Consider the following 262,898-nt stretch of genomic DNA (forward strand, 5'->3'; position numbering starts at 1 on the left):
TACTTATTTGAGAGAGAGAGTGAGCACGAGCAAGGTGAGTGGCAGAGGGAGATGCAGACTCCGTGCTGAGCAGGGAGCCCAATGCAGGGGCTCAGTCCTGGGACCTCAGGCCAGGACTCCTGGATCAGGACCTTAGCGGAAGGTAGATCCTTACACTACCGAGCCATCCAGGTGCCCCAGCACACCTGGTACTTTAAAATGCAATGTTTTCTTTTCTAGACAAGGAAAAAAAGTGCAAACATTTGTTAAAGCTCATCATTATTTTGCAGCAGGCTGAAACTCATCAACCACAAACAAATAGAGTTTTCCTTCTTATTTATATTTTTGTTTTCAGATTTCTTAGTGCCTTTATTTAACATGACCAATGTCTTCATTAGAATCTGTGTGCAATGGAAAGATTGAAGGAAAAACAAAAACCCTAGAGGCCTCAGGGCAAAGGCACAGAGAGGCAAGATTTATCACAGAATCTTTGATTTGCTAATGCTTCCTCCTCGTGAATCTTTGCTGGCAGCCATCAGTGTAATAAACCATAGGGGTGAGATAACAGGTTTCAACCTGGGAATGATCTACTAAATTGCCGTTATTGGTGTCTTCTCATAGAGGGGAATTACATGTTCATAGGCATTGACGAACAGAACTTTTTTTTTTCCAGGAATTTGGGATATTCTTTTGTGTGTTTGTGTGTGGAAGATTTTATGTATTTATTAGAGAGAGAGGGAGAAAACAAGAAGTGGGGAGGGGCAGAGAAAGAGAGAGGATCCCAACCCAGGACCCTGGGATCATGACCTGAGCTGAAGGCAGACGCCCGACCTACTGAACCACCCAGGAGCCCCAGAATTTGGGATATTTTTGAGCAATAATGTAAAATGAAGGTTGGGGTAAATTGTACATAGATGCAAACATCAAGGTCATCATGATACCAATTTATTCAGAATAATTAATTAATTATGCCTGATTTAGGGCCAGAGAGTCATCGGATAGCTTGATATCATGTAAAAGTAGTTTTTGTTGGGGCACCTGGGTGGCTCTGCGGGTTAAGCCTCTGTCTTCAGCTCAGGTCATGATCTCAGGGTCCTGGGATCGAGCCCCAAATTGGTCTCTCTGCTTGGCGAGGAGCCTGCCTCCCCCTCTCTCTGCCTGCCACTCTGCCTACTTATGATCTCTCTCTGTCAGATAAATAAATAAAATCTTTTTTAAAAAGTAGTTTTTGTTTGGAGAGGATTGTTTTTGTTTCAGCCTAGCCTTTTTTTTCTAATTCTTGCTGTCCACCCTTCTACAGAATGCACCTGATGCTGCAGAACTGCCGTATGTCACAAGATAGCAACTCTGCTTTAAAAACTCCAAAACAAGTGCCTTGAGTTCTTCTCTGTCTCAGTGTACAAACTGATGGAGGAAAGATGTTAGGGTTCCACACTGATGGTCAAGAAAGAATCCTTGAGATGTCTTTGATGCAAAAATGTGATTTTATTTAAGTCTTGGGACAGAACCTCTGGGCAGAAAGAGCTGCCCCGGGATTCATGAGGAGTGGCCCATTATATACTTTCAAGCTGGGAGTGGGTTAGGGAGGACTTCAGTCTCTAAGGAATTTTGGAAGCAAGGTTTCATTTATTACCATCTAATAAAACCTTGGTCATGAGATCCTTCAGATGTGTATGGGTGAGCCATATGCTTGGGGGGTTTAGAGAGAAAGGAAATTTCCAAAGGAATTTTTATAGGTGAAAGTTGCCTTACAGGATTGGGGGCCGGGGTCAGGCTAGGATTGCCTTTTGCCCTTAGCAAAGTATTAACTAACATCAAGGCGGTTGAGTTCTGTGAGGAAGGTCACTTTGCCTGTTTCAAGGGCTTATCAATGGGCTGTAGGTGGTAAGGAAATTTAATAATTTTTCTTCTGCCTGTGTTTCCCACATCATGAACCATTTGTAACTTATCTGTAAAGAGGAGCATGGCTTGCCATCATGCTTGTGAAATAGAACATCCTCTGCTCTTAAAAATGTTACCCAAAAAGCCATCATGGTTGTGATGCCAGGCTGGGGCATTGGTAAATAACTCAGCTCTTTACTGTAACCTGTAGTCTTACGTTTTGGGTTTGTTTTATTTTTTGTCTGGTTCCACACGGAAAAATACCCCACGGAGATTTCCACCCCAAGCCTGGCATTGCCACACCGCATCTTGCTAGTCTTTCTGAAAAGCAGACCCACGCCTGCTCCAATAACACTGCTGAATTTCAGTGTGCAGAGACACTCTTAAAATCATTATCTGCTTCTTCCAGGAAAAGCATGGTTCGTCCTGAGGCTCTTTTCAGCTGAGAATTTATGCATATTTGGGGAGTGCTAGACGCCTTGCTTCCTGCTTTTTTCCCTGTTGGGGCTTTGGAATGGATTATCGTCTTAGGGCCCCTCCATACGGGTTTTTAAAAATTCCACAGCATCATTTTTCTTCATACAAGCCAGGACTTCTCACAAGTGGGTGGTGAAGAGCTCCCAGGGATACTGTAAGGATTTGGGGGCAATAAGGCGCACAAAAAGGAGTGGGTTGCCTCATTTGGAGGACCATCTCTATTGAGGCAGGCCACAGAGAAGAGATGGTTGTTTCTTCCAGCTAATTCTAAGCCAATGCTCTGCTGATACTCAGCTAATAAATACCGTATTCTTCAAGACATTCCCTGCATCTTGGGAAACTGCTTCAAGGCTGCTCTCCTTAATTTTCACCGGGTTTCACTCAGCTCTTTAGCAACCTGCTGAAGGCTGAGGTAGGAAGGAAGGGGTGGAGTGTGGATATGGAGCTGGTGTCTTCCTTCTTCCTCTGGAGGTTCAACCCCACTTCCTTGCTGTTCTGAGCGAGGTCATGGGCTCGGGGGCAGGAGCTCTTTACCCTTCAGCTCTCTCTTCCCACTTGTTCCCCGTCCTCTCTTCTTTCTCCTTTTCTCTTCTCTGACTCGCCCCCCCCCCCATCCTCGGATCTCCATCTCAAAGTCGGAAAGAGGGGGTCAAGGCTAGGTCCCATCCAGTGAGAGCCCAGCGGGGTCTGAGGGGCAAAGTACAGCTCTTCCAGCTCCTCTTGTCTTCTCTTCCCAGCCCCGAGAGCTTCTCCCCAGGTTCCAGAACACCCCTTCCTGAATAGAGCCAGGACTCGGTGTTTTCTTCTTCTTCTCCTTCTCCCTCTCCCTCTTCTTCTCCATCTCCTTCTCCTCCTTTCTTCTTCCTTCTTTCTTCTTCCTCCTCCTTCTTCTTCCTTCTTCCTTCCTTCTCCTCCTCCTCCTTCTCCTGCTGTCACTGCACAAAAAAGAAAGTATCTTCATCTGGTGATCCAACCTGGGCTTCCTGTGGTTGTTCTTCATGACAATACCTTCTCAGGGTGCCTTCTCATCTTCAGGCTGTCCCTTCTAGGATCAGTTTCCTTCATTCCAACATCCCCTGTCCAGGAGCTAGGCTATCTCCCACTCACTCCCACAAATACATTAAAAAAAAAAAAAAATCTTTCTAGCCCTCTCTTTGTCTCTTTGGCATCTAGTGGCTAGACATGGTGCCTAGATTCTTCATGTAATCTGGAGCAGAGAGCCTGGGAAAAACCAGACTCTCTTTAAATACAGGATAGAGCACAGTTTCCAGGCAACAGCCCTCCCCTTTCTTTGGAAAATGTAGTTTAGCACTCCTTACAGATTCATAGATTACAGAATGTAATCTATCCCAAAATGGTACATAGCGTGGCTTTTTTGTTTGTTTCTATATTTTTATTTTATTATTTTTAAAAAAATTTTAGAGGTAGACTTTAATGATTCACCCAGTTGCACATAATACCCAGTGTTCATGACCTCACGTTCCTCCTTAGGTCCATCACCCAGTTACCCCATCCCTCTACCTCCTCCCCTCCAGCAAGCCTGTTTGTCCCCTAGAGTTAAAAGTCTCTTAGGGGTGCCTGGGTGGCTCAGTCGGTTAAGCGTTTGCCTTCAGTTCAGGTAATGATCCCAGGGTCCTGGGTTGGAGCCCCGGGTCAGGCTCCCTGCTCAATGGGGAGTCTACTTCTCTTTGTCCCTCTGCCTCTCCCCTTGGCTCATGCTCTCCCCTTCTCTCTTTCTCAAATAAAATAAATTAAAAAAAAATTTTTTTTGAAAGAGTCTCTTACAGTTTGCTTCCTTCTCTGTTTACATCTTATTTTTCCTTCCTTTCCCCTATGCTCATCTATTTTGTCTCTTCACTCACATGTGGCATTTAAGAAACATAGTGTGGTTTTATGGGCAGCGGCCTTTAGTCTTTTTTAAAATTAATTATTTTATTAACATATAATGTATTATTTGCCCCAGGTCCTTCAGTCTTTTGAGTCTTTTGTATGTCTCGGCAACTGTCACCCATACACCAGTTTTTCACAGTGGAGTTGATATTTGGCTATGCCTTAAGGGATGACCAAGAATTCCTCAAGCATAGGAAGGGAAGGACTCTGAGCAGACCTGTGTGGTCAGAGCAGAGGATGAAGGGACGTGTGTATGGCAGGGGGTGATGGAAGTTGAGGCCAGATTATTTATGTCCCTTGCCATCTAATTGAGTCTGCACTTTGGTGTAAAGGCCAGCACCTCAGAGAACACTAGTCTGGGCAGGAGCTGGGCAGTGCTCTCAGATGGAAGAGTTCACTTGTTTCATAAACTGGGGAATCTGAATCTCCTCTTTAAAGATTCATAATTGACATTAGAAAATTAGAGACCCTGAGAAGTCCTGCAATAAAAAGGAAGCATGTTTAATTATGTATCAAAGTTCATCAAACTTATTTGCAAGGGCTATGTTTCCCCTGCTAGAACAACTGTCACCATCTCCTGGAACAATTTTCTTTAGAGTTTGGGCATTGCCGTGGTTTGCAGTGGGGAGCTGTGGTAGGGCTTCATTTCCCTTGGTTTTGCTCTTTAATTAGGGAAGGGACCTGGTCTCGTTTGTCGGAAGATCATTTTGGAAATAGTGTGTGGAGATGGGAGAGACGGAAGCCAAGAAAATTGTGGCAGTTGTTCACATGGGAGATCATTAACTCAACCCTGATCTTCCTAAAGAGTGAAGCTGACTAATTTCTTGTTTGAAACTCTTTACTGACTTCCACTCTGCCTATGGGTTAAGATTGAACATGAGACTATGGTTGACACAGCCTTGCATGGTCTGGTCCCTGCCTGCTTCTCCAGCTCCATCTCCCACTGCTTGCCCCTCTTCTATAACCAATTCAGAAACAAACTCCCCCCCCCCCACCTGAAAGGCTTATATATTCTCTCCAGATGTCCTTGCTAGAGCTGTCTGCTTTGACATTTATTCTCCTTACCTACTGGGCAGATGCCTGTTCTTCTATCAACATTCCCCTCAGTGGTCAGTTCCTCTAGGAGATTCCCAGACCTATGCCTGGCATGTCAGCGGCCCCGCCATCCCACTCCCTCCTCCTGTGGACTCCGAATCACCCCTTCTGCATGACCTGCCTCTCCAAGGTTGTGATTACCACACTGAGATCTAAACTGCAAACTCCTTCAGGACATGACACACTGTTCATTATTATAGACTGAAGGGCTGGCACGGTGCCTGGCACAAAGTGGGTGGTCAGTGTCATGTGAGTGAACGTGAGCCTGGAAACTGGCAAGAGAAAATGGAGGGAAAAGGGGGAAAGGAGGGAAAATTCAAGAGAATTAGAGTAGATGGAATCCATAGGTCTTGGTGACGTATTGGGTGTGGAGGCTAAGGGAACCCTGGAATCAGGTTAAAGAATAATTTAGGAGGAGTAGTGTTGGTGGTGGGGGAGGATGAATTCCATTTTAAGCCCGCTTCTTTATTTTCTTTCTTTCTTTCTTTCTTTCTTTCTTTCTTTCTTTCTTTCTGTTGTTGAAGTATAATTTACATACAGTAGAGTAAATGCACAGGTCTCAATGACATGGATACCTTGGACAGAACTTGAGATGACGGTAAGACTTCTAGCTGCAGGTATTCTGAAGATGGTCAGAAGTGTGTGTGTGGAAAGAGAGAAGTTGGTGCTGGGGGTTGAGCTCTGGGGTCCTTCTGAGAAGGATCCCTGGGGTCATGGAGTGGGTGGCCCCTTGGGGACAAGAAACCCGAGGATCCAGTCTTTGACCTCGATGATCAAATAGGTTCCGTCATCCACTCACAGAGAGCCCGTCACTTCCTTGAGTGAGTGATGGCGTGCCTATCCTCAGTGACTGTGGTCTGCACATAGCACATATGAGGAAAGAATGCGAAGATAAACAAGTGACTCATAACCCAATATGAAAACTGAAAATTACACTAACCATGCCACCTAGTAGCTTCCTGAGGCCGCAGAGTCATTTTCTAGTTAACCCATTAGGCAAATAAATGTTCTTGGCTGGAGGTTAGCTTTCATTTTCCCCTAAATTATACTGCATTAAATTAGATGTATAGGAAAAATTCCCTTTGGCCTAAGGAGTTCTGGTAATGTGGTGGGAAGAGCTCTCGTCTGGAAGTCTAGACATCCTTGTTTTTTTCCAAGCTCTTTCTGGAAAAAAGAGAGAAATCTTCTAGGTTCTCTTGACCTAGGGCAAGTTACGTGGCTTCTGGGAGACTGAAATCCTTCTTTTGTGACCTATAGGAAATTTTAGCCCTGAATCCTGTATTTACTCAACTCCTTTTTTTAAAAGGATTTTAATTATTTGAGAGAGAGAGAATGCAAACATGAACAGGGTGAGGGGCAGAGGAACAAGTAGACACACTGCTGAAAGGGGAGCCCAGTGCAGGGCTTAATCCCAGGACTCTGAGATCATGACCTGAGCCAAAGGCAGATGCTTAACTGACTGAGCCACTGAGGGGCTCCTACTCAACTTCTCAACAAATTTTTATCCAGCTTCTACTCTGTTCCTGGCTTTGACCTGGTTAAGAATCCCTGCTCCGGTGCCTGGGTGGCTCAGTTAGTTGAGCTGATGCCTTCAGCTCAGGTCATGATCCCAGAGTCCTGGAATTGAGTCCTGCATCAGGCTCTCTGCTCAGCAGGGAGTCTGTTTCTCCCCCTAACTTTCCCCCTCTCCTGCTTTCTCACTCTCTCTCTCAAATAAATAAAACCTTAACAACAACAAAAAAAGAATCCCTGCTCTCACACCTCTTTGCTCTGGCCCCTGGCCAGGTAACCATCACTCTCAATTCAAAGCATGTCTGCATTCTTTATGACAGAGGACAGAACAGTGAGCTGGACATGACTCAGGTCCTTTATAAGAATTTTGCTCTCTAAAATTCAGACTTCTGGGGGGTAATTGTGTCAATCTGGTGAGGCAGGAGACCCACTGGGACTGGAGCAGAACAGAGCTGGATTTGGGTTCCAATTCTGCGACTTACCACCCTGTGATCTGGAGTAAGTTGCTGAGGTTTAGAAACTTCACTTTCCTCATCTGTTAAATGGAAATAATGCTGCCTCCTCTTTGTTTTGAGAAATAAGATGACGCATGTGGAAATGCTTGGTGCTTCTCTTCTCTATCATCCAACAAGCAGCAATTGCTCATGCCTTTCTTCACCTCAAATATTCTAAGTATCTAAGCCATTTTCCTGAGCCACAACTCAGTTTATAAACAGTTCCTGGAATTTGGAGGACTGTACTGGCCCCATTAACTTCAGCATACCCTTAGCAATTTCCATTTCATTTCAGACTTGAAATCATCTTCACTTTTTTAAAAAAAGATTTATTTATTTATTTGAGAGAGAGCATGCACACACGAGAGGGTGGTGGAAGGTGGGGTTGGCAGGAGAGAAAGGAGAGAGAGAATCTCAAGCAGACACCTCATTGAGGGAGGAGCCTGACACAGGGCTGGATCCTAGGACCTGAGATCATGACCTGAGCCAAAATCAAGAGTCAGACACTTAATCCACTGAGCCACCCTGGAACCCCAAAATCATCTTCACTTTCTACAAACTAGGAATATGATTTCTAACAACATTTCCACTCTTCCAAAACCCTCTGGATGTACCAGGGAGGTAGTTTTATTGAATTTTATTGATAATGCCCCATGGATACTGTATAGATCTGAAATAATTTAGAAATTATATCACAAGGTCCTATTACTGTCTTTACAATGAAGGATCTGAGGGGGGGATGAGGGATGGCCTAGCCCCTTGACCTGGTGGTAGATGTGCGTGTTGGTTCCTTGATTCCTGCTCTAGCTCTTTTCTCCTTCCTAAAACCATATTCACTGCTAGTATCTCAAGTAATCTGAAAGCTGTTTGTTTAATCCACAAGGCTCTCCTTGCCTTTTTGTGTTGAAGGACATTCACTAATTGAGGATACTTTCATGTCCTTTCATGAGAGTCAATAAGGTAAATTCTGACACTGGGAGGGACTGCAGACACCACATGGAGGCCAGAAGTGTGCAGCTCTGACTAGAGCCGAGATAGAATATGCATCACCAGGATAGGAAAGAGTTCAGAAGGCTTGGGTGGAATATGGAAGTAGAGAAGAGGAAGAAAGAGGTAGAAAGTCTTCCCATGTGGCCTTCAGAGCTAATGTAGGATCATGACTAGGCAGCCACTGTATGGACAGCTCTGGGTGATGGCAGAGGCAATGTTTGGTGATGGTGCATGAAGCCTGCCATGAGTCCTCTCCCCTACTCCTCCCTCTTTCTCTGCATCCCTCCCCCCTCCTCCCTCATTCTCTCTCCTTCTCTCCTTCTACCCTCTCTCCTTTTCTTTCTTCCTCAACCTTATCTTGAGTATTTTTTATATACCAGGTCTTGTGCTGGATCCTTAACCCTGACTCTAAGGAGCTTATGCTTCTTTCTCCTTGGTTGTCCTTCAAAGACCCATCTGTTTTTCTTACTCGTCTCCCTAACTTTTTTTGCTTTTGTTCTTCTTTCTTTTTTACCTCTCTGTTTTCTCCTTTCACAGGTGTGTTTGTTTTATTGGTAACCCAAAAGACAGCTGTGGTCTCCTTAGTCTACAAGGTGTAGATAATATTGCCTTGAACTCCTCATTCCATGCCCTATGGAATTCCACATCCATTCCTGATTTCTGAAATTCCCATGGGAGGCTGAGGGGCTTTTATTTTCATGATCAATTCTGACTCCAAACACTGAACTTCTCTTGAATTCTCTTGGTTCACAGGCCCTTTCACTACCAACCCAGTCCCTTGCCAAGTTGACCCTGACATAAAACTCTGCCTCTTGCTTGATTTCCACAAAAACAAGATGAAACAACACTTTAGTGGATTGAACATCCACTAAACATCAAAATATAAACTTAATTTTCAGATAAGGTCTTTGGATATGTAATTAATCAAGTTAAGATGAGGTCATAATGAAATAAGGTGAGCCCTAGAGCCAATGACTGATGTTCTTACAGGAAAAAAAGTTATAAAGATACAGAGAGAGAGAAGGAAGGGCATGTGAAGGTGAAGCAGAGTTTGAATGATGTGGCCACCAGGCCAAAAAGCACTGAGGATTTCTAGGAGCCAGAAACTGGAAAGAGCAAGAAAGGGTTCTTATCTAGAGCCGTTGGAGGGAGCTTGGCTCTGCTGACACATTGATTTTGGACTTTGAGCCTCCAGAAATGTGAGAGAATAAATTTCTGTTGTTTTCAGCCAAGTTTGTGGTCCTTTGCTATAGCACCCATGGGAAGCTAACACAACACCATTTTCATTTGGGTGTGTAGTCAGCTTTACTGAGGATTTGAGAGGGAAGATGAGACAGAGAGGAATACACATTTTAGATCTCTGTTCCTGCTGTTTCACTGGCTCCCTCTTCCATGCTCAACCTGTCTTTGCATCCTTTCTGCTCCTGAAGTCCCCAAACTCCAAATCCATCTCACCCTATGATGAAAAACTCCAACTCTTAAACTCAGCCCTTAGCCCCACCACTCAGGCCAAACGTCTTCTGATGCCCAGCTGCATGAAAATACTTTGTAAGGCCTGGCAGCCCCTCTCAGAAGGGGCTTGCAATCTCAGATGTAGATTGCAAGAGTCACCCTATTCCCCTGTTTGGAGACATACTTCTTTCCTACTTCTTCTTCTTCAGCCCACCAGGCACTGTGGGGGTAGGCTTCTTTACCTGCATTCATCCTTAGAATGCTCAAGGTATGGGTTGTAGAAATCAGAGGGTCTTGTCCATCTATCTATCAGTCAGGAGATGCTGCCTTAGACACCTTGAAGAGACAGAGAATATGAGAGGTTGCCCCATCCTTGAGGAACATTCCGGAAGACTGCCCTTAGCTTTTCTTCTTTCAGAGTTTTGTTCAGCTGGTTTGATCTCTCCCATATCCTAATAATTTCTTAATTCTACTTCTTCATCCTTCCTCTATATATGTCCTCTTCTATGTGTCTATTTTTAGAGTTTTAAAAGTTGTGTCACCCTTAGTATTCTATTTTTTTTTTCATGCTTACAAATTTTCAAGGCCTGTGGGGCAGTATTGGTTTTTACCATTTTTTAAAATAGGAAATAAGGAAAACTGAGGCCAGGGGTGAAGTATATTGCCCAAGATCGACTGTGTTTAAGTGACAGAATTTGCCATGCCTTTCTGAGAGTGGTTGTGAACCTCAGCCATTAGCCTGGAAAAATCCACTTAATTTAGACAAGCCATTTTCTTGTTAGCGTGAGAGCTCAGGATTGTAAGCTTGATTCCAGTTAGACACTCTCTGTTTTAAGAACTGATTTCTAGCCTGATTTTAAATTAAGTTTATTCAATGGTTTGAAGAGCTCTGTGTTTTGACTTTGGTTGCAGAGAAATATTCTTACTAGGTTACACGAATATTTTGAAACTCAGTCCTTGCTTTTTTTTTATTCAATAAAAGTTTGCACAAACAATGCATCCCACAGGAGAAACTTACGCCAGATCCCAGATGTTTAACACGTTTGCTTCAGATATTGGAGTTCATGGCCTCTTGTGCTTGTTAAACCAAAAAATGTAAGAGTGTAAAAGTGATTTTTAATATCTATGAGTGCTGCAAGGCCAGGCTGGATTCTGGGCAACTGTAACATTTCAACAACCTTTTTGATCACAGGGTTTTCACGTGTATGCATGTATGTATGTACCTGTGTGTGTGCACGTGCGTGCGTGTGTATCATTCTTCAAATGATCCAAGCAGACAGTTCAAGGAGGAGAAGCATAAACTCTTTAGTTTTGACTCAATTTCAGTTCATTTTGGCTGATCTATGTAGGAATGTTCAAAAAGTTCCTTTTCTAATCCTGACATCAACTCTGACTTATAATCACACAGCTAGGTCTGCCATTTGATCAGCCAACCATTTATTGATGAGTCTTGGGGTTCAGAATGCCATCATACTGATAATAGCCCTCATCCACTGGGGACTGACTATGCCAATCACTACACTGTATCTTTGCATATGTTGTATCCTGCAACACTCACAACCATCACCTTTATAGCAACCCTCCTCCCTTGCCTCCATTATAGTCGGGTCGCTAGCCAGTCTCTCTGCCACCAGCTTTGCCCTTGCTCCCTGCCATCCCCTTTCAACCTAATAGCTGGAGTGACCTAAATAAAGTTACAACTGTTCATGTCATTCCTCTACTCCAAACCTTCCAATGACTTCTCAGCCTATTCAGAAAAAAGGCAAGAGTCTTTATGGTGGCCCATGCTATCTCTTTTACCCTGAACCCTACCTTATGCTTCTCTGTCCCTGGTTCCCCCTTCTCCCTCTCTTTCTCTTACCCCAGTTGCTCTGGACCTCTCACTGCTTCTTAAATATGCCAAGCAGGTTTCTTCTGTACTTCTCATTAGTACAACAGAGGTTAAAGGACACTTGGAATATTATGTCTATTAAGGTAAGAAAGTGGGAGATAACTTATTTCAAATGATTAACAATAAGTTAGTAATCTATTGGTGGGGATTTAAAAAAAAAATATCTAAAACCCACAAGAATGTATTTTTTTCAACAATCTTTGCTGGAGGAAATTTGGCCAAAGATAAATTTTCCCTTACAAATGGAAGAAGTCAAAGTTAGTGGGACAAAATATTTTTTTTTTAAAGATTGTAATTATTTATTTCACAGAGAGAGAGAGAGAGAGAGAGAGAGATCACAAGTAGGCAGAGAGGCAGGCAGAAAGAGAGGGGAAGGAAGTAGGCTCCCTGCTAGCAGAGAGCCCAATGTGGGGCTCCATCCCAGGACCCTGAGATCATGACCTGAGCCATCCTGGTGGCCCAGGACAAAACATTTTTATCCCAACAGGATACACTTATTATTGTATTCAGAGGTTGTTCACCTACTGTACAATGTTAAGGGTTTAGGTTACAGGCACCTAGTACCTGCAACTAACTTATTGAACCATTGAGTGTTCAATGAGACCCAAAAACTAAAATCTGTTTGCCCTACATTGAATGGCCCCAGGCAATGGTGCTTCTTCTTCTTCTTCTTCTTTTAAGATTTTATTTATTTATTTGACAGAGAGAAATCACAAGTAGGCAGAGAGGCAGGCAGAGAGAGAGGGAGAAGCAGGCTCCCTGCTGAGAAGAGAGCCCAATGCGGGGCTCGATCCCTGGACCCTCCGATCATGACCCAAGCCGAAGGCAGAGGCTTAACCCACTGAGCCACCCAGGCACCCCAGCAATGGTGCTTCTTATATCCTCAGGTCTTCCTTATGGAATTTTACAGTCGGCATTTAGGAAGGGAAAAAACAGACACAAATGGGCAATTTCCACCCTGAGAGTTTTGTAGGAGCCTTAGCTGTGTTGATGCTTCAAAGGAAGAGTTCAGTTCATGTGCTAATCATAAGTGAAAGGGCCTTGGATCATTTTAATGGGATTTAGAGACAGAAGACCTTTCTTCACCATCATCGGCATCTTGATGCTTCTGCAATAGCATCTAGCAGCTCCCAAGCACTGGCCACTTTTAGAACTTGGGGCCATAGACTCTTTGACACACACTGTCTGGACCAAACAGAGGGAGAACAACCAAAGAGAATAGAGGGATACTGGACACAAATTCCGTTTACTTTACATCTGGTTTATAGAAAGCTTATAGGAAGTTGCAAATTTGTCATTCAGCCTAAAGATCAACTTAACCTGCCAACATAAATCTTTATACATACACTTCACTATTGTGAAACGGTCTTAATCATTTTTAATTCACACCTAAATAGTGCTTTAGTGTATAGAATGCTTTAATGTTTTTTCTTTCACTCATTGAAGATTTGTTCAGTATCTATGCCCCTGTTCCATGCTTTATGGAAGATATTAGGAATGCAAAGATGAATATGGCTGGTCCCTTCCCATTTTCTTATTCTGATCATAATAATGACCCTGAGAGATTGCTAAGGCAAAGACTATTTTTTTAAAGTGTGTGTGTGTGTGTGTTTGAAAGATTTCATTTATTTATTTGACAGATAGAGATCACAAGTAGGCAGAGATGCAGGCAGAGAGAGAGAAGGAAGCAGGATCCCTGCTGAGGGGCTCCATCCCAGGACCCTGGGATCATGACCTAAGCCAAAGGCAGACGCTTTAACCCACTGAGCCACCCAGGCGCCCTTGGAAAAGACTATTTTTATTTCCATTTTGCAGGAAAGAGATTGAGGCTCAGGGAGGTCCTTGCACTACCACAAAAAAGTATGAAAGCCATAATTTAAAGTCAGGTCTTCTGTCTCTAAATCCCATGCTTTTTTCCAGTACCCTATGCCTTAAACCAATGCTGAGGGGGAGCATACAAAGCAAATGAAAATGTATGCAAATCATAATCAAATGAAAAAGCCAATGACCCAGCTCTAAAGAATCTTGTAAAGACAGTTTTTTTGAGAATTCACATTGTCTTGTGTTTGAGTGACAGAAACTAAACATGTGTTAACTTAGAAAAAATATATAATTTGTGGGTTTATAACCAGTGTGGCTTATGTACCAGAACAGTGGAAAAAACAGGATGCATCTTCCCTCAGGATTGAATGGAGCAAAAAAAAAAAAAAAAAAAAAAAAAAATCTAGTGCCTTTGGAACCTCTTACACCATCTTTACTTCTCTTGGAATATCTACCTTATTGTCTTTTACTGTATGTTGACTTGTCCCTTGGAGATATGTCCACCCAAAGTTCTTCCATCACTAAAAAGAAAGCTGACTGTTCTTTCCTGGTTATAGTTTGGGAAAAAAACAGTTCTAGAGAAAGATTTTGATGGACATTCCTTGGGTCAGGGGCCTTCTTATGAGCCAGTGAACTCTGACTGGAGGGTGACATCCTGGGAAAACCTAGCAGCCACTTCTAGAAGTACACATTTTAAGTAGAGGACAGTGTGGTTCTTATGATCAGACTATAAATAGATGTCTATTTTGAGCACCTGAAATTTAACCCACACATGTATTTTTTCCCTAAGAAATATCCTGTTCAATTTTAGGAAATTAAATATTTTCTGGACACCATCCCAACATTGTACTGTGTTTAAAGGAGTCAGCACAACGTCAACAGGAATGAGCAGGAAATACTCCATGTAGCATAGTTAAGGAATCTTCATTACATTTAATCAGTCCTGGACGTGAAGAAGGAAGGCAGAATTTGGAGATGGCCCAGAGCGGTGAGAACAAACTAAAGACAGTGTGATGGTGACTCTAAAGAAGAACATAGAGCATGACTGCCACAAAATAACATTTGATTTTCGGGCATGACGATGGCCATCTTGGAGAAGATAGGAGGCAGAATGCAGAAGCTTTTTTTTTTTTTTTTTTAGTTTTTGATTATTATTATTTTTAATATATAATGTATTGTTTGTTTCAGGGGTACAGGTCTGTGAATCATCAGTCTTACACACTTCATAGAATTCACCATAGTATATATCCTCCCCAATGTCCATCGCCCAGCCACCCCATCCCTCCCCCAATACCCTCTAGCAACCCTCAGTTTGTTTCCTGAGATTAAGAGTCTCTTACGGTTTGTCTTCCTCCCCAATCCCATCTTGTTTCATTTTTTCCCTCCCTACCCCCATGACTCCCCACCCTGCCTCTCAAATTCCTCATATCAGAGAGATCATATGATAATTTTCTTTTTCTGATTGACTTATTTTGCTTAGTGTAATATCTCTAGTTCCATCCACATTGTTGCAAATGGCAGGATTTCTTTTTTTGATGGCCGCATAGTATGCCATCATATATATATATATACCACATCTTCTTTATTCATTGATCTGTTGATGGAAATCTGGGTTCTTTCTATAGTTTGGCTATTGTGGACATTGCTGCTATAAACATTCGGGTGCACATGCCTCTTCAGATCACTACATTTATATCTTTAGGGTAAATACCCAGTAGTGTGATTGCTGGGTCATAGGGTAGCTCTATTTTCAACTTTTAGAGGAATCTCCATGCTGTTTTCCAGAGTGGCTGCACCAGTTTGCATTCCCACCAACAGTGTAGGAGGGTTCCCCTTTCTCCACATCCTTGCCAGCATCTGTCATTTCTTTATCTTAATTTTAGCCATCTGACTGGTGTGAGATGATATCTCACTGTGGTTTTGATTTGTATTTCCCTGAAGCCAAGTGATGTGGAGCACTTTGTCATATGTCTGTTGGCCATCTGGATGTCATATTTGCAGAAATGTCTGTTCATGTCTTCTATCCACTTCTTGATTGGATTATTTGTACTTTGGGTAATGAGTTGGATATGTTCTTTGTATTTTGGATACTAGTTCTTTATCTGATATGTCATTTGCAAATATCTTCTCCCATTCTGTTGGTTGTCTTTTGGTTTTGTTGATAGTTTCCTTTGCTGTGCAAAAGCCTTTGATCTTGATGAAGTCCCAATAGTTCATTTTTGCCCTTGCTTCCCTTGCCTTTGGAGATGTTTCTAGGAAGAAGTTGCTGTGACCAAGGTCAAAGAGGTTACTGCCTGTGTTCTCCTTAAGGGTTTTTGATGGATTCCTGTCTCACATTGAGGCCTTTCACCCATTTTGAGTCTAATTTTGTGTATGGTGTAAGGAAATGGTCCAGTTTCATTCTTTTGAGAATGCAGAAACTCTTGGAACTAGAAAGGTTATCAATCTTCTGACTACTCTTTTCACTTTTCACTTGAATAGATAGATTCATGGAGAAATAATCTGCCTCAGCCACAAAGCCCTAATTATTTTATCAGGAAAAATGGTGAAACCAACCCCTGCCTATTCGGGGGGGGGGGGTGCTATTCTTCTGAGGGAAATTGGAATAAAGTTACCAGAAATTGAATAGTGCATTAAGGGGAAAAAGGAAAGGTTTTGAGTCAATGGATTTAGAAAGTAGACTTCAAGTCCTTCATGATCTATACAAAACTAGGTCTAGTGTAGCTTACTTGGGATAGTCCCAATCCTGTGAATCTTTTCTTAGTTATCATATCTGGGGTTGGCCTTAACTAAGGGTTTTCCCATGCACCACACCCTCTTTTCAAAAGTCTTAGATCAGCAAAGTGGTTTTCTCAACATCCATTCTATCCCATAAGTAGCAGCAGTATGGTTTGGGGAGTTGATCTCAACTTAAGGGGTCAGCCTGTTTAGTCAAAATGTTATCTCATCCTCTATGTCAGTCACTGGTTCAAGAATGAGAATGTGACCCAGTTCTGGACAAAGAGATAGGAAGAGGCATTTGCCAGCATCTGGAAAAATTGATCTCTCAAGAGAAGTTTGGGGGAATTCATTCCATCCCCCTCACCTCACCTCAATTGAAGAAAGAAGGTCTGATTGTCCCTGGAAGCCCTTCTACAAACAGGAGAACTGGATTTAGAATAAAGCTTATGCAATCTAGAACAGAGCAAAAGGAAGAGAAACGTTCAACAATACACAATGGGGTTGCTAAAGTGATGACTCTGGAGACCCACCTTCCTTTGCACTTCCTTTCAGTTTAGCCCTTCCAAGATGTAGAGGCTTAAATCAATAGCATTTGATCATTATTTAGTTTCTGAATGCTATGGGGGCAGTGGCCAGTGGGGAAGGCTTGTCTTTGCTCCACAATGCGTTAGCTAGGACTGCTCAGCTAGGGGCTGAAGGACCCAATTCCAAGATGGCTTCATCGGATCTGAGGGTCTTGAACCTTGGTTCTTTTTGTGTGGGCCTCTCCCTGAGGGTCTCCCCACAAACTGCAGCAGCTTTCTCAGAGCATGGTGGCTGGTTCCAAGAGCAAGTGCCCAAAGACAGCCTCGTAGAAATTGTATAGCTTGTTAAGTCCTATTTCCTTATTTCCACATTCTGTAATTTCCATAGTGCTCTCTTGGTCAACCAGTCTCTATGGTTGGCCTACAAAAAGGAGAGAGGACGTAGAGCCCAACCTTTGATGAGAGGAATGTCAAAGAATTATGAACTTGTAACCATACAAGTTAATACATTTCTTTATTTTTATGACCCTTTCAGTTGGGTTTTTTGGTTACTTGTGGCCGACAGTATCCTCATTGATACAGTTAGTGTCATCTCAGTGGCTGGCAGCAGAATGTCCCACATTAACAGCTTTCAATTACAATGCCAATTTCAGCATGGCTTCCAATATTCGTTACTATTAATTGAATACCAAGGTTTTGAAAGCATTTACTTTTTTTTCTTTCTCTTTTTGCAAATCGGCGCAGAATCAAACTTACCACTCTAATAGCACAAGAGTCATTTATTTTCATTGTAGTAGATTTCTCTGAATGGGTGATAAAGGGATGGAAACAGAGGAAGGATATAGTACATGGAAGCATTATTCTAGGTTGAGAGCTATTGGCCTGGATGCTGCTTTAAGTGAGTGTTAGAAGGACCTCTAGATAGTCTGTGTGCTCAGGGTCAAATTCTTCTTCTTCTCTGCTAGCCTGAAGCCAAGACAGTGAGGTTAAAGACTTGTGATCACATTGTATATTCTCTTTCTAGTTCTGTTGGTCTTTCTGTGGGCAAGGAAAAGAATAAAGACATTCTTCTTGGTCATCTGTCCTGCCCCACGATGAACTCTAACACAGCAAACAATGTTTAAGTGTCCTCTGTGTTCTTAGCACTCCCCTAGGTATTGCAACATAAAGATAAGATGTGGTTCTCTAGGATCCTAAAAGATAAAGGCATTTGGGGAGCAAGAGGAGGCAAGTTAAAGTTGAGTGCTAAAGCAGGTACATAAACCAGCCGTAAAGAAACGGGGAGTGCACTTCCTGGATTTCAGGGTGCTTCCCGCCCTAGACGATGCAGCAGCAAATCATGTGATCCTCCCTTCCCCCCTGCCTCTGACTGGGCCAAGGTCAACATCTGACCCAGAGGTTCCCAACTGCAAGCTGAGGAAGACGGGCCAGCAACCTGGGCCTTGTGGGTGGAAAATCTGAGCTGAGGCTACAGATGGCTGGAATCTGGGAAGGGACATGTAGTTACTTCCTTTGGGTTGTGGGCCCTGAGCTCAAAGGTCTAGCAGAGTTGGCTTCAGGACAGCCATTGTGGAACTGGGTGCAGACTCTTGCTCTGAGAGATTAGAGACTCCAAGAGGCGGTTTGGGATGTACAGGTGTGCAGAAAGAAGCAGTTTCCAGAAGATGAGGGACTGAGGGGTGTCTGGTCTATATTGGGTTCCGTTCTTCCTGGGGCTTGTTGGTTGAGATTCCTGACAAACTGTGTTCCTTTTGTCTCCTTGACCAAAATACCATGCTCTGTCTTTTACTTCAATTTATCTGATTGCGTTTCTATTTCTTGTAATCGTTGGAGTTCCATCTAGAATAAGTCAAGAATTCATAGAGGACATGGCGATTTCAATTGTCCTTAAGTAATGAATTGAATTTATGTAAATGCAACTCCTATGTCTGTGGACTTCCCAGTTTGCTGACCAAGACAGTGATTTAATAAAAGGACCTTTAGAGTCACACATAGCCTTGGGGTCAAATCCTGACTTCTTCATCATTTCCTTGTGATCTTGGAAAAGTCACTTATTTATAAGGTTTAGACAATAATCCCCACTCTGCAGTGTTGTTGCAAGAATTAAAAATAAATATGTATATATACCATTACGCAGTGCTTGGTGTATGATAGGTCCGTGGAGAATGGCTGCTGTTATCATTCCAAATGTATTTGGATGGGAGGAGGGAAGTAATTTTTAACCCTGTTCTCAGTAATGCCAAGTGATTTTTTTTATTTTTTAAATTTTATTTATTTATTTGACAAAGAAAGAGAGATCACAAGTAGGCAGAGAGGCAGGCAGAGGGAGAGGGGGAAGCAGGCTCCCCGCCAAGCAGAGAGCCCGATGGGGGGCTCGATCCCAGGATCCTGAGATCATGACCTGAGCTGAAGGCAGAGGCTTAACCCACTGAGCCACCCAGGCGCCCCAATGCCATGTGGTTTTGATCAAGACATTTTATATTTCTCAACATTTTTAAGTGGCTTTATATGTTAAGTATATGTGTATATTAAGTTTATGCATAAGCATGTAGGCATGCGTGAATGTGTATCTGTTTGGCAGGGGTGTTATTTTATCCCCTTTCCCCCTTTTCCTATTGAAGTTGTATTCACTGTGTTCTCAGACTATTTACTGTTATTAATCAGGCATGCAGTATGAGATGAACAGGGGTGATGAGTTGGTCAGACTGCCAAGCAAGTTCATGTTTTGCAGGAAACGCCAAATTGTTTCCTGAGGGGATGTTTTTTAGGAATGGAAGAGTATGCTTCACTGGCCCTCACAGACCCCGTCCTGTCCCTGGAGTGTTGTCACCTCACAGAGTGATACAATAGCTCTTTAAAAGCCAGTCCATGGAGCTGCTGTCCAGTTTTGCTGGAAGTGTGTTTGCCTTGTTGTTTTTCTTTTTCCTTCTGGTAAATGAAGCTCACATCGAGTAGGAAATGGATTGCAGACCTCCCATATTTCCTCAAAAAATATCCCAACTTCATCCATCCCCTCATAAACTAAAGGGGCGGGGGGAAGCTAGCGAAAAGCAGGGAGTCATGGGGAAAGAAAGAATGTCTTAAAAAAAACTAATCCAAAATATTTTGAAGACATCTCCCCTTCCAACCAATGCCTCTAATTTATATAAAGATCAATGCATACGTCAAACTAACAAATTAAGATGCAATTGTCATTAACAATACATCTTTGGCTATGTGGTTCATCTGCCAACCACATTTATTCATGAATTTTCCTTATGGACTTGGAGCAATTTTAAAGAGAAGGAAAGAAAGTCTTGGCATCCTAAATTGCCTGGGGATTTTGCTGGGTGGATGACTTTTCCTAAAACTCTGACGAAAACAAAAATCACAAATGATAGCCTTCAAATTTTATTACAGATAGTGAGCCTGAGTTGCATTTGTAAACAACCACTCATATTCAGACATACTCTTCCGAAGGGTTTTTAAATCTTTCTTTTTTTCTGCTGTGAAAAATATTCAGATTTTATGTCTGACCAAAAGGATAGAAAATGTCAAACAGAATTTTACTGAGGGTGTGAGGCTAAATCCTTTTACTTACCATTCGCCCAATTAGTGCCCCCAAGTGACTTGAGAGGGGGTCCTGGGCATGCTGGTCTGGAACCCAGGGGCCCCAATGGGGTAGGAGCTCTTTGTCCACCTCACCACAGAAAATCATGGTTGGAGGATGTGTCAGGAAACTATTACTGGGTAACAGTCCCATATGCCATGACATAAAATGATGATAATCTATTATTTCTCATGCGTCTCTGGTCAGCTGGGGATTACCTCATCCAGTCTGGCTTATCTGGAATGACTGCTCCGTGTCTCTCATCCTTTTTGAACCAGCTGGTTGGCTCAGACAAAAATCTTCTCATGGCATTGGCAGGAGCACAAAAGGACAGGCAGAATCATGTGAGGCCTCTTCAGCTAAGCTCAGAACTTTCACACTCTTAGTTTTGTATCACCTTATTGGCTGAAGCAAGTCAAATGGCTGAACCCATAATCAAAGGGTACGGAAATACACTTCACTCCTTGAGTGGAAGGAAATTCAAAGTCATGGCAAAGAGGATGGGTACAGTAAGGGATGAAGAACTGGGGCCCAAGACTCTACTCTACCACAGAGAGATCTAGGAGTAGGACTGTACCCTTGGTGAGTGAAACCATACAGCTTGTCTACCACTGTGACAAGCCAGTCTGTTCTGTAGTATTGATGATGGCTATCATAACCTGATGCTATGAATCACTCACTATTTCTCCTAACTCCTTTAATTTTGGTTCCACTTTCCACCCTAGACAATCTTCTGATGATCACTCAGTGTCCCATGTGGTTATTTCTGCAGGGTGTAGTGTTTGGACTATAAGATAGAAATGTCATGACCTACAACAATTTTATTCCCCATGCTATATTCAGAGACAGGCCCTATAAATATTAATAGACCCTATTGTCTAGCTCAATCCCTAGTGAGCTTTACTGAGACTTCTTCAACAGAGTTTAACTTAGAACGCTAAAGGGGAAAAGAGCAAGTTTCTAAGCTTGAGAAGTGAAGAGGCAGTTTCCATACTATTGTAGAGTCATCCTATGAAGCCAGGGGGCAACTAAATAACTACCCTTTCTTGGGGAGACATCTACTGATGTGTAGTTTTACTCAAATATTTATAGTCGTATATATATAACACCAGCACTTTATCTTTCATAGGGGAAGGGAAGAAAGGTACAATCCATGTAATCTTCCTGTTGGGCAGCACGTGCATGGTGAACCAGAAGACTTCAATCAGGGAAGCAGAATCATTAGAGTATTACGAATATAAGAGTAAGATCTTAGAGAACTGTGGGAGAAATGGGGGACATAAAGGTCTGGAAGTGAGATTGAAGGATCAGTCTAACCTGCCCCCAAGAAGCCCTGGTGTAGGTGAACTAAGAGGGTAAGAACTCACAATGCATCTAGAAAGCTGGGCACACCTGGCCACTCAAGTAGAATCCACAGAAGAGCTGTAGAAAAGCCTTCAGACAGCTGTCAGCTCTGTAGGTCCACCAGCCAAGCTTTGGACGTGGGCCTGAGACTCAGGTAGTGAGCAGGGCCAGTGGTTAGGAAGAAGAGAGAGACATGGGCAGCAAGGACAATCTAGAACCTGACAGGATCTCTATTTTTTTGCCATTTAATCATGCGAATCTTTACTTTTTTTTTTTTTTTTGAAGTGCCAATTGTTATTCTTTTTAATAAGCATAACTGCCTCTAACTTTCTTTAAATACCAGATTTCCTGAATGGTACCCATATAGTAGATGTAAATTTTGATAAATACTATGGATTTTTATTTTTAATTTTTTATCTTTTAAATTTAATTTTATTTTTTTAGTGTTCCAAGATTCATTGATTATGCACCACACCCAGTGCTCCATGCAATACGTGCCCTCCTTAATACCCACCACCAGGCTCACCCATCCCCCTGCCCACCTCCTCTCCAAAACCCTCCGTTTGTTTCTCAGAGTCCACAGTCTCTCATGGTTCACCTCCCCCTCTGATTTCCCCCAACTCACTTTTCCTTTCCTTCTTCTAATGCCCTCCATGTTATTCCTTATGTTCCACAAGTAGGTGAAGCCACATGGTAACTGATTCTGCTTCATTTCACTCAGCACAATTTCCTCCAGTCCCATCCATGTTGATACAAAAGTTGGTTATTCATCCTTTCTGATGGAGGCATATTACTCCATTGTATGTATGGACCGTATCTTCTTTATTCATCGGTCTATTGAAGGACATCTTGGCTCTTTCCACATTTTGGCGTCGGTGGCCATTACTGCCATGAATATTGGGGTACATACAGCCCTTCCTTTCACTACATCTGTATCTTTGGGGTAAATCCCCAATAGTGCAATTGCAGGGTCATAGGGTAGCTCTATTTTTAATTTCTTAAGGGATCTCCACACTCTTTTCCAAAGTGGCTGCACCAACTTGCATTCCCACCAACAGTGAATGAAGTCTCTCTTTCATCTTGTCCAAATTCCTCTTTTGGTCAGTCTAACATAGAATCACAGAGAAAAAGAGATTTTGGAAAATGTAGTTCCAGCTTAAGCAAACCGACACAGTTTAAGCCGTTGTACGTGGAGTCCAGAAGAATGCACAGCCATTTATTTCAGGTGTGAATCATTGCTTCCAACCCATGCAGAGTTCACAGGAAGGGATTTAGATGTCCCTCTGCTTTATTCAGTGAGTCTGGGGACATTTGCTCTGAAATCCTGAGGCAAGTCCACATGATGTGCCCAACCTGTCTTTCATCCTTTTTGGTCCAGCTTCCCATTGAGGTGAGTTGATGCTGTAGTTGATAGAAAATCCTCTTTTTTTCTAAATCCTCTCTTTCTTCCTTTCCTCTTGGATAACCTTCCTTTGATCCCACTGGTGCTATTCCTCTTATCCTAGGGGCTGAATATTTTTCATTTAGGCCTCCATGAAACTTGTCAGCCTTTTAGTGCTAAGAAGTTTCATTGATTAATGGGGTCTGGAGGAGGAGGATGGCAATGTGTTGGGGAAGGGCTCTGGGGCAAGGACACTGAGAAAAGAGGCCTCCATCATGTTGGGTATCTTGGTGGAGCATCTATGATCAGCCATTTTCCCACTTATACATTATCTTTAGTGGGTCCCGGTTACCTAGGAGAAAAGATGACAGGAGGAGGAAAAGAAAAAGGAAGAAATTCACCCCACCACAGAGTCCTGTTTATCGTGTATGTGTCCAGAAGATTAGTATACAACCTTCCTAATGAGATATTCAAGAGCCTTCAGAGTTATCATCTCACTCCTATTTTATATTTCTCAACAAACAGTTGAGCCTTGAACAAGGCAAAGTTAGGGATGCTGACCCCTTGAGCAAACATCTGGGTATAATTTTTGATGCCCCTAAAACTTAACTACTAATAGCCTACTGTTGACTGGAAGCCTTACTGATAACGTAAATAGTCAATTAACACATATTTTGTATATTACATGTATTATATGCTCTATTCTTATAATAAAGTAAGCTGGAGAAAAAAAGTGTCACTAAAAATCACAAGGGAGAGAGAATACATTTACAACACCACACTATAAAAAATGCATGTATAAGTGGATCCGTGCAATTCAAACCCATGTTGTCCTAGAGTCAACTCTGTACTCCACTTTGAGGGACGCTGGACTTTCTGCAGTTCACTTAGGGAAATTCTTCAAAGTGCATGTAAGAGATTCACAAGGGCTGATAAAGATGATGAAGATGATATCATGAATCTGATTCTATACTGGCTTCAGGTCAATATGTCAGCATTCTTTCTTTTTTTTAAGATTTTATTTATTTATTTGAGAGAGTATGCACATGAACAGAGAGAGGGTCAGAGGGAGAGGGAGAAGCAGACTCCCTGCTGAGCAAGGAGCCTAATGCAGGTTTCAATCCCAGGACCCTGAGATCATGACCTGAGCTGAAGGCAGATGCTTAACCAACTGAACCACCCAGGTTCCCCCAAATGTCAACATTCTGATCTGGTGGCCACCTGAGAGAGAGCACATAGAGCTGTGTAGCCATAAAGATATTTATTTGTTCACATGGGACAAACTTAATGTCTCTATGACCTTAACACTACGATAAATTTTCATGTTCCAAGTCTCCCATGCAATGCCTAGACCAAGAGACAACAATTTTCTAGTGTCTTAATCTATATGCCACCATTTATGACAGTGTTAATCAGGGTATGTAAAGCTACCCGCTGGGGGTGGGGGAATTCCCCAAATGTTAGTAGTTCATACCATAAATTTTATTTTTCATTTACATTACACATTACAATCCAGTCAAGAGTAGTGGGTGGTGGGGTGAACCTTGCTCTTTGAAATCAGTCAGGGACCTGGTCTTCCATCTGGTTGCTTTTTCAGCTTTAGCAATGGTCTCAGGTAGCCAAGGAATGGGAAGAAGGAGAGAGTGGAGAAGAACCTCATCAGTTCTTAATTGTCTAGACCAAGAGGTGGAATTTTACCTCTGCTCAAATTCCATCAGTGAGAACTGGCCACATGTATAAGGGGGATGGACAAATTAATTTAGCTTTATGTTCCGGAAGAGGAATGAATGGTGATCCTTCATGGCTCTGCTGAAATGTCATTTCTTCCCTGAGGCAAGTGCTCAGGGCTGTTCCTGGTACGCCATGAGAACTCAAGAATTTGAGTTGCACATGCACATGAATGAATGAAAGAATACCTACGTATAGGCTTCTGAGTTTTTTTTTTTTTCAAGATTTTATTTATTTATCTGAGACAGAGAAAGCATGAGAGGAGAGAGGTCAGTGGGAGAACAGACTCCCTGCTGAGCAGGGAGTCTGATGCGGGACTTGATCCTAGGACTCCAGGATCATGACCTCAGCCAAAGGCAGTCGCTTAACCAAGTGAGCCACCCATGTGCCCCATAGTCTTCTGTGTTTTAAGGCAGAAAATGAGAAAGAAGAGATTTGGGGGGAAGCAGAAATCTGTCTGCTACCCCTTTCAATCATATGACTATTTATATTGTGAAATTTTTTTATGAGTGGTCTAAGAGTTCATATTCTTTAAAAAAATTTTTTTACTCATTCATTCCACAGATATTTGAGGGCCTTCTATGCGGCATGTGCTATGCTAGGTGCTCAGGTTGTCCTAATTCCTGTCATTGGTAACTCACATAGTATGAGGTTAGTAGAAAGAGGGAAAAGAAGCTGACAATTGAAATGAGTGTGTAGGAGTCATGACAGAGATATGGATGGGGGGTGGCAGGAGAGCTGAGGTAGGGTACCTAATTTACTCTGCAATGGGTGTTATGAAGGTTCACCTTCCAGAAGAGGTGATACTTCAGCTGAATGAACGTGCATTTGTTAACTGATGACCCATAAAATAGAGGTAAGGGGAACAGTAGTGCAAATACAGCAATTTAGGGAATAACAATTAATCCTGAAGGTCAACAATGTGTGGTGGGGGTAGTGGGAGGTGAGGCGTTAAGGATTCACGTGATTTCAGGGATTAAGGGATCTGTCTCTATCAAATGAAAGAATAGGGATATCTAAGCAGCAGTGATATTTGCACCAACCCATTATATTTTTCTCCTCAGATCGGCTCCAGTGAATAGAAGACATTAAACATTAAAAACATTAATATTTAACATTAACAATCAACACACAAAAGCCACTCAGAGTATTGCAACAGCCATCACTTTACGGGAAGAGTTTAAACACAAGGACACAGAGAGAGGTGTACAGTGTCCTCCATCCCTGGCAATGTAGCCTTGCCTCTGAAAGTGGAACCGGAAGAAGGCCTATTTCAAGGAAAATAAGGGAAATGGTTTCATTGTTTTCAAAGAAACGTATCTGTCTGCAGATTCTTCTAAGAAAGCCTTTTAGATGGAAGGTGGATGGAAACTAAGAACAAATCAGGGAGTGCTTTCTCTTGGGACTCCTCCGTAAGTAAGGAGGTGTTAAGATTGTTCAGTGAGGGAACCAAGTTCTTGCCTAGTTTAATATTACTGAGCATTCACACATTCACTCATTCTTCGTTCACTTAGCACATTCGAGTGACATTTTTGGGCACTGCACTATGATGGCAGGTGCCACAGGAGAGTAAAAGATAGGTAAAGGTCCTTGATCTTGAGAACTAACACATGCATCTGGAAGTTACTAGCCAAGAATGGGCTCTATTGAAGGGTGTGAGATGATAAAAGATAAATGTTGGCCACTGCCCCTGGTTCCTAGCTGAGAGCTCCTAAGACTCATGTAAATTTCCAAGTGACAAGAGCACTAGGAGCATCTTTTGTTCTAATGAGGTGACTCTGTGTGGGCTCCTAGATGAGGGCCAGTCACCAGAAAGACCAAGCCATGATTAGAAACTTGGAACTTCCCGCCTACCCCCGTCCTCCAAAGAAGGGAAAGTGCCTTAAAATAGTAAGTGATTATACCTATGAGAGGAAGCCCCCATAAAATCCCAATAGTGCAGGGGTTGGAGAGCTTCTAGGTTGGCAAACATATCCACACTGGAAGGGTGATACACCCCAACTCCATAGGGACAGAAGCTCCTGTGTTTAAGACCCTTCTAGACTTTGCCCTAGATATCTCTTCATCTGGCTATTCATCTGTATCCTTTATCGTATCCTTTAATAAACTGGTAAAACTAAGTAAGCATTTTCCTGAGTTCTGTGAGATGCTCTCATAAATTAATTGAACCCAAGGAAGGTGTGTGTGTGTATGGGGGTCATTGAAACCTCTGATCTATAGCTGGTTGGTCAGAAGCCCAGGAGATAATCTGGGCTTTTGGTTGGCTTGGGTTGTTGTGGGGGTGGGGTGCGGTGCAGGGGGCAGTCTTATGTGACTGAGCCTGTGAGATCTGATGCTCTCTCTCCAGGTAAGCAATGTCAGAACCAAGCTGAATTGTAGGACATCTAGCTGGTGTTGCAGAGAATTGTGTAGTGAGGGGGAAAAACCCTCCACACATTTGGTGACCAGAAATGTCAGAATGAAAGTGTTTTGTATGAGGAGTCAAGAAGATACAGGTGCAAGAGAAACACAGGAGGAAAGAGCTGGGTTTTCCCCTACAACAGGTGGAAAACTGAGTTTTTCTAATACAAAGCAACAGAGAAAAAAATATATATATATTCTCTTTGTCGTTTGACCTTTAAGTACAGCATATCATATACCTATGTACATACATGTACACACATATTTTATATAATATATATTTGAGAGCCTTGGAGTCTGAAGTTCAGAGTCAATCTTGACTCTATACTTGGGCGACCACTATTTGTTTGACTCTCAGTATTTTCAACTGTAAAACAAGGATCATAACAGTGACATCACAATTGTGAGGGTTAAATGAGATGACTCATGTACGAGCTTTGTGTAAACAGTACAGGACTTTGCAAACATTTGTCACAGAGAAATTATCAAAGGTGAATGTACGAGGGCTTTCAAGCAGTGTTTATCAAACTGTGTGCATCGAATCATTAATGGCCCAGGATGGCGACAGGCATTTCTCAAGAAGACAGTTGTGTGGTGTGTAGGGGAGGCAAAACTTTACCGCTGCCCTTTTAGGATGAAACCTTTTAGGGTTTCTGGCTGGGGCTGAGAGTTAAATTGACATAGATTAAGAAGAGTGAAGCGTATGGCGTTTTATAGGTACACAGCACAGTCCTGGTAGGAAAACATGGATCAAAAGCACTTAGAGCTGAGTGCTTACATACTAAGTTGGACAAAGGGTGGTAAATAGTGAGAAAGGGGCTTGAGGTGAGGCAGTTAATGGTGAAGTGACTAGGAAGGTTTGTGTGTATTGATTTCCTTTGTCCTCCACTCCCTGTCTCTGGTGATAAGAATGTTCCTTGCCTCCTGGTACGGGGACATCTTTCATTTGCGAGTTTCATCTTCTGCTTTCAGGAAGAAAAAGGAAGGTCAGAGAGATCTTGTATCTGCTGTTTCTCAAGAGCTTTTAACGAAAGAAAGAAAGAAAGAAAGAGAAAAAGAAAGAAAGAAAGAAAGGGCAACAACACACTTATGCCAAAGGGGCATATTTTGGCCTGCCACCTTTCAGGTCAAATACATTTGGGAACTACAGGATGATACCAAGTAAAACAGTTTTAGGCCTGTAAGTGTGTGGAGGCTCTCGAAGAGAGTAATTTCAATTTACACCTCATCAGCTTTTCAAAAGCTGAGCCATTCAGCAACACATCATCTAGGAAGTCACTCAGCAACTTTCTAAGAACAGCGTGGAGATTCCCATCACAAGCATCAAAGGGCCAGCCCACTCCTTGCCAGGGTGCTAGAGCGGATTCCGGCATCCTAAGGGGGGGCAGAGCGCTGTAGCAGATACTTTTAGGATTCCTTCCAACATACCTATTGCTGGCAAGGTGGTAATAGGTGGAAAGTCACGAAAGGGACGGGAAGGGGGCTGATTCTTAAAGGAACAATACAAGGTAGCGAAGAAAAGTTTATTGGGTTTCAAAGAAAATGTGCTGCCACACCTCTGGCAAGAAAGACCGCTCCTTCTTCCCTATGCAAAGAGGTTCATCAGGCCAATAACTTTCATGCTATACCTCTTTTAGTTTTTATTCTTCCTTCCGACCCCTCAGCGCCCTCCAAACTTTCCAGAGGGAGAGCAGGGGCTGGGAACGGCGAAGCGGAGGGGCCGAGGGCGCAGGCCCGGCGCGCTCAGGTATTAGGCCGGGCGGCCCCGCCCTACCCTTCCCCGCTCCGCCCCTCGGCGCACACCTCCGGGGGGGGGGGCGGGGCGGACCTGGGGAGGGGACGGGGCGGACTTGGAGGGGCCGGAGGCGGGGTCTCAGGGCGCGGCCGCGCGAGGTGGCAGGGGGCCCCCGGCTCCCGCGGGAGGCCACGCCGGAGTGCCCGCTGCCTGCAGGAGGTAACTGGCCTCGCCGCGCGCCGTGGGGCGGGGGCGCCCGGGGAGCCGCGCGGGGAGAACCCGCGTCGGGCGGCCGGGCGGCAGGTTTCCGGCGGGGAGGGGACCGTGGGCTCAGGTGCGCCGTGGGGCCGCTCCCGGGCGCGCAGCGTGGCACGGGCCTGGCGCCGCCGCTGCTGTCCGGGGCTGCCGGGTCGGGCTCCGGGAGTGCGCGGAGGCGGTGCGAGAGCGGCCCCAGCCCCAGCGGGGGAGCCCCTTGTCCCCCGCCCTGCCTTAGGGGGCGTACTGTTCTGTTTGGGTTTTCATCTCCGTTAACTCTTTAGACTTGTCGCCTGGGGTCGGGGGTTCCCCGGGGACCGCCTGCTTTCAGGAGCCGTGGGGGAGGTTTGGGGCCCCTCCACGCCGGCGTTCACCGTGGGCGGGGCGAGGGGGGCAGTGACTCGGGGAGGGGGCCTCCCCGCCTTACCGGGGTCTGCTCTGCGGGAGCCCCCGGACCGCAGGGAAGGGAGACCCTAGCCGCGCGCCCCTCTCTCTGCCCGGTCCGGCTCTGGGCAAAGAGGGAATGAGGGAAGCGAACTTCTTTGCCTGGAGAGTTGGATAAGAACCGAGTTCGCTGAGTTATCTTTTATCTGTGATGTTTCCGAAACTTTTAGAAGCAGAGAAAGGGTGTTCAAATGTCACTTCCCTAGGGTTTTGGCAAAACACGAATTACACACTCGTCTTGATTTTAGATTTGTCTTCTGTCTCTTCCAGTTTTTGTTTTTGTTTTCCTTCTTCTTTGCTATCTTTTCCTTTAAATAAAAGGGAAACGGTAGGCTGATTTGTGGGGTATATTGCACCCAGATAGATGCCAAGCCAAAAACATTGATTCCTTTAGAATATTTAAAAATATAGCATCTGAAAGGATTGCTTTGGTTTTTAGGATACTGTTCTGATTCTCACTCCAGGTAGGCATATAGTAGATTTTTTTTTTTTTTCTCTGATTAATACTGTAAAAAGTAGCCTGGAAGATATTGAGAGTTAACAACACCCATTTAATATTTTGATATGTGACTTTATTGTGGCTAAAAGCTGCTTTTTCTGGAAGGAAATGTTAATATTGCTTGCCCATGAGAGCTGGGATTGGAGATTTACCTTTTGTATCTTGTGTTTTGTAGTTTTTGTCAATGACTTTTGTCAACTGGAGGAAAAAGTCTTCATAAGAATTTGTGTTTTTTTAAACGCTTCAAGAAAAATATTTCGAAAGTAGCTCTTGTGTTTTATTGGCTCCACAGGAATTATCATTATATTCATGAATAAAGGTAACAAAGTGAGAGATTAATTCAGGTTGAGAGAAAAGGAGTGAGGTTCTTGTAGAACATCCAGCAGACCTGTTTGGTTGGCAGATGTGTTAGTATTGGGATTTTCTGATGTGAAAATTTGTAAATGTTAGAAGCATGGTGGATTTGGGGTTGTTAGTGCTGTGGGAGTGGAAGAAATCATTCAAGTAAGTAGAGTGAGAAGGGAAGACCAAGGATGGGAAACACCAATATTTAAGAGATGTATAGAGACAGTTGTGGAAAGGGAGGAGAAGTCAGGAAAGGAGGAGGAATGTCTATCAGACATAGTTTATAGGAACCACTCTCCTGGAGAGGAAAGAGGTTTAATCAGGAGAGAGATCTATCTCAGTCAAATGAGTCAGAAGGATCTGGAAAATAGGAGCTGATTAAGTGTGTCTTGGCTTTGGTAGTTAGGATAGGAGGTCATTGATCTCAGCAAACACAATTTGAGCAAAATGATAAGGATGGAAGTCAAATATGAATGAATTTGAAGAGTAAATAGAGAAAGGAGAAGTAAAGATAAGGAGAGTAGAGTCCTTATTTTGAGAAACAAAGATTAGAAGGAGAAGTGACAGGGTGGTAGAAGGGAGTTTATAGTCTGTTTGGAAAGAATAGAAGGACAACAGACTAATACTTTTTTTTTTTTTTAAGGATTTTATTTATTTATTTGACAGAGATCACAAGTAGGCAGAGAGGCAGGCAGAGAGAGAGAGGGGGAAGCAGGCTCTTCTCCGAGCAGAGGGCCTGATGTGGGGCTCGATCCCAGGACCCTGAGACCATGACCTGAGCCGAAGGCAGAGGCTCAACCCACTGAGCCACCCAGGTGCCCCAGACTAATACTGTTATGTTAAAGTGCATCTCACGGCATTGTTCATGTCTCAGGTTTAAGTAGGAAAAGTTTAGCGCAAGTAGCTGGGTGTATTGATTAGAACTATTATAAGAAAGATTTTCATCTTCCCCCATTCAAATTATGACCACTGTCATAATGGTGTTTTGGTCTGGTGGGTTCAGGTGTTATCAGTGGTAAAAGAACACTTCCACAAACTGTGTTCAATGGCATTTCATCTGAGTTCCCGTACTGTGATACTCCCACTATACACTTAAGACATGTGATTCTACTTGTATAAGATCTTCATGATTCTTCCCAATATTTAATGTAGAAATCAGATATTTTGGTTAAATCAGAATTCATGAGGCATATGTCAGGGGCTTTGCTTCAATTATTATTATGCATTCAAGGGATAATGCTCTTAGGTGAAAATTTCTTTATAATGAGCTCTACTTCAGTCATCATTAAAAGTTTAATTTTTTTATTGCTGTTCAGACACAGTGTTTTATGTGTATTTATGTTTGAATATGAAAACAATAGCTAAAATGGAAGAGGCCAAAAATCCAGTGTTGCCAAGGGTGTAGAGCACCTGGAACTCCTGTACTCGGCTGGTAGAAGTGTAAATTGGTAAATCATTTTGGAAAAGTGTATCAGCTACGGCAGATCATGTGCAGAAGCTATGTTCAAGCCATACCTGACAAAATTCTAGAAAATGCATGCTAGTTGAAAGCAACAGAAAACCGTTTAGTGGTTACTTGAGGATGAGGCAAGGGAAAGTAAGGAGGGATGTGTTGGAAAGACGTGTGAGAAAACGTCTGGTGTTGGTAGGTTATTCATTTTCTTGATTGTGAAGATGCTTTTTACAAATTTATACCTATGTTTGACTCATGAAATTCTACATTTTATTTATTTATTTATTTATTTTAAAAAAGATTTTATTTATTTGACAGAGATCACAAGTAGGCAGAGAGGCAGGCACCCCAAAATTGTACATTTTAAATGTTTGCAATTTACTGCAAGTTAGTACTTAACTAAGGCTGTAAAAAAAGTAAATAAAATAGTGGGAAAAAACACACTATTATTTTTTCTTTTCCTTTCTTTTAAAGATATTTATTAATTTATTGGACAGAGAGAGACACAGCGGGAGACGGAACACAAGCAGGGGGAGTGGGAGAGGGAGAAGCAGGCTTCCTGCTGAGCAGGGAGCAAGATATGATAAGGGGGCTCCATCCCAGGACTCTGGGATCATGGCCTGAGCTGAAGCCAGATGCTTAATGGCTGAGCCACCCAGGAGCCCTCTTTCTTTTTTAAAAGATTTTATTTATTTATTTGAGAGAGAGAGAGCAGGGGGCGGGAGGATGGGCAGGGAGAGGGATAGGGAGAAGCAGAAGCAGACTCCCCACTGAGTAGTAACTCTGACATGGGGGTTCGATCCCAGGACCCTGAAATCATGACCTGAACTTAAGGCAGATGTTTAGCTGACTGAGCCACCCATGTGCCCCTATTTTTTTCTTTTAAATATTATCATTATCTTAAGATGATTGGATTATTGATAATTTTTATTTTTTTCATATAGTTTTAAGTATTTTTCATATTTGCTGCCATGGCTATGCATTTCTTTAATTTTTAAGTGAGAAATTATTTTATATGTACAAAATAGTACTTTTGACAATCTATAGATTTAGAGTACAAATAAAAGCCACTGTACTGGGGCGCCTGGGTGGCTCAGTGGGTTAGGGCCTCTGCCTTCGGCTCGGGTCATGATCCCGGGGGCCTGGAATCGAGGTCCGCATCGGGTTCTCTGCTCAGTGGGGAGCCTGCTTCCCTTCCTCTCTCTCTGCCTGCCTCTCTGCCTACTTGTGATCTCTGTGTGTCAAATAAATAAATAAAAATCTTTTAAAAAAAAAAAAAACCACTGTACTTTTATCATGCTTTAGAGCTAATACATTGTCAGTATTTTCAAAGCCCTGATTGTATCTTCTTCTCTGCATCTTTTTTTCCCCCACACTCTTTGATTTTCTATATAGTTTTGCTACATAGGTGTGTATTCATAAATAATATAAAGTTTAGTTTTGTCTATTCTGTGACTTTTTTTTGCACATTATGAGACTCATTGGTATTGATGTTATAGTTCATTTACTTTTTATTGTTCTATATCATTCCACTGTATGACTTTTCCATCGTTTATCTATCTCCCTGTTAATGGATATCTAGAGGTGTTTTCAGTTTTTTTAAAATTTAATTTTTACTTTTTGCCATTAAAAACTTCTGTCATGGCCTTTTTTTTTTTTTTTTTAAAGATTTTATCCATTTAGGGACGCCTGGGTGGCTCAGTTGGTTGGACGACTGCCTTCGGCTCAGGTCATGATCCTGGAGTCCTGGGATCGAGTCCCGCATCGGACTCCCAGCTCCATGGGGAGTCTGCTTCTCTCTCTGACCTTCTCCTCATTCATGCTCTCTCTCTGTCTCTCTCTCAAGTAAATAAATAAAATCTTTAAAAAAAAAAAAAAAGATTTTATCCATTTACTTGAGAGAGCGTGTGTGAGTAGGGGGAGGGGCAGAGGGAGAAGGAGAAGCAGACTTCCCAGTGAGCACAGAACCCAGCACAGGGGCTTGATCCCGGGACCCTGAGATTAAGACCCAAGCTGAAGGCAAATGCCCAGCTGACTGAGCCACCCACACGCACTTGTTAGGGCCATTCTACTCCATGTCTCTGCCTAGGAGTAGAGTTGTGGGTCTTCTGTTCTGCTAGATAATGCTGAATTGTTTTATAAAGTGGTTGTACCAGTTTATACTTTCACAGGCAGTGTGTTAAGTGTTCATTTAAAAAAAATTTTTTTTAATTTGACAGACAGAGATCACAAGTAGGCAGAGAGGCAGGCAGAGAGAGAGAGAGAAGAAGAAGCAGGCTCCCTACTTAACAGAAAGCCCGATATGGGGCTCCATCCCAGGACCCCAGGATCATGATCTGAGCCGAAGGCAGAGGCTTTAACCCACTGAGCCACCCAGGCGCCCCTGAAGTGTTCATTTTGTTCCCTTCCTCAACATTTGAGGCATTTGTACAATATTGGTAGTTATCTGAATTGTTTCTTTTCAACAGTCTGGTGGGTGAGAATTGGTACTCCATTAGAGGTTTAATTTACATTTCCCAAACCTTCCATAATTCCTCTTCCATGAGATGTCTGTCTTTTGCCTATTTTTTTTTAAACTTTTATAATTTGATTTCTAGAAGTTATATTTATTTGTGGTACTAATTCTTATCAGTTATGCATGTGGCAAATATCTTTTCCCCAGTAAGTGGCTTGTCTTTTACTTTATGTGGTGTTTTTTTCTGTTCGTTTACTTTATGTGGTTTTTGGTGGATGCATTCTATAGTGTAGTTGAATATGTCAGCCTTTTCCTTTACAGTTTGTGATTTTGGCATCTTGTTTGACACATCTATCTCTTCCTTGAGGTTGTAAAGATATAGTCTGATGTTTTCTTCTGAAAGCTTTAAAATACTGCCTTTCATATTTATGTCTTTAATCCATGTGGCATTGATTTTTATGTGGTGTGAGGTGGGGATCCAGTTTCTTTTTTTTTTTCCATTATGAGTAATCAGTGTTTCCCAGAATCATTTACTGAATATTCTGGTTTTCCTCCCAGTGATCTATAAACATCATATGTCAAGTTTCTATATATGTGTGCATATGTTTCTTTGTTTGGTCTCTTTGTGTATCCTGCCTGCAATCTTATTTACTATACTTGTATAAAGAGATAGGATACCTAAAAGAATGAGTCATCTACTCATAGTTCTTTTAAAACTAGACTCCCCTTCAAATTAATTTTTTTCTAAAGTAGACTTTTCTTTGGAATATATTTTTAATCTTAAATATCTATTGTAATCCACTGAGGTCACAAGTAATACTGAAGCTACTTTTTTTTTTTTATCATTTATTTAATTTTTTTAGAGAGGGAAATGGGGTAGGGATGGAGGAGAGAGAGAGAGAGAGAAAGAGAGTGCAAGCGAGCGAGAGTGAAAGAAAATCTTAAGCAGGCTCCACTCCCAGCACGGAGCCCCACTTGGGGCTTGATCTCACAACCCTGAGATCATGGTGTAAGCTGAAATTGAGAGTTGTATGCTTAACTGACTGAGCCACCCAGATGCCCTATAAAACTGAAGCTACTTTAATGTAGACTGTCTTTGGTTTTTGCAAATCCTGTCCTAACTCACTGGAGTTCGTTTTAACTTGAGAAGTAAATATAGAATTTTCATTTGGGGATATAGTTAAGATATTTAGGAAAACCTTCACACTGCAAATAGCCAAGAATACTTTATTTAAATTTTTAAAAAAGGTACTTAGGAATTAATTATGCCAAAATATAAAAGAAAGCTGAAAATCTGAGAGTAAAGGAGCCCTTAAGTCTTATTTGCTCTGAGAGCATTTGCTGAACTGGGGGTACTTAATTAGATTTGATTAAGAACTTGGTGAATTTGCAGGAGGCATAGTTAGAAGTCAGCCCTGGGGGGCGCCTGGGTGGCTCAGTGGGTTAAGCCGCTGCCTTCAGCTCAGGTCATGATCTCAGGGTCCTGGGATCGAGTCCCACATCGGACTCTCTGCTCAGCAGGGGGCCTGCTTCCCTTCCTCTCTCTGTGATCTCTTCCCTTCCTCTCTCCTACTGTGATCTCTCTCTGTCAAAATAAATAAATAAAATCTTAAAAAAAAAAAAAAAAAGAAGTCAGCCCTGGGCTTATTCAAGGCAAGCTAACAAAAGACTCTCTGCCGTTAATTCTGAGATTCCCAAAGGTGTGTGCTGTCAAGGACTAAAACTCACCCTACCTCTTTCAAAGATCTGTAAGGAAAGTTGCCTTGATGCCAAGTAAAATGAGGGAAGAAAACCTGTCCTCAGGAAATTGTTATAACCAGTGTATTGGCAGTGGTAGGGCCTCGTTCACATTGCATTGGTAGTCCAAAAACATTTCATGGTGTAATTTTTTTAATATCTTATTTCTCTTTATATATAATTCACATACCATAAAATTTACGCTTTTGAGGTGTACAGTTCAGTGGTTTTTTATGTGTTCACAAAGCTGTGCAACGATCATCATTAATTCTAGAATATTTTTCTTTAGCCAGGAAAGAAACCTTGTACACTTTAGCAATCACCCCTCATTTCCTCCTCTCCCCCCAACCCCTGTAGTCACTGCTGTACTTTCAGTTTCTATGGCTTTGCTTATTCTGGGCATTTCATATTAATGAAATGATACAATATGTGGTCTTTTGTGTCTTGCCTTTTTCACTTAGCATAATGGTTTTAAGGTCTATCCATGTTGTAACACAAATCAGTATTTCATTCCTTTTAATGGCAGAATAAGATTCCCTTCTGTGGGTGTAACACATTTTATTTTTCCGTATGTTAGGTGATGGACATTTGGGTCATATCTACTTTTTGGCTATTATGAATAATGCTGCCATGAACATTTGTGTATACGTTTTTGTGTGGATATATATTTTTTCATTCTTGTAGTATAAAAGACCTAGGGAGTGAATTCTTGGGTCATATGGTAATTCTGTTTTTAAGTTTTTGAGGAACTGGTGAACCATTTTCCAGATCAGCTGCACTATTTTTCATTCTCACCAACAACCAGTGAGGGTTCCAGTTTCTCCATATCTTTGCTAACACTTGTTTTTGTCTATCTTTTTGATTATAGCCATCCTAAGTGTATGTGGATTGGTATTTCATTGTGGTTTTCATTTGCATTTCCCTAATAACTGATGATGTTAAGCACCTTTTCATGTGTTTATTGGGTATTTATCTGTCTCTGGAGAAATATCTATTCACATCCTTTGCCCATTTTTCAGCTAGGATCTATGTTGAGGTATGAATTTAAAGTGATTTGGTAAGGGGCACCTGTGTGGCTCAGTCAGTTAAGCATCTGACTCTTGATTTCGGCTCAGTTCTTGATCTCAGGGTTGTGAGTTCAAGCCCGATGTTGGGCTCCATGCTAGGCATGGAGCCTGCTAAAATAAAATAATATGGTAAACAAATGCAGATATTCTCTGAGAGTATATTTTCATCTTTGGCTTAAAAAGTTCTATGAGTAAAATTTCAAGGTCCCTGAATAATTTGTCAAAGATAATCAAATGCACAGGAAATAAGACAACCTGAATAAGAATTAGCAGAAACAACAGATAGACATAAACTTACAAAATCTTACATATTGGAATTGCCAGTCATAGATTATTAAAATAACCATGATGGGGGGATACCTGGGTGGCTCAGTCGGTTGAGCATCTAACTCTTGCTTTCAGCTCAGCTCATCATCTCAGTGTTGTGAGCTCCCTGCTCAGCAGGGAGTCTGCTTGAGATTCTCTTTCTCTCTCCCTCTGCCCTTCCTCCCCCAACTCAAATAATTAAATAAAGCTTAAAAATTTAAATAATTATGATGGGCTATATTTAAGAAAATAAAAGCCAAGTTCTTTTTTTTTTTTTTCCTAGCTGCTTTTGAGATTTCCTCTTTATCACTGGTTTTGATCCATGTTATTATAATGTGTCTTGGCATGGTTTTCTTCATACTTCCTATGCTTGGTGTTAGATCTGTGGTTGGTAGTTTCAAATTTGAAGAATGTTGGTATTATTTCTTCAAATATTTTTTTCTGCCTCCCCCATCTCCTTCATGGACTTCGGTTACATGTATATTAGGCTGTTGGAAATTGTACCATGGGCCACAGATGCTCTTTTGTCTTTATTCTTCTTTGTTCTTTGTTTCATTTTGGGTAATTTCCTTAACTATATCTTCATGTTCATTAAGCTTTTCCTTGGCAATATCTGATCTGCTTTTAATACCATCCAGTGTATTTTCCATCTCAGATATTGTAATTTTCATCTTTAGAAGTTGGGTCTTGGGACGCCTGGGTGGCTCAGTTGGTTAAGCAGCTACCTTCGGCTCAGGTCATGATCCCAGCGTCCTGGGATCGAGTCCCACATCGGGCTACTTGCTCCACAGGGAGCCTGCTTCTCCCTCTGACTCTGCCTTCCACTCTGTCTGCCTGTGCTCGCTCTCGCTCGCTCTCTCTCTGATAAATAAATAAAATATTTAAGAAAAAAAAAAAAGAAGTTGGGTCTTTTTTTCTGTCTTTCATGTCACTCCTTTTTGAACATATAGAGCCAGTCGGATGGTTTTAATATCCTTAAATGTTCATGTCATTTCTAGGTGGGAACCAGATTTGATTTTTCTTGTCTTTCTTTCTTTCTTTCTTTCTTTTTTTTTTTAAGATTTTATTTATTTATTTTTAACAGACAGAGATCACAAGTAGGCAGAGAAGCAGGCAGAGAGAGAGGGAGGAAGCAGGCTTCCTGCTGAGCAGAGAGCCTGATGTGGAGCTCGATTCCAGGACCCTGGGATCATGACCTGAGCCGAAGGCAGAGGCTTAACCCACTGAGCCACCCAGGTGCCCCTCTTTCTTTCTTCTTCTTTTTTTTTTTTTTTGCATGTTTGGGAATTTTTTATTAGATGCCAGAATTGTACTTTGTATGCTGGATATTATTTAGATTTTTATTAAAATTTTTTTTTTTTTTTGCTTTGGAACATAGTTTTTTTGAAAATGGTTTAATCCATTTGAGTCTTGCTTTTTAAATTTGTTAGGTGGAAAGCAGACTAGCGTTTAGGGCTCTTTATTTCTCACTGAGGAAGCCAGACCCTTCTGAGTATTCTACCCAATATCCTGTGAATTACGTGGTTGCCCAGTTTGGTTGGTGGGGACAGGCATTAATACCAACATTCATGGGTGTTGGTATGGTTTTTGTAATCTTTTCTGGTAGTCTTTGCCCAGGCTTGTAATTTGCTTGCACTCATGCTCTGATCAGTACTCTGCTGGGTACTGGAGTGGGACCTTCTACTGACGTTGTGGTTCTCCATACACCTCTCTGCCCTCTAGGAGTTGTCCAAGCAAACTCTGTCTGCTTTATTATCCGCATAAACTTGTTTCCTTTGCTGCATTCCTCCCCCATAGTCCCCAGTTCATTATCTTAAAGGTCATCGACCTTTTCCCCAGAAGCACTAATTGTTTTTAAGCAGTCCTCCCACAGCCCTCTCAAGTATTTGCAGGCTGACTGGGGTCAGAAATGTGCTTTGATGAATTTATTAAGAGTTTTTATACGAACTGGTTGTTCTGCTTTGTTCCCTTTTCTATCAACTACATAGCTGCTTTCCTATTATATTCCCAGCACCATATAGGATGCTGAGTGTGAAGTAGAAACTAAATATAATACTGTTTCTGAAAAGTTTATGTTTTAGTCGGGGAGAGAGAACAAGTGTTACAAATGTCAAGAAAAATATAAATTTTTAAAAAGTTCACTGGATGTTTACAAATGAGAGAAATTAATATAGTCCAAGTGGTCAAGGAATGCGTTCTTTAAACTAGGGTTGAAAAGGGATTTTGAAAATATATAAATTTCTAAAAAATATTTATTTTAGAAAGGGAGAGAGAGAATGAGCTGGGGCAGGAGCAAAGAGAGAGGGACAAGTTGACCCCACTCCGGTCTCATGACCCTGAGATCATGACCTGAACCAAAATCAAGAGTTGGATGCTCCACCAACTGAGCCACCCAAGTGCCCTGAAAATGTATAAATTTTTAAAACAAATTTGTTACAAGATGATAATGGAAGAAAAGATGCTGTTTATAAAAGGCATATACTTAACAAGGAAAGTTCTGCACTTACATGAAAAAAACTGTAAAAACTCCCAAAGATACAAATGCAGATTTGAACAAATGTTCTGGGTAGGCATACACAACAACTTAAGAAGGTTAGGTTTTTCTAAAATCATTTATAAATGTAACAGAATCCTAATGAAAATACCATTAGGTTTTTTCTTCTGGGGCTAGACAGATTATGAAGTTTATTTGCAAGAACTGATAAGCAGGATAGATAGGAAAACCTTGAAATTGAAAAGCAGTAGGGATGGGAACTAGCCCTCCTACATATGTAAGCCTGTTATTATAAGCCATTATAATTTTAAAATGTGGTACAGGAAAAGACAGACCAAGTGCAGAGAATAGAAAATACAGAAATAAGCCCAATTTTATGTAGAAATTTAGTCTGTAATAAAGACAGCATTCTAAAATCATTGACGAAAATATGGAATTTTAAGTAAATGGTGATATTTTGATACCAGAATAGCCAATTGGGAAAGGAAGGATTGACTCTAATTCTCATATGAACACCAGGCTGTTCGTAATAGAAAGTAACACCGTGCTAAGTATTAGAAGAAACCATGAGTGAAGTCTTTTATGACCTATGTATGCAGAAAACTTTCTCGTGACCCCAAATCCAGAAGCAAAAAGGGAAAACACAGATAAGTAAAACTACATGTGTGTATATCCAAACACTTGTATGTTTCTATTTATCTGTGTGTATATATATTTATATTATATAATATTTATATTATATATAAATATATATACATTTATTTATACACACACATTCTCTTCCTTTCTCAGCAGAGAATCCCATAACAAGGCAAATGATAGCTAGAAGAATGTTTGCCACTTAATATCATGGATAATGTGTTAATCTCTCAAGTATATAAAAATCCTCCAAAACTGAGGCAGAAATGACCAAAATAGCTTTATAGAAAGATGAGCAAGGGATAATGAACAGGGAATTCATAGAAACAAATACAGATTAGCCTTTTATGAAAAGGTGCCCACCTTCACACTGAAAGAGATGCAAATTAAAACAACACGAGATAGGGTGGCTGGGTTGCTCAGTGGGTTAAGCTTCTGCCTTCCATTCAGGTGATGATCCCAGGGTCCTGGGATTGAGCTCTCTGCTTAGCAGGGAGCCTGCTTCCTCCTCCTCTCTCTCTCTGCCTGCCTCTCTGCCTACTTGTGATCTCTGTCTGTCAAATAAATAAATAAAATCTTAAAAAAAAAACCCACACACAACATGAGATACCATTTATTTCCCATCAGATGGGCAAAAGTCCAGCATTTTGACAAATAATTTGTTGGTGACCGTGTTTGGAAGCAGAGCTCGGGTATTACACTGAGAAGATACAGCTTATGACCTGCTAAAGGGGGAGGTGTAAGTCACCTCTGGGGGTTGCTGGGTAGCTCCCTCATCATCTGAGTTCCCGCTTTGGGGAAGTGGAAAACCCCCCGGGGTTGATTTGATTGAAGGCGCCATTTCAGTACACCCACACAAAAGAAGTAAAGTCAGAAGATTTGTTATTTAGAGATCCCAGAAACAACTGGGGACACAGAGATGAATTAAGATTCACTATGAATTGATAACTCTTTAGTCTGGATGATAGGGGTTTTCTTATACCATTTTATCATCTTTTGTAAACACTTGAAATTTTCCATGAAAAATGTATGGAGTGTAAATATGCATAAATGAAAAGAGTGCATTTGGAATTAAGTCAGTGAGGCCAGGGTGGGCAATTGGATGTGAAGTTCTTCAATTTTATGTTCCTGATTAATTTATAACAGACTCCTGGGGCACCTGACTGGCTTAGTTGGTATAGCATGTGACTCTTGATCTTGGGGTTGTAAATTCAAGCCCCATGTTGGGTGTAGAGATTACTTTAAAATAAAAAGTAAAAAAAAAAGTAAAAAAAAAAAAGGTAAAATAAAACTGACTCCCTTTATTTCCAGTTTTTGTTATTTGTGGTTTAGGTAACTGGTATCTGAGTGTGTGTGGATGTATGAAATACAGTGTTTAAGATATATTTTTCTCTTTGTGTAATTCTAAATGTTAAACCAACTTATAAAGTATGAAGTTGTTTATTGGCCCCATTATGGGACCTTTGGATTTCCAAAAGAATTGATGTGGAGGAAGTAAAATTTTTCTCACACTTTTTATGTGTGCCATATTTTCTTGGAAATTTTGCTTGGGCATTGATTTGGATATATCTGGCAAAAAGGAAAATTGAAGGTAGAATTTTTAAAAATTATTTTTAATTAACATATATTATTAGCCCCAGGGTACAGGTCTGTGAATTGCCAGGTTTGCACACTTCACAGCACTCACCATAGCACATACCCTCCCCAATGTCCATAACCCAACCACCCTCTCTCTACCCACTCCCCTACCCCCACAACCCACAGTTTGTTTTGTGAGAATAAGAGTCTCTTATGGTTTGTCTCCCTCCCGATCCCATCTTGTTTCATTTTTCCTTCCCTACCCCCCAAACCCCTGACTCTGCCTCTCAAATTCCTGGTATCAGGGAATCATATGATAATTGTCTTTCTCTGATTGACTTATTCTGCTCAGCGTAATAGAGGGTGGAATTTTTCTTTCTTTCTCTCTCTCTCTTTTTTAAAGATTTTATTATTTATTTGACAGACAGAGATCACAAGTAGGCAGAGAGGCAGGCAGAGAGAGAGAAGGGGAAGCAGGCTCCCCCCACTGAGTAGAGAGCCCGACATGGGGCTCAATCCCAGGACCCTGGGATCATGACCTGAGCCGAAGGCAGAGGCTTTAACCCACTGAGCCACTGAGACACCCCAATTTTTCCTTTTCTTTTCTTTCCAGATTTGACATTGAGATTGTTCAGTTAGTGATTTTTGAGTATGTCATTTTAATAACTTATAAGGAGGCTGGCTCATACAAAATTACATATAAGGTGAAAAATCTATCTTCTCTAAACATTTTTGCTTTGTATTCCTCATTCATCTTAGAAAGACAGATAATATGATTTATTTAGTGATACCTAATGGCATTAAGCATGATCATGTTAACTTGTTTTCTATTCTACCAACAGATTAATACTAAAATTGGAAGTTTATCAATTGCTGAATATTGGAAATTGGATGTAATGGCAGCAGAATTTATAAAGAGTTGCTGTAGAGGATGTTTCTATGGTGGCACAGAAAAGCATAATTGTGAGTTTGGCTTCTTTTGACTTCAACAAACATGTATTTAGTATCTTTTTTATTTGTGGCATTTTGTAATACAAAGATAAGTGAGATGTATTTCCTAACTTCGTGGGGGAGACAGAAACATAAATAAGAGGCATACTAGGTAAGTATTAAAGTACCCTGGAGTATGGAAGGAGAGAGATAAATTCAACATTAACTCCGGAGACACCCTAGGACATCACCATGGAGAGGATGGCATTTGGTATGGGAGTCTAGAGAGGATTTCGGCAGCTGGGTCGGCAGAAGGCAGTAAGAGTAGGTAAAAATTGGAACTGGGTGTGAGAGGTGGTTGAAATTGTACAGGCAAAGGCTGGGAAAGAAAAGTGTTGGGTGTGTTTGGGGACAGTGTACTCTGGCAAATGCTTTCATTTGAATAAAGACGATTTCTAGTTTATGAACAGTGCATTAAAAAACTGCCTTTCACAAATGAAAGGCTGCTGGAGAGGAGACCCATTATTTCATCAAGACCCCATATTTATCAAGGACTCCTGGAGAGTTCCCTTTCAACTGCATGTTCTCCTCCTCTCTTCAGAGTTGTGACAGGAACTTTATTTTTCTCTGGCTTTCTCTTGTATTCCTTCATCTAGAGTATAGCTTCCTAGTATATTTGAGTACGAAGGCTTCTTTTTGCATTAAAACATTTCATAATTCCTACACAATAGTAGTTGTACTTTCATTTCTGAAGTCAACAGACAGTACTAATTGTACATAAAGATGAACTCTGGGTGTCCTTTACCTCCCCATCCGAAGTCATCAGCCTTTGAGACAGGGCCAAAATGGGTCACAGAAGCTAGAACAGGGAAAGTTGCCATTATATTAGGGTAAAAATACATTTTATTTTGTGATTGGGTGAAGGTTTTTGTAGACTTGGAGACCTTTAGCTTTTTTTTCAGAATTCTTTTATATATTTAAGACTGATGTTAACCACCAGTACTGACAACAAGAATTGCTTTGTTGACAGTATTTTACTTAAAAGTATCGTGGAATTAACTACAAAATAAACTTGTTTTCCATCTGTGAACTCTTTTGTGGGAATGAGTTGCTTTCAAAACTGCTTTTACCATTATGATAAGTTGATATACTTTAGAAATAGTATATTAATTTCTCAAATATTGCCTGGACAGAATTAATATAGATTCCAGAAGTGCTTGATAGGAAAACTACGTAGAGGTTTCTGTATTAGAGGTTTGTTCTAAAATGATGAAGTAAGTACCAAAGTATGCTAACTTTAGATTATTAGAGATAACTCTACATTCATACTTGTGATTTTTCTTTTTTCTTTTCTTTTTTCTTCTTTTACATGCAGTTTCCAGGGAGAGAGACTTTCAAGCAGCAGTCTCAGAGACTCAGGATACCCCCGTCTCTGTCCCTCCCTTGACTGCTGTTTCGGTAAAGCCTCAGGTTGGCTGTACTGAGGATTACTTGCTTTCCAAATTACCATCTGATGGCAAAGACGTACCATTCGTGGTGCCCAGGTTTAAGCTCTCATATGTTCAGCCCAGGGTACCAGGAACTCTGTCACATCTGGAGGAACTTGAAGGTAAAAAAATGACACGCAGGATTTAAAGATCAACACATAGCATTTAAATGCTATTGTTTCTGTGATTTTGCTCTTTTATAACTTGAGAGTTTTAAAATTGTTTTATGTATAACTTTTTATTTATTTATTTATTTTTGTTTTGCTTTTTCTGCAGAGGAACTTAATGTATAATATTTTTGACAGGTCCCGTTATGAAATCTGATCACAACCAACGCACATTTGTGTGTAGATGTGGCCTTTTAAAAAAAAATTTAAGATCAATTAACATACAGTGTATTGTTAGTTAAAGAGTTTAGTCAGTTGCATTTAACACCCAGTGTTCATTCCATCACATGCCCTCCTTAATGCCCATCATCCAATTACCCCATCCCCTCACGCACTTCCCCTCCAGCAACCCTCAGTTTGTTTCCTATGATTAAGTGTCTCTTATGGTTTGTCTCTTTCTCTCTCTGGTTTCATCTTTTTTTTTTTTCCTTCCCTTCCTCTATGTTCATCTGTTCTGTTTCTTAAATTCCACAGATGAGTGAAATCATAGGATTTTTGTCTTTCTCTGACTGACTTATTTTGCTTAGCATAATACTCTCTAGTTCCATCCACGTCCTTGCAAATGGTAAGATTTCTTTTTTTTGAATGACTGACTAATATTCCATTGTATATGCAACTTCTCAGTCTAAATAGCCACTTGAGTGAGATAGATTCATTGGGTAGATTTTGGCTGATGTTAGAGGCCTGTGGAATTATGATGATAAGAAGAAGCAACATGAAATTCTTGTATTTTAAAAATAATTTGCTTTAGTCATTGAAACACTGTCACAATGTTTTCCCCCCTCAAAATTTTTTTGTGAAAAATTTCAAACATACAAAGAAGTTGAAAGACTATAACAGTGAATACCCATATATTCACCACATAGAATTGATCATTAATATTTTACCATACTTTATCACATATCTATCTATTGGTTCCTGTATCTGTTATTAGTCCTTTATGAGTTGGAGGGGCGTGGAGAACACATTTCACAATGTGAAATGACACTGATACGTTTTCTTCCGAATACTTAAGCATATATATACTTTATCAGAGTTCAGTATCTGTTTACAATTTTCTTCTTTTGACATAAACCTTATACAAAATGAACTGCCTCAGTTTTGAGGGTTTTTTTGTTGAGTTTGGAAAAATGCATTAACATTGTAATCCAAACTCCTATCAAAATCTAGAATATTTTTCCAAATATGATTTTCTGCCTCATCCTTTCTTCTCATTCTGGGACTCCAATTAGACATATGTTGGACCTTTTTATATTGTTTTATGAGCCTCTGAGACTTCTTTTGCTTGTTGTTTACCATTTCCCCCACCCTTAAGATTGGATATTATTGATTTTCAAGTTCACTCTTTCCTCTGTCATACAGCTGTTAAGCCCATCAAGTGAATTTTTATTTTAGACATTGTGTTTCTCAGTTGTTGAATTTACATTTGGTTCTTTCTCATATATTTTGTTTCTTTGCTGTGATTTTGTTTTCTTTTTTTTTCATTACCATAAACCTATTTTCTTCTATGTCTTTGGGCTTTAGTATGTTTCTCTGTTAATTCTAACATCAGAGTCATTTAGGTTTGGATTCTATGGTTTGTCTTTTTTGGGGGGTGGGGAATGGGTCACCTTTTCATGTTTCATTGTGTATGGAGTAATTTTAAATTGTATTCTGGGTTTGGGATGTTGTGTCATGGACACTTTAGAATCCATTATATTACTCTGAGGTAAGAGGGATTCCCCCCTCCTTTTTTTCTTTCTTTTAACCAGGCAATGAACTTTGTTGGACTATGCTGCAAATTCTGTGTCTTTGATGGCAGCTCTTATCTCACCTTGGTTTTTTATCCTTCGTTGGAGTCTATCCCGCATATGTGTGGCTCAGGGATCAGCCAGGTGTTTGAGCAGACTTTATTCACAGAATTTGGGGCTTTTTCCTTTCCAAGATACCCACCTTACTTTCTAGCAGCTGCGGTTGCTCTGAACTCTACCCTCTGGTTCTTTAGGCCAGAAAGAGTGTGGATTTTCTTTTGGCATTTTATCTGCCCTGTGCAGCACCAACTTTGGCTTGTGCTAAAGCAGACAGTCATTAAAAACAGATGGCCATTCCCTTTCTTCCAAGAGTCAGTGCTGTCCTGAATATGCCCTGCTTCTGCTCACTCTCCAGTGCCTTCAGGGTTTTTGTTCATGCTCTTTTTGGTCTACAGGGTACTGTTGTTATGTGCAGGAGACTTGGGTTTGGTAGGAGTGATCCATCTTCCTTCCATCTTTACTTCCTTCCTTCTGTCCTTCCTCCTTCCCCCCTCCCTTCCTTTCTTCCTTCTTTCTTCAAGGAAAGGAGAACCCCATGCTTGGCCCACCACCTAGTTTTGCATGGCAGCAGTGTCTCTCAAAAGCAGTGTTTACAAGCTCTTGGCCACAGCACACCCTGATCATTGGTCTTCCTCTTTCTCAGTACTTGTTAACAGGATTGGGATTAAACTATATAAACAGTTTGGTAATCTGTTTTATTCTTGTCACACATTGTGAACATGTTTTCATGTTCATTGCTTTTTAATGGCCCCGTAGTAATTAAATCCTTAGATGTACCATAATTTATTTAATAAATTCTGTATTCTTAAACATTTAGGGTACCTTATGTATTATTTTCATAATCAGAAAATAAGAAATACCTATCTGGCTATATGTGGTGGTTCTTCTTTTGTCTGTTTTATTAGGTCACTGGAAAACAGATTGCTTTTTGATTTGAATGAATGAAGAAATGGGTTTACACTTAAATTATAGGCTCAGTGAGTATGTGGTAAAGTCATCTGATTTTGATCATATTGGAGAGAAAGATGACTCTATTAGAGTCGAGAAAGTGTTCTTGGTGTCTAACTCTAGAAGTCAGACATGTGCCTGCTGTATGTGTATGTGCCTATGAGTGATGGGCTGACAAGGAAATTTTGAGAGGGAGATAGGGCCGACCACTGTCAGTAATGACTGACATTATATGTCAAGTATTTGAAATGTGTTTTGTTTCATTGCTGTTGCTTACTGCTTTGTAACACAAAGATTCTATCACTAACATCTTGCCATATTTGCTTTGTCACATATCTGTCTACCTTTCCATCAAGAGAATGCATTTCAAATAAATACTAAAATTTTAAATAGATCTTTTGAGAGGTGTAAAGTAAATGTTACTCTATGTTAGTTTTATAGTACTGTGGTTCTGTAAATTGAGAGAAGTTCCTCTTGAACTTTAAAAATGATATCACTGTATACCGTTTGAGGGGAAAATTGGAATTCTGTTAAGGAAAAATGAAATCAGAATATTTTTTTTTAGGTGTAGCCTATAAAGGTAGTGAGTCATCTTTGGTGCTACGACTCGTGACAGTGTATCCTTGTTACCATAAACAGACTTGTGGTAGTGCTTATGCACTGAATGACTTAAGGGTTAGTTCCTAAGGTGTACAGGCTCCTCGCAAAGCTCTCTGGCATCATAACTCCCTCTTGGCACCCCTCTGCCTGTGTATTGTGTTGGATTACACACATAGTTATTTGAACTGGGTAAGTGTAAGATCTCACCTCATAACCCCATATTTTATTTTTCTTTTCTGAACTCAGTATGAAGCCACCTGTTTTATGGGTTAGCTTAATTCAGAAAGTATTGGTTTATACTGTGGGTTCTATTTTAAATAGGATGAAAAGGATGAAAAGATGGCAATAATTTAAATACTTGAAAACTTTATTTTATGTCTCTATATTATTTCCAATACGATTCTGAACTTTGGAAGGAATTTGATCTACTGGTTTTACCCTTTTTAAATTGGAAATATGCACATGTAGAAAAAGGGAACAAAAGGAACAAAGCAGAAATACATAGTTCCATAATTTATTAAGCAAAATACATGTATGGCCACCACTCAAGTAAACAGATATGTATCACCCCAGTACACAGACGTCTCCCTCTTCCCTCTTTTCTGTCACTCCAGAGTAATCAGGTCCCAACTGCAATGATTATTGCTTCCTTGCTGTTCTGCCCTTTTTTTTTTTTTAAACCACCTTAGCACATATCCCTAAATGTCATGGTTTATTTTTTTCTGTGTTCTGACCTTTAGGTAAATGAAATGCCATATTTACCATAGTCTCCTGTTTATGGGTTCTTTCATTCAACATCATTTTGGTGAGAGTCATTCACATTGTTGTCAGTAGCTTCAGTTGGCTTTAATATCTGTACAATATATTTATTGTATTTACTAAAAAATAGATTCATTTTTACCCCAAATGGCATGGTATACAGCCATGTGTCAGTACAGCATACAAAAGTTGCTTTTAGTAGTAGGTATAAACTACAGTCATTTTACTGTTGATGGTTATTGTAGGTATAAACTACAGTCCATTTTACTGTTGATGGTCATTGAGTTTTTTCTGATTTTCTGGTCGTGATGGATAATGATGCTTATGAACATGCTTATACGAGTCTCGGGGAGTACACGTGCGGGCATTTCAGTCATGTACGTGTCCCAGAACAGCACCTTCATGTCACAGGGTATGCATAGCGCAGCCTTTGTCGAGTTTGCCCCGCTGTTTTCTGCGGGGATTGTCTCAGTTTATGATTCCCACCAGCCAAGCTTGGTAGCTCACGTTGTGCTCCTCTTGTCCACACTTGCTTTTGTCAGGCTTTTTGATTTTAACCATGCCGGTGAGTCTGGAGTGGAATCTCCTTGGAGTTTTCATTTGCATTTGCCTCGTGACTAATGAAATTGAGCACCCGCTCATATTTTTTGGCTCTTTGGATAGCCTCTCTTCTCAAGTGTCTGCTCGAGTCCTTCAGCCAATTTATACGTGGCCCTGCCTGTCTTTTCCTTACTGATTTGTGGGAATTCCTGATGTATTCTGGCCATTGTATGGCCAGAACCATGTACTGTTGGTTCTGCTTCTTGTACATGTCTTCTCCCACAGTCGGTTACCTTTGCACCCTCTTCAATAGTCTAGAAAAATGGAAAATGTCAATTTTAATGTAGTTCAGTGTATTAAAAATTTTTTATGATAAATGCTATGTTCCATTTAAGAAGTTCTTCCCTGATCTAAGGCTGTGAAAACTGCCTTATACATTTATTTAAGTGTATAAGTTTTATTGGTTTACCTTTAACATTTAGTTCAGACCCACATCCAATTGAAATTACTGTTTTGTGAATGTTTTAAGTTGGGATGAAGGTTTGTTTGTTTGTTTGTTTGTTTGTTTTTAGTATATATCAATATCTAATTGTCTTAGCACCTTTTATTGATAAGACTGTTCTTTCTGCACCATTTTCCAGTGCCACATTGATTGTAAATCTAATGTCCACAAAATAATGTGTGTCTCTTTCTGTTCTGCTCAGTCTTACTTTATTGTGCTAGTGTTCTGTTCTTAATACCCAGTAGCACAGATCTTTTAATCTTGTTTTTCTCCTTAAAGATTTGTTTTGGTTATCCTAGGACTGTTGTGTTTCCATATAAATATTTTCTAATCACCTTTTTGTTGATTGCTAACTTTATTGCATTGTGATTAGAGAACATTACTCTGTTATTTCAGTCCTTTCAGAGTTATTAAGAATTGTTCTGTGTCCCTCAGCTTGCTGTCAGTTTGTATAAATGTTCTGCATCTTCATCAAAACAATGATTATCTTTTTACTTAAAAGGTGTTCTTTGTGTAAGTAGAAAAATAAAAGGAAACTCAGATTACAAAATACAGAATTGTTTATGGGGCAAAGAAAAATGCCAAAAATTTACCAGACTGTCTTGAAAGCAGGGCTCATAGCTGATCCCTGGCAGAAGACTCCATGCAGAGCTCAATAAATGTGTGCTTATTTTTTATATTTCAAGCACATGTGATTTGGTATTACTTGAGACAAAAATTTTTTTCCCTCTGCCTTGACTGCATTAGCTGTTAGCTAATAACTCCAAGAAAAGTGTATTATAAAACTTTAGAAACACTTACTTTCAGGATCTGCCAGAGCATCTTTTGGAGATCGAAAGGTAGAACTTTCCAGTTCATCCCAGCATGGACCTGGCTATGACATTTACAACCCATGCTACAGGTATCCGCACATTTCACCTGATCTGAACCGGCGCCTTCCTCCTCGTTCAGAAGCAGTGAGACTGTATGGATCAGGTATGAAAACTTTTTTGTGTGTTTTCTCTTTGTGTTTTTCTCTAACAACTGTAGAAATCAAATGAAATCTAAGACCCTAGAAGAGAGGATTCTAATTATCAAAAATAAAAAAATAAGAGAAAAGCAGGCTTCAGAAGTGATATGATAAACGTTATGGCATCTCTGTGGTATTCTATCTAATGTGAAAATTGAAAGATTAATGAATGATGTGTATTGGTAGTTCCAGTTCCATTTTATTTGTCCTTTTTTGAAAAGTTTTATTTTTTTCTGTATCATCTATCCATTCAGAAACCCTACAATAGATATTTATTAGCTTCTTTCTTTCCTGCTCTATTTAGTAAAAATTATAAATTTATAAACTAATGATGAGATTACAAACATGACCAAAGAAAACAGAAAATGCCTGCATGATCATAGGACTTTCTTAGTTTAATATTTGAGTGCTATATAAATTTTAGACTTTCATGTATATATGTGATTCACAAAATTCTGTTTTTCAAGTTTTTTTTTAATAATTTTTTATTTTTTATAAACATATAATATATTTTTCCCCCCGGGTTGCAGGTATGTGAATCACCAGGTTTACACACTTCACAGCACTCACCATAGCACATACCCTCCCCAATGTCCATAACCCCACCCCCCCTGTTTTTCAAGTTTTTAATGTATATTGCTATCCCAACAACTGAATTCAGGGTGAGGTCTAAAAACAAGGCAGAAGTATTTATTTAAATGTTTATTTCAGCACTGTTTTAGAATACATGGTTAATGTACTGAGTTCCATTCCTTAAGAATCTTCTAATTTTGGGTGCCAGGGTGGCTCAGTTGTTAAGCGTCTGCTTTTGGCTCAGGTCATGATCCCAGGGTCCTGGGATTGAGCTCCCTGCTCAGTGGGGAGCCTGCTTCTCCCTCTCCCTCTGCCTGCCACTCCCCATTGCTTGTGCTTGTTCTTTTTCTCTGTCAAATAAATAAAATTTATTAAAAAAAGGAATCTTCTAGTTTAGGAAGGAAACTAGAAATATAGGAACACATGGAATTCAGAATATTTTTTTAATGTACTAAATGCTCATTATGTTATTGAATTGCATTTAGCACAGAAGACCTACATTCTCTTAGAGTATTCCTATGGAATAAAGAATTGTAATGTAAACAGAAAGAATGAGTTTTTCCTCCTCGATATTTGATGTGGTTGTGAAAATGTGTTGTTTGATTTATGTTGGTTTCTATTTGAACCAAAGTAAAATAATCGAAAAAAAATTTAAACTTTAGTAGAAGACTTTGTCTCTTCAATAGATTGCGTTAATATTCATGATGCACTCCTATAGAGATTTAGTTCATAGTCCAATGTTTTTTCTTCTTTGATAAAGAGAAATTTTTCCATGTTTCTTTGTAGTTTGTGACTTAAGGACCAGCAAACTTCCCAGTTCCCCTGGGCTAAGCAAGTCTATGTTTGATCTTACAAGTTCATCTCAGCGGTTCATGCAGGTGAATTATTGATATAAATTGTATAGGATAACTTATTTGCAAGCTAAAAAATTGAGGAATGTGTGAATTACATTAGAAACAACATGTATAGACCTTTTGTAGATAAATCTGTGGTAATATCTGAGGAATAAATACTTAACATTTCCCATGTGCATTTTTCACATTTTTCAGCTATTAAAAGGCATTTTCTTTTTCTTTTTCTTTTTTTAAATGAATCTTACCTTTCTCAGTTAGTATGCACTCAGGTAATCTTGAAGGCATTTGGAATTTAGAAAAGATATGATTAGAAGTGCGTATTGATTGAAACTTCCTTCTTGAATCAGCTACCTACTTAGTAAAAATTAGTATTTCTATTGAGATATAGGATTTTAATTACTCATTAATATTAACACAGCATCCTCCTATTTTTGAAATAAAACAATTTTTTGATGTTTAAAGTTTCTTATAAAAGCATAAGTAAATTGTGATTAATTAAAAATTACAAAATAGAGTTAAGCAAATTAAAAAGACAAATCACCTATATTCCTATAACTGAGAATAAAAGCACATAAAAATACTGTTCTAGATACTTGAGTGTTTTTTTCCATGTGAGTGTATATACATGTATTTTATTAAAATGGAAGTGTATTCTAAATAATCCTTCGGAATTGTCAGTAGGGTTAATTTCTCGCAGAATTAATTCTGCAGAGCACCAGTCCTTGAATATGTATCAGAATAGGTTGGTGAGCTTGTTAAAATTCTGGCAGCCCATCAAACCCCCAGAGCATTTGATTCCGTAGCTCTGCACTGGGGGCTTCAGTTTGTCTTTCCAGCAAGTTCTCCGGTGATGTTGATCTTGCTGGTTCAGAGGGACCATGCATTAATGACTGCTACGTAGCAGGTTTTTAAGTAACAGGGCACTTTCAATGTGTTCTTATTTTTACTGGTACTTTCAACCAGGAAACAATAAGTAGTAATTTCTTTTTCCTTATAAAACCAAACTCCAAACAGCAAAGGCTTTCCCCATATGTGACTAAGTAAGCTATTGAAGATTTTCCTGGTAACATAGACAGAAAGCTTTTTTTCTCTTTTCCATCTAAAAGAGGGATATTCTGACCAGTAGCATTGTCAACATGGTTAGCATGCAGTTTGATACCTGAGTGGGTGTTGGGGGTTAAGTTTCAGAATCTTTAAAGTTCGATGCACGGTATCAGACTCAAGAACAATTTTTATCTCTAGAGACATGATTCCTGGTCCAGCATGCCTAGCACTTCTTCTTCAAGGAAAAACTCCCAGGGCAGTAACAGAAGCCTGGGTAAGGAATAAAGTGCCTTCTTCTTATATTCTTTTTTTAAGGAAATTATTTCTACCTAATCGTAATTTGAATATATATATGGTAGGGTAAAAGAGAAAACTTCAAGATGGTTGTATCTGTTATCTGTATATGAATACTTGGATCAGGTAGCCCATTTTAGGGTTCAGGCACGAAAGCATCTTTAAAAAACACAAAGCAGTGACATGACTTTTGTTTGTTTTGAGTATTCTATTGCAGAAACTTCTAGAAGCATCCAGGATTAAAAGCCATGTCAGTGTTATTTGGGAAAGTGTATCTTAGTTTTAACGTAAGTCACTCAGGCTGTATTTAAGTTTTCAAGCCAATGTACTTCTTATAGGTCTTACCCTAGCATTCCAATAGTAACACTGAAGTGAGATTTTTGTCTTATTAAAGTGGCAACTTAAAAAAAAATGGCAATTTTCAGTTGTGCTCTTAAAATTAGATTGTGTCAAAGCATAATTGGATTAGAAGGATTGCATAGCATTTCAAATGTCCTTGTCCTTTTACAATTCAGATACAATTACTCTGTCAGGAGATGAAAGAGATTTTGGGAGATTGAATGTGAAAGTGTTTTATAATTCTTCAGTAGAGCAGATCTGGATCACAGTTTTGCAGGTAAGTTGATTTAGCAAATACCAACTTTTCTGACAAAATTGAATATTTTCATTATAAACATCTGTTGCTCTCTCTGGGTAACGGACAATACCTTCTTTGGAATTTAGGATTTTGTAGTATTCTGCAGAAAACGGTATTTTAAAAAGACTCTAAAGAAACTAAGTCTGTAGGTCTGATGGAATTGTGGTTTTTAACCTCAAGAAGGAAATTGATACGCTGTCTGGAACATTAAATGTCCAATTATTTTAATGTAGATGAAACAAAAGATCTCAGTACACTAACGTTTACTTTTATGGCTTGTATTTAAGTCATTTAACTCAAGAAATACATCAAATATTTGTATTGTTAGGGTTCTTTGTAAAATTCAAACTATATTTTTAATTTTTTTAGTGCAGAGATTTAAGTTGGCCTTCTAATTGTGGAGACACTCCTACTATTTCAATAAAAGGAACACTGACATTGCCCAAACCTGTGCATTTCAAATCTTCAGCAAAGGATGGCTCTCATGTAAGTGGTTGCTTGTGTTTGAATTTCTTTTTATTTATTTATTTATTTGTTTGTTTATTTATTTTTTCATATTTGTCACTTTAAACTGTGTAAAGAATTGGAATGAGAAAGTGTCTTGTTTTCGAGAAATTGCAAACTACATATTCATTGCTTTTTAAAGACAATTTTGTGCTTCAAAAATACTTGATAGTTCATTGTCCAATGTTGCATTTAAAAAGAAAATCTTTTTCTTTTATTTTTATTTTAATTTATTTAATTTAATCCAAGCATAGGAGACCACTTTTCTTGTATGAAAGGAGAATGTCTATATTTTTGTTTTCTGTCGTCCTAGCCCACTTTGGCTTTGAAGAATAATTGCATGACTGTAATAAATTTCTTTCTAAGTATTTCCAGCTATTACAATCGGAAGACTTACGATCCTGAATTTGGTTTTATAGATTTTAGACTTCCCATTACTTTAAATATATCTTCATTTTTGTCTTTTCATATATGAAAGGTTAGTGTTTTTCCATGCAAATGAAAGGTGTTTTCTGTAAGGACATATGATTTAAAAATAAGATAATTCAAATAACTAATAATCGTGAAAAAAATTTACTCTCACTAGTAGTTATAGAAATTCAAATTTAAATTCCATATTGCTCTCTTTCTTTCTTTGCTTATTAAAATTAGGAAAAAATTTATAATTACTCTGGAACATAGAACTTTCTGGAAATTATTTTGACAAAACACATCAAAGTCTTGAAATATTTATACATCTTACATAGTAATTCTACTTGGAATGTGTTACATGGAAATAGTTTAAAATGCAAATAAAAATATATATAAAGTATTCTTAGCAGTTTTGTTCATAGGGGAATAATTGGAAACCAACTAAATGTCTTATATAGGGGAACGGTTGAGAAAGTTCACGGAATCTATACCATGGGCATTAGAGTTTCTGTGGGTTGCTATAACAAAGTACCACAAATTGGGTGGCTTAGGACAACAGAGTTTTCTCTCTCACAGTTTTGGAGAAAGTTGGAAATCAAGGTGTCAGCAGTGAGGGAGAATCTGTTCCATGCTGCTCTCCTAGCTTTTGGTAATAGTCAGCAGTCTTTGGCATTCCTTGGCTTCACTCTGCTTCCATCTTCACATGCCGTTTTCCATCTATCACTGTGTCTCCACTGCGACCTCACCTTAATGTCACCATTTACATCTTCAAGGACCCTGTTTCCAAATAAGGTCACGTTCTGAGTTACTGGACATCAGGGCTTCAGCGTATCTTTTTGGGGGCCAAATTTAGACCATAACACCATGCGATAGAATACTAGGCAGCTATAAAAGATAATGTTTAGGAAGAGGTTTTTTTTTTTAAGTATGTTTTTTTAGATTTTATTTATTTATTGGACAGAGAGAGAGATCACAAGTAGACAGAGAGGCAGGCAGAGAGATCTTAGGGGGAAGCAGGCTCCCCGCTGAGCAGAGAGCCCAATGCAGGGCTCCATTCCAGGACCCTGAGATCATGACCTGAGCTGAAGGCTGAGGCTTTAACCCACTGAGCCACCCAGGTGCCCCTTAGGGAGAGTTTTTAGGGACATGGAAAAATGTTCTTAGTAAATAAAAAGGCAGTAATCAAAATTGATGTATATGTGTTAGTATCTCACTTTATGAAAATATGCATTATAGAAGGTCAAGATGGAAATAAATCTTAACTCCAGTTATAATGCTGACATTCAAGATGAATCCTTCCTGAATTAAACAGAAAAGCTTTCACTTTTTATTTTTAAAAAAAGATTTTACTTATTTATTTGACAGACAGAGATCACAAGTAGGCAGAGAAGCAGGCAGAGAGAGAAGAAGAAGCAGGCTCCCTGCTAAGCAGAGAGCCTGATGGCAGGGCTCAATCCCAGGACCCTGGGATCATGACCTGAGCTGAAGGCAGAGGTTTTAACCCACTGAGCCACCCAGGTGCCTCAGGTTTCACTTTTTGATTGCCAAATAAAACCAAATTAACTTAGGAAAAGTTGGGAAAAATTGTTCTCATATTAAAACTTGCACAGAATCTTTTAAATTTATTATTATTGATCAACTTGTTGACCCTTACTGTAGCAAAATGTGAAGTAGACCAGCACACGTGGCTTATGTGTAAGCTCATTGCATCTCCGTTTAAGAACACTTGGGGCGCCTTGGGTGGCTCAGTGGGTTAAAGCCTCTGCCTTTTGCTCGGGTCATGATCCCAGGGTCCTGGGATTGAGCCCCGCATTGGGCTCTCTGCTCAGCAGGGAGCCTGCTTTCTCCTCTCTCTCTGCCTGCCTCTCTGCCTACTTGTGATCGCTGTCTGTCAAGTGGATAAATAAAATCTTTTTAAAAAAAAAAAAAAGAACACTTGGTGTACACTGCATTGTTGATGTGATCGTGAGACTGAGAGAAAAAGAGAGTGCTGGTGTTTGGGAGTTCTCAAACACAATTCTGACTATACAGATATAAACAGTTACAATAAAAGTCAAAATGTGGTTGCAGTATCTAAAATATTGATGTTAGTTGCCCAGATATCTTATTTTTTCAAAAGGCAAAAAAAAAAAAAAAAATCTTTTTCAAAAGAATGTAGTAAAGGGGCGCCTGGGTGGCTCAGTGGGTTAAACCGTTGCCTTCGGCTCAGGTCATGATCTCAGGGTCCTGGGATCGAGTCCCGCATCAGGCTCTCTGCTCAGCAGGGATCCTGCTTCCTCCTCTCTCTCTCTGCCTGCCTTTCTGCCTACTTGTGATCTCTCTCTGTCAAATAAATAGAATCTTTAAAGGAAAAAAAAAAATGTAGTAAAGAGAATAAGGAAGTGTAGAGCAAAATCAGTCTGGTGTTAAGAAGATGTGAGCCCATGGTAAGCTTAGGCTTTTAAAACTTTAGGAATAATGAAAAGAATATTGGAAAATACTCTGAGCATGGAAAACACTGACTTGCTGCCTGGGGTTGGATGCTTATGAGAAAAGATAGCACTTTCCAAGGAGACTGATTTCCAGGTTAGAAAGGGTGAAGCAAACGTCACCGAAGGAGAAATTGAAGCCCAAGGTAGGTGGGAAGAATGTTAGACAAAGAATAGAAATAATTCAAGTCTCTTAATGTGAATGGTTAGATTTGGGGTACTTATGAGAGAGCACACATGAGATTCTTGAACCGCTTATTAACTGTTGAAAAATTGTGGTGAATAGCAGGAAAGATTCCCCAGAACCAAAGATGGAAAACAACCCAATTTTCAAAAAGTAGAGAAGCTATATTCTGCTAAACTTCTTGTTGATATTGACCTGAGTTCCTTAGTAATTAAAAGGATGATTTGTGAAATTAAAGAAGGCAGTATTCAAGATAAATTCTGGAAAAATAATTCATGGTCATTGTCATCTTAAGTTACATTGAAAAATATCTTTTTGTTGTAAAAAAATTTATATCTTCCTTTCCTACATTATAAAATGTTATTTTCATTTCTTTTGTATCAGCATATCTTTTTTTTTCAGTCCTTTTATCTACTTTTTTTTAAATTATTTTCTTGTGTGTGTGGTTTTTTTTTTAGATTATCGAATTTATGGAAACTTTTGTTTTTGCTATTAAACTCCAAAGTCTACAAACTGTAAGGCTTGTATTTAAGATTCAAACCCGGACTCCTAGGAAGAAAACCATCGGAGAATGCTCACTCTCACTCAGAACTCTCAGCACACAGGAGATGGAATACTCTTTGGATATAATGCCACCTTCAAAAATTTCTGTAAGTGATAGTGGTATGTAATGTTGAAAGTGTTTTATACTTTTAGAACTATTTTTGGGGGTGAGTTTTGGTTGGAGTATAAACTGAACGCTCTAGAATATACTAGAGGATCAGGAAGGCTCTCAAGAAGAAATAGTAATAATAATAATGCTGATGTCATTGTTAAATAATACTTTTTAAGTAATTGATAAAAGGTTGTTTTATCAAGTAATTGATAAAAGATAACAGATACCCTTTGCCTTCTCTGTTGAAAAATAACCTTAGGGTTACCTTCTCCTAGTACATTTTATTTTTATTTATTTATTTTTTAAATTTTATTTATTTATTTGACAGAGAGAGATCACAAGTAGGCAGAGAGGCAGGCAGGGAGAGAGGAAGGGAAGCAGGCTCCCTGCTGAGCAGAGAGCCCAATGCGGGACTCAATCCCAGGACCCTGATCATGACCTGAGCCGAAGGCAGCGGCTTAACCCACTGAGCCACCCAGGCGCCCTCCTAGTACATTTTATATAAACGTTTCATATGTCAGGGAAAATAATCCTGAAGTTAGTAGCTGATAACTTAGAAAGAGCAAGAAAGAATCATAAACTCCAAACTCAGAGGTTGCCTTAAAAGATTAGGAAGGTGGTTTTAATCATGAGTAAGCTAAATATCTGTCCATAAATTGGGTAAAATGGAGGCTCTTACGACTGGGGTATTGCTTGTTTGTTAGTTAGTTTGTTTTGGAAAAGAACTTGATTATCTGTACCGCTTCTTGATTTTTGAGACCTGATTTTAATTCTCTCAACTAGCCAGCTAATTTCTCTCAACTAACTAGCTAATTTCAACTAGCTGTTGAAATTGTTTAGATATCCCTAATAATTTAATTCTGTAGCTTCTGTGTCAGGATAACAGTTACAGAAATCAGTCATAAGCTTCTGTAAGGTCAAGCCTATATGTGATTTTAAGTTCATATGGGATTTATATTTTTTCTGCCTTCCAAAATATTTAACATGACTTTAAGTGATTCTTAACCCTGGCTACACATTAGAATCACCTGGGGAGCTTGACAAACATGCCCACATCTTGACCAGATAAATCAGAATTTTGTGGGGGGAGTGAGGGGAGGCAGGGGTAGGCCACAAGCATCTGTACTTCTCAGCTTTCCAGGTGATGCGGCGGTGCAAGCCTGGTTGAGAACCACTGAATTAGAGGGGAATTAAGTTAGGGATTAAAAAACAAAAACCAAAAGATTTCTATAATCAAAAAATGATATTTTTAGTAGTTATTTCTTATGTATTATTTTCTGTCTCCATCTCCAGTGTGTTCCCTGTATAGCATTTATTACAACTTAGAATTCAGTTACTTGTTCTAAACAAAAGTAGCCTCTAGCTTCCATCTGTTTTCTTTATATTTGACTTTGCTTAGTAAGGGTCTGTTTTATTCTTGGCATTGAATACTGGTACATAGGTAGGTAGGAAAGAATAAATGATGAATGAAAGCATGCCATATTAGATTATTTTTATATTCTGTTGAAATATAGCAGATTTGATTTCTAACTGTGACAGGAGTTTGTCACCTTGCATTTTTTTTTTTTAATTAACTTGGTGTAGAGAGTAATCTGCAACCATATTTTACAGAGGGCACAAATATACTATTCAGGTGGTTGATTCATATAGTAACACTTTAAAGTCTAGGAGAGTGTATCAAAAGATAACTCAGCAAAGGTATTTTCTGGGGAATTGAGATGTTCTAATCTTATCTGCCTTGGAGAATCTGAATGAATGATTATGGCTGAGTTTCCACCAAATAATGTTATGTATTAGAGGTCTTACACACATTTGTATATCTGCTTTGTGCTAGGTGCTAGGCATACAAAAAGATTGGTGGCCTGAAGGAAGAGCTTAGGAGCTCTACTGGACCAGTGAACTTACGTTACTGAGGGTGAATATTTCATATTATTGGCTAAGGCAAAAGTAGTAGGCTTTGTTTCCTGTGTCGAGAAGGAAGATTGGTAGTCTTTGTGAAAGTGACAGAGCCAGACTCACACTGATAACTACATCGCCGTGAACAGTAGAACTATCATGTAACCTCATGCTTTCCTCGGTACAGAATTGTTGACCTTGACAAATAGTAATGGAAGTATTTATTTGAGAACCCAGATTTCTGTGTGGAACAATGCACAAGAGGTTCTCGTGCAGAAGACACTTCAACCACACAGGGGAGGTGGTGTTAGGTGACTTAATGCTCACACCAAACTTCGGAGCTCTCTGCTCTTGGTATCCCTACCGTGGAGACCAACACACTGAAGCCCTTGCCTGGTTTCCTCCAGCTGGTAGTTGGTGAGGCGGGATTTGAACAGAAGCACCGATTCCAGGACGACCCTCTTAGCTCGACTATATAGTGCTCCCGCCAAGGAGATATGGTCCAACATCACAGGTCATGGTTTCCTCCAATTATGCATAAGTTTTCACTTTCAACAACAATTCAAGGAAGGCTTAGAAAGTCTTCTTCTTCAAAAAAAAAAATGATACATTAGTCAGGACCAGAGATCATATCTTATATCTTCCACAGTTTTGTGCCCGTTAAAAATACACTTAATATATACCTGCTGCTTGATTAGAATTTTAATTTTTTGGTGACTGGGAGATTGAAAACCACTTTGAATAGTTTCTCATGATCTAAATTAATATCCTGGAACATAGTAAGTAATTTGAATTCCGAAATGACACTGGCAAGTTGGAAATGGCAAACTTTTTGCTAAACACTGCTCGGTTTTGTATGAGTGAGTACTACAGGTGTGTAACACTAAGGGAAGTTTTGCAACCATTAGGTATTTTCATAAGTATGATCACATTGTGGGTACAAAACCATAATAAGGGGCCCCTAGGTGTCTCAGTTGATAAGCGTCTGCCTTCAGCTCAGGTTATGATTCCAGGGTCCTGGGATCAAGCCCTGCATTGGGCTCCCTGCTCAGTGGGAAGCCTACTTCTGCCTCTCCCACTTCCCCTGCTTGTGTTTCCTCTCTTGCTGTCTCTCGCTCTGTCAAATAAATAAATAGAATCTTAAAAAAAATCATAATAAAAAATTTTATCCATAGTTTTCTTGTTGTTTTGTAAATAGTAAGTAATGTCCTTTTTAATCTACTTTTTTAAAATGCCAAGAACATGGGGCACCTGGGTGGCTCAGTCCTTAAGCGTCTGTCTTCAGCTCAGGTCATGATCCCAGGATCCTGGGATCGAGCCCCACATTGGATTCTCTGCTCAGCAGGGGGCCTGCTCCCCCCCCCTTGCTTGTATTCCCCCCCCTCACTCTCTCTCTCTCTGCCAAATAAATAAAATCTTTAAAAAATAAAAAATAAAAAAAATAAAATGCCAAGAACAGTAGCATTCCTTTTTAATCAACAAAGACTTTAACTTTTCCCTTCTCTGTTTCTCCTTCGTTTTACTGTTTGCCTCCGGTTTTCTTTGACCTTTTCCTTATTATTTCCCGCCTCCACTTTGACTAGCTCCCTTCTTGCCGGCTTTCTTCTTTGGCTGGCTCTCATTCAGCATAGTAAGCCAGCTCTTAACCCACACATTTGTTCCTTGTAGTAATCCTTTTTCTTCTGAGCTGGGTAGCACCTACTATCATGTCTACAATTAGAAAAATATAATGATGATTCTCATATTTGAAACTTTTTATTGAGCTTCATGTATTCTTAAAAATAATTCAAATGAATACATTTAGGTGTTTTTGGAAGTGTGCTGCTTTGGTGTTTATCGTGCTGACACTTTCTTTAGTATAGCTGCTTGGGAATTTAATTTGTTTTCAATTTGAATTATCTTCTGACTGCTCTGATTGGGAACAATCAGATATGTTGGTGTGACTTGGATTTTCAGAATCCATGAAAGTGAGTACCTCATATTTACAGAATCCATGACATTTCTCCTAACCATCTTATGGACCATAGCTTTTGTGTGTCAAAAAAAAGCAGTGTTTTCTTCTAACTGTAGTTCTTTATTTCTACATTTTTGAAATAACCCCAAATCTTATTCTTAATTAACAAATGGCACTCTTTTAATATCCAGGTTTGCCATGCAGAACTTGAACTGGGGACTTGTTTTCAAGCCGTAAATAGCAGAATTCAGTTACAGATTCTTGAGGCACAATACCTTCCAAACTCTTCAACACCTCTTGCTTTGAGTAAGTATATCCGTGGCTCAAAGTGGAATCTTTAGAAAATATTAGTAAAAAGTAGTTTTTCCTGCATTTCTTAGTAACGGACATTAAAATCTTAGTTACTTTTGTTATTTAACTTACTTACCTTTTAACTTAAAATTACTTTATTGGATTTCAAATTTCAGCCATTGTGCCTACTTTAATCCATGTTCACTTGGTTTTTATTCACTTGATGCCATTCCTTATTGAGCTCATCAGTTAAGATAAGTTGTGTTTTCAGGGGACTCTTAGATATATTTCACTAGCCTAGAAAATTTATTCTTTTCCTAGTTTGCCCTTCATTTGAATGTATTGCTAACTAGAAACTTAATTAAAAAAATTTTTTTTTAAATACCAAACTCAACCCTTGATACACTAAAATTTAAAATACCAAACTCAACCTTTGATACACTTTTCCTTCCCTGGGCCTTGGGGCACAAGAAGGGGTTCTGATAATTTGTATTGTGTAGGCCTGGTTCACATGGCTTCTCCTACAGCTTGGGATTTGAGATCCATTCTACCAGGGCTAGAGTGGGGTAAGAGTGCTCCCTCATTCCGCTACAAGAAGAGAGGATATTGGGAGGCAGCAGAAGCAATGGATGTCCACTCTGACTACAAAGACTGAAAATAAATGCAACTGACCATTCAGTTCAGGAAGCTAGGAAAACAACAACAGACAAAAAGGAAAGTAGAGGTGAGGAGTTCAGGTAAAGTTGAAGTTGATAATTATGAAGACAACAGCAAAAGACATAATCAATAAAACCAAAAGCTTTTTCTTTGAAGAGATCAGTAGAATAAACAAGCCTAGAGTAAGTTGGATTGAGCAAAAATAAAACATGAAAAGGGGGTGGATAACATTTCACATTCAGAAGAGATTCAATAATGAATTAGATAATACCATTTAAAACTATACCTGTTCATTTGAACATCTATATATAATAACTGATTTTCAGAGAAAAAAAAGTTGTTGAAATTTGCTCCAAAAGAGGGAGAACATCTGAATAAAATGATTAACCATGTGTAGATAGTTAAAGAATTGCCTCTAATAAAAGCACCAGGCCAAGATGACTTTACTGATAGAGGCTACCAAACTTTCAAGGAACATTTAATTCCTATTTTTTTTTAAGATTTTATTTATTTATTTGACACAGAGAGAGGGATCACAAGTAGGCAGAGAGGCAGGCAGAGAGAGAAGGGGAAGCAGGCTCCCTGCCGAGCAGAAAGCCTGATGTAGGGCTTAATCCCAGGACTCTGAGATCATGACCTGAGCTGAAGGCAGAGGTTTAAGCCACTGAGCCACCCAGGCACCCCTAATTCCCATTTTATATAAGCTGTTCCAAAGCAGGAGAAACAATGGAAAAAGTAACTTTCCGAGGTGAGCATATTCTCAATATCGAAACAGAAAAGATAGTGCATAGAAAAAAAATAGCTATAGACTATTACCACTTATATAGATAGATAGAAAAATCATAAAATAAAAATAAGCAAATGAAATCCAATTTGGCATGAAAAGAATAAATTACCAGGACTACATAGTAGGTTAGTTCTAAGAACGAGGATGTCAGTAGAAGTCTGCAGATGCAGTTCATTACATTAAGAGGTGTCTTTCTTTAATCAAAACTGCTGATTGGGATTATCCATGATCTGCATCTTGTAAATCTAATGGTCTGTCCTCGGTCACCACTTTACAGCTCCCTCCTTTCTGGAAGTTCCCTCCTCCATTTCTTGCTGCTCTGCAGCTCCAGCTCCATCCATGACAACTTTGTGCCTGAACTGTAGGTGCCATGCATCCATAAGACAGGGGAGGATGCTTAGGCGGAAAGCTGTCTGAACCTGAATGTTAGCGGTGTAGTTTCCATCTTGCAAGACGCGACACTCCTCCAGTTCCTTCCCATTTTTGGTCTTTTTTTTTTTTTTAAAGATTTATTTATTTATTTGACAGAGAGAGAGAGAGAGAGATCACAAGTAGGCAGAGAGACAGGCAGAGAGAGAGAGGAAGGGAAGCAGGCTTCCTGTTGAGCAGAGAGCCCAATGCGGGACTCGATCCCAGGACCCTGAGATCAGACCTGAGCCGAAGGCAGCGGCTTAACCCACTGAGCCACCCAGGCGCCCCCACTTTTGGTCTTGAACAGTGTTTTGTTTTGTTTTGTTTTGTTTTCCCCAGAGTTGATCATTGTTATCCATGGGAAGCTTAGTTTGTACAACTATTCTATCATTACTGGAAGCTCTTCAGCTCAATTTATTTAAAGAATAGATTTTCTCTAGCAGGCATATGTTTAACTTCTGGAGTCGCAATCAAAGAATTTTACCTGCATAAAATTGGGAAGGAAATTCCTCCAGCTCTCTGAAGAGTTGGCCCCTATCTTTTGTGTAATACTTTTCAGTATTACACAAAATACTGTAGGGGAGTATTACTCCCCTACTGCTGACCATTACTTATGCCTACAATTTCCAGTCTTTAATGGCATTCAGGTTAGAGGAAGAGTCTGTTCATTGGAGGTCACTGTGGTTCTTTGTAAAGTGTGATTAAAATTACATAGTTTACTATCAGCATTTTTTCTGTTATGCCAGTAGCTCATTGGCTCTTTATAAGTGGCTTATATGTTTTCACACCAAATATAATATGTGAGTATATATCATTATATGGGATTTAAAATAAAATTTTACATATCAAAATTTCTTATTTTTTTAGGTTTCTTTGTGAAGGTGGGAATGTTTAGTTCAGGAGAGTTGATTTATAAGAAGAAGACACGCTTACTGAAGGCCTCCAATGGAAGAGTAAAGTGGGGAGAAACTATGATTTTTCCACTTATACAGAATGAAAAAGAAATTCTTTTTCTTATTAAGCTTTACAGTCGGAGCTCTGTAAGAAGAAGACATTTTGTGGGGCAGGTTAGTTGTGAGTTTTTATCTTGAATCCTTTCTTTGAACTTCTCTATGCATTGAAACATTTGGTTAACAAAAGGAATATAGAGTAAAATTGAAGTTGAATAGAGTAAAATTCTACAGCACCATAAATTAAAATTTGATGTTGCCACAAAGGTGAAATCCTGTCAGACTTTGCTTTAATACAAATAGTTGGAATTTCAGTGCAGTTAGGTTTCTTATCTAAAATAAATCTGTTTCTGAGCTTCTAAACTATAAATACTGTAAGACAGATCAGTTTTTCAGTACCATTGACTAGTTAATGGTATTAATGCTAAGTATTTATTTATTTTTCTTCTATGCAGTATTTTTTAAAAATACAATTATAAATTTAAATTCAGTTAATTAATATATAATGTATAATTGGTTTCAGAGGTAGAGGTCAGGGAGGTCGATCTTACATAACACTCAGGGCTCATTCCATCAAATGCCCTCCTTAATGCCCACCACCCAGTTACCCCGTTCTCCCAACCCCCTTCCTTCTTGTTTCCTATGATTAAGAGTCTCTTATGGCTTGTCTCTCTCTCTCTGATTTGTACATTCACTAAGTAATTAAATCAAAATTTTTAAGGCTGCAGATGTCCAACTTACTTCATTCTGTTTCATGTTCAGTTTAGTGTTTAACTCTGTATGCTATTAACTGAATTATGTTAGATTCAGATTCCTAGAAAACATTAGTTTTGGCAGTGGTCGTGATGGTATTTAGATAGTTGATTTTGGTGTTTGGATTGCTGTGTTTAAAAATTCTTGTAATCTGTGGAAGACAACAACGCTTACTTGCCAGTCCAATGGGGACTTACTTCCTTTGTAGTTTATTTTACTCTGAGTAGATTAATGGTAGCTGTCCATTATCTTTTATCTTAATAATGATTGTTTGACCCCCATTTAAATTCCAAAATCTATATCATTGGTTTAAAAGCTTCTGTTTGATAACAAGATGTCATTAGCAGTCTATGTGAAATCCTAAAATGGTATGTGAATATTCAAAGATGGATATTAATTCTTTGACTCACTTCTTCATGCATTTTACCTAAAATCTTTGTTAAAAAAATTATGGTTTTGTTGTTCCTCATTTATTCCTATTTTGGAAGGAGTTTGGACTCAAGAATTCATATATGTAGCATACTTTTCAAGGCCTTGAGGCCTGTGAAGTGCATTCAGTTAAAGTTTTCCTATACCCTCAAGCCCCAGGTATCATGTATGGATGGAATGGGAGATTTCCTTGACAGGTGATTTTTCATGATAACTTTTTTGGTGATTCCACTCTCTTGGTTGAGAGTCTAGTTAAAGAATTACAATTCTGGAAGAGATCTTGCTGGCCATCTGTTCCTGTGGCTTCTCTTAGGTTCTCAGGAGCCACCATGGTAGGGGAAACAAATGCAGTCTCAGAGTCTCCTGATGTCAGCCAAAGAATGCTGGTGTTACCTGTTTCATATATTAGGTTCTATGTAGGATTTTATTTGAAGGAAAAATACTTCTGACCAGGAAATTAAGGGGAAGAGGTTTGAAAATCAGTGACCTGCTCCAATTTCTTTATTTAAAAGAATTAGAAACTGAGCCTCAGGGAAGTTAATTCCTGTTACTGCTAAAGCTGAGGTTAGCATTCAGGCTTCGAATTCCTTGTCCTCGTTTCCTCTAGGCCGGTGTGAAGTCTTACCTCTGCATTCTGCTCTGAACTTTGCTCAGATTCATTCATATCTGTTACCTAAAGTTACAGTTTAGATTTCAGTTAAAATCACAGCTTAAAATGTGCTTAAAAATGTGTATTTCTTACCAGTTTAACTTAAATCATGATTAGTCTCTGTTTATTTTCACAAAAATGATTTTGAATGGTTAGGATGAATTCTAAGTTGAGCTTCTAGATATACTGAATAACCAAGGATACTAATTACTGTTTTGGGAGAAATTATTTTAGAATATCTCACATCAAATTTTGAAGTTGGATTGGATCATATAACATTAGTCTTCCGAGTGACTAAACAGGTTAGGTGTTTTGACATAGATTTGGAAAAATGGAATGATCGTTTGATTGAAAATATGTGAACCATGGCACCTGGGTGGCTCAGTGGGTTAAAGCCTCTGCCTTTGGCTCGCGTCATGATCCCAGTGTCCTGGGATCAAGCCCCATGTCCGGCTCTCTGCTCAGTGGGGAGTCTGCTTGCCTTCCTCGCTCTCTCTGCCTGCCTCTCTGCCTACTTGTGATCTCTCAAATAAATAAAATCTTTAAAAAAAAAGAAAATATGTGAACCAAACTTCCACTTGCCTTTCGTCAGTAAAAGGAATTAACTGTTTGAATTCAGTTGCCATTCTCATGTTAAGTTAAATGATTGTGCTGTTCCTTTACAGATTTGGATAAGTGAAGACAGTAATCACACGGAAGCAGCAAATCAGTGGAAAGAAACAGTTACAAATCCAGAAAAGGTTGTTATCAAGTGGCACAAATTAAACCCATCTTGAAGACATGACACGTTAATTTGGTGAAGAACTTGACATTGTTTTAGAAGACTTGTGATTTCAATTTGGTACCAATGAGAAGAGACAGATCAATACCCTTGTTAATGTATTTATGGAGGTCATAATTATAATAGTTGATGGATCTTATGGAAAATTAAATTTGATATAAAAAATGGGATGAATTATATCAAATATCCAGAATAAAGGGAGTGTTTTAAAACTTGCCAAAATATACAGTAAAAGAGTAGTACGCTAGGGCAAGTAGATAAATTACACAATCAATGAGAATTTCAACCATAGGTAGTTATTGCTATACTATGTTGATGGGTTTTTTTTTTAAAGCTTTACCTAGATATTAAAAATCTGGTATATCAAATCTCTGTTAACACTATTAGAATGTAGAAGACTTTGCTGTTGACTATTTCAGTGCTGATCATTATTGATTAGACCTTGACTCCACTGTTTTCCTCTTGCTATGTATTTTCTCTCAGAAAGCAAAAATGAATTAAATCACTTCCAACTCTTCTGTATTTGGGAAAAATTTGTGCCCTGTTTTTCTAATTTCTTAACATAAGGCATCATATTGCCACTTTGTAAATTATTTATCTCCAAGAAACTTCAAATATATAAAACACTGCAGTTTGGCAAGAATAAATGAAAACACCAGAAGGTTGAAGTTTGATTGGAAATCTAGTGTATATACATTTTGCCATGTGTTTTTCTCTCTCAAATATTTTACCCTTTGTTTTCATTGGGTTTGGAGTAAGATTATCATCTGTATTATCCATCCTAATACTGCTAATTGCAGAATTAAATGAGCTTAATTAGCAAGTTCAATATTTTATGATAATCATTTCCTTCTGTTTAGTTTTTTTAAACATAAGCTACTTATTCTATAATCCACAACATTATTTCCCCCATGTTTTTAAAGAAGTCATATTATAGTAAATATTCTCTCTTTGTTTTTATGTTTTGTTTTGTTTTGTTTTGAGGGGAGGGGCAGAGGGAGAGGGAGAGAGTCTGAAGCAGGCACCACTCCCAACAGGAAAACCAGTGTGGGGCTCAATCTCATAATCCTGAGATCATGACCTGAGCTGAAATCAAGAGTCAGATAGCTTGACCGACTGAGCTACCCAGGTGCCTTGCTAATATTTTCTATAGCAGTTTCTCTCAGGTACTCACTAAAAGTCAGCATGTGGGGGCACCTGGGTGGCTCAGTGGGCTAAGCCTCTGCCTTCAGCTCAGGTCATGATCTCAGGGTCCTAGGATCAAGGTCTGCAACATGTTCTCCGCTCAGCAGGAAGCCTGCTTTCCCCCCTCTCTCTCTGCCTACTTGTGATCCCTTTCTGTCAAATAAATAAATAAAATCTTATAAAACAAATAAGTTGTTATATGGGCATAATGTCAGGTTAGTTGGCTATACAAGCTATGGCCAAAAAGAACAGCTCTTTGGAGAAACAGATAATGCCATTGTTAGCCTTAGAAAGTCCAACTTTAGTTTTGCTAATGAGTGGACCAAGTGCTCTGTAATCATGATTTTCCATTTTTCTTTCTGTCTTACCATGTTCTACAGATGCCAAGAGATAGATGGTGATGTTAGGCTAGAAGATACTTTGGTATAGCTTCTGCATACACTCTTCATTCTAGTTGTTATGTTCTGTGTGTCTCATTAAGATTTTCTCAAATGAACAATTCCTCTTTTCCTAGGTACCGTGTTCACAAGGCACAAAATATGCATAGTTTACTTGTCCTTTGTTTCCATTCCCTAGAGTTTATGTTATACTGCTGACAGGGACTCTCTAACACTGCATTTGGAAATAATTTTTTTTCTTAGATTTGTGAAAAATGCTGTATTGGTCAGTTTTCACATGAACTTTCAAGAGAGATCACCTTGTATGGTAGTGTTTTTAATCTTTGAGGCAAATGACTATTTTTTAGAGAAATTTTAGGTTCACAGCAAAATTGAGAGGAAGGAAGTACAGAGAGTTCCCAGATACCCTTTCCCCCCTCATACACACAGCCTCCCCCATATCAACATCTCCCACCAGTGTGATAACATTTGTTAAAATCAATGCATCTATACTGACACAGCATTATCACCCAAAGTCTGTAGCTTACATTAAGGTTCACTCATGGTATTGTCCATTCTGTGAGTTTCGACCAGTGCATAATGTCATATATCCACCACTCTAGCATCATAGAGAATAGTTTCACTGCCTTAAAAACCCTCTGTAAATGCACCTATTTTAGTAGCTACCAAATAAGTATATTGGCTTTTAGATAACAAATAACAGACATTATTGTTTTAAGAAATCTAGAACTTTGTTTGGGCAGTTTTTTGTGTTCTTTTGAAACTCTCAGTTCCTAAATTTATTATATGTAGTCATGTATTTAATTCCATTTTAAATTATTTAATTTTTAATATTTTTGCAATATGTATATAATGTATAATTTCAGAGAAAGTGTGATTTCTTGGTTTCTTGTATGTCTTAGAATCCTAGGTAAATTAAAAAAAATAACAACTTTTCATTTAAATGACCTTTCAGTTAGACTAGTATTGTTACAACTAAGTTCCTAAATATTTTAATTAGTTTTACTTAAGCCTTTTTCAGGTGTAAGAGGTACTGAATAAAGATGATATCCTGGTTGTCTCTCTGAAGCTTTACATGAAATATAAAAAGAAAGAAACCCTTCTGTTAATTAATAGCTGTTCATATTATGAGAAAAACATTAGAAGCTGGTAATAAAAAAATGAGATGGTAAGCAAAAATCACTTGTCTTTCTTTTTGCTTAAGCATTTCTTGACTTTTACTCACTTATAACAAGGTGAAGTGGATGAAAGTGATGTTGGCTGACCAGAGGAAACCGTGGAAAGGTTCACATTGATAGCTCATAGTTTGTGCAGTGCTCAATCCCTCACACTGTGCTTATTTATAAACTTTCCGGTTGATACAGTTGGGTAGCTGTGGCCAATGTCCAAATACATCATCATTATTTGGCTTTCATGTGGTTTTGCCTGTTTTTTTGTTTTTGTTTTTTGTTTGTTTGTTTGTTTGTTTGTTTTTAGCAGACCCCCTAGAGAAATTATCATTGAAGTATATCAGTTCCAGCACTTAGGAGACTGTTAAGAAGGAACCAGTGGGACTTTGAACATCTGTAATTGTGGTCTGAAAATAACCTAAGGTGAACTTCTGCTTGAAAGCAGTTACATAAGTTGTTCTGATACTAATATACTGAAACTATATTTCCCAGGAAAATTTTTGTTGTCTGATCAAATAATTGCTTATTCTTGAAGGATTTTAGAAATTTTCAGTAAATGTCACCATTTTATACATGGCAGTAATGGATATTTCTTTTTTTTTTTAATTTTTAAATGAATATTTCAAAGGATATGTATTTCCTTTTGGTATTTGGTGGGGTATGTTGAAGAAAGTACCAGATAAAATACCTGTATATACACTGTATTTGTCAGGGTTTTTCAGAGAAATAGAACCAAGAGATGTATGTATATGTAAAAACACATTCTTTTTAATTATGAGAAATTGGCTCATGTCTTCATGGAGGCTAAGAAATCCCACAGTCTGCCGTGAATGCTGGAGACCCAGGAAGGCCACTGGTCAAAGTTCAGTCTGAATCTGAAGGCCAGAGAACCAGAGAAATCAATGGTATAAATCCCAGTATGAGGCAGGAGAAAAGGATCAATTCCTTCTTATCTCCCTTTTATTCCATTTAGGTTTCCAGCAGATCAAGAGATGCTCACCCACACTGAGGAGCACAACTTACTGAGCCCACTGAGGCAAATGCTAATCATGTCCAGAAACATCCTCCCAGACACACCTAAAAATAACGTCATCTCGGCACCCCTGGCTAGTCAAACGGACACATACAATTTACCAGACATCGACTCATGTTCTCTTGATGGGGCAGCTGGATTTAGTGTTCAGTGATCAATCTCACATGCCTGAAGTTTTGGTTGAAACATTTGAGTTGAGGAAAGAATTATGAAAATTGAGTGTGTATTAAAGTACCATGTCCATGTTGAAACAGAGGTTTAGTGTTTAAAAGATGCTAAAAAAATTAATGTTGCCCTCCAAAATGGGATATTTTGTCTGAAGGTGAATGCTGCCTACCATTTAAGTCATTTCTTGGTGGAATTTTTTTAACTTGGCAATTACTGATTTTTAACTTTTTCATGTATGGAGAATCTGGTCTCTAAAATAATTATTTTATTAGTTAAAACTGGTAACTAAATTAAATTACAGAACAATAACTCTATTAACTGTTAAGCTATATTAAACCATAGGACTCTCATAACAGCAGATGTCCAGAAAGAAATTTCTATATGTCTTCTCATGTGGCTAAGAGGTATCTGATTCCGTGCTAAGCTAAATCACTGCGTAAGATATATCTTTAGATGATGCCTGTATTTATTCAGTATTGATTTTCATATTCACATGCTGTGCAGTTTATTTTCTGAGCCACCAATCTTTAGTTTCTGAGACAAAAGGATGATAAAAAGCATCTGTCCTTCATAATAGGACTAGATATATTTTAACAGATTTTGTTGACTGCGGCTCTTACTGATTTTAGTTTAATTTCTGGGTCTTTAATATTTCTTATTATGCAAGGTATAGAGACTTGATACAGAAACAACTAAATTTTTAAAAGAGCCATTTTGTGTACTTAATAATTAAATGTAAAAATGTCTATGTAGTGCTTTTTGCAAAGAACTGTTGTAGGTGCTTGCAGGGACAGAGATGAGCCATCTCCTTACTCTGAATATCCTCTTTACTATACTTTAGTGTATACTCTTTACTATATTTTAGTAGGGAAATAAAGCAGTATAAAGTAGAATTGTAGGAAAAAGCAGGATTTGAGGGATGGACAGCATGCTTTAGAGGCTCAAACAAAATCAAGCGGCTGGAAGAATGAGCATCTCTGATTTTTTGGTCTTTTTTTCAGTAGGCTCCACATGCAGTCTGGGGCCTGCACTAACATCCCTGAGATCAAGAGTCACATGCCCTACTGACTGAGCCAGCCAGGTGCCCCTGCAGCTGAAGGAATTAGGAAAACTTGGGTAAATCCCTGATTTGGAACACACAAAACCAGGCAGATTGGTAGCACTGTTCACTCATGGTCACTCTGACTGCCTCACTGGGAGTCTGGCTTTGTTTCTTTTGTCAGTTAAGTCACTGTGAAAAAGTTTCTACTTCCCTGTACCCTCTTCTGACCTTCGGCCCACCTGCTCCTTTCTTTGCTCTCAGTGGGAACATCTTATTTCGTGCCTCACGAAGAAAATGGTGTCAGGCATTCCTTCCACTTTCCATCATCATATCCACAAACTTACTTTTTACCCACGTCCATCCTCTATGATGTTAGAAAGTCCGCAGTCCTTGTGAATTCTGAATCCTGTCCTTGGCTTTTCCAGGGATCTCAGTCCATCTGTCATGCCGGGTTTTTTCTTTTATTCCATGAATCTCTCCTCCTCTGCTGGGTTCCTCTAGCGTCATTCCCACCTCCCTGGTGTGTGCAGGACTGTCTCGGGACGGGCGGGTGAGAAGTCCCATGGGAAGAACCCAACGGACATAATCTTGAGGGTTGTGTCTATACTGATGAGGAAGACACCGTAACAGAGGTGAGAGTGGCATGTTCCTCGTGCAGCTCCCCACCCCCCACACTCCCACGCCTGAGCCTGTCTGCAGTCAGTGGAGATTTCCAGAAGCTCTGTTTCATTCTCACTGGGGTTTTTGGTCTTTTTTCACTTTCCCTCTCACACCAGTCTGTTCCCAAGTGTAATTCAGTGTAAAAGAACTCAGTGAGCAGGAGGTTTAGTTTCTCAGCACAACCTCTCTTGGGTCACCTGAACTTTAGGCCTCCCTCCAGTCTATTTCCTTCTTTAAAAAAATTCCTAGACTTCTCACCCTGTTCTAGATTCTGCCTTATGTGATCTGCCCTTTAGAGATAATTTCCAGCTATTCGGTTAGCCTAATCTCTCCTGTCTTTCATCCCCACACTGCACTGAACCTGATTTTGAAGTCTTAAATGTTTTTCAGCTATTATTTCTTTATTATCATCAACTTCTTCCCTTTCTTTTTATCTTCCTTTTTTTTTTTTTTTTTTTTTTTTTTTGAGAGAGGGAGAGAGAGTGCACATGCAGGTGGTGGGGGAGACAGCAGGACAGAGGGAAAGGGAGAGAATCTTAAATGCGCTCCATGTCCAGCAAGGAGCTGGATGCAGGGCTCGATCTCACAACTTTGAGATCACAACCTGAGCCGAAATCAAGAGTCAGAATCTTACCGACTGAGCCTCCCTGGTACCCCACTCATCAACTTTCTAAACGGTAGAATACTTCCTCCTTGAAATCATATCCTTGACTTTCATGTCATTATGCGCTCTTTGCTGTCTTTTTACCTTTCTAGACTTCCCTTTTCTTTCTTCTCTGTTGGCTCATCTTTGTGCACTTCTTCAAATATTCTTGAGGACTCAGTCCTAGGCCATCTTCTCTTCTCACTCTACGTTATTACTCAGAGATCTCATCTATTCCCGTGGCTTCCCATCTACTGGCCAAAGTTTGCCAAATTTTTATCCTTGCCCTAGTTTGCTAATGAGCTCCACTATCATTTGGCTAATGTGGACATCTTCTCTTGAACACATCCCAAACCAAACTTTGGATTTCCCATTCTATCACAGTCTGGTCTGCATTGTTCCCCCATATTAATAAAAGGAACCATCATCCACCTGGTTAGTCGTCCCGGGAAACTAGGAGTCACCTTGGAACTTCTGTCTCTCATCTCCCATAATAAGTCACCTTATTCAGGAGTGTATGTGCTGTGCAGATCTTGAAACCGCCTACTTCTCCATCCCTGCTGTAACTTCCAAAGTCAAAGACACCATCACCTCCCACCTGAAGCTCTGTACTCTCTACCTCCCTCCGCCCCAATTTGGTCTTCCTGCCTTCTTCTGGTTTCTCTCTAAACCATTCTCCACCCAGCAGCCAATGTGATACATTTTAAATACAAATGTAATAGTCACTCCTAGTTACCATTGCTCGTGGTGCAAAATCCCAAATTTTTCAGTCTACAAGGCCCTGCCTGCATTGTCTGAGCTCTGCCTTTCATTCCAACCTCATCTTTTCCCACTGATCTGTTTTCAGTTCTTGGGGGGCAGTATGCCTCTCCCTTCCTCAGGATTTCACACACATCATTTCATCCATGTGCAATAGTTTTCCTCTTCTTGCCTCCCTTCCTAACTCCCTTCATGTCCCCCACCCCTCTGCCCCCTGTTTAGGTGCTAGCTTAAATGTCTGTTCCTTAAAAGTCGTTTTTTTGTTGTTGTTTTATGTCTTAGGCAGTGTTAGATTGTATTTTCACATGTAACTTTCCTTTATTGCTTTTATCATAATTGGGATTGAATAATTACATAATTTTTGTTGAATTCAGTGTGTCTTCTCCAGTGTGGTTTCCATGAGAACAGGGTCATGTTTGTTGCTGCCCTTCTGAGGCTAGCATAGTACCTGGCACCTAGGAAGTACATATCTGTTTATTCATTCACTTAACTGATAAGGCAGTGTTTTGAGTGTTTAGGATACAGCAGTGAATAAGCAGAAAAAATATGAATGAAAGCATTGAGTCATGTCTTATTGCACAATATGGTGGGACTTTAAGGCTAATATCATCCTGTTGTGAGAGATAATGCTGGATTATTTACCTTATTAGCAAATTTACTTTTAAAACTCATTGACGCATTTCTTAATTATAGAAAACAGAAATACGATAGCCTCACATTAGAAGTTCTGGCCTAGAAAAAAATTTTCTGAAATTCTCAGGGGTGTTTATAACATACGATTTATTCAGTAGCATTTAATTTGAAATTTTGTAGATGGCTGAGATAGTAATCAGATTTTACCTTATTGCATGATAACGGCTTACTATATATCATCACCAAGCACAAAAATTGTATTAAATTTATTTAAAACATTTATTTCTGCAGTTAAGTTTGATTCCTGTATACAATAAGAAGGGTCCTTAGATTGAAAATCTTCTGTACAATGTAAATAACCTATTTAAGTTATTTACCAGCCCAAGCAGGATTCCTCTGACTTCGGTAGAAAAGAAGAGGAGCCGAAGATTGGATCGTTGACAGGTCTAGTCTCGGGAGAATGAGAGATTTGGAGGCCTTCTGCAGTCGGATTTCAGGATGGGATTTAAGGAAGAGACCCTAAGAGAAGCAAGCGTAAGCCCACATGTGTCTCAGTGCTAAGGACAGGTCCTCAATGGATAACGAGTCTGGAGATGAGGAAGGTGGGGAGGATTGCTGAGTTCTGTTTTCTTATTCGTATTGGCCAAGGACCCCTGGGAAGGAGAACAAATTGGCTGTCAGAAGGAAGAGAGGCCTCAAGGAGGAGGGAAAGCTTGCGGAGGGCAGTTAAGGACTGAAGTGGGAAGGTAAGGATGTCATCTGTGAGGTGACTGTATGCTTCACGATACTGTATACTCTTTGTTTTTACGTGAAACACCTTGTAATTCAGCTATCCTTCAGAGCAATGTATACAGAACTGTCCCACCCCCTCCTTCATTCCTCCGCCCTGTTCCCTCCTCTCCACCCCACCCCCCACTGTTTATCAAAACTCATGCTCAATTTTCACTTTCTTGATAGAAAAATCTAAAATTAGTTTGGCCTAAGATAGTAAAATCATTGACTCTTACGTCTGGAAAAGACCTGAAGAATCCCCTGAAGAGTCCTCTCGTGTGAAAGCCCCTCTGCCTACAACATAGGGATATTTATTCCACAAAGAAACGTTGGGTAACCAGCAACACTGCCTCTCGTTGTAGGGGCTGGGAAGACAGGTAATAAACAAGCCCTCACACCCTGGAGTTTATGTTCTAGTGAATATATCAGAACATGCAGAATATTTCCTAATATACTTTGGTGGATTTTATGCAGTGAGTGAGCAAACAAAAGATCAGAAGATCAGATGATCTGTGCCTGGTCTTTCCTACTGTATAACTGCTTCATGTACTGATGGTCATCATTCAGTTTCCTTCTGTGTTAGTTCACTTCAAATACTCAATGTTCATATATTGATGAGTTATTATCTATTATCTAGGGTCCCCCCCTTTTTAAAAGATTTTATTTATTTATTTATTTGATAGATATCACAGGTAGGCAGAGAAGCAGGCAGAGAGAGCGGGGGAACCAGGCTCCCCACTGAGCAGAGAGCCCCATGAGGGGCTCGATCCCAGGACCCTGGCATCATGACATGAGTCGAAGGCAGAGGCTTTAACCCACTGAACCACCCAGGCGCCCCTCTAGGGTTTATTTTTAAAAGATATATTTAAAGACACTATTTCCGGGGCACCTGGGTGGCTCAGTGGGTTAAAGCCTCTGCCTTCGGCCCAGATCATGGTCTCAGGGTCCTGGGATCAAGCCCCTCATGGGGCTCTCTGCTCAGCTTCCCCTGCTCTCTCTGCCTACCTCTCTGCCTACTTGTGATCTCTGTCTGTCAGATAAATAAATAAAATCTTTAAAAAACAATTATAAAGACACGATTTCCTTAAGTTACTCTAAGCTAAAACAGGATATAGATGTCAGGTGACCATTTGAAAAGAACCGCCTCAGAGTTCTTAACCCAGGCAAGGACTGTGATGATTTTGAGAGCAACTCACTTGCAAATAAGTTTTATCTGTGCTGCTTATGTGTTTGGGTTTTCCTGGCTTCAAAAGACAGGAGAGGTCAAGTTGATTTTCTAAATGTGGTTTTGTTTTTACTGAGTTTAGACCCAAAAAAGACAATGGACATCTTTGTATTGTAGGAAATTATTTTCAGAGTATCTGGAAGAGGCAAAAAGGAAATATGTTTGATTTTCCCCATTTATTTTCTCTGTGTGTGTTCATATTTATACACCTCAGTACAGTCACATGTCAATGCTTTGCTGGCTTTAAAAAATATATATTTATTTATTTTAGAGACAGAAAGAGAGAAAGCAAGCATGAGTGAGCCAGGAGAGGGCCAAAAGGAGAGAAGCAGACTCCCTGCTGAGAGGGGCTTGATCTCAAGACCTTGAGATCGTGACCGGAACCGAAATCAAGAGTCAGACACTCAACCAGCTGAGCCCCCAGAACACCCAATTCTTTTCTGGCTTTTAAGGCTGGAAGCAAAAGGAAGGAAAGGCAAAAGGTATCAAAACATTTTCTTAAAATGGTAAAACTAGATTGTTTATTAACTAAGTACAGTTTCTTCTCTGGGACACTGAAAAAGTACTCGAGTCTTTTCTAAAGGCATTTCATTTCTTTTTTTCTTGAAGATATTTTTATTATTTTGAAGCCTATGGGCAAGGCAGAAGGAGGGTGGGCTAAAGATAATAGGTTTTTGTAGGGAAATGGTGACATCAGGGGCCTAGAAAACCACATCAGGTAGTAGGATTTGGCTTATGGGCGGGGGGGGTGTGTGTCTGTCTGTCTGTCCATGCACCCTGCACATACGTCCTTTATCTTGTAGAATTAGAAAAATGACATCTGTTTTCTTTTTTTAATTTTCAGCGTAACAGTATTCATTGTTTTTGCACCACACCCAGTGCTCCATGCAATCTGTGCCCTCCCAATACCCACCACCTGGTTCCCCCAACCTCCCATCCCCCACCCCTTCAAAACCCTCAGGTCGTTTTTCAGAGTCCATACATAGTCTCTCATGGTTCATCTCCCCTTCCAATTTCCATCAACTCCCTTCTCCTCTCCATCTCCCCATGTCCTCCATGATATTTGTTATGCTCCACAAGTAAGTGAAACCATATGATAATTGGCTGTCTCTGCTTGACTTATATCACTCAGGATAATATCTTCCAGTCCTGTCCATGTTGCTACAAAAGTTGGGTATTCATCCTTTCTGAAGGAGGCATAATATTCCATAGTGTACATGGACCACATCTTCCTTATCCATTCGTTCCTTGAAGGGCATCTTGGTTCTTTCCACAGTTTGGCGACTGTGGCCATTGCTGCTATAAACATTGGGGTACAGATGGCCCTTCTTTTCACGACATCTGTATCTTTGGGATAAATACCCAGTAGTGCAATTGCAGGGTCATAGGGAAGCTCTATTTTTAATTTCTTGAAGAATCTCCACACTGTTCTCCAAAGTGGCTGCACCAACTTGCTGTTTTCTTGAAATGAAGGGAAAGATGATTCCAACAGGATTGGAAGAAGGAGGGAAACATTATGACAGATTTGATCTACAGTCAAGTTTGTTTCTTTTCCCAGTCCAGAACAAACTAAGCTTGAAAATAACAAAAGGAAAAGTTTTCCCCTTTCCTAGTCCAGAAGAAAGTAAGTTGCAGAAACAACAAAATGGGAAAATGTTTGGAACGATGCCTCTGTTTATTTGGCTTAGAGAGTATGGTTCTGACGGGCAGGAGTTGTTCATTCTAATTCTGCCATGTGGATAATAAATAATTCATGTTCTAGGAGTTCCTATTCCTGATTCCTTCTTGAAAGCTGAAAGCGTTAAAACAATTTTTCCCCCAAATGACTTTACCTGGGTATGTGGAACGAGATAATAGTTTTTGACTTGGCTTCTTTTTCTTCTTCTACATGCCCAAGGGTGTGACACATTTCCATCACTTGCAGTGAGTCACAGTGGCAATAATTTGTACCAGCTTGTGAATCTTGAAGAAGCCCTTTGGGTGATTTGTCAAGTTATTGAAGTAGGTGGACCACATTGCAATTCATACCCAAACCTAGGCTCTGAAGTTTACTGATTTTTTTTTAGGTTTTTTTTTTTTATTATTATGGTAACATAGACGTAATATAATATTAACCATCTTAACCACTTTAAATGTATAGTTTAGCATTAAATATATTCATAATGCTCTGCATTTGTCACTACCATCCATCACCATAACTCCTTCCATCTTATAAAACCCAAACTCCATACCCATTAAAGAGCTCCCCATGTTTCAATGCTCCCCCAGTCCCCTGGCAACCATCATTCTTTCTGTCTCTATGATTTTGACTACTCTAGGTCTCTTATGTAAGTGGAATCATACAGTATTTATCCTTTTGTGGTTGGATTCTTTTACTTAGCAGACTGTCCTCAGGGTTCATCATGTTATAGCATGTGTTGGCATTTTCTTCCTTTTTATGGCTGAGTAATATTCCATCGCATGTACGTGCCACAGTTTGTATATTCATTCATCCCACAGTGGACACTTGTGTTGCTTCTATATTTTAGCTGTTGTGAATAATGCTGATACAAACAAATATTTCTTCAAGATTCTACTTTCAGTTCTTTCATGTGAATACTCACAAGTGAAATTGCTGGATCCTATAATTCTATTTTTTTCTTAAAGATGTTACGTATTTTGGAGATAGAGAGTATGAGCTGCGGGTGGAGCAGAGGGAGAGGGACAAGCAGACTCTGTGCTGAGGGCAGAGCCTCAGGATTCTGAGATCGTGACCCAAGGCAAAAATCAAGATTGAGACACTCAACCAACTGATCATTTCATCTTTAATTTTTTGAGGAAACACCATACTATTTTCCATAGCTACAGTATCATTTTACATTCGCATCAACAGGGTGGGAACAGCAACGCTTCCAATTTCTCCACATCCTTACCAACGTGTTATTTTCTGTTTTTTGTTTTGTTTTGTTTTGTTTTTGATCATAGTCCTAGTGGGTATGAGGTGGTATCTCATTGTAGCTTTGATTGGCATTTTCCTGATGATGAGTGACCAGTGAGTATCTTTTCATGTGCTTATTGGCCATTTGTATTTCTTGGAGAAATGCCTATTCACTTTTAATTTGGCGTTTTTGTTTGTTTGGTTGTTATTTGGCTTTAGGAGTTTTCTATATGTTCTGGTTATTAATCCCCTATCAGATACATGGTTTGCAGATATAGTCTTCCATGTTGTGGCCTGCCTTTTATTCTGGTGATACTGCCTTTTGATGCACAAAATTTTAAATTTTTTATGTAGTCCAGTTTGTCTGTTGTTACTTTTGTTGTCTGGGCCTTTGGTGTCATATCCACAAAACATTGCCAAATCCCAGGTTATGTAGTTTTATCATTAGGCAGTTCAGACATTAAAATATAATTTAACCTTTTGAATTTTTCAAAGCCCTTGTTCCTTTTTTTCTTCCAAAATTTTATTTAAATTATAGTCAGCTATCATATAGCATGATATTGGTTTCAGGAACAGAATTTAATGATTCATCACTTACATATAAGTGCTCATCCCTACAAGTGCCCTCCTTAATGCCCATCCTGCCATCCAGCCCATCCCCCACGCACCTCCCTCCGTCAACCCTCAGTTTGTTCTCTATCTAGTCTCTTATGGTTTGCCTTTCTCTCTCTCTTTTTCTTCCCTTTCCCCTCTGTTCATCTGTTTTGTTTCTTAAGTTCCACCTGTAAATGAAATCATGGTATTTGTCTTTTCTCTAACTGACTTGCAAATGACAAGATTTCAGTCTTTTTGATGACCAATATTCCCTTTTATTTATAATTATAGATAAAAAGGAATATTATTCATTCTTATTCATTCATCAGTTGGTGGACATTTGTCAAAGCCCTTGTTCTGTATTATTATTTGATATTAATGTTAATAATGATATTAACAATAACATTATTTTTAAAAGGTTTTATTTTTTTATTTGACACACAGAAAGAGATCACAAGTAGGCAGAGAGGCAGGCAGAGGGAGAGGGGGAAGCAGGCTCCCTGCTGAGCAGAGAGCCCAATGCGGGACTTGATCTCAGGACCCTGAGATCATGACCTGAGCCGAAGGCAGAGGGCTCAACCCACTGAGCCACCCAGGCGCCCCAACAACAATAACATGATCAATATTATTTTTAAGTCCTAGGAATGAGGGAAATAAACAGAATACATGTACTTTATTTTTAAAATTGAGGTGTTGGGAGGTTAATCTTTTGGCCTTTGGGCCCCATTTGGGAAAAATTGATTTAACTACTCAAATTATTCCTTTGTAAAGTAGAAAAACTTTTCCCAAGACCTTGTGTCATTGCTGCTGCTTGCCGTAAGAGAGTAGATAAAACTTGGTTGTTGCTGGAGAAGGGAGGCGGGAATTACGGGGAGCCCTGCTCAGGACAGCTCCACGGAGTGAAGCCTCTGGGAGCAGCGTTTGGGCACCCACTTTACAAGGCTTGCATGTTCATTCTGTCAGAGCACTCACGAATTTGCACAGTTGGCTCAGCTAACCACATTCCAAAGGCTGATGTGCAAACTACACTTCCAGTTTACTGATTTAACATAGTCCCTTCCATGGACAGAAGTACTTATGTCTACCTTCATAATTATCTCTTTTGTGTCAAGGCACCTACAGAATTTTATTTGGGAAGCCAGACGATTGTGCGGAGAGCATGAGATCAAAGCAAAGGGAAGTGGGTGGTAGACAGAGCTGTTACCCCCGGCTCTGGTGTGGCCCGTTTAGCACTGTGCCCGGAACAGGGCATTGCTGACAATCCTTACTATCTGGGTCTCTATTTACTGTCTTTCTGCTGGACGCACCCAGTTCTTTCTGCCTCTTCCACTTTCCCTTTTGCTCTGTCCCATCCTAACCATCCTCACCTATGCAGAGTCTTGGGCAAGGCAGGTTTGCACTTCCCTGAAGTTTCAGCTAGCTGCTAAATTGCAATCCCGTTTCAGAATGTCCCTCAGACACTCAGGTCCTCTGAAGTGTGTAGTTTTAAGAATTCCCCTCACATTTGGTAACATACAAAATTATGTTGGAAGTATCCACCTTTGACATTTCTGTTTCATTGGTGGCATTTGAATGATTTAGCACAGTTCATTATTCCCTCCTTTTAAAAACACTTGTCTTCATTTTTGAGGAACTTTTTTTTTTTTTTTTTTTTTTTTTTTGCCATTTATCACTGCCTTACAGGGGTAACTCTAAGCACTGTATGAGCTATGAAGGAAGTACGGCACTGCCATCCACAGGGTAAGGAAACTAGATGGGATTTGTGTTGTGCTCGGTGGAGAGGCTTCATAGCACAAGGAGGGTAAGAGAAATTTTTCAGTGCAGAATTCGTCTCTGGCTTGTCAGCGAACACCTCCAGCATCCTTCTCCCTCCCCCTCATTGTTTCTGCACCCCAAGAATATGACATTCAGACATTTGGATGACTGGAGCTCAGATCAAGTAAGGACTGGTTTTCTGAAGATAATAGGGAAATCGCTGTTATAAAACACATGTCTCATCTTTGTGTGCTGCTCACATTCCAGCAAGATTTCCATTTTTATTACAGGGTCATTTGAGAGTGTTTCAAAATGTACTTTTGATAATTTTTCTCATCTTAGTATACTTATCTGAAAGTGACAGTGCTCTGGGGTTTTTTTTGTTTTGTTTTTTTGTTTTTGGGGGGTTTTTTGCCTTAGGAAGAAAATGATGAGAAACAGCCTTTTCATTCCAAGTATGATATACAGCTGTTTTGAAGGAAATGTAGTCTTATATTGGTATTATGTGTTAAAAATGGACTGAGATTCCCTGTACTGTCACAATATTTTCTGTAAGTTTCAGAAGTTCCCTTATTACAAGAACTTTGGTTCATAATATAAAATTATAAATTTTATACTTACAAATATAAATTAGCTTCTATGTCCCTACATTTGAAGGTGAGAGATTCCTTCACGCGGTGCTGTCTTTCCCCCTTCTGTGCGGTGATGGTACTGAAAGTTAACCTGAGAGCAATTAATCATCTGCATTATTAACTAGCGTGGCAGGGAGGTCATTATCTGTTTGGCATATGACGGCAGTGTTTGCTAGGGAGGCCACAAGTTATCAGAGCTGAAGGTACACCAAGGAATGCACTTACTCTAAAATCAATCTTTATGCTTGCTGTCTTCAGGATATGGCTACCATTATAGGAACCATCAATAATTTTTTTGAGGGTTACTCTAGAGTTCTTATGTAAAACAGCTGGACATCTACATTTATGGAGAAGACAATATCTGCTAAGTTTCCAAACAATTTTTTTCATGGAGATGGAGAACCAATGGAAGACAAATAGGTACCAAATTCTAGCTTCCAAGCATGGAGAAAAAACAAGAGTAAAACATCACTTATCACCGCTGCTAACTGGTTTAAGTGTGATCGTTTGAAGAGGTTAATGTCCATAACCAAAGAATAATGTCCATAACCAAAGAAAATTATAAATGCTAAGTCCATGTAAAGTAGCTTATCTTACAAAGATAATAGACTTAAAGTTAACCCTGTTTCGAAGTGGCTTTCCAATCTACCAGTGTCCCCTGAATATCAGTTACAGGTGGAATCCAGAGAGGACTGTATCTCTGCCTTTTCTTCAGTTGTGTAACTAAGTCTATGTGCCAGTCATTTAAAATTTTTAAGCGTTAATTTATTCAGCATGTATTTACATCCTGCCTCACATTTGTGTGTATAACAAGGGGTAGGAAAGCTCTACCGATTTTCCCAGAACAGAATGATCACTAATGGTTGGGTATCTTCCAAATTGAGTCTGACGCAAGTTAAATAGCAATAGTTAATATTAACCGAGAGAGGTTAATCACAGACCAGAAGTCTCTTCAAATAGTCTTTCCAGAGAAAAAGAGAAGTAATTTGATAATATGTAAGTCCATATCCTCTGGGAATGCTTATCTCTCATTTTCTCAGGACACAGACTAAGAGACAGACTCTGGTGACATCCCAGCACCTGCGATCATTAGCTCAGGCCCTGGGGTTCGGATATGAAGGCCTCATATACAGTCTTGCCCTTTGGGGCTATGTTCATGCCACTTCCCCCTGCCTTCCCCTTTCTTCTCCCTTTACCTACGTAATTTCTACATATGACGGGAGTCTCAGCCTGGAATCACTTTCTCTAGGAAAACTTCTGTATTAGGCAGTGTTCTCTGGAGAAACAGAATCAATGTGATAATTCCTATTTTACAATATTACTATTTATTTAGCCTATCTTATTGATTTTAGAGCCATGGAAACCAAGATGCAAAATGAACATTTCACAACAAAAAACTGGGGTCTGGGGGCATATGGGTGGGTTAGTCGGTTAAACATTTGACTTCATCTCAGGTCATGATCCCGTCTGGGTCCTCAGGCCCAGCATTGAGCTCCTCACTCAGTGGGGAGTCTCTTTCTCCCTCTCCCTCTTCCCCTTCCCTCCACTTGTGCTCTCTCTCTCTAAAATAAATAAAATCTTAAAAAAAAAAAAAAAAGAAAAGTGGGGAGCCAAGTCAGTGTGGCATTGATTTATTAGCTAATTAGTGCTGGAGCTGAACCAGGGACTCATGTTTACTGATGGCTAGTGTAGTCATTCAACAGGTATCAAGGACCTGTTATATCTCCAGGTAATATATTAAATGCTGTCTCTTGGTTAAAATTGTTTTAGAATGTGTAACAACTTTATTACATTAGTCACTGTCCATTTTAGTCATTTCAGTCATAGAAGAGGAAATACTGAGATACCAAATGTTATTCGGGTTGATGTCCTTGTATAATTCAAAGTTCAATCATTTTGTTTTGTCTTTGCCTTAGTTAGTGATAAAATTCTACTTGCTCCACTGTTTGCTACTGGGAGCTGTTCCTTTAATAAGTATGCTTTAGGGATGCCTGGGTGGCTCAGTGGTTAAGCCTCTGGCCTTTGGCTCAGGTCATGATCTCAAGGTCCAGGGATCCAGCCCCACATTGGGATCTATGCTTGTCAGGGAGCCTACTTCCCCCTCTCTCTCCCTGCTTCTCTGCCTACTTGTGATCTCTCTGTCAAATAAATAAAATCTTTAAAAAAAGTAAGTATGCTTTAAATATCATTTATTATTTAACCAATTAGAGATCCACCTAGTTGAATTACATTACTTCCCTTCCCTGTCACTTTTGGATATGACTGGACAGGAAACATATCTTACTATGAGGGTGTGCTTTGCCTTAATTTTTTTTGTTGTTTCCTCATCAAATAAGGATTGATATGTCGACCTGTGAAGAAATAAAGGAAGTCTTATTTTTAAGTTTATCACTATTTCTTAAATACTACAATTGGCAGCAAACCAGCCTTCATTTGAATCAGTCCCCTCAGTCACCTGGTACCTTCAAGAAAGAATTGTATTTTACTGAAGCATATTGGAAAGTATGGAGTTGAATCTCATTAAGTGTCAATTCCATTTTTTTTGGATTATATACAGATCCCTTGTGAGATGAAAGGCATAACATGGGTTTAAAAAATGCCATTTAGTTTTTAAAATTTTGCATTTAGTAACCATAAGCAGTACGAATCATAGCTTAAACTACTTACTTTTCTTCTGACTAAAGCATAGGCAGTTGTATTACTGAGAGCAAATATTCAGCGTCGAGACCTTGGATCTGAAATGTCGGAAAACTCTGTCTCTGTTAAACATGTATTGGTTTTGGAGCAGAGAGCAGGTGGTTGAGGTGCTTGTGGTGTGAGTTATAGGAGTTGGGATCCAGGTCCTTCTGCTGCTGAGAGGCTCTACTAGAGACACCTGACAGAGGAGAAGATGCCTCTCCTTGCCCGGTTCCTGATGAGCCAGGCTTGGGGGAAGTGCAGGGTGTAGGCCATCCATCTCTAGAGGCAGATGAAAACTTTGGGCTCCAGCTCACCTGCCACCCTACCTTTCAGTGGACAGCCACTAGTCTTTAATAGAAGAAAAATTTTAAGCACCTTAGAAGATTTTCTGCTGCACATTTCCATGTATTGTTATCAAAGATGAAAGAGAATTTATATGTCAGACCCATTTCAAAAACTAAGTTTATTCTGAAATCACTTTGCTTTTTTTTTTTAAAAAAAAAAGATTTTATTTATTTATTTGGCAGACAGAGATCACAAGTAGGCAGAGAGGCAGGCAGAGAGAGAGAGGGAAGCAGGCTCCCTGCTGAGCTGAGAGCCCGATGAGGGGCTCAATCCCAGGACCCTGGGATCACGACCTGAGATGAAGGCAGAGGCTTAACCCACTGAGCCGCCCAGGCACCCCTGAAATCACTTTGTAAGAAATCAACAATCCAGGAATGGATGTTTTCATTTTAGCCTACCTGTTGTGGTTCCTGGAGCAGGGCACTTATCTGATAATGAAACGGAGAAACCTTTTCATTTCTAGAATTTCCTGTTGGGAGTGTGGAGTTTTATAAGTAATATGTGGCATTGGCTAGTTACACAATACGTTGGATTTTATTGCCGCCACTTTGTTTAAAAAGGGCGGGAGAGGTTTGGACCAACAGGAATGTGAAGTCAAAGTTAACTATGATGTCATCTTACTGCCTGTCACATTAATAAACCAGACTCATAAGTAAATACATTGTAATTAAAATCTTTTATTACTCTGATAAGTCTGCTATAAAATAGCTCTCTCTAGCACTTACCTGCATATGATTTGGGGAAACTTTTTCTTTTCCATTCAGGGAACATGGGTAGAGGAGAAAACTTGGCCCCTGGAGTTGTATCCACAGGTGAATGGACATGTGAGGGAGGTTTCTTTAGTGATTGCAGGGAAAAGGAATGTGCACTCATGGAATATTTAAATATTCTAAATACCTAAAATCAGTGTGGCTGAGAGTTAATTCTTCAGAATCATGTCCAGCTTGCTAAGATTCTTATCCCTGCTGTCCTCTGTCTCTAGATACACACACAGGTGTTTAGTTCTGCCATATAACATTTCAGGTTCTGTTTAGAATAAGAATCTTACACAGAAAAGTGTCTATAGTCTATGCTGTTTTTTTTTAAGGTTTTATTTATTTATTTGAGAGAGAGAATAAGCAGGGGGAATATCAGAGGGAGAAGAAGGCTCTTTGTTGAGCAGGGAGCCCAATGTGAGGCTCGATCTCAGGACCCTGGAATCATGACCTGAGCTGAAGGCAGTTGCTCAACTGACTTTCTCTATCATCTGTGCTGTTTTTAGAGGTGTATCAGACACCATGCTATAAAGTTCCCTTCAGCAACACACTGCCTCATTTAGTAGTTATAACCATCAGGAATTCCTTAAGTTAATATCTAATTTGTCTGTGTAAGACAGGGTTTCTTTGCCTCGGCACTATTGACATTTTGGGTAAGAGAAGTCTTTGTTGGGGTGGGTGGGACTTGGGGGCAGGGGGGCGCTGCCCTGTACAGTGTAGAATGTTCAGCAGCCTCTCTGGCCTCTGTTCACTAGATGCACTTCTGCCCCAGTTATGACAACCAAAAATGTCTCCAAACATTACCCAATGTTCCCTAGGGGGCCAGAAATTGCCCCTGGTTAAGAACCACTGTTGTGAGGCCAAATAGAATGTTAGAGAAAAGGATCTTAGTAATTATCCAGTTTCTGTTTTCTCATTTTCCATATGGCTGTGATTTACTTAAGATCTCATGACTCCTTAGTCTCAGAGGTGACTCAGGTTTCCTAACTTTTTAGTTTCTTTTCCTATCATACCATGCTTTCTTGGTTTGGGTTTAGGATACTCTGACACACTTCTCAGAGGCTTGTCCAACCCCATGGGTTCTGTTAGGGCATAACCACCATTTAGTAACCTAACCCATACTGTTTTATAAAATCTGTAGTTATCCGTAAGTATCCACGTGTACATATTCATTTGGGTTTTTCCTCTTTGAAGCAACCATGAGATGTGGATTTCGATAGAAGTGGTTTCTTAGGAAGTGTTCTCAGGAGAAATTGGTAGGGCAGTGGGGAAGTGGACAGGGAGGAGAAGGAAACCACATAAGGACACAATAGCAGGCAGACTTCCAGGGAGGTCATTTTGGCTCAGTGTGACAGGAGAGCTCTGGAGAGTGTGTAGGTCCTATCTCAGAATGTTCCAGATCTGACACAAAAGACCTGGAGTGTCTACACTTTCCTGCCCATCAGTCATTGTTTATGGTGGAGTTTCTCATCTGGACCCTACTGACAGTTCGGGGCTAGTTCTTTGCCCTTTGTTGCAGGAGTCTGTCCCCTGCAGGGTAGGGTTTGCAGCAGCATCCCTGGCTTCTGCCAGATGGATGCCAGTAAACTCCCAACACCCTCCCCTAGCCAGGGATGACAACCCAAAATGCCTCCACACAGTTTCACCCCCAGAGGTCAAAATTACCCCCAGCTGAGAACCACTGGTTTAAGGGTGGCTCTGGGGGAGGTATGAATTCCCAGGAACTTGAGGCTGTCAGGCAAAGTCATCTTTGGCAGCCTGAAAACAGCCCTCAGACAAAGACATAGGTGTCGGCTGAGGTGGGGGGGGGGGGCAGGCACACCCGTTGCCAGTGTGCAGGAAAGGTTAATGAGTCCCAGCAGACACGCACACAGCACTGGCATCATCTCCTACATGTAGATGATGAACTCAGTACGTCTCTACTCGACTGCATGAACAGTGGGAAGGATCAAGCCCCATTTTCCTTTAAGGGCTTGTACTGAACTAACTCAACCGAGCGTGACCCGTCTCACCGTGAGCACCGCACCGGTACTAAAATCCCCTTGCTGGGGCCCCCCCCTGCACCACATGGAGCTCCACTGGGGCTCACGTCTATCTCTGTGGAGCTGCTTTTATCAGAAAGAGGATTTGAGAAAGACGTCAATAATTTGGAACCATTCCTGCAAGACTAGAGCTTCTGATTTTTATCTCACGCCTCACAGGAAATCACTGTCTTTTGGCTGCAATCTTGGGCATATTTTCTTGTTTCCCTTCCTTCTGTCCATCTGTCCATTTATTCAATAAGTGTTTGTTGAGTGCTTCATCGACACGCAGCACTTTGCTAGATGCTGGGAATACAGGAGGAGACGAAAAAGATATGACCCCTGCTTTCAATCTAGTAGAGGAGAAAGACAAGAAATAAGTTGTCGTTCCAAGAGCAGGGTTGTCTGGAAATGGCCGTGAGTCCTCGCTCTGGGTTTTCTGGACAGTGAGAACCAGGGCCTCCTCTTCTCCTAGTAAGAGGGGCTGTGCACAATTCTTGTAGGACTGGTGACTTTGTGTTCCCAGCGGAGGTGATTGCAACTTTGCAGGGAAGATGGCATTCTTACACAACTCTGGTAAGCATCCTGCCTGGCTGCCCAAGTGGTTTGTGCGTTCCCCTAAAGTGAAGTCTCTATGAACAGGGCCATTGTCTTTGTCCTAAAAGCAAATCCCAGTAGTATGGTGGTCCCTATAGGAAGAGGGCAACATGCTCCTATTCTTTCTTCTAAACACTGAGGAAGTTAATCCTATGAAGACCTAGGGGAAGAGCCTTCTAGGCAGAGGCAGTATATGGGAAATTCCTGAAGTGGTAAAGAGCTCAATGTGTTTGAGGAATTAGAAAAGGCTAACTTAGGTGCCAAGAGCATAGTGATTGGGGGAGGGAAGGATGAAAGTGGCATGAAACATAGGTAGAGAAGTTCAAAATACAGGCGGGATCAGATCATAATAAATGGCCTCAGTGGCTGTGGCTAGGAATTCTTATTTTATCCAAACTATAATGGGAAACAGGTGATTTAGGTTTTTGAAACATAACCATTGTTCCTGTAGGGAGAATGGTTTAGAATGGGAGCAACAAGATCAAGAGACTGATGTAGCAGTCTAGCTGAGAGATGGTGATAGCTTTGGGTAGGGTGATGGCACCGCTGTAAGCAGAAACGAGTGTAGAGAGGTGAGATCAACGTTGGAGGCACAATTCGCTGAAGAAGTTGGTCAACAGGATGTCAAGAAGAGAGGGAGAGTTGAAGATGACTGCCAGTCATTTGACTTATGCTGCTGGTAGGTGCTGAGATCAGGGTGTGTGGAGGAGATGCTGGGAGGAGAAGATTTGCAGGACAGGATGAACACTGCCATTTTTGTCGTATTAATATTTGAAATGTGAGCTGTCTGAGTAGAGATTGAAGTGGGTGGCTGAGTATATACCCGTTAGAAGTTTGGAGACAAGGTCTAGGATGGAAAGGTAAATTTTGGAGTCACTGACATCCATGTGATATTTAAAGCTAAGAACCTGAATAGGTTTGCCAAGGGAATGAATGCAGACAGAGAGGAGTACCAGGAACTGATCCCTGAGGTTCTCCAATATGAAGAGGACAGAGAGGTATGGAGGAACCAGGAAAAGGTACTCAGATGATGGGCTGTGGCCAGTGCTTTTGGTTAATGTAACAAAAATTAAACCTGGAGGTTGAAAAGAGGAAGGATTACCATGACTTGTTCTTTCTGTTCAGTCTTCGAACTATAAGGAAAGTTATAGATCATGAACACATACTTGGGTTATAGAATTGTATGCAGTATTCAGTTATATAGGGTCATCCAAATGATACAGAAAATGACCCTATTCGTGTTTCAGCATTTTCATAGAAGTGAAAACAACATTTGAGAATCCTGGGAAAACTTCCCTATGCCAACAAGACTGGTTTTGTGCTTCTCTTATGTCCTCATTACACATATCGTCATTACCACATTGATATGTAGGATCATATGATGGGAAGAACCATCATGCTGTTCCCTCTGCCCTCCATCCCCACCCCCATAAGAGCACAACTCTTCACATGAAGGCCTCCTCTCGTCTTTATTTTAGATGTCATCTCAAGAGGCAGTTCCTCAATAGAACATACCCCCTTAGATGTGTATTCTCTATCATAGCCCACTAGGACTCATGATCTCTTTTTAATTTATTCAATCATTTACTAATTTTTGTCCTTATTATCCACTGGATTGTAAATTCCATGAGTGCAAAGACATGGCAGGATGTCATTCCAGTCTTCACATATTTAATAAGCACTTTTTAAATGAATGAGTAAAATGATAATGAAAAAAATTGGAAAATTAACCATAAACAGAGACGTAAAGAGTTCTTTTTTCTTTTTCTCGCTATACAAATATCAATGTCTTACCATATGTAATTGTTTTCCATTACTACTTATTGGTGTCTAGGTATATGACAATGCTTACCCCACCTCCAACTTTTCTCAATTTCTGTTAATTTTTCTTTTTTAAGATTTTATTTGTTTATTTGACAGAGAGAGAGAGTGCGCAGCAGCAAGGGGAGCAGCAGACAGAAGGAGAGGGAGAAGCAGGCTCCCCACTGAACAGGATGCTGGGATCATGACCAGAGCCAAAGGCAGACTCTTAACCACCAGAACCACCCAGGCACCCCAGTTTCTGTTAATTTCTTAAGCTTTATATTACACCTGCCTACTGTTCCGTGTACTGCCGTACCTGCTGCTCACCACCTGTAGTTCTGCTCTTGTTCCTTACCTTTTAAAACAACCTTGGCCTTTAATAACCATATTCTCCCAGCCTCCTTCTTGCCTCACTTCAGCTTGCTGTTTTGTTGTATTTCTGGTGCCTACCTCCAACCTGCCCACCTATTCCATATCACTGGCTTCATATCAACGTCCAATTTCCATGCACATTCCTGGGCCTGTGCTCTTGTGGGGAGCCCCCAGGTGCTGTGTTGATTTGAAGACCTTAGGAAGGGAGAGATTGAGAGCTGGGCCAAGCAGTGACTAGTGATGGGATAATCAGCTGTTCCTTGGCTGATATGCCTGTGCTCTTCCACAGATAATCGACCCTTGCTTTTCTTGGAGGCCTAAGACTTTTGCACAAACACAAGGATTTGCCCTGGAACTTCCCCACTCTGTGGATGTCTGCCTACGGATTTTCACTTTCAGAGGACCTTCAGCTGTCATTTTTCCAATAAGTTCTTTTGCTTGGGTTATGTCTCTGCCTACTCACTACAATCCTAGTTATTTAAAAAATCTTAAATAAAACAATCTGCATTAGTTACAGTCTTATCCTTTTGGTTTTTACTTTTTACCATAAGGATCTGATACTATTTTTAAAGTATCTGCCTGTAGTAGACATTATCAAATATGTTGCTTTGCCCAGATCCCCTATTCCTGTGTTTGGCATGTCTGTACATAGGAGTGTTGGTATGAAATGCAACCCTGCAACCCACATAGTTGCCATCTCAGCCTTCAGCTCAACCCCATGCTTATCACCTAGGCTTGATCAGTCAGGCACATCCACATGGACTTTGCATCAGGAGCATGTGCATAAGAAGTGGAGGCAGTGGAGAATCTCAGTAAGATCCAGTTTGAGAGGCGGTACCCAGTACCCAGTTCTGGGGGTGGTTGTGTGATACACAGTCAGGCGCCAGAGGTTTGGGTTGCAACTGCAGCTGTGTGCTCATGAACGCTTCTATGGCTTCGTATTTGGATCTGACCTTTGCTCCTGTGAGCCTTTCCGGCAATTGTGCTGGGCCAACGGTAGCCTTTCATTTGACCCCTACTTAGAAATCAGCTTATTTAGAAATCTTAGTTGCACCTAAGAACGCTATCTATTTTCTTGACTGACTTCTCTTTTCTGGGGTCCTTTTCTTTCTTGAAGTGCAAACTTTAGATGTTCCCTTAGTGTGAAACTCTTGATAGTACTGTTGGACCTTGAACAATGCAGGGATTAGGGGCACTGATTTCCTGCACAGTTGGAAGTTTGTGTATAACTTTTGCCTCTCCCACAGATCAACTACTCATAGCCTACTGTTGGAGTGGATGCCTTACAGAAAACATAAATAGTTGAATAACATGTATTTTGCATGTTGTATGTATTACATACTGTATTCTTGGTAAGCAAGAGAGAGCTAGAGAAAAGAAAATATTAAAATTATAAGGAAGAAAAAAATACATTTATAATACTGTCCTGTATTTAAAAAAATCCTCATCTAAGTTGACCTGTACAGTTCAAACCCATGTTGTTCAAGGGCCAACTTTAAGCACTCTGTTTTTATCTGTAAATGACTATTTGACTCTCATCACTGAAAGATAGTTTTTTTCTGCGTATCCTTCTTAACACTTTGAAGGTATTTTTTCCATTGCTACTTGGTCTTAATTATCATGAAGAAAGTCAATTGTCTTTCTATTTCTTTTTTTTTTTAATAATTAAAAGAAATTTTTATAAATATATAATTTATTAGCCCCTGTGAATCGCGTTTACACACTTCCCAGCACTCACCATAGCACATACCCTCCCTAATGTCCATAACCTCACCACCATCTTGCTCCCTCCTCCCAGCAACCCTCAGTTTGTTTTGTGACATTAAGAGTCTCTTGTGGTTTGTCTCCCTCCCGATCCCATCTTGTTTCATTTATTCTTCTCCTACCCCCCAAACCCCCCACATTGCATCTCCACTTCCTCATATCAGGGAGATCATATGATAGTTGTCTTTCTCCAATTGACTTATTTCGCTAAGTATAATACCCTCTAGTTCTATCTACGTCATTGCAAAAGGCAAGTTTTCATTTCTTTTGATGGCTGCATAGTATTCCATTATAAATAAATATATATATATATATATATATATATATATATATATATATATATATCTCACATCTTCTTTATCCATTCATCTGTTGATGGACATCTAGGTTCTTTCCATAGTTTGGCTATTGTGGACATTACTGCTATAAACATTCAGGTACACATGCCCCTTCGGATCACTACATTTGTATCTTTAGGGTAAATACCCAGTAGTGCAATTGCTGGGTCATAGGGTAGCTCTATTTTCAACTTTTTGTGGAACCTCCATATTTTCCAGAGTCGTTGCACCAGCTTGCATTCCCTTGTGATGGAGTTCTAGCTTCAGAGCATTGTGGTCTGAAAATATGCAGGGAATGATCCCAATCTTTTGGTACCTGTTGAGACCTGATTTGTGACCCATGGTGTGATCTATTTTGGAGAATGTTCCATATGCACTGGAGAAGAATGTGTATTCTGTTGCTTTGGGAGGGAATGTTGAATATATCTGTGATGTCCATCTTGTCCAGTGTGTCATTTAAGGCCTTTATTTCCTTGTTGATCTTTTGCTTGGATGATCTGTCCATTTCAGTGAGGGGAGTGTTAAAGTCCCCTACTATTATTGTATTACTGTCTATGTGTTTCTTTGATTTTGTTATTATTTGGTTTATAGAGTTGGCTGCTCCCATGTTCAGGGCATAGATATTTAAAGTTGTTAGATTTTCTTGTTGGACAGACCCTTTGAGTATGATATAGTGCCCTCCCTTATCTCTTATTATAGTCTTCAGCTTAAAATCTAATTGATCTGATATAAGGATTGCCACCCCAGCTTTCTTTTGATGTCCATTAGCATGGTAAATTGTTTTCCACCCCCTCACTTTAAATCTGGAGGTGTCTTTAGGTCTAAAATGAGTTTCTTGTAGGCAGCATATTGATGGTTTTTTTTTTTTAATCCCTTCTGATACCCCATGTCTTTTGATTGGGGCATTTAGCCCATTTACATTCAGGGTAACTATAGAAAGATATGAATTTAGTGTCATTGTATTGCCTGTAAGGTGACTGTTACTGTATATTGTCTCTGTTCCTTTCTGATCTACTACTTTTAGGGTCTCTCTTTGATTAGAAGACCCCTTTTAATATTTCCTATAGAGCTGGTTTGGTGTTTGCAAATTCCTTCAGTTTCTATTTGTCCTGGAAGCTTTTTATCTTTCCTTCTATTTTCAATGATAGCCTAGCTGGATATAGTATTCTCTGCTTCATGTTTTTCTCATTTAGTCCTCTGAATATACCATGCCAGTTCTTTCTGGCCTGCCAAGTCTCTGTGGATAAGTCTACTGCCCATCTAATATTTTTGCCATTGTATGTTACAGACTTCTTGTCCCAGGATGCTTTCAGGATTTTCTCTTTGTCGCTAAGACTTGTAAATTTTACTATTAGGTGATGAGGTGTGGACCTATTCTTATTGATTTTGAGGGGGGTTCTCTATACTTCCTGGATTTTGTTGTTTGTTCCCTTTGCCATATTAGGGAAATTCTCTACAATTCTCTCCAGTATACCTTCTGCTCCCCTCTCTCTTTTTCTGGAATCCCAATTATCCTAATGTTGTTTCATCTCATGGGTCACTTATCTCTCGAATTCTCCCCTTCTGGTCCAGTAGTTGTCTCTCTTTTGCTCAGCTTCTTTATTCTCTATCATTTGGTTTTCTATATCACTAATTCTCTCTTCTGCCTCATTTATCCTAGCAGTAAGAGCCTCCATTTTTTATTACACCTCATTAATAGCTTTTTTTATTTCAACTTTGTTAGATTTTAGTTCTTTTATTTCTCCAGAAAGGGCTTTTATTTCTCTGGAAGATATTTAATATCTTTCGTGCCTTTTATAGCCTCCTAGCTTGGCTAGGACCTTGAGAATCATCATTCTGAACTCTAGATCTGACATATTACCAATGTCCATATTGATTAGATCCCTAGCCTTTGGTACTGCCTCTTGTTCTTTTTTTTTTTTTTTTTTTTTTTTTTTTTTTGTGGTGAGTTTTTCCACCTTGTCATTTTGTCTAGATAAGAATATATGAAGGAGCAAATAAAATACCAAAAGGGTGGAAAAGACCCTAGGAAAATGTGCTTTAACCAAATTAGAAGAGACCCCAAATCATGGGGGGAAGAAAGGGGGTAAAAAGAAGTTCAGGAAAAAAAGTTTAAAAAGAAAAGAAATAAAGAAAAAATATAAAAAAGAAAATATATTACATATTAGACAGGTGACTAGAACAGGGTCACCCACTTAATTTTGGGAGTGTCTTGGTCTCTTAAAAGAAACTACCTCCCCAAATTTTAAAGAATGAAAAACATATATAAGGGTAAACCCAATGAAGGGATGGAATATGACTATAAAGATAAAAAAAAAGATTTTTTCTTTAAATTTCTGAAAAAAGAGTTGATAAGTTGGTTGGGAGAATAAAGAAAAAGAAAGTGGAGAGAATTAGCTCAGGCTGGAGACTAGAACAAGCCTGGTGCTAGATTTATGGTATCTTTTGATCTATTAGAAGAACTTGTACCCCAAATTTTTAGAAGAAAAAGCCCTATGTGTATACAAAAAATAAAGTTGGATACAATGAAGGATAAAATATGAGTACAATAATGAATGTTCAAAAAAGAATTTTTAATGAAAGGTATTGTTAAGATAAACTAGTTAAAAAACGTTAAAAGAGGAAAGGGTAAAGGTTAAAAAAATTAGCAGAAGAAAAAAATAAAATTTAAAAAATTAATTAACTTTGCAAAACTAAAGAATCATGGGGAGAAAAGCCACGCATTCCATGCTTTGCTTCTCCTCCTCTAGAATTCTTCTGTTCTCTTTGGTAAGTGAACTTGGTCTTGGCTGGATTTCTTGTTGATCTTCTGGGGGAGGGGCCTGTTGTAGTGGTTCTCAAGTGTCTTTGCTGGAGGCGGAATTGCAACGCCCTTACCAGGGGCCGGGCTGAGTAATCCACTTGGGTTCACTTTCCAGAGCTTTTGTTCCCTGAATGCTTTCCGTAGAGTTCTGGAAGATGGGAATGAAAATGGCAGCCTCTCTATCTCCAACCCGGAGGAGCCAAGAGCTGGGGGCCCCACTCCTCAGTGCGCCCTCAGAGAAAAGCAGAGCGCTCAATCATTCCCATCTCCCTGGCCTTTGGCTGTGCTCCGAGCAGCCTGTGAACAAGCATCTCTGTCTCTGGCACACAGCTCTGCCTGGAGTCTCCGAACCCCGCAGATCCCTGAGCTCTTCCAGGGGGTTCTCCCCGGATCTTGTGGGGACCCCACTCATGGAGCAGTGGCCTGTGCCATGGATTACGGTTCAAGGTAACCCCGAGTTGAGAGCTCACTCCTTGGCTCTGTCTCTGTAGCCGGCTTCCCCGCTCTAATACCTGTGAGCTCTGCGACACTCAGACACCCCTGATCCTTCTATGACCCCATGGGATCTGAGGCCATGCTGTCCCCGTGTGGGCTTCACCCCGGTTTAGCCTCTGGAGAGATGTCCCTCAGTGGAGCAGACTTTTAAAAGTCCTGATTTTGTGCTCCGTTGCTCTGCTGCTTGCTGGGAGCCAGCCCCTCCCCCCATGGTCTATCTTCCCATCCCTTTGGATACACTTCTATGCCGGTCCTACCTTTCAGAATGTGGTCAATTTTCTGTTTCTAGAATTGTTGCTCTTCTTCTCTTCAATCTCCTGTTGGATTTATAGGTGTTCAGAATGAATCTCTAATTATTTCTTTGTAGATGAGCTATCTTTCTCTCTCTCTCTCTCTTTTTTTTTAACCTATTTTTAAGTTCTTTTTAAGAACTGGAGATAAATTGATTTAGAAGGTCTAGAAATTACTAGAGATATATTTCCCCAGTAAATTTCCTAATAGTCCTGTTGTAGTCTGAATATTGACTCCAGGAGCCCAGGGGTCCTCCCCCATCTATAAAATTCACTCAGTTTAGAGTGCTTGGGAGACTTAGTTGGTTAAGCGTCCAAGTCCTGGTTTCAACTCAGGTCCTGATGTCAGTGGTCTGTCTCAGGGTCTTCTTATATACCACCACCATCCCTTATAGCTCCTGACTCTCCATCAAGCCTCTTCCCTCTCTGAGAGTCTGGATTTGAAATCAGTAGGAAAAAATTATTATGGAAACAGCCTCAGTGCCTATTGACTGATGAATGAATAAAGATGTGGGGCATATACATATAGTACACACACACACCCCACAATGAGATATTACTCAGCCATAAAAAAGAATGAAATCTCGCCATTTGCAATGACATGGATGGAGCTAGAGAGTATTGTGCTAACCGAAATAAATTAGAGAAAGAAATACCATATGATTTCACTCATATGTGGCATTTAAGAAATAAAGCTAGCAAAGTGGAAAAAAAGAGAAGCAAAGGAAGAATTGGACTCTTTTTTTACAAAAATATTTTTAAATTTATTTGAGAGAGAGAGCAGTGGGAGGGGCAGAGGGAGAGGGACAGACTCTTCAGCAGAGATTCAGTGGGCAGAGCAAGGAGCCCACCATGGGGCTCAATTCCATGACCCTGAGTTCATGATCTGAGCTGAAAGAGTCAGATCCTTAACCAACTGAGTCACCCAGGTGCCCCAAGAAGTGGACTCTTAAGTCTAGAGAACAGACTAATGGTTATCGGATGGGAAGTGGGTGGGGGAATGGGTGAAATAGGAGATAGGGATTAAGGCGTGCACTGGCTGTGATGAGCACCAGATGTTGTACAGCAGTGTGGAATCACTATTTGTAACCTGAAACTAATATTACACTGTATCTTTACCAGCTGAATTTAAATAAAATATAATAATAATAAATAATTATTAAAAAACAATAAAATAAAATCAGTAGGTGAGGGTGTAATGAACTGAGAGAAACAGAGCCCATCCAAACTGAATGATGGTAACAAGTCAGCAACTGTAGAATCCAAAAACCACAACCTGCAGAAAGCTAATGGGTGTATCATGCCTAGTAAAGAAGCCCTAGAAGCATTCCTATTATAACCAGGAGTGAGATAAGGACCAATCCATTATCGTTATCTTTGTTCTGGAGGTATGTGCCATGGCAATTAGACTGAAGTAGAAATAAACGGTAAACAATAAACATTTCAAAGGAGATTAATCATAGGAAACAAACTGAGGGTTGCTGGAGGAGAAGGGGGTGGGGACATGGGGTAACTGGGTGATGGGCATTAAGGAGGGCACGTGATGGAATAAGTATTGTGTGTTATAAAGGACGGATGAATCCCTCAACTCTACCTTTGAAATGAATACTACATTATATGTTAATCAATTGAATTTAAGTAATAAATATACGAAAAAGCAAATGAAGGAGATTAAACCAATATTTGTAGACCCCAGGAATCAACTAAAAGGCCAAGTGGTGGGATAATTCAGAAAAGATTCTGAAAGACAAAAAGCACAGAAATAGAACTTTATATATTCAAACAAGAAACAGAAGCAGCAACGGAAGAAATGATACCGTTGCAGAGGGTTGGAAAAGATAGAAAGAAGTTGACTTAGCACGAAATATGAAGAATCCACGTGAAGAAAATCATAAAATGCCATGGAGAGAACAAAAAAGAGACTTAAACGTAAAGGCATTGCCACATTCAGATCAGAAATTTTAACATCTGCATAATGTCAACTCTCCTTTGGTTGATCTGACTGCAACAGGGTTTTGTTGTTGTTGTTGTTGTTGTTGTTGTTTAGGATTTTATTTACTTATTTGACAGAGATCACAAGCAGGCAGAGAGGCAGGCAGAGAGAGAGGAAGGGAAGCAGGCTCCCCGCCAAGCAGAGAGCCTGACTCGGGACTCGATCCCAGGACCCTGAGATCATGCCCTGAGCTGAAGGCAGAGGATCAACCCACTGAGCCACCCAGGTGCCCCAACACGGTGTTTTTGTTTTTGTTTTTTGTTTGGGATGAACTGATTCTAGAAATCATGTGGACAAAGAAGGAATAATTACCAGAAGAATTCTGAAAAGAGATTAATGAAAGAGTACTAACTGTACAAAAAATAAGAATGTGTTCTGCAGTAATAATAATGAACTACTGGAACATGAGTGAATCAACAATTCAGAGGAGCAGACTAGAGAACCCAGACACAGACCCAAATATACACAACAATTAAATAAAAGTCTTTTTTTTCAAGACAGTGGAGAAAAAAGGGATTATTCAGTAAATAGTGTTGGGACAACTGAGTAGCCATCTGCAAAAGAAAGTTGGATCCCTACTGCAGAGATCATACCAAGATGATTTCCAGATGAATCAAAAAGTCACATTAAGAAAAAAATGAAGCCATGAATTACCAGAAGATCAACAAGAAAATCCACTTACTTAACAACAAGAAAAAAAAAAATCATGTCTCCATAAAAAGAAATCAAAAGACAATGGATAGATGGCGGAATTTTTAATAATTTAACCTCACAAAGGGCTGATTCCCTTAACATATAAAAATGATTTTAACTCAGTAAGAAAAACAGACTCAATTGTCCAGGAAAAAAATGGGCAAAACCTATGACAGTTTAGAAAAAAGGGAAGAATGCAATATGAGACGTGCAAATGCAATGACAATGTGATCTTTTCCGCAACATGATAGCACTTAGTTGGCGACTAGTACTCAGGCTGGGCTCCAGTGTGCATTTCCACAGCAGCTGTGATGGCCTGCTGGATAGTAGTAAAATTCTAAGAGTACGTTTCCTTTAACTGAACAGTTGCACTCTCAGAAATGTATTTTCCGCTATCCTTACATATGTGAAATGATATGAAATGACACATGGACAGGAAGATTCTTTGTAATAGAAAAAGATTGGAAATGACCGAACTATCAACAGTGGCTGGTTTTATAAAGTATGTGGACCCAAGTGACGAAACAAAAAGCAGCCACTACAAAAGAATAGGACAGCTCCAAGATGGATCGTCAGGCTTAAAAATAGAAGGCATAACAGGGTGTCTAGGAAACCACTTTAAGTAAGGGAAAGGGAATGGGTCTATACACACACACTCATATACTGTGTCAGATAAATAGCATGATTATCCCCATTTTTCAGATAAGGAAACTGAGGGATCCAGAGGCTAAGTAACTTTTAAAAGTAACACAGTTATAAAACAAATGAGAAAAACCGTTACACAGATTAACAGTGACCACAAGCATAAGAATGAGAGGAAATGTAACCACAGGGGTCCTGGTCTTTACCAATACATGTTGTCTGCAGTGGGGAGGAGAATGTATATTTTTTGAAAGCTGCCCAAATGCTCACTTTCTTTTATTTGGAGAGCCACGAGCATGCGGTGGCAAGGTAGTACTGAAACACTGATGATGAAAGACCACAGTTGCAGGCTGTCTCATCATAACCCCCTTCTCCAGGGGCATCATCTTTTAACAGTGTCTGTGTTCTTCCAATGATTATCCCCTCCAGCTCCATAATCTTCCAAAATAGGCTAATTTCTCTGTTTCTTTATTTGCCACACTATGCTTTGTCAGTAAGTTGAGTTTAAATGGTGGAAACCAAGAAATGGCATTTACATTATTATGACTGCTATCAGAGTTCAACCAGAGAAACCAAATGAGCAGGAAATTGTATCTATCCGACTGTCAGGCTGTTAGATATCTACTGCTCTGTCTGCATATGTCTGTGTAAATAGGCATATATACCTATGTGTCCGTGCACACACATTCGTTCGATTGCCATTTATTATGAAAGATAAGAATAGTGTGCCTTTAATATCTGCAAGCTTTCTACCTTCTTAGTCATACTTTATACTTCATGGGGTTCCTTTCTTTCTTTTTTTTTTTCCCCCCCCAATCTGGAGACCTCTGTGATCCTTTTCCAGTCTGGACTACTCACCCTCCTGGCTTTCTGCCCACTTGTCATCCCAGGACTCACCTTTCACCATTCTTCTGGACTGATTCCATGCTTTCTGGATCCATGTCTTTTGTTTTCCTCAAGTATGTCCTCAAACAACTTCTAAGAATGAGGCAGGGGTATAAATCTCTGAGTCCTGGCTGTGTCAGTTATATACTGAAGTAGATAGACTCACCCCTTACCCAAAATGGAATTTATTGGAAGGATAAGAGGGTGCTCATAGACTCAAGGAGCCTCGGGCTTAAGAAAAAGAAGAGTATCAGGTAGGTCAAGGGAAGGTAACGCAAAAAGTGCTCCTCTAGCTTGCTTGTTTGCTTGGGAATAGACTTTCACTATTGTCAGTCTTCTTGTGCTGCACTGATTTCCAGTCCAAGAAAGGAGCACCTGCTTCTTTTGTTTTATTGCGTTTTATTTTCTGGTGTGGGTCACATACTTGCCTCCTGGCTATGGAAAGGCAGGGAATCTGGATTAGTGGTCCCATTAGACTATACAGAGTCCATGAGTGCCCAAAAGTATCAAATTATTATTAGCAAAGACTGGTGGGATTGCCGTTGAGTAAAATGTGACATGTTCATTATACTCCGCTTGAGTAAAAATGTCTTCATTCTGTTCTGATACTTCTTTGTGTGATGGATTATAGAATTTTAGGTTGAAAAATCATTTCTTTTTCCTGTAGGACCTTGAAGGCATTTCTCTGTCTCTTCCATCATCCAGTACTGGTTATAGGACTTATGCCAGCCCTTGTAGTGGGAATGTCTCTCAAAGGTTTTTGTTTTTGGTTGTTGTCTTTTTTAATTTAATTTTTTCCAGTGTTCCAAAATCCATTGTTTATGCACCACACCAGTGCTCCATGCAATGCATGCCCTCCATAATAGCCACCACCAGGCTTATCTAACCCCCTAACCCCCTCCCCTCCCAAACCCTCAGTTTGTTTCTCAGAGTCCACAGTCTCTCATGGTTCATCTCCCCCTCTGATTTCCCCCAACTCACTTTGTTGGGTCCCCCAATAATGGGTCCATGATTAAAGGAGCGAGGCTGATGCAAAGCAAAGGTCAAGCAAAGCTTTATTTCATGCCAAGCATCAAGAATTAAACCGAATGTTCAGGGCCCACCTCTTACAAGAAAGGACAGCCCCTCTCTGTTTCACAGACTAACCTTTATAGAGCAAAGGCCATGTGGCTGGGCCTGGCCACACACAGGTGGCCAACGAAATTGTAACACACAGAGAAAGCTGTACAATCATGCTAGGTGACCAATTGAATTACAATTTACCCTAGTAGACATTTGAACCAGCCTATCACCTTGGTTAGAATTGGCGCCCAAAAGGTGTCCAAAGGGCGGGGCCCATACTCCTTGGTAGCTAGGAGACAGTATGCACCCCCACTGATTGAATATCTCCACCTGGCCAGACCCACCCTTGTATTTGGACTTTGTTACCTGGGACTGGTTTCCCGGACTTGTTTTTAAGTAAGTTCCCCTGCTGGGGGTGGGGTGGGGGAGAGTGCAGAGTCAATTTAAGTTTTACAACAAAATGGCAGCTCAACCGGGGTGGGGCCACTCTGGCTGAATAGGCCCTTACAAATTCTCCTCTCCATCTCCCAATGTCTTCCAGTTTTTGTTTTTTAATAAACACTCCAGTGGCTGATAAAAATCCAGCTGCCTCCAAAGATACTTTCTTGGGACCATCTTGTTGAATCATCCAATTGTTAGGTGACTTCTTCTAAGGAAGCCTAGACAGTTGTTGGTGTTAGAGGATGCTGTGATCATTGGACAAGTTCCTGATTTGAATTTTAACCAAACCCTACTTCCCTTTGATGGGGTACAATAATAGTACAGAAGTCAATGGGAGATCAGCATGCACTCCGGTTCCAGATTCTTTTCTGATAAAGATAAATTCATGTACTCCACAGCTTCTTCCTCCACTTTCAGTCTCCCTGATGTGCTCATCATGGACTGCCCCATCTGGATGGCAGGTGGCCAAGGACACCCGGATCCGCAGCAAGAGGCAGCTGGCAGTGAGCCTGGAAGGGAGCCACTGGCAGGGAGGGCTAGGGCAGGGAGGAGGGAGAAGGAGCTGCTCTCCAGACGTTTTTAAGCATCTTTATCCTTGTTCTGAAATTTCATCACGTGTGCCAGATATGAGCCTGTTTTGATTTTTCATGTTGATATTTCAGTCTGTATATTTGTGCCTTTCTTTTGCTTTGAAAGATGCTGAATTTTCTTTGCCCATTATCCATATGTATTACTTTTTTCCCAATGATTTTACCTTTTAAAATTTTTGGTTTTGTTCTCTTGATAGTTTTCCTTCCTCGTCTCTGTGACCCTTATTACATTTCTGAGATTATTTTGTCTTTTTTTTTTTTCCATTTCCTGAGTTTGGTCAACTCTCCTTTGACACCATCCAGGTTTTTTTCCCTCTGTTTCTATTTTGGGTTATTTCAAACCTATTACTCAAGGTGATTTTTGTTTTTACGTGCATATTCTTGTTTTAACATTTTAATTCTGGTTAGAGTGTTCTGTTACAGTTTTCTCTCCTTTCTACTTCTTGTTTGTTTGTTGCTTTTGGCAGGGAGAATATTTTCATCTGCTGAAATGTTTGAATTCCCATGTTCTGTCTTCTAAGAGCTTTGTATGATGTTGCCTGCCACTTTGTGTTCATTGTCAAACATCGTATTTTATCTGGACCAGCCTCAAGGAGGGGGTGTGAGTTGAGTGTCTAAGTAGATTTCGTTATCAAAAGCATCCTCTTTTGTTGTTTTAGTGATGTTCAGTTTTGAAGTAGGTGGAAATTTTGGGGGTAGGGTCAGTGTGTTTCCCAATTTTGTGGTTCTCTTTTATTTCTGTAAGACCATTAATTTCCCTTGCTTTGTTTTTTCTCTTCACCATCACACATCCAAGAGATTCCTCCACCTCCCAAGGCATCTAACCTATTCTTCACAATGCTGTTCTCCTAAAACTGCATGAAGACTTTCAAGCCAGTGCTCTAACCTACCAGTGCTCTAACCTGTGCTTAGTTTACCCCCTCTCTTTGGTGGGACTCTGTTAGTGACATTTTCTGTATTCTAACTGTGCAAACTCCTGCTGCTCTTTGTTCTTTTCCATGAAGTCTCTACCTGAATATTTCTGGTGTGGACTCAGTCCAGTTCTTCTGGTTTTAAAGATTTATTTATTTTAGAGAGAGACAGAGTGCACATAGCAGGTGAAAGTGTAGAGGGGGAGAGAGAGAGAGAGAGAATGTCAAGCAGACTGTGCCAAGAGCAGAACCTGCTGCTGGGCTTGATCTCATGACCCGGAGATCATGACCTGCGTCAAAATCAAGAGTTTGACATTTAATTGATTGAGCCACCCAGGTGCCCCAGTTCTTCTGGTTTTAGATGTTGCTTTTCCTACTTATATGCAAATTGAAATTGTTAGTAATCTCTATTTCTTATTTGCTCTAAGGTTGTTTTATTAATTCTCCATATTTCTGTGATTTGTGGGGGACAATATACGGGGAAATTCAGTTGTAAAAAATCCTCAAATATTTATATCAAATCCTTTGCGTTCATATTGACACTAAGAACAAACCTTAATGATTGCTTCTGTGAAGATGCTGGAAAATCAAGTCATTATTTTCAAACTGGTAAGTGAAGGAATGAGGCATTTAATTCACCTTTACTTAGGAATTGTACTTCTGAGTAACCAGATGGTTGTTGAAGGAAAATTTATTTTTGTAGACGTATTCCAGAAAATAAATTAAGAATAAATGATAAAATATCACCATCTTGTAACATTGAGATACTTTTTTGCCTACCCAATTATTATAGATTATATTTCATTCTAAGCTGCATTTTCTGGGAAAGCAGTTTGCCAACCTGTATCAGGAATTTTCAGTATATTCATATCTTAAGAAAACATTTTGAATGTAGGGCCAGATTTTTGTTTGAGACCATTTATTACCATATTATACATAACAGAAAAATATATAAAAAAGCAGAATGTCTTATGTTTAAATAAATTTTGTGTAGTTATTTTGGATACATAATCGTGAAAACTTCTGAGAGGATACTTGAATTACTTCTGAGAGAACAGTCAGCATAACAATGACTAAAAAGCTGCATACAGAAGGATCCTACATGAAGTTATAAATGTGTAGGGAACAGACTGAATAAATATGTCAAAATGTTAGCAGTGCTTCTGACTGTTGGTTTATTTATTTTTAATTGTTAATTAATTTATTTATTTGACAGAGATCACAAGTAGGCAGAGAGGCAGGCAGAAAGAGATGAGAAGCAGACTCCCCACTGAGTAGAGAGCCCGATGTGGGACTCGATCCCAGGACCCTGGGATCATGACCCGAGCCGAAGGCAGAGGCTTTAACCCACTCAGCCACCCAGGTGCCCTGACTGTTGGTTTATACGTAATTAATTTCCCTGTATTTGTTTGTATTTTTCCAATTTTGCATTATGAGCACTTTTATAGTCAGAAAAAAAATTTGCGAAGAAAAAAAATAGTGATCCTTCTTCTAACTAACACCTTCCCTGGTTCCCAAACCTCCTAACTAGATACGCGGTGCCTGACTTATGGTTTTTTTTTTTTTTTTAAAGATTTTTATTTATTTGACAGAGAGAGATCACAAGTAGGCAGAGAGGCAGGCAGAGAGAGGAGGAGGAGGCAGGCTCCCTGCTGAGCAGAGAGTCTGATGTGAGGCTTGATCCCAGGACCCCGGGACCATGACCTGAGCCAAAGGCAGAGGCTTTAACCACTGAGCCACCCAGGCACCCCCTGACTTGTGTTTTGGGGGAAGAACATCTATCATTGCGCTATGGGTAAATCACCTGCCTGGGAGTTCTCTTGGCACTCATTCACCTCAAAGTTAATTCATCAGTAAGTCTGACTGAAGCAGATGCTTATGTTCTAGGGAAGGAAAGCATTACTCAATGGGGGAGGGGGGAGGAAGCTTTACATGGGGACAAACAGGGAAAGGAAACAAAGGTGTTGCTGGGGCCAAAGAGGGCGATGTCACCTGCTTCATAAATTTCTTGAGGGCCATCAGCGTATACAACCCTGCTCAGACGTTCCTATTTTGATGCAGTCCAGGGAAGCAGCTTACCACAGAGTTGCTACAGAGACCAGAAATTACAGCTTGCTTCCAGAAGAAAGCTTCATCACCTTCTGTCGTCAGAAACCAGCAACAAAAAGGAGCCCAGTTTTCTAATGACTTTCTATTACAGAAAAAGCATTTTGTTGAGTTATGCACATGATTCTAGATTGAGGAATAACTTTCTTCTTTAGGTCAAGGTCACAAGAAAAGGTAAGAGAAAAGTGTTTTGTTTTGTTAAGATTCATTCACTTATTAGAATGCGTGTGTGTGTGTGTGTGTGTGTGTGTGTGCGCGCACGGGGTTGTAGAGAGACAGAGGAAGAGAGAGAGAGATAGAGTCTCAAGCAGACTCTGCGTTGAGCACAGAGCCTGAACTGGAGGTCAATTCCAGGACACTGGGATCATGATCTGAGCCAAAACCAAGAGTTGAACACTCAACCGACTGAGCCATCCAGGCACCCTAAGGAAAGTGTTTCTTCTATAGGCTCTTCCAGGAATAGATGAAACCCACACACTAGCAGATTCTACATGGCCTTTTGAAAGGATGTCTGCAGGAGAGCATAAGTGTAAGACAGGTTTTATCATCATTATTAAAGAAATTGCTAGCTCCCGTGACCATTCATGCCTTGTCAGGGTGCTTAGTAAGTCACACAGGGCAGACTAAGTAGATTTAATCAACCAGACAAGGGACATTCACAGAGAACAGACTGGCAGATCACTTGGTCTTGCTGATTCCCACACATACACGGCTCGTTCTCATCCTTGGACTTTGTGGGTTTACTTATCCTGCTTACCCTGTCAACAAGGTCTTCTTTAATTTTCTAAAGTCCCAATCTTCCTTGAAGACACAGTTAGGAAGCTCTCTTTAACAGCTTTTCTTCCCTTAGACCACATGGTATGTAGTTGGCATTTCTTTTTAGCATTTATGTTTTTTCTCAGACACTCAGTAGTCCCACTGAGGATTTTTGGATTTTGAAAATAGTCATATGTAGGTTTCTGAGCCTTCCTGGCAGATGTATTAGAGATGGTAGGTTTGGAGAAACGCCACCTCTTAGATTTTTAGAGAAAATGACCTTTGGTACTCTGGAGGAGGCAGTTAATTGGAAATTCCAACTGCCTACCCTTTAGATTTTCTAAGCCTGCTTCTGTACTTGGTAGCAGCTGATTGGCTGTTACCAAAGTTAGTGGACTACTAAGCCAGTAAACTGAAACCTCAGACCTTGGTCTTCTTTCGCAGCCTGGATGGAAGAAAGCTTGGGAAAATACGAAAAAGAAAAGTGCAACTAGTCGGTCATTCTATTGGAGGCAATCACAGTAAGAAATATTAAAGTAAGGGCCCTGCTATAGTACCTATTGATAATGTAATCACTAGTCTATAACAGAGTGACTAAAAATGAATCAGATGGTCGAAAACGTAGGTTCCTTCTTTGGGGGCAATTCTCAGTATTTTTTTTTTTTTTTTGGTGCTAGAGAATAGAAATACCCAGATATGTGACTTACATCTGGCCATTATATAGAATTCATCATTATTAAATGGGATGGGTAACTGGAGGTAATTTTACTGCTAATAGAGTGAGTAAGGAATGGGGTGAGGATAAAGCCGCTGCTTCAGTTCATCAAGACATGGATTCAGAGCTAGTATTTATCAATTGCTGAGTCTATGTAAAGCAGCTGTTAGATGTCTAAAGTATGTTACTCGTTCAGTTCTCACAACGACACCGTGAAGTAGCTGTTATCCCTATTTTACTGAATGAAGAAGTTAAGTAATTGTCCAAAGATCAAACATCCTAATGGACAGAGCCAATCTTAGGCCACAGTCAGTGCCTCCTCTCTAACCAGGAGATGGTTGGTTGTTGAAAGCAGGTGGTACAAAATTGAGCAAACTTGTGATACTGAAGAAGTGGAACATGAGACTAATGAAAGTATGCAAGAGAATTGTGGGGGACACAGTAAGCAGTTTTGGTGAGAGGTCAAGTCTACTCAAATCCTTCATATCTTTGTTTTTGAATGTTCATTTTGTGGCATCCTAGTCAGCTGCCTAAATCTTTTGAATTGGGAGATCTTGGTGTAAGCCTGGCTCTGTTACTAGCTAGTGATGGACTTTCGACATGTAACTTCGGGTCTCATATATTAACTCTAAAGTGTTTTCCATGTCTAAATGAAAAAAGAATGAATATGGGCTGAATTACTAGAAGCAGGGAATGTGTAGCTACTAGCAGATCCACAGAGAGCCCAAACATCCTTCCTTAGCTGTCTCTCCCTTCAGTTATGCTCTCTCAGGTTTCCTGCCCTTAATAAAAGCACTTAAAAGCCTTTTAAAGTAGGTTTTTAAGTTCTTGGGTTGAAGAGAGATACAACCAAATCCACTCAAGTGAAATTAGAGATCTTTTTGTATGTATTCATGAGAACTGAACTCAAACAGCTCTAAGGATAATGTAAAAATAAGTCATCCATCCTGGAGCCCTAGAGCACAAATGCATTTAGATCCATTTTTTTTAGGGATGAGAAAAAGTGATGGGTTCTTATAATGGTGTTATGTCATTTAATGTGAATGTTTAGTGAACTAATACAAGATTTTCCTGGCAAAGGCACTATTTTCAGCTTGACTGTGATGACTTCTCCAATTAAGGTTAAATTCGTTCTCGCACCAAAAATGTAATTGAGCATAGCACCATGCTCATACAGTTTACCCTACTTTTGTTTAGTCTTACCTTGTGAAAACTGTTTTCTTAGGAGACCAAAAAAAGAAAAAAAAAGACACCATAGTTCTTCCCTGACCATGTGCTGAAGATGACCAATTTAAAAATCCAATGAATGAGCTTTATGTTGTTGGCTAAATGTATTGAATCAAGCAAAGCCATTTTGAGAGAGGAACAACATCAGTTAAGTTGAATTTACTCAGTAGTTGTCAGGAGCCCCGCAGCATCTGGATTATGCTTCACCTACATCTGGCAAGTCAGTCTGTTACTGTTTCTTGGATGCTGGCAAAAGAGACAAGAACTCCTAGGTCAGAGACAAAGGACTTAATCACTCACAGCAAAAGCAGTAGCCAGAGTTTCAGCATGCTGCTCACCCCAGTTCCCCATGTCCCCCCAATGCCATGGAGCAGCTATCCATCAGGAAAGCTGCATTAGCTTAGTAGGGTTACAAGAGCAAAATACTGCAGGCTGGGTGGCTTAAACAACAGAAGTTTATTGATTCACACTCCTGGACGCTTAAAGTCTGAGTTCAAAGAGCTAGCAGGGTTGGTTCCTTCTGAGGACAGAGAAAAAAGGATGCATTCCAGGCCTCTTTCCTTAGTCATCTTCTCCCTGTGTCTTCACATCGTCTCCCCTTTGCACTTGTCTGTGCCCAAATCTCCTTTTCTTATAAGGACCCCAGTCACATTGGATCAGGGCCCACCCTAATTTTCATTTTAACTTACCACTTTTGTAAAGACCCTATCTCCAAATATGACCACATTCTGAGTACTGGGGGTTAGGACTTCAACAGATCAATTTTTAGGGGAACACATTCCAGCCTGTCAAAGAGGCTTGCTTACACACACAGTGAGGTGAATTATAGGGGAAGAACACTGAGCTTGGGAGATTTACCAGATTTACGCTCCTCTTATCCAAGGGAGATGTTACCTCATCTCTCAAGGATTTTTTAAAAGATTTTATTTTATTTATTGGAGAGAGAATATAAGCAGTGGGAGGGACAGAAGGAGAGGGAGATGCAGACTCCCTGCTGAGCGGACAGCTGGACATGGGGCTCAATCCCAGAACTCCAAGATCATGACCTGGGCCAAAGTTAGACTCTTAACTGACTGAGCCACCCAGGTCCCCTTCATCCCTCAAGGTTTCTTGCCACAAACACAACTCTGAGAAAAGGCCTGGGTAAAAAAATGTATCCAGGACTTTGCATGCTTGGCACATGGGGAGAACACGCAGGGAGGCTCAGGACCCATGTGCATTCATCTCTCTCAAAATGAATGCAGGCAAAATGTCTGATCGAGGTACAGGTCTACTGTCCTCAGTCTTTTTCAAGTCAGGCTCTGTTTTACACAGCTGTAGAATTGATCACACCTCCCAACAGTTGTCCACACTGAAGAAAAACCAGAGCCAGAGCTCTTTAGTTTGCAATAGTGATATTTATAAATGTCCTTAATACCAAGTGGGAAGTAAATGTAGAGCTTTGTCAACTGTTACATTGTCACAAAAAAAGGAAATAATTTTAACTTAAAGGAATAGATGACTTCTTTACTATGTAGTTGTTTGTCAAAAAGAAACTAAAAATATGTTCAAAGTGATTGAACAGAAATAATTCTTATTTCTTTCAATAGATGGGATTGCTACTTTTATGTATTATAATTTTACTTCTGAACATACTTGATTTTTCATCAGGAATAATATATAATAAAGGTAAGTTTCAGACTCTTAGACTCTCTTTTTTCTTGTAGGAGTTCTTTATTCCCTTCCTCACTAACAATTAAAATATATTTTTTGGTACTTCTTTACGTTGTCTTTCAATTTTTCCCAGGTATTATTTATTGTGTTTTTGTCCAGAGGTTTCTAATATTGCCATGAACCTATTGTTAATAAGTTGTATACATAGACACCTTAGATATGGAGTTTCATCACTTATAAGTATTAGAATATTTCAAGCTGAAGGAGCATTTCATATTTGAAAAACTTGAATTATTTAATAATTTAAATAGTGTTTTGTTTTTTGGGTTTTTTTTGTTTTGCTTTTTCCTACATGGTTACATCTGGTATGAGCTGTAAACTGAATTATAAGAGAGATTGAGGCTGAAGACAGTTTTCTGAAAGTAATACATTGATTAAATTACCCAGTAGGACTTTTACAGTGGAAATGCTTTGTAAAAGGAATAAGACAAGGCAGTTCACCTCCATGTGTGCATATTGTCTAGATTTTCTAGCATTTTGGACTAGACCTGCTAGAACATAGTAGATGCTTAATTAAAACAATTGTTGACTGACTAAGGAAGAGAAGGATTCGGGCTATCTTCTATTCACAGGTGTGTTGCAGAAATGCTTGAGTCCTGGGATAACTCAAGGATAACGTTGAGTCCTAGGTTCTACTGGGGAATATATAATACAGAGATGGGTATAATCTCAGATTGGAGAGTCACAGGTCAATTTATGAGATTTCAGAGAAGGGAGCATTTACTTCCACCTGAGGAGGTGGTCAGGGAAAGCTTTGCACAAAAGAGGGCAATCAGTCTAGGTCCCCAAAACGAGTAATCTGTGTCTATGCATTTGTGGGGGAGAGGAATTTACAAAGACAACATCAGGGTAAGTGATGGTAAAGTCATGGAAATAGGTAATCATATAATGTGAGGGGAGCAGTAAGGATTTCAGTTTGGCCAGGATGAAGGTATAGAAGAAGTAAACTATGTTAGAAAGATAGGAAACTGGTTCATGTCATAGAATTACTTGCATATCTGGCTGGAATTTGGGCTTTAGCCTAAAGTCATGGAGATGGAGATTGACAGAATGGATAAAACCCCACAGGATCCGACTCTGCTTTCTACAGAGATTCACTTCTGATCAAGATAAGGAGAAGGGATCTTCCTCCCAACCCCTTCTCCAACCTTTTGGGAGAGTAGTCACTTTCCTATCAATAGCTCTCTATTAAAATACAAATTCTCTCTTCAGTCTCTAACCCTTGTTCCTTTTCTGTGCTCACCAAGGACTTTAAGAATCAAGAACTATTTAATATATACATTGCAGAATTTCCAGCTTTGTTTTATCATTGATCAGTAGTTTTGTACCATTGTAGCCAGAAAATGTACTTGTTATGATTTCAGTCTTCTTAGATTTTATATTTGTTATGTCTCTTTTTGGGTGATTTAGCCGGGGGATACTTCTGTGTGCACTTGAGGAAAATGTGTATTCTATTTTTCTTGGATGGAATGTTTAATATATATCTTTCAGAACCATGTAAAGTAAAAAAAAGTTCTTATTGACTTTGCATCTGGATAATGAAATTTGTTGGAAACTTTAAAAAATATTAGAAATGAGTCAAGAACTGGTTTTTGTTCAATACTGAATTTAAAATATAGAATTATAATTCTTACTCTTTTAAAATTATTTTGTCACTTTAAAAAATATGATTCTTTTAATGGAAGTTCTTCTATCAGTGACCTAAAATATGTGTATTTTTTGTATCATTTAGGTGATATGGAGAAACACTTTATGTGTGATAACCAAGGGTTCCCCCAAAAGAAAGAAATAATCAAGTTGTATCTTTCCTCAGATGACTTGGTAAGGTCCCCTAATAGTATGCAACAACCCCTTACAGTCTTTTTAACTCCACATTGAAAACCAGTAGCACCATACTCTTTTCAAATACCTTCTACTATGTTCAGACTTGGAGAGGTAAAATCCTATGTAAATAATAATCTTTTTTCATTCCATTCCGCTTGGATCAGGTAAAATACTGCATTTAGCCATTAAACAGCCTGGGTGGTTTTGCTTTATTTTTTATTTTTTTAGATACATCCCTTGCCCTTTTTAAAAGGTTTGGTTTGTTGTAATGATCTTTATTTTTTATGGATCTGATTTGTCCTTTGGAAGTTTGACAGATGTAGCCTGTTAGAGAAATTTACTTCATATGACCCAAAGAAAGAATCTTTCCCTTTTATAATGAGTACCACATTGCAGTTGTCATTGGGATAGGGATAATTTTATTTCTTCAGCTCATATAAAGGCATTTAAACACACATAACTCCCCAAGTAAAATAAAATGTACTATTAAGATAGACATCCTGCAAATGCTAACAAAAGAGTAAGCTCAGAAAAAACATACAGATTGCTTGAAAATCTCCGATGAATATAATAAAAAAAAGGACAAATATATTTTCCCCCAAAGTCTTTTTTTTTTTTTTTTAAGATTTTATTTATTTATCTGACAGAGATCACAAGTAGGCAGAGAGGCAGGCAGAGAGAGAGGAGGAAGAGAGCAGAAGAGCAGAGAGCCCTATGTGGGGCTCGATCCCAGGACCTTGGGATCATGACCTGAGCTGAAGGCAGAGGCTTTAACCCACTGAGCCACCCAGGTGCCCCCCCAAAGTCTTTTTGACTTAGTTTCCCGTTCCTTCTTGATATGCCAAACATATATTTACTTTTATACTCACAACTGTTGTGAAGTGCATGCCGTTTGAGTCAAAAATACCTTTCCTCTTTGTGATTACATATCATGGAGAAAGATGGGCTTTAGAGGAAGAGAGACCTTCCAAGCTGGGGTCAGATCTTGGAGCTATGCACAGACACACACGGTCTGTGTGCCTTCGGGCAGGATACCTAACCCTGATCATCCCTAGTTTTGTCCTCTTAAATAGAGAATTAACTGTAACTTACCTACATTTTGGATGGTTGTGATATAGTAGTTCTAGAAGTGATATTAGTAGAAATGATGCCTAACATTTATAAAATGTTTATGTGTGTCAGGCATTTTCAGAGTGTTTTATGTTCATGATGACATTTGATCTTCTATAAAATAAGTACTTAAGATTCGTGGAGGAGGACTGAGCCTCCCCTCTTAGATTCAGTACCTGGCACTTGTAAAATAAATGGATGAAAGACAGAATAACAGGAGAAAAATAAAATAAGACAAAATAAAATAAAATAAAATAAAATCAAAGAGGGATTTCTACATATGATGGCAGATGGCTTCTATATTTATTAAATGTAATAACTATATGTCCATTTTTGGACAACGAAGATTATTAGATTAATGAATTGGAAATCTGTTATGACACTGGCATGAAAGATGACTGAGTTCTAGAAATGTGCTTTTTCAAAAGAGATTCCTCCCCCCGCCACTGCCCAGAGACGAGAATTACTGCAGATAGCAGTCTTTGGCAGCATCTATTTTCATAGCTATCCCTCACTTTTAAATTAATGTAGAATATGCTTCTCTCCATCAAATTGTCATTACTTTTTTTTTTTTCCCCTCTTTCCCAAAGAAAATCGAGTGCTCTTTCCAATCTGAAAGTGAGCTTACGTCGAAGGAATTTCTAGGTGTGTTCACATCAGGAGGACTTGCTCCGAGTTTGGGAATTATAAATAGTACATATACAGGCATCTTCCACTTCAATTTAACTTTGGTAATAATATTTTATTTTATTCTTTGATATTATTAATAAGAAGCATACTCTCTCTTATAGGATGTGTTTTTTTCAAAAACAACTCCTCCATAATAGCACATCTCTATATGTTTTAAACCTAACAATACAATGTTACACTTTTTGCTTTAAATAGTTTTTAAGAAATTAGCTTGTGTGCTGCTGAAGCAAGCGCTAGTTCTTAAGAAGTTAAGGAAAAAAATATATACGGTTTTTTAGCAGGTCTGTGGGCGATGAATTCTCTGGGAGTTTTATCCCCTCGAAAATATCTTTATTTCACTCTCATTTGGGGGGATAACAAAAAATGTATTTTTATTAAGATATAATTTGCATACCATACAGTTCACCTATTTAAAATGCACAATCAAATGCAATTTAATATAGTCACAGAGTGCGCCAGCATCACTACTATCTAATTTTAGAACATTTCATGACCGTGAAAAGACAGCCCATCCCCATTAACAGTCACTCCCCCGTCCAGATTCTGCTCTCAGATGTAGACAACACTACACTGCGTGGGTCTCTCTGGAGTTGCTTATTAAGAACGTCTCAGAGAAATGAAATCCTACAACACGTCGCTCTCTGTGGGCTTCCCTTCAGTTAGCGTGACCTCTGCACGTTTCGTCCACGTGGAGGAACGTGTCAGGACTTCATTTCTTTTTATTGTCAGATCACATTCCATGGTAACAACACCATGATTTGTTTATCCATTTGTCAGTGGCTAAACATTTAGGTTGTTTCCACTTTGGGGCTACGATGAATCATGGTGCTATGAATATCTGTGCACAAATCTTTGTGTGGAAATATGGTTTTTTTTTTTTTTTAATCTCTCTTGGGTGCCTACCTGGGAAATCGAGTTGGCAGGTCCTAGGGTAACAGTCTGGTAACTGCCAGGCTGTTTTCCAGAGTGGTTGCACTCTTTTACCTTCCCACCAACATTGTATTAGGGTTCAAATTTCTCCACATCCTCACCCACAGGTGTTATTGTCAGCGTTTGGTGATAATAGTCATCCCAGTGGATGTGAAGAGCTATCTTGTTTGGTTTGGATTTGCAATTCCCTGATGATTAATGATGTTTGGCATTTTTTCCCACATGTTTATTGTCTATTTGAATATCTTCTGTGTGGAGCTATCTATTTAAATTCTTTGTCCATTTTTAATTGGGTGGTCTTTTTATTCTTGTCTTTATATTCTCAGTACGAATCCCCTAGCAGACACATGATTGGCAAATGTTTTTCCCATTTTCTGAGTTGTCTTTTTCCTTGCACAAAAGTTATTTTGATGAAGCCTAATTACACATTTCATTGTTGTTGACCTTGTTCTTTGGTGTCATGTAGGAAGCCATTGCCTAGTCCAATGTCACAGAGATTTACCCTCTCTGTTTTCTCTTAAGAGGTTCATAGTTTTACTTTTTACATGCAGGTCTTTGATCCATTTTGAGTTCATTTTTGTGTGTGGTGTGAGGTTGGGATCCATATGCCTACTTTTGTATGTGGACATCTGTCTTAGCACCATTTGTTGAAAATACTCTTGTTCTTTCCCTACTAAATTGTTTTGGCACCTTTGTTGAAAATCAGTTGACAGTAAAGGTGAGGGTTTATTTCTGGATTCTCAATTCTATTGAATTGATCCATATCTATCCTAGCCAGTTCAATGTTGTCTTGATACTGTTGTTTTGTAGTAAGTTTTTAAATAGGAAGCACAAGTCCTCCAACTTTGTTATTCCTTTTCAAGGTTGTTTTTGCTAGTCTTTACATGAATTTGCTAGCTTCCATATGAATTTTAGGATAAGCTTGTCAATATTTACAAAGAAGCCTGCTGGAATTCGGATAGAGATTGTGTTGAATCTATAGATAAATTTGGGTGGTATTACCATTTTAATAATATTATCTGTCCATCCATGAATATAGGATGTTTTTCTATTTATTTAGATTTTTTAAATTTTCTTACAATGATACTTTGTAGTTTTATAATTCTTTTGTTAATTTTATTCCTAATGTTTTATTCTTTTGTATTATTTTTTCAAAAGATTTTATTTATTTATTTGACAGACAGAGAGAGCACAAGCAGGGGGAGTGGCAGGGAGAAGGAGAGAGAGAAGCAGGCTCCCCCCTAAGCAGGGAGAACAATGCAGGACTTGATCCCAGGACCCTGGGTCCATGACCTGAGCTGAAGGTAGACACTTAACTGACTGAGTCACATATGTGCCCCTCTTTTTTATTCTGCTGTAGAGGGAATTGCTTCCTTAATCTCACCTTCAGATTATTCTTTGCAAGTGTGTAGTAATACAATTAATTTTTATATATTGATCTTGTATCCAACAACCTTACTGAACTCATTTATGAATTCTAATAGTGGTCACTTTGATTTTTTTAATGATATTTTTGTCAGATACAGAATTTCTGGTTGACTTCCATTTACTTCCAACATTTTGAGTACATTATTCTGCATTTTGAATATGTGAACTGACACCATTGTTTCTGAATGAGAAGTCAACTATTAATTGTATTTTTTTTAAGATTTTATTTATTTATTCGACAGACAGACATCACAAGTAACTAGAGAGGACAGCGGAGGGGGGAGGGGGGAAGCAGGTTCCCCGCTGAGCAGAGGGCCCAATGCAGGGCTCTATCCCAGGACCCTGGAACCATGACCTGAGCTGAAGGCACCCACTGAGCCACCCAGGCACCCCTATTAATTGTATTATTGTCCCCCGTATGCTACATGCCATTTTCCTCTGCATGCTTCTAAGAGTTCCTCTTTGTATTTACCCAGATTGGGTTTCTCTGGACTTCTTAGATTATAAGTTTATCAAATTTGTAAAGTCTTTAGCCACTATTTCTCTAAAAAAAAATTCTGCTCTTTTCTCTGTCTCTTTTCTTATTGGAACTCTATTATGTACATTTTAGAACATACAATATGGTCCTGGAGATATCTAAGGCTCTGGTCATTTTTCTTTAATCATTTCTCCCGTTGTTCAGATAGAATAATTTCAACTGCTGTATCTCTAAATTCATTGATTGTTTTACCATCTCCAATTTGCTCATCTAGTAAATATTTTATTTCATTATTAAACTTTTTGCCTCATTATTTTCACCTTGTTTTATTGTTATATTTTTCATTTATGTACTGGGATTCCCTATCCATTCTTTCACTAAGACATTTTCTTTAAGCCTATGCACATATTTGTAGAAGCTGCTTTGAAGTCTCCGTCTGCTCTTTGGACTCACTCTGGGTCAGTTTGTCATCTAACTTTTTTTTTTTTTTATCAGTTACATGTTTCTCTTTCTTTTCATGTCATATCATTTTGGTTAAAATTAGACATTTAAGATAAGAAGCTGTAGCAATTCTGGATTCTGTTATGTTCTTATGAGATTTTGCTGGGGGGGGGAATTGTTGGTTGTGGAGTAAAAGGCTCTTTCTTGCCTTGACACAAACTGTAAACTGTCTTGTCTATGTTTCAGCAGCTGTTATCTCTGCTCAATTTTTTAACTTTCATGGTGGTTGTTGTTGTTTTTGTTTGTTGGTTTTTTTTTTAACATGGCCTTTATTGGTCTCCTCTGTACATGTGTTGCCACAGGATTTGGGGAAATTTATAATTAACTCTGAGCTCACCTCTCTTGCAGTTCCTTTGACCCTGGGATTTTCCCCTTAAATCCCCCAATTCTCTGTCTACACCACGCTCTGTTCTCTGACACATCAAGCCAGTAACGCCTCAGTTTTATGCTACCTGAGCACGGTTGCATAGTATGCCACTTTATAGAATTTTACATTATCAATTAACATTTTAGTTATTTCCAGTCTTCTACTATTACAGGCAATGATGAAAAATATTCTTGAATTCATTTTATTTCACAAATATGTGAGTATAATGTAGGATAAATTCTGAACAGTGAAATTTCTGGGTAAAGGGTATATGCATTAGATGTTTTAATTTAATTTTTACTTTTAAAGATAAGGTGGGATATAACAAAGTAAGTGTTGCCATTGACATTATCAAACACTATATTCTGATGTCTTCTTTATTCAAGTTCAGTGATCGAGCTTACTGGTTGATCAGTATTCCCAGAGAAAACATTACAAAAAATACAGGTAAGAGTGATCTGAACTAATTTTTTTACTCATGGGTCTGGGTTGCCAAAAGTAGCAAATAAAAAACATTTATATTAAAAATTATTTACTATTCCATGTAAGTGACTCATGTCATAGTTGGGACATACATAATAAAAACCATTGTAGCTCATCTAAAATTCAAATTAACTGGGGTTCCTATATTTTATCTGGCAATTCTATTATAGATAGATTGGTTTAACACACATAACATTTATACTGTTCTTTATTTAAGTAAACTCATTTTCTAGAAATAACCCAGAAGTTGTAGTATGGAGAAATTCACTTACTAATAGGTTACCTTAAAGTAGTCTGTAATAGGAAACATATTATTTACTATGGAATCTACTATATGTGTTATGCGGTGGCATAGCTTTATATGTTACTATAAATACCCATATGGAAAAAGGAGGAAAATAAAATTCCAGGAGTTATAAGTACAGAGCTAGTGGACTGAGCTAGTAGATCTTGAGGCATGAAATACATTTTCATAGCTTAAAAATGATGGAGGGCATATTATTTTAATATGATGGGTGCAAAAAGTGGAAACCAACTTGGTTTCTTCACGGCAAAAAAAAAAAAAAAAAAAAAAGATATTTGTTTTTGTCATGAAGCCCAAAGATAAAAATGCAACCAGGTTATAGGAAGAAATTAAGATTAAGATATGGACAACCATCAAGACTTTCACCTTATTTCTCATTTTGTGTTTTCTATAAATCTACTTTTATTTTTCTCTCTCTGCTGACTAGCTCTCCATGCTGCCTCACTGCTAGTCAATTTTTGAAAGTATATATTTCCTAGGAGCCAGTCCAATTCCAGATTCCCAGGAGAGTATCTTTAATGGGCCTAGTGTTGATCCAGCACCCACCTGTGTACCAGTCAAATGGGAAGGGACCAGGACAATGGGGATCCTACCGAACAACCCCTCTAGGTACAGGAGTAGTTAAAGGGCATATGGGATTGTGTGTCTTTCAGAGTAAATGTGGGGGGTGGTTAAAGTAAGAAAGGGAGGATAGAAAAGTTTCCATATGAGGAAGTATCAAAGAAAAAATCTGCAAAAGCAGCCTCATTGCTGTAATATCTAATATGAATCAGACCAACACATTTGTCTGTATTCATCTTAATTTTTTCCAAATTAATCTATTGGAAACTTGGTGATATTTTTTTCAAAGAACTCACCTGAAAATTGTACTCCTTTTATTTTTTTAAAATCTAACTTAACTCTCATCAATATTAGGATGGAATGTTCTAGCTCCTTGGCATAATATTGACATGAGTTTGAGAACTGAAAAAATGAAGATCACTTGTTATTTTTGCTCCTTCTAGTAATAAACTATGATTTCAGAAATGCAGTGATTCTAGGGTCACCCAGACAGGAATAATGGTGATCTGAGAACTTAAGTATTTCATATGGAAAGACACCACATGAGCTCTGCCTCTCTTGACACAACTCCCTGGAGTGAGTATAAATAAATATATTTGAGCTCACAATATAATAGGAGAGGACTGCCTAATTAGTAATAAGCTAGAAATCAGGAAAAAATATGTTCAGGGGGAAGGAGACCATACTTGATATTTCATATTTTTTTCTTCCTTAATCATATCTTATCTACTGCTCTGGCATGAATTAAAGTATTATGTAAGCATGACATCTTGGGAAGGGTAGTTGAGGACACATCACCCACAGAGGTAACAAAATAATCATCATAGTAGTAGAACTAGCAGGTTCATCACTATTCTAAACACTTTACCTATACTAACTAATCTATCCCTCACTATGTGCTAGGTACAATTATTATGCCCATTTTCTTTTCTTTATTCTTCTTCTTCTTTTTTTTTTTTTAAGATTTATTTATTTATTTGAGAGATGGTAGGGAAAGGCAGAGAAGAGGGAGAGAGTCCCAAGCAGACTGTGTTGAGCTCGGAGCCCGACACAGGGCTTGATCCCACGACCCTGAGATCATAACCTGAGCCAAAATCAAGTTGATCACTTAACCAACTGTACCACCCAGATGCCCCTATCGTGTCCATTTCAAATGATTCAACTGAGACCCATGGAGCCATAGGGAAGTGCAGTGATAGCTAGGAAGTGCCGAAAGCAGCCTGAAGTTTGACAGCTTAAACTGTTGAAAGTAAAAAGAGTTCCTCTTTGATTTACATCTCATAATTTGTCCTTTTTTAACATTTTAATTAAGGTATAATTTGCATTCAGTAAAATGTACCCTTTTTGAAAAAGCATCTAGTTCTGTAAGTTTGCACAAATGTGTACACTTGTGTAATCACTACAAGTCAAGATACAGAACTGCTCTAGTACCCAACATTATCCCACCCATGGTCAACATCTCCCCATTGTCCAAGCCCCCCATCGCTGTGGATCTATTTTCTTTTCCTGTCGTGTTTGCCTATTCTGGTGAACATATTCATATACGTGGAATCATGGAAAATGCAGCCTTTTGAATCTGGCTTCTTTCACTTAGCGTAATGAATCTGAGATTTCTCTATGTTGTAATTTCTTCCATTTTCTTCCTGGATAGTACTCCGTTGTATGGGTATACAAGAGTTAATTTTATTGACGGGCATTTGGATTTTTACAATTTTTAGCTATTTTGATTAAAGCTGCTACAAGCATAAAGGTTCTTTTGTAAACATAATTTTTTTTGTGTTTGGCTAATACCAAGTAGTAGGGTTGCTGTGTTATATGATAAGTGTAAGTTTAACTTTATAAGAAATTGTCAAACTATTTTCCAAAGTAGCTGTATCATTCTGCATTTTCACCAACAGGTTATCTGAACCCATACCAGCACTTAATATGTATAAGGGTGTATGTGTGTGCACGCGCGTGTGTGTGTGTAATTTTAGCTATTCTAATAGCTGCATAGAGACATTTAATAATTTTAATTTGCAATTCCCTAATAACTAATGACATTGAACATTTTTTGTGCTTATTTGCTGTTTGAATTACCTATGCAAATTTTTTGCAAGCTTGTTAATTACTTTGGATCCAAGTCCCTTATCAGATATATGATCTACAAATAGTTTTTTCCTTGTATTTCTTGTATTTTTCATCTCTTAAGAATATCTCTTGAAGATCAGAGTTTTTAATTTTGGTGAAGTCTAATTTATCAGTTTTTATTTTATGGATTACACTTTGGGCATCATAGCTGACTCAAGTTCACAAAGATATTCTCCTATATTTACTTCAAGAAGATTATGGTTCCAAGTTTTATATTTAGGTCTGACTCAATTTGAGCTAATTTGTTATATGGACTGGGCTTATTTGGGGGGGAATACAGATACCCAATTATTCTAGCAGCATTGTTATAAAAACTATTTTGTGTCCATTGTATTACTATTTCTAGGTTCTCCGTCTTTTCACCAGTACCATGTTGTTTTGATTACTTAAGCTTTATCAACAATAAGCTTGTAGGGGCATATGGGTGGTTTAGTGGGTTAAGCCTCTGCGTTTAACTCAGGTCATGATCTCAGGGTCCTGGGATCGAGCCCCGCATCGGGCTCTCTGCTCAGCAGGGATCCTGCTTCCCCTTCTCTCTCTCTGCCTCTCTGCCTACTTGTGATTTCTGTCAAATAAATAAATAAAATCTTAAAAAAAATAAAAAATAAATAATAAGCTTGTAATAAGTAATGTTAATCCTTCAACTTTGATCTTTTTCAAAACCGTTTTGGTTAGTATACTTCTTTTGCCTTTATAAATTTTAGAATAATCTTGTTAGTTCTATTTAAAAATCCCATGGTTTTTAGATTTGGATTGCATTAAATTTGTAGGTTAGAGAGAATTGACATCTTACCACTGAATCTTCCAATCCATGGACACTGTATACCTCTCCATTTATGTATATCTTCTTTGAACTATTTCATCTGGGCTTTGTGGTTTTCAGCACAGAGATATTACACATTTTTAAAAAAGATTTTTATGACTAAATATTTCACGTTTTTTTGGTATATTATAAGTGGCTCTTTTTAATATTTGAATTTCCAACTGTTCACTTCTAGTATGTAGAAATATGATTGATTTCTGTAAATTGATTGTGTATTTTACAACCTTGTTAAATTCACTTATTGGTTCTAGTAGCTTTTGTATATTCTTTGGTTTTTCGACATAGAAAAATCATTCATCCAGAAAGAGAGAGAATTTCATTTCTTCCTTTCTAGTATGTATTCATTTCTTTCTCTCTTTCTTTTCTTTTCTTTTTTCTTTTTTTTTTTTTTGGTTCTCATTTATAGTGGTAGGACCTCTAGTACCATGTTTAACAGAAACGATAAGAGGACATCTTAGCCTTGTTTCCAATTTTAGGGGGAAAACATTTAATCTTTCATCATTATGTACAATGTTACTTTGGCATTTTGTAGATGCCCTTTATCATGTTAAGGAAGGTCCCTTCTGTTCCTAGTTTGCAGAATTTTTATCATGAATTGGTGTTAAATCTGTTGAATCTGTTAAATGCTCTTTCTGCATCTGTTGAGAAAATAAGTATTTTCCTCTTCAGTGTGTTGATAAGGTCGGATTTCTTTCTTTCTTTCTTTTTTTTAAAAGATCTTATTTATTTATTTGATAGCGAGAGAGAGAGAGAGAGAGAGAGAGCAGAGAGAGAGCCAGTGCAGCAGGGGGAGCTGCAGGCAGAGGGAGAGGAAGAAGCAGGCTTACAGAGCAGGGAGCCTGATGTGGGGCTCAGTCCCAGGACCCTGGGATCATGACCTAAGCCAAAGGCAGACTCTCAATGACTGAGCCACCCAGGCACCCCGAGGGTAGATTTGATTAATTCATTTTTGAATTTTGAGCTAGCCTTACACTCCTAGGATAAACAACTCTTGGTTATGGTGTGTCATCCTTTTTATATATTTTTGGACTCATTTGGCTAGTTTGTTCTCGTGGTTATCAGTCTGGAATTTTACTCCTAAGGTCTTTATCTCCTTTTGGTATCCGATAATGCTATCTTTTTTTATTTTTAAAATTTTTAAAATTATTTTTGTTAGCATATGATGTATTATTTGGCCCAGGGGTACAGGTCTGTGAATCGTCAGGCTTATACATCTCACAGCACTCACCATATTTGCTCTGCTGTTTGCTTGCTGCTGATGAACACCAGGGTGGTGCTCAACTTTAAGCTGAAAAAGGACATGCAGGGCTTTGGGGAGGAGTCGAGGTAGCCCATAACAGGGTATAACATCCTGTTCTTTACAGAGCCTCAGATGCTTTAGAATTTTCATCACCCTGGGGAACATCTTCAAGATGTCCTACAGGATCAAGCTGTTTGGCTCTAGACCACCAGATATGAAACTCGGAACACACCTGCGCAGGTGCTGAGTCTCTATCCCTCCATTTCTGATGACTTCAAGAATGTTTTTGATTAGGAAACCACTGATCTTTCCAGAAAGCCGAAGCTCATGGTGGTGGGAAGGGCGGAGGGTGTTTGGCAAGATGCACAAGGCTTCCCAGCCACATTGCTTTTCTTTTCAAAAGTATTTTCACTTTGGTCTCTGAATTGAAATGCTGTCTGCTTAAGGTGTTCCAGGAAGGCTTAAATAAGGGGCTGTGATAGCAGTGCATTCCCCATAGATAAAAGTACATGTCTAGATCATTTTATTGTATTGCAAGTCAAGATTTCACTAGAAACCAGTTTCTGGATATTTCTTGGTTTATTTTTATTAGCCATCTTTTGGATATAAATTACAGGATTTTTAAAAAAGATTTTACTTGTTTTAGAGGGAGGGAGAGAAAGAGTGAGAGCCCCATGTGTGCAAGTATGGGGTGGCGGGGACGGGGACACGGAGGAAGAAGGACAGAGGAAGAAAGAGTCCCAAGCAGACTGTGCCCTGAGAGCAGAGCCCATCCTCTGGAAATCCCATGGCCCTGAGGTCACAACCCAAGCCAAAACCAAGAGTTCCTCGCTCAACAAACTCTGCCACCAGGAGCCCCAAATTATACTGATTTTTAAAAATCATTTTCATCCAGGGATCTGGGTAAAAGGTTGGCTTTTTAATTTTGATTCATGCTCTTTCTTGGACAGGGTTTATGAATAATGAACAAGTTCATTGTTGCTGGGTCCAACAGCACTGCTGGGACCAACAAGGGACCATGGTTTAAATCCCCCACCCCCTCCAACCCTCCAGATGGGCTCTGCTTGGCAACTCGCTACAGCTGGGGTCAGCCCCAGGACTTTCAGGGTGAAGATTCCCATGGAAGACAGACCCAGAACAGTCAGCAGAGGCAGACAAGAATGTTATGAGAAATTTCCCCTTGAGGCCCTCTGTTCAATAAAGTAACTTCAGGACCTATTAATTGTATAATTACTAGACCTATGGTGATATTGTGACTAACTTCTGAAAGCTAGGGTTTCTGAGTGCTTTTCAAGAGGGCGATTTCAAGGTTGAAAAACAATGAGCCTCATTCTAGGACATACAGCACTTTGCACAGAGGTTTTTTGAAAGGGAGTTCTGGTCTAATTGCCAAAATAGAAATACAGGTGATCATTGCCTGGAACCCCACAGAGCTGTGTGGTGGTTGTGGTTTTTTGAAATCCTGACTTGCAAGGAAACCTGGTGAGAAGGAATATAAGTACATAGGCTTTTACAGAACTAAGTGACCCTGAACATAAAGCTGATTTCTCAAAAGAGAAATGGACAAGTACATAAATAGATAAATATGAGGGAGAGTCCCTCCTATGTTATGGAAAAGGTTTTACAGGGTCCTCTTTACATTAAATGTTTGGTGGGATTCTCCAGGCCAGTGTAAACATGTAGGCCTGAAGTTTTCTTGGTGCGAAAGCTTTTAACCACAAATACTATTTCCTTTATAGATACGGGGCCTACTCAGGTTTTCTATTTTTTCTTAAGTATGTTTTGTCAGTTTGTATCTTTAAGGAACTTTTCCATTTCATCTACAGTCTTGAATTTATGACACAAGAACTGTTTGTGATATACTCTTATTTTTCCTTAGAAGAGGGAGCCTGCAGTGAGGGTCCCCCATTTCACCTTTAATATGACTTACGTATTGCATTTTTTCTTCTTAGATTAGTCTGACGAGTTCATCAAGTTTATAGACCCTTTCAAAGGAGTATCTTTCGATTTCATTGATTGTGAACCTTGTTTTCCTGACCTTTATTTCATTAACATTTATTATTCTACTTACTTTTGGTTTAATCTATGGCTTTTTCTCCCCCAGTTTCTTAAATTTGGAGCCTTTAGATTAGGGGTGAACAAACTACACTTCTGGCCTGCAGCCCATTTTTGTGAACACAGTTTGACTGGAACACAGCCATGTGCGTTAATTTCTGTGTTTGCTGTGGCTGCTTTCAAAAGCACTCCGATGGCAGAGCTGAAGTGTTGGGACAGAGACCCTGCGGCCCATAAAGCCCAAAGTATTTACTACTTGACCCTGTGTAAGGCCATTGCTATCTTTCGACCCCAGCTTCGGATAGGTGATTTGTTTCTTTTATCTGCTATAAATATTTTTCTGCTATATATTTCTCTCTAGCACTGCTTTATCTGCATCTCATAAATTTTGGCTTGTTCGTGCTTTCATTTTCTTTCAATTCAAAATATATTCTAATTCGCCATACTACATTCTCCTTGACCTGTGGTTTTTTAGAAGTACATTGTAAGTGGGGTGGAAGTGTTGCTGGGGGACTCACTCGGTTAAGCATCGTCTGCCTTCAGTGCAGGTCATGATTGTGGAGTCCTGGGATCGAGCCCTGTGCCAGGCTCCCTGCTCAGTGGAGAGCCTGCTTCTCCCTCTGCTTGTGCTCTCCCTGTCTCAATCTTGATCTATATCAAATAAATAAAATCTTTTTAAAAATGTTGTAAGATGTCTAAGTATTTGGGGATTTTCCAGATATCTTTGTTACTGATTTTTTCTAGATTAATTCTGTGTTCTGAGAACATATTTCATGTGATACTTTGTTAAGATGTTTCCCGTGGTCTAATTGGTGAATCTTATGAGTGCACCTGAAGAAAGTACTTATTCTGCTCTTCTCAGCTGGAGTGTTCTATAAATGTTGGTGAGCTCAGTTGCTTAGTAGTGTTCAGCTTTTCTTTATTCTTACTGATTTTTGTCAATTGCTGAAGAGGAGTGTCGAAATATCCCACATAATTGTGGATTTTTACTTTTCTCTCTTCATTTTTATCAGCCTTTGATTCATGTATTTTGAACCTCTTGTTATGCACGTGCACACTTAGTTGTCCCTCCTTTTCAGGGAATCGATCCCTTTCTCATACGCCTTGCCCCTCTTTATTCCTGATACTCCCTCCATCTGAAATTCTTCTTTGTCAGAGATTGATAGAGCCGCTACAGCTGTCTGTGAATTAGTGTTTGCCTAACGTAACTTTTTCCACCCTCTTGCGTAGTTTTCCCAAGACAACCTTTAGAGCACATTAGTCAAGAAAGTGGAAGCACACAAATGAATTTTGAAATAAAACCGAGGCACAGCAAATAAGATCTGACCCAAGGGTACTGATGCCTCCCACTGAGAATATAATCAGAGGGAGGAAGGCAGAACTTTAAATCTGAGAGTGGTGGAGGGATGCCTGTGAGGGAGGGAAGAACCCTGGGACTGAATTATCAAGGCCAACTCAGCAGATGTCTTTAACTTCCAGATGCCTCCTGTGCTAACTGGTGGTTTGAGACAAGCATGGTGGGTTGTGGGGAGGGGGGGTCCACAAAGAGCAATGGGAGGTCTCTGCCATGTCAGGAATGGGGAAGTCTACAGTGTTGTAAAGATTGTAGACACTCAACTCTGTAACAACGAGGTGGGAGGTATGAGGCCACAAGAGCTGTGGGTAGGCTTTCTGCTCTTCCATATCATATGGCAGCAAGATACGATGAAAAATTACTGAGGTTACTAGTTCCACGGAGGAGCTGTAGCTGTAGGAAGGACTCCATGGAAAACAACCGGGTGGGTCTAAGCCAAAATAAACCTTCCCATATTGGAGTAGCTATGGTGCTGTTTTTCAGAGTGGGATACCATCACCTTGGTCACTTAGCTAATGGGGAAGCCTTCTTCACCCAAAGTAGTGAGAGTCTTCACAGCCAGACATCCCTGTTTTCTAGAACTCTTCATGCAGTTCTGTTGTTCTCCCTGAGTTCTTGCATGGCATCTGAAGCAGATGTGAGGGCACGTCCACTACCTGATGAGGTTTGTTTGGAACTTTGCCATTGAACTCTTCCACTTCTAGCTCTTGAACTCTTCCCATGGCCCACTAGCCTCACTTTGCACAACCTCTTGGCTGCTTCCTATACATCCTTCACTGTATGAACCACATTGCCAGTGGGAATACTATTTCCCATGTATTTAGGATGAGCCGGGTTAGTATACTATCAAACAGAGATGTGTGCTAGTTAATACACCTGTGGAAAGAGGTGCAGCTGGTATAAAATGAACCCAGAAAATAACTAGATGTTACTGTTAATAAAGAATTAAATCCATGCTTTTCCTTGTATTACTCTGTGTACCATCACAGGAACCACACCATTTGTAACTTCAACCAGAACTTGCAGAGAGTTATCCAAGCCTTGGGGATCCTCAGGGCTCCTCTTGTTTTTAAAAGCCAAAGATAGTTATGCACATACCAACTTTGAACCCCTCCCACTGAAGGCCAGTTAAGTCATATACCAGAAGATTGACTTCTCTTTTTGGGTTAGCCAATTACATGGGAAGCTCCATTTATAGAAACCTATATGGTGTTTTCTCACACCATTTTCTTTCCCAAAGTCCAGGAATTGCTTGATGGAAAATAGTGATGGCAAGAAGCATAAATTATCACTCGATTTACTCAGGTACAAGCTGCTTCAGAACCACTGGGAGAGGCAAATCCTCCCTGGAGTGGTGCGCAAACCCAACCAGATGCCTGGGCATGCCTGAAGGCCTGTGCAGCCAAGGCATTTGGGTCAGGCTTATTTTTTCATGAGTGTGCCCTGATTTCAGCCTCAGGCTTGGCCCATGTCATAAGAGCTCCCAGGCTGAGATCACCACCCATGGCTTCCCCAGACCCCACCTAGTCTTTTACCTTTATAAATATTTAAAATGGGTTTCTTATAGATAGCATAGAGTTCAGTCCTGATTTTTACATCTAGTCTGGAAATCTGTCTTTTAACTGGTGTTTTTAGACCACTTACATTTAATGTGATTATTGATATGGTTGCATTGAAACCTGTCATCAGACTATTTCCTGTTTGTTCCATCTCTTCTCTACTTTTCTTTCTCTGTTTTCATATTAATTATGCTTTATCCCTTTTTATCTCCACTATTGGCTTATAATTATACCTTAAATTTTTTTTAGTGTTGGCCTTAGCAGTTATACTATATATTTTAGTTAATCACAGCCTACTTTAAAAGAGTAGTATACCACTTCACATGAAGTGTCATTACTTGCTTTTTAAGCCATAACAGCTCTTGGAGAAAAATTATGACCTAAAATATTATTATATAGGGGCACATGGGTGGCTCAGGCAGTTAAGTGTGCACCTCTCAGTCTCAGCTCAGGTCTTAATCTCAGGGTCATGAATTCAAGCCCCATGTAAAAAAATAAAAACATAAATAATTAAATTAAATAATATCTGGACTTATGTTGTGGTAATAAAACCAATTCATAATTCATTTGTTTATTTTACCATCAAATTGTCTGTAGGAAAAACATGAGAAACCTTATATATAAATGCAGTCAAAGTGACTGCAAAATAAAGAGTAATGATGCTGGTCATGTTTACATAGCCTTAAATTTCACCAACTTGGTATATTAAAAATGGCTGATTATTTTTCTTTTATTTTCAGATATTGCAGCTGTGGAAGAATGGTTAGTAAGGATCACTTTACAACATGGATTAAATATTTATACGACTGAAGGAACACTATTGGATAATGTCCGAGGTAAATGCCAACAGATAAAAGTAAAATGGAATTCATAATATCCTTCCAACAAACCTTGTACCCTACTGTATACTAGACTAAGTCCGAGAGAGAGAGAGGGAGAGAGACGAACATTACCTTCAAGGAATGACAAAGAATTAAATACATGTGATTAATTGTTAATAGGGGTCTGCAAAGGGTGCTAGAGAAATACGGAAATATATATTTTTCTATAACCATGTTGGGGTCATAATAAACAGTGGCTTTAAAAAAGTAGTTTTTGCATCTATTATAGAAAATATTATAAAAGATACATTATAGAAAATCTTTAGAAATATAAAATATTTATAATATTGATTTAGAAAATATTATAAAAGATACTGTTCATTGGATTACAGTTTCCTTTATAATGACTATCAGCAAAAATTCTTGCTCATTCTTTGTTAGAACATTTACATTTTTTCCATGAAAAATTGGTTGTTTTAAAGTTATAAATACTGAGCGATATGACTGTCTAGACCTCTCTTTTCCAATTGTCTGGTTTATAGTCCAACTTTGGGATCGTCTGTAGCACTAGAATATAAAAATTTTTAAAGTCCCTTTTCCTGGACTTTGTATCTTTCTTTACTCTCCTCACCTTCATTTTTAAGAAAAGTTTTTCCTTAAATTCCAGTTAGTTAACATATGGCGTGATGTAAGTTTCAGGTCCTTTTTACTTTTACTCTTTTACTCCCACTTCGATTCGCTGCTGTGTAGCATGCAGAGTAAAGATAAAGAAATATTACATTTTATGGAAAGAATTTCCTGGGTAGCTTTAAGAAAAGTAATAATGTCTCCACCCAACCATATGCCAATTAAAATCAGACCTCTACAAGCAGAGCTAGGAATCTGTCATTAAAAAGGGAAAAATATCCCCACAGGTGATTCTGATGTACAGAGGATTAAGAACTGCTTTAGAGAAAAGGCTGCCTGTGTGCCAAGAGACACCTGTGCATCTATTTTTGCAGGATTATTTGTGGTAGGAGAAAGGAGAAGCAGCAGAAATGTCCACCAGTAGGGGAAAGACAAATGCCTGTAGTGTATTCTGTTAAAACAAAGGAAATAGACCACATATATCATCAAGAACAGAAATCAAAGCATTGACAGAAAAGTTAAGTTTCAGAATAGAAGAACATTTACTTAAAATTCAGAAAACACATAAAGCAGTGCTTTATACTATTGATGGGTACAGAACTATTGTAGTAAAAATATAAAAATGTGGATTCGAAATAGCTGCAGCCATGTCATGATGGTTGCATTTGGGGAGATTTGGGAATGGGGCCATGAAGGGGACAGAGATATCTTCAGTCCTATCTACAGTGTTTTACTTCTTTAACCAAAATTAAAATATCTGCAACAAAAATGACAAAACGTTGCACTTTATTATTTTGTCATAGTGTCCAAATTTTGAAAAAGTAGTCATTTATTCAATAGCAATTGCAAGCTTTTTGAGGCTGCTATTTTGAAGTCCTGCGCTAGCTACATTTAAGGACTAAAGTAACAATTTATAATTCAGTTTTTTTATAAAAAAAATTTGAAGTGTGAGTCATTTATATATTGAAATGTACCCAGAATGTTATATACTGCATTTAGATTTTGGTGTACACTTATTTAGAATGAATGGAGGTATGGCGGTAGCAAAGAGTTTCGCAAGTTGTTAAAGGTTCCAGATGCAGAAATGAGATTCATTTGTTTGAGCAACTGAAAGAAGGTTGGTAATGTAGAAACATAGTAAATGGTAGACAGAGTGGCCTAGAGTAAGTTTGGAGAAGCTGGGAGGGAGCATGGTAAGAAGTGTGGGCTTTATTTTAATTATAATGAAAAACTGCTCAAGTGTTTTAAGCAAGAGAGTGACAAATTTGGATTTATGCTTTCTAAATGGATCACTTTGGCTGCTGTGCAGAGAATGGACCCTTGAAGAAGGAGGGAAGGAATGGAAAAAAAAAAAAAAAAGATTGGTTAGCAGTTGTTGTACTGGTCCCTTTGGGAGGTGATGCAGAGGATGTGGGCTGGGGTTAGCGGTGGAGATTTTGAGGAGTTAAGAGTCTTCAGAATACGTTTTGGAAGAAGAGCTGGTAGGGCTTCCTGGTGGACTGGGGGTGAGGGAAACAGAGGCATCAGGACAAATCCTAGATTTCTTACTGAGCAATTAAGTAGATGATGGTCTCATTTCCTGAAATACTGACACGGGGGAGAAAGCATGGAGAAGTGGCAATTAAGGGTTAAAGTTAGAGTTATAGTGGGGACTCTTTTCTTCACTACTGACTCAAAAGAGATGCTTAAAGATATTGCCCTATTTCCCAATCTCCAATCCATGCCCTAGACCACTCCACAACAACTGCTCCTAATTATAGCCACTCATCCCCTCTCATACGGGTCGCTTTTCTGTCCCCTTCTTGACTTCTCAGTGACAGTCAAGACTTTTAATCATTCCCTCATTCTAAAGCATTTAAAATACAGTATCTGACTTTGAGGAGCATGTACATAAGTAAAAAGGTGTTTGTTTGTTTGTTTGTTTTTAAGATTTTATGTATTATATGACAGTGAGAGAGGGAACACAAGCAGGGGCAGTGGGAGTGGGGGGGAAGCAGGCTCCCTGCAGAGCAGGAAGCCCGATGTGGGGATCGATCCCAGGACCCTGGGACCATGACCTGAGCCAAAGGCAGACACTTAACTGACTGAATCGCCCATGTGCCCCCAAATGTGTTTTCAATTCAATGCAATCATGCTCCAGATACAAAGTCCAATCTCCCTGTCCTCTAAGATCTGGTTATTAATTGCCTGCATAGACATGCTACGCCCTGGAGAGTCAGTCCAAATGTTTCTGAATTTCAGAGTAAATTAGTTTGGTTATAAATTGTATTTCTTTCCATTCTAAGTTATACTGTGTCAACTGTGAAAAATACATCACTTAAAGTTCTGGGATTTTGTAGCAGATCTGGGGGAGATGGTGAAGATTTACATTGTAGAAATATAAACAGCTAAAGAATTGATTATTAGATATCTCTTTTTAAAAGTGTTTTGACTATTTTTGAAATTCAGACAGCGGTATTTTATCAAATTGCCCTGGCTTGCCTTTTTAACTCTCCTTTCTCATTTTTTTTTTTTTCCAGAAGAAAAAAAAATCCTCCGATTTTCTTGTCATTAAAATTTAACGTCATCCAGCTCCAACCCTTTGCATGCACATCCAAGAATAGATTGCTGGGTTGAAGGGTAGAACACGTCCCCCTCTGACTGATTTCCCATTGTAATCCCAGCCCAACTTCTGGGTCTCTTCCAGAAGTCCTTCTCTGTGTCTCAGTCACTGATGATACCTCTCCTCGTCCTCTCCTGGGGTTCTGGATTTATTCTGATTATTCTCTATCTGCTGCCCCTTCATTGGAATGGGAGGACAAGTGAATGTGTGGTGTGGGCTTTTGAAGCAGACGTTGCTCTCTAAATTATAAATGTCCTGTGATCCCACAATTCCATTTCTAGGGATAGATCCTGAACCCAGTTGTACTTTCCAAGGATGGTCAAAGCAGTGTCTCTTGTCCCACATGCTTTTCTGCAGTAGTGACCATGCTGGGCCCCCATCAAGGTCAGGAAGACCTCATTCCTTCTACTCTGGAAAATAAGAATCAACCTATTTCTTAACTGATGAAGGGTGAGGTAATATACCCATTTGGGGGGACAGTGACAGGCCCTTTTATAGTATTTTTAAAACCCTTAAAGGAGGGCACTTGTGATAAGAGCACTGGGTGGTGTACGGAGTGTTAAATCACTATATTCTATGCCTGAAACGAATATTACACTCTATATTACACTCTGTATTAACTAACAGGAATATAAATAAAAACTTGGAAAAACAAAACAAAAAAAACTCTGAAGGGATAGCAGTAACGTACCCCAAGACTGCAGCCACATTTTAAACACCTAAATTTGACTTCTACAGAACCTATTCTTCAGTGGGATCTTGGGGCTGTACTGACAAAAAAAGATATCGCCGAAGTCTATCCACACGTGGTAGATCTCAAAGTGGCCAAGTGTCCTTGCGCCAATGATGTAGCGTTACTTGGCTTCATTTTGAATACAACATATAATGGTAAGTTCACGGGCTTTGCTGGAAGTTGGGTGTGGAGTCTCATACTTTGTAACAGTGATGTTTCACTGGCAGAGCAAATTAGATGCATAAGGGAGTAAAAGTGTTTCCTAAACGTACCTTCGACTTTACTCTTCATCACTTCCCCTTGTCCACTTGCAGGTTGACTTTTGACTATGTCCATAGTGACTGTAGTGTCTCTCCGAATTTCATGTATCCCCTGCCACCCCTGAATACGTTACTTCCTCTCAGGGATTATTCATTGCCTTTCTAATCCATCTGCTATTCCTGCCATGTATAAATAGGTATCATGTTCTAAGGCATCATATTATAACATTATTTTATTTATTGTGTATGTGTTTTGGGGTTAACACTGTAGTATTTAATAGCATCTTTTTGAAAAAAGATTTTAATTATGCATTTGAGTGAGACAGACAGAGCTCAAGCAGGGGGAGCAGCAGGCAGAGGGAGAAGCAGGCTCCTCACTGAGCAGGGATCCCAGTGCAGGACTCCATCCCGTGATCCTGGGATCATGATCTGAGCCGAAGGCAGATGCTTAATGACTGAGCCACCAGGCACCCTTTAATAGCATCTTTATGCATTTCAACTGCTAATGTATTAGTAGTTGTTTTTCCTAGGTCATTGGTAGTTGCTTTTCCTAGGTCATTGGTGAGCTTTCAGTCCCCAGCCCAGTAAATGAGAAGGGAAATAAAAGAACTAAAAGATAAGAAACAAAATTTCATTACTCATATGTAATATGTGCAAAAATCCAAAAGTCCAAAAGAATCAGTAGCCAAGCAATCAGAATACAGGACTCTACAAAATTGAGGAATGAAATAACAACATATAAAAACCATTCCACCAAAGACTAAAGCTTATAATTTTTAAAAATCCCATTCAGAAAGTAACAAACCCCCAAATATACCTAGGAGTAAACAAAGAAACAGAAGAGTTTTAAGGCCTGTTGGACAGAAATTATAAAAATTTAACAAAGGTCATTTAAAAAGACTAAAATAAATAAGATATTTTATGTGCGTGAACAGGAACTTCTACTATTGTGAAGTTGTTAATTCTCTCCAGATTTATCCGTTGTTTCAATACAATTCCAAGAAAAATTACAGCAGTTTTTTTGGCGTGTGTGGAAATTGACAAGCCAATCCCAAAATACATATGGGAGATTGAAATAATGTGAATAACATAATTTTAAAGAACAAAAACTTGCCCTACCAGGACTTATTATAAAGAAACAGATTCAAACAGTGTGCTTTGATACAGGGGTAGACACACCCCCTTGCCCGAACTGTCTCTGAATTCCTAATGGATTAGTGGTTTTGTGTTCTCTAGTTTTTCGAGCCTGCTTGTGCTGAATTGGTTTAGTTGGAAACTGCGCCTCTTCCTCCTCTGTGTCAACCAGATGGAAACTCAGCTCCTATTCTGACTTTCTGACTTTTGTGGCTGCCATGCCGGACCCCCTCCTTCTCTCTCTCCAAACCTGCCTTACTTCTCTGAGCCACAGGAGAGGAGCGATTCTCAGCTCTCCTGTTCCATTCTGTCACGTAACGGAGAGTCACAGGAGAGAAAGAGCAGCCTTCACTCCTTGGGGTCTCACTCAACCTCTCGAGAAAAGAAATAGCTTTAGCAATTCCCCCGTACCCCCCACCCCCTCCTGCCCCAGCTGCCTTCCTCTCTACTGCAGCAAAAAAGAAGTTCCCCCGGGATCTGAGCTGCTACTTCCTAAATTTGCAGTTCCTTTGTGAGGCCCTGATCTGTCCCTGCCCCACCCCAGCCACCCACTCACCTCCCCCATCCCACACACTCAGCCACAGCTCCCTGCCCCCAGCCTTCATACCACATGAGGTTAATTGTGGGAACAGATCTCTGGGAGCCCCGGGGGTTCCCTTCTGGACTTGCTATCCACCTTCCTCCTCTGTGACACTCCCAGTGCTTCTGCCCTGTCTCTCATCCCTGTTTTGTCTGTCAGCCCCAGAAACCTAAGCTTCCTAGGTCACTTATGGTTCCTATACCACACACAGTTATGGGCTTAATTTGACCCAAACTTCTGTCCCTTCCCATCTACCCAGAGCCATTCTTGGCATTTGTGGGCTGTCAGCAGCGATCTCCCCCATAGGGCTCATCTTTTCTCTGAATGGCCCCTTCAGTTTGCTGCCCTAGAGGGTCACCTGGCCAGTCCTAGTAACATGCCCTCTCACATGCCGCTGTATGTCATCATCCTTGCTCCTGGGGATCATTTCTCTGTATCTGCTCTGTCTTCCCTTCAAAACTTCCAGTTCCTTGGAACTCGGACTTTCCCTCCCTGCAATTCCTCCGGGCTACAGCCTGTGTGGCCTTCCTGTCACTCACACTCCCTCATGGATGACTTCAGTCTCTGGACCCCTGCCCTCCTCGCCATGCTATTTTTTTTTTAAGATTTTATTTACTTATTTGACAGACAGAGATCACAAGCAGGCAGAGAGGCAGGCAGAGAGAGAGGAGGAAGCAGGCTCCCTGCTGAGCAGAGAGCCCGATGGGGGCTCGATCCCAGGACCCTGGGATCATGACTGGAGCTGAAGGCAGAGGCTTTAACCCACTGAGCCACCCAGGCGCCCCTCGCCATGCTATTTTTGTCACTATTTTCAGTGACCTCGCCATTCCGTGCAGTACTCAGCTTCAAGGTCTCCTCTTCTCCAGTGAGCTTCCCCAGTCTTCTATGCCCATGTTCTAGACCTCATTGTCTCCAATAATGTTGTTATCTGCAGAATCTCCACCATGAGCATCTCACCCTGTCCACGACCTCCCCATTCCGTCTCTCCTAGTCCTACTCCAGCACTGCTTTGATCTCACGGAGACTTTCCCCACTTCTCAACACCCTTTCTCTCTACCTTCCATAGGTTGTATAGCCCACACTTATCCACACTTCTGTAACTCCCCTGCCCTGCTCTGTCTTCCGTCCCCATGCAGACCCAACTCTGATGTTCTACTGACTGGTCTCTCTGTCAGTTCACAATCACATCCCAAGAGGGCACTCAGCACCACCCAGAAATCCTGTCTCTTTACTGTGGTATATTTATTTTCCAACTCTGCAAAATGACCTTCTCTCACACCTCTTCCCACTCCTCCAACCCTCTGCATTCTCTTCTCCATTTTGCTCTCAGCTGTGACTTCATCTCATAGTTCATGTAGAGAGCCACGACGGATCCCGAGGAACTCCACTCAAACCTGCCACTCTACTTGCATTCATACTTGCACACTTTGCCTTCTTGCCCATTGCCTCACGAGAAGTGTCTGCTGCTGTCAGAGTCACCCCCCACCCTGTTCTCCTGGACCCCACTCCCTGCAGCCATCTGAAGCACTCACATCTATGTGGCAAATGTCACCTTTTCCTCTGCATCACCTGCTCTCCCTCCTTCCTGGACTGGGTCCATTAGCATGCAAATAAACCCTAACATCTCCCATCCTAAGCATCTCTCTGTTCTCCTTCAAAGCAAAATTTGTGCAAAGAACTTTTTGTAGATGGCGCCACATTTCCCACCTCCCCACTTTGTCTTCATCCCAGTACAGATCAGTGTTTGTTTCTCGCTATTCTTCTGAAATGTTCCTTCCCAGGATCACCCATGATCTCCATACGGTAAGTTCCAGCAGTGAATTCTTTTTTTTTTTTTTTTTTTTTTAAGATTTATTTATTTATTTGAGAGAGAGACAGAGAGACAGAGTGCACCTGCGAGCTGGGCGAGGGGCAGAGAAAGAGGGAGGAGGAGGAAGCCAACTCCTCACTGGGCAGAACCTGCCCACAGGGGTCTATCTCATCACCCTGAAACCATGACCTGAGCCAAATCAAGAGTCCTGACACTTAACAGACTCTGCCCCCCGCCCAGGCACTGCCAGCAGTCAGTTCTCATTCTTCATTCTACTTTCTTTCCCAGCAGCAGTTCTTACAGTGGACCACTGTCTCCTCAAAATACGTTGTTCTCTTGGTTTTCTCGATTCCACCTTTGATTTTATTCCACCGCACGAGTTACTCCTTAGTTTTCTAGATGGGCTTCTGGTTGGTGTGCCCCCCCCAAGTGTTGTTGAACTCAGGACTTTTCCTGGACCCTCCTTCCTTATGGAATTATGCCTCTCTCTGAGAAACTTAACTCAGTCCTTCGGTAGACATGCCGTCTCCAAGTCCATGACTCCTAAATCTCTTTCTGGTGCTAACTGCTCCTCGGAGACAGAACTCCTCTATTCAGTTATCTATTTTACATTTCCTCTTGATGTATAATGAGCATCTCAAATACAGAAAGTCCAATACAAAACTCTTGATTCATCTTCCTCGGAAATCTGTTCCTCTCCAGTATTCCTTATCCCAGTTATATCCTCTTATTCACAACTGAAATCTAGAACCCATTCCCACTCTCCCTTTCACGACATTCCAGGATGGTGCTGTACCCAGCATGACCACTTCTCCCCTCTGTTGAAATCTTAAATCAATATGGGTTTTCCACGAGCCTAATTCATAACTTCTCAAATGGTCTCCCTATTTCTGTTCTTGCCACTGTATAACCCACCTTCCATACAACCACTAGGGTGATCTCCTTAAGGGTAAACCAAATCATGTCACTTCCCTGCATCTAACACCCAGTGGCTTCCCTTTGGCCATTAGAATAAAATCCAAACTCTTCACAATGGTCTACATCAGCTTCTACAATCCTTGTGGTCATTCGTTATACAGAGTGGCTTGTAACTTGAGTCTAAAAGTATTAATCAAGATAAGGCATTTATTGCACTGCTTACTTCTCTATTAAATATTTCTAAACTTTGCAGGGGTCTGGTCATGTGATATCATAGAGGACACCAGTAGTCATTCATACTTAGACTATAGGACAGTGTTCTGTGGAATGAGACTTAATGCTTAGAAAGACAACGCTTTTGTCATTAGTTTTCCTCTTCCTAGAAAAAGTAAATGATAACACTTCCAGCTATGTCTTTGTCTACACGGAAAACAGCTGAGAGTGAAAATACACACTTCAAGATATGAGTGGTCCTACATTCATTTTTGGGAAACAGAAGATATGTATTAGATTATCAACTGTTTGTAGGCTCCCCCACTGCCCTCAATAGTTAATGCCAATTGACTAGACTTCAGGTTAATATTCTATATTTAAAATGAAAGACTCTCAACACTCTTACCCATGGCCAAAGAAAGGCGAGGTCAAGGTATATGCGGTGGGTTCCATCTTCTTTTACAAGGTTCTCATGAGGCATTAGCAAATATTTTTTCTGTTTTTTAAATCACAAATATTAAAGTAAGTCAAAGACAGTTTCTTCCTCTTGGAATTTTAAATTTCTTCTTGGAGTTTTTAAATTATTAAGTAAGATTGTATTTCCAAAATAGGAATGTGTTTATGCTTACAAAAATACCATCAGAAAAGAAAAAAAAACAAACAAACTCTCTTATGTTATGTGAATGAGGTCTGTGAATTAAATTAACAAAGGCAGATTAGCAGGGGAAAAAAAGCACACGATTTTTATTATTATTTACGTTCATGGGAGTTAACTGAATAGAAGTGAAAATTGAGTGGTTAAACTTGGGGGCATAGATACCATTTTAAGAAAAGAAAGAAGTTCGGGCTTCATGGGATGATAAATTACAGGGAAGTGACTAGGAAATATATGGGCAGAATAATGAAAGAGAAGAGCTATTCTAGTAAAGTCTGTTTATGCAGACTTGTCTCAGTGCTGACGCCCCTCCCATCTCTGATGATAAGAGTGCTCTTCTCTTCCTGGTACAGGGGTGGGGAGGCACGTTTCCCAAAGGGAAAATTTTGCTCTGCTTTTAGGCAGGTAAGGAGATGGTGGAGAATGCTTCTTGAGTCTGTTGATTCTCATTTGCCTTCAGCTCCAAGTAATCCTTAAGCCAGAGTGGCATATTTGGGGTGGCATATTCGGATCCCCTTCAATATAAAACACAAGCCTTAAAATTTAATTCAGATGATTGGCTAAACTTCTATGTCAACCTGAAGTCACTTCATCTTTCCATTGCTTGGGAAATGAGATCGCAACTGAGGGGAGGGGAGTTGAAGTGGGGCAGAGAATTGTTTGGAAGGTGGGACAGATGAGGACCCTGGCCCCAGATGACGGAGCACCAGGGGAGTGGGTTATTTGCTTTGTAAAGTTGTCTAGACTTAACCTTCCTTTCTTCTCATGTTAGGCATTTACATAGGCCTCAGTTCTTCCGGGTTTTGGGATTACGACAATATCTTGTGGTTTAACCTGACAGATACGATCTATTCCCAAATTGGAGAAGGTAATTCCTCTAACTGTACCTTCTTCACCTATCCCATGTATGTCAGCACTTGATCAATATTGATGAAATGTCTTTGCTTTGCTGGGGAGCTCACCTTTTCCTTCCTTTTTAACCCCTGCTATGATTTCTTCCCTTAGAACACAGAGAACTTACAGTGGTGGATATGGTTTTAACAAATCACTTTTTAGTTATCCTCACCTCTCTGGGTTGTTTTGTAAGTGGAGATCTCCGTTATCCATCATCCTCTGTCTTACCGGTATGTGAATTGTGTTTACTTATTTTCTGTAACAAAAAGTGGAGATTCTTGATACTTGAGCTCTATGTGGTGTATCTTAGAATTTAAATGCTTTTTCCATGTAAAAAATGGAAGTGACTTTTTCCTTTGCTTTCTAGTGTATTGAATATATCCTTTGAAAATGGTGCTAGCTTTATTGCTATACAAATTTATAGTAAGTTTTAAATATGTACATGTAGAAGATATTGTATCTATTTTATAGTTATATATGTTCCCCAAATACTTTATGGTAACTTACAAAGCTAAATATAATATTACAAATTAACATGAATTATAAAGTTACTTTTGGGAGCACCTAAGTGGCTCAGTGGGTTAAAGCCTCTGCCTTCATCTCTACATGATCTCCGGGTCCTGGGATCGATCCCTGTATCAGGCTCTCTGCTCAGCGGGGAGCCTGCTTCCTCCACTCTCTCTCTCTGCCTGCCTCTCTGCCTACTTGTGATCTCTGTCAAATAAATAAATAAAATCTTTTTTTAAAAAAAGTTAATTTGGGGTTTGAAAAAAGGGGACTATGCATTTTGGTGAGGATATATACTACACATACCATGAAATTCTTTTTTTATTTTTTTATTTTTTTTATTTTTATTTTTTTTAAGATTTTATTTATTTGTCAGAGACAGAGGGAGAGAGAGCGAGCGAGCACAGGCAGACAGAGAGGCAGGCAGAGGCAGAGGGAGAAGCAGGCTCCCTGCCGAGCAAGGAGCCCGATGTGGGACTCGATCCCAGGACCCTGGGATCATGACCTGAGCCAAAGGCAGCTGCTTAGCCAACTGAGCCACCCAGGCGTCCCTCTTTTTTTAATAAGATGTGTTTATTTTAGAAAGAGAAGCGGGAGGGGTTAAGGGAGAGAGAGAACCTAAAGCAGACTCCCCATGGAGCAGGCAGCCTGACAAAGGGCTCTATCCCACAACCCTGAGGTCATGACCTGAGTTGAAACCAAGAGCTGGAGGCTCAACAGACAGCCACCCAAGTGCCTCTCATTACATGATTTTTAAAAGAGTCTGGGATCCTTTCTGAAATTAAGTTCAAGCACAAATAAATTAATACAATGGTGAAACAAAGCAGAGACCAAAGATGACATCTCCAGCATATTATTTAAACTGGGTTAGAAGCTGGTTTTAGTGTGTGATGCTTGTAACTGCTAGGATACAGAAAGCATCATTTCCCTTTAGTATAACTCAAATTGCTGTGCTTTGTTTTGCCTTCTGATATGCAAGCAAAAACTGAAGTGCTTTTTTTTTTTCTTGTAGTTTTCCAGAGCAGACTTTTGTGGTTTCGAAAGGGTAAGAAGCTTTAATTCCCAAGGGTTGGTGAGAAGCTAGGTATTTCCTTCATGACCTGAGAGATAAGGGGCAAGACAAGAACCCACAACGTAGATTGTTCCTGTTACTATGATCTTATTTACAGTTTGAACTTGAACACGTTTCCAGCAAATGTTAAGCAATGATCTCCCCTTCTGTTTCGAAGGAAGAAGTGCCTCTCCCTATTCAGAGGTCTCCCCCACCTTTTCTTTGTATGTTCTGTCCAGGACTCGGGGAGTGGTTGAGGTGTATTCTGCACAATAGTGCCCAGCTGGAAAGAAAGTCAGGGCTGAGCTTTGGCTAACACTTTTCTCCCCCCAATCCAGCTACCCCCATGTGGGCCTCTGCCTACCTGGAGCAAGGCTAGCCACAGCTCTGCTTCTGGCCTTGGGGTGTGGGGTTAGGGTTCCATCAGTTTTTTTGTTTTTCTATTTCTTCTTTCTATTCCAAAGTCAAGTTTTGTATTTCAACAAAGTCATTCCCAACAACACATAAGCATGCTTCAGTTTGGAAACCACTACAAAATCATGATTATTCGTAGACTTTGGCTGTGTCCCTTCTGCTTTCCATCCTCATATGGGCCTGTGGGCAAACACCCAGGTGGGCACACACACGCTTACTCAAACCGTCTAGAAGGAAGGAGCCCTTCTGTCTTAGGACGCAAATGGGATTAACTTCTTGCCATACTAATTGGAGGAAATGTGAAGCAGAGAACCAGGGAGAGCAGTCAAAACTGATGTACCTTAGAAAGAACAGGGGGAAGCACCTGTCAAAATAGGACCCCAAACCTCGCTCAACTCTGTCATTCAAGAATGAGGGTGAAGAAAGGAAATTTGTACAGATAAGACATTAGGAAAGTTTACCACCAAGAGACCCTCAGGAAGAAATGGGGTGCCAGAGATAGTGACAGAGCTAGAATGTGAGCTCTCAACCCGAACAGAGGCAGGCACCGGGGCCATGATCGCCTCTCTGGGATCTGTGTCTAACGTGGTGCCTGGCACAAGGTAGGCATTTAGTAAATATTTGTTCAAAGAATGGAATTGGTATAAAAAGTAACAGTTACAAATTTTGTGTTTTGTACTTGGGCAGAACCAAAACTCCAGATAATACAAGGACTGGAGATAGTTTTCAGTGGGTCACCAACCCATTTTAAGATCCTTGTTTCATAGGAGAATCAATATGGAGAATAATTTTGGAATTTGATAGAAAAATGTATAGTTCCACACAAATGAGTTTAAAGGATAGTTACCATAAAAGAAAAAGGCATATAACTTAAAGCATCCAACCCACCAGAGGAAGGAAAAAAGGATTAAAGAATAATCCATTGATTCCCATAAAAAAACAAGAAAGGAGGAAAACAGATGCAAAGATAAAAGAATGGAAAACCAACTATAAAGTAAGATGTTAGAAAACAATCCAAACATATTGGCTAAAACTAAATCACACAGAAAAAATGATAAGGAAACAAAGGAGACTATCACCTCAGCTTTGTTCCTTACCCTTCAGCTCCCACTAACTTCCATCTCCTGTCCTCCTGCCTGTTAAGTTGAGGAACCCCAGTGAGGAAACCTGGCATGTCTTTCCTCTAATGGGTCATGTGAGAACAAGACTTTTGGCCACAAAGACCTGCAGGTGGAGGACTACAAGGTGTGGCTCCTGGAGAGAGCTTGACTTGCAGAGCTCTGAGAACCCCCTCCCCCCAGAAAAGGTTTCTGTCAACCTTGAGAGAGTGGCAGGTCTTCTGGAGAGAAGCCCAGTGGGAAGGGTATAATCTCCTTGAATCGGAGGTAAGCAAGTTGGAGGAGACCAACAGGAGGAAGCCTCTTTCTGGATCTGAGGTGAGGGAGGAATGGCAGCCCAGGGGTAGAGAGACCTCTTGGCCTTCTGTTACTCCAATATCACCATATTCTGAGGTGCTCCCCAAACCAGACCTGAGCATTCCCTTGAAAATGCATCTAAGCCAGCCTAGCATTCTGAGAACACAAGATCTTTAGAATCAGAACATACAATGTTGCTGATGGAGAAGACAACAGACAACAACTGAACAAGAAAGACAGAACTTAACCACTCCTTTAACAATGAGCCAATGAACACCTCTTACTGGTTCCTGAGATTGTACTGAGATAGTAGCACTGAGATCGTAGCAAGAAAAAAAAGACCTCTGACATTTATTAGCTTAGGGTTTCAAGTGCCACATAAAAATACTTTCTGGGACTAAATACCACAAATTGCAACTAAAAATGGAATAAATTGAATGATAGAAGAGCCACTGTTTAGATGCAAAAAAGTGGCATGGAAGCTGAAAAGGAAAAAACTTCCCAGACCATCTAGGGATGATGAGTAAAAATCACTGGGGCAAAGATAAGTCTTTGAGGATAATCCAGGTCTAAGAGATGAGAGAATTTTTGGAAGGAATAAAAAAGGAATAGATAGAAGACAGGCAATATTAACACAAATAATAGAAGATTACACTGAAATTTAAAAAGATCCAAGGCTATCTATTGAAAATGCCCACTAAATCCTGGAAGAATTGAAAAACATGTATGCATCTGAATTTGAAGTTGAAGGGGAAAATATTACAAGTTTCCAAACAGAAAGAACAAAAGCAAATCTACGTCACTGGTATTAGATTAATACAACAGTAGAAGCTGGAAAATAGTAAAACCCACATCTACAGACTATCAAGACAAAAGGACCAAAGTCCAAAAATCCTATTACCAGTCAAGAGATTATTCATTCATCTTTCAGATTAAGAAAGAATTTGGAGAATACATCACCCAGTTATCCCAGCTAAGGAAAGAACTTTAGCAAAATAAAACAATGAGCACAGACATTGGGGCAAAAAAGAAACAAGAAAACATTGGTGGACAATGGTTTTTCTCATTGTATCTAATATACGTTTCCGATCTATGTGGATTAAAGTGAAGTGCTAGACAAAGATCTTGAAACAGAGAGAACATGTTGCAAGGGAAATTAGAATTTTCAACTCTAAAAATTATTATTTTCAAATAGCATTACATTCCCCATAGTTAAAAACCAAAAAGGGTATATAAAGTTCCACATTGAGAAGTCTCACTTGCTCCTTTGTCTGTATTCACCCTGCTTCTCCCCATCCCCACCATCTTTTATCTTTTCAGTGATTTTTAAATGTAATTTCAAATAATTATTAATATAAATTGTCCTCTTTTTTTTATACTATATTCTACATATATACTTACCTGTTGTTTCCACTTAGCAACATATCAGGGGGAATATTCCATATTAGTAAATGAAGAATGGCCCTTTCCCCCCTTCCTTCCTTATAGCTCTGAGTATTCCATTTTGTGGACTTCCCAGAGTTGACTTAACCTGTACCATACTGATGGATGCTTGGGTAGTTTCCTCATCTTTTGCTATGACAAACAATGTTGCCATTAACAATTTTCTAAGTGGTAGGTTTGTAGTCCAAGTACATGGGAACTTAGACCGTCAGATCAGTGAGTAAATACTTACACAAGGAATAAGTACTTATGCAAATTGTCCTGCAGAGAGGTTTTTACTATTTGCAAGGATATTATAATAAATCTTCTCGAGCTAAAATATTTCAGCAAAACTCAGGGGATTTTGTTAGTGATGAGAGGGGAGGAAAACACTCATTCTGAAAGTAGCAAAGTAGTGTGGCAGAGGAGGAAAGGGAACAAGTAACTTCTTCTGAAAAGTATAGGGATTTACCTTTAGGTAAGACCTTTTTTATAATAATCGAAGGAAAGATGGAAGGAATGGGATATATGTGGCTATTTGGGCAGGTAGTTGAAGGAGCTCATACTTGATGATTTGTTCATTCACTTACTCCTTCATTCAACAAATAGTAGCTGAGGACTTGCTATATGCCACATTTGTGTAGACAAGGGGAATTTTATCTGTGGAATGAGACAGGTGAAGTCCCCTAGTCTCCTGAAGCCTACTGCTCTATTGAAGGAGGTGGACTTCAGACAGGGTCATAAGTAAATGCATAATGTGACTGCAGATTGTAATTCGGGCTTGTCCACATGAAAGCAGGGAAGAGCAATAGGGCCTGAAGCAGAGATAATACAGTATTTTAAACAGGGTGATTCTAGCAGGCCTTCCAAGGAGGTGAGCTTTAAACAGAAGCTCAAATGACCTCTAGGAATGGTTTTAACAAAACACATCCAGAAAGAAGTAATAGCAAGTACAAAGGCCCTAAACTGGGAACTTGTCACAAGGTGAAATCTGTTAGCCTCCCCAGTCTGTTCCGTGGACCCAGCAGGGACTTCAGGTCAGTTCTTTAAGGATAAAACTCAAACTCTGTGAGACGTACAAAAGCCTTCCCAGTCAGAGCCTTCCTTACCTTCTTCAGCCTTATCCTGTCTGCTCTTACCATAAGCTCTCCTTGCCAGCCATCGTAAACACTTGCCTTCCGTGAGATGAGCCAACCCTTCCAGCACCTCGACTCAATCACAGAAGATGTCTTATCTTCTCAGCAGGCCCTCCCCCCTCCTTTCAATTTCACTTGGAGAATTTCTCCTCATGCTTCAGAATCCCTCCCTGACCCCCAGGGTGTCCCATCTGTGCAGTCTTCAAATCTATCAACACTAATTCCTTTCATTCACCACCCTCCTCTGAGTGGCCCATTGACCAGCCTCACGACACATGAGGTATCATATCAAGGCCTGTCTCATCTGCCACATATGCACATAAGGTCCCTTGCCGGCTAGCAGATAGGGGGTCTCAGTAAATATTTGTGGTATCAGTGCAAGAGTAAATGGAGACAGATGGGAGCTACACCTTGCACTGGCTTATTAGCCACGTCACCATGAACTTTGAACCAGCTCTAGCACCCTCTGGACCTCAATTGCTTCATTTTAAAATGGGCATAATAATACCCACCTGTCAGGTGAAGCAATTAAGTCACATCATGTAAGAACAACCTTCACATGATTTGTGATACAAACTTAGAAAAACAGTTGGATCCTCACCCCTACACGGCTAGTCAGGACCTTCTGAAGGCAAATGACGGAAACCAAACTAAAATTGATTTTAGCAAAGGGGAAGCTATTAGCTCACGTAAGTAGGAAATTCAAGGTGGGGATGGATCCAGCTTCCAGACATGACTGGACTGAGTGCCTAACAGATGTCTGTAGGACTCTGTAGGATTCTGTCTTCTTCACGTTTGGGTCTGTTTTCCTAGAAAAGCTTTATCCTCACTCAGTTTTCTCCAGTTATTAGTAGGAATAGGCACCAGGTTTTGATGTAGTCAGGTTAGTGGCCCCAATAAGAATGAGTTATGTCTTTACAGAGAGCCCCAGTAGGTCTGGGCCCACCTGACTTGGATCACGTGTTCATTCCTGACCAATCTCTGCATCCTGAGTTCTTCCTTGGAATGAGCCCAACTTGGTCAGCTGAAATTATCCCCAAGGATGTTCACTGGAATTTTACCAGTTTGCTTCCAAGTATGAAAAAAAAGCAAGGACTCTAAAGAGAAAGAAAAAGAATAAATCAAGTCCCAATAAAAATTCTAGATCAATTGCCTAGATATTATAACTGATATCCTGCAAACCTGAAGATTTAGATTACATTTGATGTAACAGCTTAGCTTGAAGATACTACACTATTGAAATAAATTGTTCATTTCATTTTGAAGTGTTTTTTTTTTGTTGTTTGGCAGTTTTATGAATTATAACATATAACATATAATTATACACATATAACATAAAATTCACCCATTTAAAGTGTGCGATTCAGGCCTCTGGTACAATCACAGAGTTATGCACAATCTATTTTAGGACATCTATTTAAAAGACTTTTAATGCACAGATTATAAAGACTTTCTTGCTGGTCTGTAAAAATGCAAGGTCTTCCTTTTGTCTCAACAATACTTGGAACATGAGAATCTTCCTATAACAAAGCCATCTTTAAACCCTCACACGTAATTCATATCCAATATACAATCTATAAACTTGTGGCCCATCATGACCATGATAACTGTCTGACAGTTTCTGATAGCTCCAGAATAATAGTCTTATGCTGACTGACCCCAGCGTCTCTCACTAACAGAGGCCAAGTCACGTGAAGTTTTCTTTTCTTTTTATTCCTTTTACATGTGTTGTTCAAAATGCATGTTCTTGTCCTTTGTCCTCACTCTCCCCCCCTTTTCTTTTGTTGGCATACAATTTTTCTCCTTTTATTTGCCTTCCATTCCTAAACTGTGACTGTTTCGAATTTTTTTTAAAGATTTTATTTATTTATTTGACAGAGAGAGATCGCAAGTAGAGAGAGAGGCAGGCAGAGAGAGAGAGAGAAGCAGACTCCCTGCTGAGCAGAGAGCCCGATGCGGGACTCGATCTCAGGACCCTGAGATCATGACCTGAGCCGAAGGCAGTGGCTTAATCCACTGAGCTACCCAGGCGCCCCAGACAGTTTAGAATTTTTTATTAAGTTTTTCTATTTTATATCTTAAGTCTACCTATTCCCTAAATGACATTTTTATTTCTTCATTTATTCATGTAGGTTGACTATATCAAAGGAAAATTGTGGTATAATGAAAGATGTTTTGCTAACAGAGAACACTTTGAAGGTAAAATGAGACTTTTTTTTTCAACATGATGGCATATAAAGACTAAATAAAATAATATAAATAAAAATAGGATAAAGTAGAAAGGTAGGCTTGCTTTATATAAGTCAATGGCCTAAAACTGAGGGGAAAAATTAAATCTGAGACAATAGACATGCTCGGTTATAAGTGCAAGAAAACCGTATTTGCATATACTTAATTAATGACACATTTAGAAATATAGATACTGCTTATAACTTCTGCACCTTTCTATTTTATAGTTGATTATGTTACTATCACCTTTGAAAGAAACAGGACTCTAAGTGAGGTATGGTATTAAATATTTTATTAGTTTTCCTTTTTTTAAAAAAGATTTTTACCTGAGAGAGAGAGCATAAGAAAGCGTGCACAATTGGGGGCAGGGGTAGAGGGAGAGGGCGAAGCAGACTTCCTGATGAGCGGGGAGCCGGACACACGGCTCGATCCCAGGACTGCTGGATCATGACCTGAGCCAAAGGCAGACACTAAACCAATTGAGCCACCCGGGCGCCCCTGGTATTAAATATTTTAAAAGTTAAGACATTTTATTTCTTGAATTGTTTCATAGATTATTATTCATCTAAAAGATGGTATTTCTTCAGGATGAACAACTTCATCCCTCTTTGCACCCAGTTATGCCTCTACTTGGGTTTAATGGCAATTACCTAGTGATGTTAAATCTGGACCTACGCTGTAGTTCTAGAAAAACCACCCATGCCGAGAAGAGATGCTTTGCAGTGTTTTCTGGACTCCCATCTCCAGAAGAGAAGCAGAGACATCGAAGAATTATCACTAGTATTTGTGGTCAGTCAGGACAACACAGTAGTTTGCTGGTTTGTTTGCTTAAGATTACACAGATTAGAACTTACATTTAAAAAATGGCGTTAACCTTTCCTTTCTCTTTTTGCAGTCCAGCTCTTGTTTTTATGCCAAAGAACCATTTAATGAGTGGTTACCTTGCTTGCCTCATATTTTGAAAGGAATGAAATCTTTACCTTCAACTGTGTTAACATTTCTTGTTGACCAAGAGCATAGTGCTGGGATCTACCTCTTATCCAGCCAGGTGGGTCATTAGGTGATCACTCTTGATGACACAACAATAAAAATTTATCTTAGCAAACATTGATTTTGAAGGTCTTTTTATTTGTGGCAGTACAAGTTGATAAAATTAGCTACAGCAAAATTATTTATCATTAATAATATAGTTGAAGGCACTCTAGGGATTTCTTGCCTCTGCTGGTCATTCAGTTTGATGGAAAATAGGGTGCTCTTTGCATAGTGACTCCTCTTTGCTTATTCTCCAGGAGCATATAAGCTGAGCTTGGTTTACATAAAGTTGAGGTTCCATAAGATAGTTTCAACGAACAAAAAAATGGAACAAGACTTAGACTTATAATTTTAGGGGAGAAAAAATAATTTTCCTCTACCTTCTTATGTTCAGTGATTGGGACCCTGCAAATTAAACTGATAAAAGATTAACGGGAGAAGAGAAAATGATTTATGCAGTGTATGTACACGTAGATGAAAATCATTGAGGAGAAGCTTGAAAAGGTGGTTAAAATTGGGGGGCTATATATCATCTTAATAGTTTAAGGGGACAGGTGAGAAAGGCACTTAAGGGAAAACAAGTGAAAAAATAATGGATTAACAGGGGAACAAATAGGAGATAAGAAAATTTGTGAGGTTTGTCCATACAGTTATGAGTAGTTTTCCCATCTCCCTCAGGGCCATAAAACTCCCCAGGAAGAGTCATTTGGGGTAAGTTTTATTTGCATTCTCCCTCTGAGAATGTATCTATTCTGAAGAATTAATGGTAGCTTATTTCCTGCTTTTAGTCAGAGAAGGGAAAGCTTTTTTTTTTTTTTCCACATCTGTTGAATCTTAAGTGTCTTCAATTTATAATAATCTCTTTACCATAGTGTCATGTCTTGGGTACATATTCTGACCCCCTACAATATCACGATCCAATAGAATTGGAATGTAGTCCAGACATCCACATTTTTAAAGGGTAGTTTGCCATCACAGTTATAAGCATGGGCATTGGAATCTCTCTTTGGAGTTCAGCAACGGTTCTATAATAAAACCTTCTCATGTCATATATTATAGAAGCTTAGATAAATTATTTAGTGTCCTGAACTTTATGTTCAACATCTATAAAATGGACACATAAGGCAGGGGGAGGCCGAACAAAGACATATGGATGGTTGCTAATCCTTTCAGTTCTATGCTGTGTTAATGGATGTGTCCCTATCTTAATCAAAATCCAAGTAGCAGAAAACACAAAAGAATTGTAACATAGTCTAGTAATATTAATGGTAATATTCTTCCGATTTGCTCATGGTTTGCTTTTCTACTTCTAGAAAAGCACTATTGCTTGTGTTAGCATCCTGAGAAATAACAAACCAGGATTAAGAACAAAATTTCCACAATTCATCTTTCCTTCATCGTTCTCTTCTCCTGTTGGAATGGTATTCCATCCACGAAGCCATTTTCTGTATGCTTATGGTAATCAGGTGCGTACACACTAGATTTCATGCTCTAGTGTAGGTGTAAATCACTCCCTTATTCTATGCTGAGTTGTTGTACATCAAAGAACAGAGTCCCTCTGATGATCGGGGAGGTTTAGAAAGCTCAATGAAGAGAGAATGAAGGACGAGGAATTAGTGACGTGGATAGAAACAAAATCTTCTGCAAAGTTTTGGTGAGCAGTAGAGCAGTGAAATGCAGTAATGGTAGCAGGAGAAAGGGAGGTTAAGAGAAGATTGAGAGACAGAAGGAATTAGGCTGTGCTGATGGGAATTATTCAGTAGAGAGAAAAACTGATGGTGCAGGTGAGAGAGAGAGAGAGAGCGAGTGAGAGAGGAAGAATTCCTGGAATGACATTTCTAAGTAGGTGAGAAGAGATGCCATCTATGAACTAGAAGACAGGTTGGTCTTCAGAGCTTCTATAATAACAGGAAGAAGGGAGAGTTTGGGGGTTCCAAAGTTGATAAGTGGGTATATGTGGTAGTGGAAGGGTGTGGGCGTTTATCTTTTATTTTCTCGGCAAAAATCAAAATTATTATCTGAAAATGAGGATGGAGAAGTGTCAGGGGTTTAGAAAAAGGGAACAGAGTGAAATAGTTGCCCAGGGGATGGGAGAGTGTGTTGACTGAGGGAAGCAGGTGTGATTGCGTATGCTTTATGCTTATGAAGTCCACATGCAACCAATTCAGCGCTATTGAATGTTGTTCTCTGTGTTCAGTTGTGGGGGTCCATACATGTTGGAAAAGACAGAGTTGTGTTTAACCACAGTTGGAGTTTCACCAAGGAATTATTAAGAAGTAGAAGAGTGTGCAGAAGGCAATGTAATAAGACAAAGCAAAAAAATAAGAAATCAAAGGGATGAATATTAAAAAGTTGTGAACAATTTACTTGCAGAAAATATGATTGTCTGTATAGAAAAAAATGATATATACCAATTATTAAAAGAAGTGGAAAAGTTAAACAAGATGGAAGGGCAAGTCAATTTCATTTCTACACATGATCAACAAATTTGGAAGCATAATTTTTATGACACTGTGTACAAGAGCAAAAACAAAACAAAGCAAAATGACATACAAAAAATTATAAAGTGGAGCACCTGGCTGGCTCAGTCAGTTGAGTACACAACTCAATCTCAGGGTTGTGAGTTCAAGCCCCACGTTGGGGGTACAGATTACTTAAAAATAGTATCTTTAAAAAACTATACATAAGAATAAATCCAAGATTCTTGGGGTGCCTGGGTGGCTCAGTGGGTTAAAGCCTCTGCCTTTGGCTCAGGTCATGATCCCAGGCTCCTGGGATCGAGCCCCGCATCAGGCTCTCTGCTCAGTGGGGAGCCTGCTTCCCTTCCTCTCTCTTTGCCTGCCTCTCTGCCTACCTGTGATCTCTCTCTGTCAAATAAATAAATAAAATCTTTTAAAAAATAAATAAATCCAAGATTCTTAAGATCTCTGTGTAGAAAATTATAAACTTTATTGAAGGACATTTAAAACTTTTTAAAGACATGGATATAAACCTACTTGTGGATAGGAAAACTTGTCTTATGATTTCTTCCTCAAATTAATCTGTAGATCTAATACAACTTCAATCAAAACCTCCAGGCTTGTTGGAGAGCTTAAGTTAATTTTAAAGTATATATGGTATATGTCAATTCTACCTCAGCTTTTAAAAACTTCAAATAAAGCAAAAAAAGAGTATATTTGGAAAAGCAAAACACCAAGAATAACCAAGACACTTACAAAGAAGAATGAGGATGAGGTATTTGCACTACCAGATATTCACAATTTTTAAAAAGTTATAGTAATTATGATAATGTGGTTTGGACCCAGGAGCAGACAAATTGACCAATGGAAGGAAATAGAAAGCCCATGAATAGCCCCATTGTATCTAGAAGGTTGATGGAGGCCAAAAATTGTTTGACTCTTCCAAGGGAAAAATAAGAGATTGCTCAAAATAGGATGGGAAATACTGGTTACATATGGAAAACGTTGAAATACATATCCACAGTACAAGTCCAACTCCCAATGCCTTAATAATTTAAATATAAAAACTTTAAAAGGAAAATATAAGTGAATATCTTTCTGAAATCAGGGTAGGGAAAGCCTTTTAAAACAAGACCAAAAAAAAAAAAAAAATAGCATCACTTTCATTAAAAAGAATTCTGGGTCTGCAAGATGGCAGATTAAGAAGGTTTCAGCCCTGTTCTCCCACAGACATTGAATCAGCAACAGTATACAGGTCGGATTACCTTTGCAAGAACTCTAGAGACCAGTTAATTAGCTACAGCACCAAGACCAACACAAAAACCAAAAAGGGATTCTAACAAAAGGGTCAGGAAAATTAACCCATCTGCATTCCACTTCCAGCCAGCCTCGTGTGGCACAACCAGGAGGAATCCTCCTGTTCAAGAGATCCTCCCTTGGGATAGAAACAAAAGAGTGAACCTTGCATGCAACATTCTGGCTTGTCTGAGGGGTCCTCCAGGGACTGGTTTCTGTTTTGCTTAACCCGGAGCACTGACAGGGTTTGTTTGGAAACAGCCAAAACTAGGAGAGTAATGTTGGCAAGATGGTAGAGCAGGAACCTTTAGACCCTCCCTTTCCTCCAGAGACACCAATTTCACAAAATGCAGACCAGAATACCTTTATAAGAACTCTAAAATCCACTTGAGAAGCTACAGCTCAAGCCAAAGAGATTCCAACAAAAGGGGTAGGAAAACTTGCAACATTTTCCATGTCCATCCACACATCTCCTCCTATCTGACTTAATGCTGCACAAGTTGGAGGAAACACTCTCCCACAAAGGATCCTCCCAAAAGGATAGAAACAAAATAATTAACTGTGTGTCCAACATTCTGGCTGGACTGGGGAAATCTGTGTCATCTGACTCAAAGCACTGATGGAACTGGCAGCCTTGTTGAGAAACTGTTGAAAACAGTTATGATCACTGTACCACTTTATAGCTGCAGTTCTACAGCCACATAATAGAGGCAGCAAGAGCTTATGGGCATCTGGAAGAGGAGGGATCTACAGCTCAAGCAATTTGAGACAATGAAAAACACAGCACAAGCCAGAGAAAACACATCCTTAGAAGAGATTTCAGAAGTCCTAGAGCCTCTAGCTGGTCTGATCAGTAAGAGTCTGCGTGAAGCCAGTCCGTAAACACTGGGTTCAAGTGGTTTTGTGGTGAAATGTCCACATATCAAAATAATAGCATGACAAGGCATGCCGAAGAAATAGGGACACATAGCCCAATCAAAGGAACAGAATAAATCCCTAGAGAATGACCCTAAAGAAATGCAGAGCTATGAGCTGCCCGACAAAGAATTTTAAACAACTGTCATGAAGATGCTTGGTGAGCTAGAAGAGAACAGATAGACAACTAGAAGAAATCAAGGAAACAATGAACTAATGAAGAGTATCAAAAATAGAAACTATAAAAAGGCCAAGCAGAATTTCTGGAGCTGAAATGTGAATGACTGAACCGATACACTCACTAGAGGAGTTCAATGAACAGCAGACTTGATCAAGCAGAAGAATCGGCAAACTTTGCAGAGAGGCTGTTTGAAATCGATTCAGAGAACTAAAAGCAAAAAGAGTGAAGAAAAGTGAAGAGAGCCTCGGGGCTGTGTAGGGACTATCAGACATATCCAGGCAATATGGGAGTTACAGAAGGAGAAGAGAGACAAGGGGAGCAGAGCAAGCTTATTGAAAGAAATGATGGCTGAAATTTCCCAAATCTGAGGAAAGAAATAGGCATACAAACTAAAGAAGCTTAAAGAATTCCAATCACAGGGGCGCCTGGGAGGCTCAGTGGGTTAAATCCTCTGCCTTCAGCTCAGGTTATGATCCCAGGGTTCTGGGATCAAACCCCGCATCGGGCTCTCTGCTCAGCGGGGAGCCTGCTTTCTCCTCCCTCTCTCTCTACCTGCCTCTCTGCCTACTTGTGATCTCTCTCTGTCAAATAAAATCTTAAAAAAAAAGAATTCCAATCACAATAAATCCAAAGATTTGAGACATAATCAAAATGTCAAAAGTCAAAGACAAAAAAAAAAGTCAAAGACAAAGACAAAGAATCTTAAAAACAATGAGAGAAAAGCGACTCACTACATACAAGGGAGCTTCCATAAGATTATCACTGGATTGCTCAGCCGAACCGTTGCAAGCCAAAAGAGAGTGGGATAGATAATATATTCAAAATGAACGAAAAAAAACTGTCCATCAAGAATACATTCAGCCGACTATTGTTCAACATTAAAGGAGAAATTAAGATTTTTCCCAGATAAACTAAAACTAAGGGAGTTCACTGCAACTAGACTTGTTATGGGAGTCAAAAAAAAAAAAAAAAAAAGGCTGAAGAGAGTCCTTCAAGTGAAAAATAAAAAGGATACCAGGTAGCAACATGAAGTCACATGAAAATAAAAACTTTTCCTATAACATAAATACATGAGCAAATTTAGTAACTTGTATTAATGTAACTTTGGTGCATAAATTCACTTTTAATTCTTGTATAGAAATTAGACAAGGGGCACCTGGGTGGCTCAATGGGTTAGGTCTCTGCCTTTGGCTTAGGTCATGATCCCCGTGTCCTGAGATTGAGCCCCGCATCGGGCTCTCTGCTCGCGAAGGAGCCTGCTTCCCCCTTTTGCTCTGCCTGCCTCTCTGGCTACTTGTGATCTCTCCCTCTGTCCAGTAAATAAATAAAATCTTTAAAAAAATAAGAATTTAAAAAAAAAGAAATTAAAAAGAAAATAACTTCAAAATTATAAATCTATGCTGTTGAGTATATAATATAAAAAGATATCATTTGTAACATCAGGAACACAAAATGGGGAAGTAGAGTTGTGTACGAATATTTTACATGCAATAAAGCTAAGTTGTTATCAGATGTAAAAGAATGTTACGACTTTAAGATATTCATATAATTGCAGTAGTTACTACAAGAAAAAATATATATAGGATATACGCACAAGAAAAGAAGAAGGGAGTCAAAGAATATCACTACAAATGACAGCGATGAAATGCTAAGGAAAGCAGTAAGAGAGAAAAGGAGGACAGAAGCCTACAAGACCCGAAAAACCAATAAACAAAGCGGCAACAGCAAGTCCTTCCATATCATAATTACTTTAGATGTATATGGGTCAAAGTACCCAATCAAAAGACAAAAATAAGCTGAGTGCATAAAAACAAAAACCAACAACAACAAAATTCAGAATGCAAACATGTGCTGTCTATAAGAAATTCACTTTAGCTAATACACACATAAGCACACACATAGGCTGAAAGTGAAAGTATTGAAAAAAAATTCCATGCAAATGGCAACCAAAAGAGAACAGGGCTAGCTGTGTAAATATACAGAATAAACTGTAAGTCACCAAGATTTAGACCAAGAAGGTCATTATATAATAATAGAAAGCCAATTCACCAAGAATATATAATAAACACCTGGCAATTCGCAGACCTGTACCCCGGGGATAAAAATATATGTTTATAAAAAATTAAAAATTAAAAAAAAGAATATAATATGTGAGTGTACAAATAAAAAAAATATTCATACAAGCTTCAGAGCTCCTAATATATGAAGCAAAATTTAAAAGAATTGAAGGGAGAAACAGCAACATAACTGTTGGACCCTTCAATCCCCTACTTTCAATAATGGATAGAGAAACCAGACAGAAGATAAACAAGGACACAGAAGATATGAACCACACTGTTGGCCAATTAGACCTAACAGACATAATCCCATGACTCCACTTAACAACAGTGGAGTATAAATGCTTCTCAAATACACAGAGGATTCTTTAGGACATAACATAAGCAAGGCCACAAAACAAGTCTCAACACATTTAAAGTGACTAAAATTATACAAAATGTCTTTCATAATCGCAATGGAACAAAACTAGAAATCAACAGCAGAAAGAAAATTGGAAAATCCATGAGTATAAGGAAATAAATCAATGTATTCTTGAACAACCAATGAGTCAAAAGGGAAACTAGAAAATATCTCAAGAAAAATAAAACAAAAACAAAACACACTAAATTTATGGGATGCAGTAATAGCAATACCAATAGAGAAGTTTATAGCTATAAACACAAATGTTAATAAGGAAGAAAAAATCTCAAATCAACAACCTAAATTTACAATTTAGGGAGCCATAAAAAGAAGAACAAACCAAACCCAAAGTTAGCAGAAGGAAGGAAATAATGAAGACTACAGTAGAGATAAATGCAATGGAGAATACAAAAATAATAGAAAAAAATCAACAAAATTACTGATTCTTTGAAAGTTCAACAAAATTGATAAACCTTTAGCTATAGTCACTAAGAAAAAAAGAGAAGAATGAACTAAAACAAAAAAATAAAGAGAAAACATTATAACTGATATCACAGAAATAAGGATTATGAGATTATGAAAAATAATATGCTAGCATATTGGATAACCTAGAAGAAATGGATAATTTCCTAGAAACCCATAACCTACCAATAGTAAGTCATGAGGAAGTAGAAAATCTGAACAGATCAAAAACTAGTAACAAGATTAAATCAGTAATCAAATACCTCCCAAGAAAGGAAAGCAGGATCGGGTGGCTTTGTCGATTGAATTGTTCCAAATATTTAAAGAAGTAACATCGGTCCTCCTCAAACTCTTACCAAAAAATTGATGAAGAAGGAATATTTCCAAGGTTATTCCCTGAGGCCAGTATTACCCTAATACCAAAGTTAAGAATACTATAAGAAAAGAAAGCTAGAAATCAATATCCCTGAAGAACATGCATGCAAAAATCTTCAACAAAATACTAGCAAACTGAATTAAAGAGTGCATTAAAAAGGATTATATACATATGACCAAGTAAGATTTAATTCTGGAATTCAAAGGATGGTTGAACATATGAAAATTAGTAAAATTGGTAAATGTAATATACTACATTAACAGGAGGATGATGAAAATCCAAGCAGTCATCCCAACATGAGATGCTGAAGAGGAAATGGACCAATCAGATCTGCTGATGGGAGAGTGAATTTAGGAAAGCAATTTGGCATTATGATCCTGTAAATTACAACGATTGCCTATGCTATGACTCACCAGTTTCACTTTTTTTCCGGCAAGGGAAACATATATTTGAGGAAACATATTAAAGTGTTCATTATGGCACTGTGAGTAATAGCATTAAATAACTGAAAATAATCCAGATGACCAGGAGTAGGAGAATGAATAAATAAATTGCAATTGATTATAAAAGCAAATGAACTGAGCTATGTGCAACATGTATGAATATACATAATGTTGAGAGGAGGGAAAGTAAGTTTTAGAAGACAATATATAGATGGTTTCTTCTTCTAAAGAGCAAAAAGTATAAATTCAAGCAATGTATTTCTTAAACATGCATGCATATATATTGCTAAAACTAAAACAAAACAGAACCAAGGGAATGAAAACACAAATTTCATCTCAGAATACGGGACACCTCTGAGGGAAGAGTCAGGATAATAGGACTGGAGAGAAAGAAGAAAGTGCAAAGTACTAGCAGCATGCTAATTCTTGGGTTAGAATGTCCAGTTCCCAGTTGTTTGTAATATTATGAACTGAAAAAATAAAAGTAAGCTGTACATGGATCAATAATTTAAAATTGAAAAAAAAAACACAACGAGATGCCACTGTTTACATTCAGGTAATCAGTAAAAATTAAAAGTAAGTTTTTATAGTATTTGTGAGGTTTGAGAATACACTGCTAATGGGCTTATAATTCATTTTCAATTTCAGGGAAATTGAAAAGCATTTTAGAATTTCTGTTAAATTTATACAAATATATTGCATGGAGCACTGGGTGTGGTATTAAAAACAATGAATACTGTTACACTGAAAATAAATTTTTAAAACTTTAAAAAAAAATTATACAAATATGCATAGGCTCTGACTCAGCAACTCAATTTTTCAGTATGTGCTCTAGAGATACACTTTAACACTAGTACAGAGAGACAGGAGAATGGATGCTCCTTGCAGTATGGTCTGTAACAGCGAACATTTTGATACAATGTAAAAGTGTCTGTTAGTAGGAAAACAGTATCTCCAGTAGGCTATATTCATAATATTGGAAACTATGCAGCAGTGTAGAAGAATGTGAAGATCTACGTGGGGCTAATATAAGATGATCTGAGACATTTTTGCCAAGTGCAAATGTAACTTATAGAACAATAGGTAGAGTATGATGACATTTTGAATGTATTGTTCAAAGTACCTTTCTCTCAACCACCCAACCACCATAAGGCCACTAGTAACATTTACAGGAGCCAGAGCCAGAGTAAAATTGTGGGGCTCCTCTGTATCTTGTGTCTATGAATACAGATTGTGCTCGGACAGGATGAGCACTAATTTCTGAGTGATAGAACACTTCATGTATTGCTCAGTACATTTTCTCTGTAATATGCATGCCCTAAACATGCAGTCCAGTGCAAGGTTAAAGCTAGTCTAGAGTGCTAGGATGGCAACCAGAGAGAGAATGACGTAGTTATAGAAAAAAAATATATGTGTGTGTAATATATATATGTGTGTATGTGTGTAGAATTTTGAAATATAAAAGAGTGGTTACCTCTGGGGAGGGACAGAGGAGACCACAGTTCTGTAACATAAGGTTTTTTAAAAAGGACAATTTTTTGGATGGTGGTCAAACAGACTGCATCTATAATGTTTAAATTTAAGAAAAGCCTGTTTTCAGGTATAACTTCTCACTAAAATTAATTTTTAAAAACAACTTTAAAAAACTGAAATCTTCATCTGAATAAGACGTAGGCCGTTAAAAGAGGTACCAAGCAAGCAGAATTCATCCAATACGAGATCCGATTTCTCTTCAAGCAACTCTTAATTGAAAGATGAGGGAACAGAGAAACTTACACGGTGGAGTATATTTGAAGATTTACTAAGGTCCCAGGACACACTCTTGTAAATGTCAGTGGGCTCTCACACACAACACTCATTCATATACATCTTTGCCAGATGCCTGGAACCTAATGTCTTATGTCAATATGAGGTAAGCTCTCTCCTTCCTATCCAAGTATACCCAGCACTTCATCCTTTTATGATCCTCCCCACTTGGGAGATGATGGGATAATTTCATTCTTTTATACAGTCACGGTGCACACTGTGTTGACCTGAGACCCTGGCACATACATCATCAATGAAACCCTAGGAAAGAACTGGGTGGGGAGTCTGTATGTGTGTCTGCAAGTGATGGGTGTGGGAGTGTGGGAAAAACCACGTTGTAGGAATTTTCTTACCGTCACAAGCTCGGGCTGAGAGGTTAATGCTGACTGTGAGATGGCATCTGCTTCCATGAGGTATCATCTTTTTATTCCCTTAGGTGTGGCTTTCAATCGACGGCGGCAACACTTTCGAATTATTAGCTGATTTTCATGACGATATCATAAAGAATACTTACCATAGTTTTTATACTTCAGATATTACTTTTGTCTCCCAAAGTGGAAATGTCTACTTGACCAAGGCAGGTGAGAAATTCAGTTTTACTGGTATAGGAACTATATATGAGCCAGGGATTAGAACATATATGAAAGAAATCTGCCATATTAATCAATTAATCTTAAAGTCTCAAACCAATTAGAGGTGACAGATTTTTAAAAATTACTTTCATTGGGGTCAAATACACATAACATGAAGTTGACCGTCTTATACATTTGTAGGTATACAAGTCTGGGGGTATGAAATACATTCAAAATTTCTGCAGCCCTCAGCACCATCCATCTCCAGAACTCTTTCTATCTTGTAAAACTGAAACTCTATGTCCCTTAAAAAATAAATCCTCATGGGGCTCCTGGGTGGCACAGCCAGTTGGGTGACGGACTCTTGGTTTAGGCTCAGGTCATGATCTCAGGGTTGTGAGACTGAGGCCCCTGTCAGGCTCCACAGTTAGCACAGTGTCTGCTTAAGATTCTCTTCCCCCTTCACCCACACCCCGCGCGTGTTCTCACTTCCATGTGCATGCTCACTTGCTCTCTCTCAAATAAATAAATCTTCAAAAAATAAAAATAAAAAAATTAATCCTCACTTTCCCCCTTTCCACAGCCCCAGTAACCCCCATTCTACTTTCTGTCTCTATGATTTTGACTACTCGAGGTACCTCGTATAAGTGGAATCATACAGTATTTGTCTTTTTGTGACTGGATTATTTCATTTAGCAGAATGTCCTTAAGGTTCCTTCATGTTGTAGCATGTATCAGAAGTTCCTTCATTTGGAAGGCTAAATAATATTCCATTGTGTATATATGACATTTTGCTTATCTTTTCATCCAATAAGTGACATTTGTGTCACTTTCATGTTTTAGTTATTTTGACATTTTATTTATTTATTTTTATTAACATATAATGTATAATTTGTTTCAGGGGTCCAGGTCTGTGATTCTTCAGTCTTACACGATTCACAGCACTCACCATAGCACATAACCTCCCCAATGTTCATCATCCAGCCACCCTATCCCTCCTACCACCCTCCCCTCCAGCAACCCTCAGTTTGTTTCCTGAGATTAAGAATCTCTTATGGTTTGTCTCCCTCTCTGGTTTCATCTTGTTTCATTTTTCCCTCCCTTCCCCTATGATCTTCTGTCTTTTTTCTCAAATTCCTCCTATCAGTGAGATCATATGATGACTGTCCTTCTCTGACTGACTTATTTCACTTAGTGTAATACCCGTCCACATCACTGTGAATGGCAAAAGTGCATTTCTTTTGATGGCTGCATAATATTCCATTGTGTGTGTGTCTCTATATGTATATGTGTCTGTGTGTGTGTATATATATATATAGATATAGATATAGATATATGATGTGATATATGTATCACATCTTCTTTATCCATTAGTTTGTTAATGGACATCTAGGCTCTTTCGTAGTTTGGCTATTGTGGACAGTGCTATTATTGTAGTTATTTTGAATAGCACTGCTATGAACATAGGTGTACAAATATCCCTTTGAAATACTGCTTTCAATTCCTTTGGGTATATCACAGAAGTGGAATTGCTACTTCATATGGTAATTCTGTTTTTAATTTTTTAGACCTTAGAATTCTCTTTTCCACAGTAGATATACCATTTTACATTCCCACTGCCAGTATAGAAGAGTTCTAATTTCTCTGCATCCTTGCCAATGCTTGCTATTTTCAGTTTTTTGTTTTTGTTTTGATAGTGTTCATCCTAGGGGATGTAAAGTGTCTCTTAGTTTTGACTTGCATTTTCCTAATGATTGAGCATCTTTTCTTATGTTTATTGGCCATTTGTATATCTTCTTGGTAGAAATTTCTATTCAAGTCCTTTGTCAATTTATTAATGATTGCTCTTTTCTTATTGCTGAGTTATAGAAGTTCTCTGTATATTCTGGATATTAATCCCTTATCAAACATTTGCATATATTTCCCCCCTTCTTTGGGTTGCCTTAAATCTACTTGGTTAAGTTAATTCCTATGTATTTTTTTTGGGTGACATTATAAATAGAATTGTTTTTCTAATTTCCTTTCCCGATTATTCATTGTCAATGTAATACAACTTATTTTTGCATATTGGTTTTATATTGTGCTACTTTGCTGAATTCATTTATTCTAATTTTTTTTTGTGTAATCATTAGAGTTTCTACATATAGGATCATATCACTGTGAAGAGAGATAATTTTACTTCTTCCTTTGTGATTTGGATGCCTTTTATTTTTTTATTGCCTAATTGCTCTGGCTAGAACTTCAAATACTATGTTGAGTAGAAGTGGTAAAAGCAGACATCCTTGCCTCATTCCTGATCTTAGAGGAAAAGCTTTCAGTCTTTCAGCATTGAGTATAATGTTCACTGTGGATTTCTCATATATGGCTTTTATTATGTTGACATAATCTCCTTTTATTCCTAGTCTGTTATGTGTTTTTATCATGAATAGATCAGAACACAGATCCCCAATATTTGGAGGACAGGGTCCTTTTTGCCCACCTTGGCTCCTGTAAACTGCCCCAGGAGTATGTGCACAGCTCTGCCAGATACCCCTAGTGGGAGATGGGTAGCTACTACTAAGGGCTGAAATTAACCACAATTTACCATCCAATCCTTCCTCTGCAAGTTGCAAGCCTTTGCAAATGTTCAAGTGAGGAGACAGATTCCTGGTACCTCCTGCTCTATTGTCTTCCCAGAATCCTCTAGAGGGTGATGGGCCTTTAGGATCTACAAAAGTAGGATCCTCTGAACAGCCTTAAAGAAGGGAACCCTGGAACATCACGCTATGTTCCCATTTGCAATATCTGTGATGTTTTACTTTCCCAAAAGCAATAATAGCTCCTATTTACTGAGCTGCATTTGGGCTTAACATGTTACAAATATCATCTTGCTTAACAGTCATAGCACTGGCTGAAGTAGGCAATACTAGCCTACTTTTACAAATTAAAGTGATGCAACTAAAATCACATGACTTGTAAGAAGTGGCATTGTGTAAATGTTATATTGCTCTCCATCTTACTTTAATTTTGTGATTTCATTGATCAAGGCTACCAAGTTTAGGATCAAGGCTCCTCTCAGTTTATTTGTGCAGTAAAAGCAACAGCTCAGATTGATTGACCTTACTGACAAGCGCCCAATCTTTTCCAGCTTGGTTGAATTTTGTTAATCAGTCTTGGAGCCTAGAATGATAAAGAAACATGATTCTCCATTTATGTCTGTATCTCTATGATCTGCATTCTCATTTTATGTTGTTATTCAATTATGAGGTCTTTGAGGTCTTGTTTTGTTGAATCTATTAATTTGTTAAGGTTCTTTGATGCAAAATATGGGAGAAAATTTGCCTCCTTTTGGGATAGGCTTTCTCTCCACTAGATTCTTTATATCTTTTTATGCTATTAGTACCTTCTCTGCCTTTTCTTTCCCCTTTGCCTCTGCTATTCCCCCACCTTCCTCTTTAACCGTTGGCTCTTGTTGCCTTTTCTTTTTTCTCTCCTTGCTCTTCATTTCTTTCGGTCTAGTTCGTCATTACAGTGAGTGCAGCACTGGTCAGACCTTGTGTTTGCTCTCAAGTAATGTAGGTGGATTATTCCTGAGATCTATTTGCTTCCCCTCATCCAGGTAGCTGTTGAATTTGTTCTCTCAGTACAGCGCCTTGGAAGGTGGTGGACCCGGCTACACTCAAGAGGGCTTGATTTGTTTTTCTCTGAGGACCAGCTTAACCACTGCCAACTTCTCTCTTGTTAGAAGCATACTACTGAGAGTCCTCGGGAATTTCTTAATCTATCTTCCTTCTTTTATTATGACCTCAGAGGTCTGAGTGTAGAGTAGTGTGACTTGTTACATCAAAATTTTCTCTTTCTTTCCTTAGTGCTTTCTTTTCTACGTTTTGACATATTGTTCTTTTTTTTTCCTCTTTTGATTGTTGCTAGTGATTTTTGTTCATTTTTTTTTTGTTTTCATTTTCTTTTGTTTTGTTTTGTTTGCTACTTATTTCTGTGCTAAAATATACCCGGCACAAACTTAAACATTTTAACTATGTTTAAGCGTATAGTTCAGTGGCCTCAAGGGCTTTCACGTTGCTGTGCAACCACCAGCATTCCTCGCCCTTCCAGAACTTTCCCATCTTCCCAAACTAAAATTCTGTACCCACTACACAATAACTTCCCATTCTTCCTCCTGTCGCCCCAGCCTCTCAGAACTACTTTTGTCCCTATGGATTTGACTATTCTAGGTACCTCATGTAAATGGAATCACCCACTTTTTTTGTCCTTTTGTGACTGGCTTATTTCACTCAGCATGGGCAAGACATATTCACGTTGTCACAGGTATCAACGCTTCATTCCTTTTTGTGGTTGAATAACATTCCATCTTATGGATCTGGCACATTTTGTTTATTAGGACATTTGGGTTGATGGGTGATGTTTAAAATTTTTAGCTCTTATGAATAATGGCTTTATGAACAATTTATGTTCAAATTTTTGTGTAGAAGTATGCTTTTGGTTCCCTTGGATACATACATAGGAGTCTAACTGCTGGGTCATATGGTGACCCTATGTTCAACATTTTGAGGAACTGCCAAACAGTGGCATACCATTTTACATTTCCACCAGCAACACATGAACACTATTGCTCCACAGCCTCGCCAACACTTGTTATTGTCTGTCTTTTTGTTTTCGTTACCTGAGTGGGTAAGAAATTGTATCTCACTGTGGTTTTTACTTGCATTTTACTAAGGACTAATGATGTTAAGCAGCTTTCCAATATGTTTAGTGGCCATTGGCACATATTCTTTGGAGAAATGTCTGCTCAAATCTTATGCCCATTTTAAAATTGGGTTGCCTTTTTATTGTTGAGTTATAAGAGTATTTTATATATTTTGACTATTAGTCCCTTATCAGATATAAGATTTAGGTGTATATTCTTTCATCGTGGGCTGTCTTTTTGACCTGCTGCATGGGGCTTTTTGATGCACAAACATTTTTAATTTTGATGAAGTCGAATTTATTTTTCCTTTTGTTGTTCATACTTTTGTATTCTATCTAAGGAACCATTCATTGCCTAATCCAAGGTCATGAAGATTTACTTTTATGTTTTCTTCAAAGAGGGTGATAGTTTTCATACATACTTTTTTGGTCCATTTTGTTAGGTGTTCATAGGACAATGAAAACTATTACTCATATAAGGAAATAAAGCTGAAATTCAGGAACTTAATAGGCAAGGAGATATACCTTCAGAAATATGGTCTCTCCAAACAGTGCTTAAGTAACACTTTTGTAGATTATTGGGTAAATTTGGAATTTGGGCCAAATTTGGACATCTCTCATTAGTTCTAACCAGAATCTGGAAAACATTGATTGTTTTCAAGACAAGAGTGAGGCTGGGTTTTTGCTGCTGCTACTACTATTTTTAATACGTCAGCATTCTTGACTACTTAGCTTCAAAGTAGTTTCTTCTGGTCTCTAATATGACTTTAAACAAGCCTTCTGAAGTTTTCTGATATGGCTTCAAAAAGCAAGTTTTCCTTGACCTCAGTATTGTGTCCTTGACACCCACCAGCAGAATTCAGTGTTATCATCTTGGTCCTTCCTTGGTCCTCCTTGGTCCTTCCTTGGTCCTTCCTTGCTCAAGGATAAGAAGGAACATCAAACTCTTACTCCATTTCCCCAGATCTTCCCCACTGTGTTTATGTATTCTCTATTCTGTCAACAAAACCTTTATTCAATTTCTGTTAATATCAGGTTAATCTTTGTGGTGTATTTTCTGGGATACTTGTTGAGATGGTAGTTGTGCAGTAGCATTTCAGAATCTAATGATCAGCCATCATATGATTACAAGATAAACAAAAATGACTATGAGTAATATGAGGAGGGGTTGGAGAGTAGAATGAGGTATGAAACATTTGCAGTATTCTAGAAAGCTCCCTCGTGCTATTTTCCCATCAGTATTCTTCTAAGGGTAGCCATTCTTCTGACTTCTAATACCATAGATTAGTTTTACCTGGCTTTGAACTTCACAGGAATATAATTATGCAGTATGTGTGTATATATATATATATATATATATGTACACACACATATACACACATATTATTTTGTGTATATAAACATATATGTATATATTGTATGTATATATATATTATTTTGTGTCTGACTTTTTTTTTTTGGTCAACATTATTATAACTGTGAGATTCCTCCATACTGACGCATATGTTACCAATTTGTTCTTTTTCACTGTGGTGTAGCTTGCATTGTCTGAATATTATATTTATCTATTCCACTCCTAGTAGGTATTTAAATTGTTTCTATTTGGGGTTTATGCTAGAGAAGCCATGGACATTTTTGTATCAGTCTTTGGCTGGACAGAGCTTCCACTTCTGTTTGGTATATATCTGGGAGTAGAACTGCTGCATCATAAAGTATATGTTTTTTTAGTTTTTGTGGAAAAAAAAAAAAACATTAAGTACTGTCAACACTTCCCCAAAGTGGCTGTATCAAGCATCTGTCCTACCAGCAATATGAAGGAATCCCAGTTGCTGCCCCTTCCCACCAGCACTCCGTATTGTTAGGCCTTTGAATAGTAAGTCATTCTAATGGGCACATAATTGTACCCTTTGAAGATTTCGTTTGCATGAGCAATGGTGTTGAGCATATTTTCATACATTCATTGGTCGATCTGTATCTTTTTTTTTTTTTTTTTGGTAAATTATCTCAAGTCTCTTTTTAATCAAGTTTTTAATGGAATGATTTTTTAAATTGATTTCTATGAGTTTCTAAGGTATTATGGACGCACATCCTCTTTTAGGAACAAAACTTGCAAACATCTTTTCCCAACCAACAGCCGGTCTTTTCATGGTGTTGTGAGGGCCAAAATTGTTAATTTTTTAAAAGTTCATTCTGTCAGTCTTTGCTGGTATGGATAGTGCTTCTTTCATATCCTACTTGAGAAGGCTATCTTTTGGCTATCCCAAAGTTATGAAGGTATTTTCCTGTTTTCTTCTAGAAGCTTGTCTTTATGTTTGTTATATAGATCAGTGTGAAATTTCTATTTCTGTGTGTGGTATGAAGTGAGGGTTCTTTTCTTCCCTAATAGCTGTCAAATATTTTACTGTGATCTTAAGTTAAGTATTAAGTATTCACGGTCATGAGTAGGGTTTTTTTTTTTTGAAAACTCTTTAATATATCCATAAAAGTCATACTACCTTACAGTTTTTGTAAAAACCATAACTGTCATTGTCATGTACAGCCACCCCATCAGATTATCTAAAGTGCTGCCCTCTACCGACATACCATCCCATGCTACGCCAGTAATAATCTGACTGATTGTGATGTCCTTGCTTGCTATGGGTTACCAGTGTCCCAGTAGCTGCCAGGCACAGAGGTCATCTGTGCATTCCTTCAATATGTGAGCAACTCAGTCCCAGAATCCAGCCTTGATATTCTATCTTCCAGGGATACTTTGAGTAGAGATCTGTGTCACTTAAAGTCCTGGCAGGAAACGTAATTTCACACAAGTGTCTCACCTGGAGATCCTTTATAAGGAAACTAGAGCAGTGGAAAAAGTTAAAGGAACCAAGAATGGTTTTGAAATAACCAGAGATTAGCAATGGGAGAAAACCATCAGCGTCCCTTTGATTTAAGGGATAAAGCAAATAAATAAGTGATAGATAGATAGAAGGTAGTAGATAGGTAATAGTTTCACCTAGGCCCAATCAAAGCTAGACAGCAGGCACCATCCTGCAAGAGATTCAGTGTAGGAGGCTCAAAGCTGGGGTCAGAACTGCATCACTAAAGTAGGGCGAAGGGTAGGAGGAACTATGTAGACTTTTCTCTCCTTCCCTTGTCCTTACCTCCTGCTAGTGCCTTTCATTGGCCAAATCCAATCAGAACGCATCTGGAAACACAGCACAAATAATGCAATTCATAGGGGTCAGCCTTCCAGTGTCCCAGACAGAGAGAAGAAAGTCTGGGGATGGATCTGGAGGAACAGGCAAATAGAGAATAAATAGCACATATTGTGGAACAAAAATCAAACTAGACTAAGCAAGATTACTTTGGAAACAGTGAAAATAACACCAAAGAAAATGGAACTAAATTGTCCATATAAGAGATAAACTATTACATATAGATACAACCAAAAAACACGTCCACATATAGAAAAATAAGTAAGTGGGAAGAATCTAAAATGATAAATATAGGTGCTAAAGATTGAGAGACTGCAAGTTGGAGACATTTCCAGTGATGCAGTGGTGGTGGCTGTTTAGCTATGGTTCCCAGCACATTCCCTCTGATATGAATGGCTGGATGGGTGAATGCATACTGAAAATAGGAAAAAAATAAAGGAAAATAAAATTGACAATAATGTTATTTTTTAAACTGAAAGCAAAGCTGTGTCTGAATTATTTGGACTATAAAGTGTAAATCAATTTTAAAGGTGCAAAAAAAAAAAACAAGCTAGTCTTGGATTTTGCTGCTACAACAATGAATAATAGCACATATTCTTCTCAGAACCTTCAGAGAAAAATAATATTACCTAAGAATTTGGAGCCAACCCAACCATTTATTCATGAGCAGAGCCAACAGAAGAATGTTGTAAAACTTGTATTTAACCAAATCTGAGATCCATTGGTTGTAAGATGACTTTGTTCTATTAACACAAGTAAAAACTTTGAATTACATTTTTTAAAGATTTTTTAAATCTATTTATTTGACAGATTAGAGATCACAAGTAGGCAGAGAAGCAGGCAGAGAGAGAGGAGGAAGCAGGCTCCCCACCGAGCAGAGAGCCCGATGCGGGGCTTGATCCCAGGACCCCGGGACCATGACCAGAGCCGAAGGCAGAGGCTTTAAACCACTGAGCCACCCAGGCACCCCTTGAATTACATTTTAACAGTGTTTTAACTGTGATGCTGAGTGATGCATGGATTACTCCGACATTATTTCCCTTGCCTACAGTTGCATTGCTTGGTGTATGATAAGGCGATCTTTTGAGTGTATTTCACTAGCAAAAGATAATGCAGTTTCATCTGTTTGTGAGTTTCTTCCTTTCTTAGGTCCTAGAAAGCACTTGGTTGTGGTTGTACAAGGAATATGAAATAGCAGTAATTCTTCCAGTGTCGTTTGCTTTACTGATAAATACAAGCTCTGCTTTGTTTTCCTCTCTTACTGCACCCACAGTAACTTTGTTTCAATGCCAAATTATAATGTAATATTTTTGAAGGCATGTTAAACATTAGTAAAATTTAACATTTATTATACTAGTGTTTCAGGAAACTCCCAAGTGATGGACAGAGCAGGCACAAACTCTACTCCCCTGAGGCAAATTGACCACTGTATCGTGGGTGCCACCTGGTGGACCATGATTGTAAGACACAGCAATTATAAAAGTGATCTCAAGACGTTGAAGTGTATTGTAGGTTTATAGGTGAGCTAGGGCATATTGAACCACAGCAACTGTAATGGTTCATTTATGAGTCGACGAGGCCAACGGGTGCCCAGGGGAAGCATTATTTCTGAATGAGTCTGCGTCCGAAGGAGATCAGCATTTGAATGAGTGGGCTCAGTAAAGCAGACTGCCCTCCCAGCATGGGTGGACACCATCCAATCCTTTGAGGGCCTGAGCAGAATGAAAGGGTGAAGGAAAGTGGAACTCACCCCATTTGCTTCCTGCCTGCTTGTGAGCTGGGACATCAGTCTTCTGTCCTTGGACTGGGACTTAAACCAGTCCTCTTTCCAGTTCTCGGTTCTCACGTCTTTGTCCTCTGGAGTTCCGCCAGCCAGTCCCCTAGTCCTCGGGCTGACAGACAACAGATCACAGGACTTCTTCTCGGTCTCCATGCTTGCATGAGCTAATTCCTCATAATAAACCTCCTCCCGTGTCACACCAGCTTGTGCAGGGTGACAGGTGAGAGTGACAAGAAGAGGTTGGATTCTCTCTTTATCTTGAGGGGGCATAAGTAGGATTTGTGGATGGCTCAGATGTAGGGCATAAGAAAAGGAGAGGAGTTAAGAATGACACCAAGGTTTTGGACTGAGCACCAGGGAAAATGGCAGTTGCTGTGATGGAGATGAAGAGGACTTGGGCGGAGGAGTTTGCTTGGGGATTGGAAACTCAGTCTGGAAGGAGTTCAGTGTGAGATGCCTGGCGGCCCCGGAAGGAACTGTCAGTGGAAGGCTAGATATGCAAATCTGGAGTTCTGGGCAGAGAACAAGACAGGAGGTTTAAGAGAATTATTCACATTAAAATGGGTTTGAAATTCTAAAACTGGGTGAGATCTCTAGAGATGGTGAGAAAGGAGATCTAAAAATTGAATCCTAAGGTGCTCCAGCATTCAGGGGTCAGGGACAGAAGAATAGACCAGGAGAGTCTGGCCAGATTGGGGTGTGGGTGTGGAAATTAGCCTTTGCATCTCAAGACCTGAGCGTTCTCTTGGGCTCCAGCCAGGCGAGGCAGCTGGCTCTCTGGACCCATGTCTGGTTGGATGCGTACTTGTATGTACTTACTACCAGATTACTGCTAGTGCTACTTAACATGTTACCCTAAAGCATGAAAGAAACATAGGACCCCAAATCTTGTTCAACATATTTATCCTAGGATAGCGGATGACACAACGGTCTCTGCGGATCATTCACCCTGCTTCTCTGAGGGTTGTCATGGTCTCCTAGCTTTGGAAGTGTCCGGGTTCCCGGACCAAGAGGAGGAACCACCACCAGGGAGGCGCTCACCTCTTCTCCTCTAGACCTCTACCTCGTCCCCCTCCATCCTTCACCTACTTTAGCAATCAGGGTTGGGGAATGAGCTGGAGCCTGGAAAGGACTTCTGGGGGACTTAACAAAGACTGACATGAGTTTTACTAATTCTGGAGTCTCGAAGACCTACTCCTGCCCTTTAGTTTAAGTGAAGGGTTTTCTCCCCCCTCCACCCAAGATACGGTATTGAAAGTTCTCTAGTTGTACTATATCAAGAAATTTCTGTTTCTTTCCTAACAGGATTAATAAGATATGGTAAAATTGGATCTATTTCTGATAAGATTTTCACATTATACTACGACCACATGGGCTTTATACATAAACTGACTCCAGACCACTTTGAAGCTGATATGTCACTTAGAACCTCTGGGAATCCTAAAAGTATTTTTGGACAGGTTAGTGATAAAATGCATTGAGACTGTTTGCCTTGTTTTAAGAATTGATGTCCCACTGTGCACACAGAATTATGGGAAAACGAGAAGGTATTTTGCTTGAGACAAACTCTCTTTTATTTTTTCCCAACCCCCCCTACCCCCAGCAACCCTCAGTTTGTTTTGTGAGATTAAGAGTCACTTATGGTTTGTTGAGACAAACTCTTATTAATGCATTTTGCTCCATCTGACTATAGGGGAAACCTCCAAAACCTTCTTCCCAGTCCCATACTGGGTTCTAGAGCTTTAACTCCACCCAGAATGTCTCCCTACAAATATCTTCACAGCAACACCACCAGATAGTCTAAGCTATTACTTAGACCTATGTCTTCCAACCCAGGTTCGCAGTACATTTGGCTTTTCTACCTCCCAAGGCTGACCAAGAAACAGGAGTTATCTTTTCCCCACTGGCTTACCTCTCCTCTTTTGTATTCACCCTGCACCTTCATTTTTTCCTTTTCTAATGCTCTTATAGAAAGGAGATACTATCTTCTTCGTAAGTGATGCTACACAGAGGCTTTTCGAATAATTTTAATGCATAATGTGCCACTTGTGAAGGTTCTGCCTGAGAACGCATCACTTGGGCATCCAGTTGTGAAAATGGACTTTCTTCACTATATCAGCAAAGAATCCGATTTTTTTTTAAAACTTGGCCTTAATGAAACCATCCCTTTGTCCTAAAGGAAATAGAAAATAATGGCTGACTTGAGTTTTCATAGATATTCCAAATGACTAGGCCAATTATTTTCATAGATATTCCAATTACCAGGCCAAATTACCAGAGTTGAAAAGATCATGTTTTCACTCTCCTTGTCTGAGATGGGAGGAGAGTGACGGGGGAACTTCCCGGAGATGGTACGGGGCTGCCACGTGACCATTCAGGGCTGCCACGTGACCATTCAGGGCTGCCACGTGACCATTCAGGGATGCCACGTGACCTCCTCGTGACCTCCCCATGACTGTAAAGTGCTGCCACGGGACTTGCCATATATTTGCTGTTATGTGGGTTCTGTACAGACACAAATCAAAGGACATGAACAGGAGAGTAGGACTTCCGGAAAAAGCAGATATCCCCATTTGTCACTAACTTTACAACTTCTAGAAATGTCTTAGTTCTCTTATGTGAAAGTTTAAATTATTAAAATCAAAAACCAGTTGGGGTTTTCAGCGGCAAGAGTTCACCTCCCAACCCCCAAAGCAAGCAACAGACATCCTCTCTGGATAAAAATAATCACAAGCCTTTATTTGGTTCTATGTGCCAGGCAGTGTTGTACATTCTTACATTTTTATAACAACTCTTTATCTTCATTTTACTGATGAAGAAAACGAGGCACAGCAAGGCTAAGTAATTCAGCCCAAATTGCACACGCCACTGGGTAGTTCCTAGATCAGGCATCAGCCCGGACAGCAGGGTCCAGGGCTTGTGCTTTTGTCGTGTGTGGCCTTTCACTGGCCTTGTACACACTTTCTGTGGGATGTTCTTATCACTCACATGCTAGAATGGCATTGGGAATTCTAAAGCACTTTCAGCCTTTTCGAGAGGCCCTTTAAAGAGCCTTAAGACATCCATTCAGTCTCACGCCAGTTTCTTGCCTGTTTCCTACTCTCTTCTTCCCAAGATCCAGGGGACAGGGCATGACAGAAAATGGGTCTTAGAGGCACCATTGAATGCCTGTGCCCCCAGCCAGTCTGCACTATCTACCACCTACTCCTCATGTCATGTCCACAAGGTCAACCCCAGCATCCCCTTCGGGGTGGTCTTTTCAACACACCCTTCTCTGATCCTGATCCTGTCCAGCTTTGCGAACTTTAGGGACCACCCCAAGGCAAGGAAAATTGGCAGCCACTTTCAAGTGAGGAGACATATGCCATGGCCCCTTCCTTAAAAAAATACTCCAATGGGGCGTCTGGGTGGCTCAGTCATTAAGCATCTGCCTTCAGCTTGGGTCATGATCCCAGGGTCCTGGGATCGAGCCCCACATCAGGCTCCCTGCTTGGCAGGAAGCCTGCTTCTCCCTCTCCCACTCTCCCTACTTGTGTTCCCTCTCTGTCAAATAAATAAATAAAATCCTTTAAAAACCAAAAGTACTGAGCTCCAGGGGTACCTGGGTGGCTCAGTGGGTTGAGCCTCTGCCTTTGGCTCAGGTCATGATCTCGGGGTCCTGGGATCGAGCCCCACATCAGGCTCTCTGCTCAGTGGGGAACCTGCTTCCCCTCACTGCCTCTGCCTACTTGTGATCTCTGTCCATCAAATAAATAAAATCTTTTTTTAAAAAAAGGAACTGAGCTCTAAAATCTGTACCTCCAGGCCCCTTCTACACAATGGAAAACACACCTCCACCCACCCTTGCACTCCGGCCTTCTACCAAAGGCACAGGAACCCTAAACTGAATCTTACTCCCCAGAATTTCTTTTCCTCCCTAATGGAAAAATGCATTATCCCTTGTGCACACACGGATCTACAAACAGAACATGTTGAAATATGACTCCTACTGGTAAGCCAAACAGTACTGTTGTGACACCCACTGGAAACCAATCTGATATTTGCATTTTTCCCTAATTAAAATATAAAATAGTATAAAATGCAATGTCTTTTGTTCTTTTCCTTCTCCAGGCTCCTGATATGGGCTTCGAAACTGCCCTAGCACCTCAGTACATCGCCTTAAAAGAAATTATCTTTTATGCGTACGTGCCTGCAAATGAACCTGAGGGAACTGTGTACACCAAGAAATTCAACAACATGCACTTGGGAAAAGTGATACACTCCAGGTAGGTACTGATTTGCCTCCCGTTTATTTAGACTGCACACTGGTTACTCAACTCCAAATTTTGAGGCAACTTCTTTGAGTGGTTTCCTTGATGAAATAGTGTACATCTTTTTCTGATACTTCAGAAGGCCAACTACACTTACAGAGGCCAAGGTGCCTTGAGTGAGGCCCCAGGCTTAGAAACACGGGGCTGGTTATGTCGGCACTATCGGGAACAGTGCTCTGTCATCTTGAGTATCAAACATGTTCTCGGCTTCACTGGACACTGTTTGCCCACAGGGGTCACACACATGGCCATTCTCACATGTCTTGGAGACAGACATATCTAACAGTGTGAAGGCCACCTTGCATGAATTACCGCATGGCTGGGTATGAGATATTCCTAGCAGTGCTTACTTCTAAGGTATCAGCAAGAGCCGCCAGCCCTGAAAGCTACCTTTAAGTTTGAAAACTCTCTTCGAAGAATGTGATGAATTTTATGACTCCCGAAATATCTAACAGGCAGAAAAGGAACAATTTCAGATGACCAGAAACTCAACCCTGTTCCTTTTTTTTTTTTTTTTTTAAGTGGGGAGAGGGGCAGAGGGGGCATCTTAAGCAGACTGCCAGCTAAGTGTGAAGTCAGACACAGGGCTTGATCTCACACCCTGATGTCGTGAACCTGAGCTAAAATCAAGAGTTGGACGCTCAACTGACTGAGTCACCAGGCGCCCCTGAACTCACCCTATGGTGAATGGGTCCTGTTCCACCAGGGCGAAATCTGTCTCTATTATATTTGTATTGGGCCGTCAGTATGCACCTTGTCCCACAGCCAGCAACTCCACGTATCACGGGGCGGCTCACACAGAAGTGGAGGTGAAGACTAAATTCACATACAATAGAAAAAGTGCTGGGCATACATTTTTTGTTGTTATCATCATTGTTTCTTTTGTTTCTAACAAGGATTATAGAACTTTCTATGTTGAGGAAAAGCACCTGTGATCTCTAAAACTATATTTTGTTTTCAGTGGTTTTTGTATGGGTGACATCCCAAGCCACTTAGTTTCTGTAGGTATGTGCTTGTAGAAAACATAGAATCAGGGTGCCTGGGTGGCTCTGTCAGTTAAGCAGCTGCCTTTGGCTTGGGTTGTGATCCCAGAACCCTGGGATTGAGCCCTGTGTCGAGCAGGGAGTCTGCTTCTCCCTCTACCTGCTGCTCTGCCTGTTTGTGCTCTCTTTCTCTGTCAAATAAATAAATAAAATCTTTTTAAAAAGAAAACATAGAATCACTTTTTAAAAGATTAGCATGATAATCTCAATGTTAATATTAATTTTTTTACATCCTGCTTATTTTAAAAAGCATATGATCATTCTCTTAAGCATCCAAATACAAGTTTCCCTTACTATGTCAAAGTACAGCAGTCCTATGAAACTTTTCACGAGCTGGACAGGAGTAAAGCAAAGAAGCAATTACCTTGAACTTACATGGGAAAATTCTGAGCATTCCCAGACCCCCCCCCCCCAAATACCCTCTATTAGGCTTTTTCTGATACCTTAGGACACATCTTGCTAACAGATGCACAAAATAAGTGGAGATAAAGCCCAGGTGCTCACCCAGGTCAGAGCTCCGGCGGCTTGATGCTGAGATGCCCTGTGGAGTTTACAGGGAAGGGGCTGGGCGGGGCCCCTATAACAGATCTGCTCCCTGCCAAACAAAAGCGGGATGCTCTTCTCACTTTTCGTGTTTTCTCGTAAAAGTGAGAATTCTCTTCAGACTTCTTTGAGTTAACAAACACAAGTGCTAACACAGGTCTTTGGTCCAAGTGAAATGGCGTAAGGCGAACTTTTGAAATGTGAGGAACCTGTATTTGAAAATTGGAACAGTACATTCTGTGATCAGACTCAGGAATTTGGTTCTACTTGTGCAGAAGCTAGGGAATGAGCATCTCCAAGGCAGGAAAGGGGAGGGAAGAGCCAAGATCAGAGAACTGGAAGGAAGGCAGACTTCAACTGGGCAGGTCAAGGATGGGGAGCCCAAAATCCCAAAGTCAGCAATAGGCCAAGGCGGATTCTAGGTAGTCAGAGAGTGGAGCAGGGGGAGCCCTTCATTTATTTCTTCCACAAATAGTTGCCTAAAACTTACTACACTCAAGGGGCTCGCAGTGTCCTGAGAGAGCCATGAAGAGGGCATTCGAACCCATGCACACCTTGAACTTACGTGATGACAGTTGACAGCAGAGGGGCGTGGCGCATCTAGAGAGTATTTTCCTGGGGATTGAGCCCTTGTTTGGAGGACGTTGGAAAGTTGCTCAGAACCAGCGCTGCTTAGGATGGGATTGGAAGAATGAGGATGAAGGGGGCGGCGGGGGGAAAGTTCCAGACAGAGAGAACAGTATGTGGAAGGCCCCCAGGCAAAGGGAGCATGATGGGTGTTTGAGAAACTGAAGGAAAACCAGAGTGACTTCAGGGTCATGAAAAAAGGAGAGAAGTTATTGAAGACCGTGGAGCCAGGTCAGGGAGGGCCTTTTGTGTCCCAGCCGGGGCGGGGAGCAAGGGATGGATATCATTCCAAGGCTTCTAATTAAGTGAATAACTGGACGGATCGATGTGAAATCTGCTCCCTGAACAAGCTGGAAAGACCACCTTGAATCTTCCTCCTCCTGTCCTTCCGACTCCTCAGTGGACTTAACCTCTGGATAAAGAATCAGGCAAATCCCACAGCTTTTCTCTTTGAGGGCACATGAACATTTCCTTGGCTTAGAAAGTCTAAGTCAGTCTAATAATCACATGGCTCTCTTCTTGTCCAGTGTTTCAAAAGAGGTCAAATTCTTACCCAATTTAAATGTGTTTCCCAGCCCGTATTTGGGCCTGACCCAGACTGGGCCGCCTGGGGCAGAGGTGTATTGGCTCATGCTTACTATTTTCCAGCTTCTATCTTCTTCCCTTCCAGGATTTGGGGGAGAGAAGGCAGGTGAAGTAAAGTGGACAGAGACCCCGGAGTCCTTTGGAGGTGGCAAGTGTCCCCTTGTCACCCCCGGTGACAGGGTCCCTTCACCCTTTGGGCAGTTCTCCAGGGATCCTTTCCTTTTCTATCCTGTTTCTCCCCCCCCCCCCCCCCCCCCCCCCCCCCCCGTGACGCCAGTCCCTCCAGAGATCAGCATCATCTCGAATTTTCTGTGAACACTGAGACGTTTTTTCTTCTTTAGGGCTTTAACATGTCCCTACGCATCAGAGTGCACTTTTGGGTTCTGTCAAGGTGTTATTCTCCTGCGACTCGCCTTTTCTGTGCAGCGACAATGTTTTCCGAATCACTTGGTGCTGACGCGTGTGCTAGTCACTCGCACGAACACACCGCCCTGTCTTTAGCAACTCTCCTGTGTTTCCTTATAATCGTGTTAAACTTTTGCTTTTCATGTTGAAGTGTTCAGTCTGTCTAGAGCGTATGCGTGTCTTGTGGAGTGAGAACTGATTTCTGTCTTTTTTTTTTTTTAACGTAAATAACCAACTGTCCTTACAAGTCTCTCCTTTTCCCCTTGATGTGCCCTCCCTGCCCCCCTGCATCCGTCTCTCAGGTTTGCGTGTGTACGTGGGTCTGTTTCTCCTCTCTTCTGTTGCGTTGGCATATTAGTCTTCCCTTTGACGACTGACTAACCCTCTGTGAGCAGCGCCGCCTCCCTTGGCCTTTGTCCTTGCCTCTAAACGTTAGATTCAGCTTGTCGGGTTCCATTAAGGAAAAAAAAAAAAAACCCACAAAACACACTAATCTGTTAATAGAAATGACCTCTTGTAGCCAACTTCTGCCTGATATCTGCAGTTCAATCTTGGGTGGAAATTTCTGGCGGTTCTCCTGAAAGTGGAATAGTTCTACTTTGTTCTTTCAGAATTTTAGGCTCAAAACAGCCTCCTGACCCTCTGTTAACGGGCAGAGAGTTACTATTCTTTCCTTCTGTCGTCTTAATGTGTCTTTGCCTGTACCCCATGGATGAGTGGCTTTGCTTCCCATCACCCAGTAGCTTAAAGCTTTTCCTACGTAGGGAAAAGGCCAGGGAGGGAAGCAGGCAGGAAACCAGGATGTCAGAGCCAGCACACCCCCCGCAGGGACCCCTCCCAGCATGGATCACCACTTTTGAGGTCTGTGTGCAAAAATGGTTAATGTCCAGCCTCCAAGGGCTTAAAGTTTTGCTTCCTATGAAAGAAGGTTCAGGAAAGTGGGTGGTGCTTCATGCTGTTTTCTCCCATCCTCCAGGCTGCCTGGACCTCTGGGCTATTGGCTCTGCTCTGGTCTTTCCAGAAGCCTCCAGGGAAGCCCATGGAAAGAACTTGTGCGTGTAGACTCCCCTTCGAAAGCTGCTCCAGCTTTTCCAAACACACAGCAGCATACCCTTAGGCTTCACTTTTTTTTTTTTTTAACAGTTTTTAGCTATTTCTTGTTTGTGTGAGGGCCAGCACTGTGTTTCTCCCTCCCAAGCTCCTCCACACGGTTCCTGTGTTAATTTCCCTTGGAATGGCTCATTCCCGGGGATCTCCTGTGAGTCGGTTATCTTCGTCGCTGACGCCAGTTCCCGGATGGGCTTACGGAAAGCGATAACTTTCTACTTTATCTGCTTTATTTTGTTTCTTTTTCTTGTTGGCTTCACCTTTCTGCCTCCGAAGTCTGGATAACTGACTTCTCTATAGCAACCATAAATTGTTCGAATCTGCTAACTTTCTTTAATTATTGCAGCACTTGTTTTCTGTGTTATTTTGAATTTTCTGAGTAGTGGTACTTATTTTTCTAAGACAATCACTGTATCACTTGCAAATGTTTGTTTTGTTTCTTAACATTTCTTAGCATGGTATACCTTTTCCCTATTACAGTGTCTAGGGTCTTGTTAACTAGAAGGGGACACAGTGGGTGACTTCATCCGTTGGGGCTGCTGTCACAGAAGGCCACAGGTGGAGTGGCTTACAAACAACAGAAGTGGATGTCTTCTGGTTCTGGAGACCATGTCCACGCTCAGGGGCCAGCAGGGTCAGATTCTGGTGAAGACCTCTTCTGGGTTGTTCCAGGCTGCAGACGGCTGTCTTCTTACTGTGTCCTCACATGGTAGAGGGTTCTGGGTCTCTCTGGAGGCTCTTTGGTAAAGGGCACTAATCCCATTTGTGAGGGCTCTACCCTCATGACCTAAGTCGCCTCCCAAAAGCCCCCGCTTCCTAATACCATCACTTTGGGCATCAAGTTTTTGACATATGAATAGGGAGAGGACAGGCACTAAGGTTCAGACTATAGCAGCAGGCTTTTTTGTTGTTCCTGATTTTTTTTTTTTTTTTGAGAGAGAGAGAGAATAAGCAGGGAGAAGAGCAGAGGGAGAGGGAGAAGCAGACTCCCCACTGAGCTGGGAGCCCCATGTGGGGCTCCATCCCACAGGACACTGAGATCATGACCTGAGCCAAAGGCAGATGTTTAACCACTGAGTCACCCAGGTGCCCCTGTTGTTCCTGACTTTTAAAAGAATATTTAAAGCATTTCACCATTATGTATTATACCTTTCATCTTTTTTCTTTTACCCTTTTTGCTTATAGAAAAAAATATTGGAACGCCTGGCTCATTTGGTTAAGCAGCTGCCTTTGGCTCAGGTCATGATCCCAGCGTCCTGGGATCGAGTCCCACATTGGGCTCCTTGCTCAGCCGGGAGCCTGCTTCTCCCTCTGCCTCTGCTGCCACTCGGCCTGTCTGTGCTCTCTCTCTCTCTGACAAATAAATAAAATCTTTAAAATATATATATATATATATTTTTTTTTTTCAGTTTAAGAGGTGTTTTATTTTTGGTGTTAAATGGTTCTGCATCTACTGGGCTTATATATAGAATTTTCTCCTTTAACTCTTAATTTGATGATGTGAATTATATTATGGATTTCACACGTCTGATTCCAAGATTTACTAACCTGGATGTCTTGGAATACACCTATATTAGTCACTGTGTATTATCTATGTTCATACATTTCTTGATTCAGTTTGCTAACATTTAGGATTTTTGCATCTGTGTTTACAAACCATTTTTGCCTATAGTTTCTTTCTCATATGTCCTCACTTGATTTTTTGTAAAAGATCATACCAGGGTCATAAATAAATATTTCAATTTTATTTTCTGGAACACTTTGTTTAAGATCATAATTTCCTGTTTCTCAAAAGTGTGACTTTTTTCAAAAGATTTTATTTATTTATTTGACAGACAGAGATCACAAGTAGGCAGAGAGGCAGGCGGAGAAAGAGGAGGAAGCAGGCTCCCTGCAGAGCAAAGAGCCCGATGCGGGCCTTGATCCCAGGACCCTGGGATCCCAAAGGCAGAGGCTTTAACCCACTGAGCCACCCAGGCGCCCCAAAAGTGTGATTTTTTTTTTAACTGGTTGAAATTTTCTTTATGGTGAAAGACTAGGCTATTATGCTCAATTTTTGTAAATATTCCACATGTGTTTATGGAGACTATAGTCTATTGTTCAGTGCAATGTAAGTATTTGTCAGATTAATTTTGTTAATTGTAATGTTCCAATTTTCTGATTCTTTACTGATTATTTTTTCTGCTCAATTTATTAATTATGAGAGAGTTGTGTTAGAATTTCCGTATGTGTTAATAGATTTATCAATGTCTTTCTGTGGCTTTATCAATTTTTACTTGTATGTTTTGAGGCTGTTGTTAGATACATGTAAGTTTAGAATTTTGGGGGGTGGGGGTGCCTGGGAGGCTGAGTGGGTTAAGTGACTGCTTCAGCTCAGGTCATGATCCTGGAGTCCCAGGATCGAGTCCTGTATCCAGGGAGGCTGCTTCTCCCTCTGACCTTCCCCAACTCATGCTCTCTCGATTCTCTCAAATAAGTAAATAAATCTCTTTAAAAAAAAAAAAATTAGGGGGGAGGGCAGAAGAGGAAGGAGAGAGAGAATCTTAAGCAGGTTCCATGCTCAGCTCTGAGCTGGACCTGAGGCTTGATCTCATGACCTTGGGATCACAACCTGAGCCAAAATCAAGAGTCAGACACTTAAACAGCTTAGCAACCCAGGAGCCCCATAAGTTTAGAATTTTTTTTTAAAGATTTTGTTTATTTATTTGACAGACAGACATCACATGTAGGCAGAGAGGCAGGCAGAGAGAGAGGAGGAAGCAGGCTCCCTGCTGAGCAGAGAGCCCGATGCGGGGCCAGATCCCAGGACCCCGAGATCATGACCTGAGCCAAAGGCAGAGGCCTAACCCACTGAGCCACCCAGGCACCCCTAGAATTTTTAAGTTTTCCTGATGAGTTGACCATTTTGTTCATATTTGGTGTCTATTTTCATCTCTATAATGATTTGTATTTATTTGTTTGTTTTTTATCTGACTTCTGTATATCCTTCAAAGTCCAAGAAAAACCAGACAGGAAATCTAAAACCAGAGCTTTTGGTACACCATTAGGTATTCTTGTAAGGATAACCATTCATTCAGTAATCTTCTTAGATCATGCTGTTGTCAGTCACTTTGGATAAGGGATTTTGACAAGGTTTGGGAGACTGTTGAAGAGAAAGATTGTTCTTGAAACTGGGGCATTCTTAGTTGGACAAAAAGAGGGCTTTATGAAGGTGTTTCCACAGTTAGAATTGGTGACTTAGGACACAGAGGCGCTGATCAGGGGGCTGCTGAGCCATGAGTCATAATGGAGAAGTCAGAATAAAGAAGTCAATAATGGAGAAGATTGAAGGAAAAGGAGACAGAAGGTTATCAAGAGGCAAATTCAGTCATTTCCCAGTTTTATTTAGGACATGTGTACTGGCAACTGCAATTGGCAATTATCCTGAATGCCTGTAGCATAGACTGACTATATCTATCTTCATGACTTTGGTCTGCCATTAGCCAGATGGGTAGCGATGACTGGGCATTTTTGCACAGGGATTGAAGACCCATGTTGCTATAGAGGTAATGAAAGGAAAGCAATTGACTCATTCTTTTTAAAAATTAGACACAGAGAAATATAAACAGTAAGTATATGGAAAAAGGGTATTATTAGAGCAACTGCATATAAATACTGAAGAGTTAAATAGGTAGCACTTAAGAGTAAGATTCAGAAGAACACTTACTTGTTTGTTTGTTTGTTTGTTTGTTTTTTAAAATAATGCTTCTATATTGGGGCACCTGGGTGGCTCACTTGTTTGAACATCTGACTCTTGATTTTGGTTCAGGTCATGATCTCCGGGTTGAGATTGAACCCTGAGTTGGGCTCTGCCCTCAGTGGGGAGTCTGCTTGAGTTTCTCCCTCTCCCTCAGCCCCTGCTTCCTACAGACACTCTCTCTTTCCCTCTTTAAAATAAAAATTTGAAAAAATAGGGTGTCTGGGTGACTCAGTTGGTTAAGTGACTGCCTTTGGCTCAGGTCATGATCCCAGAGTCCTGGGATCGAGCCCCACATTGGGCTTCCAGCTCAATGGGGAGTCTGCTTCTCCTTCTGACATTCCCCCTCTGATGCTCTCTCTCTCTCTCTCAGATAAATAAATAAATAAAATATTTTAAAGAAAAATTAAAAAAATAATGCTTTTATTTTGTATTCAGTGCTTCCATTGTAGTAAAACATACACAACATAAAATGTACTGTTTTAGCCATTTTTAAGTGTATAGATCTGTAGCATTAAGCGTATTCACATTATTGTGTAACCGTAATGATGATCCATCTCCAGAACTCTTTCGTCTTCCAGACGGAAGCACAGTAACCATTAAACAAGAACTCCCTATATTCCAGACCTCACAGTGCCTGAAAACCACCATTCTACTTTCCGTTTCTATGAATTTGACTAGACTAGGGACCCTCATATAAATGGAATCATATAGTATCTGTTCTTTTGTGATTGGCTTATTAGCATAACGTTCTTAAGTTTCATTCATGATCCGTTCCTTGTCGTACCTTGTGAGGATTTCCTTCCTTTTTAAGGCTGAATCATATTCTATTCTTTGCCATATATACACATATCCATAAAGAAAAATGTACCCCATGTTACTGATCTATTTAACTATCAATGGACACTTGGGTTACTTCCATCTTTTGGCTTTTGTGAATAACACTATTACAAACAGGGATGTACAAATATCTCTTTGAGACCCTGCCTTCAATTCTGTAATGTATATGCCCAGAATTGGAATTGCTGGATCAGATGATAATTTAATGCTTAATATATATTTTTAAGATTTTGTTTATTTGACAGAGGGGGAGACAGCAAGAGAGGGAACACAGGCAGCAGGAGTGGGAGAGGGAAAAGCAGACTCCCCATTGAACAGAGAGCCCGAAATGGGGCTCAATCTCAGAACCCTGGAATCATGACCTGAGCTGAAGATAGTTGCTTAATGACTGAGCTACCCAGGCGCCCCCAGTGTTTAATATTTTGAGGAAACTTCATACCATTTTCCACAGCCGCTACACCATTTTACATTCCAAATAACAAGGCACAGGCATTCCCATTTCTCCACATCCTGGCCAACACTTGTTACTTTCTGTTTAATTTTTTTGATAATAGCCATCCTGATGGATGTGATGTCGTACTTCATTACAGTTTTGATTTCCATTTTCCTAATTACTAGTGATGGGGGGCATCTTTTCATCTGTTTATTGACCATTTCTGTATCTTCACAGGAAGAATATCTATCCAAGATATCTTTTGCCCATTTTTTAATTGGATTGTTTGTTTTGTTGTTGTTGTTGAGTAACAGTGGGTTTTAGTGCTTTTTTTTTTTGCAGGAGTCTGCAATTTGTATAATCCTATGAGTCTTCTTACAAGCTACACTTGCCTGTATATGATTTCTTTTCTTTTTCTTTTTACCTCACCTGCCTATGTATCTCTCATGAAAGACATATATGGATTTTACATTTTTTTAGCCAGTCTAACAATCTTTGTCTTTTAATTGGAGAGTTTAGTCCAATTACGCTTATTATTTTTTACTAATATATTTGAATTCATTTCTGCCATCTTCTACTCTGCTTTGTATTTGTCCTACTTTTTCATGTTTCTTTTTTGCTCTCTCTTCTTGCTTGCCTTATTTTTTTTATTTTTAATTCCAGTACAGTTAGCATGCAGTGTTGTATTAGTTTCAGGTGTACAATAGAGTGACTCAACAATTCCATACGTTACTCACTGCTTCTCACGATAAGTGCCCTTCCTAATCCCCACCACTTATCTCACTCTTGCCCCCACCCACCTCCCCTCTGGTAACCACCAGTCTTGTTTGCCATATTTTGAGATTCTTTTTCTCTCTCATTCCATTTTTTTTTCTTTTACTAGGTTGAGACTTTTGTATTCTGATTGGATTTTTGTTTTGTTTTGATTTGTTTTTGAGAATTTTTTTAATGTTATACAAGATTTTTACATGTATGTTAAGTTAAAGTCTAGAATTAATTGATTTTCTTTAAAAAACAGATTTATTTACTTATTTTAGAGTGACAGAGAGATCGCTTCTCGGCCTTTTGGCTAACATCAAGTGTAGAGTGACAGAGAGCACATGTGTGGAGGGGGGAGGGGAGAGGGAGACAGAGAATCTCAAGTAAACTCCCTGCTGATCAAGGAACATGACATGGGGCTTGACCTCATGAACTTGAGATCATGACCCAGGTTGAAATCAAGAGTCAGAAAAGCTTAACCAACTGAGCTACCAGGTGCCCCTAAAATTAATTGATATTTTGTCCCTGCATATATAAATAAATATATAAATATAAATATATTTATATTTATAAATAAATATATAAATATATAAATATAAATATATTTATATAATATAAATATATTTATATTTATATATTTATATTTATATATTTATATATATTTATATATTTATTTATATATGCATATATATATTTATATAATCCCAAACCCTAGATGTCTGATCTATCTCCACTCTTTATATTTTCTTAGGATGAGTTTAATTATGATCCCTTTGCCCCTCAAACCTTAGAAGACATGTCAGCTTATAAAGTGGTCCCATTATTTAAGATTTGGAGCGAACACAGGCAGGCAGAGTGGCAGGCAGAGGCAGAGGGAGAAGCAGGCTCCCTGCCAAGCAAGGAGCCCAATGTGGGACTCGATCCCAGGACACTGGGATCATGACCTGAGCCAAAGGCAGCTGCTTAACCAACTGAGCCACCCAGATGCCCCTCCATCATGTTTAATAAACAGGATGGTGCATAGTGAGATGGTGTGGTGGAAAGGCCACTGACAGTAGGCCACTGGGTGGGAAAGGGGCAGGGCGCAGTATGGCATCAGTCTTGGAATGGGAGCGTAGCACATGTTGGTAGTTAAGTTTGATGATAGTTGTCTATCTGTCCTTTTGCAGTGTTTCCCCCAGATATTCCTCTCTGCCTCAAGAATTCACTGACTTGTCTAATTTTAAGCCTCTCCTTCCAAATCTCCTTCCTTCCTCCTTTAAAAACTGGATTTCTTGCCTCTCCTGGAATGGCAGAGTGCTATTACCAAGAGCAATCCTAAATACTCAAATACAAGAGACTCCAATAGCAAAGGGGGGAGGCAGCTTTGGTAGTTAAGGTAGCTACCTGGCCATTGGTCATTGACTTCAGAGGCAAAGAGGTTAAGGTTTTTGAGCATGTGTGTGTGTGTGTGTTTAGTACACTTTACTCTTTGGAGAAGTTTTAGGTCCAGAGCAACACTGAGCAGAAAGTACAGTTCTCATAGACTCACCCTGCATACCCACACACCCCCCCTTTGCCACTATCAGTGCCCTACATTATGGTGGTACACTTGTTACTATCCATGAAACTACACTGACATACCATTGTCTGAATGGATACAATTATTAATCTATTCACTTACTTAAGGACAGCTTGGTTGCTTCCAAGTTTTTGGCGATTATGAATAAAGGCTCTTATAAACATCCTTTAGAGTTTTTAAAGATTATTTATTTATTTATTTGACAGAGATAGAGATCACAAGGAGGCAGAGAGGCAGGCAGAGGGGGAAGCAGACTCCTTGCTGAGCAGAGAGCCTGATGTGGGGCTTGATCCCCAGATCCTGAGATTATGACCTGAACCTAAGGCAGAGGCTTAACCCACTGAGCCACCTGGGTGCCCCCTTCTTTAGATTTTTGTGTGAGCTTGTTTTCAACTCATTTGGATCAATACCAAGAAATGTGATTGCTGGGTCCCAGAACATTTTTAGCTTTATAAGAAACTGCCAAACTGTCTTCCAAAGTGGCCGTACCATTTGGCATTCCCACCCGCAATGAATGAGCGTTCCTGTTGCTCCACATCCTTGCATACATTTGATGTTATCAGCATTTCATCGTTTTGCCATTCTATTTTTATTTTGTCAGAGAGAGAGAGAGAGAGAAAGCACAAGCGGGCAGAGTGGGAGGCAGGCTCCCCGCTGAGCAAGGAGCCCGATGTGGTACTCGATCCCAGGACCCTGCGATCATGACCTGAGCCAAAGGCAGAGGCTTAACCAACTGAGCCACCCTGCCATTCTATTTTTATTTACTTTTCTAAATTTTAAGTAGGCTCCACACCTAAGGTGGGGCTTGAAGTCACAACCCTGTGATTAAGAGTCAGTGCTCCACTGATTGAGCCAGCTAGGTGCCCCAAGTTTTGCTATTCTGGGGGGTGTGTAGTGGCATCTTGTGGTTGTTTTAATTTGCATTTCCTGATGACCTATGACACCGAGCATCTTTTCATGTGCTTATCTGCCATCTGCATACCTTCTGTAGTGAAGTGTCTGTTCAGATCTTTTGCCAATTTTTAATTGAGTTGTTTATTTTCTTACTACTGAGTTTTAAGAGTGTTTTGTATTGTAGGGGATCAGAATATGCCACACCAAAATATTCCAGCTTGGCCTACAGATTATTTTCAGCTGAAGGCAGTTGAGAAGAAGCAGAAAAAAGGGAAAAAAGCCTCTGACTTGAAACTGAAGTAACCCCTTTATAAAACACATGTAAAGACACTGTGATTCACAGGGATAGGATTTCTAGACATCACACAACTGATAAATGACAGAACTGTTACTTCTCCTCTGGTCTTCTAACCAAGAACATAGATATTTATCATTTGCCTGAATTCTCATCTGAGAAAAAACTTGAAGGAAAAACAACAGTGAAGCAATTAAGCATGTGTGTGCACGCATGCACACACACACATTCTCTCTCTCAAATAAATAAATGAATAAATAAATAAATTAATTAATTAATTAAAAGAAAGAAAGAAAAAGAGGCCTGCTTGGTTGGCTCAGTCAATTAAGTGTCCCAGGACTCTTGGTTTCAGCTCAGGTCACAATCTCAGGGTGCTGAGATGGAGCCGCGCCTCTGGTTCTGCCCTCACTGGGGAGTCTGCTTGAGATTCTCTCCCACTCTTTCCCTCTGCCCCTCCCCCTGTTCATGCACAAGCTCTCTCTTTCTCTCTCTCTCTCTTTCTCTCTCTAAAGAAACAAATCTTTTAAAAAAATAGAAAGAAAGAAAAATAAGAGAAAGAAAAAAAATCTCTGCCCTCTCCCTCCCAAGAAAGGCAAGATGATCCCTAATCTCCAGAGAGTATCAGTTCAGAAACCTGAGCAGCATCTACATAACAAATCTTATTAAGCAAGACTTCTCTTTCATTAGTTTCCTTGTGCATTAACTTTTCTACAGTCTGGCACTCTAAACCTCTTTTCCTTTGTCTTGTCACTTCTCTACAAACTTACTGTTCTTTGTTAAAAATGCCTTGTAAACTCCAGGTTCTAACCATCCCCTTGAGTTCCTCCTCACTGACATTTCTCTCCTGTGGAAGCATGACACACAGGTTAATAAACTCTATTTGTTTTCCTCTTGTAATCTGTCTCTTGTCAGTTTAATTTCCAGGGCCCCAGGTGCAGAATCTAGGGAAGTAGAGGAGAAAAAAAGGCTTTTTTCTTGCTTTACAGTTTATTTTGGATAACCGTCCTTTATCAAATGTGTTTTTTGCAAATATCCATGCCCCGTGCCCCAATATGTGGTTTGTCTTCTAATTTTATTGGCAGTGTTTTTCACAGAGCAGAGGTTTTTAACTTCAATAAAGTATGGCTTATCAAGCTTTTTCTTCATGGATCATGCCTTCGGTGTCATATCTAAAAAGTCATCCGCATGACCAAGGTCATCTAGGTTTTCTCCTATGTTAATCTTGTATGAGCTTTATCGTTTTGCATTTTATATTTAAGTCTGTGATCCACTTTGAGCTAATTTTTGTGAAGGGTGTAAGGTCTGTGTCTATATTTATTACTCTTTTTTTACATTTTTTAAAAGTGGATTTTTTTTCCTTATACTTACTCACTGTACAATTTCTTAGAAGTCTGATAAACATGGGTGTACCTGGGTGGCTCAGTGGGTTAAGTGACTGACTCTTGATTTGGCTCAGGTCATGATCTCAGGTCCTGGGATCCAGGCCCATACTGGGCTCCATACTCAGCACAGAGTCTGCTTGTCCCTTGCCCTTTGCCTACTGCTCTGCCTACCTGTTCTCTCTGTCAAATAAATAAATACATAAATAACCTTTTTTTAAAAAAAGATAAACAGGATAAACATTAAGAAGCAACAACTGGTAACATTTGATGAATTACCAATTAATCTCTTAAATATGCATTTTTTATTTTCTAATTAATATTTTTCACCTTCTTTCATTTAGACATTATAGCATGACTGCTTTACTTATGTAATTAAAAACACTTTCTAAATGCAATTTTAATTGTTCCATTTATTCTAATTGGATCATGTATTATTATTTACTTAATTTTCCTATTATTGTGGTTTCTTATTTCTAATTTTTATCATAATTCCTTGATGAACATCTCTGTGTGGAAAGCTTATTTTTTTCTGCACTTCAAGTTATTGTCTTAAGATAGAACCCTGTCAGTAGACTTATGGATTCAGAGCGGGGAAAAAATATAATGCTAGAGCTCTTAATGCATGCAGTCAATTTGCTTTTTGGGAAGCTTGTATCAGTTTATAGTCCATTTGTGGTGGATGAGTGCCTATCTCCACTCAATCCTTGCTGCTCCTGAACCCTGTCATTTAAAAATATCTGCTAATTTGATGGGTGAGAAATTGTATCCAGTTGCTATAGTTGGTTAGTGAGGTTGAACAAATGTTAACCAAGTTTTCATTTGTTAGCTGTTTGTAGTACATTTATAAATCATGTGTTCACAAACTTGTTCATTTGAATCACTGTTTTATCCAGATGGCTTGATGTTTGTTGGTTTGGTTTTTAGGAAAACTGGAACAGCTTACATAAGAAAAATATTACATCATAACAATTCTGAAGGATTTTTGTCCTCTGTTATTGCGGAAGTGATAGACCCTTTTGGAATAGAAGAAGTGAATGAAAGCACATGTTTGTCTAGTTCCCTTACCATTAGTCATGTTGGAATTGACTCCTATAAACTTACTCTTCAACCACAAAGTAAGTGTAATAATGTAGTACATCTTTGATTGCTAGAAAAAAATGAAGAATTATCTTTTGGGAAGATTCTATAGATGAACAGTAGATTTCAAGATTTAGTCCATTTTGCAAGATACTGAAATCTACATACACTTGTGTTCCTGGAGGAATGTTTAATTCTAATATAACAAAACCTAGCTTAAACATCATTAATATTTCATATATAGTAGTGCCTTTCATTTATTTTTATAATGTTATTTTGTCTTAAACAGTATTCAAGAGAAGAGAAGAAAATAGGAAGTCCAAAGGAAAAAAGAAAGAAAGAAATATTAGAAGTCCATGTAGATTTTGCCCTACATATTAAAATAATTATGTAGGATATTTCTATTTTAAGGATTATATGCAACAGATATAAATCCAAAGTTAGTACCATTTATTGTAAGGATTTGGCTTTTATTGTGAGTAAGTGGGAAGCCATTGAAAGCATTCAAGTAGAAAGTAACATGATTGGACTTTGGTTTTAACAAGATCACTTTGGTTCCTGTATTGAGAATGGGCTGGGCAGGTGTTAGAAGTCAAGAAGAAAAGCAGAGAAATCAGTTTTGTGATTGCAGTAATCAGGTGAGAGATTATATTAAATTTAAGGTGCCTGACATTCTTCCAAGTGGAGAAATGAGGTTCGTATTTAGGAAGACAAACCTGGGGTTCAGGGAAGGTATCTGGACTGGAGAGAGAAATTTGAGCAGTCAGTATTGATTCTATGAGACCAGATGACACCACCTGGAAATATGGAGTATAAATATGGAGTATAAATATGGAAAGGAAAAGCTCTGAGTTGCAATCCTTGGCATTGCAACAATTAGTGGTTAGGAAGATGGTGGAAGAGTCAGGACAGGAGAGTGGGTGGTCTATTCAGAGAAGAATTAAGAGAAAGTGTGAAGAAGACCTTTCAAGAAGGATGGAACCAGTAGGTCAGGTCAGATGAAGATGGAAAGCCAGCCAGTAGATCTGTGGGCAAGTCACTGGTAGCCTTGACAGAAGCTTTTTTTTGGGTGGAACAGTGTAGACAAAAAGTGTGATTGGATTAGTTTCTAAACAATAGGAACTGAATTCCTATAAACAGAGAGGAATTGAAGACAGTGAATGAAAACAACAATCTTGGCAGGAATTTTGTTAAAGGGGAGGAAAGAGATTATGTGAATTGGAGGGAAGATGGGAAGGGATTTTTGTTGTTTTGTATAAAGTGGGAGAGATTATGGGATAACTGAATGGATCCGTTGGTTAAGCATCCAACTCTTGGTTTATACCTAGGTCATGAACTCAGGGTCCTGGGACAGAGCCCTGCGTCCACCTCCATACTTAGCAGGGAGTCTTCTTGGGATTCTCTCTTCCTCCCACTTGGTCTCTCCCCTCAATCTTTCTCCCTCTCTCTCTTTGTCTCTTTCTCCAGCAAATAAATAATAATCAAGTGGAAGAGGAGGGGAGGAGCAAGATGGCAGAGGAGTAGGAGACCTAAATTTTGTCTGGTCCCAGAAATTCAGTTAGGTAGTTATCAAACCATTCTGAATACCTACCAACTCAATTGGAGAGCAAAGAAAAGAATAGCAGCTATTCTATGAACAGAAAAGCAACCACTTTCTGGAACATAGGAGTGTGGAGAAGTGAATCTGAGGGGATATATAGGAAGATGGACCACAGGGGCAGGGATCCTCTGTCAGCCGGCTCCTGGCAAGTGAGAGCGGAGCAGAGCACAAAATCAGAACTTCAAGAAGTCGCTCCAGTGACTAAGTAGGGCTGGTGGACCCCTTGCTGGGACAGTGTGGTCTCAGGACCCTTGAGGTCATAGACCACAGGTGCTTGAGTGTGGCAGAGCTCCCAGGTATCAGAGCAGGGAAGCCAGCTGCAAAGACAGAGCTGAGGAGGGGGCTCTCAGCTCAGGGTTGCCATAAACCAGGATCTGAGCATAGTTGGGCCACTACTCTTCAAGCAGGGATCCCATAAATGGCAGATCTGGAGAGACCATCCCCCGCCCTCAGGAGGAGCAGCACAGGAATTTGCTGGGTTTGTCGACTCCAAATGGGGCCACACGCCAGAGATAGAAATGCTCGTCATGGGCTGGGTGAGTAGAGTGCAGCCAGAGACCAGAGAGACAGGAGTGATTGACTGCTTTTCTCTGAGGGTGCACTGAGGAGTGGGGCCCAAGCTCTTGGCTCCTATAGGGCTGGATATTGGGAGGTCTCCATTTTCATTCTTGTCCTCCAGGGCTATATGAAAAGCATTCAGGGATCAAAAGTTACTGAGAGCAAATCTAACCAGATTGCTTAGCCTAGTCCCCTGGCAAGGGTGGTGCAATTCCACCACGGGCAAAGACATTTGAGAATCAATGCAGCGGGCCCCTCCCCCAGACGATCTGCAAGAACATCCAACCAAGACCAAGTTTACCAATCAATGAGAACTACAAAACTTCAGAGCGAGGGGAATAAGCACCTAGAATTCATGGCCTTTTCCCCATGATTCTTTAATCTTTCAGAGTTAATTTTTTTTAAATTTTCTTTATTTTTTCTTTTTCTCTCTCCTTTTTTGAATTTTTCTTCTTTCCTTTTTCAACCAACATCTTATCAATTTGTTCTTTAAAGTCTTTTTAAATTTTCGCTTTTGCCATCATCTTCAATCCCTTCATTGCATTTAACCTTGTTTTGTGTGTGTGAGTGTGTGTATATGCATATATATACAATTATATAAATATATACATATATGTTTTTCTTTCTTTAAAATTTTGGGATACAGTTTCTTCTAACACCAAAATACACCCAAAATCTAGGGTGTGGCTCTGTTCTATTCACCAGCCTGATCATATTCTTCTTTTCCTTCTTTCTTTTCTTTTTTTCTCTCTCTTTTCCCCCCAATTTCAGGTCTCTTCTGATTTGTTTAGTGTATATTTTTCTGGTGTCATTGTTACCCTTTTAGCATTTTGTTCTCTTATTAATTTATTTGTCTCTGGACAAAGTGACAAAACAGAAGAACTCATCTCAAAAAAAAAAAAAAAAGAGGCACTACTGACTGCCAGGGACCTAATCGATACAGACATTAGTAAGATGTCAGAACTAGAGTTCAGAATGACAGTTATAAAGTTACTAGCTGGGTTTGAAAAAAGCATAGAAGATGCTAGATAATCCCTTTCTGGAGAAATAAAAGAACTAAAATCTAACCAAGTCGAAATCAAAAGGGATATTAATGGGGTGCAATAAAAAATGGAGGCTCTAACTGCTAGGATAAATGAGGCAGAAGAAAGAATCAGTAATAAAGAAGATCAGATGATGGAGAATAAAGAGTCTGAGAAAAATAGAGATAAGCAACTACTGGATCATGAGGGGAGAATTCAAGAGATAAGTGATATCATAAGATGAAACAATATTAGAATAATTGGGATCCCAGAAGAAGAAGAGAGGGGCAGAAGGTATACTGGAGCAAATTATAGCTAAGAACTTCCCTAATTTGGAGAGGGAATCAGGCATCAAAATCCAGGAATCCTCAAAATCAATAATGATAGGTCAACACCCCATCATCTAATAGTAAAACTTACAAGTCTCAGAGACAAAAAGAAAATCCCAAAAGCAGCTCAGGACAAGAGGTCTGTAACCTACAAAGGTAGAAATATTAGATTGGCAACAGACTTATTCACAGTGACCTGGCAGGCCAGAAGGCACTGGCCTTATATATTCAGAGCACTAAATGAGAAAAATATGCAGTCAAGAATATTATATCCAGCTAGGCTGTCATTGAAAATAGGTGAAAAAATAAAAAGCTCCCAGGACAAACAAAAACTAAAAAAATTTTCAAAGACCAAACCAGCTCTACAGGAAATACTGAAACAGGTCCTCTAAGCAAAGAGAGAGCCTAAAAGTAACAGATGAGAAAGGAGCAGAGACAATTTATAGTAAGTCACCTTACAGGCAATACAATGGCACTAAATTCACATCTTTCAATATTTACCCTGAGTGTAAATGGGCTAAATGCCCCAATCAAAAGACACAGGGTGCCAGAATGGATTAAAAAAAAAAAAGACCCATCAATATGCTGTCTACAGGAGACCTATTTTAGACCCAGAGACACCAACAGATTCAAAGTGAAGGGCTGGAAAACCACTTATGCTAATGGACATCAAAAGAAAGCTGGGGTGGCAATCCTTATATCACTCAAATTAGATTTTAAACCAAAGACTATAATAAGAGATGAGGAAGGACACTTTATTATACTTAAAGGATCTACCCAACAGGAAGATCTAACAATTTTAAATATCTATCCCTAACATGGGAGCAGCCAATTAATAATAAAGCCAAAGAAACAAATTAACAATAATACAATAATAGTAGGGGACTTGAACACCTTCTGCACTGAAAAGGACAGACATCTAAGCAAAAGATCAACAAGAAAATAGAGGCTTTAAATGACACAATGGACCAGATGGACTTCACAGATATATTCAGAACATTCCATCCCAAAGCAACAGTATACATATTCTCCTCTAGTGCACATGGAACATTCTCCAGAATAGATCACACTGTGGGTCACAAATCAGGTCTCAACAGGTACCAAAAGATTGGGATAATTCCCTGCATATTTTTGGACCACAACACTTTGAAACTAGATCTCAACCACAAGAGGAAAGTTGGAAAGAATTCAAATACATGGAGGCTAAAGAGCACCTTACCAAAGAATGAATGGGTCAACCAGGAAATTAAAGAAGAATTTCTAAAAAGTCATGGAAACAAATTAAAATGAAAATATAACTGTTCAAGAGGCTCCTGGGTGGCTCAGTGGGTTAAGCCTCTGCCCTCAGCTCAGGGTCCTGGAATCAAGCCCTGCACTGGGCTCTCTGCTCAGCAGGGAGCCTGCTTCCCTTCCTCTCTCTCTCTGCCTGCCTCTCTGCCTACTTGTGGTCTCTGTCTTCAAATAAATAAAATCTTTAAAATATATATAGATATATAGATCTATATATCGATATATCTATAGATCAATATATAGATATATCTATATATATCTGTTCAAAATCTCTGGGACACAACAAAGGCCATCCTAAGAAGAAAGTATATAGCAATACAAGCCTTTCTCAAGAAAAAAGAAAGGTCTCAAATAGACAACCTAACCCAACACTTAAAGCAGTTGGAGAAAGAACAGGCAAAGAAAGCCTAAATCAGCAGGAGAAGAGAAATACAAAGATCAGAGCAGAAATTGATGAAATAGAAACCAAAAGAACAGTAGAACAGATTAATGAAAGTAGGAGCTGGTCCTTTGAAAGAATTAATAAGATTAATAAACCCCTGGCCAGACTTATCAAAAAGAAAAGAGAAAGGACCCAAATTAATATAATTAGTGACTGAGCCATCCAGGCACCCAGGATCCAAAATAATAAAATCATGGATGAAGAGGTGAGATCACAACCAAAAGCAAAGAAATATAATTATAAGAACATATTATGAGCAACTATGTGTCAGCAAATTAGACAATCTGGAAGAACTGGATGCATTCCTAGAGATATATGAACTACCAAAACTGAACCAGGAAGAAATAGAAAACCTGAACAGACCAGTAACCAGCAAGCAAATTTAAACAGTAATAAAATTTCCCAACAAACAAGAGCCTGGGGCCAGATGGCTTCCCAGGGGAATTCTACCAAACATTTAAAGAAGAATTAATTCCTATTCTCCTGAAACTGTTCCAAAAAATAGAAATGGAAGGAAAACTTCCAAACTCATTCTGTGAGGCCAGCATTACCTTGATCCCAAAACCAGACAAAGACCCCATCAAAAAAGAATTACAAACCAGTATCCCTGATGAACATGGAGTCTCACCAAAATATATTCTTACCAAAATACTAGTCAATAGGATCCAATAGTACATAAAAAGGATTATTCAGCAGGACCAAGTGGGATTTATTCCTGGGATGCAAGGTTGGTTCAACATCTGCAAATCAATCAATGTGATACAATACATTAAAAAAAATAACAAGAACCATATGATATTCTCAATAGATGCAGAAAAAGCATTTGACAAAGAACAGCACCCTTTCTTAATCAAAACTCTTCACATTTTAGGGAGAAGAGGGTACATACCTCAATATCATCAAAGCCATCTATGAAAACTCCACAGTGAATATCATTTTCAATGGGGAAAAACTGAGAGCTTTTGCCCTAAAGTCAGGAACACAGCAAGAATGTCCGCTATCACCACTGCTATTCAACATAGTACTAGAAGTCTTAGCTTCAGCAATCAGACAACAAAAATAAATGGCATCCAAATCAGCAAAGAAGAAGTCAAACTCTCAGTCTTTGCAGATGAAATGATTCTTTATCATATCAAGCCAAAAGTCTTCACCCCAAAACTTCTAGAACTCATACATGAATTCAGTGAAGTGTCGGGATATAAAATCAATGCACAAAAATCAGTTGCATTTCTATACACCAACAACAAGACAGAAGAAAGAGAAATTAAGAAGTTGATCACATTTACAATTGGACCCAAAACCATAAGATACCTAGGAATAAATCTAACCAAAGAGGCAAAGAATCTGTACTCAGAAAACTATAGAATACTCATGAAAGAAATTGAAGAAGCAAAAAGAAATGGAAAAACCTTCCATGCTCATGGATCAGAAGAAATATTATGAAACTTTCTATGCTACCTAGAGCAATCCACACATTTAATGCAATCCCTATCAAAATACCATCAACTTTTTTCAAAGAAATGGAACAATCCTAAAATTTGTATGAAACCAGAAAAGAGCCAAATAGCCAGAAGAATGTTGAAAAAGAAAACCAAAGCTAGTGGCATCACAATTCCATAATCAAACTTTATTGGAAAGCTATAATCATCAAGACAGTGGGGTACTGGAACATAAACATATGCATAGATCAATGGAATGGAATAGAGAACCCAGAAGTAGACCCTCAATTCTACAGTCAACTAATCAACAAAGCAAGAAAGAATGTCCAATGGAAAAAGACAGTTACTTCAACAAATGATGTTGGGAAAATTGGACAGCAACACCCAGAAGACTGAAACTAGACCATTTCCTTACACCACATACAAAAATATACTCCAAATGGGTGAAAGACCTCAGTGTGACATAGGAATCCATCAAAATCCTTGAGGAGGGAGGAGTCAAGATGGCGGAAAAGTAACAGGCTGACACTACTTCAGCTAGCAGGAGATCAGCTAGATAGCTTATCTAAAGATTGCAAACACCTGCAAATCCATCGGCAGATTGAAGAGAAGAAGAACAGCAATTCGGGAAACAGAAAAACAACCACTTTCTGAAAGGTAGGACCGGCGGAGAAGTGAATCCAAAGCGACGGGAAGATAGACCCCGTGCGGAGGGGCCAGCTCCCAGCAAACGGCGGAGCAACGGAGCACAAAATCAGGACTTTTAAAAGTCTGTTCCGCTGAGGGACATCGCTCCAGAGGCTAAACCGGGGAAAAGTCCACGCAGGGTCACAGAAGGATTGGGGGTGTCTGAGTGTCGCAAGCTTGCGGGTATTGGAACGGGAAAGCTGGCTACAGAGACAGAGCCAACAGTAAGCTCACAGCTCGGGGTTACCTTGAACCCGTCCCAGGCTCGGTGAGATCGGAGCGCTGCTGGAGGTCAGGCAGACGGGAGTAACTGGCTGCTGTTCTCTGAGGGCACACTGAGTAGTGGGGCCCCGGGCTCTTGGCTCCTCCCGGCCGGAGACCAGGAGGCCGCCATTTGTATTCCCGTCCTCCGGAACTCTACAGAAAGCGCTCAGGGAACAAAAGCTCCTGAAAACAAACCCGAGTGGATTACTCAGCCCTGCCCCTGGTAAGGGCAGTGCAATTCCGCCTGGGGCAAAGACACTTGAGAATCACTACACCAGGCCCCTCTCCCAAAGATCAACAAGAAATCCAGCCAAGACCAAGTTCTACCTACCTACCAAGGAGTGCAGCTTCAATACCAAGGAGAGCAGCAGAATTCCAGAGGAGGAGAAAGCAAAGTACGGAACTCATGGCTTTCTCCCTGTGATTTTTTCAGTCTTGCAGTTAATTTAATTTTTTTCTTTTTCATTTTTTTCCTCTTCTTCTGCTAAAATTTTTTTTAACTTTTACCCTTTTCTTTTTTAACGTTTTTTAGCTAGTTTATCTAATATATATATATTTTCTTTTTTATATTTTTCTTTATTCATTTTCTTTTTTTAAATTCTTTTCTTTTTTTTTTTTTCTTTCTTTCTTTTTGAACCTCTTTTTATCCTCTTTCTCCCCCCTCACGATTTGGAATCTCTTCTGATTTGGTTAAACATATTTTCCTGGGGTTGTTGCCACCCTTTTAGTATTTTACTTGCTCTTTCTTATACTCTTAGCTGGACAAAATGACAAGGTGGAAAAATTCACCACAAAAAAAAAAAGAACAAGAGGCAGTACCGAAGGCTAGGGACCTAATCAATACAGACATTGGTAATATGTCAGATCTAGAGTTCAGAATGACAATTCTCAAGGTTCTAGCCGGGCTCGAAAAAGGCATGGAAGATATTAGAGAAACCTTCTCGGGAGATATAAAACCCTTTCTGGAGAAATAAAAGAACTAAAATCTAACCAAGTTGAAATCAAAAAAGCTATAAATGAGGTGCAATCAAAAATGGAGGCTCTCACTGCTAGGAAAAATGAGGCAGAAGAAAGAATTAGTGATATAGAAGACCAAATGACAGAGAGTAAAGAAGCTGAGCAAAAGAGGGACAAACAGCTTCTGGACCATGAAGGGAGAATTCGAGAGATAAGTGACACAATAAGACGAAACAACATTAGAATAATTGGGATTCCAGAAGAAGAAGAAAGAGAGAGGGGAGCAGAAGGTATACTGGAGAGAATTATTGGGGAGAATTTCCCCAATATGGCAAAGGGAACGAGCATCAAAATTCAGGAGGTTCAGAGAATGCCCCTCAAGATCAATAAGAATAGGCCCACACCCCATCCCTAATAGTAAAATTTACAAGTCTTAGTGACAAAGAGAAAATCCTGAAAGCAGCCCAGGAAAAGAAGTCTGTAACATACAATGGTAAAAATATTAGATTGGCAGCTGACTTATCCACAGAGACCTGGCAGGCCAGAAAGAGCTGGCATGATATTTTCAGAGCACTAAACGAGAAAAACATGCAGCCAAGAATACTATATCCAGCTAGGCTATCATTGAGAATAGAAGGAGAGATTAAAAGCTTCCAGGACAAACAAAAACTGAAAGAATTTGCAAACACCAAACCAGCTCTACAGGAAATATTGAAAGGGGTCCTCTAAGCAAAGAGAGAGCCTACAAGTGGTAGATCAGTAAGGAACAGAGGCAATATACAGTAACAGTCACCTTACAGGCAATACAATAGCACTAAATTCATATCTCTCAATAGTTACCCTGAATGTTAATGGGCTAAATGCCCCCAATCAAAAGACACAGGATATCAGAATGGATAAAAAAACAAAACCCATTTTAAGCCCGAAGACACCTCCAGATTTAAAGTGAGGGGGTGGAAAAGAATTTACCATGCTAATGGACATCAGAAGAAAGCAGGAGTGGCAATCCTTATATCAGATCAATTAGATTTTAAGCCAAAGACTATAATAAGAGATGAGGAAGGACACTATATCATACTCAAAGGGTCTGTCCAACAAGAAGATCTAACAATTTTAAATATCTATGCCCCCAACGTGGGAGCAGCCAACTATATAAACCAATTAATAACAAAATCAAAGAAACACATCAACAACAATACAATAATAGTAGGGGACTTTAACACTCCCCTCACTGAAATGGACAGATCATCCAAGCAAAAGATCAGCAAGGAAATAAAGGCCTTAAACGACACACTGGACCAGAGGGACATCACAGATATATTCAGAACATTCCATCCCAAAGCAACAGAATACACATTCTTCTCTAGTGCACATGGAACATTCTCCAGAATAGATCACATCCTCGGTCCTAAATCAGGACTCAACCGGTATCAAAAGATTGGGATCATTCCCTGCATATTTTCAGACCACAATGCTCTGAAGTTAGAACTCAACCACAAGAGGAAGTTTGGAAAGAACCCAAATACATGGAGACTAAACAGCATCCTTCTAAAGAATGAATGGGTCAACCGGGAAATTAAAGAAGAATTGAAAAAAATCATGGAAACAAATGATAATGAAAATACAACAGTTCAAAATCTGTGGGACACAACAAAGGCAGTCCTGAGAGGAAAATATATAGCGGTACAAGCCTTTCTCAAGAAACAAGAAAGATCTCAGGTACACAACCTAACCTTACACCTAAAGGAGCTGGAGAAAGAACAAGAAAGAAACCATAAGCCCAGCAGGAGAAGAGAAATCATAAAGATCGGAGCAGAAATCAATGAAATAGAAACAAACAAACAAAAAAAAACAATAGAGCAAATCAACGAAACTAGGAGCTGGTTCTTTGAAAGAATTAATAAAATTGATAAACCCCTGGCCAGACTTATCAAAAAGAAAAGAGAAAGGACCCAAATAAATAAAATCATGAATGAAAGAGGAGAGATCACAACTACGCCAACAAATTTGACAATCTGGAAGAAATGGATGCATTCCTAGAAACATATAAACTACCACAACTGAACCAGGAAGAAATAGAAAGCCTGCACAGACCCATAACCAGTAAGGAGATTGAAACAGTCATTAAAAATCTCCAAACAAACAAAAGCCCAGGGCCAGATGGCTTCCCAGGGGAATTCTACCAAACATTTAAAGAACTAATTCCCATTCTCCTGAAACTGTTCCAAAAAATAGAAATGGAAGGAAAACTTCCAAACTCATTTTATGAGGCCAGCATCACCTTGATCCCAAAACCAGACAAGGATCCCATCAAAAAAGAGAGCTATAGACCAATATCCTTGATGAACACAGATGCAAAAATTCTCACCAAAATACGAGCCAATAGGATTCAACAGGACATTAAAAAGATTATTCACCACGACCAAGTGGGATTTATTCCAGGGCTACAAGGTTGGTTCAACATTTGCAAATCAATGTGATACAGTACATTAATAAAAGAAAGAACAAGAACCATATGATACTCTCAATAGATGCTGAAAAAGCATTTGACAAAGTACAGCATCCCTTCCTGATCAAACTTTTCAAAGTGTAGGGATAGAGGGCACATACCTCAATATCATCAAAGCCATCTATGAAAAACCCACCGCAAATATCATTCTCAATGGAGAAAAACTGAAAGCTTTTCCGCTAAGGTCAGGAACATGACAGGGATGTCCATTATCACCACTGTTATTCAACATAGTACTAGAAGTCCTAGCCTCAGCAATCAGACAACAAAAGGAAATTAAAGGCATCCAAATTGGCAAAGAAGAAGTCAAATTATCACTCTTTGCAGATGATATGACACTATATGTGGAAAACCCAAAAGACTCTACTCCAAAACTGCTAGAACTTGTACAGGAATTCAGTAAAGTGTCAGGATATAAAATCAATGCACAGAAATCAGTTGCATTACTCTACACCAACAACAAGACAGAAGAAAGAGAAATTAATGAGTCCATCCCATTTACAATTGCACCCCAAACCATAAGACACCTAGGAATAAACCTAACCAAAGAGGCACAGAATCTATACTCAGAAAACTATAAAGTACTCATGAAAGAAATTGAGGAAGACACAAAGAAATGGAAAAATGTTCCATGCTCCTGGATTGGAAGAATAAATATTGTGAAAATGTCTATGCTACCTAAAGCAATCTACACATTTAATGCAATTCCTATCAAAGTACCATCCATCTTTTTCAAAGAAATGGAACAAATAATTCTAAAATTTATATGGAACCAGAAAAGACCTCGAATAGCCAAAGGAATATTGAAAAAGAAAGCCAATGTTGGTGGCATCACAATTCCAGACTTCAAGCTCTATTACAAAGCTGTCATCATCAAGACAGCATGGTACTGGCACAAAAACAGACACATAGATCAATGGAACAGAATAGAGAGCCAGAAATAGACCCTCAACTCTATGGTCAACTAATCTTTGACAAAGCAGGAAAGAATGTCCAATGGAAAAAAGACAGCCTCTTCAATAAACGGTGTTGGGAAAATTGGACAGCCACATGCAGAAAAATGAAATTGGACCATTTCCTTACACTACACACAAAAATAGACTCAAAATGGATGCAGGACCTCAATGTGTGAAAGGAATCCATCAAAATCCTTGAGGAGAACACAGGCAGCGACCTCTTCGACCTCAGCCGCAGCAACATCTTCCTAGGAACATCACCAAAGACAAGGGAAGCAAGGGCAAAAATGAACTATTGGGATTTCATCAAGATCAAAAGCTTTTGCACAGCAAAGGAAACAGTTAACAAATCAAAAGACAACTGACAGAATGGGAGAAGATATTTGCAAACGACATATCAGATAAAGGACTAGTGTCCAAAATCTATAAAGAACTTAGCAAACTCAACACCCAAAGAACAAATAATCCAATCAAGAAATGGGCAGAGGACATGAACAGACATTTCTGCAAAGAAGACATCCAGATGGCCAACAGACACATGAAAAAGTGCTCCATATCACTCAACATCAGGGAAATATAAATCAAAACCACAATGAGATATCACCTCACACCAGTCAGAATGGCTAAAATCAACAAGTCAGGAAATAACAGATGCTGGCGAGGATGCAGAGAAAGGGGAACCCTCCTACACTGTTGGTGGGAATGCAAGCTGGTGCAACCACTCTGGAAAACAGCATGGAGGTTCCTCAAAACGTTGAAAATAGAACGGCCCTATGACCCAGCAATTGCACTACTGGGTATTTACCCTAAAGATACAAAAGTTGTGATCCAAAGGGGCACGTGCACCCGAATGTTTATAGCAGCAATGTCCACAATAGCCAAACTATGGAAAGAACCTAGATGTCCATCAACAGATGAATGGATCAAGAAGATGTGGTATATATACACAATGGAATACTATGCAGCCATCAAAAGAAATGAAATCTTGCCATTTGCGACAACATGGATGGAACTAGAGCATATCATGCTTAGCAAAATAAGTCAAGCAGAGAAAGACAACTATCATATGATCTCCCTGATATGAGGAAGTGGTGAGGCAACATGGGGTCTTAAGTGGGTAGGAAAATAATCAATGAAACAAGATGGGATTGGGAGGGAGACAAACCATAAGTGACTCTTAATCTCACAAAACAAACTGAGGGTTGCTGGGGGGAGAGGGGTTGCGAGAAGGTGGGTGGGGTTATGGACATTGGGGAGGGTATGTGCTTTGGTGAGTGCTGTGAAGTGTGTATACCTGGAGATTCACAGACCTGTACCCCTGGGGAAAAATATATATGTTTATAAAAAATAAAAAATTAAAAAAAAAATCCTTGAGGACAACACAGGCAGCAACTTCTTCGACCTCAGCTGTAGCAACTTCTTTCTAGACATATCGCCAAAGGCAAGGGAAGCAAGGACAAAAATGAACTTTTGGGACTTCATCAAAATAAAAAGTTTTGCACAGCAAAGGCAACCAACAGAATGGGAAAGATATTTGCAAATTACATATCAGATAAAGGGCTAGTATCCAAAATCTATAAAGAACATATCCAACACAACAACCAAAGAATAAATAATTCAGTCAAGAAATGAACAGAAGACATGGACAGACATTTCTGCAAAGAAGACATCCAAATGGCCAACAGACACATGAGAAAGTGAGCCACATCACTCAGCACCAAGGAAATACAATTCAAAACCACAGTGAGATACCACCCCACACTAGTCAGAATGGCTAAATTAACAAGTTGGGAAGCAATAGGTGTTGGTAAGGATGCAGAGACAGGGGAACCCTCCTGCACTGTTGGGGGGAAAACAAGCTGGTGCAGTCACTCTGGAAAACAGTATGGAGGGTCCTCAAAAAGTTAAAAATAGAGCTACCCTACAATCCAGCAATTGCACTATTGGGTACTCACCCCAAAGATACAAATGTAGTGATCTGAAGGGGCAGGTGCACCCCAATGCTTATAGCAGCAATGTCCACAATAGTCAAACTATGGAAAGAGCCCAGAGGTCCATCAACAGATGAATGGATAAAGAAAATGTGGTATATTTATATCTATCTATTTATCTGTATCTATATCTATCTATATATCTCTGTGTGTGTATGTATATAGGAATATTACACAACCATCAAAAAAACCCCAAAACCTTGCCATTTGCAATGACATGGATGAAACTAGAGGATATTATGCTAAGCATAATAAGCCAATCAGAGAAAGACAATTATCATATGATCTCACTGACATGAGAAATTTGAGAAATAAGAGAGAGGATCATAGGGGAAGTGAGGGGAAAAATGAAAAAAGGTGAAACCAGAGAGGAAGAAAAACCATAAGAGATTTTTAATCTCAGAAAACAAACTGAGGGTTGCTGCAGGGGAGGGGGGTGAGGTATGAGGTAACTAGGTGATGGACACTGGGGAGGGTATGTGCTTTGGTAAACACTGTGAATTGTGTAAGACTGATAAATCACAGACCGGTACCACTACAAAAATTAATACATTGTATGTTAATAAAAAAATAATAAAGTGGGAGAAATTAGAGCATGCATACACAACAAAGGGAACAATGAGGGTCTCTTCTGACTACTTCTGTTGATTTTTTCAGAATGAGGAGAACATTGGTGTGCTGGTATCTTTCCTGAGGTATCAAAGACATTTGAATGTGGCGACCTCCCCTTCCTTGAAACAGCCTTCTTATGGATCCTCTCACATCATCTTATGTGGGGATGTTCCTCACAGTCCTGCCCTAAAGTCTAGTTCTTTTAAATATTCATGCCCTTCCTAAACAATCAATTATTCATCTACTCAACAAATATTTGTTGAGCACCTTCTATATAATAGGCAGACCTTTAGGTCCTGGGGAAACACTGGCTACATTATCCTTCTCTTATGTTATCCTTCTCTTAGAATCACAATAAAGATTCTAAGTTATTAAGGTTCTTGGTAGTTCTAAAGTAAAGAAATCAGCTTTCTTATACTTACTTAGCCCTACGAAGGTATCTTTTTTTTTTCCCCCTGCAGGGGATTTTAGGGAACTAGTTTAATAATAAAGGTTTAAGAATATGTTTGTGTTTGACATATTTGTGATATACTTTCTACAAAATAATTTGAATTCTAACCTCAAATCTGGCCAGTGTGTTCCCTGGTTAAGACCACAGTTTAAAAACTCAAAAATGTTTTCATCAGTTTTGTCCACCAGGATGCTTGAATAACATTGGCTATTTTATTTTGCAATAAATTATTCCTTTTTTAGCTCCAGGTACTAATGCCTCATTTCAAGACCTGGACGTAGAGAAGACTGTGGTGATTCCTGGTCATAGCAGCTTCCTGATCACAAGCATTTTAGATGATAAGAATGCTTTAGCTATTGCTACCATGCCTGACAGAATACTCAACAATATGATCATCCCAAAAGACTCCTGGTTCTTACACAACTTGGGGCACAGAAATGGACGAATGTGGTCTATATATGCAAAACCGTGTAATTATTGGTTTCAACAGGATCATTCCCTATTCCTCAATGTCCTGAAATACATTGATCTGGGGAAATCTTACACTTTCAAAGTTAAGGTTATACCTAATACAGAAGGTAAGTTTATTTTTACTGGGAAACATCAAAAGGAGATGTTGTTTTTCTTGAGTGTAAAATATACTCTTTGATATTGTCATTATCTTTGGCTTACATGGTAGCTGACATTCTGTTAATAATGGTATTAGCTTCTAATTATTGAACACTTACTATGTTCTTAGGCTCTGTACTAAATTATTTTTATGTATTTTTTCACTTAATACTTACAACAACTCAAAAAGCCTAGATTTTAATTCTCATTTATAAACGAGGAAAATGATGTTATGTTAGCAGCCCAAGTTTACACAGGATTTTAGTTTAGATTTTTGCTGTCCGCTGAAAAGAAACCTGTTTAGTTACTTTGGTATTGTTGCAGTTATTTCAAGTATTTATTTTGAGCCCCCCAAAATGGATTTTAAATAGTATTCTATTTTTCCCATTTTCCATGGCATTTATTTATTACAAAAATGAAATTAAACTTCCTAAAGATGAAGGAGAAATGGCATATAGGAAAATAAAACAATAATTTTGGCAAATAACTGAGCTAGAAAGAGGAAAGGAAGATGAAGGGAAGGGGGCGGGAAAGAGAAGAAAATTCTGTCACCAAAGTGAAGAGGGAACTCAAAGCCAAAGAAATTAGCTACTTTGTGGCTCCCTGAAAGATGTGAGACTTAGATATGGGCCATGTTGGCAGAGGGATGGATTTTAATACCCAACTGTTGGCAGAATATAATTTGTGGTAGGAGGCTGGAACCAAAACCAGTAAGTAAAGCTGGGAGCTTAAATTATGAAAAGGGGATTATGAAAACTTTATCTTCCAACCCAAAGAGGGTGCTCAGGGAACTACCATCTCCATGAGACCCAAAGTGGGAAAAAAGGATCTCCTGTAAAAACCGCAAACTCCAGGACTGTGTAACGCCTAGAGGCAACACACTAATTGTAGAAATCCCAAGCTGAGAAGTAATTTTAATGCCTGGGCCCCAGCTTAAGCAAGCATAAAACTTTTTGTAGGAATATTTCCATAGTCCAGGGAACATAGACTTCCATGGAAAATAGATCTCCATCAAACATGAATTGAGGAAAACATTTTAAAACCATGTAACCAAATGACCTAACGGAAGAAAAGAGAACTTGGTTTTTATTTTCATTTTATTTATTTACTTACTTACTTACTTACTTATAAAGTAGACTCCACACCCAGCATGGAACCCAAAGTAGGACTTGAACTCATGACCCTGAAATCAAGATCTGAGATCAAGAGATAGCTGCTTACCTGACTGAGCCATCCAGGCACCCCAAGAACTTGATCTTTAATCTCCAAGGACTTAAGATAATAGAAAAATCCGAAAGACACTATATGTAAAACTCTCGGAGAGATAAAAGAAGATATATGAATCATAATGAAAGAACAAAACACAATTTTTAAAAGGCTCATTTGAAAAACAAAACCAAACGCATTTATACAAATGAAAATTACCCCCCCCCAAAAAAATGGGAGGACATCTTTTTGTGTTTCAATCAATACTGTGGCACTTAAATATTGTTAAAAAAAAAAAAAAACAACCTTCCTCTTGAAACACTTAAAATCTTTTCTCATTGATTATATGACTAATTGTCCATATTTCCTTCAAGTAATTCTAGAGTTTTAATTTAATTTAACTTTCCATCTAAGTCTTTAATTTACATTGATTTCACTTTGATATATTATAGGATATATTACAGGTGATTAGTGAGTTGTTCCAACCACAGTTCTTGAATAGTGTGACCTTTCTTAACTGGCTTCAGAATACAGTAAACAATTTACCTATCATCTTGACCATTCTGGATTTTTAAAACTCTGTTCCTATTTTATCTCTTCATATTCCAGTGCAAGGCCCACAGTGTTCTAAATATTTCAGCTTTAAAACATATCAAATCCACTGTTGAATGGTACAGTTTTACTCATTCAGTTTGATGGAAGCAAATAGTAATCAGAAGTGAAGAAAAGCCTAGTGCATGCTACTCAAAATGTGGGTGGCTAGACCAATCACATCAGCAGCACCTAGCTGCTTGTTAGAAATGCAGAATCTTTTGTAATTCCATACAAATCTTAGGGGTGTTTTTCTATTTTTGTGAAAAACCCTATTGGAATTTTGATATGGATTGCATTGAGTCTGTAGGTATGGACATTTTAAGAATATTCTTGTAATTTATGAACATGGGCTGTCTTTCCATTTATTTGTGTCTTCTTCAGTTTCTTTCACTGTTATCTCATAGTTTTCAGTGTACAGGTCTTTTACCTCATTGGTTAAATTTATTCCTATGTATTTTATTCTTTTTAGTGCTATTGTAAATGAGATTGTTTTCTTAATTTCTCTTTTGGATAGGCTGTTGTTAGTATTTAGAAACACAACTGATTTGTGTTCTGGATTCTGGGGCATTACTTATCTCTATGTAAAGTCCTGTTACCTACAAACAGAGGCAATTTTACTTCTTCCTTTCTTTCTTTTTTTTTTAATTTGACACAGATAGAGAGAGTTCACAAGTAGGTAGAGAGGCAGGTAGAGAGAGAGGGAAGCAGACTCCCTGCTGAGCAGAGAGCCTGATGCGGTTCTCGATCCCAGGACCCTGGGATCATGACCCGAGCTGAAGGCAGAGGCTTTAACCCAATGAGCCATCCAGGTGTCTGTATATTACATTATCTTAATCAAAACATTATGATGCTGGCATAAAAGGCAGACACATAGCCCAATGGACCAAAATAAAATAGGCAGCCCAGAAGTAAGTTAATTAATCTTTAACAAGGGAGCCAAGAACATGCAGTGGAAAAAAATAGTCACTTCAATTAATGGTATTGGGAAAACTGGTTAATCACACCCAAGAGAATAAAACTGAACCCTTATCTTACTAATTAATGAAATTAATTAATGAAACAAATTAATTACTTAAATGGATTAAAGGCTTAAATGTAAGATCTAAAACCTTAAAACTCCTAGAAGAAAACATAGGGGAGAAGATCATTGACTTTGATCTTGACACTGACTTTTCTGGATATGACACAAAAATCAAAGGCAACAAAAACAGAAGTAAATAAGTGGGACTACATCAAACTAAAAAGCTCTGCACAACAAAGGAAACCATCAGCAAAATGAAAAGACAGCCTATGGAGTGGGAGAAAACATTTGTAAACCTTATTCTGGTAAGCAGTTAATATCTGAAATGGATAAGAAACGCATACAACTCAATAGCAAAAAAACAAACCCCACAAATAATGCAATTAAAAAATGGGCAAAGAACCTGAGTAGATGTCTTTCAGAGAAGACATATGAAGGGTGCCTGGGTGGCTCAGTGGGTTAAAGACTCTGCCTTCGGTTCAGGTCATGATCCCAAGATCCTGGGATCAAGCCCCACATCGGGCTCTTTGCTCAGCAGGGAGCCTGCTTCCTCCTTGCTTTCTCTGCCTGCATCTCTGCCTACTTGTGAACTCTGTCTGTCAAATAAATAAATAAAATATTTAAAAAAAAAAAAAAAGACCTGTGAATGGCCAACAGATACAGGGAAAAGTGTTCAACATCACAAATTATTAGGAAAACGCAAATCAAAACCACAGTGAGATATCACCTTAAACCAGTTAGAATGGCAAGTGTCAGAAAGACAAGAGATGAGAAGCATTGGTGAGGATATGGACAAAAAGGGAACCCTCATGCACCGTTGGTGGAAATGGAAACTGGAGCAGCCACCATGGAAAGAATGGCAGTTCCTCAGAAAATTTGAAGTAGAAGTACCCAATGTTCCAGCAATCCCACGTCTGGGTATATATCTGAAGGAGACAAAGTCAGGACCTCAAAGAGATATCTGCACTCTGATGTTCATTGCAGGTTATAATAGCCAAGGTACAGAAACAACCTAAGTGTTGGTTGATGGATGAATGGATAAAGAAAATGTGTGTGTGTGTGTGTGTGTGTGTGTGAGAGAGAGAGAGAGAGAGAGAGAGAGAGAGAGGACATGGATTATTATTAAGCCATAAAAAAGAAGAAAATCCTGCCATTTGCAGCAACATGGATGAATCTGGAGGATATGGAAAGTCAAATGAGCCACAAAGAGATCAATAAGTACGGTATCATCTCACTCAGGTGTGGAATCGAATTTTTAAAAAGTCTAACTCACAGAACTAGAGGATAGAATAAATGCTAGTTACCAGGGGTTAGGCAGTAGAAAGAATGGACAGATGTTGGTCAGTGGAATACAAGCTTCTTGTTGTAAAATGAGTAAGTTCTGGGAATGTAACATAGGCCATGGGGCCCATCGTTAATAATACTGAATCAGAGACACCTGAGTGGCTCAGTTGGTTAAGCTTCTGACTCTCGATTTTGACTCAGGTCATGATCTCAGGGTCCTGAGAAGGAGGGTCGTGAGATTGAGACCCTCTTTGGGCTCTGTGCTGGGTGTGGAGGTTGCTTAAGATTCTCTCACTCTCTTTTTCCCTCTCTCCCCATGTTCTCTCAAAATAGTAATAGTAATAATAATATAATAATACTGTATTGTATACTTGAAATTTGCTCATAGAGTAGATCTTATATGTTCTCACTGCACACACAAAGTAACTGTGAGTTTGTGAATGTTAATTAAATTATGATCATTTCACAGTGTGTGTATATATAGACATATATATATGAAATCATCACGTTATACTCTCTCTTCATTCATATATGTATATATATATATACATATATATGTATATATATAAACTATATCTATATGTATATATATATATATATAGTTTTCTTCATCAGTCATACCTCAGTACAGCTGAGGTGGAGGGTGGGTAACCTCAGCCCCCTCCGCAGGTCCTGGTAGATCAGAATCTGCATTTTAATAGAAATACCCAGCAACAGTTTTGGAAGCACTAGCCAACTCACTCTGGTTTAAAGGAAACTGCTGTCCATGAGTCTCCAGGCAAATCATTTCCTACCTCTCAGTCCTGGTTTGCTGATTAGTAAAGATGGCAGATAGACTACACAGTCTGTCAAATATCTTATTCTAGTAAATTTCTCAGTATGGAGAGATAGCAGGCAGGTGGCCTGCAGATAGAAACTGGCCTGCTGATAGGTCTCCTTTTGTCTTGGCCACAGTGGGCTGATAGCTCTTGAAACTGAGCAGGCATCTTTCAGTTTGTTTCTTTTTTAGTTATTTTTATTGTGTTAGTCACCATACAGTTTCTTCACTGAGCCATGCAGCTCAGTGTGATCGGTACCGTCCAAGTGACTTTTCCATGCATTTGAGACCTTGGCTGAAGAATGAGAAATGGAGGTGAGCAATATTTCTGGGAGAAAATATTTGTAAAGTTAAATTTTTCTAAGAACCATCAAGCTTAACTTTCTATGAATTCCTAATTATAGCTGTAGCCATTATGAAACCTTTATAATAGATTCTGTACATGTTCTAGAATCCTGATTAGCTGGTCATTATGAAATTGTTTAAAATTTCCATGATTTTTTTTCTTTTTTAGTTCCCAGACTTTTTTTTTTTAGTATAACTGGCATACAATGATTTAATTTTAACCTTTAGCTTTGTGTCCATAGGTGTTCGAACACTCAACGTACCACCACTGAACGTCATTGTTGGAAATGCAAATCTGCTGGAAGTTAAAAGTGAAGGCTCTTTTGATGATAGTGAGAGTTACATAATGAAAATTTCTGCAGCTAGCAAAGCTTTGCGTCAAGTAAGATTTTCTTTCATCACAAAAATGTCTATTAATTATGGAAAACTTAGCATATAAGCTAAGAGAAAGAAGAGGAAATTGCACATAATCCTACCTCTCAAGAATGATTAAGCACTTCTAACATTTGGGGAATTACAAAAAAGGCTGTATAGCATTACAGGGAACACCTGTTAAGTTAAGCTTCTGCCTTCAGCTCCTGTCATGATCCCGGGATCCTGGGATCCAGCCTGGTGGCTCCCTGCTCAGCAGGGAGCCTGATTCTCCCTCTGCCTGCCACCCCCCCTGCTTGTACTCTCATGCTCTCACTCTCTGTGTCTCTCTGAAAATAAATAAAATCTTAGCATTATGGAACAGAGGCTCAATGACCGAGGTTTGGACAAGACTGCCTGGTATAGATCTTAATTCTGGAGCTGTCTGTGAACTTGGGAAGGCTGCTTTACTATGGCTAAGTTTCCTTATCTACAAAATGAAGATGAGAACGATAATACCTTCTTTACAGGGTAGTGTATGAGAATTCACCGTGATCATTCAAGTAAGACATCTAAATGTCTGGCGCATGGAAAATCTCAATCACTATGAACTAACAGTACTTCCTTTTTTCCCTAAAACTGGGAAAGCATTGTAAATGCCCATAAAACATTTACCCCTTTCACTTAACTATATGATTTAATCCTTTTGATTCACTGAGTATTTTTTATACATATCCCCAAATTGTCTTTCTCATGAAGACTTTCAGTGATAGACCAAAGTGGAATTTCCATACTTAATACTCAAATGAGTCAAGACTTTGCTACTCTTTTTTTTTTTTCAAAGATTTTATTTATTTATTTGTCAGAGAGAGAGACAGGAAGCACAGGCAGACAGAGTGGCAGGCAGAGTCAGAGGGAGAAGCAGGCTCCCCGCGGAGCAAGGAGCCCGATGTGGGACTCGATCCCAGGACGCTGGGACCATGACCTGAGCCGAAGGCAGCTGCTTAACCAACTGAGCCACCCAGGTGCCCCAAGACTTTGCTACTCTTGTTTTATCCTCCTCCTCCTCCCACCTTTTGGCTTTTGTTTTGAGTTATTTTAGAGTGAAAGCAAACATCATGTCATTTCACTCTTAATGGGATTCAGTTTATATCTCTAAAAAACATGTGCATTATCTCTCATGTAACCATTATCATGCCACTGTTGTTCCTAAAATGTTGTTGGTTTTTTTTTTGTTTTTGTTTTTGTTTTTGTTTTTTTTTGGTATCCAACAAAACCTAGTCCATAATCAAATTTACCCAATTTTCTCAAAAATATTTTTATAGTTGTTTGCTTTGAATTAGGAGCCAAACAAGACTCACATGGTATGTGATTATTTTTTCTCAAGTGTCTTAGGTACCGTTTTCTTCACTTGCCATTGAATTGTAGAAATAAGATCAGCTGTGTTATAGAATGTCCAACATTTGAGATTCTGATGTTTGCTTCCTTGTCTCTTACTTAATTTGTGCCTCTCCTACCTCCAACCACATTTCCTTTAATAGTAGAATCCTGCATAGATGATGGTTCAATGTGTTTTGGTAAAACATTAGAAAAACATATATATCATTTTTAATGACTACAGAGTATGGGGATAGAGGTACCAGAGTCTACAACATCATCACAGTTATTAGTATTTCTACATTTAAAATTTTTTTATTTATTTGTTTTGAGAGAGACACCAAGAGAGCATGAGTGAGGGGAGGGGCAGAGGGAGACAGAGAGGGACAAGCAGACTCCCCACTGAGTGCAGATCCTGATGTGGGGGTTAATCCCCTTTCTCTGCGCTGTTTCTTATATTCCACATATGAGTGAAACTACGAGATAATTGCCTTTCTCAGACTGACTTCTTTCACTCAGTATAATACCCTCCAGTTCCTTTCTGATGGCTGAATACTATTCCATTGTATGTATATGCCATGTCTTCTTTATCCATTCACCTGTTGATGGACATCTAAGTTCTTTCCATCATTTGACTATTGTGGACATGGCCGCTATAAACACTGGAGGGCAGGTGCCCCTTCAGATCACTACACCCATAGCCAGCAAGGAAATTGAAGCAGTGATTTAACAGCTCCTTTGAATAACCTTCATTTCTTTGGATGTCCTCAGGGTTCAACGTCATTGGCGTTAGTTGTCTGGGGGGCATCCATTGAGTGTTTAGTCACCACAGTCGTGCCAGTGATGAAAAACAGCTGTAGTTATCTCAAATCTATGCATCACATCCCTAGTAAACTTATCCCACTGGAAGACTGGATTAGTGGTGTTCATAAAGACAGTCAAGGTTTCAACATGATCAAAACTTTGCCGGTAAGAAACCTAAGTGGATTGTTTTAAGGGTACCTGTGATATGTTACTTTTGTGTGATTGGCTGGCCATCCCGTCTTAGCATTTCTTTCCTGACATGCACAAAACATTCCAGCTATTGGTCAATCTTCCTGTCATCTTGAGGATGTGACAATTATTTCTAAAAGGCCAACACGTCCTGAAATAATGACTTTTTCTGGTAACTCAGTCTCACCATTTTAAAAATTATTTTATGCTGTATTATGGGGATGTAATCTTGGGGCTTTTGTGCTATATACACAGTTATCTGCCATTATGTTGACTTGTCCTGGTTCCATCTTACTGGTTCCATTTTGGTGTAGTTGCCATTTTAATCTCTGCCTTGTCAGAGTCTGTGACACTTTATAAAAAACATGTATTATTATTCTTTGCTGATGAACCCAACTGACCAAACTTGAAGATTTATTTACTACATATATCACTAAGACTTTTTATGAGGTGTTGAAACTCTCTTGCACTTCCTTTTGGTCGCTATTTTACATACTAAAAAAATTTTCACTTATTTACAAGTTCCAAACAATTATATTGCCATGGGCTAAGGTTGTTGAAAGCCCCGAAAAATAAGGTATAGGGAATACAGGAAGAATAGAAATTTACTCCACTGCCTGGAACTAAAAATGAAATATTTGCTTTGAATGCTTTTTCTGAAAATCAAGATTTTTAAGTTAAAGACTTAGTAAATAATTAAGAATTACTTGTTTTCTTTGCTTACTCACTTACAGATAAACTACAGGCCCCCATCGAACATGGGAATTGCCATACCACTCACAGACAATTTTTACCATGCAGATCCCAGCAAACCGATACCAAGAAATCTATTTCCTACGTCAAAGGTAAATACTTTTTGAATGTACAGACTGTACTTATTTGAATTCAAGAAATCATTCTGTGAAATGACAGATGGACCTAGCTGCAGGGATTCAATGAGAAGGTTCATTCAAAACAATGTTCCATCTACCCTGATGTGTCAGCATTTATTACTACTTGTACTACCCTGTTCCTCCTTCTCCTCTTTTAGCCCCCCTGCTCTTATTTTTTTTAAGATTTTATTTATTTATTTATTTAAGAGAGACACAAAGAGAGCATGATTGGGGAAGGGGCAGGAGGAGAGGGAAAGGGAGAAGCAGACTCTCACAGAGCAGGGACCCTGATGTGGAGCTCAATCTCAGGACCCTGAGATCATGACCTGACCCAAAGTCAGAGGCCTAACCAACTAAACCAGCCAGGTGCCCCATTAGCTGTCTGCTATTTCTGGATGTGGTTTTGGAGCTAAGAACTCAATAAACAGAATGCTTCTCCTGACCTCTCCCTGGTTTCTCTTTGGATTTCAAAGGGGATTAGTGGGGTAAGAGTATCTTTTCTCAGATGAAGGGAGCCCCCAGACCCATCTCACATGTCTAGCCCAGTGAAACAAATAGTGTCCTAAAGGAAAGAAGACTATTTGATCCAACAGGGCACATTTAAGCTCCTACCAAGGTTCTGCCTAGAAAACAACCAAACCCAGCAGCCCTCTGTCTCTCTGGAATGTGGAGTGAACAAGATAGAAAGAATAGAAACCATGAGGTTGAGAGGAAGAGTACGTGATGGGGTAGTTTCTTGAGGAAACCTCACAGATACCTGTGGAATCTCTCTCCAGAAGAACACAGCTGCCTGCCTGTAGACATACACAAACAGACATTCACACCCCTTCCATGTGCATATGCATTGTGTATCTGCACACATACATATGCAAAGACATAAAATGCTTGTTTCTTTTGCTCTAAACTCTTGTCATTCCATGTAATTCAGAACAAAAGCCAAATTCTCATGGTGGTCTATCAGGTCCTTCATGACTTGGCCTTGGCATTCCATCTGACCTGATTTCCCCCGAGGTTAATTGCTCTAGCCACACTGGCCTCCATGCAGTTCTTCAAATATGCCAGACGTATTTCAAGCTCAGGGCCTCTGCAGCCAAAGGTATTCATCTGGCATGCTCCTCTGCCAGATAGCTCATGGCACATTCTGTCACTGTCTTCAGGTCTTAGCTTAAATGTCACAATCATTGTGAGGCCTGCCTTGACCACGCTAATTAAAATTGGAAGCTGCACACCCAGTGGTACCCACTCCCTGTCCCCCTTCTCTCCTTTATTTTTCTTCAGTGCACTTATTACAATTTTCCAGATTTTACTCATTTGCTTTATTTATTGTGTTTCATGAAAAAGGTAAATTATATTAAGTCAAGGTGGTGGTTGTTGTTTTGAAATCTATTTTACTCTCTACTGTATCTTTCATACCTAGCACAGTGCCAGCCACAAGAGTGTGGCAAATACAGAAATTGGACAGTGAAAGCTGCAAAACATAGCTGAAGAAGTTAAAGGGGAACTAAGTGTGAGAAAGATCCCATGTTCATGACTGGAAGACTTAATATTCTTACAGGGGCCATACTCCCCAAACTGACTTACAGATGAAATGCATTCCCTATTGAAATTCCAAATGTCTTTTTTGCATGAATGCAAAAGCTGATTTTAAAATTCATAAGGAATTTCAAGAGACTCTGAACAGCCAAAACCATCTTGAAAAAAGAAAACAAAGTGTGGGAGAACCCCCACTTCCCATTTTCAAAATTTACTATAAAGCCATGGTAATCAAACCAGTGTGATAATGGCACAGTGTGATAAAGGATAGAAATACATATCCATGGAATAGAATTGAGAATCCAGAAATAAACCCATACATCTGTGGTCAACTGAGTTTTGACACTTGAGCCAAGACCACTCGAAGGAGAGAGAGTAGGTTTTTCAACAAATGGTGCCACGACAACTGAATGAATACCTACATTGAATAGGATGAATTTGATCACCTATCTTACACCAGATGCAAAAATTAACCTAAGATGGATTGAAAACCTAAATGTAAGGGCTAAAACACAAAACTCTTTTATGGTTGTATAAGTGTATACCTTTGTCTCTTTGGTAAGGTGATGATTTGTTAACTATGGCCCTAAATTGCAAGCAACAACAGAGAAATAAATAAATTTTAACTCCATCAAAATTAAAAACTTTCATGTGTGGGTAAAAGGACACTGTCGAGAAAGTTAAAAGATACTCACTGAATGGGAAACAATATTTGCAGTTCATTTATCTGTTAAGGATCTGGTATCCAGATTCTCTCAAGATCTCTTACAATTCCACAACCAGGAGACAAACCACCCAGTCAGACATAGATGAAGTCTCTGAGTAGGGAGTCCTCCAAAAAAGATACACAGATGGCCAAGAAACCCATGAACAATGTTTGATTAGTTAATCCTTATGTAAATGTAAATCAAAATCACAATGAGATACCACACCTAGCCCATTTGGATGCCTGTAATAATCTTTTTAATGGAAAATGACAAATGTTGGTGAAAATGTGGAAAAATTGGAACTCTCATCCATTGCTGAGGAGGATATGATATGGGCAGCTGTTGTGGCAAACATTTTGGCAGGTCTTCAGAAGTTAAACATACAGAATTATTCTATGGCCCAGCAATTTTACTCCTGGCTATACATCTCCCCCCCCCCCCAAATTGAAAATGTATGTTCAAACAGAAAATTTATACCAGCGTTATTGGTAATAGCCAAAGAGGGGAAACAACCAAATATCCATTAACTGATGAATGCATAAACAAAATAGGCAATATCCCCACAATGGAATATTACTCAGTCATAAAGAGGAATGAAGTATTGCCATATTCCACAGCATGGGTGAACCTCAAAAACAATATTTGAACAAAAGAAAACAGACACAAAAGGCCATATTGTATATTTCCACTTACATAAGATGTCTGGAATAGGAAAATTCGTAGAGATAGAAAATAGAATGATTAGATGGGCTGGGGGGAGGGGAAATGAAGAGTAACTATTCTTTTAAGATTTTATTCTTAAGTAATCTCTACATCTAACATGGGGCTTGAACTCACAACCCTGAGGTCAAGAGTCGCATATTCCACCAACTGAGCCAAGCAGGAGTAACTATTAATATGTACAGGGTTTCTGTTTGGGGCGATAACAGTGTTCTGGAATTAGACAGCTGTGATGATTGAACAACATTGCAAATGTACAAAAACTCACCAAATTGTACATTCAAAAATGGTTTAAATGGTACATTTTTTCTCAATAAAAGGAAGAAGAGAAAAAAAAGCTGGGGGGAGGGATGGTAATCCTTTAAAAAAAAAGTAAAAGGAAGAATAACATTTAAAACAAATAGAGCTGATTATCAAAATCAAAAGCCAATCTCTAGCAAGAGTGATCAAATAAAATAATGAATGACAAATGGACAGTTAAAATGGAGATTTTAAATTATTAGTGAACTAGTGAATGCCACAAAGAAGGGCAAGCATGAAACGGTAGACTTGGAGAGGGTTCCGTCAAGTTCACAGCCCCATCACAACACATCTGCTGCTTCTAGGTCTCTGTCTTCATGCCTGTGATGGGAGGGATCCAGAACAGGAAGTCTTATGGTCCTGATGTGCTGCCTTCAGAATAACACAGACTTTGAAGGTCCAATACATGTTAAACATCAACCTGGCAAGCAGCTGATACTTGAGTTCAAATTACCAAGCAAGGAAACAAAATTCAGAAATACCATACTTTTAGTCCATTACCAAAGGAATTTTCCCCCTCTTACCTTCTCAGGGATATTTTTCATTCGGGAGACAAATATCTAGCGAACATTTACTTAATCTGCAGAAATCCTGCTGCACAAAAAGCAAGTCAATCTGTATTCTCTTTGCAGAGATCTGGTAAATTCAAACAGTGCGCTAACATGTCTACTCGGGAGGAGTGTAATTGCACAAATGATCAGAAGTTTTCACATGCTGTTGCTTTCTCAGATTGCAGAGAAAAGGTAAGGTCATTTTTAATTGCCTGAAGACAAAGTATTTTCATATTAATACAAGATTCTGAAGTGTGCATTTTGATTCAATATGAAAGTTAAGATGTGGAAGTAATGTCTTATTATGACATAGAACTAAACAAGACAGACTAGGAGGATCTGGATTTAAATGTCCCTAAACAAGGTAATGAACCACCTTTGCAAAACAGAGTAATATGCGCATCACGCTGCCCATTTCGCAGCATTCTTATAAAGACACCCTAAACAATTTGTAGCCTGTCATACACTACAGTAGATTACAATGGATACAGATTCCTTCAAAAATTATTGAGTATCTAATGTGTATCAGTACTGGGAATATAGAAGTCGAAGTCCTTTAACCAAGGAGCTCAGTTTGGGAGTAGTGACAAAACAGAAGACAGTATAGTCTGTTGGTTAAGAGAATGGTTTCTGTGTCATATATTTTATTCTGCTAGTTTCAAAGCATTTAAAGGTGTATCAGATGGATATTGGTGTTTGCATTAGCTAAGTTAAATGCACTTAATATAACTTTCAAGTAGGTCTTTTTCAAGGCCTTGTAAGACTATATCGTAGCATCATAGACTCTCTCTCTATATATATATAGTCTATATATATAGACTATGGAGTCTCTCTATATAGCTCTCTCTCTCTCAGTCTATATATCTATAGAAAGAGATATGTATATATTTATAGGTATATCTCTCCATATGTAGATCTATCTATATATTTATCCTTTATGTAAAGATAAAACCATTTAATACCATATTGAGCACAACATTAGCAGTGAATTATGAGGATTGTTACATATACCCCTATAATTCTCCCCTCACTGAATTACAATAATATTTCTTGGGCATTTACTATCTACTAAACACTGCGCTAAGCATTTTCCATGATTTGTCTCATTTTTTTTTTTTTTTTAAAGATTATTTATTTATTTATTTGACAGAGAGAAATCACAAGTAGATGGAGAGGCAGGCAGAGAGAGAGAGAGGGAAGCAGGCTCCCTGCCGAGCAGAGAGCCCGATGCGGGACTCGATCCCAGGACCCTGAGATCATGACCTGAGCCGAAGGCAGCGGCTTAACCACTGAGCCACCCAGGCGCCCCCATGATTTGTCTCATTAATTTTGAGGCACAGACAGGCCAGGTAGTTTGTCGAAGATCGCATCATTAATATGTGGGAAAGCTGCATTTGAACTCTGACCCCAGAGCCCAAGCTTCAGGAGTGTGGCTGAGAGATCATGGCTGGCCAGGAGAGAGGTGGGAGGGAGGCGGGCAAGATCCAATTCATGCGCTGCCCTGTGAGATACCAGTTATCCAACAAAGTTTGAATACCGTCACAGCAAATTCCTGAAAGGGCCAAAAGGAAATTACAAATTTTGTTACCACAATGTTTGTGTATTACTTTGGGAGCTCATGCTCACTCTCCTGTAAGACAGATTGTTTTTCATGTGCTGAGGAGGCGGGAACCCTAAGAGGCACATGTCATTTAGAATGGCCAAACTCTTAGAGAAATGTGCCTATTCACTCTTTATGAGGAAATGAAATTAGTCTTGAGTTTTGACATTCTTTCTTGGTATTTGAATTTTAGGTTCCTCGTTTTAAGTTTCCAGTTACACAATATCCAATTTCTTTGAAAATTTACAGTGAGGATGGACATATCCCGGTGGAAACTCCATATCTGGTTACTGTGACTGAAGTGAATAGCAGAGAAAACTGGAAACTAAGTAGGGTTTGCTTTCTTGTATGGTTATTTTGTCTTAAAATTAATGTTGTTATTACCCAGGTAAGTGGCTTATAAAACCTGTTTATGCAAGAAGCAGCCAAGAGTTGGACACCTAAATGACTGAACCACCCAGGCACCCTTCTTTGGAGAAGAATTTGAATCGACTGGCACATTGCTGTTCACTCTCCTCCTCTTGTCTCCCATGTATTTCATTATTACTTTCCATGCCCTCAATTTCACGGCATGAAAGCATTTTTGAACAATTTGAATCATAAAACATTTGAAAGCCATTTTGTAGATGAGTAGCAAAAATGATAGAATTTGTGCTACATGTTGGTCTAGTTGTCTTTTTAGACTGCTTTTGCAATGCTACAGAGGAAGTTCTAAAATGTATGGCCAGATAGCCTATAGAACCTGTCTTCTAGGGGCACCAGGATGGCTCAGTCCAAAGAGCATATGATCTCAGGGTCATGAATTCAAGTTTTACCTTGGGTATAGAGATTACTTAAATAAATAAAACTTGAAAAAGAGAGAGAGAGAGAGAGAATCTACCTCCTAATTTTACAAGCCAAGTTTCTTCAAAATTCTATGGTAAAATAATTTAAAAGATGCAGAATTTTTTTTTTTTAATAAGAAAAATGAGGGGCACCTGGCTGGCTCAGTGAGTAGAGCATGTGACTCTTGATTTTGAGGTTATAAGTTTGAACACCACAGTGGGAGTAGAGCTTACTTAAAAGTAAAATCTTTGGGGCCCCTGGTTGGCTCAGTTGGTTAAACATCTGACTCTTGATCTCAGCTTAGGTATTGATCTTGGGTCGTGAACTCAAGCCCCTAGTCTGGCTCCATGCTGGACATGTAGCCTACTAAAAAAAAAAAAAAAAATAAGAGTGATTAATCAATCAATCAATCAATAAAAATTTTTTAAAAAGAAAAATGCAATTTACCACAATTCAATTTTACCTTGAATATTCAACTCTTTCCTGTACATTTTGTGTATGTAAACACTTTGATGAAATTGTTCAATCAGTACATAGATAAATACATAGATACAATTAAATGAAATTTTGATCAGCCATTAATATGTTACCAAGTATCCAGACACTGGGTATTCAGTGAGTTTTACTCTGCTCACTATATGCATTGTTGAAATGAAAATCTAGCAAAGAAAACTACTAAATATTTTGTTTTAACTAACATCCCAATTTTCTGTGGTGTGCTGGAGCCTAATGTTACAAGCTTTTGAGCACTGACTGTCAAATATTCAAACATTTCATGTACCGATTGTTAAGCCATTAGTAGCTTGCAATTAGCCATGGCAAGACTATTAAATCCACAAAAATTGGCAAATGCTACTATCAGAGCTTTTTTTCCTGTAGATCTCCTGTACCGTTATACCACTACAATTGTTAATCCCTGTAGATCTCCTGTACCATTATATCACTGCAATTGTCAATCCCCACATTATATATCTGGTCTTAGAAAGAATTGTAAGAAAGGCAAGAATACCCGATCGCTCTTTTAGAAAAGATTTAAGTGATCCTATTATGAAAGTTTTCTGTTACCTTATTGAAAATTATTTAGCAACGTCTAAGGTTGAATTATCTCTTTGCCAAAGATACAAAGTATGTGCAGGTTAGGAATGGTCAAGAGCATGCAGCTGGAAGGAAAGGTCACCCTGAATGAGTCCACAAGCAGGAGGGGGTAAGGGGTAGAGGGAGAGAGAGAATCTTCAGCAGGTTCCAGGCCCAGCTCGGAGCCCAGTGTGGGGTTAGATCTCACAACCCTGAGGTCATGACCTGAGCTGAAATCAAGAGTCACACACTTCACTGACTGAGGCACCCATGCGCCCCACAGGTCTTGTCCTTCTTGACAAACGTCCCTGAGGAGATGAAATGTTAGCTGTAAGGCCTAATATTTCCTAAATATATTTTCTATATAGTCAAAGCAAACCAAACGTCTGGGACAACTTAGCCATGTTGCAGAGTGAAATCCTTTATTATACCTTGATTACATAGCACATTTTAGGCAAAATGTGAAAATAACATAAATGTGCTTAAAATACACTTCATATACTTGTAGAACACAGTGTACCAGCAAATGTAAAGAAGTTGAAAAATTACTTAGAACACCGTCTTAATGCTCCAGTTTATAATCCTTTAGGCCTCAACTTAAGTATAAAGGTGAGTTGACAGCACTTTTGTTTTTCCTGTTTTGAGTTGAAATAAAACATACATGTCTACACTAAGATTGGCTTAAGTTTTAAAGTCTAAGTGTCCATCAATGGTAGAAACTGTATCTTTAAAATATATGGAGGGTATTTATTTTTCCTCTCTTTCTCTTGATATTATTATTTCTAAAGGTATCTGAAAGTTGAATTTAACATTAACTTAACTATTTTTGGAGTTGGTAGGCAAAACTAATGATTATTTTTAAGGTGGAGCAGAAAGGGTATTTTCAAAATTTAGGGACTAAAACGGGTTTGGTATCCTTCATCTGGACATACACAGGTATGTCTTCCAGTTCCAGCTGTCTGTAAGAACACATGAAGCTGATATAATCCAGGTAATTGTTGCAAAAGTCAGTAAAAACAAGTGGACGTATCAAAACCATGAATACGAAGATTAGCCCAAATTATTTGTCCAGGCCATGTTAGGTTTTATGTTTATGTTTCTTCATTCTAAAAAGAAATTTCAGCTATTGTCCTTCTTCCTCCATTTTCATTTTGATACACGAAGTAGATGCCCAAGAGCCTTAGGAAGGAAATTGGATTTTTCTATGCAACACCTATAGGGAGAGTGGCTCTACTGTGTATTTTAGCGTAAAGAAACATTCGTGTCTGTGTTGCTACTGAGCAGGTGTGTTTTTTCCACAGGGCTCTGAGCTTTTTCACTTCAGAGTGTCCGTAGTTCCAGGAGTCACTTTTTGTAACTTAGTTGAAGAATTTCAGGTACAGTAAATGCATAAGGTACTGGTGGGGTGATGGCTGGGGAAGTCACATGACAAGTGTCTGCAAGAGACACGAAAAAGGAAAATGGTGTAATTTGTGTGATGGACAAGGCCTGGAGACAGGAGATGCTGGAGAACAGGGATGACATTGTCAGTAATGATGAAGGTAGTGTGTGTGACACGTAGCAGGACCCATCAACAGTGGGAAAAATTTAGAAAGTGCCTGTATTTGTTTATGTTCTCTCTCCATCTTCCATTTTTAACTCCGTTTTCAGACTTTTACCACCTCTCCTCTCATGCCATGTCCCCAAAGAAACATATGTCTATAGCATTTTAGTTTCCATTACAATCTTCCTGACTATCTTCATTGTTCATTGAATTCATTGCTAAAAGCTATCAAGATCCGAGATTTGGAAACCAAAATCAATCTCCCCAAATTACCACATGATGTGCAATAATTCAATTATGCTTCTTCATATAATGACATTTGCTACCTGTGGGGGAGATGGGGTGAGAAGGAATGTGGATTTGATTAAATTGATTAATGACTCACTCACTCATTATCAAATACTGATACCACATTATCAAAAATAAAATCTCTCTCTCTCCCCTTCCTCCTTTCCTTCCTCTTTCCCTCTCCCCCTCCTCCCTATTTCCCCACCCCTCTCCTTTCTCTATCCTGACCCTGCCCTAAGGCCAGCCCCAGTAATGGATCCATGCTGCTGTAAATGTGTTCCAGTTAACTAACTGGAATTTAAATAAAAACTTAAAAAACAAAATAAAATAAAACTGGTGAAAATAGTCTTTCAAAAAATAAACAAAAGGGGAAAAAAAGCATAGCAAAGACTTCAAAATAAACCTGTAATATAAATACCACTTCAGTTCTGGAATAACCCCTGAGTAACACAGGAACCAAAAAGACACAAGAGCACAGCCAAAGTTTTGAAACTGAACTGACACTGGAGCCACCACAGAGAGTAAAGCGTAATTTGATCCAAACTCAACCAGTGTGGCCAGCTGCTAAAACAAACAAAAACCCCAAAGTTTTCCAGAGAATTCTTAATAGGACTCAGAGTCTCACAACAGAAACATCTTACATGTCCAGGATAAAATCCAAAATTACTCAATATGCCAATAACTAAGAAACTATAATCAATCCTCAAAAGAAAAGACCATAAGCAACTGATGGCAAATGAACTGATCAGACAGATGGATGTTTTAAACCAGCCATGATAACCAGGTTCTGTGAGGTAAAAGTAAACACTTTTGAAATGACTGAAGAGGGAAAGGGAAGAATTCTCAACAGAGAAATGGAAGCTATAAAAAAGAACCAAATGGAGAATTTAGAACTGGAAAATACAATATTTAAAATTTAAAAATCACTGGATAGACTTGCTAGTGGAAGAAATATGCAGAGGAAAAAAAATTAGTGAATTTGAAAGCAAAACACTCTGAAGAAAAAAAGACTTTTAAAAAAGAATGGCCCCAGGGATCAATGTGACAGTATCAAAAGTCTGCCATTTATGTCCCCAGAGTCCATGAAGGACAAGAAAAAGGGAGTGATGCAGAAAAAGGAAGGAGTTGGAAGAAGAGGAGGAGAAGAGGGAGAAGGGGGAGGTACCATAGGAAAGGGAGGTGTGGGAGGAGTCCGAGGTAAGGGGAGAGGAGGAGTGTAAAAGGGGAGGGGAGGGGGAAGAGAAAGGAAGGAGAAGGAGGAGAAGAAGAGGAAGTAAAGGCTGAAAATGTCCCAAATTTGGTGAAGACACAAGTTTACATATTTAAGAAGCTTAGTGAATCCAGAGGAAGATATAGAGATTCTGCCTAAACATACCATAATCAAACTATTAACAATCAAATATAAAGAAAAAAATCTTGAAAGCAGCCAAAACAACAACAACAAAGCCATGTAAGTAAACAAGAATTTGGATGACTGCTGATTTTTCCTCAGAAACCATGGAAGCTAGAAGAAAGGGGCCTGACATCTTTAATATACCACGAACAGGGGTTAGTGGGGAGGAAGGACTGCCAATCCAGAATTCTGTATCCAGTGAAATTATCCTTCAGGAATGAAGGAAAAATGAAAGCATTCTTAGATGAAGGAAACCTAAGATAATTCACTGTTGGCAGAACTTCTCTTTTTTAAAAAAATACATAAAGAAGTTCTTCAAGGCTGAAAAGAAGTGTTAACAGAAGGACACAAAGCTTCAGGAATGAAGGAGGAACCACTAAAATGAATAAAAGAAAGATAGGAAGTGATTGTACAGTGAACAAAGGAAGAGAATCATTAGGAAAGAGTAGAAAAAGGGTGTAAGTTTCTTGGGACTGTTGCACCTGCTTTTGAAAGTAGCCTGAAACAATGGGGACTTTTGTGTACCTTAAAGGACATTATTGGGGTAATTGACAAAATTTGAATAATGTCTGTAGATTAGAGAACAGCATTGTCTCAGTGTGAATGCCTTGATATTGGTAATTATACTGTAGCTATTTAAGTGAATTCTCTGTGTTTAAGATACACGAAATGAAGTATTTTGGCAGTAAAGTGACATTGTGTCTAGAAGACACTCTTCTTTGATTCTGGGGTTTAACTTTTTTAGACATGGTGTGGAATATTTGGATAGTCAAAGAAGATTGGAAGGGAAAAATGTGAGGAAAAACTGTTTTCAAAAATTTTAGAGGTGGTAGTTTAGCTGGTGAATACAGAATTCAGAGGTGATACAGGTTTCTACTCTTAAAAAGTAATGGATGGCTTAAATGAACAAATGAGATGTTTCTAATGTCTGGTATGGTGACTAAAATTTTATTTTATGTAAAAAAAAATGGGTAAGGAAGGCATTCTGGGTTGAGAGAACAGCAGCAGAAAAGACACAGTTAAGAGAAAACATAAAGCTTATCTCTTAAGTGGCTTTGAAGTATGCATTTGGCTGGGATGGAAGGTTCTGTACAATAAAGTAGGCTGGTTAGGGTCAAACTGTAGGAGAACTTAGAGGTCATTAACTTTAGAATGTTCCTGTCAGCAAGAAGAAGCTATTAAACATTTTTGAAAAAAAGGTGTTCAGGGATGGAGACATGATCTACAACAGCCCAGTCAGAGTGAATTACAGGAGTTTTGCTCCAAATGCCAGGACATGGATTTCTTGATGATAATGAAAAAAACAGCTTATAGACCCAGGAACTGCTGTCAGCCATGAGGACAGTGGGGACTAAGAGGAGAGATATCTAATGCTAAGGAAGCTAAACAGAAAGATGGAAACAAAACCCAAATAGACTTGATCACAATGAGTTATTTCCTCTGGCTCTTTCCAACTTCAGCACAGAAAAGAAATTTCACTTTTGCGATTACAGGTAGCATACATTTGTCTCTCAGTGGTTGCAAATGGACTAGATGTTTCTTAACAAAGCTAATTATCCAAGCTCTTCTGATAGTCTGGCTTAAAAGGAAGATTTTTGTTTATATGTAGTACCACCCTGAAGACCACAAGTACCATCCTGAATATCACATTCAATATCTAATATTTTCTATCAAATTCCCAATAATTCCAGTACCGCTCGGCACACACCATTGGCTGTGCCGTACACCAGGAGATGGCTAAGCAAGCTGATCCATTACTGTGCAGGTACTCATCTGCCCAGCTGGAAAAAAATAGTTTTTCCCCACTTTCCACACCATTTGGCCAGAATCACCCTTTCAGCTCTGCTACTTATAACATCCCACTTCTGGCAACCAGTTCCATATGGTCAAAATTCTTTTCATTGCAAATAAAGCAGCCTCACTTTTTTTAAAAAAGTGTTTTATAGACAGACAGGTGTCTTACAAAGATGAATCTTGCACTGTTATTATGTCAACATCGATTGACAGCACAGAGAGGGGGCTGAGTGGCTTGTTTATGCAAAGCAGGTAATAAAGCTCATGGTAGCAGTATTAAAAATGGAATGGAAAGAATGAATCTCAGAGAAATTATGAAAGAATCGATGGCATACAAGGGCTGGTCCTCAGAAAAAGCATACCTCCTCTGGTTGCTGGGAGGATGGTGGTACCTTTAACTTGAGCTCTATCTTTTTTTTTAAATTTAATTTAATTTAATTTAATTAATCAATTAATTAATTATTAACTTGAGCTATATCTTAAAGCAGTTTAACGATCCTTAGCATTTCTCCACATTTGCCACTGCCCTATTTCCACTCATCTCTACTTTCTTCTACTTCAAAAATGTGATGTAGCTTCCTACTTCACAGAGAAAACCTAAGTCACTGGTCTCGAACCATCTTACTTCCTATATACCCACCACTTGTAGAGTTAATGGAAATGGCACCCTCCCTTGCCTCTAGTCTCTGAGAAAAAGATACCTCCATGCCCCTCTGTCCACAATCCTATCTCTCTTCTAGGCACTTGTTTTTATTAGTTATCCATTCAGGTATAGGAAGAATTTTGAATCTACGGAAGTTTCCCTATGCTAGTACATAGGGGATTTTCTAAAAAGATGACAGCTTAAAAGGGGACTTGCTTATTCCCTCTCCCTGGAATGCCTGTTCTTCTCCTTGTCTTCTGGGAACCCACTTACTCTTCAAGACCCAGCTCAGGAAGTGCATTCCCCGGTCACCCTGGGCAGTTGGCAGGCATTTCCTGTTTTCCCACAGAACTCTGTCCCTTCCTCGTAATTGAATACAGAGCATTTTCCTGCAGTGTAAGTATCCTGCAGACCCCTGGGGTTAAAGACCTAGGACAATAGAATTTATATTCTGTATTGTGTGCAAATGTGTACTTGCCAGATTGTCCAGAGATGGGTTCTAGGTTTTGTGGATGCTGAATGTGTGTGTGTATCTGAGCAGAAGTTTGCTAATTTGATTAACAATATCTCCACTGTTACAGAGATCCTATAAAATTCAGTGTCTCAAAAAAAAAAAAAAAAAAAAATCAGTGTCTCAAATGACTAGATCCAGGAAGCTAAAAGACTGTGCTTTTTCTGTTGCAGATTTATGTTGACGAAGTTCCATTGCCATTTCCAGGACACACACTGATAGCTGTTGCAGCGGCTGTGGTGCTGGGGGGACTAATTTTTACAGCATTTATGTTCCAGATACATAACATCCACCCAAGTGATATATGCCAAAAATTTATGGCAAGGAACAAAGTGAACTTGTCAAATTTGAGCATCAATCAGATGGCTCATAGGTGAAAATCTGAATAGTGAACCAATGATAATCACAATCTTCTCTTAATGTGCTGGTTTGACAGGACAATTCCTGGAACAATATTTAAAAGTGAATGTAAAAACAAGGCAAGCAGGATCACCATTTATAACTCAAATTGCTATTTGTCAATACATTTTCCATTCTATTTTCCTATTTTTAATATGTGGAAAATTTCTTCTGTTAATGCTTATATGGAAGATTTTCCTTGAGGTTTTTACAAAACTATAAAATGATAAACATCTCTGTGTGGAATTTGTTTCTGTAGTTTTTAGCTTTTATTGACTGGAGTCCATTCTGTGGGATCAGGACACCCGAGCCTTGCTCTGTTGGAGAAGGAGCATGAGCAAAATGCAGTCACACCAGGGAAAGGCACATGGGGAGAAGGCCCAGCTGCAGGTGCACTAGCAAAGCTTCATGGGAATGAAAGAGAAAGCCATCTGGGTTTCTTGAAGCTCAACTTCAAAACCAGATAGTAGTACCTAAAAAGAGGGAAATGTGACACCCCCCCCCCATTATGGGGGTGTTGGAAGAACACTGGGCAAGGTATTTGTTTACAAACCTATGCACAAGTGTGTGGAATTCCCAAAGATGTACTTCTGTGTGTTCTCTCCAAGCCATTCCCAAATAGTCATTCTTTCCACCATTCCCAAATAGTCAAAAGATGGCAATACTTTCTGAGACCAGAGCGACGCTCTCTTGGGAAAGCTCAGGAGGGGCGGAGGCACAGTGCTGTGACAACGTCAGGAGAAGGTAAGCATCTAGTCCAGAAGAGCCTGTTTCCTCCTACACCAGGAACCAAAAAAAAAAACTACAGAGACGACTTGGTTTCCACTTCAGGGGAATCATTATCATGGTCACTGGTAGAAGCACTATGACTCTGGCTAGAGAGACCACCTGATTGTCAGAGCCCTCAGGTCAGGGCACAGTAAGCAAAAATCTCAGCAGGATTTTATTAAGGGAAATCTTAAACAGAACCATTCATTGTCCACCCCTTGCTTCCCAAGTGACTCTGCTGTAGCTATAGGATACAACCCTATGTACTGGGGATTATGGCACAAGACATATATCCCAGACAGCCAGGGAAATTGCCAGTGTCCAAGGGGCCATTGTGCATGAACATTCAGTAGACATTCTCCTTAACACAGCACCACCTGTTTCTGGGTCACAGAGTAACAATAATGCAGTGAATCTCAGAACATCAACCCATTGTTTCACTTCTTTTTGCGAAGTTGAGGATAGAGTCAGGGGCAAATTTACTTCTGAGGGATTAAAACATTTAGAGTCCATATGCACTGAAAAGATCATGTGTTTCCCCATGCGTAATTAAAATAAAATGTTGATATAACACAAAACCTCAACATTTATGGAAATGCGAATGAATTCTTTCTAGATTTTCTGATTGGAAAATTCTAAATAAATTCACCAGGGCTTTACTATTCTCATTTGTGGGGGGAGCAAGTATTGCCCCACTCCTTGTGTTGGTGCATAAAGGGGCAGAGATGGAAGAATACCACAGAAGCCTACAAGACATTTGGAGCAAATGGGCAGGCTGGGTGTCTTCACCCAGCACCCAGAACTACCTTGTAAGCTTACAAGTAGGATAAAATCTCACACTCTTCACAGAGATTGATACAAACGACTTAAATGTGTTCATGGCTCTGCTGGTTCATGAGAAGGGAGTAACCAGATTTGTACTATAGCCTATATTGGACTGGATGCCACTCAAAGCTGCCCACTTTTAGAACCAAAATGCAACAGAATGGAATATTTTAAATGGTATGTGGTACGTGCTACCTCACATTTCCCAAATGACCTCCCGGGTACTGTTTGTTCTTCTATGTTGTAGGGAAAGCAGGGTGCTCTCACCGATCCTTTACTCTGGATTAGGAGACCCTCACAGGCTCCAGAATCCTGAATTAGCCTAGACTTTGCTAAGGTATATTCTTGTTGAGTTTGATTTTCTATTCCACCACACATGTATCATGTCAATGTATCTTAAGAAGTTGCTTCTATATGCTTTTCAGGTCCATGAGATATACTATTCTGTAGCATAGTGAGGTGGTGAACTTGCTTCCCACCAGACTGGGGCATAGAGCCAGAGGTGGCAGAATAGTAAAGGTATCTTGCTGTCCTGCCAGGGGAAGGACTGACCTTGAACTAGAACAATATGCCATGTTCCAGGGCTTTCATCGATTGCCCCTTACTGTGATTACCATGCCTACTCTGCTGTCATTGTAAGGACCACGCTGGGCACGGTTGTCCTTAGCACCTTCCATTTCCATCCATTCTGGGGGTCCAGCTCTAACTACAGCACTATCCACCCCATCTAATCCTACTATTCAGCGTGGCATGTAAGGGCTTGGGCTCCAAGGTAGGAACACCTGAGTTGGAATGCCACTTTCTAGCTGTGTCGTCTTGGGAAAATGATTCTCTGTGTCTGTTTCTCTGTCCATAATAATGTGACTTATTTCATTGGATTGCTTGGGAATTAAGGGACTTAATACACAAAGTGCTTAGAACAGAACTTAGCACCTAGAAAGGGCTGTAGAAGCATTGTCTATGAACAGGCAAGGTCAGGGAGCATGCCTTGAAAGATTCAAATTCTTCCTTCATCAATCCACTCCAAATGACAAAAAAAAAAAAAAAAAGAAAGAAAGAAAGAAAGAAAAAGAAAAAAAGAAAGAGACTTTCAGGTGTGATCAGTCTGAATTCCTCTCCATTGGTCAGGTGCTACATGGCCTTTCATGTCACCTGATGTGGTATACATGGTGGGCCAGATTTTCTTTGGCTACTCCAACCCCTTAGAACCCCAGCCAGCAACCGCAGCTAGCATACTGAATACTGCTGAATACAGCATCACTGTGATGACAAATGGAGAATAATCAGCATTCTGTTCTTCAGTCTTTGATCAAACGTCTCAAAACTCCTGGCCTGTTAAAAATTTCCCCAGAATTTTGACAATAACATGAGTGCTACAATTCTGTGGTGTCACCCTTTTCTGTTTAAGAACTTTCTGTTTATTTTGAGTCAAAATCCAAGAGTGGGGGTACAGCAGGGATTTTGAGATCCAGCCTGCAAGGGAGGCCCATCAGGAAGCTGTAAATTTTTCCCTGAAGGAAGACTTTAGATAGTATTTAGTTGGCCGAACCTAGTAGTCAGATTTTAGAGCAGAAGCAACTCTCACATCTCAGCTCTCAGGCTTATCACAGCAAACCTGTATTTCTTGCTCACCGATCTGTGGACTGGCTGTGGTGGTTCGCCTCTAAGGAGGTCTTCCCTGGATGTCTATGGTTCTGGAACACGGGCCAAAGAGCAAGGGTCACCCAGCCAGCTCTTCTCACAGCACAAGACCAGACACAAGAGACCCAGCCAAATCATCTGCACTACCTACAGCAAGTCTGCTCACATTCCATTAGCCAGGTCAAATCACATGGCCGAGCCCAACAAGAATTTTGTTCTAAATAACAAGTTTTAAGATCCTTCTCTTACTTGATTGCTTCTGTTTTCTGTTACTGCGTAACCAACTCCACAGTTTAGGGACTAAAACAGTAACTACTTTATTTGCTCAGGATGGTGTGATCTGGGGTGGACCTAGTTGGGTCACTCTGCTGGTCTTCCTTCATGCAAAGCCACCAGCTGGGCTCCTGATGTCTGAACTTCTTTCTCTCTTCATGGAGTCTTGAGGCCTCTCCTTTTCAAGAGACCTGTCCATATGGCCTCTCCGTGTGGCTTCTCTACCGGGGTAGCTGGACCTCTTTTGTGGCAGCACAGGGCCCCTAAAAATGCAAAAGCTGATTGATGCTGCCACATTTAGGCCAAGTACTGGCATGACATCATCCACATTCTGTTTGCTAGAGCAAATGGCTAGCCTAGCCCAGGTTCAAGGGAAGAAGACAATGTCCTATCATGAATATTGAGAGTTGAGCTTCCTTGAAAGCCACCAATGAAACAGTCCACCAGAAACCATCCTTAGTGAGTCTAGACTCTCTCATATGCTAGGGCTGAAATGTCCAAGATGGCTTCCTAACTCACATTTCCATTCACAGTTGGCCAGGCAGGAACAGCTAGGGGCTGACTAGGCATCACTTTCTACACATGGCCTCTCCATGGAGCAAGATTAGACTTATTTCCATACTTGTGGAATCATGATACTTGGATTAAACTTCTTGCATGGCAGCTGGCTTCCTCCAAGCACAAAAGTGGGAGCTGCCAGATTTCTTCAATACCTGGACTTCAAAGACTCAGAAGGTCATTTCTGTCATTCCAATGGCCAAGGTGGTCCCAGAGCCAGCCCATATTCAAGGGGAGGAGGAAGAGACTCTACCTCTTCTGTGTGGCAAGGTGACACGGGCAGGAGCCTTTGTATCTGGAGGAATTGTTATAGTCTGCTTTGGGAATCTAATCAGCCATTCTGATACTCATCACAAATATTCCTGGGCTGCACACACAACCAGAAGTCCCTAAAATCATTTCTGACCAGGATTTCATCATCTCGGCTTTCAGCCACAGGTAACAAGTACTTCATTCAGAAGGGTCACAGCGTAGTCTTCCAGCCAAGACTACTTTGTCCAGACCACTACTTTTGGAATAGTCTCTCTGCACTATGAGAAGCAACCACCCAAGCCTGAAGTAGTCACATTACTCTTTCAGAAGTCAATTAATACCACCCCCATCTCATGTCACACTAAGTGGGCCCAGGACTCTGCTCTGACCCAGGCAGCTCCAGGCTGTTCCTGGCCAGGAGGGGTTCCTGGCCAGACCTTTTCACCCACTGCCGTTGTGTGACCAAGCTCCCACACATACACACAGCACAACTACAACTTCCATCTCAGATCTCTGATCCAAGGAAAAATTCCTCAGCAGGAATCAGGCTGAAAGAGTCTCCCTGAGAAGGTTATCCTGAGATCAACCAGCTGTGGTCAAGCAACAGGGTCAGAAAACTCAGGCTAGCCCTTCTGTTCATTGGGATCAACCTGAGAAGACAAAAATCATTTTTCACAGGTGTGTGGAGAGCAGAGAAGGTGACTGAGCATGGTGGGCACAGGGACCATGGTGCTGTGCTCGTGGAAGGGAGGGAGCCAGAGCTGGGATCAGTGAATGACAGGACTAGACTGAAAGGATGGGCAGAGCCCTTCCACCTCCAAACACAGTGGTGTGCTCTACCCAGACATCAGGCCTTTTCATCTGAAGCCCCCAGGTAGGTCTGCCGTGGGCCTGGAGGGTGTTCTCAGCTCAGTCCCTCAGTTTACCCATTGCCTCCACCCCTGCTGGTGTGAAGTGTAAATACTGAATGACCCATGATGTTGTGAGTGCTGAGCTGGACGGGCTGGTTGTGCCAGCCTGTGTCACTAAACTGGCTGCCCTGCCTTGGACTTGGGATCCTGTCCTGCTGCCTGCAGGGCTCGTCCAGTAGCTTGTCCTTACCAACTCCTCCCCCTGTCAGCCTTGTGCTTCCTGTCAGCTTCTTCCTCCCCTGCTAGCCTCCTCCCGGCCCATCAGCCTCCTCCCCTCAGTCAGCCTCCTTCTCTTAGTCAGCCTCCTCCCCGTCAGCCTGCTTCTCCCTGCCAGCCTTCTCCATCTCTAGCAGCTTCCTCTTCCTTGACAGCCTCCTCTTTTTCTGGCATCTTCTTCCTTCTCTGTCAACCTTGTCCTTTTCTGTCAGCCTTCTCCCTGCCAGCCTGCTCCTTTTTTGTGAGCCTTCTCCTCCACTCCCAGCCTCTCCTTCCTCATCCAAGATTATTTGACCCATTATTCAAGGCCTAGTTGAAATGTCTTCTCTATTGCAGTTTCCTCCTAGCTTTCTTTGATAATTAGTTTTTCTTTGAGTAGCATCACATGTGTACATTTCTATATTATCATGCTTATCAGCCCGGTGCCGTGATTTACACACTTGTCTGCCCCTGCAGTGGGTGTGGTGCTAATTTGCTCTCACATGTCCTTGAAATGCCTGTCTAGTATGGTGACTAAGGCATGTCTGGTATTCAATAAATGGCTGAGGACTATTTCAAATTCAGGGGAGCAAAGGAGACCATAAATACAACACAAGAACATCTTATTATAACAGAAGTTCAGAGAAAGTAGCAAAATTCCCAGCATCCCACAGGCATGAAGTAGATAATAAATGTTTGTTGAAAAAGAGAGTTGAGCTTCCTTGAAAATGAATACAAAGAAAGGGCCCAAAAGAAGAAGCTTTGGGGGCCGCCTGGGTGGCTCAGTGGGTTAAAGCCTCTGCCCTTGGCTCGGGTCGTGGTTCCAGGGTCCTGGGATCGAGCCCCACGTTGGGCTCTCTGCTCAGCGGGGAGCCTGCTTCCCTTTCTCTCTCTGTCTGCCTCTCTGTCTACTTGTAATCTCTGTCTGTCAAATAAATAAATAAAATCTTAAAAAAAAAAAAAAAGAAGAAGAAGCTTTGGGAATCCTTATGATTTTGATGTGTTTTGATTTATGATGGGATATAAGTTTAACAAAAGTAAAGAGTAGGGTTTTTTGGTCTCTGATTTTAAGAGTAATAGCTGGAAAATTTAGAAAATAAAAGTATAGGAAAGAAAAATTTAAATCATACCACTTAAAATTTGGCTTTTTTTTTTAGTCTTTTAGGTTTGGGATGTGTGTGTGTGTGTGTGTATTATGCATAATTAATATGGAACATTGGAAGGTAACATGAAGAATTTACTGCCAATTGACATTTATAGTTTACCATATATAGGCTTCTCCTAGTTAAAAAAAAAAAAAAACACCTTCCATGTCTAGATTCACTCAATGTGACTTTTGTTAAAGATGCTTAAAATTATGAAATGTGTTCATTGGCAATAATGGCCATTATGTTGCTGTTTTTACTTGGTTGGAATAATCTTTGCACAGGGTCCTACAACTTAATGTTTCCTGTTCTGTCAGTAAGCACAGTGGCTATTTTTGGTTGGTTGGTTGGTTGGTTGGTTGTTAGCTTGCTTTTGTGGTGGTCGGCGGTGAGCCCAGGAAAAAGGGTTGCCATTTGAGAAGTCTCCTTTGAAACAGGAATGGCCTAATTGAATGATGATAAAGGCTTTGAGAAGATAAAAAGAATACAGAATCCAGGCAGAAGAAACATCAGTAACAAAGAAGTAGTAGGGAAAAAATCAGAGAAATAAAGGAACACTGAGTAGCCTTGTTTAGTATAGGAAAGTATGATAGGATGTGTGTGAAATATTTCAGGCCGTGTGCGGATTTGGATCTGTTAAAGACATTATTTACTTTCAGTTTGCATGTCTGAAAGAAGAAAGTGATAAAAGGATCTAAGGTTTTCCAACAGTGAAAATAATGTGATTTATTTTCGAAGACTCAGGTTTTTTTTCTGCCTGCTGTTCCCTACTTCTAGTATAAATGTTAACAGTCTTGTGAAGGTCCTTCTCTACTTGTCTTTCTGTTCGTATATAGTTTCCCCTCCTCCATATAAATTAGCTGGATGGTCATGAAAAGAATAATTGTCAGGGACACCTGGGTGGCTCAGTGGGTTAAGCGACCAACTATTGATTTCAGCTCAGGACATGATCTCAGGGTCGTGAAATTGAGCCTGGTGTCAATTCCACGCTGAGCTTAAGTGTCTCTGTCCCTCTCCCTCTGCCCCTGCCCTAGGCGCACACACTCTCTCTCTCCCTCTCTCTCTCAAAAAAAAAAAAGGTAATTGTTGAGACAAGGGAGTGAATGGCTACAGCCTCTGTTCTCAGTGATCTGGTCCTTTCCCCACGAGAATGGAAAAATATACTACAACATCTGTTAGACCACCTCTGTATCTTCAAATGTTTGCTTGGGTCAAGGACTTCAACTTTAACATTTTTAGGAGGACGCATACATTTAAACCTCCTAGTAAAGGCACCTGGCTGTCCTATTCATAGCGACCAATTCAATTTTTACCCTCAAACTCAAATCAGTTTTAACAAGTACTTATCAGGCCCTTGGGCATCCAGCACTGTATTGTATCTGCAGGGGAAACTGATGAACTCAGACAGAGTCATCACCTGCAAGGGCTTTTTTAGTTATATTTTATGAATAAATTCTGGTTCATTCCCTATACAAAACTATTCTCATGTATGATTTGTTGATTATTGACACTCTAGATAAAAGATACCCACATCATAGGAACACCCTTAAAACCATGGGGAAAGTAGACAGATATCTAGTATTTAGATACATTTAAGTTTTTACTGTACTCGTAGCACTTCAGGGTAATAATCAATAATGACAAAATTCATTTTGATGATGGCTAAACTTATTCTGTTTTTGGCAACCAGCACTCTCTTTCTGGAATGCAAAACATTCTTCCCTTCTCAGTTCAAGACCTAGTGAATGCTCTAGTGTTTTCAGGAGAATCAGAATAGCAGCTAGTGGTCCTCAGGGGACTCTCTGTGCTGCATCATGCTCTGGTATCCATAAGGGAGGCCTCTTCTTTTACCTTGGAGGGGTCACTGGTTAATTATGCTGACTGTAGGCCCTTGGGCATGTGGAAGGAAAGATTTCTTTGTCTGGCAGAAAAGTTCTTCTCTGGAAGAGGAAAAGTTAAAACCACAAGTCATTCTGCCTTCTAGACTTGTAATTTGACCTTACTTGAACCATTCTTGCATTCCTAGAGTAAACTGTACTTGACCATGATGTTTTCTTTTTCTAATACCCTGTTGAGTCTGACTAGCTAATATTTTATTCTAGTTCTGTTATAAAATGAACTTAGCAGCTTTCCCTCTTTTATGGAAGTGTTCCTTTAAAGTATGGATTATCTGTTCCATAAAGATTTTATAAACTCACTAGTAAAGCTGTATCAATCATAGGCTTAGCTAGACTTTGCTCCTCTTTCTATGTTATACAACCTCCTGGATTTATTTATTTTTTAATTTTACTGAGTATTATTTTTTTTCATGCCTATTTTCTATCCTAATGCCTTCCAGGGGTGTTTCTTTTCTTGATCTTCCAAATTATTACCTGCTTCCTCAGCTATCAGTTTGACCAATTATTCCCATATATTGAGTTTCTTGGTTTGATATGATTCACTTATTTTACAAATTATTTAATGTCAGACACTGTTCTGGACACCCACTGATCTCAGTATATATACACTAATCTGTATAGACATTATAAAGGATAAGGAGCTGATCTTTTCCCTTCCACCAATAGGTCTTTTTTAGTGATGAAAGGGACGTTTTGTTCCTTAGTCAAGTACCTATTTATAATAGAACAGATATGTTTATCTGTAGCTCTTCTGCCTTTAATTTTATTTTTATTTGATACTAATGATACCTCTTTTTTCCCCTAATACATTAATATTTCAACTTTGAGGTGCTCGTCTTCTTTCATTTTAGAGTTTGTATATAGCATGGTTTTGGATTCTTAGTTTGTTTTAATTTAATAGAAATAATTTCCTTCCTGTTTTCTTTCTTAATTGGAGAGCATTAATATCTATTAATTCACACATATTCATTCATTCATTCATTCATTCATTCAATAAGTTTTTTATTCATTCATTCACTCACTCATTCATTCATTTAATGTTCTGTGTACCAGGCCCTGGACTGGGTGTTGGGGCTATAATGATGCAGAGAACATATCCTCTTGCCTTATAGAATCTGTGATCTACTGGAAGAAAAAAATATATGAGTTTAACTAAAAATATTCATGTGTGGTGCCACCACAGAGAAGTGATTACCAGCATGAATAAATTTAAAAGAAAAATGGATTTAAAATCAATAAAATTAGTGAAGATTTTGGGTAGGGGGAATGGTGTACATAGGGGATGGGTCTCGACCATGAAGAAGGGAGGGTATTGACACATGGAAAGAGTAAGTTATAATGACTGTTGTTTTTGTTTCTTTCCTATGGTCACTTTTCCAGACTATGGTTACATTTTGAGTGATGAGTAACTGTCCTGGAAATAAAGGGACTCTGGTGTATAAGCCTTCCTATTTATAGTATGCTGACCATCATCATGGCCCTCTTGTCCATTCTTTATCAAAAGATGTCACTTGTCCACTCACTCTGCATGGAACACAGGAGTGGTACTTGATATCTGACTTACTTATTTTTTAAGATTTTCTTTAAACAAGTATGATTAAGATTATAAATGTTTTTTATGATGTGTTCTTTATTAAAGAAAACTGATGAGGGGCTCCTGGCTGGCTCAGTCAGAAGAGCATGTGACTCTTGATCTCAGGGCCATGAGTTCGAGCCCCATGTTGAGTGCAGAGATTAAAAAAGAAGAAGAAAAGAAAAGAAAACTGATGAGGGGTGCCTGGTTGATGGATATTCCATGAGAAAGCATCAGTGATAATACAGGGTTAAAATGATTTGTATTATTTCTCTTATAAGTAGGTTACAGTTTAAATGTTAATAATACCAGTATGGAGACTTATTTTTGAATTGAACCATTTTGAATCAAATTTTGAAGTTCATAAAAACATTAATAATAGAAAAAACATTAATAATTGGCTTTAATCACTTTGTAATATTAAACTTAAAAAAATTCAGACAAAAAAAAAATTCAGAGTAAGTACTTTTATGGAGAAAGTGTCACCTGACCTAACTTCCTAATACTATTTCAATTTGCTCTGCTCAAATGTCTTTAATTCAGCATCTCTGTGTGGACCAATAAAGAGATTGATTGCAAATAACATTTGAAAGGAAGACATTGTCTCCATCTCCAGAGAATAATAGCATTTGATATGTATGTCTTGTATTCTCTTTTATTTAGAAAAAACTATGTTTTCCAGGGGCACCTGGCTGGGTCGGTAGGTGGAACATGGGGCCGTTGATCTCAGGGTTGTGAGCTGGAGCCCCACGGAAAAACATTACTTACAATTTTTTATAAATCTTAAAAAAAGAAAAAGAAAGAAAACCATGTTTTTCAGGTCTTCCCAATTCCTAATTTTACTTTCCCCACTTTGTGTGGAGACTGGTAAGTTAATCACCTGATAACACTGTCTTTTTAATTTCCTGTGTATTTCCTACAATTTTTGCTTCATAAATTTTTATTTGGTTTGTAAATGTTTCATAATAGCTGGTGCTTTATTTTGTATTATAACTCTGTTATAACTCTGCTATTATTATATCACTTTGTCTCATTTGATATATTTCGTCTGGAACTCAAACTTGTCTAATTTTGTTAATTTCATTTCTGCTGGTTTTTTTTTAATTTTTTATTTTTTATAAACATATATTTTTCCCCCCAGGGGTACAGGTCTGTGAATCACCAGGTTTACACACTTCACAGCACTCACCAAAGCACATACCCTCCCCAATGTCCATAACCCCACCCCCCTTCTCCCAAACCCCCTCCCCCCAGCAACCCTCAGTTTGTTTTGTGAGATTAAGAGTCACTTATGGTTTGTCTCCCTCCCAATCCCATCTTGTTTCATTGATTCTTCTTGTACCCACTTAAGCCCCCATGTTGCATCACCACTTCCTCATATCAGGGAGATCATATGATAGTTGTCTTTCTCTGCTTGACTTATTTCGCTAAGCATGATATGCTCTAGTTCCATCCATGTTGTCGCAAATGGCAAGATTTCATTTCTTTTGATGGCTGCATAGTATTCCATTGTGTATATATGCCACATCTTCTTTATCCATTCATCTGTTGATGGACATCTAGGTTCTTTCCATAGTTTGGCTATTGTGGACATTGCTGCTATAAACATTCGGGTGCACGTGCCCCTTTGGATCACTACGTTTGTATCTTTAGGGTAAATACCCAATGGTGCAATTGCTGGGTCATAGGGCAGTTCTATTTTCAACGTTTTGAGGAACCTCCATGCTGTTTTCCAGGGTGGCTGCACCAGCTTGCATTCCCACCAACAGTGTAGGAGGGTTCCCCTTTCTCCGCATCCTCACCAGCATCTGTCATTTCCTGACTTGTTTATTTTAGCCATTCTGACTGGTGTGAGGTGATATCTCATTGTGGTTTTGATTTGTATTTCCCTGATGCCGAGTGATATGGAGCACTTTTTCATGTGTCTGTTGGCCATCTGGATGTCTTCTTTGCAGAAATGTCTGTTCATGTCCTCTGCCCATTTCTTGATTGGATTATTTGTTCTTTGGGTGTTGAGTTTGCTAAGTTCTTTATAGATTTTGGACACTAGTCCTTTATCTGATATGTCGTTTGCAAATATCTTCTCCCATTCTGTCAGTTGTCTTTTGATTTTGTTAACTGTTTCCTTTGCTGTGCAAAAGCTTTTGATCTTGATGAAATCCCAATAGTTCATTTTTGCCCTTGCTTCCCTTGCCTTTGGCGTTGTTCCTAGGAAGATGTTGCTGCGGCTGAGGTCGAAGAGGTTGCTGCCTGTGTTCTCCTCAAGGATTTTGATGGATTCCTTTCACACATTGAGGTCCTGCATCCATTTTGAGTCTATTTTTGTGTGTGGTGTAAGGAAATGGTCCAATTTCATTTTTCTGCATGTGGCTGTCCAATTTTCCCAGCACCATTTATTGAAGAGGCTGTCTTTTTTCCATTGGACATTCTTTCCTGCTTTGTCGAAGATTAGTTGACCATAGAGTTGAGGGTCTATTTCTGGGCTCTCTATTCTGTTCCATTGATCTATGTGTCTGTTTTTGTGCCAGTACCATGCTGTCTTGATGATGACAGCTTTGTAATAGAGCTTGAAGTCCGGAATTGTGATGCCACCAACATTGGCTTTCTTTTTCAATATCCCTTTGGCTATTCGAGGTCTTTTCTGGTTCCATATAAATTTTAGAATTATTTGTTCCATTTCTTTGAAAAAGATGGATGGTACTTTGATAGGAATTGCATTAAATGTGTAGATTGCTTTAGGTACATTTCTGTTGTTTTTTTGAAGTTTAGAGAGACATAATTTACATGTAAGTAAGATTCACCCTTTTTGTTTGCAGTTCTAAGTTTTTTGACAAACCTATGTTAGCTTTCACATAACCACAATCACAATCAAGATCCCATCACTCCATAAAGCTTTTTCCTGACCCTTTGTAGTTATATCTCCCCCACTTTCACTCCTTGGGAACCGTGGATAAGTTTTTGACTCTACAGCCTTTTTTTTCCCCAGAATGTCATATAAGTAGAATTATATGATATATAATTTTATAGGTTGGGCATATTTCTGCACACAGAATGCACTTAGAATTCATCTATATTGCATGTCTCAGTAGTTTTTTGTTTTGTTTTGTTTTGTTTGAGGTTTTTTTGCTGAGTAGTATTCTATTCTACGGATGAGCCACAGTTTGTTAAACTATATTCACTATATGTTGGTTGTTCCTAGTTCTCGGCCAGTAGGAATAAATGTGCAATGACCATTTCTGTACATGTTTTGGTGTGATTTCAACAAAAAAAAATCTGGTATTTTGGCTAGGATTGTGTTGAATCAATAGCTAGATTAGGGGAGAGTTAAAGGCTTAACTGTACCAAGTCTTTCAACTCCTGAGCATGCCTCCTCTCTCCCTTTTCTTAGATCTTCCTTAATTTCTCTAGTCTGCCTTTTTTACTTTTCAGCATATAGGACTTGCCCACAACTTAAAAGATTTATTGTTAAGTATACTATGGTTTGGGGGCCGTTGTAAAAAGTACTGTTGTTTTAATTTCAATTTCTACCCTCAACGAAAAAAAGAAATCTAACAATGTACATGTATGATCTACCTGCTGACAACCACAAATACTGATGAAGTAAGTCAAAGATGATCTAAGTAAATAAAAGAGATATACTGTGTTGATGAAAAACAATATTTTTAGGGGGTGCCTGGGTGGCTCAGTTGGTTAAAGCCTCTGCCTTCGGCTCAGGTCATGATCCCAGAGTCCTGGGATCAAGCCCCACATCGGGCTCTCTGCTCAGCGGGGAGCCTGCTCCCTCCTCTCTCTCTGCCTACTTGAGAACTCTCTCTCTCTCTCTCTGTCAAGTGAATAAAATCTTTTAAAAAAAAACAATATTTTTAAGGTTTCAACTCTCTCCAATTTGATCAACAGGTTAAATACAGTTCCAATCACAATCGCACACATTTTTAATAGATACATACAAGCTGACTCTAAAGTTTATATGGAAAGCCGAAGGAACTAGATTAGCCAAAACAATTCACAAAGAAGAACAAATTTGGTTGTTCATGCTGTCCAATTTCAAGACTTCGTATAATTCAGTGGTCATCAAAGGAGTGTGGTATTGAGGAAAAGACAGCTACATCAGTTAATGGAACAGAATGGAAAGAGTTTGCAGTAAATGGTACTCAAACAACTAGATGTGTGTATGCAAAAAAAATCAGCCTCAACACATACCCACCAATCTTATACAAAAATTAACTCCAAAGTATCATGGAAAAAAACTTCCAGGGCAAAAAAATAGAAGAAAATTTGCATGACCTTGAGCGTGTTGATTATTGTTAAGATTTTATTTATTTTTTTTTTTTATTTACTTAGAGCATAGGAACCAGGGGCAGGAGCAAAAGGAGAAAGAGAATCTCAAGCAGACTCATGTTGAGCGTAGACCCCTATATGGGGCTCCATCTCATGACCCTGAAATCAAGACCTGAGCTGAAATCAAGAGTCAGATTCTGAGCCACTCAGGTGCCCCTACTAATGAGTTTTTAGATACAACATGAAGGCACAATCCATAAAAGGATAAATAATCACTTCTGCCTTATTAAAATTAATAACTTTGCACTGCAAAAGACTTTATTAAGAAAATGATAAACCATCCAGACTGGGAGAAAATATTTGCAAGTCACATAACCAGTAAAAACTTTGATAAAGAATATATAAAGAACTACTTATACAAGAAGAAAATGAACAACCTCTAAAATCAGCAAGAGATCTGAGCAGACACTTGACAGAAGAAGATATACATATGGCAAACAAATAATACAGGGTGGGGGTTGGAAGGCAGGGGCGGAAGCAACGTGATTATTTCAAATACCAGTATGGTCCCAAAGTCATCATAACTCTTTCTCAGTGCTGGTGGGAATGTAGAACAGTACAGCCACTTTGGAAAACAGTTTGTTAGTTTTATGAAAGATAAACATACACATTCCCTTTGACTTAGTAATCCCACTCCTAGATATTAATGCAAGTAAACTGAAAGTTTATATTCACACAAAACCTGAACGTAAATGTTTATAGCAGCCTTATTCATAATCCCCACAAACTAGACACAACCAAGCTGGTCTTCAACTTGTGTACAAATAAACAACCTGTTTATACCAGAGAATACTATTTGGTGATAAAAAGGAACGGACTGTCAATTGATGCAACAACATAGAAGAATCTTACATGTATTTGGCTAAGGAAAAGAATCTAAACCCAAAAACCCATATTCATACTTCCATACGATTCCACTTACACAACATTCTGGAAAAGGCAAAACTAGAGAGGCAGAAAACAGATTGGTGGTTGCCTGATATTGGGGGAAATTGGAGAGGCCGACCACAAAGGGGTCATGCTTAGATGTGTTTATGGTAATGAAACTGCCTATGGTCCTGTTGTGATGGATACATGACCCTGCATTTATCAAGATCATTAGAAACATACACCATGAAGAGTGAAGTTAACTGTTTATAATTTTAAAAACATCATCCAGGATGTTGAGGGATCTCAGGATGGACTGCACATTGTAACAAATGTATTGCAAATGTCTGATATGACTTCAGTGAAAAGCATGAAGGAAAAGGAGGTGACCGAGTAATTTTGGGAAAAGAAATGTCTTGACTGGATACTGGAAGGCTGAAAACAAAATGAACTGGACATAAATACTGTACTCTAGGTGTTAAGTTTGTTTCTTAAAGGGATACAGTTTAGAAATTCTGAAACTACTTAATGTGTATTCTAGGGTTGAGCACATAAGTAAATAAAGTATAGATTATAGGAGCCAGGCTTCTCACTGTAAGAGAATCAAGTTAGAAAGAAGCAGAGGAAGAGAAGGCAGAATGAACTCTGTGATGCTAGATTAAAGTGGGAGATATTAGTACAAATTCGGGGGCTTTTAAATTTTAATTTCATTTTAATTTCAGTATCGACAATATACAGTGTCATGTCAGTTTCAGGTGTGTGATACCTGGGTGGCTCACTCGATTAAGTGTCAGACTTTTTTTTTTAAGGTTTTATTTAATTATTCAAGAGAAAGAGAGAAAGATAGAGAGAGAGCCCAGGGGTGGGGGGTGGGTAAGGGCAGAAGGAGAGGGAGAAGGAAACTCCCTGCTGAGCTGGGAGCCTGATGTGGCGCTCGATCCCAGGACCCTGAGATCATGACCTGAGCCAAAGGCAGATACTTAATCTCCTGAACCACCCAGGCACGCCCAAGTGCTAAACCCTGGATTTCGACTCAGATCATGATTTTAGGATCATGAGCCCCGAATCAGGCTCTATGCTCAGCATGAGCTTGCTTAAGATACTCTCCCTCTCCCTGTGCCCCCTCCCCCCAGTACTCACACTCTCTCCCACAAAGTAAATAAATAAATAAATAAATAATATTAGTTTCAGGTGTACAACATAGTGATGCAATAATTCTATACATTACTCAGTGCTCATCAGGGTAAGCTTGCTCTTATCCCCATTACCTATTTCACCCATTCTGCCCCCTCCCCCCATTTCCCTTCTGGTAACCATCTGTTCTCAACCTAAGAGTTTGATTCTTGGTTTGTCTATCTCTCTCTCTCTTTTTGCTCATTTGTTTCTTAAATTCCACATATGACTGAAATCATAGGGTGTTTGTCTTCCTCTGACTTATTTCACTTAGCATTATAGTCTCGGCTCCATCCATGTCATTGCAAATGACAAGATTTCCTTCTTTTTATGTCTGAGTGGTATTCCATTAGATATACGCCATATCTTCTCTATCCATTCATCTACTGATGGACACTTGGGCTGTTTCCATAATCTGGCTATTGTAAATAGTGCTGCAATAAACATGGGGATGCAAGTGTGCCTTTGAATTAGTGTTTTTGTATTTTGGAAGTCAATACCCACTAGTGTGATTACTGGACCATAGGGTAGTTTCATTTTTAACTTTTTGAGGATCCTCCAAACTGCACGAGTTTACATTCCCACCAACAGTGCACAAGGGTTCCTTTTTCTTCACATCCTCGCTAATACTTCTTGTTTCTTGGGGTTTTGATTTTAACCATACTGACAGGAGTAAGGAGATATCTCATTATGGTTTTGATTTGCATTTCCCTGGTGATAAAGGATGTTGAGGAACTATTCATGTGTTGGTTGGCCATCTGGATGTCTTCTTTGGAGATATGTATGGACTTGGTTGTAAAGTCTATTTTGTCTGATACAAGTTTTTTTTTTCTTGCCTGACATAAGTATTGCTACTCTGGCTTTCTCATTGACATCCATTTGCATGACAAATATTTCTCTATCCCCTCACTTTCATTATGCAGGTGTCTCCTATATCTGAAATGTAAATTTGGATTTATTTAATAGATAGACATAGAAATGGATGGGTTAGTGTGTGTGTCCCCCATCTCAGCTCTCGGAGAGGTCAGACAAGCACTGATAATCCAGTATGGACAAATGCATCTAGTGCCCAGATCTAGGTTTTAGATCAGAGTTAAAAGGATAAAATAATTATAAAATACTACATTCTATGGAATCCAAATATACAATACAACTTTTATTTAAAACATAAAAACTGAAAAAATAGACCACAAAATTAACAGGGATTATATGGTGAGCATGAGGATAAGAGCTATTTCTAATTTTTTTTTGTTTTGTAAATTTTACAAGGAGCTTTTATTAATTTTATAAAAGACAAGTATATTTAACAATATTATATTAAATATTTTTCATAGTTTTTTTTCCTCTAAGTAATCAGACTTTATTTGGAGACATTGATGATGGGAAAATTATGGTGATTCCTAGTTGCAGTGTTTCCTTATTACTGAAAACAGAGGTATGCAGAATACTCTGGCACTCATCACAATGCCTAAAAAGCATCAAGAATTAGGCAAGCATCACCATGGTCTGATTTTAGACTGTATCATCACCTCAGAAAGAAACCTCCTACCCATTAGCAGTCATCTCTCCTTCTGTACTCCCAGCCGTAGGCAACCATTAATCCGTGCAGAGGGTTGCAATTTCTCCACATCCTTGCCAATCCTTTATATCGTCTCTTTTTCACTGACATCCGAACGTGTGGGGAGCAGTACCTCAGTGTGGCTTTGATTTGCATTTGCCTGATGGCGATGCTTGTTGGCCATTTATATATCTTCTTTGAAAAAATATCTACTTGTTGAAAAGACATTCTTTCACATAGGTGACTTTTTAATAGCAAAATTTATTATTTATATTCTCATTATGAAAAATAATATATATAAGGGGTGTCCGGGCAGCTTGGTTGGTTAAGCCTCTGCCTTTGGCTCAGGTCATGATCCTGGAGTCCTGGGATTGGGCCCCGCATCAGGCTCCCTGCTCAGTGGGAAGTTTGCTTCTCCTTCGCCCTCTGCCCCTCTTCCTGCTCGTGTTCTCTCTCTCACTTACTCTCTCTCAAATAAATAAACAAAATCTAAAAATAAATAAATAAAATAAAAACAATATATAAAACTTGTAGAAAACTTTAAAAACACTGAAAAGGGCCAAGAAAAGAAAAAAATCTGTATTGCTACTACTTAAATATAACTCGTTTCAACTGTTAAAATATGCAGATTGGTATGTGCATATATGGTATTATGCTGCAGATCTTACTCTGTTTTCCTTCATCACTCAAGATTTTGTTTGGTGTACACAGTCTGTTGCTTCTAACTAGCGCATAGGAATGCATATCATAAATGTGCATTCACCACATTCTAGGTATCCATTCCCCTAATGATAAAACCTAGATTTGCCTGCAACCTTGCAATCCTTCAACACCACAATGGCAAGTCTCCCACTGTATGCCACCTTAAGGGCAGAGGTGGTGTATATAGCCCACTCCCAGAGAGACACACCTAGACATGGATTTCTCTTTGCTGAGTCAAAGAGAATGAATGCACGTTCTTAATTCCACTAAGCACCTCCAAATGATTATATCTAGGATGTCCTAACCAGTTTATAGTTTCATCAAAACTACGAGAGTTCCCATGTACCCTAACACTTAGTAGCATATGTCTTTTTTATTTTTGTCATTCTGAAGTAACATATTTTTAAAATGTATCTCTATCTGCCAGATTACTAATAAATTTGAGCAGCTCTTCATATACTTGTTAAGAAGTAATAGAGGCTTCTCTCTCTGCTCATTGCTTGTTGGGGTACTATTTCTGTGGAATATCATTATTTTCTCTATGATTTGCTCAAGTAACTATCAAATGGTTTTCACTGTTTTAATTATAATTGACAGTAAAAATATATTTAACATAATCAACATATATACATACTCTATAATATATATCATTTTAGTACATATAAGGATCATATGTAAATATATTAATTATAGTATACATTGATTATATTAATATATGATTGTATATTATTAAGTCGATGTAATTAAATGTGATTAATTATATGCTACTATGTATTGATATATTACATATATGTAAATATTATATTCCCCACCAATACACATTGTGTATAATGTATATTTTAATTTGCATTTTATTTACATAACTTAAAAAGTTAATGAGTATATTCCTCTAACACTTACTATTATTTCTGATCCTTTCCATTCTATTCTACTTTATTTTTTTTAATTTGTTTTTTTTTAAAGATTTTATTTATTTGACAGAGAGAGAGAAATCACAATAGGTGAGAGGCAGGCAGAGAGAGAGAGAGGGGAGGAAGCAGGCTCCCTGCGAAGCAGAGAGCCCCACGTGGGGCTCGATCCTAGGACTCTGGGATCATAACCTGAGCGGAAGGCAGAGGCTTTAACCCACTGAGCCATCCAGGTGCCCTTCTACTTCATTTTTTTTAATGATCATTGCAATCACTACACTGAATTTATCACCCAATAATGGCTACAAATGAGAGTCTAAAATCAATTCTCCTTGATGTAATCCCTAGTCAGTCTGTCACGTCTCTGTTAATTTTGCCAATGCTTGCATTATCAGAAACCTTTCATTTTGATGTACTCAAATTCACACATTATTTGAGTCTGGGTTAGGAAGTTTCCCTCCACTTCTAGTTCACAGATATTTTCCTACATTTTCTTCAATTTGACTTGTAAGTTTAACTTTTGAATCTAGGACTTCAGTCTGAGATTCCCTCCCCTTTTATTTTAATATAAGGTGATGATTTAACTTTATTTCCTTCCTTTTTTTCCCCTAGAGTGATGCCTTCTTTATCATAGATCAGATTTCCCCATAACATGAATTTATTTTTGTTTCTTGGTCCATTTGTTGGGTTTTGTGCTAGTGCTCTATGGTTTGATCACTTTTTTCATGAGATTTATACCAAAAACAAAAGTCAGACAGGTAGGAAGATTGGTGTTTTTCAGTCGATGGGTGGAGCATCCAAAATCCAAAGATTAGGGCATCTCAGCAGGATGTTTTTGCCTTAGACTTTTATAGGAAAGAGTAAACAAGTTGCAGATGGGGGTGATTTATAGTTGGGGTTGTTTTCAAGCAGGAGAAGTCTCAGTTATGTGAACAGGAAATGTTTTCCTCTGTGGTTAGTGAGTTTCAGGGGACAATTTTAATCTTAGCAAATCAATCATGAGACAAAGAATGGGGAGTTGGAGGAGCAGTGGCTGGCCTTGTCAGTGGGTTCAGGCAAAAGGGAAAAGGTCTGTGTTTGTCCTTGTCAGTGCCCCCTCTTATGCAAGAAAGACATCATTTGTCTTAGAACATTCTTAGGGGTTAGAGTAATCTCTGTGGGGTCTTGGTCAAGACTCAGTGAAACTGTGTGGAGTCAACAATCCCTTGTTGGCATTCTTCTTGGAGCACTGGATAAACCATTTGTTGAGCTCTGATGGTGGTCTGGAGCTGAGAAAGGGCTCTGGAGCAAGGCATTTTAGTTGGGAAGATAATTACAAGACAGAGGAGAAAAGTGATAGTTAGGGGCTGTATTAAGAAGCAAAATCAAGACTTGAGGCCAGTTGGAGACCATCTAGTGGATTCAAGAAATTGGGATGGAGAGGTCTTTTGACGATGGGTCAGGTCCATGGTTGCCTTGCAATGACTGTATTGGTTAATATCTCAAATGTTCTTGTTTACAGTGTGGAGGTCAGGGAGGTATAGGGGAACAAATGTGCAACAACCAGAAGCCTTGAATGTTTGTAGGTAGATGAAGAATAGAGAAATGATAAGGAGGGCAGAAATGAAAAGGAAAGGGAAGGCATGATTCAAGGAAGTCCTGGAACTAATGGGTGATAGACAATGAAAGAATGATGAGAAGGGTGTGAAGGTGGACTATGAAGATGACTAGATGGGAGAATCCGAGGGACTTGTGTTTTAGCTTTGCTTGGAAGCTGACCCCACTGTGATGTCACCTATTTTTTCCAAACTCAATGAGAAAGCAGTCTGTCTCACGTCCTTATCAAAAGAGCCTCAGTTTGGGGCACCTGGGTGGCTCAGTGGGTTAAGCCGCTGCCTTCAGCTCAGGTCATGATCAGGGTCCTGGGATCGAGCCCCGCATCGGGCTCCTTGCTCAGCTTCTCTCTCTGCCTCTGCCTGCCTCTCTGCCTGCTTGTGATCTCTGTCTCTCTCTCTCTGTCAAATAAATAAATAAAACCTTAAAAAAAAAAAAAAAAAAAAAGAGCCTCAGTTTAAGGTCTCTTGTAGGGGTGAATTTCCCCCAACTTCAAAATAAGACTCATGTTATGCTTTTTTTTTTTTTCCTTAAGATTTTTAGCTTATTTGAGAGAGTGAGCAAGAGAGCGTGAAAAGGGAGAAGGGCAGAGGGAAGGGGGGGGGGGGGAAGCAGGCTCCCCGCTGAGCAGGGAGCCCGACCCGGGGCTTGATCCCAGAATCCTGTGATCATGACCTGAGCTGACGGCAAATGCTTAAGTGACTGACCCACCAGGTGTCCCAAGACTAATGTTTTTTAAATTGTCAAAAATGAACCCAAAGTTCTACACCTTATAGTTTATAGCAGTTATTGGTTAGGAAAACAGTACAGTTGATCTTGAACAACATGAGTTTGAACTGTGCAAATTCTCTTGTACATGGATTTTATTCAATACATACAGTACAGTATTGCAAGTGTGTTTTCTCTTACGATTTTCTTAATCGTCTGATATCTCCCCCTTTTATTTTTACAAGATTTACAAGTATCTCTGTCTATGGTTCTTGTGGAAGGAGTAGATTGTCTTGGTTTGTTTCTAATGGTTGAGTGGTGAAGCAACAAAAACAAACTGAAAGAGACTTCGAACCAGGACTCAAAATCAAACCCTAGTCAAAATCAAGCCCATATCAAAATTAAAACTACAGTAATACACTACTACACAACTTTTTAAAGTAAGATTTTTATTTTAATTCCAGTATAGTTAACAGACAGTGCTACACTGGTTTCAGATGTATAATATAGTGACTCAACAAAAATTCTGTACATAACTCAGTGCTTATCACAAGTGCACGCTTTAATCTTTATTATCTATTTCACCCATCCCCCCACTCCCTTCCCCTCTGGTAACCATGAATTTGTTCTCTAGACTTAAGAGTCTATTTCTTGGGATGCCTGGGTGGTTCAGTCAGTTGAGTCTACCTTCAGCTCAGATCATGATCCCAGAGTCCCGGGATTGAGCCCTGCATCAGGTTCCTTGCTCACCAGGGAGTCTGCTTCTACTTCTTCCTCTGCCCCTCCCCTCTCCCTGCTCATTCACTCTCAAATAAATAAATAAAATCTTTTTTTTTTTAAGTCTATTTCTTGGCTTGTATCTTTTTTCCCCTTTGTTTGTTCAGTTTCTTAAGTTCCACACATGAGTGAAAACGTGGCATTTGTCTTTCTTTGACTTATTTCGCTTAGCATAATACCGTCTAGTTCCATCCATGTTGTTGCAAACAGCAAGATTTCATTTTTTTTCTTTTTTTAATATTTTTATTTATTTATTTGACAGAGAGAGATCACAAGTAGGCGGAGAGGCAGTCAGAGAGAGAGGAAGGGAAGCAGGCTCCCCGCTGAGCAGAGAACCCGATCTCGATCCTGGGCTTGATCCCAGGACCCTGAGATCATGACCTGAGCTGAAGGCAGAGGTGTCACCCACTGAGCCACCCATGCCCCCCAAGATTTCATTTTTTACAGATGAATAATATCCCATTGAATATAGACACCATATTTTCTTTATTCATTCATCTATTGATGGACACGAGCTGTTTCCATAATTTGGCTATTGTAAATAGTGCTGTGGTAAGCATAGGGGTACATATATCTTTTCAAATTAGTGTTTTTGTATTTGGGGGGTAAGTACCCAGTAGTGAGATTACTGGATCATAGGGCAGTTCTATTTTCAAATGTTTGAGGAACTTCATACTCTCTTCCACAGTGGCTGCACCATTTTGCATTCCCCCACCCATAGTACTCGGGGGTTCCTCTTCTCCACACCCTTGCCAACATTTGTGTTGATCCACTACCCAACTATAGAATAGCTCAACTTAAAGACTGACCATAACAAATGTTGGATGTAAAATGGTACAGCCACTTTGGAAAGTAGTTTTATAATTTTTTAAAAAGTGAAACATCTGCGCACCATACTCCTTAATATTTTCCCAAGAGAAATGAAAACACATGTTCATACAAAGACTTGTACACAAATGTTCATAGCAACTTTGCTTATAATAACCCCAAGCTGGAAACAACACAAATATCACCAACAAGTCAATGGATAAGCAAATCGGGCTGTACCCACATAATGGAACAATGCACAGCAAAAAGAAGGAACAAACTATGGGTATAATCAACAACCAGGATGAACCCCAAATCATGAGGCTGAGCAAAAGAAACTGAAGAGAGTACACACTGAACACAAACCAATTTTTGCAACAGAAGGTAGATCGGCGGTGGCCTGGGGGTGAGGTGGAGAAGTAGGAAGACCACTGGGGACACTTTAAGAGGTGGTGGATAGTTCCTGATTGTGATCAGGTTTTTTTTACTGGCATTCTCATTGTCAAAAATTACCAAATTACATGCTTCATATATGTGTCTTTTGTTCTAATTACGTCTCAATAAAGCTAATAAAAAAATAACAGAAATATGTAAGACAATATAACCACAAATACTGGCAAGATGAAAAGACTTAGGAGACTTCCCAGGGCAACTAGATGGAAAAAACAAATTTAAAAAGCTGCAGGGGGGCACCTGGGTGGCTCAGTGGATTAAAGCCTCTGCCTTCGGCTCAGGTCATGATCTCAGGATCCTAGGATTGAGCACCGAATTGGGCTCTCTGCTCAGCCTGGGAGCCTGCTTCCCTTCCTCTCTCTGCCTGCCTCTCTACCTACCTGTGATCTCTTGTCTGTCAAATAAATAAATAAAATCTTAAAAAAAAAAAAAAAAGCTGGAGGAATGCATGCCTCCCTAACAAATTCTGAATTACCAAGATAGACCTAAGAAGAGACGGAAAGTTTGCATAAACCGAGTATCATGAAAGAGATTGGAAAGGGTATCGAGCAACTGCCACTGAAATAAAAACAGAATCAGAGATTAAGAGCTGAGATTTATGTCACCTATAAGGAACAGATGATTCCAATATTATTTGAATGTTTACTCACTACAGAAAAGAGTGGAAACTCACCCCAATTCTTTTTATAAAGTTTATGTGCCTTTAATAATAAAAATCAGCAAAAATTCCAGATGAAGTATTAGTAAATCGAATCCAGCCATGCAACAAGTGAACAACACAATGTGATCAACTCCTATAGTCCGGGAATGCAAGGAGAATTCAGTATCAGGAAGCTAATCAACATATTTCATTATAAGTTCTTCAGTTAAAAGAGAAACTTGAAATTAACTTCTTCAAGTTAAAAGAGAAAATCAAATAATCATATAATTTAATCCTTAAAAGGTATTTGGTAAAATTTTAAAAGCCCCATATCAGGGCTCCTTGCTCAGTGGAGAGTCTGCTTCTCCCTCTCTCCCTCAATACTCTCTCTCTCTCAATTAAATAGATAAGTAAATCTTTAGAATCATCAGGGAAATATAAATCAAAACCACAATGAGGTATCACCTCACACCTGTCAGAACGACTAAAATAACAACACAAGATGGGGCACCTGGGTGACTCAGTTGGTCAAGCAACAGACTCTTGATCTCAACTCAGGTCTTGATCTCAGGGTCATGAATACAAGCCCTGCATTGGGCTCCACTTCTGTCATGGAGCTTTTTTTTTTTTAAAAAAAAAACACACACACACACACAAGAAACAATGGGTGTTGTCATGGATGTGGAGAAAAAGCAACTCTTGTGCACTGTTGGCAGGAATGCCAACTGGTGCAGCTACTCTGGAAAACAGTGTTGAATTTCCTCAAAAAGATTAAAAGTATGGGGCGCCTGGGTGGCTCAGTGGGTTAAGCTACTGCCTTCGGCTCAGGTCATGATCTCAGGGTCCTGAGATCGAGTCCCACATCGGACTGTCTGCTCAGCAGGGAGCCTGCTTCCTCCTCCCTCTCTCTCTGCCTGCGTCTTTGCCTACTTGTGATTGCTCTCTGTCAAATAAATAAATAAAATCTTAAAAAAAAAAAAAAAGATAAAAGTAGAACTACCCTGCAATCCAGCAATTTGCAGTACTAGGTATTTACCCCCAAAATACAAAAATACTAATTCAAAGGGATCTACACACCTCTATGTTTATAGCAGCATTATCTATGTTATGAAAACAAGCCCAGTGTTCACCCACTGATGAATGGATAAAGAAGTGATACAACGGAATATTGCTGAGTCATCAAGAAGAATGAAACCTTGCCTTTCATTCTTTGGATGGAGCTAGAAAGTATTATGCCAAGTGAAATAAGACAGAGAAAGACAAATACCATATCATTTCACTCGCATGTGGATTTTAAGGGGAAAAAAATGAGCAAAGAGGAAATAAAAGAAAGAAAGAAAGAGAGGCAAATCAATTAACATCATGGTCAGCAGGGGGGAGCTGAGTGGGGGGATGGGTGGAACAGATGATGTGGATTAAGGAGGACACTCACTGCGACGAGCACTGGGTGTTGTATGGAACTGTTGAATCACTGTATTGTACACCTGCAACTAATATTACACTGTATGCCTACTAACTGGAATTTAAATAAAAACTTTAAAAAATAAGAAATTCAGAAAATAATTTTAAAAACACAGAACACATTATTTATGATCTGGAATATACAAAGAACACTAACACCTCAACAAAAAGGGATTAGTCAGCCCCATGAAAAAGCAGATTGTCCCCAGACAGGCAAGTCCGAATGACAACAAACAAAAAATTGCTCAAATTTGATGATATTCAGGGAAATGCATATTAAGATAACAATGAAATGATCCTTTTACCAGTAGTCTGGCAAAAAATAAAGAAGACGTATTGCATCTATTCCTTTTAGGGATATGAGATCAGAGAACTCTCAAGATACTGCTGGTAGAAATTTCTGGAAAATAATTTGACAATAACCTTTCTGGAAAACAATCTGGCAATAGCCAATAGTCCTTTTCCTGGGGACCTAGCCCATAGAAATGAAAGCCTGTATGTTCTATGAACTTTACTGTAGTATTATTTATATTAGCAAAAATAAAACAAATACAAAGTGAACGTTTATCGGTAGGAAAATAGGTACATCCCCAAACCATGGACTGTCATATAGCCTTTATAAAGGCTGATTTAGAGATACGCCAGTTGACTTGGATGAATTTCTACGAGATATTAAGCAAAGACAAGAGTGTTTACTTCAAGTTTTGTAAGCGATATGTTTATTTTGTATGTGATGAAACATAAGGAAAAGACAGGATGACAACAATTAGGTTGTCCACATCAGTTACCCTGGGCCATGGTGTGAAAGAGAGGAAGGATGCAGTATGGGAGAAGAAGAATAATGAGAAGAGAAACAACCGAAAAGCTAAAGAAAAAAGGCCGCATTTTAAAAAAGGTATATATTTTTGTAAAATTATAAGTGGGTGTTTTGCAATTTTACATGGAGTCTACTCTTATTATTTGCAGATTCTGTGTTTCCCAGTTTGCCTACTCACTAAAATTTACTCATAACTCCAAATCAATCAATAGAAACATACATTAAAGCAAGGTTATGATCAATTGATGAAAATGTGACCAGAGGCTCACAGGAAACAATGATTCATGGGACGCTTGGGTGGCTTAGTTAAGCTCGTGACTCTTGATTTCAGCTCAGGTCTTGATCTCAGGGATCCAGCCCTGCATCAGGCTCTGTGCAGGGCATGAAGCCCGCTTAGGACTCTTTCCTGTTTCTCTGCCCCACCCCCGCTCCCTCTCTTTAAGAATGTGTCTAGTGCACATAATGGGATCTGACTTGTGTCTATTATCTGTGTTTTAAAAGATGAGATAAGGGAGAAAAGAGCTTGTGTTTTCTGTGCTGAAATACTCGAGCCTTCTTATTTTATTTTATTTATTTATCGCACACAGATCACCAGTAGGCAGAGAGAGAGGAAGGGAAGCAGGCTCCCTATAATAGAGCAGAGGGCCCGATGTGGGGCTTGATCCCAGGACCCTGGGATCATGACCTGAGCCAAAGGTAGAGGCTTTAACCCACTGAGCCACCCAGGCACCCCTTACTTGAGTGTTCTTAACAGCTGTATTTATCTTGTTCACAGTCATCTTATTAAATCTTCTGGTTAGATCTGGAAATTGGCCGAATTCTTTGGATTGTATGCTCAATATAATGATGTCACATTTTAGTCTCATCATTTCCAACAGCTACTTCTTGTATTTTTTATGCCTTTATCTATTATCAACACTTTTAAAACAACAGGAAAAAGTGGTGAAAATGAGCTTCCTTGTCATTTTTCTGAGTTGAAGAATAACTTCAGAGCCCCGGTCACAAACTCAAACGCCTTTGGAGCCGGGCACATCATTTTGGCCGATCAAGCGTCCTGGAAGCGCCCCCTTGTGGAAGTTCATGACAAGCATTGCTATTTTCCGTGTTGGCAATTATTAAGGAATTATTTAGGAATTATTGAACACAGAGTGAGCCAGATATAGTGGAAGCGCTGCCAGTTTATGACCTCTACTTTAGAATCTTGCCACTGAGTAAAACGTTGACTTTTTTTTAACTTAGTTTTTTTTTTTTCATCATCTTACCAGGTGAGCGTTAATAGTTGTTCTGGTTTGCACAGCAACTGCCCGTGTATTGTATTCACCACTCATTCAAGTGTTCGTTGGAAATTTAAATGTGCTTAAAATAAAAATGAGAAATTATATGGATGATACTGCCAGCTACACAGTGTAAATAATAGTTTCTGGTGAACTCTACCATTAGAAACATGTCTACCAGGTTCACAACTCAGTACTCAAAAGGAAAAAATGTTAAGCATTTTAGAAAGGAAAAAAAAGGCCTTTGTAAAGATTTGGATTACTTTGATTCAATTGTTAGTTTCAGTTAAATTTTCTAATGTTCTCAGCAAAAGAAAAACAAATTATATAGATAAACAAAAGAATTAAGGGACTTCAAAAGTGGTATTTTTTTTAAAGGAAGAAGACACACACCTAAAGGCATTTTCATCCTTTTGAAGTACTTACTGATTCTTCTAAGAATAGTCCGAAACTTAAGGGCTTATGGGGACAGGCATCAGTAAGGAAGCAGGACACTTGAAACCTTACAGGTGTGTGCACCCTTTCTAATTAAGCTAGTTTTTAGTCTGTGTCACCTACCTGTGTCCCATGGTAATGTGAGCAATGTGGCCAGATTTCCCAATCCCCCAAGACAAGTCAGAAGTCCAGACTTTTTATGTAAAATTTCCCAAATTTTAAAGTATGAGGGCAAATGTAATAGGTCAGTGAACTGAATTTGACCCTCAAGATTAGTAATTTGCAACCCCTAATCAAGGGATTAAAATGTTCTCCTGGTGAAGGATTTAAGAGGTTAAGCATACAGAAATCAGAAGCATGTTGATTATTAGAATTTCACCTGCCATTAGTGGCCCAATGGTGCAGTGGACCATTCTCTCTTCTTTATTCGCTTTTCCTTCATTTAGAAATGCAAAGATATTCTGAATTTCACATTTCTTCTAGGAATGCAGCTCTTTACCATGCATTCTGATAAATAGTTTATCAAAAAGAGTCAACACTCTTTTAATGTTGTTTCTATTATTTAATGTTTTCAAACCCGAGAAGTCAATTCCGTTATGGATTTTCAAAAAGCCCACTCTCGCGCTCACTTCAGCAGCACATATACTAAAATTTTCAAAAAGCCCACTCCCAAATGCAAAAAGACAGTGTTGAACTTGTGGGTCAAGAGCTGGTGGGATGACCAGTCTAATGGGAAAATCTTCACCTGGCTCAGGGCGGAATGCAACAGGAAACAGTATACAGAGCCCCGTAGTGCCAAAGCCCTTACAGATGGAAACCCTTTTGAAATGAGTATAAAATTGGAGTTTCAGAATATATACATTTTGACTAACTGCTTACATAGAAAGTTCTGAGGATGGCCACGGACATTCGAGTTGCTCTGACAATCCATATTATACAGAAGGGTCATCAACCTGTTGTGAGTGGGTTATCGGTTTCTGGAGCAATCATTGCTGGACTGATAGGAGGCTGTATCAGTCAGGGTTTTAGAAGGAGACATTCAGGGTAAGTGGGATAATGAGAAAAGGATAAAGAATAAGACACTTTGGGGCGCCTGGGTGGCTCAGTGGGTTAAGCCTCTCCCGGTCATGATCCCGGGATCCTGGGATTGAGCCCCGCATCAGGCTCTCTGCTCATCAGGGAGCCTGCTTCCTTTCCTCTCTCTCTGCCTGCCTGTGATTTCTGTCTGTCAAAATAAATAAAATCTTTAAAAAAAAAAAAAAAAAAAGAATAAGACACTTTGCAGTTTCACCTGGAGCAGCCCTAATCATGTCGTGCAAATTATCTTGGGAATATTTTAAGCATGTGTTTCGTTAGTTGCCAGTCTCTGGTAAAAAAGATAGAAGGGGGACACGTGGGTGGTTCAGTCAACCGACTGAGCTTCTGAGTGTCTGCCTTCGGCTTGGGTCATGACCCCAAGGTCCTGGGATCAAGCCCGGAGTCAGGCTCCCTGCTCAGCAAGGAGCCTGCTTCTCTCTCTCCGTGTGTTTCTGTCAAATAAATAAAGAAAATCTTAAAAAAAAAAAAAAAGATTTTCTCTCTTGCTCTCTCTTTGTCCCTACTCCCCCCACACACAAAAATATGTAAATAAAAATAAATTTTAAAAGTAAATCTGTTGCCAAACCTTACAGTAGGGTTATATAAACTTTTTTTAATCTTTAAAGATTTGACATCCCCTCTATACATCCTGTTAACAAGAGATAGTAAATCATGGTTTTTCTTTAAAAAAAAAAAAAAAAAAAAAAAGGAATAGAGGCGCCTGGGTGGCACAGTCAGTTAAGTGCCCCACTCTTGGTTTCAACTCAGGTCATGGTCTCAGGGTCGTGAGACCAAACCCCTGCATTGGGCTCCTTGGCAGTGGAGAGTATGAGATTCTCTCCCTTTCCGACAGCCCCTCTCCCTACTCTCGCTCTCTCCTTCTCTCTCTCACCCAAAATAAATGACATCTTCTAAAAATTTTAATAATTTTTTTAAAATTTTAGATTAAACTAAATATGAAAAGTTTCAAATGTCCAGACAGTCGCTGAACATAAATTTCTATCATTCAAAGACACTGCCAAAAGGATGACAACTTCTGAACACGTTTGTTCTATTTTTTTTGTGTTCCTCATTGAGGTTGGTCAGCGAATTAGTGTTTGCATAATGTGCCTGTAGAATTTAGGCTGCTGAAAGACATATCGATATTTTAAGAAATCATATTTGTAAATGGTGTTTAGAGAGACAGGATTCTATGTAATCTTAGCAATTAAAGTTAGTATTCAAATTCCTGTTAATCATATTCTATTTGATCTTACAGTCTGCTAATATTTAGTGTTTCATGTCCTTTTCCCTAAAAAAGAAAAATCACCTTTTGTTTTGCCCAAACAATATCCTTACAGTAAAAATCTGTATACTGAACTTTCTCCTCTTTAGTAAGCATTGAGTGTAGTTCAGTTACGACTTTTTGCCAGGGTTCGAAATCATTTGCCTTGGCTATGTGATGGTATCACCTGAGCGCTTAGTGTCAACGATTGTGTGGAAATTGAAAAGTACCTGTAGTTACATGAAAACTTTGCATTTCATTTTCAGATAGTCCTCTCTTTTAAATGTTTGGGGTAGTGGAGTACACCAAGACTTTCGTGGTTTCAGTATGATGAAAACACTGCTGGTAAGAATTTAAGTAAATTAGATTCAAGTAAACCATGTGTATTAGTGATGTAAATACCAGGCCATTCTAATCTAGTTCCTTTTCTCTGAGATGCTTGAAAAGCTTTAAGACTATTTTATATATTATATATATTATTATTAGAGGGAGAGACTATGTATGTGTTTGTGTATATATATATATATATAGAGAGAGAGAGAGAGAGAAATAGACTTTTTAAAAAAAAGATTTTATTTGTTCATTTGGCAGAGAAAGAGAGCACAAGCAGTGGGAGAGGAAGAAGCAGGCTGCCCACTGAGCAGGGAGCCTGACTTGGGGCTCAATCCCAGGACCCTGGGATCACAACCTGAGCTGAAGGCAGTCATTTAACTGACTCAGCCACCCAGGCACCCAGAAAGAGACTTTTGAAGACTTTCAGTTTAGCAGACAGAAATAATGATCAAACAATATTTAAATGAATTTTATAATGTCTATTCTCCACCTTAACAAGACGTTATACCAAGAAGTTATACCTAATTGTATTTTGCATGATATCACCTGTAGAGGGCTCTAAGGTGTTCCTTAAAAAGATATACCCTTGTCCTAATCCGTGGAAGCTGTGAATGTTACCTTGCAGTTATAATTAAATTAAGGATTTCGAGGTGGGGAGATGATCCTGGATTCTCTGAATGAGATTTAAAGGCCATCACAAGTGTCTTTATAAGAGCAAGCAGAGAGAGATTTGATACACACAGAGGAGTAGGGAGCAACATGCCCATGGCCTCAAAGATCGGGGCGCTGCAGCCAGTAGAGGCCAGAAAAGGCAAGAAACAGATTCCCTCTCCTAGACCTTCCACTCTGCTGGCACATTGATTTTTGGAAGCTGACCTCCAGAACAGTAAAGAGATAAATTTCTGTTCTAAGGCGGTTTGTCGTGATTTGTTATGGCAGCTCTAGGAAACTAATACATTACTCTTGTTACACTCTTTCCAGATGTGTTTCTAGGACATCAACTGCTTTGACATTTTCTGCTCTTTCACAGTTGCTTATATTTATTTGTTTTAATAACAGAAGCTTAAAATATACTTAAGAAAGGACTATTATGTTCTGGATTCAAAGACAACTAAATCTGTGACAACAAATTGTAATATTTCCAGATCTTATCGAATGAGGTTTCAACGATGCATTGTTTCTCCAGATCACATTGTTTAGAACTTGGTAGCTACTAAGAACTTTGTATCTATTCATTTAAAAAAAAAATACCCTCTGTTATCCTATCACAGAAAGCTAATTTGTATGGCAAAAACAACTAAAATTGGTGAGTAAACATTTTTAAAATCTTAATAATGTAACTAATGATAATACAGTAAGAAATTATATGGCCAAAAATGAAGATAAACCAATTCTCAAGAGAGAAGTACAGAATCAAAGCCCGGGACATCAGGAAGAGGTCTCACTGGACAGGAGGGCCCGGGAGTAGAACAATCCCTCACAGATTTATAGCCAGTTTTCAAGTCACCTGCCTTGACAAGGGTATCTCAAGCCTTCAACTTGCTTTAAGCTGATTCTGAATTGATATTAACTGAGGAAACTGGCAGAGGTAAATGCACTCTTCTTTGAAGTAAAGTACCTCCATTCTTGGCCTCAAGTTCTATCTCCAAATAATTTTTTGAAAGATTTTATTTATTTATTGAGAGGGAGAAAGAGAGAAAGAGAGAGAGAGAGAGTAGGAGGAAGAGGGAGGGAGAATCCTGAAGCAGACTCCATGCTAAGCATGGAGCCGGATGTGGGGCTCGATCTTATGACCTTGACATCATGACCTGAGTTGAAACCAAGAGTCAGACACACAACCAACTGAGCCACACAGGCTTCCCTTCAAAGAATTTTCAAATACAGTGCCTAAACTATAGCCAAAGAATACAGGACCCCCTCCCCCACAAAAAAACAGACTCTCTGAGCAAGAGAAAGCAGAAAAACAAACAGAAACAGACCCACAAAGCCTTCAGGCTTTGACGTTATCAGGCACAGGCTACGAAACAGTTGTGCAAACTAAGTTTAAGAAACAAGTTTGGAGATGGCTCCAGGAAAGGAGAGAGTTCATTCACTAAGTCAAAGGTTGTCATAACTAAGCAACCCAGTGAAAAAGCAAAGAATGTCAGATTCGATTAGAGAGACAAAATGATGGAAAATACAGAAGATAAGGTAGATTTAGAAGAAACAGTAGGAGACACAGATCGAGTCCCCCAAGGGAACTTGCTAAGAGGGTGAGGGCAATGCTTGAAGAATGATGGCTGAGAATGTCATACAGATGATCGAAAACAGCATATTAGCCAACTATATAGGGTAGTACACAGGCTGTAGGCTTTATACTCACATTTTTATTACAATTTTTTTTGGGGGGTAATTATAGATTTATATGCAGTTGTAAGAAATTATACAGAGGTATCCATGTAACTTTGAACCCACTTTCCTTCAAGGAAATAACTTGCAAGCTATATACAGTACAATATTCACCTTTAGGAAACTAACATAGATACAGTCAAGATATACAACATTTCCATCCCCACAGTGATCCCTGCTGTTGGTCTTTTAAAACCACACCCACTTTCTTCCAGCTCCACCCACCCAACTTCTTAACCCCTGGCAACCACTAAACTGTTCTCCATTTCAATCATTTTACCATTTTTAGAATGTTCTATTAATGAGATCCTAGAGTAGGCAACCTTTGGGGATTGGCTTTTTTCACTCAGCATCAGTTCTCTGGCTATTCATACAGGTTGTTGCATTGCTTTTTATTGGTGAAAGCTGTTCCATGGTATGGATGGACCATAGTTGGGTTAAACATTCACCCATAAAAACATATCAGGGTTGTTTCCAGTTTGGGCCTATTACAAAGAAATTGCTATAAATACTATGTACAGGTTTTTTTTTTTTTTAAGATTTTATTTATTTATTTGATAGAGAGAGATCACAAGTAGATGGAGAGGCAGGCAGAGAGAGAGAGAGAGAGAGAGAGATGGAAGCAGGCTCCCTGCTGAGCAGAGA

The 262,898-nt window shown here is 39.4% G+C and overlaps 2 protein-coding genes across 2 annotated transcripts; both read left to right on the forward strand.

The window, feature by feature from the left end:
* Positions 1–29,018: 29,018 nt before the first annotated feature.
* On the forward strand, positions 29,019–68,919 carry TC2N (tandem C2 domains, nuclear). The gene is made up of 12 exons (XM_059373506.1): positions 29,019–29,123; positions 43,019–43,139; positions 44,482–44,715; positions 50,707–50,874; positions 52,268–52,359; positions 53,578–53,653; positions 54,189–54,289; positions 54,680–54,796; positions 58,336–58,527; positions 62,574–62,688; positions 65,396–65,595; positions 67,975–68,919. Exons 2-12 carry the CDS (start codon positions 43,073–43,075, stop codon positions 68,083–68,085), a joined length of 1,473 nt encoding a protein of 490 aa, XP_059229489.1. The 5' UTR covers positions 29,019–29,123; positions 43,019–43,072; the 3' UTR covers positions 68,086–68,919.
* Positions 68,920–100,866: 31,947 nt separating this feature from the next.
* On the forward strand, positions 100,867–228,860 carry CATSPERB (cation channel sperm associated auxiliary subunit beta). The gene is given in 25 exon segments (XM_059372153.1): positions 100,867–100,965; positions 104,051–104,155; positions 126,644–126,899; positions 130,248–130,343; positions 134,296–134,445; positions 140,633–140,728; positions 140,866–140,984; positions 142,274–142,306; positions 148,832–148,898; positions 149,156–149,202; positions 149,824–149,988; positions 151,274–151,426; positions 160,792–160,936; positions 171,893–172,047; positions 174,698–174,852; positions 190,032–190,222; positions 205,534–205,869; positions 211,410–211,549; positions 213,667–213,864; positions 214,623–214,733; positions 218,653–218,763; positions 220,365–220,500; positions 222,579–222,679; positions 223,372–223,446; positions 228,416–228,860. Coding segments are annotated over 25 exon segments (3,456 nt in total). The 3' UTR covers positions 228,632–228,860.
* Positions 228,861–262,898: the final 34,038 nt, after the last annotated feature.

Source organism: Mustela nigripes, chromosome 13 (assembly GCF_022355385.1).
Source record: "Mustela nigripes isolate SB6536 chromosome 13, MUSNIG.SB6536, whole genome shotgun sequence".
Taxonomy (NCBI): domain Eukaryota; kingdom Metazoa; phylum Chordata; class Mammalia; order Carnivora; family Mustelidae; genus Mustela; species Mustela nigripes.

Excerpts from the sequence above, each read along its gene's own strand:
- TC2N (XM_059373506.1), top strand. The coding sequence starts at position 43,073 with ATGGCAGCAGAATTTATAAAGAGTTGCTGTAGAGGATGTTTCTATGGT. Across the intron at positions 43,140-44,481 it reads TGGCACAGAAAAGCATAATT|TTTCCAGGGAGAGAGACTTT; the intron begins GTGAGTTTGGCT and ends TTTTACATGCAG. Across the intron at positions 44,716-50,706 it reads ACATCTGGAGGAACTTGAAG|GATCTGCCAGAGCATCTTTT; the intron begins GTAAAAAAATGA and ends ACTTACTTTCAG.